The 268,885-nt window shown below is 43.5% G+C and overlaps 2 protein-coding genes and 1 long non-coding RNA gene across 5 annotated transcripts; 1 reads left to right on the forward strand and 2 right to left on the reverse strand.

The window, feature by feature from the left end:
• The first annotated feature begins 23,155 nt into the window (after positions 1-23,155).
• On the forward strand, positions 23,156-90,431 carry PLEKHG7 (pleckstrin homology and RhoGEF domain containing G7). 2 transcript variants are annotated; one of them, XM_019480804.2, is made up of 17 exons: positions 23,156-23,249; positions 36,848-37,601; positions 38,280-38,302; positions 43,436-43,563; positions 45,481-45,521; positions 50,940-51,032; positions 52,483-52,632; positions 56,737-56,832; positions 61,335-61,430; positions 63,260-63,373; positions 65,781-65,955; positions 68,718-68,833; positions 69,947-70,040; positions 73,263-73,342; positions 74,293-74,452; positions 85,921-86,018; positions 88,993-90,431. In XM_019480804.2, exons 2-17 carry the CDS (start codon positions 36,873-36,875, stop codon positions 89,098-89,100), a joined length of 2,301 nt encoding a protein of 766 aa, XP_019336349.1. In that variant the 5' UTR covers positions 23,156-23,249; positions 36,848-36,872; the 3' UTR covers positions 89,101-90,431. The 2 variants fall into 2 exon arrangements, with proteins under 2 accessions (XP_019336349.1, XP_019336350.1); XM_019480805.2 differs by lacking the exon at positions 61,335-61,430.
• Positions 90,432-94,801: 4,370 nt separating this feature from the next.
• Positions 94,802-219,700, reverse strand: EEA1 (early endosome antigen 1). 2 transcript variants are annotated; one of them, XM_059726173.1, is made up of 29 exons: positions 219,583-219,700; positions 201,160-201,252; positions 184,351-184,478; positions 179,663-179,717; positions 179,497-179,562; positions 178,443-178,479; positions 177,455-177,568; positions 177,249-177,370; positions 175,557-175,712; positions 161,799-161,915; positions 153,707-154,045; positions 141,838-141,987; positions 140,721-140,840; positions 140,301-140,504; positions 139,397-139,597; positions 137,180-137,293; positions 134,867-135,022; positions 131,496-131,635; positions 130,093-130,423; positions 128,372-128,473; positions 127,493-127,687; positions 126,417-126,599; positions 111,977-112,162; positions 111,432-111,563; positions 106,981-107,166; positions 106,164-106,402; positions 104,721-104,841; positions 103,697-103,795; positions 94,802-102,725 (listed from the first exon to the last, which is right to left on the reverse strand). In XM_059726173.1, the coding sequence occupies exons 1-29, from the start codon at positions 219,604-219,606 to the stop codon at positions 102,603-102,605; spliced, it is 4,233 nt and encodes a 1,410-aa protein (XP_059582156.1). In that variant the 5' UTR covers positions 219,607-219,700; the 3' UTR covers positions 94,802-102,602. The 2 variants fall into 2 exon arrangements, with proteins under 2 accessions (XP_059582156.1, XP_059582157.1); XM_059726174.1 differs by lacking the exon at positions 184,351-184,478 and having other exon boundaries at positions 219,583-219,693.
• A 28,894-nt stretch (positions 219,701-248,594) lies between these two features.
• Positions 248,595-253,917, reverse strand: LOC132250046 (uncharacterized). The gene is made up of 2 exons (XR_009461646.1): positions 253,618-253,917; positions 248,595-253,213 (listed from the first exon to the last, which is right to left on the reverse strand). It is a non-coding gene; the product is annotated as an uncharacterized LOC132250046 (long non-coding RNA).
• Positions 253,918-268,885: the final 14,968 nt, after the last annotated feature.

Consider the following 268,885-nt stretch of genomic DNA (forward strand, 5'->3'; position numbering starts at 1 on the left):
AGGATCCCCTGGTCACATCTACACATTCATTAATGCACAGTGGTTACTGAAAATTTAATTTAGTATTTGTATAACCAAGTACTAAATAAATTTGCAGAAACCAGAGTTACTGCACTGTAGCACCAGCAGACATCTTTGTTGTGCTGCTACTGCACAGTAGCCTAATAGCAGGGGGCAGCAGCATATTAGCACTGTCCATGCTGTGATACACTAGTGCACAGTGTTATTAAGCTACCGTGCAGTTAACATCTCATGTAGATGTTCCCCTCCGTCTCTGAAATACTTAAAATTGGTCTCTGCTTGAGACCAGGTACCATTGGCCAGATCTCATGTTTCATTTCCCATGTTCTTAGATTTCCTATAAAATAGCAGATTAACTTTTGATTGTCACAGCTTCTTTTTAAGTCCTTCTACAGACTTAAAAACCTTAGCTGTATTTAAGATTTCCTTACCCCCTTTCTGTTTTTATAGAGCTCTTTGTAGCATGTCGAAATGACAGCTTTTTCCCTTTTATGTTATATGACCTTTTGTTCACTTTAGGCATCTGTTTAAGTTAATTCCGACCTCCACCACATGCACACTTTTAAACAACTCTTGATGCCTGTGTTTGATAAATGTTGAGTATATGCATGTGTGTGTGCATGTGTATTATATCTGATATATTATGCTTGGGGAATTGTATGTGGTCATGTAATTGTTCTGTGTCATAAAGCATGTGAGAAGCAGTAGCATCAGAGTTACATTCAAAATGAACTTGTAGTTTCTGACTTCAGATAGCTTAACTATGCAACTCGATGGCATGATTTTAAAATATTCATAACTTGGCCAGCTAGAAACTAGAAATCCCCCTCCCCCAAGTAAAGCCATATTTTACTCATCTGTGAGGATTATTTCTACACTAAATTCCAATGTTCAATCTTCAGCCTTTGATAATCTTATTGCAAAATAATGGAGCATCTTTTTTATATTGGAAAAAGCATGCAACTCATTGTCCTCTGACTAACTACATTTTGCTGATATTTTCCAAAGACATTCATCCTAAGTAGAAAATATAAATGTGGTAACAGAATATTTATCCTTTTCAACATCTTACAAAGTATAGAATCATAGAGTTCCTGATAAAAATTAGAAAAACAAGAAACTGCAGTTTCTGTGACAATGCTGTCAGAACCAGTTGGTCATCCTACTAAGGCTTGTTTTTATTTATAGAGAGATGATTGTTTGTGTCATGTTTTATTAGATGCTTCAGGGATAGATGAACTATAAGTCATCTAAATAAATAAATGAAGACAGTAGTATTAGCAAAAATAAACTGAGTGAACAAAACAAAAATCCCATTAGATTTAAATGTCCTTTTAGCAGAACCTCAGAAAAGAAACTCAAAGTTCCCAGTGTCCATAGTCAGACTTAAGATTTTGCAAAGGGGGTGTGAGAAAACTGCAACCACCACTTCAAGGATGGCTGCAATCCCCCTGGTTTCTAGCAAATCTGCCCCCAACCCACTCACCTTACTCCAAGTGGGTGAGCAGTACTTATTTCTCTCTAGTGTTGGTCTGTTTTTGCATCATTTTACAAGCGATTGACTGTAATAGATGGGGAAACAAAGAAAACAGAGTTTCATTCTTACTTGTAATAATTTTTAAGTGAGTAATTATTTCATCATTTCTCCATTGGCCCTCACAGCCCAACTGCAATTTCTAAAACTAAAAGTTCAACTCAAACATTATTATTCTGTTGTCAGATCTCGTTCATTCACAAGTTAGTGTAAGAATTTCCTTTTCTTGACTTATGATTACCATGTATTTTCTATGTTGTAGGCATAAGCAGAGGGACTGTGATCCTAATTCAAGATCAAATAAATTATTAGGTTAGCAGGATTAGCAGAATCCACCAACCAAGATTGCTGCCTCACTGTTGTAATGGGTCTAGGAACTGTGGTTATAGAGAAATAAGATTATTAAGAAGGTCTCAACTCCAGGCTTTCACCGAAGGTTCTAGTTCAGTTCCATATGACAATTTTTCTGACTACCATAGTGAATGTTTTAATATATGTACAACAATTAGTATCAACACTAATCATGTAGCTAACTATTCATTATCAATTCCTCCATCCAATGATTGCCCCCCTCCCTGGATGTTAGTCCATCTTTTTAGGCTCTCATTCACAAAATATAAGTCAGACCATGAGTTTGACTTTGGCTGATTAACTGTGTAGCTCAATCTGAAGCATGCAAGAAAAAAGCTGAGGACTTCTATTTTTAAGCAGTGTGCTGACATCTGCCAGATTCTGTAGATTAAATATTCCAGTAAAGCACATCTGGGCATTGTAGTTTGTGCCTCAGTTTGCTTTTAAATTGTCCTCATTAACTACATTAAGTCTTTTTTGTTGTAGAGTCTTGGAGGCTATTAACTTTGAGACATGACAATGGATAGACAAAGATGTCTCATAATTAGAATGCACTAATTGATGCCTAAATATTTGGTCTTCTCTCTATAAAAACATATAATAAACTCCCATCACTGAAATATTCAGTATTCATATAAAACTTTACATTTCTAAAGCACTACAAATATTAAATAATAAATCCATTAGTCCAAGTAATCATCATCATCATCTACATTTTAGATAATTTATTTAAGATAGAAAATTTGCATCGCATGCCCATGGCAACACAATAAATAATTGACAGAAATGGGTAAACGAAGCATGAGATCATATCTTTCATCCCCATGCTCTGTTCCCTGAAGCATACTCCCTTGTTAATGTCCATTTCTAGGGCTTTCATTGGACCACTTAGGGCTGTTTTACCAGGGATTTATACAGTTAAAAAGATAGGAGTACAGTAGTACAAGATTAAGTAATAACCCACCCCTAGTTGCCATATATCGTCTATTCAAGAGTACAGAGAAAAAAAGAAACATTTGGGAACTGATGCAACTGGACTGTCAAAAAGGAGCAAGTTTTTTACTTCACTATTGAAAGTAGTAGTCAATATATACATTCCTGGAAAATATTAAATATTCACAATAATTTGTATTTCTAATATCTGCTCTTGTTATGCTAAACACAATTTTCAGGTTTACTTTTAAAGGACAAAGACAACCTAAAAATGACACCTTAATTTCAAATGTTATGTTTGTTTTTGTTCCAATACAGGATCACTACAATGAACAGAAATCAGGGTGGGGATGAGGGAAACATTCCTACTACTTTAGATTGTTACTAACCATTTTTTTCTTCAGAGCAGGGACTGCAATGTCTGAATGCCACATTTTACATTAATCTCCTAACCCCTGGGTTATAGGTTTTTCTAGGGTGCAGTCTTCTCAGTCTCTCCTATTGGATCAGTTGTCTTTTGTGTAACTAAGTTAATAGTCATTGGAGCAGGGACTTCCACCTAGGTCTCCCCCTATTCTGTACTGAGCTCTCTCACTTTTCTTCATTCTCAACAAAAAAGTTCTAAAAGGTCTTTGTTTAGTCCCAGTGCAAGGCGGGAACATGTTTTAAATCCCCCAAACTTTCACAGACTGGGATGGGATGGGACAGGATAACTGTTTCCCACTCTGTTCTAGTTGGCACCATCACCGTTCTTGGATTAACTGTACCTCTGACCCCTTCTTGGCCCTTTTAGGGTATTCCTCAGGCTTCCAGACTCTAGCATCCTTTTCAGATAGGAACCCATATCCCTCTCCCTCTATCTTAGGGCTAAGGACTGCAGTTCCCTTGTATATCACTGTGATTATTCCAACAGGTCTCAAGTTGAGTTCAGTACCTGCAGATCTGCTTTCTCTTTGGGTCAATCAAAGAGCTTACCAGTGTTGCAAAGCACCATTCTCTCTATTTAGGAGAAAAATATTACACAGAAAACATATCCTAAGATCCCTCTACATGTAAAGTTTACTAGGTATTACCCATCTTTTTCATGGAGTCCTGGACTGTACACTATTCACGACTGTCATCTCCTTGCTCTAAGTCTAGTATGTGTGTTCCAACCTCATGTCAATAATTGAACTGAGTGAGACAGTTTTCCCCTTGGCAGTTTGTAACTGTCTCAATTCAATGTTTCAAAACTTCTTTCCAGGAATTCAAACCAGAATATACAATTGCCTCCCTGGAACAGGTAAGGCTCCCCAGGCTTATTTATCTCCATAGAGCATAGAACTGGTCAGCATTTATACCTAAAAACCTGTAACATTCAGTAACAATGACTTAGTCAAAATGGCTGCCATATTACAGTGAGGAGGTAGACATGTTTTGTACTAGATAGTCAGATATCTATCACATGGGTGCACGCGCACCCCCTGAAATTGGCTGTGCACCCCCTGGAAATGCCAGCCACAAAACCAGAAGTGCTGGTGGAAGCGTACTTCCGATTTCACCACTGGTGATTTCGGGCTTGGCAATCGGTCAGTGGGAGACCACCCCCCTAGCTGGCGATCAGCCACTAGAGGACCCTCCCCCCCAGTCGGTGATAGGGCACTGGGGAACCCCCCCCCAGTTGGTGATATGGTGCCTCCCAAAAATGTATTTTGATCATTTAACCCTGCAGTTGAAGCATCTGTTTGGCTTTGTGATGTTCACTATTCTAACTACCTGCTAAACAAAATGATGAGAAGCTTAGAAAATTTAAAAGACAATGAATGCATATGGGAGGGGACACGGGAAATAGGAAGATTTCAGGTCTGAAGGTGAAACCCTGGGCCCTGATGAGGTTAATATCACTGACTTCAGTGAAGACTGTATTTCACTTTTGGTTTTTAAAACTAATGTTTTTGAGAGCAAAGGCACATTTAGATTTTTTTTCACAGCTGTATTATAAAATGGTTTTCTTTGGCAGAAGTGATTTTTACCCCCATTGGTGGGAAGTATATATGTTATCCTGTTCCTCCCCTATCTGGAGGGGGTGGAAGGGAACTGACTTCTCATTCTTTCTTTACCTCTCCCCTTTAGGTGGCTGTTTTTTAAATTTCTCTGACAACTGTCATAACCCTTCTTATTCATTAAATTTTTACCGTCCAGTAACCATTATATGCACATGGACATTTTGTGAACTGATGACATTTACTGTTATTGGTTGCAAGTGCAACAGGAATAGTGATTAATTATGATTGTCGGGTTTGTAAGTCATCATTTTTAACTAACTCAGAGCCTCAGGCAGAACATCCATGCATATCTATACTGTCTGTTGCTTTAAGCCTTGGCTAGATAACTCCGTCTGGATTGTTTTCAAATTACAGAGTGACAAGAGACAAAAAACAGTCTGATATGAGTAAACCAAACTCAGGAAGAGCAATATAAAAACAAACTGATACATTAACTATTTTTATAACCTGGAAGATGGAAAAACAGGATGCAAAACCAGATACAGCAGGGAAAAATAGAAAAGGTTTAGGGTCAACTTCTTTCATCTCATCTCACATGGAGATGTAATTTACAGTAAAAATGGAACCACTGAGTGAACAGTGGTGTCTCATAATGGTAAAATGGTCTACCCACACACAGTTAGGTCCAGACTTGGAGTCTTAAGTGGGGCTGAACTCGCACGTGACCTTGTATTGTTCCTGTGCACAGGGTTCATTCTCACCCTTAGTGAGAATGTATCAACACACTTATTTCTTTCTGTGGACCCATTTGTTCCCCTCACCATGAGATTCAAGTACTCTCATATCTTGAATCCCAGATCCGTCACAGAGGAATAGGGCTCTGACAGAGAATGTCAGGTGTGAGAGAACAGGCCCATTTTGAGAACAGCAATGAGATAAGTGACCTGTTGCAACCATAACTTGAGCGGTGCTGCTGCCTGCCATAAGAAAATCTTTTTCTTCTAAAACATGTTAAATACAAAATCTGTTATTGAGTAAAACAACAAGAGGTTTACTCTTCAGTTATTCTCTATGTTTATAACATGGAGAATGTTTTTAACATTTGAGTCACTGATCTTTAGAGAGCTACCACCGGACTGGCTTTTCCTCCCAGTTTTTCAGTCTTCTTTAGCTTAAAAATAAAAGAAATGAACAACAATGTAAAGGAGATTTCAAAGTTGTCCAAGTTTTTCTGAATTAATAAAACATATCAATATGTACAATGTATATGCATGTACTATTTTTCCTGCAGAGGTAAGCTGCTTGTAACTAAGGCCCAGCCCTCAAAAATATTTACGCACATAGGATGCCTCTAGACATGCTGGGAGGCTGCTCCGACATGTTGTAATTACAGCGCATCGAGGCAGACTTGATGAATGTGCTAATTAACTTGCTCCAGCCAGCCTCCACATATCATTCATCAGCATCCCCACACTTCAAAATGACAGCAGGGTTACTTTAACTAAAACTCGTCAAATAAGCTTTAATTAAAAATGCCACCACCACCATTCTGAAGCACGGGAACACTGATACACAAGATGCTGCAGGAGCTTCAGTAAGAGTAGCTGTCAGAGCCGCTCTAATTAAAGTGCACCCCTCACCTCCAGAGCACATGTAAAAACACCCGCAACTCTTATTTATTAAAACAGAGGTTAGATGCTGAAGCAGCAGATAGACACCAAGTTCCTACTTGCCTATTTTCTTACCTTTACTTGTCATTTCTGTCTTTTAATTCAGATTGGTACTTTAAAACCTAATAACAAACCTATAATCCAGAATTTTCAGAAGTGACTAGTAATGTTTTAGACCTTAACTTCTGAATCCCCAATTTCAAATTTTCTTATACTTACACAAATTATTGAAAACCCATCCTCTGAAACCAGGACCTTCTAAGGGATGTCAGATTATGGCAATAGTTACATTTGAACATCTTGGCCTCAAACACAGACAACACTTTTGAAAGTTCTGCTATAAAATTAGTACCATATATATCTATATAAATTAAATCTCTTATTCCAGAGGCCAGATCTGTTGGCCTATGCCAGGGGTGAGCAATTATTTTGGGTGGAGGGATGCTTAATGAGTTCTGGTAAGCTGTTAAGGGTCCACATGGGTAGCCCCGCCCCTTTATAGTTGCCCAGCCCCCTTGTCACCATCTTGGGACCAGAAGTCCCACCCCCTAACCTCTGACCTTTGCCACTGGATGTCCTTCCCCTTGCCCCCCAGAAATGCTCCTGGGGGGAAGGGGGTTGCCATCTTGGAATAAAAAAAACCCAAATTGTACACTAAAAGTCAGACACCTACTATAACATTTTAATTTTATTACAAAAATATTTTTGTCATTATTTGTGTTTGTGTACTGTATATAGAGGTGATGGCATAATATCTCAAAAATAAATTCTTATTTTTCTATATTGTGGGGGGGTGCGTGTGTGCATGTGTGGTTATGTATGGTGGTGTGTCTGGGTGTTTAATAGGATGTGGGTGTGGAGGGGGGTTATGAGGGGGTGTGGATGTGTGGGGGGTCATAGGGTATGTTGGGGGGGTTGTGGAGGCAGGGTGTGGGTATAAAAGAGATTGGGGGAGTGTGGGGACCCCCCCCATAATCCTCCCATGGCGCAGCAGCAGGCAGGGTGCTCAGGGTGCAGTCACCTGGCAGGGAGCAGCTCCAGCCAGTGCTGAACATCACAACAAGGGGCACAGCCTCCATGTGGCTGCCTGTATCGCCAGCGCTCCCTGCCACTCATGTGCAGTCCCTGCACTCACACAGCAGGGAGGGAAGCCCCAGATGCTGGAGCCAGGTGGCTTCCCTTCTGGGGTTGCGCAGCACCAGAGAGAAAACTCAGGTGCTGGAGCCAGCTGCCTTCCCCATGGGGGCTCTGCTGCAGGGGAGGGAAGCACCAGGCAGGGAAGGCAGCTAGGTCTGGAGCCTGAAGTTTATCTCTGGTGCTGTGCAGCCCCAGCAGGGAAGACACCTGGCTCCAGCACATGGGGCTTTCCTCCCTGCTGTGTGAGTGGCACAGAGCACCAGCAATACAGGTAGCCATGTGGAGGCTGCGCCCCTCACTAAGATGTGCCAGAGCTGTGCCCTGCTGAGCGCCTGCACCCTGAGCGCCCTGCCTGCTACTGCTGCCACTGCCTGCCCGGGCTGTGTGCCTTGGGGGGGGAAGTGGGAGGTCCCCACGCTGCCCACCCTAGCTCTGTGCTGCCACCACCTCATCTCCCTGGGTTCAGGCTCCACACTGCCATAAGCCCCAGCCCCACACTCTGGGCTCCTTCCCAGCTGCAGTCTCACCCCTGATGCTTCCCCACCTGCTGCCCAGAGCCAGCAGGAGCCTGGGGAAGTGAGCAAGTCCTGGTGGCTGCGACAGCAGCAGTCCCACACAGAAGCTGCATGCTGGTCACCGGGCCCTTCCACCCAAGAGGGGGCAGCTAGGCAATATGGTACTGTCGCAGGGCACCTTAGTGCCTGCTCCTAAGAGAGGAGAAACTGCCAGGGAGAGAGCCCTGGCAGAACCAAGTGAGCACAGCTGTGGGTTGCCAGAGCAACCAAGCAGAGCCAGCTGCCTGTAGGGGGCAGGGCCTGGCCCTTATAAAGCCCAGGGCTGAGGCCAGGCTGGCAGTTCTCTGCCAGCAGCCGGAGAGGCAGGAGCTCCCTCGGCCGAGATATGGGAAGGAGCCTAAGTTGCAAATACAGCTCATGATAGCCCTGGAGGCTTGAGCTATGATGAGGAGTTATGGCCAGGCGGCTTGCATTTGTGTTACAGCCTAGGGGCTTGTGGTTTTGCTTTGTGTTTGTGTTATTACACCCGGAGGCTTGGGCGAGGCTGTAGGGGTTGGAGGAGGCCTCAATTACTCGCACGCCAATGCGTGAGCAACTGGCGGCGAGGAGCGCGGCCAGTAGGTCGCAGGCGCAACCCATAGGTTGCAGACGGGGACCTAGACCCCAGATTGCGTGTGGGGGAACATAGACCCCGAAGGCGCAGCTCGCACGCCACTGCGCGAGCAGCTGGCGGTGAGGACCGCGGCCAGCGGGTTGCGGGCGCAACCTGTAGGTTGCGGACGGGGACCGAGACCCCGGATTGCTTGTGGGGGGAACATAGCCCCCGGCCCCAGGAAAGGGGCGGTATTACTGAGTAGCCCAGTGCGGGCACGGCGAGCCCCAGAGAAGGGGGGAGCGCCATACTGCGCAGCCCTAGAGAGCGGGGCCATACTGAGTAGCCCAGCGTGGGCGCGGCGAGCCCCCAGAGAGGGGGAACGCCCTTGTACGGTATTGAGTAGCCCAGCGTGGGCGCGGCGAGCCCCCCAGAGAGGGGGAACGCCATTGGATTTTATTGAGTAGCCCAGCGTGGGCGCGGCGAGCCCCCCAGAGAGGGGGAACGCCATTGTGTTTTATTGAGTAGCCCAGCGTGGGCGCGGCGAGCCCCCCAGAGAGGGGGAACGCCATTGTGTTTTATTGAGTAGCCCAGTGTGGGCGCGGCGAGCCCCAGAAAGGGGGAACGCCATTGTGCTTTGCTGACTACCCCAGTATGGGCGCGGCAAGCCCCCAGAGAGGGGGAACGCCCTTGTATGTTATTGAGTAGCCCAGTGTGGGCGCGGCGAGCCCCAGAAAGGGGGAACGCCATCGTGTTTTGTTGAGTAGCCCAGTGTGGGCGCACGGGCATAGCGAGCCTGGCCGCAGGCCAGTGCGGCAATCCCCCCCTCAGACCAAGGCAGGGCGCTGCTGTTGCCCCTGAGAAGACAGGGAGTAGCAGCGCAGGGAGCCAGAGTCAGGGAGGGTGTCCGTGCGGTTGGCCCATAGGACCGGTGGCCCGCTGGAGAGTCCCGGAGCGGAACCACACCGTCAGGGGAGGCCCAGAGTGGGCTAGACGGGAGTCCCAGCAAGAGGCTGGGCACGAGAGAGAGAGCCCAGAGTGGGCCACGTGAGAGAGGAGGCCCGGGAAGCGGGCGTATAGACAAAACAACGTCCATTACATCTGCGAGGCTTGGGGCGTGATATCAGGGGAGGTAGGAGCCACGCATAGCCCATAAGGCTAGGGCGCTTGGGTAGCGCCCATTGTACGGGGAGACCCACGAGGGGTCCAGGAGCTGACAGGCCCGAGGAAACACAAGGCAGCCTCCCTATTACATATTACATCAAGACGTGGTGGGCGAGAATGGAGGGTGCCCTCGGGCCGGAGTAGCGCGGTGAGAGGGCCTCAAGGAGATCACGGCCCTCCGTGAGGACCCCGCCGTGACAGGTACATTTCGGGGGCTACGTGTACACATGGGTGGAAGGGCTGGGAGGGGCACAATTTATTTGGGGGCCCCGCAGGCTGAATGAAAGTGTTTGGCAGGGCGGATCCAGTCCACGGGCTGTGTTTTGCCCACCCCCAGCCTACATGCAAACCATAGTGATATAACAATGAAGGGCCGTTCAGTAAACGTTTCGCTTAAGATTCAAAATTGCCTAGATACCAGTTACAGTGCATCTAATAATGTTTGCTACATTGTTAAAGTGCCATAAAGGTCTCCAGGGAACTGTGAAAATGTTGCCAGAGGGGCTCTGGCCTGGTCCTCCAGGTTGGGAGGAGTGCAGGGGGTTGGTAGCTCACCCATGTCAAAAATCTCAATTACAGTCTACAAGAGAAGAAACCAGATGGAAACAATGGTCTGACAGCTCTTTGAAGTTGGAACAGGCAATGATGAATAAACCATAAAGTGAAGATGATGAAGATTATGACAAAAGGTTATAAAAAAAAAAAAAAAAAAATTTAAAAATCAAATTAATCTTCCTCAGTGAAGTGCGGGTTGAACTACTGTAGGTAAAATTAGTCAGGATGGACAAGAACTCCTCTGAAATCCAATTAATTGTTGAGGAGCTGGTACTAAAACAATTTTAAATTAAAAGTTTAGCATGGTGTTAGTGGGGAGAACAGTATTTTCAGAAAGAGCACTGTTCTTTTGCTGCTATGGCCAGTGACCCTTATTTAATAATGGTATAGTCCTCACTGCTAGTAGCAGTATTATTTGTGTAGTACTGAGTGATCCCGTCACACTAGATGTTAAACTACTACTGAATCTGTAACTTCTTTGAATAGCTAATCGTCTTAATACAAAAACACAAAGCATGGAAGAAAAAACGGGATTATTATCCCCAGTTTGCTATTATGGAACAGAAGCATACAGAAAAGTTGTAATGTAGCCAGCATTTGCAAAGTATGTCATAAGAGAGCCAGTAACTGAACCCAGACCTCCCAAATCCCAAGCTAAAGCTGCAACCTTTCCAGTTGACACAGCCTGCTTCTGATCTGAGAACTATTTTTGATTTAGCCCCATGCAAATACAAAGAGGTTTTAATACAAAGAGTGAAATTCTGGCTCCTTAGATGCCAATAGAAGCATTTCCTGTGAATTCAACAGGGCCCTGATTTCACCCATTAATTCTAATGCCCTACTCTTTCAAGCACAGTATCATGCTACCATGCCTAACTGATTTTAATGCATTTAAAATAGTGTGGTATTTTGGTTAAATGTCACAGCATGTACTTTCATAAACAGACAGTAAGTTTTAAAAGGCAGCATTATTTTACTTGTGCTATGAAGGCTATCTGATCCGGACAGCTTATGCACACTTTTTTTTTTTTTTTCTCTTACAGCAGTGGAAATGCTTCTGGCATGCTGCAGAGGGCAACATCTGCTGACTATAAAAGTTATTCATGGCCTATGCTACAAAGAAAGGTAAAACTCAACCACCTTCAAGACACTATTACAATACTTAACCTTGCAATTTTAAAACAGCTCCTCTCCCCCCACCTTAATAGTTATGGCATTCCATTCAAATACAGTTTCAAATGAGTGCTAAATTGTGTTGCTGAATCCCAATATGTATGCTTAAAATACCTGTAAGCACGTTTTATTGGAGTGTGTATTTCCTGACTTGCTTGTCAAAAAGCTTCTTGTTGTTATTGTGTTGTTTTAATCCAACACCCAAGATTTGTTGCAATTCTGCATGTAGTTTAATTAAAAACTGTTTTGACAATTTGTCAATGGCTCTTTTTTGATGTTTTCATTAACAGAAAAGCAACATTTTTAAATGAGCTTGTGCTCCTTTTTTCTTCTTTACTATGTGTAGATAAGGCTGTTTATATTTTTCTTCTGCTCATTACAGAATTTACAGAAATGTCAAGTCTGGTGTTCCCCCCAGTTTTGTTAAATAGGTGCTTTAAAATACATTTTGATACCCTATGCCTGAACTGTGCAAGTAGTGGTGTTCTATCTTTAACAAAAGCATTACTTTTTGCGGGGAAGGCTTATTTTGGTTTAAGACTCTTCCTAAAATTCTATTTCTCTCAGATTTGCTCATATTTTGGTTTCTTAGGTCTTACAGTATCATAATCTTATTTCTCTAGTGGTCACTTATTACTCCTCAATAGCCAAATCTGTATATCTAATGTGAAACAAACATATAATTTGTAGTTTTACTCTCAGATGACCCTTTCAGGCCCCTTTTACATATCATTTAACAAGACCACACAAGACATGCATAAATTCATTTCAAAGTCTTTCCTTGTAAGTAAACACAGAAAGTGGATTAGATTCTTATGGTCAGAATTACTCAATCCAGAGAAATACCTGTGACTATATAGAAAGCAAAAAGATTTTTCCAGGAGGGAAGCTCCACAAGAACCCCTTGAGGTTGTACCACTTTCACAAACTGGAATCTTCAGAAATGACCTATTGTCATGAGATTTCCAGTCTCTCTTCCAGAATGAAGAGTTTCATAAAAACCAGAAATGAAATGGAATTTGAGAAGTTGCATAACAAACTAAATAGTGCTAACAAGCCACAAAACCACAAACATTTCAGTGACTCAAAACATTCATCAACATGCTAAAAATGTGTCAGGCCTAAAAACAACACGTTATTTTAATGAGCAATAACTGCATCTGATTTACACTGTAAATTAAAAATTATCATACAGAAAAAACAAAGTACCAAACAAGTCCTATAAGCAGTTGCAACAGTCTTACACAATGATTTGAGGAAGTTACTGTAAGAAAAAACAGTGATCAGTATAGAAGTAGTGGGAAAAGACAGGAAATGGACAGTCATCAGTAGGGAGCTACTTAATTTGTGATTTTGCAAAATCAGGTGTTCTCCAAAAATCCAAGAAATCCAGAAAGACCCCTACTAAAAATAAATGTTGACTCCCCATTGGAAGCCACCAGTCCTCATAGCCATTGTGGCCCAGTCTCACAGCTGCTGGAGTGGGAAAGGAACAGAGGCGCCACTGGTGCAAAGGAAACAAACAAGATGAGGGCTGGCCCACACCCCTCACTGCTTATTGGCTGAGAGGGCTGCTTGTCACATGGCCCCACCCATCTCCACCAATCAGCAGTGAAGGGAGGAGCTGCACAATGGACAGCCCTCTCAGCCAGTCAGCAGTGAGGGGTGGGTTCACAGTGAAAAGGACATGAAATCAGCTCCAGATGCCATGAGTAGCCCATGAAAATCCCTTTCACTTGCCGTGACTTAGGTAGATCCCTAGTCATTAGACTTAGACCCATTTGAGTAAGACTTCTAGGCTATAAGGACCCCTGCCAAAGAGTGGTGCCACCGCCCAACTGAGAAGGAAGAACTACATGGAAACAAGTAGTTAATAATTTCTTCTTAGGTTCAGCTTCAGAGAACTGGACAGGTTCACATAGCATGTTGTACCATCAACAGGGTGAGACAGTCAGGTACCAGAGAAAAACTACACTTGTTACCTTACAGGAAATAACATTACCAATCATCAACTCAGACTATTTGAAAGTTATTCCAGCTCAAAACCTTCATAATAAGGCATTTTTCTGAGCTTGTAAAAATATCAGGATGAAATTCTGAGACCACTGAAGACAATAACAGAATTCCCATCAACTTCAATGGAGCCAGGACTTTACTTCAGTTGTATAATTGTCTCCTTCTCCATGAACTGATGGGGTGGAGAGGTTTGCGTGTACTGATGCCCTAAGAGCAACACCACCGAGAGTCTTGTACTCCTAGTAGGGTCTCCCATGGTGGTAAGGTCAAAGGTGAGGTATCAGATAAAGACCAGTCCAACAATACACAAAAACCTCAATAGCAGAGCAGGCAGATGCAGAAGGTATACTTCTCAATGGCTGCAAAGGAAGATGAAGGTTGCAGTAGAGGAGTAACCTCAGTTGTCTTGGATCCCCTTCCCACTGGACACAGGTTTCTCCTCTGCCATGATCTGTGTGGTTCAGTGGCCTCCTTGTGTAAAACAGGTCACATGCAGGCTTCTCTCACTGGTACAACATCTACTACAATAACTAATATCAATACCCATAACTTCTACAAAGTCCTGCGGCAATGGGCAAGTGGCAATGGGGACAGACAAACTGATCACTGGGAGTCGCTAGTCATGGATCCACATGCAGACAGTGGTCAAGTAATGGTTGCTTCTCCTTGATATAGGACAGAAGGGTGGTTGCAATTGCAACTGAGCAGTCCTTTTTAGGATCCCCTCTGCTCACCCCACATGGGAAGGGGGATAGAAAATGTGCCCCAAACATAGGTTGTCCCACTTTACCTTAACCAACTGGATAGCCACTTCCAGGAGGATAACTCTAATTGAGGTTGAAACAGAAACATGTCTATTGCATCCTGGAATGTACAAACCCTACTAGAGGACCCAAACAGTGACAGATCTGAACACAGAATGGCTATTGTTGCTCAAAAACTCTCATGATATAACATTGATATTGCTGCTGTCAGCAAGGCCAAACATGCAGAAAATAACCAATTGAGGGAGGAAGGGGGTGGCTATATGTTCCGCTGGAAAGCAAATGACAGGTGAATACACAGCATTGGTTTCGCTGTTAAGAACCAGATTGTCAACCGAATGACTGAATTACCTCTTGGCATTAACACACGTCACATGACTGCCTCCAATTGACCAACAATTTGTTTGCTACCATCATCAGTGCATATGCCCCAACACTCAATGCTTAGGAAGAACAGAAAGAACAGTTTTCTGCTGACTGTTGTCACAACCAAATTAAGTAGTGCCCATGTCACAAACAAGTAAAACCATTCAAAACAGTTTTTTTTTCTGCACTAGGTTAACTAAGGGTTAACAATAATGATAGTAACTGCTTTTTTTTTGCTGCGCATGTCAAAAAGAGATTTATAACTGTGACACTAACTAAAAATAAAACTTAGCCTTCTGTGCTGTACATAAATCATTATAACTGGTCAGAGAAAACAGGGAGTAACCCTGTGAGATAACACCCTAGCGAAGACCGCTAGATAATTGACAATTCTAATTAAATTTATGACATAACAAAAAACAATTGGCTATTACACAAATAAAACCCATCTTCACTTCCGTGAAGAATGGGAGACCTCCGCACACACACCTAAAAAAACCTCTGAACGTATGCGTGAGAATAACTAACAAATTGATCGCTTGTCAGTCTCCCCCGTCTCAACCTTATCAGACGTAAATCAACGACCTGCCGGCCCGATTTTTTCTCTGTTTATCTGCCCGACCAAAAAACTCTTATGCAGACCGACCTATGACCTTTGAACCTTAAGCTGTAACTAACCAAGTATCTCTGACCTCCGCTATTCACCACCTTGACGGCGTGAATAAATAATCTTGCTTTGCAACCGATAAGCGTCTGCCTAATTAATTCCACTCCAAGCGTCACAAGTACCTGCCTGACGACCTTCTAAGGCCCCAGACCCTTATCTGCCCGGGTGGGAGTCAGGGAGAGCTGCTAGCCTGCTGCCCTGGGTCCCGACAACTGTGAGTGGATGTCCCTGAATCAATCAAAAGACAGCGCACTTCGGCTGAGCTTCTCTACCCTGTTTGTTCTCACCTGCCACAACTTGACAGAAAGGGTTGAACATTTTGCACACTGCAGCAGCCCTCTCTCAAAGGCAGCCAACATCGATGAGGAAATCCGGTATAGAATCTGATGTGCCAGCTCTGCCTTTGGAAGACTGAATCATTGTGTGTTCCATGATCACATCAGGACTCAAGCAAAGCTCCTACTATTCAAGGCTATGGAAATCCCAACTTTTCGCTATAGCTGTGAAGCTTGGGTGACCTACAGGGATGACCTGAAAAACCTGGAATGCCATGACCAGCACTACTTCTGGAAGATCCTTGGCATAAAGTGGGAAAATCATCACACAAATGTTGGTGACCTCACTGACACTAACACCACCAGTATGAAAGCACTGATTATCCAAATCAGTTGTGCTGGACAGGGTATTGTGTGCACATGTCTGATGTACATATACCAGAACAACTGCTATACTCCCAACTCAGCCAAGAACAAAGGACACTGAATGATCAACTCAATGACTGGACCTTCAACTCAATGACCGGACCATTGCGTTGCATTGACTCACCCAGGAACCACAGACCTCACTCAGGAACAGAACAGAAACCTAGCATTTGAAAAACAAAGACCCTACAGAAACCAGAAACCCCACCGTTGTGCCCTACCAGACAATGAGGACCCTGGATCTGCACGTAGGTATCTGAGCAGGGCTGTCCTTGCCTGGACATGTCCCTCCCAGAGGAGACACAGGTAGCCCACCCCTATAAAAGGGGTGGTAGGGTGTGACCTCCTTGGGACGCCCTCTCCATCTGGAGCACCAGTGCGCCATGCCACCTATCCACCCAAAGGCCCTGCCAGCGACCCCTTCTGGACAACACCTTGCTGGAGAAGACCCCAACTAGGCACTGAGGATCAACTCACAGCCTAGGATAGGTAGCTATCACCCACCTTCCTTCCCCAAGCAAAGGACCTGGGGTGCGTGTGTGTGTGTGGGGGGGGGGGGTGTAGGAGCCAATAACTTCATGAGCAGTATAGTATACTGCCTGCCTAATAAAACTGATATTTTTGACCCTGAGTTGGTCTCTGTCTTGCTGCAGGCTCCCAAGTAAATCCCCATCTCTCTAACCTCCCTTTGGGCATTGTTCCTCTCTGCTGCCTCTATTTCCCCCGGCTCTGACTTTCTCTCCCTCTCTGCTGACCTTCCAGCCCTGATCTTTGGTTTCCCAGCTCTAGCCCCTGCTCTGCTCTCCATCTCTGCCTCCCTCTTCCACTTCCTTGATCTCCCAGCTTTCCATTTGTGTCCCGCCACTTCTGCCTTCTTTCCCTGATCTTCCTGTCTCTCACTGTTCCCCGTTTGTGCCCCATCGCCTGTTTTCTTTCCCCAATCCTCCCTGTCTCCCTGATCTTCATTCTCCCAGCTTCCCTCTGCTACCTCCAGCAGCTCCTCACTTTCTTTCCCGGTCCCCACAGCCTCTCCTGACTCGCCCGCAGTTTCCTCAACCTGGTTCCCAGCTCCGCAGTTCACCTGCAGCCTCTCCAGTTCCCTCTGCAGCTACCATGCTCCCCTGGAACCCCTCTCCAGCACCTGCAGTCTCTCCCGGCTCCCCCCTCAGTTTTCCCAACCCAGTTCCTGGCTCCCCGGCTCACCCAGTTCACCCACAGCCCCTCTCCGACACCCACAGCACCTGCAGCTCCCCTGCAGTTTCCCCAACCCAGTTCCCACCTACCCCGATTCACCCACAGCCCCTCTCCAACATCCGCTGCACCCCCTGCAGTTTCCCCAACCCAGTTCCCGGCTCCCTGGCTCACCTTCAGATACCCCAGTTCACCCACAGCTCCTCTCTGACACCCACAGCACCTGTGTCTCCCTCACAGTTTCCTCAACCCGGTTCCCGGCTCCCCGGTTCACCCACAGCTACCCTGGTTCACCCACAGCCTCTCCGGTTCCCCCCTGCCCAGCTACCCTGCTCCCCTAGAGCCCCTCTCCCACACCTGCAGTCACTCCTGCCTCCCCCACAGTTTCCCCAACCCAGTTCCTGGCTCACCCACAGCTACCCCAGTTCACCCGCAGCCCCTCTCCAACACCTAGAGCACCCACGACTCCCCTGCTGCTCCCTGACCCAGCTCCTGGCTCCCCACAGCCTCCCCTCCCCCCCGTAGTCTCTTCACTCTGGCTCTGGCCCCAGTCTCTTTGCTGACTTCTCCCCGGCATTGCTCCTTCGCTCTGCTGTCTTTCGGCTTTTTCCTTTGATTAATTAACATTAATTAATCTTAAGTAACCTCAAGCCCCAATGACCTTGGGTAATCCCGGGGCCACTTGACCTTAAGTAACCCCAAGCACCAAGTTACCCCAACGCCCCCTAGTATTAACACACAGCCATGAAAGTACATGTTTGTGTATGTGTACATATGTGTGTGAACTCATAGAGGTGTTTATGTAATTTGTGTCACATCCTCCTGTCTAACAGTGCAATATTGAGAACCCGAGTGTTGATCTGGCACGTGTCAAATCAACACAGCTACATGTCTGGCAGCACTTAGGAATCAAAAACCATTCAGAGATGAGTCTAAGTTAGCATTAATTGCATGGCAAACAACCTGAAAAAGAAAGAAGCCAAATTCAAAAGCGACATATATTTTCAAAGCCTAGGCAAGAAAAACAACATCGTTCCAAGAGAACTAAACATCTACAATCCTCTGGATACTACACACAACTCCAAATATGCTTCACAACTTTGCAGGAGAACACTTACAAATCATATTCTTCATCTAACATACTCCAAAAGAGATCAACTCAGGAACGAAATCACTACATGCTACAACAACTTAAAAGAGAAAAATCCAGACATCTTCCCAAACATTATACAACGTATACAAAGAGACTACCAAAGATTTTCTACAATATCCATCCAACATAAAAAAGAAGAAATGGAACCAATTACTCCAGGAACAACTTTCCCAATGTACAATGTTTCTATTATTCTATGAATGCCATCTTTTTCAAAACTGTTTCCTACTGTTGCGTGTTTCCAGATGATGTCTACTTGGAACTGGTTAGAACAAAGCCATAAGACTTGCAGGTAAAATTCTGGCCTACAAAGTCAATGGCAAAACTTCTATTGGCTTTAGTAGCAGCAAGAATCTACCCTTATGGACCTTCCTATGATTGACCTATAATCAACAGTCTGAACAATAGCTCTACTTGAGAAGGCCCTAGGGTTGTACATGCATGGGCAGGGATAGCGTGCCACCACATATCATCCACCGCTGCGCAGGTGCTGCTCACCCAGCTGGATGAAGGGAGTGGGGGAAGCTTGCATGCACCGACTGCTGCTGCTCCACATTTGGCTGTTCACCTCCTCCCTTCCCTCACCCCACTCCACATCCAGCCACCAGGAGTACACTGCTTTGCGTCCGGCTGCCACGGGTACACTGATCCAAACAGGTTGAAAACCCCTAAAATAGAGCAAATAAGCCCTATTTTTTTCTGACCCTGTATTTTTTTTTTTTTACTGTAAGCCCTTACAAACTGAGACTGCTTCTTTCTGTGGGTCTGTACGCAGCATTTAGCACAAAGGAGGTTTCAGTCATTGTATTAAGACTAATTTTGAATCTTTTGGTCCAATACCAATGTAAACCAAAGGCAACTCCACTTACTTTAGTAGAATTTGTCTGGATTTCTACTAACATAACACAGAGTACAATTTGACTGGGTAATTTGTATTTTCACTTTCACAAGTTCCTTTTCCTATAGAAATCATAGAAAGCATACAAATCATGTGTCACAGTTTTGCTATGGTAGTATTATCTCAGAAGATAGATTATCTCTTGTACCATTTCCAACCCAAATAAGTAATTGCATACAGAAATGGAGACAATATAGGGAGTTGAAGATTTAGACAATGCTTACAAGTTAGTAAGGCAAGCAATTCACTAAGTTCTCCTGTGACCCCAAATCATGATTACAAGATTAAGACCCAAAGGAACAAAGGTGCTGCAAAGAAATGAACTGATTGGCTTGCATGAACTACAAATTTTGCTTTCAATGCCGGGCACGGAAGTTAAACTGGTGCTAATTGCCAACTGCATGGCCCACCTTTTTGCCTCAAGTACACTACAGAACTGTTTAAAATAAGACCTAATTTTCTCACTCATGGACTTTCTGAACCTGACTGATTTTGTGAAATGACAGCAGCAAATTTTTAATGATCCACAACTTCAAGAATTTGACTTAGCCAAAGTCCAGCATGAGTAATTTCTTTCTTCTTCTTCAAATTGCCCTTCAGCTTCAGTTGGGAGATGGTATTTTTTTTTTACTTCCTATCCTTCAAATTGCCTCCATTTTCCTGAGCAGGGATCAGGTCACCCCCTCACTGGGACCCCCATAGGCCCTTGGGGAGGTGCACCCAGGCCTAGGGTCAGTGAGGACCTAGTCAGGGAACTTCTGGACTGGATGTATTTAAATCAGCTGGTCCTGATGATCTCCACCCCAGAGTGCTAAAGGAATTAGCAGAAGTCATTGCGGGACGCCTGGCATGGCTTTACGAGCACTCATGGTGCTCTGGTGTGGTGCCAGAGGACTGGAAAAGGACCAATGTGGTTCCCATTTTCAAAAAAAGGGAGGAAGGAGGAACCAGGAAACTATAGGCCAGTCAGTCTTACCTCGATCCTGGGTAAGCTTTTTGAGAGAATTATCCTGGTGCATGTCCACGAGGGGTCAGCAGGGGAGATTATGCTTAGGGGCAACCAACATGGATTCATTAAAGGCAGGTCCTGTCAGACCAACCTGGTGGCCTTCTATGACCAGGTTACAAAATCCTTAGATGCAGGGGTAGCAATGGGCGTAGTCTTACTGGACTTTAGGAAGGCCTTCAACATTGTCTCTCACCCCATTCTCATTAAAAAACTAGGGGACTGTGGCGTCGACACCTACACAGTCAAATGGGTCGCAAACTGGCTGGAGGGCCGCACTCAGAGAGTGGTGGTGGATGGGTCTTATTTGACCTGGAGGGATTTGGGCAGTGGGGTTCCACAGGGCTCAGTCCTCGGGCCTGTACTCTTCAACATCTTCATCAGCAACTTGGACAAGGGGGTAAAAAGCACCCTGTTCAAATTCGCAGACGACACTAAGTTGTGGGGGAAAGTAGGCATGCTAGAAAGGAAGAATAGGCTGCAATCAGACATAGACAGGTTACAGGGGTGGGCAGATGAGAACAGGATGGTTTTCAACAATGACAAGTGCAAGGTACTGCACCTGGGGAGGAAGAACCAGCAGCGTACCTACAGGCTGGGGAACTCCCTTCTCATCAGCACAGAGGCAGAAAAGGATCTTGGAGTCATTATTGATGCCAAATTGAACATGGGCCAACAGTGTGGGGTCGCGGTCAGGAAAACTAACTGCACCTTGTCATGCATCTCAAGCAGGTCCAGGGAGGTGATCCTCCCCCTCTATGTGACACTGGTCAGGCCACAGTTGAAGTACTGCATACAGTTCTGGGCACCGCACTTCAGGAGGGATGTGGACAACATGGAGAGGGTCCAGAGGAGGGCCACCCTCATGATCAGGGGGCAGCAGGGCAGGACCTACGAGGAGAGGCTAAGGGACCTGAACCTGTTCAGCCTCCACAAGAGAAGGCTGAGTGGGATCTAGTGGCCATTTACAAACTAGTCAGAGGGGACCAGCAGGCATTGGGGGAGTCCCTGTTCCCCTGGGCACTACCAGGAGTGACTTGAAATAACGGTCACAAGCTGGCAGAGGGTAGATTCAAACTAGACATCAGGAGGTGCTACTTCACTGTCAGGGAGGCTAGGATCTGGAACCAATTTCCAAGAGAAGTGGTGCTGGCTCCTACCCTGGGGGTCTTTAAGAGGAGGCTGGATGAACACCTTGCTGGGGTCGTTTGACCTCAGTTCTCTTTCCTGCCATGGCAGGGGTTCAGACTTGATGATCTGCTCAGGTCCCTTCTGACCCCATCAACTATAAAACTATGAAACAGAAATGTAGGGTTGACATGTGCTCTTAGGTAACATTGTTGTTCCACCAAAGTTGTGGCTATATTTTGGCGGCTAACCCTGTATATAATCTGTAAAGTTCCTGAGGATTATTTTTCTGTATCAGAAGGTTAGTTATTATTTTTTTAATAGAAACTGTTTCCTTCAACCCTATATAAAGGGAAATTACCCATTGCTGATGAGAGATTCTTTAAGGGCTTTTTTTGTGTAAATACTAGGCCTGTGTGAAGTGGCTACTATTCCCTTCAGATTCGGATTTGGCTGATTCGGAGGACAGTGATTTGATTCAGTGATTCGAATCATTGTCCTGCATCAATTTGGCCAAATCTCCAAATCAAATCGGCCCCATCTCCCACCCTCTCTCCCAACCATGTCAATGGCTACCCCCCCCCCCGCCCCGGCCCCAGTGCTTTTAGAAAAAAAAAAAGCCCTACACTCACCAGCTCCTTCCAGGTTGGGGGGGGGTTCCCCACTGCCCCCCATTGCCCCACACTGCATGGGGGGCTCTGCCATGAGCCTCCATGCCCAGCCCACTCTCCCACCCCCATCAATGGCTACCCCACCCAGACCTAGCATTTTTTTTTTAAGAGCACCACACTCACCAGCTCCTGGCAGGTCGGGCGGGGGGGTGATCCTTGCTGCCCTGCACTGCATGGTGGGGCTCTGCCCAGGGCCCCCAGAAGCCCTGACAGTCACTGCAGCATCCAGTGAATGCAGGGTTTTTTTTAAGCACCAGGATGCTGGGGCTGGGAAAGCACCCGTGGGATGGGGGCTTGTGGCAGACCCCCTCATGAAGCACAGGGCAGAGTATTTCCCTCCTGCCTGGCAGCATCTGGTGAGTGCAGGGCTTTTTTTTTTAAGAGCTGGGATGCTGGGGCCGGGCAGGGCAGCCATTGATGAGGCTGGGAGAGTGGACAGGGGCTGGGGGGCACTCAAGAGGGGTGGGGGATCAGGCAGGGGATGGGGCCTGTTGGGAGTCCTCCCATGGACCCTTCCCTCCTCCTCCAGCCCCCCTCCCCAGCCCTACTTACTGGCATGGAGCCCAGGTTCAGCTCCCTGTGGCAGCAAGCAAGGACTGCCCAAATTGTCAAATCTCTAAATCTTTCTCCAAATCTTTTCTGAATTGATTTGGAGGCTTTGAATCTATTCAGATCTTTTTTTTGGTCTCCTGATTTGATTCAGATTTGGAGATTCAGCTGCCAAATCAGGCCAAATCTCCTCTGAATCAAATCAGCACCAGAAGCTTTGCACAGCTCTAGTAAATACAACTTTTCAGGCTATCAGGAAAAACCTACTCATTTCAAAACATTACAAACACTCCCAAACAAATGCAGAGCAAGGGAACTTCTCCCTTTTTATTTATTTTTTTTCTCTCCCTAAAGTACACATTTTATTTGAGTTTGCTTCACATTGACCTTTGGTATTCCAGTGATAGCCATTTTAGAGCACAGGACTAGTGATCACAACATGGACTAGAAGCTGCAATTTTCCTACATTGATGATGATTATGCAGCATGTTGGAAGATCACAGATGCTGGTAAGAATCAGGAAGATTATCCTGATAACTACACCACCCCTTTCTTTTAATGACTGCTATGCTGTTGTCGTTTTGTTTTCTGTTTAGCTTTGCATATAATTTCAGTTTAAAGAACTGTTTTGGAGCTATGGGAGCTGGTTCTGAAAAACACAGACCTTTACTTTTAGTTGCAATTTTATCAATATTTCTTATGAAGAATGACCTTGAATAGCTGCATGATATTGATTCCAATCTTGATTTGTTACTGAGGAAACAGGCTCTTTAATTCTACAGGTTATGTTTTCATTTGTTCCCAGAAGTAGTTTCCTAACATTCACAGTGAAATGTCTTTAATGCATAAATCATTATGTGAAAAAGGGGCTGTAAACTGCATCTATTTATAGCTGTTGTTATCTTTATTATATCTATGTAAAATGGATAACAGCAGTAACCCACTTTTGGAGAATGTACTAATAGATCTGGATGAAATGCAAGGTATTATTGATTGCAATTATTTATAAGCAAAGCTGGTAGCACTGCCTATAGCAGCACCACTGTTAGCCAGTGCCTCATACTAAGTTTTTTTCTGATACTTCCCATTTTATGATCAGGTTTACAAATCACTGAAGCTGGCCAAACTTTAACCATCTGGCCTGAAATGCTGCATATGTTGGTATCTGCCTCAGGCTCAACTTTCTAGAAAACTATAGTCTAAACACTTCAGCCTTTTTAGCAGCAAATCTCGTAGAAAAGACATTGTTTAGCCCATGGTAAAAATTTTTGACAAATTCTCTCTGGTAAGTTTCAGTTTAGGATCTGGGCCTTGAAATGTGTTTGGGAGGGGCTGAAGAATAAATGGCCTTTATGTTAATAATGTGCCATTTGCTGTTCCTGTAAAAATCTGACCAAATTAGACCAAGTTAAAAACCACTGGGAGATTTCAGCTACCACATAATCCACAGCTAGATTTCCAAAAGACTCTATCCAAACTAAACCTAATCCAGCCTGATCAGGACTTTCTCTGCAGTTACACCTGTTGCTGCTCTGGGCAAGGCAAGGATCAATCCCTGAAAATGAAAGCACAGAGTACAGGCAGTCCTATGACTTATGACACAATTGGTTCCTGAAAACCGCATCTTAAGTCGAAACGTTGTAACTCAGAACCAATTTTCTGATAAGAAACAATGTTATAAATGGGGGATTGGTTCCTGAACCAAGGCCCAATACCCTATTTTCACCAAAAATACCCCAGAATTTTGTACTCGATCAATTATACATGAGTAATATAGCTACATTAATGTATTTATATCATAAATAGCAATCATATTGATTTGGAAGGACTTCTTTGAGGTGACTTTGCTGGACTTTTTGAAGGGTTCTTGGCTGGAGTCTTCTCAGGAGTCTTGGCTGAATTGCTAGAAAAAAACCGACTGGCTAGAAGGAGAAGCCTGAAGAGTGGGGACTGGCACTGGCTGAGTGAGAAGGGAATGGGGATGAGGAGCCAGCATCAGAAGAGACCATATTGGAACAGGGAACAAACTGGTGAGAACAGCCAAAAAAAAGTCTGTCCTCACTAAAGCACACTCTGCTCTAGAACCCAGAATGAGACTCATGTTCCTCACATCTCTCCATTCTTCTGCTGCCAGCACCTATTGCTGATCTGTATAGAGCAGTGATTCTCAACCTCAGTGCCATGCCACCTTGAAGTGCCTTGATTCATAGATGTTAGGGTCAGAAGGGACCTCAGTAAATCATCAAGTCCGACCCCCTGCATAGGCAAGAAAGAGTGCTGGGTCTAGATGACCCCAGCTAGATGCATATCCAACCTCCTCTTGAAGACCCCCAGGGTAGGGGACAGCACCACTTCCCTTGAGAGCCCGTTCCAGACCTTGGCCACTCTAACTGTGAAGAAGTTCTTCCTAATGTCCAGTCTAAGAGATCCTTTTAAGGATGTCACAGTGGGCACTGTTAGGGGTACAAACATGATTCACAAGATAAATCTAGAGTTTTCAACTAGGAATTCATACTGTTAAAACATTCTAACCTGTTTGTGTTCTTTCTTGAGTTCTTTGCAACAGAAGAATTCTTCTATTACTTTTCTATGGTCAAAAATGAGTGAAAACTAAGAGCTGGCATTTTCTGAGAGGTACTTTGAGTCTAACAAGGGGACCTCAAGTCTAAAAAAGTTGAGAACCATTGACATAGAGGATGAAAATCATGCTATCAACTATGGTTAGCTCAAGTGGCAGAGTTCTGATCACTTAAATAACACTGCTTGTGTTGGCACATGGGTGACTTTAGGGAGTTGTGGAGGATTGTCCTGTGTTAAAAGAATATTATTCAGGTTGGATAGTTAGCCCTCAAAAGTAGGGAGATACCAGAATGAAGGTTGTTTTGGCCATTTTATTTTGGTCTTCTTGTGCTGCATTATGATACAGCTTTTAGTTCCATGATCGCATATTTTTTTGCTATAGAACTTGTGCCTCATTCAGGGTATAGCACATATAGGCTGTAGAGATAAATCATGGATGGTTGTGTAGCTTAGAACTGTTTCATAATGAAGCGGGTGAATGTAGCCTTGGAGAACTGGATTCAAATCCCTATTTTAATCACAGAGTTTCCATATGATGCTACTCAAGTAATTTAAACTGGAGATCGCTAATCATTCCACATTTTCTGGGTGACTGACTTGAACCCTTGGGATCTAATTTGCAGAAGAACCGAGAACACAGATGTGGCTGTGCTTTGAACATAATGGGCTATAAAGTACTAAATAGTATGTAAAATCAGCTCTAATGCATCTCAATCTGCACACCAAAATGAAGGCACACTTTTGACCTTTATCTCTGTTTCTCAGTTTCCATCTGAAAAATGAGTACAAATACCATTCACTCACTAACCTCACAAGAGCATCATGACAATAAATTTGTTAATATTTGTGAAGTATTCAGATCCCATAACAATGAGAAGCATATAAAAAGCCCTTGAGGAAGTTAATAATTCTGTCTGAATGATGGACAGTAAGACATGGGGGCACACGCTGAACAAGAATAAAATAACATCTGTTCACAAAGTGAGTACTATCTATCCTGCATACCGAGCAGGATTCCTGGGGGAAAAAAATGGTAGGCAATCATGTTATTAAAAATGGTATTATAATACATACCTCTGAGAAGACCAAATTGAAGTTGCCAGCCCAAACTGAGTGCTTAACTTTACAACCTAAACAATATTCTTCTAATGTATTTTGTGTGGATGCATTAGCTATAATGTGTGTTTAGTGCGTGATTGTCAATCACTGCAAGTTTCTAGCTTGATGGGTTCTTTTTATGAAGGGTTTTCATACAGAGAGAGAGTGTGTTTTTCCTTGTGTATATGTAACTCCATGAACCACATCCATAAGAGTAAGAACTGTACTTACAGTGAGGAACTGTGTTCAGTATTCATATATATCAGGCCAGCTTTAAAAAAAAACAACTCACAAGACTAGATCTAGAGGGCCTGCAGTAACATAGATGTACCCTCTCTCCCCCACCCCCTTCAGACACCATGGGCATGTCCAGATGAGAGCACACATGCCTCTTGCCCCATCTCAAACCCCTTTGAGGCGAGGCAAGAGGCACATGCGGGAACACAAAAAAGGGGATGAAATTAAAACCCTGGATATCCAGGGGTCAAAAAAAAAAAAAAAAAAAAAAAAAGCTCTGCAGAAGAGTGGACCAAGGTGAATCAGTCCTCCACAAGAAATGCTCTGGTTTTGGCCAGAGTGTCTCTTTGGTGCTCCTGCTGCCCCTGGCCCCCAGCTCTGGACATGGTAAGTTAGGGAATGGAGGTGGGGGGATACATGGGTGTGGGTGGGAGGGGTGACAGAGGGATGTGGGGGGGGGGTTGGGAAGTGGCAGGGGGATGTCCCTGGGGCTGTGGGGGGTGAGGACCTGGCCCAGACCAGTGCAGCTCACTAGTCTGGCTTTGCACTGGAGCAGGTCGCACAGCTCTGGGAGGCATGCACAGGAGCTATGTGACCCACTCCAGTGCAAAGCCAGACTAGTGAGCTGCACAGGGCTGGGCCATGTCCCAGCACATGCCACTTCCCCGCAGGCACAGCGGGGCAGAGGCAGGACCTGGCGTGGCACGCAGAAACCGCATGGGCGGCACGAGCAGCCCCAGGGCCAGCAGGACCCAGCTGGGCCCGGCATGCAGTCCCTGCATGCCACTCCAGGTCCTGCCACCATGGGACCAGCCCAGCCCAGGTGGCAGAGGGGCCCCAGGGCCAGCAGGACTCAGCACAGGGTCCCCAAGATCTGGGAGCTGGCAGCAGCAGGCTCAGAGCACCCCACTCCCCCTGCTGCTGCAAAAGGTAAGTTATGGGCCCTGGGTGGGGGGCGGGCTGTGGCCTTCCAGGGGGAAGCTGGGACCCTGTGGGGGAGGGGGTAGTCCATGTGCTGTGTGGGGGAGCTGCACCCTGTGGGGGGCAGGGGACCTACTCTTCCTGAACAGCCCCCCACAAGATCTCCCACACTCACAGATCCTCCAGCAGTTGCCCCACACCTACCCACACACCAACCCATATCCCTCCACACACACCCACACACCTTCCCCCACACCCCTTCCTGCAAACGCCACATCCCCCCATCACACATCCATCATGTGCGAAGAAAACCAAAAACACAACATCAACACATACAGGTATTTAGAATGTATTTTATCATGATGATAGAGACACTGGTAGGCTTCCAAATCACTTTAACATTGTAAATATACCAATACAGCATTGCCCAACTGATCACTGTCTCTCTCACTCTAGGGTGGGTGGGTGGGTGGGTGTGTGTGTGTGTGTGTGTGTGTGTGCGCGCGCGCAGAGTGGCCTTGTAGAAGAACATGGATTTGGGGGTATTTTTAAAAATGGATTTGGGATGCTGCTGCAGCAGTCCAGCTGGCATAAGGGGTAGTGTCCCCAGGTACCAAGTGGCTGGGCCCCAGAAGCTCCTGAAAGTGAGTAGCCCTGAGCTGCTTACCAGGGCAGCTTTTTGTATGGTTGGGGCCAAGACAGGGCAGCATTTTGTACTGCTGGAGACAGCACAGGTTCTGGCCCCGGGCTTTAGCTCCCCCTGGCTGCAGATCCAGGAGAAGCCAGGCAGGGTTATTTTTCCCCAAGTAGCACAACTTGCTCCAGAACAAAGTGCGTGTCTGAGCACATGCACTGAGGCAAAAAGCCCCAGCTCAAATTTGTACCACTTCTATTTGAGCTGCTGCAAGCACACGTGCTTGCATGTGTGAATGCACCCCATGAGAGCAGCAGCAGGGACTTTTAAAAATCCCCAAATCAGGTAAGAATCCATTCCCCCAATCTCTCCCCACCCCCCACTCTCAGCATCCCCACTTCTCCATCCTCAGAAGCATATACCTTCTGCTCCCATTTGACCCTTCCCCACCAACCACTCTTGTTGTCTCTAGATGATGTGGGGGGGGAGAAGGAGGGTTGCTTCAGAGCCATTCCTACCCTGCTCCAGCTAGGAGCAGTGGGAGGGTTCCTCCTTTCTGCCCACTTCTCCTGGATGTTCCCTGCCATCACTACTGTCCCTTGCTGAGCCTGGCCAGAGCAAGGCAAGAGCAGCTCTGTAGTGCCCACCCCCCTCCCCACTCAGCCAGGCACAGGGACAGGGGCAGTCGCGTATGGGGGAGGGAGGTCAGGGGAGTGGAGGGGATGTGCTGCTGAGAACAGGGGGGAAGAGGGAGGATGCTGAGAGTGGAAAAGGGGGGTGGATTTTTACCTGATTTGGGGACTTTAAAAAGTCCCCACAGCTCATCCCACAGCATACTCTGCTACCTGGTTGGATGGGGAGGGGGTAGCTGGGAGTAAGGGAGTAGCCATCCCTGCAACAATGGTTGCTGCTCCTGCACCTCCCTTTACAAAATCCTGGATTTGACTATGGGTGTAAAAAGGAGTTAAGACCCTAAATTCCTTTCTGAGTCTATCCAGCTGTCATATTTTTTTAAATTCAGAACAAATTGTATGTATGACTGTATAGAATTCCACAATCTTGTTACATTCAACTAAATGTAATGTGGCTTTTTGCCAGATCATACAAGGCAAATTTTTTGTTCTTACTCTTATTTTTATAGACCGTGTACTGGGTTTTTTTCCCCTTTGTTTCCATCAACTGCTTTTAAGTGAAAGCTAATTAGACTCTTTATTATACAGCACTTGAATGTGCTGTGCAGTGGATAACAAGCCATAAGATCTCTGAACTTGGGGCAAAATTTTATCTTTTTATGCCTGAACCAATAAGATCAAATCTATAGAGATGAATTTATTACTTCATCACTCCTGTTTAAACGAATATGTGTTAGGATGAAGATGTGCTCACTGGCCTGGGCCAGTCATTTTAAGCTCCTTAGTAGAGTATCTGGAATTGAAAATGGGCTCCTCTCTCCTGTTGTGCATGTACAGCAACTGTTGCACTGTTCATCCCCATATTGCAAAGCTGGGCAAAGGAAGGGAGCAACATGAGGATTGATTAGTATTTGAATATTGACCATAACCCATGCACTGTGCAGAAAGCATGGGTCTCCTGACATACTTTTCTTTCATGGCCTATAATACCCATGTTACTCCAGCACAGTACTCGAGCTATCCCAGCTGCTGGCATCTAGATAAGGTGTACACATATTTTGAGGTACTATGTCTTTGCCAAAATTATAGGCCCATTTCTAATGCAACAGAATATTTTGTGCTTTCCAGCACATCCTCTTGCGTACAATATTTGGCCTGTCACAGATGTGGCACAGAGCCAGGAGGGCATTCATACACAATGCATACCATAGCTGGTGTAGAAAACCTTTTGGGCTCTAAGCACAAAGTGTTCCAACACCCATAGGTTAAGTGGAAATCCTAGCAACTAATACAGCAATAGAACTTTTGCCTGTAGAAACCAATCCTATTCATTTAACGTATTTCTTTTACCCATTAGGTGATGTAATCTAGTGAGATTGTTTTATGCTGTGTCCAAGGAGCATTAAACAATGAGTTCAATATGCTGCCAAAAGGGTAAATAAATACCCAAGCGCTTTACTCATCTACAGTTAGAGCCAGCTCCCTTAAAGGACTTGAACACCTAAACAGTGTTTCAATACCCTTTTATATACCTGCCCCTATGGAGAGTTTTTGAATGATGGATTAGGCATCTACTGTGTGCACGTGTGCATGTGCATGTTGGGGGGGGGCATAGTTAGGCACCTCAGAAAGGGACCCAAAACAATCAGTATACTTAGCATACAGCTGAGTAGAGCTAATAAACTGGACATACTGAGACCCCAAGCAATTCTCAATGCTGCCCCAAAGCACTTTTTTTAGGTCTGTGTCTTAGTCTACTTGCAATCAACTACCCCAAATTATTTTCTTCAGGCTAGGTGCCTGCACCCCTTTTGTCAAATAGCTAAGTAGAGATCCCCTTTTTGTCTAAACTGTGGCCAGAGGCGGTGGTGTTTCCTGTGGAGTTTTGGTGCCTCCATTGTTAGAAGACAGCTCAGCAATGGTTTTCAAGATCACAGTTTTAGATTTTGACATCTGATTTTAGCCACTTCAGGTTCCCTTCAGACATTGCCTTTGCTACCTGGAACACTACTTATTATTGTGGCTGGCGCCAAAAAGTCCTGGAGGAAGACCCAAGATAGGCAGCACTACACTTGGTAGTAAGAGTTTGCAGGATCAAGCTGGCAGGCATCTAGTTAAGCGAGGTGTGCGTGCGCATGCGCGTAATATTCAGTAATGAAAACTGAATAACATGTAAAATGCATGGGGGTTCACCCAATTACTTGACAACATGATCATTGAATTACCTGTTCAGTGCTCTGGCTGAACAAATAATGAAATAAAAATTAGTAAATTAGTCTATGCAAAATATCTGGAAATTTGATGAATGGTTTGAAATATAGGGGGAGAGCCTCTGCTTGTGCAGACTTGTATAGCTTCATTTATGTCAGTGGTGCTCTGCCAGTTTACACCAAGTGAGAGTCAGGCTCATACAACAGCATAAGCAGCGGTAGGTTCAAGTGGTGCCAGAACATTAATCACTGCATTGATTAGACCTATGCTGGGCAGGAATGGCATGTCTACAGCATGCCTGTGATGACCACCCCAGGAATCCCACCAGGAAGGATGCCCCACCTACTCACATGCCAAATTACAGAAATGAGGCAGTGGAGAAGCTCAAGATAAGGAGCACAAGAACAACACTAGGGCATGTGCTTAGGGTCCCTCTCAGGTGGCTACATTTCCTCATTGCTGGGATTCGGTACACACACAGCAGTAGTTAGTGGGTAGGGCATGCTTGCTGGATGCACTCCCAGGCTCAATGTGGAGGTGTGGCTGACACTGGCAGCAACCTGCAGCCTTGTTGTGGGTAGTACTTCTACCTACCCTGTCAGTAGTAGAGTTGCACATGTAGTAGCAACAGAGACATTTTAGAAAGAGTTCTACAGAGATGAGACACCACAGTGATGGGCCAGGCATGACAACTCAAGCAAAGTGGAATGATTTGCTATTTATGACCAGCTGTCACACCCACTACAGCACAGACATCAACAGATTCAGGCTCCCCAGAGTTTATCCTGCATGGTGAGCTGATAACAGTCTCTAACAGAGTTTCAGAGGCAGATTTAAGAGAGGGATTAGGTCTCTTGAGAGGACATACCCAGAAACCACTTATCTTTGCCAATATTCAGATGCTGCAAAAAGAAGGAAAAAGGGGAACCCTACCACAAGGTAAGGTGGAATACCAGGTTGATAGAAATCATGACCTTTTGCTTCTCCTTTTCCAAGGAAAAAGGATTGAAATCTCTGTCACTGATGGGGAGAAAATCACCTTTCGCACGTGGCCATGGAGGTGTTGGCTCTGTAATTTGGATTTGAGTAAATCTTTGTCATTCCTCCCATTTTTCAGCACATATCATTCAGTTTGGCTTTCACCTGGTCAAAGGAGATGCTTATCTGTATTTTATAAACAAGACAACCTGCTCCAGCTCAGCTGGTATAACTCTAAGGGGCAGAAAGCTCACCCAAAGAGCAGAAACATAATATTCATGGTACTGATTTAAAACATTCTGTTTGAAACCTTAACCACAGGTTCTAGATGGATGGGGAAAAAGAGGATTGTTGGGGTTTTTTTTATTTCTTTTTGTTACTTGCCAAGATGGATACATGCAGAAGAAAAGTACTGAGAGTATTCCTGTGAATAAAATCTTTTGATTTGTTTTGCTCTCGTCTTCACCTAGTCCAATCTCTCTTGGATTAAAGGGGCATCTTTCCATTGCATCAGGCATGTTTTCATCAGATGCATTTAAGAGAGAAAATTTTCTGTTTGGAAAAATATTTGCCAAACGTGAGTGTCCCAAACTCACACAAATAACATACTGCAAACATTTGAACTCAGCCACCCAAAAACATATTGTGCAAAAAATCTGAACAATTATAGAGCTCTCTGAATAACTTGTACAAAGATAATAAAAGACTCCTCTTTCTAAACCATTACCTTAAACTACCCAAGCACAGAATGTAACAATACCATGTTGTATATAAATCAGCAGGCATACAATACAGTGAATAATGAAGTTCAGAAACTCAGACATTATCAAATAATGATAGGCTAAAAATTGTCTACACTAATAAAATAATTATAAACTAATGTTCTGAATAATTGTGATACTACCTCTTAAAATTACAGCCTAACTGTTGATAGTAGATAAGCAGAATAAAAGTTTGGATTCATTGATTATTTACAATTCAACCAATTTTAATTACTTAAGACATAAGCAGAAAAACAAAATTATTGTGGGGGTTTTAGAATCTTTTCTGTTCTTGCTGCCCAAGTGTGACTTCTTTTGCCAAACCATAACAATACAAACCTATGCAGAACAATCTGCTGGGAAAATGTAAAGGAAGGAGCTGAGAAAATTAGTATAAAGAGTGAAGATTATTAATCTTGTGCTAAAATGGATCATGTTACCTTTTATAAACTGGCACTGATCCTGAAGCTGTTTCCATCTGACCTTTGTGATAAACAAATCCCCTAGAAACCTTGAATCTACAAGAAGAAAAACTAGTTCCCTCTATTAGCAGTCAGCAAGGAAGCTCTGAAAGAGAAAAAAGGTATCACTCCTGCTGAAGCAAGAGTTAAGCAAGTCAGTGTTCAATAACTTGATTTCATTTTGTTATATTTGCAAAGGACGTTGACACATAAGAAGTTGTCAATTTTAGATTGAAACTAACTCTGCATCTGTCTAAAGTAGTAAGTTTAATGATTTATCTACAGTACTTTTATGCATGTGTGGGGAGGGGGGCTCTTATTTTACATCATATTTTGCTTTTTGAAGATATTGCTGCTGAAAAGTCTGAGAGGAGTTTTTTAAGCATTCAGTTTAAAAAATGCAGACTCTGACACTTTTGTCATCCTTTTCTGTGTAGGGAGTAAGTTTTATTTACAACCCTTTTTGTGCTGCATGTTTCTTATGCAAGTATGTTTAAAAATGTCTACACAGTAAAACTTTGCTAATTCTTATTCATATGTTTGACTACCCATGGCAAATTGCAGAATTCTGCAAACACTCCTGGAAACTAATAACTAAAAAGATAAAGATAATACATCATACAGCATAGGTCTAGTCATTTATTTGATGAATATTGCCTAGTTTTATTTATAACAATTCACCAGTCTGATAATAAAATCTGTAAAGGTCATAAAAGAGGTCCTGCAACAACATTGTGCAATTACATCTTTGCTGAGAAACAGAAACATAATATTAATTCTTGTGAGTGATTAATGGAAATTGTGTTTAGTGTATCTCAGTTTTAATGAGAACATGCATCAATTATACTTTATTAGAAATGAGTGAATGCTGCAAAAATACTTTCTGGTGCTATTCATCAGAGTTGCAAACAAAGTCATTCCAGTCACGTTCAATATCCTTTTGTATTTGCCTCCTTCAAACATTTGAGCAATTGCATTGTATTGGCTGCAATGTTTCTGGAAAGTCACATATGTAAGTATTTGCCAAAAATATATTTTTAATTTGCACACTCAAGACGTAGAATTGGGAGAACTAGTAGATTGGTCAAATAAAAAATAGAAACTATGCAATGTAATGATCTAAAAATTGAAAACTAAGCAGCACAGATAAACTTTCACAAACTCTATTTAATGAATCAAGAAAAAATGTAAATGTGTATGCTTGAAAAAAAATCAGCTTATAAAGATCTGACACAATCATAAACATCAGTAACAGATATTCTGCTAGCAAAATCAGAAGTTTTATTTTTTAACAAACTGTCATGAATTATTTTCTTACCTGTACTATACATAAGTACATTTTTAGATGGGCAGTTACTATAGTATCTGAAAGATATACTACCATTCATCCTGGAACATAAGTCAATTTATAACAGTTAATGACGAGATAGTGTTCCTATAGATTAATTATTAACTTTTGGTTTCATTACTTGATTACACAATGCACCTTATATTCATTTTTGATTCCCTACTGAAAAGATTGCCAAGCCATAAACAATCGTTAGATTATATTTGCTTAAGTGTTCAGTGAATACCAGGTGCTTGAATTTAAAAAAGAAAAGGGGATCCTGAGCACTGGTGAATTCCTGGTTATCACTAGTATAGTTGAGGGCCATAGTGTCACTTCTGGACAAAAAAAAGACCAAAGGAAAATTAGGGAAGTCCAGTTCCCATCAAATAAAACCTTTAGATAAATATTTAATCTTTTAGCACATAAATCAGTTCCACTGAATGCAGAGGTACAACTCATGTCCTTAGGGTTAAGCATGTATCTAAGCTTTGCTGAACTAAGGCCTCCACCCTATATGGAAGTTCTCATTCATCCCTGAAATCTTTAGAAAGAATACAGCCCCTTCCTTTCACTATCCTGCCCCCAGAACCTCTGAGAAAATCCAAACACCTGAAAGAAAATTGATACAAGGGATATGATAATGGAATGCTAGTGTCCTTATCTTTTATAAGGATGCTTAGAATGCTCATTATATCCAAGCACCAACAAAGTATTCTAGATTCATATGGCAATGTCCAAGAGGATACCAAAACGATATGAAACACTGCACAGGAAGGCAGTCTTAACCACTCTTAAATACTAAAGCTAATTCTAAATAGAGGTCCTCTAATTCCATGTTTTAGCCAACTTGTGTCAGCCAACTTGATTCTGCTTCTATGCAGGTAGACTCGATGATCTCTTGAAATTCCTTCCAGCCCTACATTTGTACAAGTCAATTATATGAATATGACTACCATGCTGAGGTGAGGATTTCCTTAATGACCTTAAACCACAGGAACACTTACACTAGAGAACTTTATTTCCATTAATTTCCAACATATATAAAGCTCAATAGTTCTCTAGAAGCTTAATTTTTCTTTATGGTATCTAGCAGTTGCACAAGCTGAGCTCTCACTACTCCAGTGCTTCTTTATCAATGGATATTTTTCTCATGGTTCATTCGTTCACGCTGGCATATCAAATACAAGTGCACATACAACATGTAAAGTGTGTGGAAAAAGAATCAAAAGTTCTAAAAATGAAAAGGAGTTTAATGCCAGTTCATAACCCATATGGTATATTTTCTACAGCTGGTTCCATACGAATGTAGATGTTAGTTCACAGCACCTGATCCTAATGTAATGCACGGTTATGCTGTTATGCGTTGCATACATTGGCTTTTGCTCAGACCCTTAAATAGGAAAAATAACCCTTAGTCCTTAATTATCATGATTTTTTAAGTGTGAGTAGTGATTACTAGTGCTCAGTTGGATATGTCTATAATTCAAGTGCATTTCCACCCTCTAAAAAGCAGGCAACTAACACTGGATGCTCAAAAATTACTAGTCACTTTTGAAAATTTATATCCATAAGGTAATCTTATGCTTATGACAAGTTCATTCAGTTAGAGCTCTATTAAAATCCATTGACTTTAGTAACTGCAGTGATGTGAAGACTGAACATGTCATTATGTATCATAGAATTGTGTTGTTATGTATCGTATATTAAAGAAAAAACTTGAAGAATTAAAATGTTATTAGGAATTAGTTTTTCAAACCAATTCATTAATAGCAACCAATTTTCAGTAAGAGGTAAGGAATTGGTGAAAAGGGGACATGAATCACAGTTAGATATGCAACATGTAACAGGTTGAGAGGCGACCTTGTGGCTGCCTATAAGTTCATCACGGGGGCACAGAAGGGAATTGGTGAGGATTTATTCACCAAGGCGCCCCCGGGGGTTACAAGAAACAATGGCCACAAGCTAGCAGAGAGCAGATTTAGACTGGACATTAGGAAGAACTTCTTCACAGTTCGAGTGGCCAAGGTCTGGAACGGGCTCCCAAGGGAGGTGGTGCTCTCCCCTACCCTGGGGGTCTTCAAGAGGAGGTTAGACGAGTATCTAGCGGGGTCATATAGACCCAGCACTCTTTCCTGCTTATGCAGGGGGTCGGACTTGATGATCTATTGAGGTCCCTTCCGACCCTAACATCTATGAATCTACGAATCTATGTAGTTTGTGGATTCAGACTTTTTTCTGACTCTGTTTTCTGTAATTTATACCAGCTATAGATCTGCATGCTGTAGCTAAATGATGCAAGAGCCGGTTTGTGATTATCCTCTGAAACAGGATAAAGAAACCTACACAGCAGAACATCTTCTCAATAAGGAGATTGAACTACATGTAGAAAATGTGGATTTGTCAGAAAACAGTGACTCAGAAAATGACATCTTCATACCCTGGGAAACAGAGGTGGTATCAATTTGCACAGACAGAAAGAGGCCTCCAACTGACTCTGTCCAAAGAAGAGGTTTCAGCGAGTCTTCATTTCTACTGAAATTTCCATTTAAAGAGTATGATGGATGCTACAATGCACCTTTCCAGTTTGACAGACATGCTTTGGGAAGGATTTCCACCTCCCCAACTCTCAGAAGACTAAGAAATAGTGTGTCCTCTGCCTCCCAAGTGCAGTCGCTTCAGGACTGCTTTGATGATGCTAAGTTGGGATGCCAGAAAGAGCACAGTGGTTCTTTTCATGTTTGTAAAAACCCACCTCAGTGTATTAAGCCTGCCTCCTCCTCATTGTCACTAGTCTCCTGCCTTCATGCAAAACTACTGTCCTCCAAAGAAAATGCTGAAACTACATTAGCTGCTTTAGAGTCAGCCGGCCCAAAATCACAGCTGCCCCATCACAAAGATAATCTCAGCAATGGTGGTTCTGACCAAACAATGCAGAACAGTGGGAAGATCAGCTCTGCTACCCTGCCTAGAGAAGAACACACATCTCAGCCAAGCACTCCTCATCAGGAATATGTTCAGGTAATATGAGCTAAAATGGAACTTGGCTTCCCCTCCTTCTTCTTGGACAAGATATCAAACTCAATCAGGGACCAATGCAGTCATCAAGCCACAGAGATTGAGATTGAATTGACCTGTGCGCCACTGCTGAAATAGACCAATGTCTAATCTAACTAGGAAAGAAGTTTTCTCCTTCCTGATTGGTAGCTATGGTTCTGACTCAACAAGGCAAGCATAGAAGCAACCGGCCAATGCTAACCATGTGCTTCAACAAATCACTTGAGCATGTCTTGCTGAATGAGAAGGTTCTCAAGCATTTGTTGAAAAGCTTTACTAAATCAGAGCCTAAATCCTGTTTAAATTTATTTTACATTTTGCTTCCCCCTCCCCACCCCTCAAACATTACCAATATCACATGATCCCCCAAGCTAGTCTCCTAAGCATTGGACCACCCTTTCTGGGGCTCATCGTGAGCAGAGAGACTGTGGGGGGTAAGTTAAAGGAGAAATAGCTGAACTAACTTAGAAAAGTAAGTGGTGCTAAAGGTTTTCATATTTGGTATTGCCAAATAAGCGTAAGACAGAAAATAATGAACCCCACCCTGGACTCTATCATGTTCCTTTTGCAGCTCGCTGCTGCATAAAAAGTAACAAGTTACTGTCTTTCAAAACAAGTAACCAACGTCTCACTTTCTTTCAGGAAAGGGAACTACTTACATCAAGGTAGGTATCTATTTGTTTTATCTTATAAACTGAACTTCCTTATTCTTTTTCAGTCCAAGTCAGATCTAATAGTGGAAGGCTTGTCCTATGTATTTGCATATAAAACTCACATTTAATTTAGATTTATAGGCTCACTTTGTGAAGTATCTGTTACCGGCTTGTTTATACCAAAGCGTGTATTGAGGGTGGCCTTCTCTTCCTGGCAAACTCAGTTACTTTTGCATAATATTTCAATCAGGCTGTCTGAGGGCTACACAGCAAATTGCCAGGAGGGTTGGTCATTTGGATTAACTAACACTTCGTGTCAGATTTCATCAGCCAAAGAATGTAAAACTCTAGAAATCTTGCGTGACTTATTCTCCAAAGCTATGTTAGAAAAACCAGCAGAACAGCTATATATTGTTCTCCCATGTGAGCAAAGAAGATCCATGCTTACCGCCTTGTGAAAGGAGTGTTAATCCCACCATCCAGAAAGAATATGTAAATTCTTGGCTTTAAGGAGTTAGTACGGGATGAAGTGATAAGTGTTTGTTCTCAATAATTTGTTATAATGAATATCACTTAGCTTCCCCAAAAATTGGGTTAATATGGCAAAAAATTTTTTTAGGAATTATCATCTTGTTTACAACTGTATTCCCTGTGGCCATGCTTGCTGCCCTACTATATCCACCCTTTGTAAACATCTGAGCAATTAAAGCTCACTTACTCAACAAACAACAGCAAGGGGAACACAAAACAAGGGGGAAAATCACAAGCTCCTCCCCACATGTCAAGTGGTTGTGATGCTGTTATATTGATTTCAAAGAACAGTCTGTTGAAAATTTCAGGGGGAAAGTACAGGAGCATTGAAGCACTGCGCTGCTGATGCTTCTGTACTATAAGATGCTATAATAAGCATCAGGCACAGTTTTGCACAAAATGGTCAAATGATTTGTTCACGACTATACTTTAACTGACTCATTCATGCCACATTTCCCCACCTTAATGCATTTTTAATAGAAAAATTCTATCATAATCCCCCAATACTCTAACATGAGGGATTTCAAGACTGGGGTCCATTTGTTGCGTGTCAGTAGACAAGGACATCCTTTCAATATGTGTATGTGCACAGTTAAAAGCCCATTCTTAATGGTGGAAGTTTCCTAGATTTTTCTCAATAGTTGTGATTTCCAATCTATCCTTCAACCTCTGAAATGTATAGCAAAGGGAAAGCATGGTCTCTGTGTGCCACTGAGTAAACAGGAGACTAACAACTAATATGGAAATATCCTGTTTTGATCTGGTGGCCTTACAGAAACACTGCAAGATCAGGGGATCAGTGATTGTGCAAATAGTTTTATGAGCAGACACTAACTTTCAGCAGAAAGGTATCTAGTGTTGCATAGAATTCAAAATTTCAGAAGATCAAACTGGACATTGGGTATATATCAACTTGTATATTGGTAGCTGCAGTAGCTGCATTGAGTATATACCATTTTGTACATCTTGAGCATTTGGCAGTCGACATTTATATGAATTAATGTGTCTTAATCCAAGCCTGTTCAGTCAAAAAAAAACAGATTGAAAATTTCACCAGATGAGTTATATGCTCATGGACAGTAAATAAGGAAGTTTTTTTTTCTTTTTCTAAGACCGCATTATCTCCACTAACTGTTCTGGCCAAAATTAGGATTTTCTGAAATGTAAGAAAAACTGCTACTTTTATGTTTCTCTTTTTTGAAGCCCAGTAGTTTCTTCAAGTTTTAAGCAAGGGTTTTATTCAACTCTTATTTTATCCAAATCAGTTAATCTAATTTTACAGCTAATCCTTTATTATCACAGCTAGGGGAAATGACTGGAATGTCAGGGCATTCTCCTCCAATTCGAAGTGTGTGTGGAGAGCTGGTTTCTTACCTTTAACCAAATTGATGTGTATCCCTTTTTAATGGAGTGCTCCTTTTCCTCTCAGTTTAGTAATTCATTTTCTCTCTTCCAGTCCAACCCACCTGTTGCAGAATGTACCACATACATAAATCCTGATTTTTTTCTCTCTATACAAGCTCCTCTTAGACCCTCAAGTGCAGCTAATTGTTCAGTAAGAATCCAGGTTCATGCACTTTTGAAATCCTATTTATCCCTTTGTGTCATTCAAATGGTTTTGAATATAAGACTCTACTACATAACACCTTAGTATATATAGTTTTCTATAGCAGTAACTCCTTAAAACAGAGTCCAATCATTCTTCTTGATTTGTAACGTAAACACTCCCTTCAGTCAGCAACATTCATAATATTATGAACATCCTATACCAGTGACTATTGTGATTTAGCCAACTGTTTTTACTCTTACACACAACATATTTATTCTATTAATAAATATGCTTCATGGTATAGGTCATGGGTTCCCTGACACATCTGAGATGTGTTCTAAATGATAGCTAGGAGAAAAGTGTGAACACATCAAGGTTCATAACTTAGAACAGAGTATATTCTGTTGCTAGGAGTGGCTGTATACAGTGCATGTTTAATATTTCCAGAACCTCATTTACTTAAAGCTTTTTAATCATTTTCTGTAATATGAACCTTTGATGTCTTGCTTCACTGGCAAAAGGGATTCAAAAGGAAGAATTACTGTACAAGTATTTACTATGCTTGCTGTGGTCCAATTCTTCCATCAGATGCACATGATTCTTTCATGCATGTAAGACTGAAATATATCTCCTCCCTCTAAAAAAAAAATGTGAACCTACCACTTGTTGGCAGAAAACAACAGTGAAATGCCTCCGTTCTTTGTATAGGACTCACATTCTACTAATTTACTTGTCATTCCTGCTTTACTTTGCCAGGAAAATCAGCAAAAAATATCCAGTATAAACACTGGCCCAAAGGGTGCAGATTTATTCCAAAAAATGTGCATTTAGGCAGGTAAATCACTGATGTTCACAGAAGGTGAATCTATCCAGTGCAATGCAACAATGCACTGAGACACACTACACCCTCCTCCCACTGTAGCACCTCCTTACCAAGAAGCATTCTAATTATGTTAGAATGGTAATGCATGCACTCCAATAAGCTCTGCCTCTTCAGTACATCAGGGTGTACATAAGCATGCACTCTAGAGGGATCCATGGGCATGGCCTCAGTTTGTACTCATAGACTGAAGGATTTTCCTGTCTACCTAGTAAGCACACATCTTTGGAAATTAAGACCTTTATATCTGATTTCAGTAAACCTACTCTTTAATTCAATTCCAAGGACTAGCAAATATGCCATTTGGCATAATTGTTGTCAAGAAACTTATCTCCAGGTCAAAGCAGATTGTTATTAAGTACTTTTAAGGATCAATACTAGAATTTTCTAAAATGGTATAATAAATCCGAGGTGAAAAAACTGTCCAACCTGCCCCATGAGGCTTGTACCCCATGGGGCTTAGAACTGTAGAAGCAGGAAGGAATGGCAGTGCTGCCACAGTTCCCCCACCACTAAATTTCCCAACCCATTGGGAGCCCCATGAGCCAGATTCCAAGGCTCCATGGGCTACATATGGCACATACACAAGAGATTAAGCACCCCTGCTCTAGAAGTTTATAAATCTGAAACAGCATTAGACAGTCAAAAGGCAGTTAAATATAGAAAGGAGCCTACAAATTTGTCATATGCCAGGAACTTACATTCATAAGATCATGGATTAGAAGAAGCCTCCCAGGACATTGAGTCCAGTCTCTTACATTTATAGGCAATCAGTTAACCCAAATCCCTTAAAAAAAAAAAAATAATAAAAAAATCACCCACTCCAAACACCCAGAAACCACAACTAAAAGGCACAAAACCAGAAACACAGCAACATGCCATATGCCATAAAAGTAAATAAATACCATTAGCATTTAATTTGGTCCTCTTCACCACATGACACAAAAGTGCCTACAACCATCTGTTGTTGGCCAGAGCCTGATGGTAGCTTTGTGATAAGAAAGGAAGGGCCCTCGATTACAGATTCTGCTCCAAGAAGAGGAAACGTAAAATAAATGTAAAAATATTTTATGTTCCATATTTATTAGAACAGACACTAGAACCCAGGTCTTAACACTCCCTCCTGAGCAGGGTTATCATTTGGCTAGAAGTCAGGCTCCCACGGGCCTTCTCTGCCGCAAAGAATATTTAATGATTCCATGAAGAGCACAACTGCTTCAAAAGAAGAAACTGAGAGCACCATCCTCCCATCACAATATACCCTGGGGCAGGGATTTTCAAACAGGGTGTGAAGGCACCCTGGGGGTACCACAAGTTCCTCTTAAGGGTGCCACACAATATTAGCACTACACATGATTCACAAGCTAAACCCTAGATTTCAAATCCATAATGTTAAAAATATTGTAACTTCTTGCAGTCTTTCTAAGTTCTTTGAAACAAAACACTTGCCCTATTATTTTTCCAGTCAAAAATAAATGTGAAAATTAAAAGCTGGCATTGTCTGAGGGGTACCTTGAGTCTAAAAAGGGGATGCCTTGGATCTATAAAGGTTGAGAACCAATGCCCTAGAGACCAGTGATTAGGGAATTCTGGAAAGGAGATGAGTATTCATATCCCCTCAAGCAGTAAAAGGAATAGAGCCCAGATGTCCCGTTACTGGCAGACTTGTTTAATGATCAGTCCATTGTAGAAAGATAGGGAGGGGAGAGAGGGGCATCACCACCTCCTCCTCATCGCCCTCCTAGTTTGGCCTTGAAGACTGCAGGCACCTAAAAGTTACACGCTGCAGTACTCAGCTGTGACAGCAATGTCCCCTTGATGGAACTAGCCCTTAATTTGCATCACACATCCTTGTTATTCTACTCTTTATTCATTTCATACAGCCCCATACAGGGACTGAACAACTGAATGCTTTTCAATATGTCTGCAGTATGTCATTGCTTTTTCTTTCTAGATTTCTTATGAAGTGTCTGCCATGTCTATTGCTTTAGGAGTGACAAAAGTAATGCCAGCAAGAGAGATGGGAACGTTTCCTATTGGTCCACTGGCTGATTTTTTTAAATTCACTATGCACCTTTTGATTTGGGGTTTTTTGCTTGGTGGCAGTGCTGGGTATTGGTAGTCAGCAGTTTGTAAATTATCTAATATTAAAGAGATGCTAAATGTGTTGTTGTATTCCAAACAGATCAGCAGAGCGCAGGCGCAGCTCCATCGTAGTAAGTCTACCAGGACTTGAAGTGTTCCCTGGAGACCTCCTGGTTTCAGACAGTGCTGTTGACTACCTGCACCACTCAGCATTGCTGCCAAATGCAGGTCAGGCACAGGATGGGATTTGCTTGCATCACATTCTTAAAGACCATGCATACAAAGTGAAATGGCCTTATATAACAGCTATAAACTAACACTGCTCATGCATACAAAATGAAATGGCTTTATATAACAGCTATAAACTAACACTGCTCAGGATTCAGATGCCTAATTTGTAAATTCTGTGTATGTTATCAATGATCTTTGCTGTTCAGTACATAACAAATCCTGATCACAGTAACAGTAATTAGCATCATCACTCATTTCTGAAAAGAGACACTAACTCTAAAAGACATTTTAAGAGATAAATAAGCAAGTTAAACTTTAAATATCAGTGGGCTGATACGGATGTTGCTCGATATTTAGCAACCTGTTTCAAAGCCGAACAAATATAGATCTTTCCTTAGTCTACAACTGACTCGATGCTGAAGTTTATCCATTCATTAAAGCCAAGATTTAGTCTAGGAACCATGAGGGGAAATCAAGTGCTGTCAATTAGATAAGGTGTTCTCACTAAACAATTCAGTTTGCAGTTATATCAAAATAGGATTTGAAGATGGTTTGGACCTTCCATTTTAATGCAGTGGTATGCAAGCACATGCTTAATTCTGAAGGGTAAGCGTGCTTAAATGCATTCATGAATCAGGGATTGTGTTATTAGGGTTTGTCCACACAAGGAGATTTACTGGTATTGCACCCACAACAAAGAGTTACATTGATGTTACATAGCAGTATTATTATATTGGCATAATTATATTTTCAAATATCCCTTTATAGAAAAGACACCACAAAATAATGGATAGACCCAATTTACTTGCAAGATGGATGACATCTTTAAGAATTAACCTGAGATCTGACCATTTGTGTTGTATCATGCCATGATCACAGCATGCAGCCGGGTTCTCCATAGTGCTGACCATCTGCTGTGACCATGAGAATTCAGGATGCTTAGAGCTCCTGAAAATCCAACCATTGGTGCACATCAGTATTGCCTGGAGGGCCTGACTCAAAGGACCTTACTGAGTTTTAGGCCTGGCCACAATCTTCCTGAACACAAATGTTAAAGATTAGTTACTGTATTTACTTGACTCCAAAGTTCAGGGGTTTTTACCCCCAATCAAGATAGGGAATGAAAAGCCTCACCTTAGACTGAAGCACCAGGCTGAGACAGGCTTAGCTCCAGTTTTGGCCGCTATCTTGAGGCTAAAACCAGAGCTGAACCACTGCCTGCCCCCAACCAGGATGGCTTACTTGCCAGGTGAAGCGGTTTGCAGCCAGAGGAACGCTGGGGACACCAATGTGTGCAACATGAAAGGAGCATGGGGGAGACCACTCAGCTCGCCCACCCCTTACCTTCTGCTCCAGCTCTCTCTCTGATCTCTCCAGCCCCGACCCAGCCCAGCCAGGAGCTGCTGCCATTTCTCCCAAGTTGGGCTGGGCCTGGGCCATCCCTGCTGCTGACTGCCCTGGAACCAGAGCAGAGCTGCAGCAGGAGGTAAGTGGGGCTCATGGGAGGGCAGATATGGTTTAAGAGGGCAAAGCATGGGGGCGCGGGGGAAGCAGAGGCATGGAAGAGTGAGGGTGGGAAGCAAGGGGCAGGGGGGCAGGTATGGAGGGAAAGGGACAGGGGTCTGGCCCCTCATCCTAATGCTGCTGTCCCTGCCACAGCAGTAGAGGGGATGAATTTAAGACAACCTTCCAGTAATTAGATTCTATACTTGGAAACTTATAACACATTTATAATTTTCCATGTCCAAACTCTAATTACTGGGGAGGGGCTTTTAAATTCCAAGTTAACTTGGATTCAGGTAACTACAGTAAGTATAATTTTTTTATTTCCCCTTAAGAAAAAATATTATTGATTTCTTAAAGAAAAAGTAGCCACACACTAATAATCATATATGTATTTGTTTCACACATTAGAGTCGAAAAAGTCAAGATGGCCATTCATCAAGAAAGGAGCTGTGAGTATTTTACAACATATTTTTCCTTTAACTGTATGTTCCAGAAATAAGCTAAAAATCTTTTTTCATTTTACTGCCTTTGCAGAAAAAAAATGAGGGTAGGGAAAATTAACAGTAAAAGCATTGGTTGGCCAGGTACTTAAGCACATGCTTAATTTCAAAGAGATGAGTAATGCCATTAAGCACATGGACAATGCAGTGATGGAAGACACAGATACCTAGAGAGTGTTGGGAAAAGCAAAATGAACAACCTCCCAGTGAATGTACACACAATTAATGCATTTGGTAGCTGAAGTTCTGATAATGTGGTGTGCTTTAGTTTATGATAGCATGTACTAGCTAGCTCTATCTCTCTCATCTATCTTGATTAGTCCAGAAGGTGCAAATCTCCCCTGCCTTCTACTGAAGTTCTCTAGCCTGTATTACACAAGAGATCAGATTAAATATCCCTCATATAACATGCATTCATGTAACACTGTGCATGGCACACAGCCGCACTTAATTGAAATATTGCAAATGGGGCCAAAATATAACAAAATAGGAACTGAATCCCGGGCCCCTGTCCAACATTTAGCCCTCTGTGATATCAAACTCAAGCACACAAGACCTGTACAACCAAGCCCTACATTAGAAAGTGGGCATTTGTGAGAATTAAGTGGATTTTGTCCAGGTCTCTATTATTTTTTTTTCTTAAAGGTGTGTAACACCCTGCAAGATTAGCTATTTTAACAGTTATTTTCTACTTGATGATATCTGCACCTGACTCATCGTGTGGAGAACTTGATTAGACTGAGATATGAGGGAGAACCTCTAAATGTAAGAGAAAATACATCATAGGAAGGGCTCTCCCCCTCCCATCACCAGAAAAAAGCAGAAAATTGCTGACTGACTCTGCAGTCCAATCTCCTTAACAATTTAAACATCTACCTGGGTTCTGAGCTTTTTGCTTCCTGAGATGGCTCTGTTCATTTCCCTCCTGTTTGTGACTTAGGAACGATGTAGGATACAATGAGTCTGAACAATGGCTTCTTCGGGGGTAACAAAGAAGTTTTTCCCACTGGAGCCAAAATTGGCAGAGAGCTAGAGAAAGTTGTTTTGTTTTGGGGTTGTGGTTTTTTTGTTTTTTGGGTTTTTTTATCTTGGAACAGGAAGGAGGTCTTACCTTCTTCACCAGGTTAGTTAGGTGCAGTTAGATCAATTGCTGTATAACTTCAGTTATTCAGTCATTTATAAGGATGCTCAGTTAATTACAATTTATGGCTGATATCCACTGTTAATAAAAGGCCAATGAGTGAGCTCAGCTCACAAAAATCAGAGCGTGCTAGGATCTTTCTGCAGACTGTAGATGGTGTACTTGTAGAAAATTGGAAGATGCCAAGGATTTTCCAGACAGAGGCCCCATTGTGGTACTCTATCAACCTCATAAGGAGCAGAATGGGAGCGTTCAAACACTGAAGCAAATGTTAGGGGTAAGCTTGTGTTATGGCTTACATGGAGAGAACCTCATAACCCCTCCAAACCCACTGAACTATGCCTAGAACAGTAACAAACAAAGCGGTACCTGCCACTTAGAGCCCATCCCTGTGTCCATCTTCCCTTGCCTACAATTTCCTGAGATTGTTTTTCCAGTGACTGAACAACTGAAACAACAGTAATTGCAAGAGTATTTATAGATCACTTCTGATTTGCTTTGATCATTTCAATAATAAGATATTTTTTCAGTGATATCACTAGAGCAAGGCAACTGGGACAGCTGGTCTGGGCACCAGCAGTGGTGAATCCAAGGGCAAATTCATACCCTTCTTCCACAGTGAAGGTGACATGCCAGCAGATCCATTTCCTTATGCCTGGGTCCCCTGCAGCCCCCTTTCCAGCCTTCCTGCTCCCTGCCTGCTCCTCAAATGTCCTCCAGTCTAGGAGCAGGTGCCATTCCCAGCCCTGCCCATCATTTCATACACCTGTTCCCCAAGGCTAGAGCTCCTAGACGAACCGCAGGAAAGGGAGAGGGAGCAAGGACCCACCCTCTGCCACTGCCGCTGACCCAGCACCCCATGCAGCTGCTCCCCGTAGCCCTCAGCTGGAGTGAAACATAAGCAATCCTGGGACTTTCCCTACCTCCGGCTCTGAAGGAGACAGCAGCAGGAGCAGGCTTCCAGGCACTCCTGTGCCTTGCCCACCTTCTGAGAGCCCCTCCTACTCCACAAGCAGGTGCTGGAGGTGGGGACCCACCAGCTATCACCATCACCACTGTCCTGGGCACTGCCACTTACTGACACCCCCAGTTGGAGCAGAGCAGGAGCAGCCCTGGAACTTCCCCCACCCCTGGGGCAGCCAGGGACAGTGGTGGCAGTGGAAGGGTTTCCCCCATCTTGTACCCAGAGGCAAACTCTGCTGGAGAGTGGGGGAGGGAATGAAATGGGAAGGGAGGTACTGCCAAGAGCAGGGTGAGGAGTGGTCTTACCTGCTTTGGGGCGCCAAAATTCCCTGGCAGCTGCAGCCCTGGCACAGTCCGCCCACAGTGGTAGATTTGCAGCCTTCCCCATGGCACCAGTGGCATCTCCTACACCCCACTTTTTGAAATCCTAGACCCACCCAGATGCACCAGCTTGGGAGGAAGGGAGGGCAGAAAGAAAACATCTGCCCCCATAGCCCCTCAATTACACTGGTGGCACAGTGGCAACCAGAAGTCACCACTGCCCCTGTCTGTAGCAGCTGCCCCACATGTCTGGCCATATCATTGCATCTCTAGCTATTTTCCTTGCTGTACCTAGGAGGTCCCTGATCCTGCACTCTGATCCATGCAGACTGGCCCACAAAGGCTGGGACCCACAGGGACCAGTTCTCAGGTGAAAGCCACAAGGGTTATTTGAGAGCAAAGTGAGGATATGGCTTAATTATGACTTCAATTCATGAAAGGGAAAAATACTTTTCATTTGTCAAATTAGTCCTCCATCAAACACCTGCTTATGTGCCCTCTTTAAGTCCCAGCGGCATCAGCAGGCTTAGGGCCTTGTTTCAGTGCTTTGTCTTACTCGCGGGCAATTAGACTGCCTTTTTAATTATTAAAAATAAATAAAAGAACCCCAAGAATTTGTTTTCCCCCAGTTAACATTGGTGAATAAAATCTCTTCTTGCAGAACCAGCAGAAGATGCGACAAAATAACTACTTCTACATATGTCTTGTATTATTTAATATAGATGGCCATCCTATATTTGTTATACTGTACCAATATTGAATGTACAGAACTGGCAAGCTTCTATCGTTACTTCAATGATAAAACAATGAAAATGTGCTTTTGGATAGGGTTACAAAGTGTGTACCCTTGTTTAAATTAGTTCCTTTTCCCCGTTATCCTATTTTGTGACTTTAGAAATACCATAGCATTTGGTTTCTACAGTTTTCAATATTAATAAATGGCCAATATCATCATGCTCATTAGTAATTTCACCGTAGGAGGTCTGCGTCAAACTCAGATTCCAGTGCTGCTATGGTTGCTAATGAGCTTCAAATCTATCTGTATCCTCAGAGCAGTAAAAGCACAGAGGAAACCAGTTATATTTCTTGTTATTAACTAACAGAGACAATATAGATATACTTCTCAGTTTAAAAATAATGTTGAATTTCTGGGCTAGTGCCCGAGTTAAATCTGTATCTATGGAGTATGACCTAAAAATTGTATTTAAAATTGCATGCACACACTTCCCTTTCTAAGTTACCCACCCCAAGTAAATCACAGTATTAAGTTATAAAACTACCTGAAATCTACTTTTTTCTCTGCTTATGCTATTTATCCACTGTTTTTCTGGCACCTTGAACAATGAAAATAAACAGGCAAGTTAGACTTTTGGTAAGACTCAATAGCAAATCTATGTTACTTTCCTGTCCTCGGGCACTAGCACAATGAAAAGGCGATTGATCAATTTGCACTGAATAATATACCTTGAGTTTCTTCTCGTTTCCTGCAAGCAAAATTCTCATATTTATCAGTCAAAATAACTCAAGTTTCTTAAATCCCAAACAAATACCTTGCAAGGGATTTGTTGCAAATATGAACTGTTTTAACTTCAAATCTTCCCAGACATGGATCCTAACCCAGTAAACTCTTATACATGTACTTAATTTTACACACACAAAAAGTTGCACTGAGTTCAATACTTTAGTAAAAGTGATATTTGCCAAAGCCTATACTCTAACTGACTGCAAGGATTTTTTGAAATTAGCCAGTATTTACTTTTGCCTGACTTCACTTTAAAATTTTGCAAATATTAGTTCTTTCAAGGCCTAAATAATGCATTGCATTTTTTTTAATTGTTCTAGGACTTCAGACCTAAACTTTGTCTTTTTTGAGCTGCTCATTTGTTGAAAGATAAATATATGCATAGATTATTGCAGGATGCTAAGCTATGAATGAGAAAACTGAGGTTCTTTATTTAAAACATGCAACAAACTGCTCACAAAGAATTCAAACATCTGTAGCTTATCTTGAGACTGAGGCTTTTTGTGGGTGTGAATGATGCACACGTAAAGGTTTGCAAGATTTCATTATTTAAAAGCTGCTTGCAATACTGGTTTTGCTTCCTCCTCAGATTCTCCTATGGAACTAATCAACCCAGCTCCAATTATGAATTTAAGATTATTTAAACCTAACTTTGGTTTTCAATTTATCAGCATTGTTCAAAATTCATTTTTCACCAATATTTCCTTAATAAAGCCTAAGCACGTAAAGAGTCTCCACAAGCAAATCAAACAGTTTAATCAACATTTACTTTCAAAATCTAATGAACAGTTGAAGCACTAAATGCAATGGTGTTGGCTTGGGCTTGCTTGCAAACACTGCAGACAAAGTTGGTTTTAAAAAATCCTTCCACTGATTCTTTTTTTCATGAAACATTTTCTCTTGCTCTTAAGCTTCATGAAATCTTATTTTTACAGAAATTCAATTGCATGCTAAATTTGACCACACAGTGTGGTCTTTAAATGTGTGGCTTAAAGTAGTAAAGTATTCAAGATAAGAATATTTTGAAAAAAAATTAACCTCATGAATTTCCCAGTCCTGTATCTCTGATTGCACTGGAAGTTTTGCAGGAGCAAAGCACACAGAATTTATTCCCTGATGTGTATTTTGAGCACAGCCCATCATTAGTTGTTATATTCCAGGTTAGCAACTGTCAAAGACTGCTGCACTCAGTAACTAGATCTCATTGTACCAAAGGGCCACATTGACCTTGGCTCCTACCCATTTCCAACACATAGAAGCAAATGACAGTTGCTGCAGTCTCACTCCTGCCGCTGTGCTTTGTTTGGCAAAGAAATCAAACGTTAGAGGTGAGGTACTTGCAGATTAGAAAATACTTCAGTTAGTATGACTACTTAGCTCTTCAAAATAACATATGTTGAATTTGCTTATCTTTAAACAGAGTAAAGACAAAAAACAAATGTCTGACCTGGAAAACTGTCTTTCAACCATTAAAATTACAGACTCCAGTGGTTATGAGTTTTGCAGCTTTAAGGTACTGAAATACTCAATGTACTGTATTGATGGCTTTATCTATCAGACTCTTTAAACTCTTATCTCCACTATCCCTTTTTAAAACGAGTCTTTTCCATTCCTTTAATCAATATGTGCAATCTACATGCAAAATATGTGCACAAATTCAGGCTATAATTCTTGCAATAGGTGGTGGCTGATCTTGTGGAGTAGTACATAATCTAAATGTCAGGAAATCGGGGCCTATTTCCAGCTCTACCAATTATCTGGTGACCTTGGTGACTTACCCCGTTTGGGCTAGAGCAGGGGCAGGCAATTATTTCGGGTGGAGGGCCACTTACTGAGTTTTGGCAAGCCATCAAGGGCCGCGTGACAGGCAGCTCAGGGCAGATAAATATTAATTTTCTAAATTTTTTAGGGGCCCTGCAGGCCAGATAGAATGGCCTGGCAGACCGCATCCAGCCCCCAGGCTGCATTTTGCCCACCCCTGGGCTAGAGTCTTTAAATCCTGGAGGCAACTACGCCCCCTCTTACGTACCTAAATTTCTGCTGGTTTGCATGCACAGGATTGGTGCCATCCTACAACCAATCAGCTGCTTGGAGCCCTAACCAGAGCCCTGGAGGCCCCAGGTAGGATTCTTTAAAGAGGCAGAGGAGTGCCTGTCACACCAATACAGTCCAATCCTGTGCTGTCATCAGACCATGCCTAGGCTAAAAACAGCCTGGGAATATACATCTGTGAGATGTGTGTGTGACTCAAGTCGAGCACTAATATGGGATCTGGAAGCTTAGGTTCAAAACCGTGCTCTGCTGGATTGGAGCACAGGTCTCCTGCATCACAGAGTCATCCCTAACCATTCCCCTTTGCCCATCCTCATGCCCTTGTTTTCTAGTGTGCTTGAGACTAGGCGCTGGAACCAGCTCCGAGCAGGCTCTGGTGAACTTCTGTATCTGGAGCACATCAGCAGGTATAGAGCAAAAGCAGATTTGCTAAACCCTGCCCTTTCCAGGACCTACCTCTGTGCCAGTGTAAACATGCCCTTGTATACCTAACTTGGGGCTGAGGATTTCACCCAATGGTGGAGCACCTAAAAGTTGGGCTGGGTATTGCAATGCTAAGCAGGTAACAATACCTGTGAATGTCTAACTTTCCGTGATTGCTTCATGGTAGTGTTGGGTGACTCTGTACAAACCACATGAAGATCTTCAGATATAATATGCTACAAGTGCAAAATATTATTGTCTATTGCTATCATATTCTGGGCACATTATCATACTTAAAAATAAAATGCCCAGGTTTTATTATTATTATTATTATTGTTGCTGTTGTTAAACCTTCAAGGAAAGAATGCCAACTCTAGTTGTCAAGGCCATTGTACACAGCCAAATATATTGCAACAATTCATGTATGTTATTTTGTCAGTTATTTTACATTAAATAAGTCGAATTTCTTCTTTTTCTCCCATCAATAGAATAAAACTTGGCATGAATTTGTAGAGAATCAATGGACTGAACAGAAAGATACTGATGATTGTTTAGAACTGAAGAAACAAGCGGCTGTGTGGGAACTCTTTACAAGCGAATGCACTTACTTTTTGGACCACTTGCTGGTTCTCAAGATGGTAACTCTGGATTTTCTTTCTCCAGTAAATTAAACCAGTTGTTTGTCCTGCCAACAGTATAGGAGAAAGGAAATCATATATAACGTTTCATTCTTGTATCTGCATTATGTATGCTCTTCTTATATATGCATCACCTGCCTTTTTTCGTCAACCATTTTCCATAGATTTGTTGTTCATTTCATCCAGTTGAAATCTACTCCACTATTTGCCTCTTCTCAGTACTTTGCATCACTTTCTCTTTGTTCATTTTCTACAGCACCAGCAGCAATTTCACAATTTCTCTTTCTATCTCTGTATCTCAACTCCAAATTCAGACTGGTAATGCTAAATGTTTCATCATTAATGGTTAGGGACTGAGGCATATGACTTATGAGTAGAGGCTGGAGGAACTGGGCTTATTTAGTCTGAAGAAGAGAAGACTGAGGGGGGATTTAATAGCAGCCTTCAACTACCTGAAGGGGGTTCCAAAGAGGATGGAGCTAGACTGCTCTCAGTGGTCGCAGATAACAGAACAAGGAGTGATGGCCTCAAGTTTCAGCAAGGAAAGTTTAGGTTAGATATTAGGAAAAACTCTCTCATAAGGAGTGTAGCAAAGCACTGGAATGGGTTACCCAGAGAGGTGGTGGAATCTCCATCCTTGGAGGTTTTTAAGACCCAGATAGACAAAGCCTTGATTGGGATAATCTAGTTGGGGATGGTCCTACCTTGAGCAAGGGGTTGGAAGTAGGTGACCTTCTGAGGTCCCTTCCAACCCTAATATTCTATGATTACTAGCCCATAACATTTTGTACTCTTAGTTTATCAACTGGGTTTGGAGAAGACTAAAAGGTGTGGTTGTGTCAGCCAGATTAGAACATGAACACATAAAATTTAGCAGGCCAGTAATACCAGTATTTCAAGCTATTCCTGCAGCTGAAAAAAAATCAAACTCAGTCATATCCTAGCCAAGAGAGTTATCTGTATTAGTTTGAAGTCAGGCAGGAGGCAGGACAGGGTGGCACTTTAGGCTGCTTGTACATGCCACGGGGGTTTAATTTGGTTTCATTCTCCCTAAATTGAAACGGTGTTTTTTTAAAAATACTGCTTCAATTTAGGGAAAATTAAACTGAACTAAACCCCCATGGCATGTATACAAGGGTGGGAGCCCAATCCTTACCTGCCTCTTCAGGGGGGGGGGCAGGGAACAAGCTGCCAGTGGGCCAAACAGTCCAAGCTGCATGGGGGTCCCCCAGGTGGCACCTGCCCACTGACACCCAGCCCGGGTGGTCCCAGGGGGTGCTGCAGTCATGGAGGGAAGCACCAGACCCCCGCACAGCTCAGACAGGCTGGCAGGCTCTGGGGAGAATGAAAGAAGAAAGATCAGGCTCACCATATTTTTTTTCTTCAGCAGAACCAGCCTGCAGAGGCTGCTGCTGGTTCCCACAGCCCTTGAGCTCTGCAAGGCCCGCCAAGCCCTGAGCATGTCGGCTTCCAGCACCCCATGCACTGTTGCACTTTGTTAGGTAGCAAACTAAAACACCTTGAAGGTGTTTTATCTTGCTATGTACCAAAGTCGTTTAAAGCAAAATATGCTGCTGAACCTGCAAACAGCAACACCATTAAAGCAGTGCAAAGGGGCATTTAAGCCACTTTAAAAGCCAATTTTATGGTGTGTACAAAGGCCCTTCGAGACTAACTGGTTCAGAGAGACATTAAGACGGGGCGGGCAATTATTTCGAGCGGAGGGCTGCTTACTGAGTTTTGGCAAGTCATCAAGGGCCACATGACAGGCAGCCAGGGGCAGATAAATATTCATTTTCTACATTTTTAGAAATCCACGGGCTGGATAGAATGGCCTGGTGGGCTGCATCTGACCCGCGGGCCGCATTTTGCCCATCTCTGCATTAGGATGTCACCTATGAAAGCTTGTACTTATCTGAACCAGTTAGTTTCTAAGGTGCCACTCTGCTCTTTCTTATATTCTGGTCAAGGGCAGGAGCATTTTCAAAGATAAACAAGCTGGGGCAAAACTGTAAAACTAGCATCTAGGCACACATAGTAACATTATATAAAAGTTATAAAGGAAACATTTGTCTTTCAAAAGGAATATGGGCATGTTCCAGTGAAAAGTTTGTATTTGAGAAAGCACATTTTTATATTAAGTAGTAGTTTAGCTTTAGGAGACAATGTCATAAAGATAAAAGACAAGGAAAAAACTGAAACAGTTCCTTTATGGTGGGAAGAAATAGGAATAATAATGGCAAGGATAAAAGCACCTTTTTCTAATACTAACTCAAAGATCTGAAATGGAAGAAAGTGAGTGAGTACGTCAGGTATTTCCCAGCAGCTATTCTGGTAAGAATCAGTATAAGAATAGGTACTCAGACATTTTAGAGAGGAGCGTGGTGTGAGAGCCTAGACAGGAAGCTAGGTACACGGGGGTAGGTGACTCTCACATGAGACATTCTCGTGCCTTCCTGCCCATCCCATCTTTAATCATCCTTCAGCAGACAAATCTATTTTCTCTCTAAATGAGCTGGGAAACTCTCACGGTTCTATTGATTTATTGCTCCTCTAGAGATTTATCACAATTAAATGCTCCACTGATTCTACTGAAGCTCCCTCTGATTTGATTTGATTTTATTTGATTTGATCTGATCTGATCTGAGTTTTCTCTGCACGAGGCCCTCCCTCAACATAATCATACTACTTTCTCACAGCAGTTAGAGCCCAATATAAAGGTAGGCCTAGAGCATGGGTGTCAAAACTCATGGATTCCTTCCCCTTCTCAAGAATGCCAGATTCAAGCCCACTCCAGCCAGTCTGTGACCTGTACTACATACAATGCAGCTCCTAGGGCAGCTGGAACAGGTGCCATGTGCAGCACAGTCCAGTTGGGGGCATGTAGTACAGATTCTGGACCAGCTGGAGTAGGCACCAGACTACATGTAGCACCCACTCCAGGATGCACACTGTACACAGCACCTGCTCTGGGAACCGTACTGCAGGCGGTGCTCATTCCAGTTAGCCAGGACCTGCAATGCATGGTGTGCTTAGGCGCTGCGTGCAGCACCACTCCTAGATTTGCTGGAGTAGGCATTGCATGCATCTCAGCACTGCAGCAGGTGGGCTGGGCACTGTGTACAGTGTGCATCTCAGGGCAGGGGTTGTGTAGAGCGCAGTTCAGCTGAAGTGGGTGTTATATGTAATCCAGGACCCACTCCAACTGGTCTGGGATCAGCTACATGCCTCTAGCCAGACTGCACTGCACGCAGTGCCTATTTCAGCCACTCCAGGATATACACCACACTCACCTGCCCAGGCAATCCCAAAGTAGCTGGGGCAGGCACCATGTGTAGCACATATCCCAGGCTTTGCCCGTGGGGCCGATTCACTGCATGCAGTGCCCCATGTAGGTGTGCTCAGACCCAGGAGCAGCACCGGGGGATAAAGGGCAGGGCTCTGTGGGTTGGATCCAGCCTAAGGGCCATGTTTGACAGCTGGCCTAGAGCCTTCACGCCCTTCCCACCCCTACATACAACAACTACTTCTACTAAATAACTTATATTTCTCCAGTCATTTTCTCTAAGTTGGGGTTGCATTGAATTACCCATCATGAACCCAAGAGTCACTTTTGGCTATTGGGCACACACAATGAGATCTCTGAGCTCACCAATGTGTCAGCACAGCTCCTGGCAGAGTTGTGTGTGTGCCACAAGCTCTGAACTCACCAGATGATCACTGTGGCCCAAAGCCTCTGTTTTCATGCAGCTCTGGAGCCCAGAATATAAGTGCCACTGCCGCTGCTGCCCCTCGTGCCCACTATTCCCCTGCTGCTGAATTCAAGTGAGGTGGGGGAATGGTAGAAAAGGTGGGTGAATGGAGCCAGCTCTCAGGGTCCAGTATTTAAACTTTGGACAAGCCAGGAAAGTTCTCTTAAGTGACTTAAGCACAGCCATTTTGTAGCCCATCAGTCAAATAACTGCCTAGCCTAAGAAGCAGCATAGGGTCCATAAATTCCTACCCCTACCTTTCCCCCCACCTCCCTCACCTCCACTACCTTTTAGTTACTTACTTTTAAGTAAAATAGATAGTAAATAATATGCATTTATTTTCTCTTTAAAGATATTTATGAATTCTTTAAAATACCTGCAAAGCAATGAGTTCTTCTTAGAAGTGGATTTGCGGAGACTTTTTGGAAATCTGGAGGAGTTAAGCCAGGTGAGAAAAAATATAAATATCTTTTAAGCAAAAAGCAAAAGAACCACCAAAAGTACACAGAGAGAACTCTCCCATACAGCCTGGTTCTTGAACCCGATCCTAACAACTCTCTCTCCTGCTTTGGCAAATCAATGCTGGGTAAGGTGTCATCAGTTCAAATGACTTTCAGATGTGTTCACTAGTAGGCACAGAACAATTTGAATTGTGGATATGGCTTTTGTTGAATTTTTTTTTTTTTAAGTAATCATGATACGGAATTTGAAATTCGTTCTTAGAGTCCTTTTTAAAGGATTGTTTTGGGCATTCCCCATTATTACAAACATTATTGCAGAACAATCAGGCTAGCAAGACCTGTACAACAGCAAGCTCCCTTTATCAAGCAAATGCATAGACACAAAGAGTGTCTGTTACATTAATCTCTGTGATTTTCTGGCAGAACATTCACCTCTCAAGCTATAGGTTTCCCCTGGCATAAAAAAAAATCTTACAGATGTTGAGCTGATATAGTTGACTCATATACTATTGACCCCTCAGTTTCTATGAGTGGGTGGAAAAATGAGAGCTGAGCATGCTGTGGTCTGTTTCTCTTCAACTGGTGGCTAGCAATCTTTGGGACCTGTTTGTGGCTGCTGAAGGTTAAAGTATTCCCTAACCTTCTCTAACTTGTGCCAGAGTCATAACCATGGGTGACTGCTGCCACCTTAGTCGTGGTGACTGGTGTCACCTTAGCACGTGCCCCCCCCAGCTGACTGCAAGTGGAAAGGGGAAATGGCAGAAGTGGCCACAACACTACATCCAGCGCTCCCACTCCCCAGCCGAGCTGGGGTCTTGCGGCAGTGACAGCATGGTCCAGATCCAGGGCAGAGCCATGATCTGCAGCCTGCATAATCCAGATCACGGCTCTGCCCCGGCTCCAGACCACACTGTCACCACTGCAAGGAGCTGGGGCAGAGCCACGATCTGCTGCCTACACGTCCCTGCCCGGAGCACGCAGACCGCAGATCACGGCTGTGCCCTAGATTGGGACCATGCTGTCACCACTGCAAGATCCCAACCTTGGCTCTGAAGTAGCCCCACGCCCTACTGTGCACCCTGCCAGCGCGACACAGAAACCCTGGCCTCACGCTATCACAGCAGGGCTGCTGCTGGGGTCTCCATGGAAACCAGCCCCAGCCACGCGGGCAGGGGCTGCTGGGAAATGGAGTCCAGCCACTGGCCAGGTTTACCATTTTGCCACCCTTGGTCACAAGCCAATGGGACAAAGGAAGGGAACAGATAAAAGGTAAAAAAAAAAAAATTAGCACTATGGTAACATACACATGCAGCACCTTAATTCCCTCCCCCCCCCACCTCTTAATTTCCCCCCACACCCTAACAAGCCTTTAGTAGAGCACTCAAGCAGCAGCCTACAGCTGCCCCCAAATCTGAGTCCAGCTTGTTTAGTCCACAGTCCTGGCTGACTCAGCCAGTGAGAGCTCCAGCTCCACTGTGCACTCCTCTGTGTAGGGCTAACCAGGTCCCACCTGCACACTGCTCTCTCTTCCCCTTACTCCAGCCTCATCTTTGCTCTTCCTTTTTCCCTTCCTCCCCTTGGGGGTTTCTGGGAATTGTAGTCCAAATTAAGAGTTAGTAGTCTGCCCCCTGGTTCCTCCTGCTCTTACACACATTACATTCACATTACACTCAGGTCTCTCTTTATGCAAATTTGTTTTGTGCAAATTCGCTTATATACAATGACCTTATTTATACCAGAAATTCATTTTGTGCAAGAAAAAATCTGACCTTATGCGAAGTCAGCTGGCAATGAGCTTCCTGCAGGCTGGCAGACTTCCAGCCTGCAGGGAGCTGGGAGAAAGCGGAAGGCAGGCGGAGAGACAGGGGGTGCCATGCGCATGTACAGTACATACACATGGCCCCCAGTAGCCTCAAGGACAGCTCTGGCAGGTAAATGGCAGGGGGAAAGGGGAATTGAGGCCCCTGTAGGGAGGAAGCTGGGCAGGGCTGGGACTGCTGTCCAGCCAGGAGGTGCTTGGGGTCCAGGGCCACAGCTGCAGGGCCCAAGTGGGGAGCAGGACAGAGTGTCTGGTGGCTCACTGGGGGACAGAGAGGGCCAGATCCAGACTGTGGCGCACAGTTCCAGGGGGAAGGGGCAGATGCACAGGCGCAGTGGGCCCTGGCCCCGATCTTGGGCCCGGCTTGGCTCCTCTCTCTGCCTGGTCCCAGTGCCCCACACCCCTCTACCCTGGCCACCCATCTCCTGTGGCAAGGGGCTGCTCTCCTCAAAGAGCAGCAGGCACAGGAGGCGCAGCCCCAGGGCAGTCCAGGACGAGCAGCCGCCATTCTCTGCCTCCCTGCTTCCCTGCCCCAGGTGCCTCCGCAGCCCAGTGGGCATGACCCGATGCACCAGGGAGCTCATAGCCTCTCTGTGCAGCCCCACTGAGCCCAGCTGCACTGGGTTGTGCCTGCTGGGCTAGAGAGGCATCCAGGGAAGGGAAGTAGGGTAGAGCCAGGAGCAGCGAGCAGCCAGTGTTCCCTGCCACCCTGCTTCCCTGCCCCAGGTGCCTCTCCAGCCCACCCCACACTGCCCTGGCAACACACCCCCTGTGTGTGCCACTGCTCGCAGCCTTTCCGCACAGCAGTTATTGTATTGTGTGATTACTGTTTGAATTTGTCATGGTTGGGGGGTAGTAGAGTGAGGCTCGTATATATCTCTATTAATTACGTGTAATAATGGATTCGCTTTATGCAAATTTGCTTTATGCGAGGTGTTTTTGGAACGCAACCCTCACATAAAGAGAGACCGGAGTGTATGACCTTCAGAAAGACAGCTAAGAAAGGTGGTCACTAAAATCAGATCTCACCTACTGAGAAAAATGTTGTCATGAGCTTTGTCCTTACTGTTACAGATTTAACATGACCATTCACATTTCATTTTTTGTTGTTTCTTCTGTGTTAACATAGGAAGGATTTGTCTTCTGTAATAAGGATTGGGAGAATTAAGTAGTTTGCATTTCTTAGTGCTTTCAGCATAATAAGCTTTGTCTCTATTACAAAACAATGGTGCCTGGGGCACTGGCTTAGGAATGGGGTGACCAGTTTAGTTCCCCCGCTATGCCACCCTGCTGTGTGATCTCAGTCAAATCACTGCACTTTTCTACATCTTTGTTTCTTCTTCCACCCACTGTATTTCTTATCTATTTATCCTCTACTGTCTTTAGGGCAAGGACTGTTTCTTATTGTTTTTATGCAGTGCCAAGCCCAAGAGGCCTCAGTCTCAAATCTCATAGTGAGAAATGATAAAAATAATAATTGTTGCTGCACTTACCACTTCAAAACCTGTGGTGTCCAAACAGATTAGCTAAAATGTCAAAAATGCATCAGATCTGTATCTTTCCCTGTCTTTGATTGAGGGGAAAGAGGCATTGTGTACAATTTAAAGGATAAAAATATTCCAGAATTGAGTGGAATATACTCATGATTTAAGACTTCTGTACTTTTCCTGTAACCTTTTTTAAAAACACTTCTTTGCATCTAAATATAGTGACTCCCATAATGGTCAAATGTGGGCAAAAAACAGGTACTGCACTGAAACCCTTGTCATAAATATGTGCTATTCATTATATAAAATAGGCCTTGCCAAAATGAAAGAGTAAATACTATACCAAAAACAACCTTCCCCCACAAAAGCTGTGGGCTTACATACGTGCTAAAAAAAAACACAGTGGTTGCAGTTAAAATGCCTGTGTTTTCAAATAGTGCATAGTGGTATCTGAGAGCCAGGAGCCATTTTTCTGTTCTCCATATAGAGGAATACTGTGAGCACGTAAATTTCACAATGTGGTAAATACAGGCTTCACAAAGGTAACCACTCTGTCTGCACAAAGTGTGGAGGTTCAGATAGGAGACTTTTTGTCCCACCAAAAACATGTTTAAATGAACTTTGTTGCAAGAATTCATTGCTTACCAAGGTAGTTCCTATATTCAGCTTCCTTTGCACCTTTAAAGGATTTTTTTTACCACCTTCAGTAATGCAAAATAAGGGCAAATAAAAAAATGAGTCTCTTTCCAGATGGATTTAAAGATTTCATTGATCATTTACAGTGCTCTGTCACATCAGATCAGCATCACCCTCATGCAAATCATTGGTTTGCTATAGTTCCCAGTGGAGAGCTGTGTCTTTTTTTTTTTTTTAATAACTACTGTTTAACAATAAGTTTAATTGGAAACGTGTAATCTAGTTACAGTATGTTTGCCAAGCAGAGCTTAACAAGATGTAAATGCATGTTTGCCTATGTTTTTAATAGTTATGTTTTAACTTCTGATCAATTTAAGTACATGGCGCATAATTCTGGTTGCCTTGCTAGAGTTCAATAGAATTCAGTGCATGCACACCGGGATCCAGTAGGCATGGTCTCTATTGCAGTATGGGGACTTTATAAGTAAGCAGCAATGAAAATAAAGCTCAGATGATTAAATCAGACTGTTTTTCTTTCTTTAACTAGGTGAGTCTCAGTTTTGTGACAAGTTTTTTCCAAATCATTAAGGATTATATCAACAAATCTGAATCCTCCCTGGATTTCATCTCCATGCTCACAAAGGTAACAGGCTTTAAGGAACACAATATGCTGTTCTATGTAGATACTTATAGCACACTCCTCCCCATAGTATCCCAGTGCCTGCTATTAGTGCATTAAGCAATGAAACCAACATCTGTCATGTGCTGTTGTTCGCTCAGCATCCCCCTAGGGGTAGAAGTAAGTGCAGTGGACTATCTTGCCTTGGTAGGGCTTTTTCTATTTAAAATATATATGTTAAAATGCACTTATGTCAGAAAGAGAAGGTAAAAAAATGCACTTTGCAGTTGAAGCAAAAGAGACATGATATTAGACAGGATGTGTGAGGGTGCTTACTTCTCATGGGTAAGCCTTCAGATCAGCACCTGAGAATATTCCTTCTTGCACAGATGAGGTTTCTATAAAGCTTTTTCTCTATATACTCTTTCTATAAATATCTCCTTCATGTCAGAGCAGCATAGCTGGAGGTTAGGCAGATCACTTAGAAAACAACTTTCATGACTACATTTTATTTCTACTGAAGTAGTGTAAAACCGGAGGGGAGGTCACACCCATCACATTGTTAAACTTGTTTTAAGAGAGCTCATCCAGAACAAGCAGAGCTGTCCACTCCCTTTGCAAACTTACATGCATGTTTACTACACCTACTGCCCTAAAACCTACCCCCATCACACTGAAATTTCTTAACTAGTCAGATTGGAGTTTCACTTTCCTCACTGGGACTGTCATTGCTAATGCCCATCAGAAAAACTATATATAAAGAGTATGGGAGGAGTCCTGACCTAAAGTCATTTCTTCCTGTATTGTTTAAATATACATCACATCCCTGTATATGGCATAACCATTCTGAGTCTACACACATCAAATATGTTTCTTTATTTTTCCCTGTGCCATGTTCTCCTCCCTATATTATTTTCTCTAGATGCCTCCCTTATCAGCCCCCTATTTCCTCCCATCTGCGATCACTTTTTTTTTTGTCAAGTCACTGTACTAGATCAGTGGGAGAAAGGTATTGCCATGCTCCTGATCAGCAGGCAGCTGAAAGCAGCTATTCCCTTCTTCTTGAGCACTTCCTACCCTCCAGTCCCTCTGATTTTTTGTCCTCCAGTGATGCCTACACTAGCAATTTTCAGGGACTCTTCCACCAATCTAGTCATTTCTGTGGGATTCAGTAGTGGTAGCAACAGTAGAAACAGTAATGTACACAGGAAAAAAGTATCTTACTTTGAGCTAGCTGCAGCTGGAGCTACACCAGAAGACTTCCTGAAAAATGCTAAGATAGACACTATCCCAGAGGACAGAAATGTGGATATTCACATATGCCACCTGTGCAATTCCTGCATCTCTTTAGGAAGAAAAAAAAAAGAAAGGCAAATACGGTATTCCTCGTGGCTCTCCTGCTCCTACTATCTTAGATTTCAGGCGTTTTGGAGAGTAGGCGTCAGTAAGTAAAATTCTAGCTTCACTGGAGTCGAGAGTTCTGCCATTGACTTCATTGGCATTATAAGGCTCCACCTGATGCTTTTCAGAGCCATCAACATGCACAGTATGTACATTAGAAGATCCTTAAATGTGAAGCTATGTAAAGCTGTTGCATAGTCTAGCATTTTTATTACCTACGTTTACATTTTATACACAAATAAAGTCAACGAACACCATGAAAACATGTAAAATGGCAAGAGTTCTACCAGGAAGCATTTTTCTTTAACAAATTTACCACTTGTTATACCCCCATTTTTCTTCTTTGAAGCAAAATTTGAGCACAATTTACTCCTTATCCATTTATTTCTCCTTTTGCCATGATGTCCTCCCTTTTCACTTTTGTTAAACTTCTGAACCTTTTTGTCTTGCAGTATTTCCATGGCAACCTCTGTCAAACCCACCAGATTTATTGCCTTAATTACACCTCAGCTGTCTTTTACTTGGAGAACCTGAGACAGAGAGAAGATTTTGGAATGTACCTGAAAGTAAAGTGATGGTTTTGTTGTCATTTTCCCCCTCTCATTTAGAGCTTTTAGTTACCATATCCTATGAAAGTACTTTAAAATAGATTGAAAAGGGGGACTGAAAGCAATACTGTTTTAAATACTATCATATCATTTCTTCTGCAAAAATCACCACTGAGTTGATAAAACCCTAATTCCATTTTCCTCAATGGCAACTTCTCCTTTGACTTGAAAGGTACTGGGATTTTACCCAATATGTTCATGCAGTACTTTTTCAATATCAACTTATTATTCTGATGAGCATTCAGTTTATATTGTTAATTGTGTATAGAAATATTAAGTGTTAGAATTAGCTTTCACTTCGGACTCAAAATGTAATTGGCCAAAGTAGTCACTATTTTAGGGTGCAAACTGTGAACTCCTACTGCCACTGAATGGTATAAAAGTAGTAGCTACACAGATAATGGCACTATTCCTAAAAACTATTGCTTACTTACACAAATAAATGGTCTACATGCCAGCCCATAAGAGTTGTAGACTCAGAACATGCGGAAGCTGGAAGGGAGCTGGTCACTGCCTACAGCATTTGTCAACACCAAGAATTCAAACAGTTTTTCACATAACCACTTGAGACCATGAGTTTGTGATCTAGTAAAATCCAATCAAGACTCAAAAGAGTTAGAACAAGGGAACAAATACCTCAAGCTATCTTCTGGGGGGATGGAAGAGGGTATTATGGTCCTTTTGCCACAGAAGCTGCATCTGTTGAAGCCCTGTCCAGAATCACATGATAACTTCATTTGTTACATGTACAAGATTCAGAATAAGATCCACACTTCTTAAATTCATTCTGAGCCTGAATTCTTTTAACAAGGGGAAGTTAAGAGGGCCTGCATGAAGTGCCAAAATGATGTATGCAATAAAAGAACATGGCCATGTTTTTGCATGCTTTCACGAGTCTTCAGTGCATCTCCAAAGGCATACTTTAGGTATCCAAGTAGGAAGAAAGCATTGCTTTCTCTGTGACCCACTTCAGAGAGAACAAAATCCCTTGACAGTGTAGGATGTACATAAAACAACAACTCCTTGATGTAAATGTCTTTTTTAACTTCCTGAGATACAAGAAAACAAAATATATTTCAAATCAAGTGGGAGGAAGCAAGAAGCTGGGAGGCTAACGCAAAAGCACCATAATTACATACAGCAGAAAGCCAATTATCCAGAATACTTAGTGTCACCATCAGTTCTAGATAATCAGGTTTTTTAGATAATTAAACGCCACCGTATGAAGTACTGAAAACTATACTTTAATATCAGTACTTCACAGCAAATATTAAAAACAAGATACGGTACTGTGTAATGCTTTAAAATCTCAAAGCACTCGTAAATAAACACAAAATTGCCTTGCCATTGAGCCAAACTCAATTGCAGGCTGATGGTTTTGTTAATACAATTAATTGGCTTTCCAGATAAATCAAGTTCTAAATACCCAGCTCTCTACTATACTTGATTTTTTTCATCCTTTGTAACTCACTCTTGCCAGTGCAGAATAGTTATCATTTATGGATTTCTGAAGTTAGGTCAGTAGGCCAATTCTGCTTTGAATTACACTGCATATATCTAGGGGAATCAATCTGGATTTGCACTGAACTTAGATCATGGAGAATTTAGATCACAGACTGCTTTGAATGGGCTCTTGACAGTTTTATTATGGACAAATCACACTATATACATGCTAAATAATGACCATCTTAAAACTTTCCCTGCTTTTTATTTTGTAAAATGAGCTCACTCATATGCAAACTCTAGTCCTGCAAGAAGCCCCCTTGTGGCAACCAGGAATACTGCATGAACCATAGCCTCCAGGGTTTGAAATAGCTGCAACTCCTTAATAACAACAGGAGCTGCAGACATGCATTTAAAGTCAAAGCAATCAAAAGCTGGAGATAAGGAATGTCCCAAAAACAAATTATATTAAGATAGTTCATGGTGAACTTCAGTGGTGTAGTGAACAAAAGAATTACTTGCTACAGTAATTGTTGCAGTGTCAGAAATGGGGAACTTAGGAAGGATTGTTGTGGGTGATATCCTTTACTGAACCAACTGCATGATCCCATAAAAGATATCAACCACAAAATTCCTTGCCTTTTGCATAATTCCTGGACTGTTATGGCTACAACATTACCCTAACACCACCAAAATTATATATCCAGAATATATACCAGTGGGACTGATTCAGCACTTTTGAAATGAACGGGAGCCTTTCTACTGACCTTACTAGGTTCTGGGTTGGGCTCTTACAGTATGAGAAGTTCATCATCCATTTTATTTCAGTCAACTGCCAGTGCAGAAAATTGGTTATTAACTCTTAGCCAGAGAAAAGACCTAAGCCTTTGATCTGAAAATACACTTCCTTTGTATTCAGTAGTGGTGCGAACAACATGAACAGTGCAAACGGCTACATTTGACAGAACTGCTAGTTGCTCCTTTACATCGACTGACCCGATATCCCCTCCTCCTCAACAACATCTGGAAAAGAAGTAATGACTCAACAGAGAAAGTCACCATCTGTTCTATTAAGGAAAAGGTGGAAAAGTCCATACGTAAGTAGCTGAAATGAAGTCAAGTTTCTCTGAGCTACTCAGCAATGATATACGTGGGACTCAACTCCATTTTTGCTGCTTACAATGGAGATGGAGCATGAAAAATGTTCTCTCCCCTTTGAGCCCTTCCTCTTCCTTGAAATTAGCTGTCACCACATTTCCCTTGTCAAAGGCTCCCTTCCACGTGGTATTGAGATATATAAATCAGTCAGACACATGTATTTACACAGAATCTTTTGCACCGACATGCAGACAGTGGTGAGCAGCTCACAAATTGGAATGAATCAAGGAAAGTCTTAGACAAAGAGGTCTTTGAGATGGATTTGCATCTAGGAAGGATTTGGAGGAGCTAAGCCTTAAGAGAATTAATTTCCACAAATTTGGGACTTATTATGCCAATGACCTTTCCCAAATTACAGTCCTAAAATGTAAGGCGCTAGGAAGCAATCTCATCTAAGGAAAATTTTCTGCAGCTTGTGCAGAAAATAATGGGTGGGCCCAGACAGTTTAATCCTGGATTCTGTTTTACATAAATAACGTTTTATTTCTGTCATTTCCTGGAATCTATTATCTGGGCTGTAAATGTCTAAAGGCTATAAAATTCATTATAAGAGCTATCTATTATCCAGTAGCCTGATACAACTCCCATTGATGTCAGAGGATATGAATAGATAGCGAATACATCAACTGGCAAAATGCCTGGCCTACTGATCTCTGCACAGGACTCTGAATCAGGAAGCAATTCTGGTAAGAGGCTTATCACTAGATCCAGTAAAGGACTTACCTGGGTTCGGCAAGGCTTAGCCATTAAGTGCCAAGCTGCCTAGCAAAATGTATGGCCCTGAATTATGTGCAATGCACAAAAGAAAGGGATCCATGAGAACCAGCATACAGGGGAGGGAGCTCCATAAAGTACCCAATAGGAAACACTAAGAAGAGGGGTATATCTTAAATTTCACCCCTCTTCAGCACTTGGGCATTCCCATATTACCCAGTGTAAAGTGCCTTTTCTCCAACTGGAGTTCACAGCCCTGAACCCTCCTGGAATTAGGTCTATCTACACCATCTCTTTTGCATACAACCCGTGCCAGAGAAAAATCCTCCCCTCACTCCCTACCTCTTTTTCTCCAATAGTACTTAGAGCACCCACTTTGGATGTGGGAGACCACTGTTCAATTTCCTTCTCTGCTAGGCGGGATTTGAACCTGCATCTCTGAATGAATGCTTTAAACATCAGGTTATAGTATGTCTTACAACATGTTCCAGTTTTCATTAAATAATTATATATTCATTGGAGCAGAATGAAAGAGAGAGGATATGCATGACAAGCCAAACAGGTAGGGTACTCCCCCACGGGGAGGAAAGGGAGAACCTGTATTCCACTGCCTGCTGCCATAACCACTTGATATCAAATATGTGAACACTGATTAGAGCAGGGGAAAAGGACCAAAGTCTCACAAGCATGTGCCCAAACATGTAGGCTACAGAGTTCTTCATGCTTTTGCTTGTATGCTCCCTCTCTTATCCAATGAACATTTAATTTTTCCATGCCAAGTGGAACAGCTTCCTCAGGAGGGATTGAGACTCCCATCCTCAAATATGCAGTAGGCAGGTATTTAATTTTAACCTTCCAGGTTGTCAAATTCCCTTAGGCAAAGAAGGTATTTGAATCTAGGCTACCCCACTTCCCAGGTGGGTGCTCTGATCACTGAGCTACTAGGTAAAAGTCCTCTGCATTTCACATACACATTGTGATCTAGTAGTAGGTATGTTATTAAAAAACCTAGAGTGTCAGGTCCTGCAGATGAGGTAGGTTTCCTTTGACTAGTTTATGGAATCAGATGGATTCAGTCACCTAGCTAGTCAGCACTATCAGGACTGAGGCAACTGGGCATGCCCAGAAATGTAGTTTCAAGTGTTCAACAAGCTTCACTGGTGAAAAAATTAGGTACCAAAAATGTCAGGTACTTCTAAAGTTAGACACCAGCTAATCAAAGGTTTTGAGAATGCACATTTTGGACTTTGGCGCCGTAAAGTGGCAGGTTTGTGGAACTTAAGTACTTGAATCCTCTTGTGGATCTAGCGCCTGATCTTCCTGTCTTCATGTGTAAAGTAGAGATACCATGATTTAACTTGGTGAGATGGAACAAGGAATATCTTTACCTCCAGCACTCCCTTTCATGTTATGAATGTACAACAAAATCACTCTACATGCAAATTTAGTTGTCCTTTAAATGGCTTTGTTCATTAAGGCTCTGATCCTCTAAAGACTTCATGCATGCTGTTCTCTTTACATATGGACTAAAGTCCCAGCTAGCCTGAGATCCAGTAACATGCTATAATAATTTCTTTTTTCAAGTTTCCTTTTAAAGACTCTGGCCAGTTCTAACAGTCTTTGGAGGCCCTACACATAAGCTAATTTCCTTATAATTAAACTAATAAATAACTTTCTCCAAGCAGCAGACTTCAATCTGGGCTCCAATTGTTAAGAGGCATTTGAATGTTTAAAACACAGCAAAACAAGACAAAATGAAAAACCATTTGCATATAAGGTTGGTACATACAATACCTGTATTCAACAGCAAATGCAAACCTGTCTTGGCCCCACTGAGGTCAAAATGAGTTTTGCTACTAATATCAACAGGGCCAGGATTTCACATCATTCTTCAGCTTCCACTGGAATCACTGGTCAGCAGTCAGCATAATGGGTTTGGGTCCATTATGGTGGAATATGTGAATAAATGGCATGTTATCTCTTTCAGGGGATCTTGAAGGTAAAGTAAAGTGGTTGGACAATTTTCAGAAATGCAGACAGCTGCAGGAGGTGATCATTTGGCCTCAACTTTGGGATCGTGACAAAAGGTTCTTTGTTCCAGAGGTGAGAAGTTTTTCAAGCAATATTTAAGCGATATTCTCATAGCTTTCACTTTGAAGAAAGCATGCACTTAGCATCCACATCTGCCATATCTTAGCACTGTGGTCTAAGGTTAGTTGAAGACTGTTATAGAGCACTTAGGCAGATCTACTCAATCCATTATCTACAGTATTATTATTGTATTATGATAATGATGGAATAATTATTGTAGGACTGTCATCTCTAAAGTCCCCAGTCATGATCCCCAAAGTAGTGGGTGCTGGGTAAATACTTGTGCAAAGAAGAGCTTACAGTTTTAGGTCCCGTTCCTGTAAACACCATGCATATGATTAGTTTTCCTCATATGAGATCAGGGTGGGAAAGGTGAACTCAGTCAACGTATTTTCCGACTGCTGCTTCCACATCTCATCTTCTGCAACAGCCTTTCATGTTCCAGAAGTTCAGGATTGGCTCTTTGGAAGGCAAGGCAAGTTCTTACCTCACTTGGCTCTGAGATTGGGAAGGCATCTGTTCCAAGTGTCCCTGGGAATTCATTCAGACAGCTAAATAAATATGGTAACCAAAGAATAATTTGGATAAGTACAGTTAATATGATTTCTTTGTTTCTTTTAATATGGTTTCAAAATAGAGCTGTGCAGTATTTTTCATCTTCTTCCCTCCCACAGCTGAACCAAAGACATTCACATCAACATTAGTAGAATATGTAAAATATGAGGTGGGTTTTTTTTTTCCATGGGAATGTGTTCTGCTTTCTGCTGTGTAAACTCCTCACCCTTGTGGTCACCTCTTGATCTTCCCTTGATTGCAGCTGGCCTTTAAGTAGCATTACCATAACATTGCCAAGTGGGACTCACTTAAGGATTATTTCAATTCATGTGCAGTGCTCAACCTAGAAAAGAAGATCCTAGTGTGACATTTCAAAAAACTAAACTTGTTTAATCCATAGTACTGCTGAAACAAGGTCATGATTTGTTGTTAGCTGATTTAGCTTGATCTGAACCTGAATAGCCTATAATACTAATATTCTAAGACTGTTCCCAGATTCTAACAATGGTAACTTTTCAGTTCTTAATCAAATCTGTGTGATACTCTGTTTCTTTCTTTCTTTCTTTCAAGTGTTTGAAACATACTTTGAGAGATAACCTAAGTGAAAACATCCTGTCTTCCACAAACAGGCATCTTCTTCATGAAGGGAAGTTAGCTCTAGCAGGTAAATTTTACTTAAGAGTTAGCTTTACAGAATCATATAGTATATGGTTGGTGCAAAATAAATCTATGTCCCCATATATTAACTAGACATGGGGATGAGGAAAACAAAAATGACAGTATGTCATACAAAGGAGGAGAAACAGTTAAGCTGCCAAACGAATGAGTAATCTGCATGGTTTGACTTTTTTTTCCGTTTTCAAGATGAAAATGAAAAACATAATTCAGTGCAATGCTGAACAATGGGGAAAAAGTATGTCCCAAAGATAGATTTAAATGCATTCACACATACCGATGTTGAGGTGGGCTGAAGTTCTCTGAGCCACATGTCTATCATTTAAGGTACCTAACTTTGTTTAAACTAAAGCCATTCTCTCAAATGGGGTTGTTCTTTGCTAAGCCTTAAAGCTGAAAGAATACTACATAAAATGTTCATCCTAAGAAATATGTTTACATTGACAGACTTCCCATGAACCAAATGTTTCCTTCTACTGGTATAACTGAAAACTTATGCTAGAGGCTATAAGAAACAAATAGACATGGGCTAGCATCCTAATCTAAACCTGCCACCAGCTTTAATCCCTGCATCAGCCTAATATACTACACATGCCTGAGGGAAATGCTCTAATCTTCAGGCTCAAGTATAAGATATACATATGTGTGGGAAACTGGATTTCTGGTGAGTGGTCCACGTACAGGGAATTTACAGTGGAAAATCTTTGGAATGACTACAAGTCTTCCCACTTTCAAAACTAAAACTCCCACCAAAGAATCAGCTATTTGTAGGCTTTTATAAGGAATACCTGGTCAAATTGACAGTACCTTATCCACAAATAAAGAGATCTTGAAAAATTAGCTGCAGCCACTGTAGGAAGTGGAAGCTAATGAAGAACGTGGTAAGGATAGCTGACATATACAATGATCCTTGCATAGAGGATGCAAGAAACAATTTAGCCCTACATAATCTAGGCAACACTATGATAAATGTTATGACCAGGAAATCTTGTTTGTTTGCCATGGAAAACCATGGAAAAAACACAGAATCCATGTTTTTCCATGACCGACCAAAAACAAAGTGGCATTTCTGCTCTCTTATTTTTGCCACAACTTTGCATCCTGGCCAATCAGTGGCAGGGGGGCAAAAAACGTGGCAAAAATAAAAGCAGAAATGGTGCCACTTGCCATGGGACATCACTGCGCTTTCAGTAGGTCACAGAAAGACGTGGATTTTTGTGGTTTTTAAATGGAAATGTTCTGCTTTTTCCCCACAGAAAACTAGGATCCCTGGTTATGACTAGCTAAGCAACAAGGTGCTACAGCAGAAACTATACCAGGTTTTGGCCTTAAAACGGCCCGAGGAAGCAAGATCTCAAGCCACCTCATCTGCTTCTAGTGTCTTGCATGGCTGGCAAGATAAAATAGGGTGTCTCTGTTTCCACAACCTTCTAGCAAGTGGCCAGTCCGTAACGTATAATTATAACTTCTAGTTACTGTCATTAATTTAAGAAGCCACAGTAAATTAATTAGTTTTTAAACCAAAACATTTCAGAATGAGCACGGATTCTGAAAGATTACTACTACCCTGACTGCAAGTGAAGGATGGGGCCATCGCATTCTGATCTTTAAGACAAAGAGTTGAAATTTGTTTTAGGACACCATGTTCCTAAACAAACATTATGCAAGTGAAATCACTTAATGGCTTCAAACCTTTTGAAGTTAGATTTTGTTAAATGCTCTCTGTGTTGAGTGGTCCTATCCAAGGCACCAAAAGTAACAGGAGGGGTGAAGAGACTGGGGAGGGAAGGCTGAAGAATGTAGCAGGCGAATAGTGATAGCACAGTAATTACTATGTTGCTGCCAACAGAGGAGAGAGAGACAATGCAACTAGACAGAAAAGGATGTGCACAGGACAGAGAGGAAGTGATTCTGGAAAAGATAGTAATGAGACATGGGCATGCAAGAAAATATAAAGATAGGATTTGAAACCAATGGAGGGATTCTCTTAAAGGTGGATTGAAGCACTAGATCCAATCTGGGAGTCCAGTGCAACTAAGAGACCCCAAAAACTCTAAATAATTCACAGACATGTAGACTTCTTGGGGTTCCAACCCTCTTTTAAAACATTACTTATTCTTTAAACTATGGCATATCTACACACACTCCAGTTGGAACTGGGGCTTTATACCTGAAGACATCTAAATGTGGGCATATAAAATAATATTTCTACATCTAAATACACACATATAAAATAACAAAATAATCTATGAAAAACATTTATTAAACTATTTATCCTTATCTGCACACTACTGATAGAAGTTGATTCCACTCTGTTTTCTTTAGATTCTGCAGGGCCTTTATAATCTCATCAATGTGAAAGTATGAGCTGAAGGCGTTAGTTTTTGGATAACTATTTTAAGGGACCAGCGCAATAGTAGAGTATCCCTTCTTTAAATATCTGCAGTTTCCAAAGGGCTAAAATTCCCTGGTGCCCATGTGTGAATTTTTTGGTCTAGCCGTTCTTTGCAGCTCTGTTCAAAGATACTCCAAATGTGATTCAAGCTATTTCGTAATAAGAAACTGTCAGTCTTCCAAGCAGTTGGCACATACCACAGATATTAATGACTAAGGATGCCTATACATGTGCAGCGAGGCTGCTCTGACGCACCTTAATTATGGTGCCTCAGAGCTGTAATTACCATGCTCCAGCAGAATTCGGTGTCACATGTATCAGTATCCCTGCACCAAAAAATGGCAGCAGGAGCACTTGAACTAAGGCTCATTTGATGACTTTAGTTCAAGCACCCCTGCTGCCATTTCTCAGCGTGGACATGCTGATACACGTTATGCTCTAGGAGCCTTAATTAGAGCGGGTCTTGGAGGTACTCTAATTAAAGCACCCCCACTTCAGGAGCACATGTATAAATGCCCAAAGATCACAAGGATGTAGGTCTTTCAAGTATAGAGTTTATGTGAACAAAAAAAAAAAGGAGAAGAGTAATTAATAGCAGGCCAGAATGGGAATCCTTTTTCTTTTTCAAAAGCACCTATAAAAACCAAATGTTTCATACACAGTATCATCAAAAATACACAAGCTTTAATAAAAGGTATTTCAGAAGAAACTTAAGTCATTCCAATCTAAAAGTGAGATGCATGCTCTTACACAAACCTGCTTTAGATTCAAAAGCACAAATCCTCATGCTATTGTTTGGATTTTTTATCTCTTCAGAAAGTACAAGGTTCCTTGATGTCTACCTCTTCCTTTTTGATGACTTCCTGTTAATTACCAAAATGAAACGTAACAAAAAGGTAAGAATGGGCAGAAATGTCCACATATACTGTATGTGTAGGGCTCTATTATTATTTTGTGTAGCCTGGAGAACATTTGTTAAAATATATTGGAAGGTTTATTTTTTAAAAAGTGTCAACACCAAGAGATTTCTAATAGCAATAGAGTAAAGCACGCTCCATTCCTGCATGGTAGTTTTATCATCAATATATGCTAATAAATTCTGCACATTGTAATGGCACTGTGACATCCTGGACACACGTTTGAACACAGATACTACTACCATTCCCTATGGGGACTGGGGAGTTATGGGCACTAAGATGCACAGTTGACAACCTAGAGGTCACAAGTTTAAGGCCACAGCAAAAGATCTCATAGCATGGATATGTCAGATTCCAATGAATTCACAAATTCTGCTAAATATCTGGTCACAAGGACATGAAAAGGATAGAAGGACCATTCCCCAGGTCCTGTACTAACAGCATAGGATCCCCAAAGCCCCGTATGAAATCTACTGTTGATATAAGACGTAGGTATTAGCAATTTTTAACCACCAAAAGACCATTAAGGCATCTCACACTTTGGTACTTTGGAGTAAAAAAAATCAATTAAGTTCAAGACAATGCCCAGACAGTGATGCTAGGCAATGATTCCATAGATGGATGCAGGAGATGGCAACTGAATTCAAAGTAATTTTTTAACAAATTGCAGATATTTTCTTCCATGGAAATTTTCTGAGGTACACAGATTAGCATGGGGGCTGGGGGGAATGCAAAGGGCCTGAGCCAAAGCTGAGGAGCCCTTGAAAAGGTTTGCCATGAGAGGCAGAAATTCTTTAGAAATTGCTTCTTGTATGAGGCAGCATTATGCCTCTGTGTGTGCGTGTGCGTGTGGAAAACCAGTTGGGTCAAATATTCATGCACAACCATCCAGGAATATATCATTCAATTATTTCCTTTTCTTTTTCCAGAAATATGGGGGTTCAGATACAGGTCTGATACCTGTCTGCCCTTCCCTTACACTGGAATTGCAATTATTCATAAAAGAAGGTGGGTTTTGCATTGTCCTAGATCAGCCCATTCCACTAGACAGATTGGTTCTAAAGAATATTGACCCTTTCCATGTAACAGGTACGTTGATGTGTGTTTTGTATATTCATGTGTTATATACACAAAAAACAAAAAGCCTCATATGTGGGTTAAACATTGGGCTAAAGGTTTTCCTTTACATATGGATCACAGGGCTCAAGCATGTCTCCTCACATATAGAAGGAGACTTAAAGACTAGCAAGTTATATTTCTTTGTGTATCACACGCTGTTTTGGCCAGGAGGACTAGCAATTGGGGGAACCCTTTTTTAAATAGATTTTCCATTACTTTTAAGCCTTGTACAGATGTCCCAAATCTCCTGCTCTAGAATACCAGCCTGCACAAGCCTATGGGCTGTTCTCTTTATGCTCTTCAAGTTTGCACGGCTGCAGTTTGGGAGTCTGAATTCCATAAGCTCTATATTGCTCACTCACCTCCCTGCTGCCCTTTGATAGAGATGTTCTTAAGGCTAGGGACAGACATTACACATAAACTGGTTTAAGTGATCAGAAACTGATTTAAACCTGTAACAGAACAGCTGTTCAGTGCACATAAACCAGTTTGAAAATGGCTGAAACCTATTTGAGATAAACCTGGTTGAATGTAGTATCAGACTTAACTGATTTGAATCAAACCAGTTTATGCAATGTCTGTCCCAGACCTTTTTCTGGTTTAACTTAAACCAGAGTCCCCCAGCATCGCAGAGGCTTTGCAGCCCTGGGTGAGGCTCTCTGCTCCACAGCAGGGCTGGCCCTGCCCCTCTGCTCCCTGGCTGGAGCTCCGGCAGAGACTGGAGGCACAGCAGCATCTGCCTGGCTTCCTCCTGCCCTGCCCTTGCACTCCCTGCCCATGCAGGGATTCCTCCCCTCCTCTCTCTCACAGCACAGACATAGCCAGCATGTGGTATGCTAAATAATGCTGAGAGGGGTCTGCATAAGGCAGACAGGACAAAGGCAGACAGGATGCTGTCTGCTTAAAGCTTTTTGGAGCTAATCAACAGGTAGCTGGTAATGTCCCTCTGTTCCTTCCTTGGAACAAGCTGTTTAAGAAGAGCTTGAACTAATGAGAAAGGTTTTTGTTTTGTTCTGATGGGTTGCTAAATGCTGTATTACTCCATGTAACTAACTCCCTGCTGTGTAACTAAATGCTGGCTGCCTCGCTGGTCAGGAGCAGCAGGGGGGAGGGTGGGGAGAAGACCCCTCCCTGATCAGTGCATCCTGCTGGGGCCTGGCCACACCCTCCCCTCCCCCCCTCCCTGCTCAGCACTGTGGAAAGGCAAGCTTGTAATTTCATCATAGAAATTGTGATAACCTTGAAATAGATTCATCCTGATTTGCCAGCATTCAGCACTACTCAAGACAGGAAGTAAAGAAAAAGTTTAAGGGCAGAAAAAAAGCATTTGAGGGGGAAAAATAAGGGCTTCCGAAATGTGCTGCAGACACCACCTCACTGTGCATCTCTGTAATGCATCTCCTTACCAACCCACTCGAAACCAAACACAATGTGACCTGACCTGTAGCCAGGGGTTAAAGGCAAGGGTAGCCCTGCCTCTTTAATCTCAGGTGTGCCAGTTCAGGCATACCAGCATCTTGTTGCTTGAGAAACATCTCAGGCATAAGTAGTTTGGGATGCTTTAGCAATACAGTTCATGGAGAAGCAGAAGACGAGTAAAAGCTGCAGCAGATCCAAGAACAAGTCATTAAAATCTCATCTCTCATGCTTTTACTCCATTCTATACATCAGTACAGAAAGACTTAGCGCCCCTTCTCCTGCTCCCATCTCTATGCCAGCAGTCACGCTGCATGGGAACACCTCTACATCCCAGGACACCAAGTCCCTGCTTTCTTCACTTTTGGACCATTCCTACAGGCTTGCTTCTTTGATGATGCCCACAAACCCTAAGCATCCAAGAACTTCCTCTCAACCTCATTAGTATACTGGCATAAAATATTAGATCAGAAAAGCTTATATAAGAATGTCCGTTAACTTCCTTCTCTGGGACAACACAAGTGTGAACCCAGCATCGAATGGGACCATCCAGACGACAAAGCCCAGCCCCTTGGCAGCCCCCTCAGGCAACCGCTTGATAAGTCCAAAACGGCCACAGGAACATAGTCCATAAGTCACAAAGCACCCCTTAAGGCTCTGTGAGAAATTTATGGACTTTGGCACAACATACCACAAAGGCCTTAACAACCCCACAGGAATAACATACTTACCTGAATCCAAGACTACTTTGATTTTAAGATGATCCCCCAATAATTAGATTCTATACATGGAAAGTTATAACAAGCCACAAGTGCATATAGCACTTGCCTTCCTTCCTGTGCTGTCTTCACTCCTTCCCCCCCGCCCCCCCCATGTCTCAACTCCTTGGCACCTGCCCCCTTCCCACCTGCTCCCCCACCCACTGGTTACCCTTAGTGACTCCGACTCCACTCTGACCCAGGGCACAGAGCTCATGGTCACTCCTGCCCTGGCTCTGCCATGCAACAGTAGCTCAGAGGCTGCAGAGTATGGGAGGTAGGTGGCTGCTGCAGTTCTGACTTTGAACCTAGGTTTGAACCAGAGTCAGAGCTACTTTCCCACCCCCTTGTACTCTAATCCAAGACAAAACACTTCCGTTAAATGGGAGAAAAAAAATCTTGTATTGGATTTGAGTAAATATGGTAATTGTCTGTGTTTTTGTGTGCATCTCAATTTCTGAACAAATCAGTGATGCCTAATAAGTAACAGTGCAGAAGGAGGAAATCACATGACAGATAGCATGGCTTCTGATCAGAGCACCTTAACTATAAAGAGCCTTTTCATACTAAATTCATTACGAATTCAGATTATTGCAAGGTACCTGCTCAGACAAAAGGTGCCGATAGTTTGTAAAAATAGGTCTCACCCATAAACATATACAGAAAGTCTCTGGTTTAAAAGGTACCTAGGGTTTGACTGACTCATCCAGCCTCCAATACTGGTATTATAGTATAATCAGAAGGCAAAGTTAATACGCACCTTTATAGAGTAACTAAATAAGACATAGAGCACAAGCTTTCGTGAACCTTCTGACTGACTCCAGACTAAAATGGCTAGCTACCTCTCTCTCTGATCACAGTAGAGTGTCATCCTGCTGGCTGATCTTAAATTAAGAGATTTATTGGCAGGGTTCTGTAGTTAATATTTTCATCACAACTCAGTTACTAAATACAAATACCACTACATGGTTCCCCTCTTCTTCTTCCTTCCCCTCCCCAAACAATCCTGCTGATTAATGATTATACGTAGCTGGAAAAAAGCCCCCTACTCTTAATGGTCAGCAGGCCTTTTCCAACTTCAGGCAATGCTTGAAATGGTTCAAACTTAAAATAGCCTCTCACTTGGTGTGCTTACATGTTCATTAATGGACAGTAGTTAATGCTCATTTAATTTAGTACTTGTGTAATCAAGTACTAAATAAGTGCACAGTAACTGGAGTTACTGTGCAGTAGCGTCAACGAATGCCTTTTAAATGATGCTGCTGTACAGTAGGCTAATATTGCACATTAGCGTATTAGCACTGTTCATGCTGGGATGCACTGCTGCACAGTATTTTAGGCCACTGTGCTGTTAACGTTATGTGCAGATGTACCCACTGAGGCTTTCTTTTCACAGCCTCAGGAAAAAAACAAAAACTACCTCCTTCATAAGCAGACTGAAGAGCATTTATCTTCGCAGCCTTTATTATTATATATTTGTACAGTAGTAACATCTTAGATCTACAGTCCTATCACAAGGCCAACTGCATTTGGCACTACAAAAACCCAGAAAAACTGGCCCCCCAGTGTTCAAATTCCAGTCAATTTTTGTGGCCTTGATTTTTAAAAAAGTATCAGTCCAGGATTTATAAAAAGAAGAGAAAATGGATTTTTTAGCCCAAGAGTTAAACGTTCATGTGAAAACAGGGATTGGTAATAATGAACATTGATTTGAAGTTTTATAGATGGACATCACTGCTGATAACTCTTGAGCGTTTAATATTTTTGGAAACGTTCTCAGAGCTGTATTTGTCCTGGGCTGTTGTGACTTGCAAAGGTCACTCAAATTAATCTGTTAAAAGCCTGATTTTTAAATCTAATAAGTATATCATGTCCTTCATATTACTGATGGCAAATCCGGTTTGAAAACAGCATCCAGAGAGAGAATGGGGTAATATGCCATTGGAGCAGTAAGGAAGTAGTACCCTTATCTTGGCAGAATTCTCTCTGTAGACAAGAGCTCTTTAATTATTCAATATCATTCTAGCCTGAAGCCTGCCACATATCAGTCCAACGATGAGAGGTAGAATATTACCCTCATAATGCTTAAAAGCCCTCCCTAAAGGCAAAGCTATACTGAAATGCCAGGACTAGGTACTAGAGATATAACTTAATAGTTAAATGTAGTTGTGGAAATCCATCTTTGAAGATATGTAAGCAGCAACATACCTTTTCATTTGGCAGTTGCTTTCCTTTTAACAATCCACTCTGGACGTTATCTTTGCAATTCCTTATTATCTCTCTCTCAAGAAAAACTTACATGCAACTTTGAGGGATCCTGCCCTATAGACATAGATATGCTGCTATATTAAAAATTAATAATTGTTGCTGCCATTCATTCCTTTTCATGAATGTTACTGTAGCATTGCTGAGTAGCTCAGAACATTTCACGTTTAAAAATAGTCTAGCTGCTTCGATTAATGGCCACAGAACTAGGAGTCAAGAGTTCTGAGCAATGGGGCTATAACCCAGGGGCAGACCAGGGATGCTGAGACAGCATAGTGGCAACCTCGGCTATGTGCCCCACAACCAGTGAGCTTTCATAGTTCATCTGCAAGTCAGTGCAGCTCCTGCTGGGAGCTTCACATGTGCTGCAAGCAATATAAGCTCACCACTGGTGGGCACAAGCTCAGCCCATAATCCCTGCTTCTCTTTGCTCTTCCCTTCCTTCTGCCCTCCCATCTCCAAAGAGGGCAGGAGGGGAAGCAGCAGGCTCCAGAGCTGCATAAAAGTAGGAACTTGGGACAGACTCAAGCTGGTGAGCTCAAAGCTCACAGGACATGTGAGGTGGGGATCCAGCGTGGGCTCCTGAGAGCTCACTAGCATCTAGGGCCATGTGTAGATGAAACAGGAGCCCTAAATTGAAGCGGCGGGTTTTAAAAAACACTTCAATTTAGGGCTGATTAAAACCCTGTGTCATGCCCACACCCAGCTGACTTACCTGCCTCTCCGACGGGGAGGGGAAGGCAAGCTGCTGGCTAGTGGAGTGGTCCCTGGGCTACAGGGATGGGGGGGGTGGCTGGTGTTTCCCTCCACAGCAGCACCCCCCCACCCCAGGCAGCATCTGCCCACAGGCACTTGGCTCAGGAGGTCCAGTGGGGCACTGCAGCCACGGAGGGAAGCACTGGGCCCCTGTGCAGCTCAGGTAGGCAGGCTCTGAGGGGGTGAGGAGTGGGGGAAATCAGGCTCACCACTTTTCTTGGGCAGAGCCTGCCTTCCCAGGCTGCTGCCAGGCTGCCTGCAGGACTTCCTGTAGAGCCGCATGGAGCCTGGTGCTTTGCTCTGCAGCTGTAGGGGCAGCAAAATAAAACTCCTCAAAGGAGTCATTTAAGGTGCATTATACCACCGAATTTCCTACAATGGTTGGAATTAACGTGCAATACACTGCCATGGCGTGCAAACACTGACACCATTAAAATTGTGCAAAAGCATTTAGCCCACTAAAGTGTCATGCATGCATGCCTCTCATTTCATCTACAAGTGGCCCAGGCTCAAAGCAAGGGGATGCAGCCACAGCCCCTTCAGCTGCATGGTACATGACTAATGAGCTCTCTGTGGCTGCATCCCCGCTGCTACAATCCTGGATCTACCCGTGCCAGTGCTGCTATGCATTTGTTGTGTTGATTGATTTGGGCCAGTAATCTAGTATTCTATGCCTTTCTTTTCCTAACTATACAAATAATATTATATATCACTTTACCTGCTGGTGGCTCCGAGGAGTCTTCTGCATTTGAGGGGTGGAGTGTTTGGAGACATTCAGATGAGTGTCATTATATAAAAGACCAAAATATTCTATAAAAACTCACTGCTCCCTAGCAAACTATACAGGCTAAATAAATAGATAAGGCAATTCATCACACATAGTACACTTAAAAAGACAGAAGCTTGTCTTAGCAGCTAGCATTCTGCATTGCTCTCTGGGATGTCTGGTAGAAGTCATCAGAGCAAGGGAACCATTTGTAAGGAGACGATTTTCTCCCCTCATTCTCCAAACTGAATTTTGCTCTATTCTCCCAATAGTATGGAATATAAAATAAATGGGCCAGATTTTTATCTTGTATCACTGTGAGCTTGGAGTAAAACAATTAAATGAATCCAGCCCACACAATAAGGCTGAGTGCCATGAGGCGGCCCCAGGACACGATTAAGGGAGGAAAAAGAGGCCAATTTGCAAAACTGCAGCCAGTGAGGAAAAATCCCCACTTGACCTTCTCAGACTAAATCAGAAGGCTGCCTGAACCCAGCAAAGCTAGGGCTCACCAATATCTATAAATAACAAGTCCACCAGGATGTGTGATATGGCTAGCCTCACATTCAGCTGCTTTTGACACCCCAGCCCAGACGGCCAAGCTTAATGGAGATGGGCGGGAGGAATGCCATTTTTGGCAAGAGACTAGAGCAAGGTTGAGATGAAGGCTTCTGAAGCCACAACACAGACACATTACCCACGTGGCCACCATCCCCAACTCTATGACTAAGTACTTGGTACAAAATCCTGGCTCTGTGGAAGTCTTGGTGAATTCTACCAACAAAGCCAAAACATTACCCTTAATGTCCAGATTCTTATCTGAGAGCCCCTTTTTGGGATCCCTGCCCCCACAAACATGCAGGGTAAATGAAACCCCCAGTGTCCACCACTGAAAAATAAAAACCAAAAAGCACAGCTATGATGTGTCATTCAAATTAAAGATGCTTCAGCACATGCTTTGCTGAACAGTGGTGAGTCAAGAACACATGTAAACATTAGCACATGCTTAAATGTTCTTTTGAACCAATGTCTCTTGTAGTCCTGTTTCACTATGAATTCACGCAACAGCAGAGGCTCCTCTGCATGAAGTAACGTCTGTATAGAAGTCACTACACAATACTAATAAACTAATAAGAATTTGCAACATCTTTAGGAGCAGCTAGGAAAACTGATGCTTCCTCTCTCTCTCAAAACACTCGATTACCTATGTTGGGGGACAGGCCACAGCATACAGGGCTGTGGTGTAGACTTTCATAGATTTCATAGACATTAGGGCTGGAAGGGACCTCGGAAGATCATCGAGTCCAGCCCCCTGCCCAAAGGGCAGGAAGTCAGCTGGGGTCATAGGATCCCAGCAAGATAAGCATCCAGTTTCCTCTTGAAGGTGTTCAGTGAAGGTGCTTGAACCACCTCCAGTGGCAGGCTGTTCCAGACCTTGGGGGCTCGGACAGTAAAGAAATTCTTCCTTATGTCCAGCCTGAAACGATCTTGAAGTAGTTTGTGACCATTCGACCTCGTCATCCCTTGGGGTGCTCTGGTGAACAAACGTTCCCCCAGATACTGGTGGTCACCCCTGATAAGCTTGTAGGTGGCCATCAGATCACCCCTGAGCCTGCGCTTTTCCAGGCTAAAGAGCCCCAGGGCTCTCAGCCTGTCATCGTTGGGTCTGCTTCCCTGACCTCTGATCATGCGCGTGGCTCTTCTCTGGACTCTCTCAAGCTTCTCCACATCCTTTTTGAATTGTGGAGCCCAAAACTGGACACAGTACTCCAGCTGCAGCCTCACTAAGGCCGAGTACAGGGGGAGAATGACGTCCCGGGATTTGCTTGAGAAGCATCTATGGATGCAAGCCAGCGTTTTGGTCGCTTTACTAGCGGCAGCATCGCATTGCAGGCTCATGTTCATCTTGTGGTCAATGATGACCCCCAAGTCTCTTTCTTCCATAGTGCTAGCCAACATAGCACTGCTGAGCCTATAAGGATGCTGCGGGTTTTTTTTCCCCAAGGTGGAGAACCTTGCATTTATCGGCGTTGAACACCATCAGATTCTCGTCCGCCCACTTGCTGAGCCTGTCCAGGTCAGCCTGGATCACCCGCCTGTCTTCTGGTGTGGATGCTTTGCCCCAAAGTTTGGTGTCATCGGCGAACTTGGCCAGTTCGCTTCTGACTCCAGTGTCCACATCATTAATGAAGATGTTGAACAGTATGGGTCCAAGGACAGAGCCCTGGGGGACCCCACTGGTCACAGGACACCACGATGAGTGACTTCCATCAATTACTACCCTCTGGGTCCGACCCCGGAGCCAATTTTCCAGCCAGTGGATCGTGGAGGCCCCAAGGCGACAATTGGCCAGTTTCTCCAAGAGGCGATCATGGGACACCAGATCGAAGGCTTTTTTGAAGTCAAGATATATGACATCAATCTCGTCTCCCTTGTCCAGGTGATAGGTCACCTGGTCGTAGAAGGAAATGAGATTGGTCAAGCAAGACCTACCCACAACAAACCCGTGCTGGCTATCCCTTAAGATGTTGACGTCGGCCAGTCCATTAAGGATGGCCTCCTTAATAAACTTTTCTAAGATCTTCCCCGGGATAGAAGTCAGGCTGATGGGCCTATAGTTAGCCAGATCCACTTTCCTCCCTTTCTTGAAGATAGGCACCACATTGGCCTTCTTCCAGTCTTCGGGCACTACACCAGAGTGCCAAGAGTTTTCAAAGATCCATGCTAGAGGCTGGGCTATGATGCTCGCCAGCTCCTTGAGTACCCTGGGGTGAAGACTGTCAGGGCCGGCTGACTTGAAGGTATCCAGCTTCTCAAGATGTTCCTTCACAAAGTCAGCATTAATGGAGGGCAGGGGATCACCCTCACCCGGAATTCCCAGCCCTGTAGCGGGCATGGGCGTCCCATGGGGCTGATGAAAGACCGATGCAAAGTACCTATTTAATAGGTTGGCTTTTTCCTGGGCGTCAGTTGTCAGTTGCCCCATCTGGTTCAGCAGGGGTCCAATGCTGCCCCTGCTTTTCCTCCGGCTCCCCACATATCTGAAAAAGGACTTTTTATTGTCCTTGATGCTCAAAGCTAGCTGGAGTTCAGTTGCAGCCTTGGCTTTCCTGGTCTGCTCCCTACAGGACCGGACCAGTGCAGAATAATCCTCCTTGGAGGTGACTCCCATCCTCCATCCTTTGTAGGCCTTTCTTTTTAGCCTCAGGAGGTCTGCTAGGTCCCTGGAGAGCCAGGGGGGCTGCTGTGCCCTCTTGCTGCCTTTCCTCCGAGATGGAATAGACTTAGCTTGTGCATTGAGGATCGCTCCCTTGAGGAGCAACCACTCTTCTTGAACTCCCCTCTCCCTGTGGTCACGGTCCCTTAGGGCCTCACTGACAAGCCTCCTGAGCTTGTCAAAGTCGTCTTTCCTGAAGTCAAGGACTTGTGTGTTGCTGACTGACTTGCCAGCTTTTTGGCGGATGGTGAAGGTGATCAGCTCGTGGTCGCTGTCACCCAGCTTCCCATCGATCACTAGATCGCCGACTAGGTCCTCCCCAGTAGCCAGCACCAGGTCGAGCAGCGCTTTGCCTCTCGTTGGCCCATAGACTTCTTGAGTCAGGTAGAGGTCATCCACTCACGAGAGAAAGCTCTGCGACCGCTCAGATTTTGCTGAGCGATCCTCCCACGAGATGTCCGGGTAATTGAAGTCACCCATGACAACCATGGTCCTGGAGCAAGCTGCCTCAGCCAGGTCCTGGGCAAACTCCTGATCAAGCTCAGGACTTTGGGTAGGAGACTTGGCAGGACTGCAACCTTTGGGGCAGCCTGGAACAGTTGTCTTTATTTTCACAGGCCTCCATGTCTGGGTAAGAACAGACACACACTCATTTGGAGTAGGCGTGTGCAAAAGAGACCGTATTCGATTCGGAGTCAGATTTAGCCCGAGTCGGGGACGGTGATTCAATTAGTTGATACAGATCACTGTCTCTGATTCGATTCAGCCAAATCCGAATCTGAAGACTCGATACTGATTCGGAGAATCAGCAATTCGGACATAGACACAGCTTTAAATATTTTTTCTACATACCGTGAGGTACCAGGCATGGCTTGTGAACTCTGAGATGGTGGGGTGGATGAAGCATCCCACGGGAGCACGGGGGGGGCCTCACGTGCTCGGCAGTGAACCCGGAAGTGGACCAGAAGTACTTCCAGTTCACTTCTGGGTCTGCAGGGGAGCATGCTGCCCCTCCCCCATACCCCCAGCTCAGCAATTGGCTGCGGGGGGACTCCCGGATGCCCCCCCCAGACCCAGGAGGCACCAGTCACCAAGCTGGTGGGGGCATGGAGGTGGGCCCAGCATGCTCCCCGGCGGCCTGTGAAGTGAAACGGAAGTGCCTCTGGTCCACTTCCGGGTCTGTTGCTGAGAGTGCTGGGGAGCCCCCCATGCTCCTGTGGGATGCTCCATGTGCCCCAGCATCTCAGCATTCACGAGCCACCTGCTACCTAGAGGTATGTAGAAAAAACATTTAAACCTGTGTCTGTCTGAATTGCCGAATCTTTTCAAATCTCTTCAAATCGATTCGGAGGGTTCCGATTCAATTCAGAGATTAAAGGGTCTCCTGATTTGATTTAGATTCAGAGATTCGGCCACTGAATCAGCCCAGATCTCTGCCGAATCAAATCAGGGACTGAAGCTTCTCACAGCCCTAATCTGGAACTATTTCAAGACAGGAGTAGGGAATCATATCATAGGATCATACTCCAAACCATACAGGAGCTGTAACCTTCTAATAATTCCACGTGGACCAGCCAGGAGCAATACAAATGTAGCAAAATAGCTCTGACCTAAACCCTGGACAAAGCAGGGTCAAAGCTGGAGCTGTTTTGCTATATTTGTATTGTTCCCAACTGGTCCACATGGAACTGTTAGAACTTAACAGCTGCCGCATACCCCCTAATAAGCAGCTCCCCTTTTGAAATGTTCCTTTTGCTCCAAACACATGTTTATCCATGCCCCGAAGTTACACCTGAGATCATTCCAGGCCCTGGGCAACCCAGAGTCATGAGGTTGCAATGGTGTGCTAAAAACTTCACAATACCCAACCCAGACCACACGCCAGCTTGTCTAGGGAATTCAGCACAGTCTCCTCCCAGGGTTTTCAAGCTCCTACACAGAATTTCACCTTCATAGAGTCATAGAAAATTAGGGTTGGAAGGGACCTCAGAAGGTCATCAAGTCCAACTCCCAAATGATTCTTCAAATCATTTTCATTCCTAATAAACGACTCAACAGCAGTTAATTGCAGAATCAACTTGAAACAGAAGCTTTTTTCTGTAGTTTAACATTAAACTTGCCATTGTATGTTTCTCTAATAATGAATCAGTAAAAGCTGATGAAAACCAAAGTCGGTTATACCTGAAATCAGTCTGACAGGGCTTATGAATGGCAGTTATGTCAGATAACACTCTCTCATCTATATCTTTTATTTTTTCAGTCTTTGGCCTGCGGCATGCTTTTTTAATACAGCATGAAAATAGATACCAGCAATGTATAGCAGTCTTTTTACTACAAGCACAGACAGAGACTGTCAAGGTAAGTATTTTATAAGAGCTTTTTTATATGTAAAGTTTTATTCAAGTGATTGTTTGACAAAAAAGATGATCCTGTTTACTTTCTTACATGAAAGAAAGTCTTCCAGGCATTAGAAAATTTTTCATTTTGCTACCTGTCCCACGATTGTATGGGTATCCACAACAGGTTACAATTATTTGCTGGCTTTTCAATGTCTGATCTCTTAAAACAGGGGTTCTCAATCCCCAGGCTGTGGCGGGTTGGCTGCCAGTCCGCAGCCGGGTTGGCTGCCGGACTGGAAGTGACCATGAACTGGCAAACCGCGGCACCCCAGAGCTGGGTGGAAAAGCTATGGCTCCTTCTGCAGGGCCCGTGGCACCAAAGGGTTTGGCCCCGCCCCCCCACCTGGAGGGTGAGGGTATCCTTACCTGTCTTCCAGCCGGAAATTCTGGCTGCAGTTTGCCGGGCCACAGCCACTTATGGGCTAAGGTTTGCTGGGCTGCAGCATAAAAACTTTGGGAACCCCTGTCATAAAAAATTCGGTTTTTGAAAGCCAGGAGTCAATAAAGTGAGCCCTTCCAAAAGAGACAAACAACTTTCATGTAATACTGTTCAGATCGTAAAACTAACACTGTCAGTTTAATCACCCCAGAGCATATTTTCAAAGTGCATATTATCATATTTTGCACATATATTATGCACATCTATAAAACTATGGTAATTTTGCTTCAATGTACATGGTATAAAATCCCATAGATCTTTGAGAAAACCAGCTTGATTATAAGGTTATATGAATTTCTATTAATTTGCACACCAGACTGTATTTGTAGTAATCTAAAAGTGGGCTTGATGCTTCACAGAAGATAAAAAGATTTGTTTATTAGTTATATTTCATTCACTAGCATCTGGAATAATAAAATTAGACTTTCAAGTAACACTAATGCTTTAAAAATGCAGCACATGGTAGACAGTATTTACCAGAGAAATGTAATAAATTCTAAGTTACTATTTTACATCTGGTATGCATACTGAAACTAATTAGAAACTACAATACAACACCCCCCTCCCCGCCCACCCCACCTTTATATCCACCATCTCAGTGTCCTGCTATATCAGTCGGGCCAATAAAGTCCTGCTATTAAACTTCAGTTGCATTACTAGTGGATACCAATGCAACGTGGTGAAAACAAAAGGACATCCTTTTATAAAGCTGAAAACCTACAATAACATCAGATGCAGGTTGTGTAAACTGAGCTGGCCTAATTTCAACTGCTAATAAGCAAGCAAGCATACACTTCACAATCAGCATATTTTCTGAGAATCAACAGGCCTTAACACTTACAGCTGTTGTGCAATTAACCCAGTTACAGCTGGGTTTAAAAAGTAAAGACCATAGAGTATCTGAAATCTCCTGGCAGAGCCTTAAAGTGGATGGGATACCCCAAATGTTACCCAAGTATGAGAGCCATTAAATTGCAAGAGTGCTGCATTCTCATTGATGCTCCTTACTCAAAAAAGGCCCCAAAATTCTCAGCCAGCTCTGAAGTCTACTGCATTCTCTGAGATGTTCTTGTTCCTATTCCACTAATGAGTCCAGTCAGACATTGCTTTGCAGACACGTAAGAGCGAAAGGTAAATCAAATGTTGTACAAGGGCACTTTAGCAGAGCTGGGAAGGATGCAAATCCCATCCACATACCAAGCCGCCCATACTGTGCTGTCACTAATCAGCAGACAACATTGGCAACATGTAGGGGGTGCACGCAGGTGCATGTGCACCCCTTGAGCATGGCAGTGCACCCCCTGCAAAAAGGCACTGCCAACACTGTCGGAGGCACCTGCAGGCAGTCTCTGCTTCCCACCCCCCCCCCCAGCCACCGAAACCGCCGGTGGCGTCTGAGGGCAGTCCACGATCGCTGCCGGCTGCTGCCACCGCCAGCAGCATCTGCAGGTGGTCGCTAATCACTGGTTAGTTCTCACCTCCCCCCAACACCACTGTGGCCGCCTGCAGGAGCTCTCCGCTTACCACTGCCACGCTCCCGCTGCTGACAGTGCCACTGCCGCCTGTGGGAGCTCATCGTGCCCCCCCCCCAAACCTCTGGGGGCATGCAGCATTCATAGCAGACAACACGCCTTGCAGTGTCAAGAATATAATGGCAATGCAAGAGTGATGCTGTAGCCACAATGGTCCAGAAATTATGCAAGAGGCAAGGATTTCTTAGAGCGATATCTTTTATTGGACTAACTAGACAATAGGGACAGAGTTAGACAACTTTGAATGAAAGGCATTTTTCATCAGATCACTTTCATCACTCTTCACTGGGGAAGGAGAGGGGCTCAATCCAGCCCATGAACCAGCCCCACACCACTCAGCTGGCCCCACAGGGCCATTATATTATATATGGTCCAGAGAGGCCAAACAATGAAAAAGCTCTATCTTTGGATAATTGGTATCACTGGGAGGACGGGCAGGGAAGCCTCATGTTGTAGTAAAGAGAACCAAGCCTCCAGTTCTCACCTACAGGTGAGCTGTGTTTAGACGCTAAGAGTGAGAACTGAGAGATACCCAACTACACCTCTCTAATCCCTGATGAACTGGCCAGTCACAAGGAGCCTGCTTTACCACAACAACTGTAACGTATCTTAATCTAGTGGAAGATCAAGAGAAAAAAAAACTCTACTTCTTGCTGTGGTGGTGGGAAGTGAGGATGCAGTGTTTCTCTATGCAAAGGGGATTCACCGCTGGGCTGTCTGATTTTGTACGGCCACTTCGTACAGCCTGCCTTTCCAGTGTAAAGTGACCTTAGCAGAGCAAAGAATCTGGATGCCAGAGTTCTGGAGTATTTCACTTATAACCTAACCTTTATTCTAGAATTAAGGCATGAAAGAGAGCCCCAAACAACATCAAACTATCAATTGAAAGTTCCAGAAGTCTATGTATTATAATTATTTAATGGTTTTTAAGGTTTATCAGGTATCATTTTTTCTTGTCACAGAAAACATGGATGTCACAGATAAAAACTGCAGTCTCCAATTATGCCAAGACGCATGAAACTAAGAAAAGCTCCATTTTTTCTTCGCCAGCTGAATCCTCTGAAATTTAAATTGGACAAATCCTAAATTGACAGATCCAGTTTGAGAAAATCGAACTGGTGGTAACAAAGTTATTTCTTTTCATTTTAGTTTATTAAAAAATGGGCATGAACTTGACTAGTTGGGGCTCAGGGTGGGGACTTTTGGCCACAGGAGAAAGGAATGAAACAAAGATTAAAGAGAGGCAGTACCAGAAAAAGCTCAAGGGTACTTCCAGCTCTGAGGAAACTTCTGGGCTAGGGACAGAAGTTATACATAAACCAGGTTAAGTGATCAGAAACTGGTTTAAACCTGTAACAGAACAGAAGTTCAGTGCACATAAACCAGTTTCAAAAAGGCTGAAACTGGTTTAAGGTAAATCTAGTTGAATGCACTATCAGACTTAACTGATTTGGGTCAAACTGGTTTATGAAACTTCTGTCCCAAACCCCTTCCTGGTTCAACCCCCTGCTGGGGTGTGGGGCCAGGGATGGGGGTGTTAAACTTCCCTTCCCCTGAGCATGGAGCTGCCCTGACCTGCTGACTGCGACTGTGGACTACAAACCCAGAGGCAACTGGAAGCAGAAAGAGGAAGTGATGAGCAACCCTGCAGAGCCCTGCTGCTGCGATTGTGGACTGCAAATCCCAGATACCTCAGGGCAGCAGGAAAAGGAAGTGAGCATACAGCCCATGCTGGCTACCTACCACAGAGCCATGCTGTAGCACCTCTGGCTTCTGGCATGAGTCATTGCAGGCATATGGCTGCATTTCCCGAATCAAAAGTGAATGTCTGTTCATTTGCTTATTGGTTCAAACTTTGCAGCTTAGACTAACCTGCAAAGACTGAATCAAATCAGCCTTGGGCTTTTTGACTGTCTGTACTAAGCCCCAGTAGCAGAGGTGCTGCAGTGCTGTTACCACCCCACAGAGAACAACAAAGAGAAAGGCATCTTGAAGAATGTGACTAAGAAAGAAAGTCAAGAAGGAATATTTCTGAGTTTACTTCCCCTGTCCTAATAAGTTCCATGGCATTGAAGTTTTAAGGATCTCTAGCTGTGGTTGAATTCATGTATAGGCTTTCCTAGCTAGTAACTAGTGCATCACAAGTATTACTTGTATAAATACTTTACTTATAGGGGCAGATTTGTAAAAGGTAGAAATGGTCCCAAATTCCCATAGATTTTCAGTGGGAGATGGGCCCCTTACTGCCTTTTGTGCCTTTGAAAAATCTCCTCACATCCCAGATAACTTGTGTGAGAGTGAACTACAAAATGTTACAATGTACATAAACAGAACGAAAAACCTCTTGTCCTGTGGATATTTTATTTGAAGAAAGAATAAAATGCTAGTGTTTCATTTCTGATCAATTGGTCAATTGATTTAACCTCTGAGATTTCCCTACCAAATATATTATTCCAGGAGTCAGCAACATATGAGCCATGGGCCAAATGTAGCCTATAGAGACACTGGATATGGTATGGAGCCAGATGCCACTGCCTGCACCCGTGCTGGGGCTGGGCAGTGAGGGGTGCACTGGGGGCAGGCAGCCAGTAGGTGCACCCACATCACTGCTGCTTCTCCCTTCCCCCTGGAGCTAAGCTGGAGCTGGCTGGCTTCCAGCTGCAGATATAGTGGCGGGGAAATGGTGGCAGCTTCCAGCTGTCCAGCCCAGCTCCCCACTGCCCATTCTGCAGCTGGGAACCCAGGGACTGGGACAAGTAGCAACATCAGTGTGAATGCAGTCATCAGCTGCCCACTTATGGCACAGCTCCTCTGTGGTTGGTACCTGTATTCATTCGCTAGTCAAGGAGCATGGGGCTGGGAAATATGGCACTGATGCAGTTCCCAGCTCCTGGCCCTGGCATAGATGAAGGAAACTCCTCCACCCCCAGCCCCTACCACAGGTGACACACTGCCAAAGCTACCTAGCATATACCAGCTGGGTGCTAGGATGCTGGCCCCTCCATGATTCTATAATAACTAACTCTGATTGTATATCAGGACCTTGTTACACATTACACTGAGCCACACAAATGTTGATCGCTGTCAGTGCTAGCTTCAGTTTGGAGCAGTCACACTTCAGGCCACCAGGGTCCTAGAGGATTGAAAAGTAGAGCCTGCCCCCCCCCCACCCCCACCTCTGAGGTTTCCCCCAGTTTCACCATCCCTTCAGGGGCTCCCCTCCTGTCCCTCAGGTCTTCCCCCCTTCCCCCCAAGTCTGTCCATCTCAGGAGAAGCAGGCAGAGAAGGGCTAACCTGCCTGCCAGGTGCTGCTGCTGCCACCAAGCTGCCGCTCTTCTCCAAGCTAGGCCCACCCAAAGAGCAGCAGCAGTGGCTCAGGCAGGGCAGGCAGTTTAACCCTTCCTTGTCTGCTCCCCCAGAGTGCAAGCAACCACAAGTAAGTGAAGGGGGGGAGCAATTAGCAGGGATCTGGGGTGATGGGAAGGGCAGGGAGGGAGGAGTGGGCCCTAACCAAGCCAGAGCAGAAAGGGGTGGTGGTTGGGCTATTTACAGTAAGGCGCTGCCTAGTGTAACACAAGCTGGATAACACAGATCAGACATGATTCTGCTTTGGAGTGGCATAATTTTCAGTCACATTGGGCATTTATACACATTTTTTTTGTCTGCTCCGACACACCGGACATCCAGCACATCAGAGCAGACTTGAATTGAGTCTGCTCTGCATGTGAGCTGACACGTCCGGTTCTGTGTTGCGTGCATTTGTATAAACAGCGAAATGCACATCAGTGCTGAGAAAATGGTAGCAGCGTGCTTTTGAACTCAAAAGTGCGCCATCGCCACCATTTTCTCAGCGCCGACATGTATTTCACCGATTATACAAACACACGTGCTGCAGCACTAGGCACTTTTAAAAGTGCCCAGCGCTGCGGCACAAGCATGTGTACAAATGCCCATAATGAGTGCCTAAAACTAGTTTTGGATGTTAATGTGGTGGACAATCCAGGGATTAAGAGCTCCAGGAGACGCCCAAAATTGCTGTGCAACAAGGGCCTCATTGACCCTCAGCCCAGGCCTTAGAGAGCTACTTTTTCCTCTTTCTTGGATAGCTGCATCTCAGGAAACTTAGAGAGAGATTATACTTTGTGCCGAAATGTTACAATTCAATATACTTCACTGATTATGTCCCAAATTCACAATCTCACTAAAACATGTATATATTGTTCAAGTCACTTTCTGAAGGTAAGTGAGAAATTCAAAATTACACAATGCATAGAAAAAATCATGCATACATTTTACAATTACTCAGTGCTACATAATAAGGAATAATTATATAAGGGAATAAATATATGAAAGCTGATAAATATGAAAAAATATGGTAAATATATGATGAAAAGCTGATAAATATATGAAAGCTGATAATCACTACATAGTCTATGACTTCAAGACTGATGACCACTATGAAGTTGAAAATTCAAACACCAGATACTTGAATTATTCAGTAGAAATCAGCTTAGTGCCTCAATACTTGTAATTACTGCAGAATTAATTGGTGTTTTCACTCTAGTGCTGTCCTTAATCCAGCTCTTGTGAAGGAACCTAACTTTTCCATCAGTGTGTTGGTGCTCTACATCCAGGTTAGCTATTGACCATGAAGAAGGCCCTGCTCACTCCTGTTCTATATGTGCCAAATCCAAAAAAGATAGTAATGTAGACATTTCAGAATGGTGCTGACCACCACTCTTAGACTCTATGTCAATAAACAGACTTGAGACATACTCAGCACTGCTCTGAGGCAGCAACACTGCCTCATTTGCAGGAGTTTTCATACGGAACACGCATCTCGGAGGACATACCGACATGCCTTAAACCAGTGGGGGCCAACCTTTTTGGCCAGCAGACCACAAAGTAAGCCCTGCCACCTCCCCAAGCACCACGCTGATCCAGTCCGCTGCCTGATCTCTTGCTCTGCTCTCTCCTCCCTGCCCAAGCTGCAGTTCTCCCTGAACCCTGATGGATCTGCTGCATACCTTATCAAATCACTGCATGTGCCACTTGTAGTGTGCGCACCACGGGTTGGTCACCCTTGCCCTAAAACACTCGAGTGCTGATAGTCTCCCAATGTCTTTCCATGGTTCCCCCACACACTCAGGAACAGAATTTTGCCCACAGTTCACAAGGAAAGAGTCGCTCAGTCTGCTACAGCTCTAAGAATCTCATATGACATAACTACAGTAGCCCTAGTACTTCTAATGGATGAATGTAGCTCCAGGGAGGACACCAGTATTTCAAATATGGCTTTGCAATACAGGCAGTCCTCGGACTTACGACACAATTGGTTCCTGAAAACCGCGTCTTAAGTCGAAATATTGCAACTCGAAACCAATTTTCTCATAAGAAACAATGTTATAAATGGGGGATTGGTTCCTGAATCAAGGCCCAATACCCTATTTTCACCAAAAAATCTCTCAGAATGTTGTACTCGATCAATTATAGATGAGTAATATAGCTACATTAATGTATTTATATTGTAAATAGCAATCACATTGATTTGGAAGAACTTCTTTGAGGCGACTTTGCTGGACTTTTTGAAAGGCTCTTGGTTGGACTTTTTGAAGGGTTCTTGGCTGGAGTCTTCTCGGGAGTCTTGGCTGCAGGTTTTTTTGGAGTCTTGTCTGCTTTCTTAAAGAAAGTGTCCAGGAAAGTTTGGACAGATGTTCTTCAGGGAGATGAACGATACAGCGAACTTGTTCGCTGGCGTGGCATGGCATGGCATTGGATCAAGCGTTGTAAAGTCGAAACTGGCATTGTAAAGTTGGAACAGGGTGTCAATTTATAAATGTTGTAAGTGTGAAATGTTGTAACTCAAAATGTTGTAAGTCGAGGACTGTATACATGCTCACACCCAAGGTAGACAAACCTAGGTGATCACAGATGAGGGCTGATCACTGGTCTGCAGCTGCAGTGAACATCTGTCCAGAGGAGTGTGCCCCTACAGCAGAATATAAGAATTGCCATTTACTGGGTCAGACCTTAGGTCCACGTTGCCTAGTATCTTGTGTCATACAGGGAGAGACAGTGGATGTTGAAAAGGAGAGCGCTGGGTATGACCAAGGGTTTTTTTCCCCCCACTGTTCCCCTCTCACTTGCAGCCTCTAGCATTTAAGGTCTAGGAAGTTCTTATTCAGAGACTGTATCCCTAACTCCCATGCTTGATAGCTACTGATGACAAATTGTTAGACGAAAGGGGCTAATCCCTTTTTGAATTTGGCTAAACTGTCAGCTTCCACAATATCTGGTGGCAATGGGTTCCACCCTGTAATTATACACAGTGTGAAAAAGAACTTCCTTTTGTTAAACTCTAATACCATCTCAAGTTCTCTAGCACCTGCTAAGAAAGACTTCCCAATTAGGGTAGGAAGCAAACTGAAATTTCTCCTTTGTGCCAAGATAATGCAGACTACAATAGATATTGAACAAAAGAAGCATAAGTCAATGACAGGAGGGACCCACTGTTCTCTTGCAAAGAACCTAATCTACCCAACAGCATTCTCCAGTAGTTAGCTGAGCATGGAGAAAAAATGAGACACAAAGATGGAATGAATGAATGAATGATCACCTCATGTACAGTGAAAACTTTCTTTACCATCAAAATCAAAAAGCAGAAAGCCAAGCTTGCTTTTTGACAATTAATTTATAAATTAATAAAATCCAGTTTAAAGTAGCTTTGTCTTTTAAGACAGGATAAGATCATTCTGAATCACAAAGCCAGTCTATCAGAAAGATGTAATTTTATTATCATTCCTTTAACAGATTAGAAAACAAAAGTAGCATTTCAACGAACAGCCGTCCATCATATTTTATACAGAATTAGGTGATGCATGGTGTCATTTTCTTGTCCGCAACTATAGTCACCTTCCAATCGCAGAGTTTAGGAATTACAGTGCATACTGGACTAAACCCTTTCACAATAAGGCACAACTACATGATCACATCGTAAACACAACACACTGAAAGTAAGACATAAAGAATCAAACTCTGATGAAAAAGAATGTTCATGCAAAGTCTACCTATACATACCATGAACATATAATCCAGTTTAAAAGAAGTGCAGTGTTCTGTAGGTAAGACTACATTATAAGGCTATCCATAATACATTACCTAGAAATACTGGGTAAGAACGTAATATTTTTCCCATTCTATTTTATACAATTATACAGAAAATTAGTAAACTGTATGCCCAATATTCACATCTGCAACAATAAACTGATCATTAAATTCAGAAGAGAGGCAAACAAGACAATATAACTTGTGGGGCACACCCATTACAAAATACCATTCATCAAGCCATACAATTAAACTGTATATGAGACCTGTTGAAAGTCCAACAGACCATAACTATGAAAGCTTGTGGCAATGATTTATTTCCTGCCCAATAACTGGAGTTTGTAAGACTAAAACGACAGAGATTAAAAGAATACAACCGAGTTTACAATAGTTTGAATCTATTGGATAAACGCATACAAAAAGACATTACTTTTTTGGTGACAGACGTTTGTAAATTTGGCAGTCACTAGAACTTTTACATAACATTACAGTTCGGAAACCCTATTAAACTGGACTAATTGGTTGATTTTACACTGAGAGGTAGTTTAAATTAAATCATATATGGCATCAAGTGGTGGGTTGGGTATTTTTTGTTGGTTTTTATTTTCTTACAAAAGTGACAAATTCTATACAAGCAGCATTTGGGAGACATGATTATAAAAAGTTCTGGTTTCTGCTGACCCAGTGAGACATTCTTTTAAAGTCCCTTTGGTGCCAGGAGTTGGGATTTAACTTAATACAGCACAGTACTTTGCAATAAAGCCAACAGCAGGAGATCTGGACCTGCCAGCTCTGGTCTGTTGACATATAAACAATTAACATGCCCTCCACAACTCATTCTCCCCACCCCTTTCCATCCCCAAAATGCAGGCAATGAAGGCTGAATTGTTTAATTTAGGGTGGGAAGATATAGGAAAAAGCAGCAAAGGATTTGCTGGAGGTTTAAGATCATTGTTCTGAAATAGTTAACACTAGATTTTTTCCATATAGTGTCTTGAAATGTACTCTATGTAATCCAGTGAAAGGATACTCACATACCTGCTATATAATGAGTGCATAGTAAATTTGAGCAATGTCTTAGACATAGGCAAAAATAGTTTACATTTACTACCAAATGCCCTGCTCTTCCTCCCCCCTTTCATCCTCCCCCAATATTTTAAAATCTTACAGGTGGGTCTAAACTTTGTGTCTCAACACACACACACACACACACACACACACACACACACAAACTTTTTTGGAATAGCCCAAAGACACAAAGATAAGTTTCTATAGAGGGATTTTACTTCCTTGTTATTGCTATTTCTAAAAAGCAAATCACATAGTGATTTCTGGTTAGACAGTATGTAGGTGTTAATTTAAAAAAATGTATTATGGAATTGAAGACAAGAACAGGAGTTTCCATTTGGAAAATAAAAATTGATCAAGATAGTTCTATAACCATACAGGTGGCTTTGGATGCCTATGTGAATTCTTTTGTTCTGTGTGCTCTGGCATTATGTTCTTCTCTTGAATGCTGAGGAATTAGGGATGCAGCTCCCCTTTTATAGCAAAGGGAATTGCTTATATAATTTAGTGAGCATTCCAGCCAAGAAGACATTACTCTATTGACCATCTACAACTATATTAATGCTGTCAAAATTGCTGTTTTGTTTATTTTATTTTAAAAGAAAAATCCTCCTGGGCTTCTGGGAGGGGTTCCATTTAATCACTAGATCAGTTCTCAATGTCTTCAAGCTTTGCAGTCATTACAGAGCTTTCACTTTGCTCCTCCAGACAAGTTTATCTTTCTTCTGGTCTTAAGTCCCTGCATTTTCCTATTGCCACATATGTCATTTTCAATTTTGCAAGAAACTTTCACCCCTATATTGCTTTTAAAGTTACTCAAACATTTTAGAGTTTTTCAAAGTTCCTTACTGCTCTCCAGGGAATCTTGAAGGTCACTTCTCTTCCAACAAGCAAATGGAAAAAAAAAATCAATTGTTTTTGGCAACGTACTGCAAATATTGGCAAGGTTCCTTCACACTTATGTCCCCCACGTCTTTTCCTGCTTCAGTACAAAGATATTTTCCAGTAAGGAGCTCGGGTCTAAATCAGAGTGACAAGACTGTTCTCCCTTGTGGGCACCAATTACTTCATGATCCATTACACCTCGGTTACTCTTTAGCTTTCAAGAACTCCTGTTCCTTTTCAAACAGAACACTGTAGTGCCAGAAGGTGGAGCTATTTAGAGAGGAAGGACTTGTAACACCTCAGTGTCTAACCGCTGCTAGAAGCCTCTTCAGCTCTTAGACCCCTCCAGTCTGAGGCAGGAGTTTTATTCCATTGTAATTTTTCTTCTATAGTCCTCGGGCCCTGGTCCCCAGTAAGAAGGGGACTTTTTGAGAACAGGAGCCTGCAGGAGACCAGCATCAAAGGATAAAATTTTCCAGCACTACTTATCCAGCTAAGACTAAAGGGCTCCTGTTCATGGCTCGGCATTACAATAGCACCACTTCCACCACCCCACCTTGTACAGCAATACAGTAGGAAAGCCTTATTTTGGGTAGGACTTGCTTTATGTTATATCCACCATGTGGTCCCTGGCTCCTTAGTGCTCCAAACCAAAACAGAGTCAGCAGCTATGTGGCACAGACAACTTTAGCAGCAAGGGGCAAAAATTCAATCCTGGCATTTTGAAAGCAAGAAGTCACAGGCCCCTGGCTGTTTTGTTGTCTTTTGTTGTTTGTTTGGTGTTTGTTTTTGTTTTTTGGGGGGGAGGGGATTGGACCAGGGCAAAATGTCACCCAGAAATGTCTCCAGGAAGCAGTAAATCTGTAGGTTAGGGACATCTCCCAGAGCAGAACCCCTTACCTTTTTCATTCTCCAGATTTACCAGTTACCATTAAAATAAGGCAGCTAAAGTGACTTATGAGCTGATCTTTTCCCTCACATGTGGGTTTGTCAAGCATGGCCTGAGCCTGCCACTTTTCCCTACTGCAGTATCCCCCCACCCCCTTCACTCGCTTTTCTTCCATGAGTCAGTTAAGTAGCTTACTGGTGCCAGTTAGCCTATTCCTCTGCTTTCCTTAAGCACAGCACAGTTCTCCATTTACCACTGTTTTCCATTTCATTTTTACAAGATGCAGCACAGTGATCTAAACCACATCTGTCAATGGGTGCCAGCAGCCTTTCTGTTTCCTGTCTGGCTTCCCTTAGGTCAGTATGAGCTAAACAGGATGCCTTTTTACTACAACTTTCAGTTACTTTCCTTGTAAAATGCAGCAGAGCAGGCTGTCAGTACAAACATTGCTGCCCATGCCAAAAGACCACCAAGATAGCTGATATGCATAGGCAGAATTGGGATTAAGCTTTTCTCCTTCTATGTTTCCTTTCATGTGTGCCACCCACAGTGGTCTAGCTTGCCTTCTGACAGAGCCTGACAGCAACTCCCATCCAAGCAACCTTAGTGAAAGCACTCTGTTGCTCCTATCACCAAACCTATCAGCTGCAGTGGCTATTCCAAAAGATTAGGATCTCACACTTACATGTCAGCATTAAAAAAGAAGTTCACCCATTTGCTTCAGGGCTTTAAAGCTTCACTGAAATAGTTTTACAATTCTCAGGATATTGCTACAGAAGCAAAAGACCTTCAAGCATGAATCCTCAAGCCCAAGTCTGCTTTTTTGCCCTGTTAACAGCTCCCTACGTCTGTAAATGCTGGGGAGGTCAAAGAGGTGGTGGGAAAAAAAAAAAAGAGCCCACTTTTTTCTTAAGAGGCACATTATATGAACTACAGGAACAGCAACAGCTATAGTTGCGGAAGCAGCTCAGGTTGCGTCTTAACACACCTGACATTGGTGCCCCTGGGTACACCATGTTGGCTCCTAAACTGGAAGCTGTACAGTCCTATCTGTGTAGTGCTCTGGGCAGGCTAATCAGTATCACTGTGTGACCAGGCCAACTAGCTGCTTCCAAGCTAAACTGCCTATAGTTTAGGAGGCAATCCATATGAAACATTGTCACATGCTTGATGGCACAGCTGCCAGTTTACCATGCAGATACAGCCTAGGTCTGTACCAGGCTTAGCCTGGATAGTCCAATAGCTTAAGGGTTGCTCTACTATGAAGCTGGTACAGGAAGTGTTAGTGTTTCTTACTTAACATGCCTTTTCTATTTTTAAATTAGGATCTGCTATGCTTTGTACTATCCAAAAGTGTAAAGGGCAAAATCTGCTCCAAGAGCATCTAATGATTAAATGCCTCCATTTAAATAAAATGGTATCCTGTAGGCCAACCGACCAAGCTGATGCAAATTGGACGCACAAGATGAGAAACCAAACCATCTGGCCGTCAAGCAGGTAACAGAAATAGAAAATAGTGAACCAAAGACCCAGTCTCTCAGATACCTTTTCTGCATCTTTGAACCTCCAAGTTTTCCCTAAACTTCTATTCCAGGTTCCTCTCCAACTTCCAGACTTGCAGCATGAGAGAAGTGTGCTGAAAGTTAGTTTAGCTTTTCTAAAGCATGAACGTTTAAATAAAATTTCTACATCAAAACCATCTACTGGACTTCTCAAAGATTTTGAGACGGTACTCCCACAGTGTTCATGAAATGAGCATAGTCCCACTTGATCTCACAAACAAGGATATAATGGAGTTCCTTCTAGATGTATTCATGATGGGGTCCAAGTCCTACCTTTCTGAGGGTCCAAACCTGAGGAAACTTGCGGCTTATTCCTTCTCCACTCCAGCTGTTTACCACACCCTGTTTCTCCCTGTCCCCACACCAGCACCCTCATCTCCCAGTTCCTTATAGTGGTCTCCCAACTGAGACGCCAACAAGAGATTAGTAGAAGATGGACTAATTTGATGCTTCAAGTATTCTCTAAATCTTTTCTTTTTAATGAGCATCTTCTTCATGTTTTCTATTACTTGTTCCTGCTAATAATTACATTGATTAAAAGATTTAGTAAGTTTCATGGCCTTTTCCATCTGGAAACCTTACAAATAATTTTTTCCTAAATAAGGCAATGCTTGACCCACATTTTTGTCCTACAAAAATATCCATTTATATAATTATCTTTGCACAACAAGGGGATTTCCTTGCACAAAGGCAGCATTTGGAACATTTGGATTCTGTTTAAAGAAAATTATACCTTAATTAAAATTTCCTGCAAAACTAGGATTGGATGAATGACCTAAGAAATGGCTCAAAGCATTCATATCATTATTTCCCAACAGATTAATTCAGGATTTAACCAGGCCTATAAATTTTTCAGAGATCTTCTTTTATGAGAGCTCATTCATCAGGCCTACAGGATTCATCTGGTCATGTTGCTGGTAAGAGCAACAGCCTATCATTCAAGTCATTTTGCCATGCACCTACCTGGTTTTTAGTGCATACCTCTAACACTTTAGAGGCGTGCTTGTCTGATACAACTTTAAGAGAAAATGTTGACGCTCCTTCATTAAAACCAATTATCACATGAGGAGCACAAGGAAAAAAAGCCACATATATTATGTCCCCCAGTATGACCAGTTGTAGGGTTTTTTGGTTCCATTTCATTGTTTTACATTTCCCTGCCCCACACAGAGACTGGTTTCACCAGTGGCTAGTTCCCATCTGTAATGGCTGAGGAAGCACCGGGCGCATACAAGGGAATGAGGTAAAAATTTGCTAGGCTACCCATAATTTTTTTCTCAACTGAAATGGGCAGCCACTGCATTACGAACACCCCCCTGCCCCTATTTGGGTGACCCCATAACTTCCACTAGGCTGCACCCCCAAAAAAATCCCCATTCACCCCACCCCCCACACACATCCCCAAAAAAGGAATATAGGGATTTCAGAATTTCCTCAAATTGGTTTCTTTCTTATCCACAAGGTTTCATTTTTGGTTTAAAGAAAGGAAACAGGACATAAATAATGCTTCCCTGGAGACAGCTGATCTTTCATAGTTAGAATTTACAGTTTGCCTTCTTAACTTGGGCAAAGGAGATCGAGAAACCGTAATTTCTCTGAACAGCCCCACCTGCTGGCGCTATGTTATGATGCTGGAAAGGTTTTACTCTTAAAGGAAACAGGAGTCTTCATTCTTGGAAGCTGAGAAGGAATAATCCAATTGTAATGGGTCACAAGCACCAAGTGCCCATCTTCAGACAAAAAAAAAAAAAAAAAAAAAAAATCAAACTTGCAGGTAAGCGCTTATTCCTTTTTTTCTGCCTACACACTAAAAAGGGGTATGTGTATATGTGCAATGCTTTAAAACCTTCTGTGTCACAGCTAGGGAGAATAAATACTTACTTTTTCACGTTTTCAAGATATTCCTTTTTCCTATTTAAGCCCAACTGCCCTTTCTATAAATAAAACAGCAGCATTCTTAATCAATATGAGCAGGCCAAATAATGGAACTATTGTACCAAGCAAGAAGGCTTAAGAAATGATTGAGTACCACAGGTTTATATGAAGCAGAAAAGACCAACTCTGTTATGGACAATCTGGTCTCACCTTCTTCCATCAAGTGCAATGAAAGGAACAAGACCATATGAACCTCCTGGAGTCTCAAAAGAAAGCTTGTTAGTAGGAAATATAGCATAGGAAAGCTGATAGAAAGACCAACCAAGGATTTCTGTGGACTTCCATTGTGACCAAGGTAAAAACACAACTAAAAAAAAATAATTTAAATAAACACTCTCAGATGCAAATAATTGGGACGGTCAAATACATCAAAATGAGAGAGGATACATAATATTCCTAGGAAAGAAGCCAAACTTTCTCTCCTGTTCTTTCCTTGTCTGTAGAGATACTGGAACCATTCAGTACATGTAAAAATGCCCCCATATCCAAATGCTGCAGTTGGGCAATGACTTAGGCACTGACATTGCAATAAGCTGCATGTGGGCAGACCCTATAGAGGTCAATGAGGTTGCATGCAATTTCTGTTATTTGCTCTCATTGTAGGACTGGAAAGAGGCAAACATGGAAGTCCTAAAGAAAATGACTAGTGGGTTATAAAGAATGTTAGCTATGCAGTTAAATGCAACAATTTAATTGTAATTATGCCATTAAAGCAGCAATATTTGATACACAAAGTCCTGGCAGATTTTTGCAACTTCCTCATTTCAAAAGGAAACAAAAATTAGCTGCAATATCACATAAACATTTTTCTTTTGAACAAAAAAATTAAAGATAAAAAAATACATTGTTACTCCTCTGTTTAAACTTTATTTACAAGTAACTGGGTATTTCTAATCTAGACATAAAATCTCTTTTCCAGGGTAAATGGCAATAAGCTATGGATGATTTGAGCCCATGTCTCACAAAAAATACAATAGTTTTACTTGGTATCAATAAACATTTTAAAATATACTAAATTTTGCCAAGTGTTACAATCATTGTCCAAACTGAATAGTAGTCTGAGTGCTGTACGAAGTGCATCAACAGAAATTTTAATTTTAGTGTAACACACATCATTTGAGATAACCAGTTATCCTTGCAAGTCATTGAAACAAGTATCACAGACCCGGACAGGCTTCTTAGAAGAAGGAGTTAAGGCATTCTTTGCTGAGCACTCAGCGCAAAAGATATTTCCACATTGTCTACAGTGATGCTGTGAAAGAGGAAAATACCACATGTCAAAAACAAAAAATTAGAAATAATGCATTAAAACAGGGATATTACATCAGATCAATTCTCTCAAATTCTGATGCTGAAGTTGAATATTTAACCTTAGGCTAAATTGATACTGTTAAATGATAATTTAGCTCCTTAATTAGGGAGCTAAGCGGCATTTTACATCAATAGACAAGTCCTTCCTCTCTCAAAAGACATATATGAGCAAGGTTTTAGGAAGTGCTTGAGTGACATAGAAGTTCACATCCTATTTTCAAAGATAGGCATTAAGCAGCATTTAGATGCAAAGTCTGGCTGAAAGTTGTTCACACCTGAGTCACTTGAGGAAAACGGGTTTCAAAAGTCACTTCAGCACCTCTGAAAATTTTACACAATCTTGTTTAGATCTCATAAGACGCGTTCATCCTGGATTTAAACCAGTCCCCTTAAATGAGTGAAACTACCTATTGGATTTAATAAGGTAGCTTAGGTTCAGAAATAAAAGGCTAAAAATAGCAGGAATGATATATGACTACACAGTAAAAGTGTGTGACATCTTTTAGCCTTGCATCTAGTCAGGGCTAAAAATAGAATTAAAAGTTGAAGTTCTGAGACAAATTCATGGAAGCATAATCTTACTGGCTTTCAATGGACTACATTTCCTTTACACCAGGGTTGAACTTACAGGGGCACAGTTTTTGTAAGTTTATATTTATACTAGTAAAAACAAAGTCTACACTAGGGATTTAATTGCTTAGTTGAGTCAGCAAACTAATATTGTTAAAGCAGTACATAAACAAGACAAACCTAAGCTCTTGGAAATGTATTTGTGCCACCTGAAGCAACATAAGCCACATGTATTTTTTGAGATATTTAAGTACAAGAGCATCTTCTGAAGATGCTTTTTAACTTTGTTTTCATGCCAGAACTTCAAAGGATAACCCCCACAAGGAAACAATGAACACTCACCCTTCTCACAGTCACCGAGAAGCCCTTCCCACAGGCCATGCAGTTCTGTACCTCGTTATCTTCTGCCCACTTCCTGTTCAGGGCTTGCGTGTGTTTGATCTACGTAAACAAAATATGTCTTCCATTACATCACACACAATCTGTCAATCTCAGTATAAAGCAGGGGTGCTCAAACTCCAGCCCGTGAGCCAAATGTGGCCTGTGGAGCCATAGGTACCCGGCCCATGGGGTTCCCCACAGGTAATGAAATTTGGCAGCAGGGAAGTGGTGGCAATACCTACAGCCACCCTCCCCCACTGCCCAATTCCCAAACTTTGAGCCCTGTGCAGCAGGTTAGGGCCAGGGCACACTTTCTCCACCCACCAAGCAGCTGCATGAGGCCAGGACACACCCCTCCCCCTGGGCAGCTGGAGCTAGGCCATGCCCCTTGCCCCCACGGGGCTGGGCCACAACCCCTTTCCCCCGTGAAGCTGAGACAGATCTGTCCTCTGCATGGCCTGGTTGGGGATGGGGTTAGAGCTGGGCCCACGATCTAGCAACAATTAAACTGATACCTAGCAACAGGGCCATCCCATGGGGGAGCAAATCGGAGCAACCACCCTGGGCCCCACGGTGCTGGGCAGCGTGGCCGCAGCCACTCTGTGCTGCCACTGCCAGCTTCACATCCGGCCACTTGGCGCCCCCCCTTCCCACTGCTGCCAAAGGCAGCAGCAGCTTCTTCGGGTCTAGGGCACGTGGGACTGGAGTTGGGGCAGGGCCCCACATGGGCTGATTTGCCCCAGGTCCTTTACCCTGCTTGGGTTGGCTCTGCCTGGCAACAACTGAACTGATAGTTCACAACTATTTAAAAAAGGTAGGAACTTTCTGAAGTTCAACCTATGGACTAAATTCTGAACAGACATGAAGCTCCTACTGATAGCAAATGCACTACTCTGGAGTGATAAGGCTCCCTTCACTTTAAAGCAATTTTCATCATTACATACAGAAACAGGCATCACATTTGCCACCTCAGTGGGATGTGTACCTGTAGCGACTGGTTTTCTCGGCCTAGCTCTTGCATTGCTGCAGTTGTGTTGTCCAACTTTTTCTTCATTTCCATAAGTTTGGCTTGGAGCTTCTCAATTTCTCCCTCACCTTTGATACACCTGGAGATGGACAACAAAATAGAAGGTAATGCAAACAAAGCAAATTTGTGGCAGGTTGTCACAAAGCCTGGGAGAAATAAATGCTGAAAGACAAAAGAAAGAAGAATGAAAGATATCACTTTAAAAATAAGTATTCTTGTCCAGCTGGGACACTGAATTGTTACAGTAAAGACATGTGAGCTCATACATTGACCCTCACTTTCAATGCTAGCAACAAGTAAGAGAGAGTAAGGCCAGGATTGACTTAATTTCCTCCACTGAAGCAGACTGCTCTATACAAGTTCATACAGAACAGTCTTCCAAGTAAGACTGGCAGGCTGCTTTACAGGTCTGTGAGTCTGTCAGAAGAATTGACAGCTTTCCTGGGCTCCCTCCCCAGCTTGGATTTAATGCCATCATACCAAATATAGTTCATTAAAAGCCTACCTCTCATAAGATTTTAACATCCATTACTACAAAAAGTTGTCACTGATAAATTTAGTACAGTGTGACTTCTGGAGACAGACTGATGTTAAAGAGTCTCAAACACATTCCCTTGCACTTGAAATGCAATTCATTTTTCAAAGAAGATGACCAGGAGAAAAAAGACACTCTACTCACAAAACAACCTAACAGTAGAAAAAGGAGGACAAGTGAACAGTGTTTCCTACGTCTCACAGAGGTTGTGTCTCTTCCTGCAGGCCTCAGAGGGTCATCCTACCATGTAAGTCTTCCCTACCATGCAGGCCCTTTTTACCCTACAGGCCACATGCTTTCTGGAGCAAAGGATCTCTGTCCTACAGCATTCAAGAAATCTTTAGTTGGGGCAGCAGAAGACAGTCATGTATCAGAACTGTAGACGTTTGCAGGAAGTCCAATGACTCTTAGGAAGCCTATCTTGGCCTTTAAATGAGGTTTTAGAGACTTGCAACCTGTAAGGTCAATGCATTGGGGGCAATATTGAAAGCCCATGCACCTCTTTTCTTCTTTTAATACTGGAGGCTCATTAGCCTGTTCTGCATCACTGAGGGGACTGATTGGTCAATTTTTATTCAGTTGAGGTACAGCCCTCCCTGGGGGGCTGGGACTGCCCACAACCAACAAATGTACTCAGTCCATCCATTCTTCCAGACCTTCTACGACACATGCAAAAGAAAAGTAGGAGGTCACCAACTATGCCTCCTGATACTTATATGTGTGGGGAATGAATCTGGATGACCTCAAAAGGATCTTAATGACTTAGGGGTACCAGCATAAGCCTGGTAAAGTCAACATTGAGTTGGGAATGCTGAGCATTTACCTCTCACTGAAACCACAGCCCAACATTGCATTCAATGACTCACCTCTCCAGCAATGCTCTTCTCTCGTCCTGATTATTTTGCACTGTTGCTTCTAATACTGCTATCTCCCCACGCAAGTCATCTGTCTGCTTCTCTAGCTCACTGACTCTCCTCTGGCTGCTCTGCCATTCTTTCTTCATTGTGGCCAGGTTTTCATTGAGCGCTGTGAACTGCATGGCGAGCTTGGCCTTTTCCTCCTCATGTTTTTTGTTTTCTTCTTCTTTTTCTTTTATCTCTGAACGCTGAGAAAGAAACATTGAACAGTGAGCCATTAAATAAGTGACCAAGATGTAGGCTATGCTGGACAAAGTCTAGGCACACAATTTGGTGTGAAAGCACTTTCAACAATTAAGATGACACAGGTATTTATCTCTTCAAAACATTAAAGACATTCAGACCGACAGAAACACATCTGTGAATATGCAAACAAATCCATTTTACTAGTAGGACAACATTTCTTACATGCAAAAGAAAACTAAACTATTTTCTTCTAATAATTTTCACTTCCTTGACTCAGATTAACAGCCTCATCACAAATCCAAAATTAAATTAGGATTTAAGTTAAAAATAAGTATTATATAGAACAAATATCTTTAACTGTTCCCCTACAGATTTATTTCAATTTGTCAAAACCATACTTAACATGGTATACTTGAATTTTCCTACAAAATTGTTTCACACTAAGGATTTTTGAAAATATTTACTACCATTGATGAAAAAAATGTAAATAATATACGTTTCTTTTCCTTCCACTCTCTCTGAAAAGATCCAGAAACATATATGCTAACAAGGCCCCCTTTTATACTCCATAAATGCTGACCAGTTTAGCTTCAAGCTCAGCATATTCCTTCTTCAGGTCTTCCTCTTTCTTCTTCAGCTTATCTCTTAGAATTTGCTGGTTCTTCTTCTCTTGTTCCAGGGCTGAATTCATGTTATCTACTTTTCCTTGTAGCTCTAGTTTCTGCTGAATCAATAGTTGTTTGGCATCCTTCAGATTTGCCACTTCCTGTTAAAATGCAAGTTTAAAATATCATATAGAATCTAAAAATAAGAACAGTAAGATTTACCTGTAACCTATGTCTGTACCTACTATAACTTTGCTTCAGAGACCATATCTTTATCAGTTTTATTAGAAGAACAGATGCCTCTATAGCACAAAATGTCAATTAAATCATGATGGTATCAAATTAAGTTTCTTATTATTTCAGATCTTAAAAAAATGCTTGAGATTGAAGCTTACTTTTTCACTAAAAGAGGGGAAATTCTGTTTTCTTCCTTTCTTTCTCTGTTCGCTTTCACTTTTCTAGTTTATTTCACTTTTCTTTAAGTAGAATTCAATTTAAATCAAGTTTCTACCTAACAAGTGGCACAAGGTATAAAGTTACAAGCACTGTGGTGACAGGAAGAAAATATTTTTCTTTTAAAAATTACATATGGAAACAATTACAAGAAACTATTTCTATTAGCCTTTATGTTTGAAAATATTTGCCCATGTCTGAGCCAAATGTGGTAATAAATCTTTCTTAAAGATTTTACTTATTAATGGATGCGCTACGGTGATGTAGTGGTGGCAGGCACTAACCGTGATCCACCACTACTGCGCAGAAGCAACGAGCTACTGCATGGTAACTTGTTGCTCCTGCGCAGTAGGGGTGCATCACTGGGACTGCGCAATATAGCACACGTGTAGATGCTTCCACTGTATAGGAGAAATAAATTCAATAGAAGAAATAATTTAATTTGACAGGAAGCATTCTTCCATAAATACCACATACCAACAGGCAGCTGTTACATTAACCAATAAGATCTTAAGATCTGCAAGGCAAGACAGAAAAAAGTAGCCTGAGATTACAAGTTTTTTCCCCACCTTCTCCAGTTCCTTGAGTGGATGACAACATAACTGAAGGTAGTTTTGCTTTCAGTCAGACTACCTGCACAGGGCCCAGGAAATTAGTATAAATCTGACATCTCAATTAGACTGTCTGCAGTTGCATAAGTTTTTTCCTTCTTCAAAGGAGAAGTTTTAGGAAGTGAATGAGAAATTTATTTAGCTCTTACAATATCCAGGACAGCATTGGGACCAGACTGCTTGACAGAGACAGAGAACATACCTTTTGTCTCTGGAAGTAAAAACATGTTTTTACTCTAATTTCTAGAAATAATCTTAAACTCCTATATTATTATTATTGTAACTGTTGCTGTGTTGGTTTTTTAAAATCGGGGATTATGTCTTTACTGGCCCAGCCACCCTGAACATTAGATGTCTAACAAAATAAATTGCTAACCATACTTCCAAGCGTATAAAACTTTCACCACAAAGGAGGCCTAAAAGTAAGATGCATCTTATATACTGAAGATATGTACTGAAAAATAATTAAAATCATTGTAATAGAAGTTGACCAAAAATCAAATCAAATGCGTCCTAGTCTCTTGATTTTGACAATTTTACTTCTACCTTCCTGTCCATCCTGCCCCCTCACTTTCTGGGGAACATCCATCTTATAACCCAGAAAAAATGGCACCTAATAAAATGTAGAAAATGAACCAACAGCTTTTTTAAAGTATTATATTTCAGAAAAAACCTAGAGTAGTAAAATATGTGAAATGAAGTATACTTTATTAAATGTTATTAAAACGTTTAAAAATTATTTAAAGAATTCCATTCGGACCTCCAAATTCTTACTTTTCCTTAAGAAAAAAAGACAGTCATTTGCATTTAGCCTGATCCCAAAAAATAATTTTCAAAAAGTTTCAGCCACACTGATTTAGCCATTGAAATGTAACACTATATAGAAATGTGTTCTATAAACTTAAGGGTTATGAGCAAAGTGTTCTTCCCTTTCTCCAAATTAAAAATAAATCTCTTTCTCTGGTTGAAAACAGATATACAAGACCATTTTGACCCTCTTGTTATACCTCCCTTAATAACAAGAGTATTTATAATCATACTAAGAAATCTGGTGATTTTGTTTGGTGGGTAGGGAAAGCGAGAAGAGAAACACTGCGAAATGCTCCAACTTCTGAATAGTTGGAGCACACACAAAGAAGCTGCCTCATTTCCTATCCTTTGTTAAATATTCTTAAATGAAACCTACTAAAGTAATCACTTAAGAGTCTCGCTTAAAAAAAAGGAGAGAAAGAGAGAGGTGGAGACGACGTAAAAGCACTCGGGAGACCTGGATTATTACCAGGGATACTGCTTTTCTCTATTTAAAAATCACAAATTCTCATATTTTAAAAACCCTGCAAATCCTCTGGTTAAAACCCCCCAAATCCACGTTTGTCCAGGATTACAATGAAATGCCACTATACAGGGTGTTTATAAAGTCCTTGTACAACTTTAAACCGTAATAATTTTGGATACACACATGACAGAAGCCAACTGTGAACGGCGAGTGAAAGCATAATTCATTAAGTTGTTTTTTTTAGCATAATGTAAGCATCATTTTGTTTTCATTTTATTTCAGGCCCCGTAACTGAAAAGGAAAATAACTTCCAAAATTAGTTGGAAAATTGGATTGAACAATGTATCACGAAAGATGGTGGTCATGTTGAAGTCTAGAACTTTTAGCTGCGTTGTGTTAAAAATTAATGAATTCTGGTTTCAATCGCCATTTACAGTTTGCTTCTATTATTTGTACATCCAAAGTTATTAATGTTTGAAGTTGCACAGGGACTTTATAAACACCATGTACATATAGGTATCCGTTGAACACAATGTTTTATTGACATATTTACCATTTTAAAACAATTTGGAAGCCTACCAGTGCCTCAATCACTATAATAAAATACATTCTAAATACCCATAAGCTTTGATGTTTGATTTGGGGGGGTTTTTTATCATGGAAAAATCAGAGCTCCCCTGCCCCTTTTGTTCACCAGCATGAGAGTCCAGCTTTGTGGTGCTGAGCAGCCCCGGTATGCTGGTGCCCTGCCCATGCCATTGCCCCTTGCTCCTGGACCCACAGCCTCCCAGCCCTGCTGGTGCCCCTCATTCCCCAATGACAGCTCCCTGGACCCTGCTGGTGCCCCACACTCCCCACCCACAGTCCCCCCAAGGCCGGCCAGTGCCTCTCACTTGCCACCCACACCCTCCTGGGCCTTGCTGCTGCCCCTTACTCCCCACCCATGGCCCCCACCCCCCAGCCCTGCCAGAGCTATGGGGCCAGATACCCACATCTGCAGCCCCCTGTCCCGTGCAACAACCAAGCCCTGGATGCCACCTGCGAGAGGTGGTGGCTGCTGCAGGAGAGTGGAGCATAGAGCCTGGCTCCCGCTCCCCCACAGGCAGCACAGCCAGTGCAGAGCCCAGGGGCCAGAGGGATGCAGGCTGCCCACCCTGGGGCCTCAGCAGCCCAGGGGGCGGGATTCCACATGGCAGGGCAGAGTGGGCCTGGGCAGAGAAAGTTGGTGCTGCCGCTGTGAGCCCTGAGCTGCCAAGTTGAGGTGCCCTATGCCTGTCCAGCAGCAGCGAAGGGCACAACTCTGCGCTGCCACCCTGTTAGTGCCAGGCAGGAAGAGAGAGCCTCGCCATGGTAATACAGGGCTCAGAGGTGGCACTGAGTTTCCCTGCCCTGCCCCACCAAGTTTTACCTGCTGGGCTGTGGAGGCCCCGTGGGGAGGACAACAGGGTGCACATATCTGAAGAGCACGTGCCCCCCATGAGCCTTCTGGGAGTGGCAGCAGAGAGCCAGCCCCCCTGCTGCCCCCCAGACAACCCGCCCACTGCTCTGTCCTGCTCTATACCCGGACCCTGCAGCCACACATTCTGGCCCCAGGAGACATGCACCAGCCAAGCTGAGCAGCAGCCTCAGTCCCACTCAACTTCCTTCCTCACTATGAGGGACCTCAAAACTCCCCCACCAGACATACCTGTGGGGAGCAGCTCTCCAGGCTGCCATGTGCATGTGTAAGCACACACATGCACATGGCACCTCCTGCCTGATTGTACTCCTCCCACTCCCCACAGCTGGAACTCTGCCTGCCTACAAGGGGAAACCCACTATTTCCCACCTTTTTCTCCTTAAAATGAGAAAATCTGGGTTTTATCATGTTTTTCCATGGTGAATGGAAAACCCGGATCCTTGATTATTACTGAGTCAGTACTGTTTTTTAACCTTTGGGAGGCCACTTAACAGAACAGAAAAACAGGGTGATTACTTAATACCACTCTATTCACAAAGCAAACGGAGAATTACAATTTATTCATGTCATATAAGGGCATATTCTTCCACTTCCACCTCACTACCTGGAGGTGCAATCTCCACATACCTTCTGCAATTCTTGCTTGTAGGTTCTAAGCTCTTCATTCAGTCTAGCAGTCTCTTTTTCTAGCCTGTTTTTTATTTCCTGGAGTTCTGTTGTTTTACATTTTTCATTTGCCAAATCTTTTTCTTTCAAAACCTTCACAAAAAAAATCCAAAAAAATAAAGAACACACTCAAGAGAATAGTTCCAAAATTAATGTTTGGGGGAAATGTATCTTTGTAAAGATTTCTGATGAAACATAACTGCCATATCTCTCTGCTCACAACCAACTTAGATAGAAAAACCTATCGTTTGAGTACTATATTGACGATTTATCTTTAAAACCGGAAATCTGTTTATTTGAATCTTACAGTAAATTAAATTTTGCCAACTTTGGTTTGAATTAGACTATCATTTCAAATATTTAAAATCTTTCAATATCAGTGGTCCAATAAACAGCTTTAAGCATAAATATAAACTACCATAGCACACACTGAGAAAAGTTAATGTATCTTTAAATAAGTTTAAATTAGAAAAGGAAAAGAAGAAAGAGGTAGATAAGCAAGATACCTTGTCTTTCTGGATTTCTTGCAACATTTTTTTCTGCTCCTCCAGGTGCTGTTCTTTCTTTGACACATCCTGTTCCAGGTTAGACTGCATTTTCTTAAGTTCTTGGATCAACTGATTATGACTACTAATTTGATTCCTGCTTGAAATCAAATCCTCCTGAGACAAAGCGAGTTTCTCCTCTATGGACTAAATTACAAAAATAGCAATAAGCTGTTAGTACTCAACTGCAATAGCCAGGGTTCCACATTAGCCAAAATAATATAAACATTTGTTACACATCTTTACAAAGAGATCAGCATTGGATGTGTACCATTTAGTTATTAATTTTAGAACACAGCTAGCAACTTCTAGGGAAAGAGAGTCTTCCTTCATAACATCCCCAGCAATAGAAGTGTAGCTTACATGTTTCAACTGCACAGTGGAAAAGACAGTGGAAAATGAACTCTTATGAATACATTCTCGTCTCTAGGCACACTGAATTGAAGGTAGTTGAACACACAGAGAACTGAGAAATCTACAGTGTGGGATTTCTCAGAAGCACTCGGTACTGTCTCAGCTGCATTCCTGTTTTAACAAGGCCCAAGTGCTTTGAACGTCTGAGCCATAATGCATAGCATATGAGTTGCTAACATTTAACATATATTTTCAGAATTAAATGTTTTATGGTCTCAGTTAAATCAAGCATTTTAAAACCTGCATTGAACCATTCTTGCAGCTCCGCTCCGCATTATATTTTATTTTAATATTCAACCATCCTTTTATCTAGTAGAAAAGCTTAGATATTCCCATAAAACAGTTTTTAAGACCTAAAGTCTACACCTTACTGTCCCAAAGAAAATCTCTCTCCTTATAATGCATGCAAACTTCAATTACAATAATTATACAACTAAAGAATTTGGGGTTTATAGTTTTTCTTTCTTCTTTTTTAAAACAAAATCTAAAGCAGGGATTGGTTCCATTTTGGATTCAAAGACAACATAATATTCACATAAACACTTCTGTAGGAAAAGCAACATTTTGTAGGGTATAAGAATAGGATCGCATAGATTATATTTATTTCACACGCGCAAGGATGCAAGCAGAAAAGAATTCAAAACAATGGTGAATGTAACTGGGCAATATCTTCACCATAGCAAAGGGGACAGAGAGACAGAGAAATACAGAGAGAACGAATATAGAAGAGAGCAGAGCCAAACGAGATGCCACAGCTTTATAGGGCACTAATGCACAAAAGGCTAGCAGTAAGCACCTGTAAGCTTACTGCCACAAAAGGCTGGCAGTAAGCACCTGAAAAAAGGGCTTTCCAAAACTAATTTACCTTGCATCCTATTCTAAAATTGTTCAGAACTCTGTTAGTTCTTCCATTACCAACATTCACACATGTTGTGTTTATAATCTTTTAATTATTTATTTAGAATGTGTCTTTTACCCTCCACTCACTCTAAATTAAACTTTGCTTTAAAGAATTAACCTAGAGAGTCAAAGAACAATCCAGACTCTGTTTTATCCCCATCTCTAATGCTTTGTTACCTTCCCTAGAGAAAGCTAACATTTCAAGGCAAGATCTGTACTCTATATTGTTGGGACAATGCTGACATTCATTCTGGGAGACATCATAGAAGGCAACTACTTTTACTACCTGGTGGGCAAGTCTACACGCTCAACTGATGTGCCATAATTACGGTGCATTAAGTTAGTACCTGTAATTGCAGGCACTTAACTTAATATGCTGTAATCAGAGCTGCTGAGCACTAATGCTCAGTAGCTCTGTAGGTTAATTCTTTAAAGCAAAGTTTAATTTAGAGTGAGTGGAGGGTACAAAACTGCACACTAGCACAGGTTTTGCCTGCCCCACTAAGACACAGTAGAATTAGTCTACTGTGCCTTTAGCATCTCATGTAGACATGCCCAGTTACTCAAACTCGAACTGGTCACTTAAGTTAGGGTTAACAGCTGATGAGCAATTATGAGAGAAGCAAACATCTATCAATCACAACAAAAGTTAAAGTAGGAGCAGAGGTAGTGATTTGAAAAAGTCTACAATTCAATCTAAAAAAGTGCTGCAAGAAAACTTTGACCCTAGCAAAAAGCAAAGGAACAGAAAATTATTGAGAAGGTACAAGCATGTATTCACAGAAGTCATAAAAAGATTCAAGTCCCAATTTACTTCACTTTTAACCACATCTAAATTAAAAGGTCCTTGCTGTATACAAATGATGACAGTTGCCATCAAATAAAAGTTTCATTTAGATTTAATGTCTTTGATGACGTCTTAAAAAAAATAAACCCAAAGATTTAATCTTGTTTTTCCTCCAGGGTACTTTTACTCATAATAAAAAGATGGCTATTATTACAGCATTCCAAACTCACATGATAATCAGTCACTTTCCTCCCACAAGTTTCAGAACATTTAATGTTTTCTTAAGACTGTAGGTCCTGGAGTTGAGACTACATATGTATCTCAGCTTTTGCTGAAAAAGCTTCTAGCTTGCAACTTGAAAAAATGTTAAAAGTTTATGTGAAAAGGTCCAGAAAACAAAGTGCAAAGCAACCATCTTTTCTTACATCTCATTTTTAAGGGGTTGCCATAATTTTAACTGAAGTTGGTAAAACTTTTTTTATGCACTTCCAGAGGCCAATCTTTTTCTGCCCATGGGATACGTTTGGCACTCTTCTCTTGCTGAGCAGTCTTAAGCACATCCAGGGCACATAAGCACTGAGCAGGGAGTCCCCTAAGGCAGCCAAATCAAATGCTAAGCACAGTGGCAGGTGCAGATTTCTGTCCCCCAGGCATCTGATAAAGGCGCCTGCACACTGTGATCCCAGATGATGGAGCACCCAACTGTCCTAGGGGAGATGCTCACCTAACAAGCAAGATGTAGCCTGTTTCCACAACCAAGCAGAGGCAGGCACTTCACTAAAAGAAGTAAGGGAGCTCTTGGTTTTGGCCCAACTCCCAATGATATTTATGCATTTTGCATTAGTCATTGAATAAAATGCAGTAAAAGCTTTAGTGCAGTTAAAATACAGGACAAGTTAAAGTCCGTACGATAGTTTAACAATAACATCACTTACACACTTAACTTTACCCAATGTAAAATGGTTTGACAATTTTTGTGGGGCAGGGACAAGTCAAATCTTTAATTTGTTTTTAATTAAACCATATATATATATATATATATATATATATATATATATATACACACACACTACACACACACACACACACACACACACATATATATACATACATACACACACACACACACACACACACACACACACACCCACACACACACACACTATTGTGTATAAAATATTTTTTAAATAATGTAAATTTAAATGATGAATGTATTATTTCTATCACTGTCCCACTTTCCACCGCCTCCTACTTAACCAATCCTTTTCACTTTGGCTGATGGTAAAGTTAGGTGGTGTGTTCTTTTATTACAACCCATGCTTTGACATTAACCAGTCCTTCCATCCTTCAACTCTGTTGGTAGGAGGAGGACGAGGAGGAATGGAGTATATCGAAGAAGTTGTCTGATCTACATCTAACCTTCACATAATAGTCACCTAAATATTCAAATGCAAGTCTTCATTTAAACAACTCTCACCTGCTTTTCATCATACTGCGTACTCCTAGTTCCTTTAGCTGGTCAGCAAACAGCTCAACAACCTCACAATGATATTCCTTATATATGCCAGTAGATGGTGCTGTCAGCACAGTACAACTCATGCCCTGTAATCCTACCCAGAAACTATAGGAGCCCTCAGCTCATCTAAAGTGTGTGACAGGGACTTCGCATCCCCACATATGTGTGTAACATTTGCTTCCCAAACATCCTTGTGCCAACTTGTGTTAAACCGTTTGGACTTTCCAATTTTATTTTTCTTTAGAGAAAATTTAAAACAAAGCAGTGATCTCCTCTGACTCAGACCTAATCAAGATTATTTAAAACTTCTCTTGAAATCACGAAAGCTCAGCATTGGTCTGCAGTGACTATGTTGGCTCTGCTAAAAGTCCTGATGCAAAAGAAAATTGAGATCATTTAAATTCGTATGTTTCAGAATCTGTTAGTCTATAAAAAAAGAAAATAATGATTCAGATCTTTCAAACTGGCTGCAAGTAAGATTGTATCTATAATAAACTAAGCTATGCCAGGAATCTATAACTCCTAGGCAAAATTTGGGTGGGTATCAGACTCAAATTATAAGGATCTGGCTTAACGATCTATTTGATATCAGCTCCACCCCCCACTGGATATTTTTGTGTAGCCAATGGGTGGTAGAGGTTGCACTTGAGATTTATATAACTCTTCTGTTGAAAGACTTTCCAGAGTTCAGTGATTGACTATCCAAATGCTTCCTTGCTACCATTTTAGACTGTATTGACAACATTTCCTTTTACTTCCTTTAACTAAAATAAAAGGAGGCGTACGCCCAATGGAAGGGAGGGGCCACCACCAGGGAGGACTATACCTCGGTTGCTCGGGGCTGTAGGGGGGTGGTCAGGAAGGCCAAGGCGGAGATGGAACTGGGACTAGCTACCCAGATCAAGGACAACAAGAAGTCCTTTTTTAAATACATACGGGGTAAAAAGAAGGTACCAGGTAACGTGGGGCCTCTGCAGGACACACTAGGAAATCTGGTCGTCACACCAGACAGCAAAGCTAACCTATTTAACAATTTCTTTGCCTCCATTTTTCTGAGCAGGGAACAGGTCACCCCCCCCCCCCCCCGAAACCCCCATAGGCCCCAGGGGAGGCGCACCCAGACCTAGGGTCCGTGAGGATCTAGTCAGGGAACTTCTGGAGGGACTGGACGTATTTAAATCAGCTGGTCCTGACAATCTCCAGCCCAGAGTGCTGAGGGAATTAGCAGAGGTCATTGCAGGACCCCTGGCATGGCTTTACAAGCACTCATGGCGCTCTGGTGTGGTGCCAGAGGACTGGAAAAGGGCCAATGTGGTTCCCATTTTCAAAAAAGGGAGGAAGGAGGACCCAGGAAACTATAGGCCAGTCAGTCTTACCTCAATCCTGGGTAAGCTTTTTGAGTGAATTATCCTGGCGCATGTCCACGAGGGGCCAGCAGGGGAGGATATGCTTAGGGTCAACCAACACAGGTTCATTAGAGGCAGGTCCTGTCAGACCAACCTGGTGGCCTTCTATGACCAGGTTACAAAACCCTTAGATGCAGGGGTAGCAGTGGATGTAGTCTTTCTGGACTTTAGGAAGGCCTTCGACACAGTCTCTCACCCCATTCTCATTAAAAAACTAGGGGACTGTGGCGTCGACACCTACACAGTCAAATGGGTCACTAGTTGGCTGGAGGGCCGCACCCAGAGTGGTGGTGGACGGGTCTTATTCGACCTGGAGGGATGTGGGCAGTGGGGTCCCCCAGGGCTTGGTCCGCGGGCCTGTACTGTTCAACATCTTCATCGGCGACTTGGACTAGGGGGTGAAAAGCACCTTGTTCAAATTTGCAGATGACACTAAGATGTGGGGGGAAGTGGGCACACTAGAAGGGAGGAATAGGCTACAATCAGACCTGAACAGTTTACAGAGGTGGGTGGATGAGAACAGGATGGGTTTCAACACTGACAAGGTGCAAGGTACTGCACCTGGGGAGGAAGAACCAGCAGCATACCTACAGGCTGGGGAACTCCCTTCTCGTCAGTGCAGAGGCAGAAAAGGATCTTGGAATCATTATTGATGCCAAAATGAACATGGTCCCATATAGCTGAGCCGGTAGGGAGCCGCGCTCCCGAGCCGCGCAGCGCGAACAGAGCGCGCAAACAGGGAGGGCTAGGAAGGGGACTGTCCCCCCAGGCCAGGGGGCACCCCCGGGGCTAACCCTTGGGGGGAGCAGGCTCCTGTGGCAGCGGATCCCCCCAGCGGGGGAGCGTAGAGGCAGAACTGCCGGCAGGCACTTCCGGGTAGCCCGGGGCGTCTGATTGGCCGTTGGAGCGGGGCGGGTAATTCAAACCGCGGGCTTTAAAAGCCACGGAGTGACGTAGTTCCCAGCACTCGGGAACCAGCAGCGGGAAGGAGAGGAGGCAGCACACGTGTGTCCCGCACGCACGTGTGCCCTTCTTACCAACCAACTGACCGGAGGCGGCGGCGGCAGCAGCAACAACAGAGGAATCAGCAGCGGGGGCAGCAGCAGCTGATCCCCCGAAGGTAAGTGGGGCGGAGGGACCCGGCGCAGCTGAGCCGGATCCGGAGGGGAAGCCCCCCGGGTCCCATATAGCTGAGCCGGTAGGGAGCCGCGCTCCCGAGCCGCGCAGCGCGAACAGAGCGCACAAACAGGCGCGCTCTGTAAGAGCACGCCAGCGTTTGCGCGGGCGTTCGCGCCGGAGGGCGGGCCAGGAGTGGGACTCCTGTAGGGGTAGGGCGTAGACACCGCGCAGGTCTACAAACAGCAGCTTGTAGAATGGTGTCTACGAGGAGTGCTGCTAGGGCCTCTGCCCAGGGGGACAAGGCTACCCGGGGCAGGTCTGAGGCCTCCACCCAGACCGAGCCCATGGGGGAGCCGGTGTCCCCCTACCTCCTGGCCTGTGGGGGATCCCCAGCAGGGCCGGTGGGGGCAGAGATTGGGGGGCCCTCACACCTGTCCAGCAGGTGCCCGTCTTAGGGCTCTGGAGGCGCAGGTGAGGGAGCTCCGGGAGGAGGTTAGCAGGCTGAGGGGGATCAGGGAGGCGGAGGATGAAATTGACAGTTATTTCCTTTCCCTGCAGGCCCAGGCACCAAAGGAAGAAGCACCCCGGGGAATACCCTCCACAGCAGAGTGGCAGACGGTCACAGCCAGGACCGGAGCGGCACGCAGAGAATCGGTACCAGCTTCTCCAGTCCGACTGGTGAACAGGTACGAGGCCCTGGCGACCCTGCAGGAGATGGAAGGGGAGGAGGACACCCTTGGGCAAGAAGAAACACCCCGTTCTTCACACCCCAAACAGATCAAGAGATCCACGATGACCCAGAGGAAGAGGCGACGTGTGCTCGTCATAGGAGACTCCATCCTGAGAGGTACGGAAGGACCCATCTGTCGCCAGGACCCCTCGGCACGAGAGGTATGCTGCCTCCCTGGAGCAAAGATTCGGGATGTGATGGAGGTAATCCAGGCCAGGATCAAGCCCACCGATTATTACCCCATGGTCCTAGTCCATGTGGGTACTAATGATGCGGCCAGGAGAACCCCCGATCTCTTGATGGCGGACTACTGTGCTCTGGGCGGCGTGCTGAAGGAGTTCGGTGCCCAGGTGGTTTTCTCTTCCATCCTACCAGTGACCGGACGAGGAAGACGGCAGGAGAACTGCATCAGAGAGACCAACTGGCGGCTTCGGCAGTGGTGTCTCGAGGCAGGCTTCGGTTTCCTGGACCATGACCCGCACATCACGACGAGGGACATGCTCAGCTGGGATGGGCTTCACCTGTCCCCCAAAGGTAAGCGTGTGTTTTCTTCTAGGTTGGCGGATCTCCTCCGGCGGGCTTTAAACTAGGCTCGTCGGGGGGAGGGGAGTACGAGGGCAGGGGAAGCTGTGGACCACCAAACCATGTGGCACCCACAAGGACAGCCCAGCCTGAAGAAGGAGAACATTGGGAAACTGAAAGCCATGGGGAGGCCAGCACAACAGAACAGGTAAGGAACAAGAAGGTAAGAAACAATGGGCCCCATGGGACTGGGAGCAGGGGGGCAACAAAGGCACCAGTCGCAGGGCTCAAGTGCCTATATACTAATGCTAGGAGCATGGGGAACAAGCAGGATGAACTAGCGCTCCTGCTTGCACTAAACACCTATGACTTAGTGGGGCTAACAGAGACCTGGTGGGATTCATCCCATGACTGGGCGGTACATATTGAGGGCTATAGATTGTACAGAAAGGACAGGTCGGGGAAGAAAGGGGGGGGGGGTTGCACTTTATGTCAGTGAGCAATATACATCAACCCTCATCAAGACAGAATCCGAGGCTGAGGAAGTAGAAGGATTGTGGGTTAGGCTACATGGGGGGCAAGGAGAAAGGGATTTGGTGGTAGGGGTCTGTTACAGACCCCCACACCAAGGGGAAGAAATAGATGCGGGGCTCCTGAGGCAACTCTCGGAGACCATAAAAGCTAAAGAGGCGGTAGTCATGGGGGACCTAAACTACCCGGACATCTGCTGGGAGACGCAGACAGCAAGGTCCCATCGCTCACGCAGGTTTCTAACTTGTGTACAGGACCTCCACCTGACACAGGAGGTGTATGGTCCCACTAGGGGGAATGCCATACTGGATCTGGTATTGGCAACGGGAGATGACATGATAGGGGACCTCCAAATCGGTAGCTATCTGGGAGACAGTGATCACCTTATGATAGAATTCAACATAAGACGGCGAGTGGGTAAGGTAACTAGTAGGGTGAAAGTGCTAGACTTTAGGAAAGCTGATCTCATTGCACTCAGGCGATTAGTCAAGGAAGCACTGCAGAGTAGGAGTTTTGATGGGATGGGTGCCCAAGAAGGGTGGCTGTGCCTAAAGGAAACGATCCTTTGGGCACAAAGCAAGACGATCCCCGAGCGAGGCAAAAGAGGGAAAGGGGCCAGGAGGCTTCCATGGCTGACCAGAGAAATCCAGGGCAGCCTAAGGGCCAAAAGGGGAGCACATAAAAAGTGGAAAAAGGGTGAGATCACTAAAGATGAATATACCTCCTCTGCTCGTGCTTGTAGGGAGGCAGTTAGGCGGGCCAAAGCTACCATGGAGCTGAGGATGGCAACCCAAGTAAAGGACAACAAGAAATTGTTTTTTAGATATATTGGGAGTAAAAAGAAGGCCCAGGGAGGAATAGGACCCCTGCTAAATGGGCAGCAGCAATTGGTGACAGATAGAGGGGACAAGGCTGAACTCCTCAACGAGTTCTTTGCCTCAGTGTTCCTAAGCGAGGGGCGCGACAAGTCTCTCACTGGGGTTGTAGAGAGGCAGCAGCAAGGCGCCAGACTTCCATGCGTAGACCCTGAGGTGGTGCAGAGTCATTTGGAAGAACTGGATGCCTTTAAGTCGGCAGGCCCGGATGGGCTCCATCCGAGGGTGCTGAAGGCACTGGCCGACGTCATTGCAGAGCCACTGGCGGGAATATTCGAATGCTCGTGGCGCACGGGCCAAGTCCCGGAGGACTGGAAAAGGGCTAACGTGGTCCCCATTTTCAAAAAGGGGAGGAAGGAGGACCCGGGCAACTATAGGCCAGTCAGTCTCACCTCCATCCTTGGTAAAGTATTTGAAAAAATTATCAAGGCTCACATTTGTGAGAGCCCGGCAGGGCAAATTATGCTGAGGGGAAACCAGCATGGGTTTGTGGCGGGCAGATCGTGCCTGACCAACCTAGTCTCTTTTTATGACCAGGTTACGAAACGCCTGGACACAGGAGGAGGGGTGGATGTCGTATACCTGGACTTCAGGAAGGCCTTCGATACGGTATCCCACCCCATACTGGTGAACAAATTAAGAGGCTGTGATGTGGATGACTGCACAGTTCGGTGGGTGGCGAATTGGCTAGAGGGTCGCACCCAAAGAGTCGTGGTAGATGGGTCGGTCTCGACCTGGAAGGGTGTGGGTAGTGGGGTCCCGCAGGGTTCGGTCCTTGGACCGATACTCTTTAATGTCTTCATCAGCGACTTGGACGTGGGAGTGAAATGTACTCTGTCCAAGTTTGCAGATGACACAAAGCTATGGGGAGAAGTGGACACGCCGGAGGGCAGGGAACAGCTGCAGGCAGACCTGGATAGGCTGGACAAGTGGGCAGAAAACAACAGGATGCAGTTCAACAAGGAGAAATGCAAAGTGCTGCACCTAGGGAGGAAAAATGTCCAGCACACCTACAGCCTAGGGAATGACCTGCTGGGTGGCACGGAGGTGGAAAGGGATCTTGGAGTCCTAGTGGACTCCAAGTTGAACATGAGCCGGCAGTGTGACGAAGCCATCAGAAAAGCCAATGGCACTTTATCGTGCATCAGCAGATGCATGACAAATAGGTCCAGGGAGGTGATACTTCCCCTCTATCGGGCGCTGGTCAGACCGCAGTTGGAGTACTGCGTGCAATTCTGGGCGCCGCACTTCAAGAAGGATGCGGATAACCTGGAGAGGGTACAGCGAAGGGCCACTCGTATGGTCAAGGGCCTGCAGACCAAGCCCTACGAGGAGAGACTAGTGAAACTGGACCTTTTCAGCCTCCGCAAGAGAAGGTTGAGAGGCGACCTAGTGGCTGCCTATAAGTTCATCACGGGGGCACAGAAGGGAATTGGTGAGGATTTATTCACCAAGGCGCCCCCGGGGGTTACAAGAAACAATGGCCACAAGCTAGCAGAGAGCAGATTTAGACTGGACATTAGGAAGAACTTCTTCACAGTTCGAGTGGCCAAGGTCTGGAACGGGCTCCCAAGGGAGGTGGTGCTCTCCCCTACCCTGGGGGTCTTCAAGGGGAGGTTAGACGAGTATCTAGCTGGGGTCATTTAGACCCAACACTCTTTCCTGCTTATGCAGGGGGTCGGACTTGATGATCTATTGAGGTCCCTTCCGACCCTAACATCTATGAATCTATGAATCTATGGGCCGACAGTGTGGGGACACGGTCAGGAAGGCCAACCGTACCTTGTCATGCATCCACAGATACATCACAAGCAGGTCCAAGGAGGTGATCCTCCCCCTCTATGCGACACTGGTCAGGCCGCAGTTGGAGTACTAAATCCAGTTCTGAGCGCCGCACTTCAGGAGGGATGTGGACAACATGGAGAGGGTCAAAAGGAGGGCCACCCGCACAATCAGGGGACAGCAGGGCAGGCCCTACGAGGAGAGGCTATGGGACTTGAACCTGTTCAGCCTCCACAAGAGAAGGCTGAGGGGGGATCTAGTTGCCATTTACAAACTAGACAGGGGGGACCAGCAGGCATTGGGAGAGTCCCTGCTCCCGCAAGCACTCCCAGGAGTGACAAGAAATGATGGTCACAAGCTGGCAGAGGGTAGATTCAGGCTAGATATCAGGAGGCGCTACTTCACAGTCAGGGCGGCTAGGATCTGGAACCAACTTCCAAGAGAAGTGGTGCTGGCTCCTACTCTGAGGGTCTTTAAGAGGAGGCTGGATGAACACCTTGCCGGGTTCGTTTGACCCCAGCACTCTTTCCTGCCATGGTAGGGGGTCGGACTTGATGATCTGCTCAGGTCCCTTCTGACCCTACCGACTACAAAACATTTTCTACAAAATTGTTTTAAATATATACTCTGAACAATGATGAATAGTATGCCCAAGATTAAGGGGCTTCAAGATAGCACAGGGCAGGGTCTCCACGGAGACCAGCCCGAACTGAGCTGGCAGGGTGCACCACTGCACGGGAAGCTGCTCCGAGGCCAGGATCTTGCGGTGGTGTCAGCACAGGCCGGAGCCAAGGCAGAGCCACGATCCGCTACCCAGAGTTGTGCAGGCAGTGGATTGCGGCTCTGCCCTGGTTCCAGCCTACGCTGTCACTGTTGCAAGATCCTGGCCCTGGCCCCAGCCCCGGAGAAGCTCCCCACTCATCTGCATGCCGCTTGGGCCAGTCTCTGTGAAGACCCTGACCCTGAGCTGCCACAGCCCCTCTGCTCCTGTGGGAGACCTGCCAGAGGGGCTGCTGGGAAATGGGAGCCCAGTCACCAGCTGGATCCACTATTTTGCCCAATCCTACCTTAACATGCCAGAAGTTACCACCAATATTGATCTGCAATAGCTTGTGTGTGCATTAGGAATTCTGCTTCCTGCTTCAGACTGCCCAGGGCCACGCAGCCCGGCCTACCTGTGAGGCAAGCAGCCATTCCAGGCAGGTGATGGTCAACGGGGCACAATGGTAGCATGTGGCTGGAGGTGGGAGGGACTACAGAGGCCCAATGGGCCACAAAGCCCTGACTAGCAGCTTGCTGCATGGAGTTCCCACTCAGACACAAGGTGGTACTTCTCTGCTCCATCTGCCCATCAACACTTGCATCCAGCCTCAAATCAAGCTCACAATTCTTAATTTTTTATGGGCTGCTCTCTTTTTTTTCACGGATGTTGGAAGATATTGGATTTTGCTGTTTGAAATGGAAACTTCACAACATGAAGAAGAAAGCAGCCAAATTCAACCACAACATATACTCTCCAAACCTCTAAGCAATATATACTCTCCAAAGACTAAGTATTAACACCGGATTTATGGCACCCCACATCCTGCCTGCTATCTGAAAACCCCAGGTATCTTGCCTGTGCCAGCCATTGTCTCCTCCTCATTTGCATTCTCACAGAGCAGCTTTTTACAAACTGGCTTTTCTACCTGGGAGAACTCTTATCATCCCTAATTCTTCCTTGGCCTGATGACGCTTCTTTTCTAACCAGGAGAACTCTTACCATCTTTAATTTCACCTTTGCCTGATGAAGAGCGTGTGTCCCCAAAAGCTTGCAAAGAAAAAAAAATTGCAAATATTTAAAAAGTCCTTCAGCAAAGGGTACTCTAACTTTGTTTGGGATTTCTAGGCACCGCTGTAAAAACTCCATAGGAACATCATTCTACATTTGTTCCTATTGCATCACTCATCTCACCTTTTCTATGCAGAAGTTGAAACATGGAGAGCAGTGGCAGCCCTATTTTAAACGTGTACAGCACAATTATTTCCAATTCTGATAGCTGCCCCTGTGGTCTACTTTAAATAATGCTCATCTGAGGTATATTTGCAACAGCTAATAGTTAAGAAGTGTATCTGTTCACAAAGAAAGCATAATACCACGCAGAGTCAGCCCAATACTTTCACAGGTCACATCCATTACAAAATAATGGTCTAAATGAGTCAAGGGAAGTAAGTTCAAACTCGGTTGGTATATTTTAGTCTCTATGAAATAGAATTTTTGAACTATTGTCATTTTATAACCATCCCAAAACACTCCAGACTGCATCCAGGGACTCACTCAACCATTGCTGAATTTGAGCTGCCACTTCAACAGAATATAGCATGCAATCTACACTAATAGAAGATTAATGCAAACTTTTTAACCAAAAGCAGCGGGTAATATTGTAGAGAGGAAGACTAACTCCCAAGCTGGAGTTTGGCTAGGGCACTCAAAATCAGTACACCCACCTTTCTGAAAGAACCAAGAGACTTTTAATGACTGCGAATGATCAGAGCCAAATTTTGCCTCTCTTCCTAAAAGATGACCTCTCAAACAAAGCAATATTAAACAGCAAATGAGACAAGGGTCTAACACTGGCTCAGGTGAAAGAGTGCCTGTTACCTGCTAACGTTCCAGCAGTATTTGAGCTTTCTTGAAGATTTCCCATTCAAACACTAACAAGACCAAATTGCTTATATTTGGCATCCCAGCTTCAGATTCTCCACAGAAAACTCTTTAAAAATTACATGTTGAGCAGATACTGTATACAATATAGCCAAAACAACTGAGACCCCAGTAGAGCAATGCAGAATGAATGTGTCTGCTGTAGGAATGTAAACTAAGAAGCATTATCAATGCTTGTGTCATAGATTCATAGAAGTAGGGTCAGAAGGGACCTTGTAGATCATCAAGTCCAACCCCCTGCCCTGGGCAGGAGAGAAAACTGGGCTCAAATGACCCCAGCTAGGTAGACATCAAGCCTCCTCTTAAAGACCCCCAGGGTAGGAGCCAGCACCACTTCCCTTGGAAGTTGGTTCCAGATCCTAGCCGCCCTGACTGTGAAGTAGTGCCTTCGGATGTCCAGTCTAAACCTACACTCTAACAATTTGTGGCCGTTATTCCTTGTTACCCCGGGGGGCACTAGGGGGAAAAGGGTCTCTCCCAAACCCTGCTGGTCCCCCCTGGTGAGTTTACAGACGGCCACCAGGTCGCCCCTCAGCCTTCTCTTGCGAAGGCTGAACAGGTTAAGGTCCCATAGCCTCTCTTCACAGGGTCTGCCCTGCTGTCCCTGGATCACACAGGAGGCCCTCCTCTGGACCCTCTCAATGCTGTCCACATCCCTCCTGAAGTGTCAATAGAGAAGAATTTTAAAAAAGTATATTTTCTGGAAGAAACAGGATTTGGGTTATTCCTAGAATGTCAGCAAGATGGCTGCCCTCAGTATTTGTGCCAGGAACTATGGTATATTTAAGGATAAGACTAAGGAAGAGCATTCCACAGATCAGTTTGGAGGGCATGCTCTTGAAAAAGTTTTATTTTTAAAAACTTTTTGTTTGTTCTGGCAACACAAATATTACTGCTACAAAATACTGTGAACCAGAAGGGCATTCTATGTCAGGACAATACACTTGGCATTTAAGTTAATTCCAGTATGTGCTTTGTCCTGAAGGAAAGAACAAAAAATTATAAACACAGTAAGAGTGTTTTCCTTTATGTATCTTTAATTTGGCTCCTTTGTATTTATCCTGAAGTAAATGGATCTATTAAGTCGCTTATGACCTTAAAATGACTTACTGTACCTTAAGGTCTTGCCTTGTTGCCAAAAGTTCAGACTCTTTACCATAAAGATCCAACTGAAGTTTTTCCATATTTTCTTGATGTTTTTCATGGACCTTCTGCAATTCTGCTAATCTTCCTTTCTCTGCTTTAAGTTCCTGTGCTGACAATGTTGTCTGTTGCTGCAGTTTGTTCTCTAGTTCTGCCTGAAACACACACATCATACAAAATATTGGAATTATCAATTAAAAACACAAAAATTATTTTATTTTTATTCATGCTACAAACTTTAACAGCCACCACTCATACCAGATACAAAATTGAGCAAGGGCAGACTACTGAGTTATGTTATATTCAGCCTCTTGTAGGCTTAAATCAAGTGTAATATCTTACATTAACACAGAGATTTAAACTGCCTTTCTTTTAATTACACTCTTGGCATTACTTATTCAAAGAGACCAGCCAGTTTTTAAACATCTAAATAATATTTTAAGTCCTTTAATTCCCACTGGCAGAACAGTAGGAAGCCACTGCAATACAGATTCACTAGATACAAAATGTTCCAACTCAGCCTTGTAACAGCAAAATCCACAAGCGCCAATCTGCCTATGGCTATACTGTCTGAATTTCTTACCTTAATGAACAATTTTCAACTGACATCAAGACATTTTTCTTACTGCACAAAATTAGTTTAAAACTACCAGATACTGAAATGCTAAAACATTTGTGTCTGAACTACTTTCATGGCACTGCCTACTACTGCACAAGATAGCACCTTTTGCAATGCTGCCTCTGGATGCAGTAAAGTGAATGCAGCAGGTCTAGCTAGTTTTACCAATTCAGTGGCATATAGCAATTTCATAGAATCCCATAATTCAGTATTGGGGCCTCATATTCAAATGCTTTTTATCATTTCAACCGTGAACAATATCCGATGGGTTTAACTCCATATCCTGGCCTTGCAGTAGCTGAAACACATAACCATTCTTGACAAAGAGCTATTTTATCACCTAGATAATGACTCAGAAACAGCATCATGCATCAGAGTTCATACTAATTTCCTTTATAAGTAAGAGGAATGAAAGGAATCTAGAACTACCTTTTCCAAAAGGGCAGCTTTTAATTCAGCCTGCAACGTTTCACTTTGTCTTTTCTTCTGATCAAACGATTCCTTTAGCTCTCTCAGTTTCCCCTGGAGATTCTGTTCGCTCTTTTCTTTCTCTTTCAGAAGACTCTGAAATTCCACTATTTGTCCTCGTACTGAATCAAGCTCTACTGTCAACTGCTTAGAAATCTGTATTTAAAAAAAAAAAAAAAGTCACATATGATTTTTACCATAATCATTATTAGTGGGTGTTGTGTTGAACTACATTTCAGATTTACAGTTCATAACTTCTAAACTTTTGGATTTTCTTTATAAAACAGGAGCAGAATAGGGCCAATGCCATAAAGAACTTATTAGCAGGTCCCTTCTTTTTTAAATTCTAGGGTAACATGATAGAGTTAAGTGTTTGTTTGTTAAAAACTCAGACTATGCCTTATATTTACAGAGAAAACTGTTTGGGGGAAGGTTTTCAAAAACGCTAAAACTCTTCCAAGAGATTTGAAATGTTTCCTCCAAAACTGCAGACAGCATACTAAAAAGTGGTAAGTAGATGTCTAAGCCCAAAACACATAGAAAGATGACAGTTCATATCTCAAAGAGATGTTAATTCAAATACCTAACAATTCTCACCCCCCCCACCCCCCAACATTCAAGACATATTAGAAAGCAGATGGACAATGACCAAGTGTTGTAACTGTATCCTGGGCATGGAAGAAAGGAGAGGATCTTATTAAAATCCATGCAATCTTCTACAAGTATCACTTTGTCTTAGGGTCTTTGAGAGAATAACTAATTTTTTCCACGTGCTAATCCCTTCAATATGCAATTTAAAAAGCAGTCTTTTTATTTGATAGATGAAGTTGGGAATCTTACCCCTTCCTGTTTTTCAAGTGAATTTTTCAACTCATTCCGTTCTTTAGCAACAGATTCTGTTTGCACTTGGAGTTGATGTTTTAAATCTTGGCATGATTTTTCCTTTTAAAAAAAAAAAAAATATAGTGTGCATTACAAAGCGGTCATCATATACTACTACAGATTCTGCTGCCAAAATATTTCTGTTCTGGAAATGCATTATGAACTGTAACTATAGTAGATACACAGCTCTAGTCAGTCTTCCCAGGTCACTACAGCTAAGCAAGTACAGGAGTGCTTTCCAGAATGGGAACAATTAACTGAATTAAGGGTTGGGTTGATGGCCGTGTAATTGAGCCACAAGGGTTATAGCTTTAAAATGAAGGAATGAAAAGGATGATTTTTTTCCTGGGGCACTGAAAAATATATTAGGAACAAATCATTATTTCTCATACAGAAGACTTATGCTCAAAGTAGTGACAGAATCAGGCATTTATACTAGTAACAAGATCTGTTTAATATTTTTGCCAACAGGCAATTTTTAGACAAGGATATAACCATTTTCCAGCTCCTTTGTATTGGCATGAGTATAATGGTAATGTGGTCTGGAGAGTGCTCTCTTCTCAGAATTCTGTCAGTCCAGTTTTAAAGTAGCCATTTTTTTTATTGAATAGGATTTGGTCTTGAAGTCAATGGCAAGATGTGGCTGACTTTAGAACTGGAAGCAAAGTTTTTGTGTTCTTTTTAAAACAGTTCATACAGGGAAGTTAATCCTTGCAGTTTTAAGACAACTGTACATAGTTAAGCAGCTAAATAAAACTATTCAATCACAAACAAGAAACAAAGGTCTTTTTAAAGAAGGTGTAAGAGATAGAGGAAAGTGTTATTTTTGAACTGTAAGTAAAGACTATTCTAACGCAAAAATAAAAATAGCCATATATGGGGGTTGAGGAAGTGGTCCAATACAAAACAGGAAAAGAAACTGGGAAAATATAACAACAATGAAATCTAAAAACAGAAAGTTTACAAAAGTAGTATTAAAGCTATCTTCAGTGATGTTAGTGCCAGATAAAGTTGGGGGAGGGGGAGAAGAAGTGGGGTTGAGAAAAGACTGTAGATTTTTTAATTGAGTAACAACCATAAAAGGTTATTTTATTGCAATATTGGATTATTCCTGGCTGAACATTTCACTACCACACTGCTACTACTTAGGTCACAAATTCATTTGACCTGCACACAGCACTTGCACCACCACCATCAGTTTTGTTATTTCCCAAAGTGATATGTACACACAGCTATGTTCCTGAAAGTGAAAGCAACCTTTTAGCAGGCTGGCATGAAAGTCTAAAAATAAAACACTAACAAGTTGATAAAAACAGTATCAAGGCTCATGATTTGTTTTTATAGGTCTGGCCATGCTCCTTGTACACTTCACATACAATTGTTGCCAACGTTCATCACTGGTGTCTGATTTCTTTTCCCATATTAACACACATAGGCACTGGTTTCTGGTATGAACTAATGTTTACAAGTAAAAAAACATCCAGCTCAAATTCAGGTCTGGAATTACTAAACACAACTAAAAGTTCAGTTTTGTTTTCCTTGTGGCAATTCGCACAGAGTCATCACCTCTGCAAACTTAAAAGTAATTTTCCTATTAGAGTGCAAAGCACAGCTGAACAACATATAAGCTAACTGAAAAAATGGCCAATACTGGATGTTAGGTGAAAACCATGACTAACCGTTTCTGCCAAAGCTGCTTTTCCTTTCTGTTTCTCCTTTTCCAAGTCATCTTTTGTATATTTCAAGGATTCAGTAGTTTTTGATAGTTTATCTTTGGTAACGGTGAGGTCTTTTAATAAAGTATCTTTCTCTGACTTGGTTTGCTGCAGCTCTAACGTCATTACTTGCATCTTGCCATCTAGTTCCTTTAGTTGTTTGGTTGTCTCTTGATTTAATTTCTCAAGGTCCCTTTTAAGGCTTGCTTTTTCTTCCTCTTGCTTTGAAATATGCTGTTTTCCTTGTTCAAGGGCATCAGATTTCTTCTGCAGATCCAATTTAGTATTAGACACACTGTAAATACAAAGTAGAACCATAAAACAAACTTTTTAAAACTCTGCCAAAGTTCATGTAATTAAATCTACATTTTACAATTAAGAATGTTAATTGTAGAAGTGATCTAAACCATTGTTTTTCAGTTGGTATGTAGATGTTTGTTTTTCCAATTAAATATATTTTGTACTCCAAAAGCCCATGTTCAGATTGTCTTCTTCCTTAAACATTCATAAACTACCCTCAGAGCTTAAATGCTCACTGCAAATTGATATTTGAAATGTTACGTAACTAAGGTATCTTCAGTGAGCAGCTCTCTGAACAGGTTGAAACCTCTAGATCAAGTGGCAACCTACCCTTTGGCTCTTTGGGAGTCGCAAGCACTTCTCCCCACAAAATTAAGATGGGACTTATGTTTTAAAAAAAGGCTTCCTCTGACTGCTGGAAAAACTGCACTTGCAGTTAAAACATTCAAACCAATTTTAATGTTTGTATGTAACCACCAAATGTGTTGAAAGTCCCTATCCCCACTTGCACCTTAGACTTAAGCCTGCTTACAATTTCACAAATACAATTTTTTTCCTCTAGAATAATATAACCATCTTTTTCCTAGCCAATATTAGGTTCAGGTGGTCATGCTGATAAGTTTCTCATTACCATGCATAATAGAGATATGAATCCCACATTGGGAAGGGTCCATAACTGAGTGATATAAAGATATGTATAACACTGTCTGCTGACAGCCACCTTCCTACTGATGATGCAACAAGCAGGTTGTAGAAAGAAGGGTGAGACAAAGGCAGAGGAAATGCATTGATATTACTTAGAACTCATCTGACACATGCAGGCAGATGGGACCTAGCATTTAAGCAGTGGCTGAAGCACAAGAAGGGAAACTGAGAGCAACCCAGTTCTCCTCTGTAAGGCAAATAAGATGTGTAGTTACTTTCAAGTTTAGGGTGAGTTTGGAACTCAGGAAAGTGTACAGACTAGAAATTTCAGTTTGGGCATACAGACATAAATCTAGTCCAATTCAACTTTGAATCCAGGTCTCCCAATCTGAAAAGCAGGATATTAAACAGGGTTAACATACACTTCTTTTTCTGCTTTGAGTTGGTTGCTCAATTCTGCTGTCCTAAGGCCTAACTCTGTACACTGCTGCCGCTGCTGTTGCAACTCCTGGAGAGCCTGTTCTTTGCTTGCTTTGGCTTCAAGGCTGTCGGCTTCAAGTTTCTTGAAAAGAAAAGTTTAAAAAAGCTACTATTACCATAAACACAATCCCCAGGGCACACCCGCCACACCCTATATTTCATGGTAATCTAAAACTCCACAAAAAAAAAAATCAAGGTTCCTAGACAACTCCATGATGTAGATTTAAACAGATTTTGAATACTTTTTCATGCAGTATTCTATTAGTGATGGACAGAATGGAATGAAGAAATTGCTCATTTAAACTTGCAAATGTTTTTTTAAAATATCCTAAAGTGAATTGTTATTATCTATATAAAAATGTGCCCTTTGGGTCAATTCCTCAGCTGGTATAAATTAGTGGAGCTCCCCTGACTTCAAGGGGGATTTGGCCATTTACACTAGCTGAGGATCTGACCATCATATTAACGTAACAATAAGCAAGATGAGCTGCAGCTGCAAGTAAATTTAAGTTAAACAAATAAATCTATTTTATTTACTTATTCACTTACGCCAAATTGGAAAAGACATACAATCACACATGTGCAGCAAAACAGTTCACAAGTCTACGCTTCCTAGAAACTGAAGTTTCATTTGTGGGCAGCTTTGTCTCAATGTAGGGGCTTAAAATAAGCATAGAACTTTAGTAATTCAATGCATTTGCAGACCCAAACCCTCAAACTATCATACACCAAAGTGGAAAAACCCCAGAGAATTATTACTAGTTGGCACAATGCAACAACGTTGCTACACAGACTGTCTTCTGGTGATATTAGCAACAGCATCTTGAAACTGAAGAAAAATGAACAAGCAGAAAAACTGTGTTAACAAATCAGGAAATTCTCCTTGTGATAAATTTTCTGCAGCTACTTGAGACACTCTACCAAGACAGGGAGGAAAAGTTACAGAACAAAACAATTATGCTTATATATAAGATGAGATATCTTTTCAAATATAATGCTGTAAAATAATACGGAGATTTTCTCCCCTCATCCCTATGAAAAGTTAGAGTCCCTTCTTTCCACCTTCTTTCAAGCTACATGGAGTTGCCATCTTCCTTGTGTACCAAAGAACACCACCCTGAAAATAAAATTCTCCGCTGCTGCTCAGTTGTATGCATTATGTATGTATACTGATCCAAAAAGCAATATCAAATGTATATGGCAGACCAGAAACATCAAGTGAAACAACCAGATCTCGTCTAGGCTATCTCAGTACTAGATAAGAAAATAGTGCAGTAATAAATATCATGCGCACATTAACTACCTCTTAAAACAGAAATAATATACCCACCTTACTGTTGTCTGCAAAAGAAAGCTTATTGGCATGCACCCTGGGTTGTACTTAAGTCCAATTATATTGTCAAAATTTGGCCAAGATTTTAACAGCAAGATCCTACCTACTCTGTAGGGGCATTAATAAACATAGATCACTTCTTGTGGGAGGCCAGGATTTGGCCAGTGCAGAAGTATAACTGAGAAATTTAGTGTCTTGGGAAGGGTGGGTGCTGAGGGAGGTGCTTTGCAAGGGAGAGTTCTAACAGAGACTCAAAAGACTTCCACTCACACACAGTAATTTATAAGAGGAACAACACAACCTCTCCCTGTGATTATGCACATTTCTTAAGATGTTTTATAAACATTACACCAAAGATATGCACACCATAGGGATAGACTCTGTAAAAACTCCTATGCGTGACTTGATCATATTGCATTTAGGGTTCCATACACATGTTCAAATGATCTGAAAGAATTCTACTGGGTTTGATTTCCTGGTAGAAAAGCTTACTCAGAGGTTGCAGCTATACATGCACTTTACTGAGTTAACTAATTAGTCCCACAGTAAAGAATCACAGTCTACATGTGCACTGGTAACAGGGCACAGTAAACTGATGAACTCTGCCGTAGGACAGTGCTGTTGGGGACAGAACTATCCTACAGCAGAGTCATTTACTGCGCTGAAACACGCATGTAAAATGGTGATCAGGCAGGGGCCAGACTCCCGCTTGCCGCCTAGCCACACAGCTCTGCAGAGTCTGCACCCTGGTGCCCAGCTAACCCCTCTGCTGCCAAACACTGCCACCCACAAGTCCAGGCCTGATCTGTCCCAGCTCAAACTGCTGCTGTCCTGGGCATACATGTAGACACTGCACCTGGGAGCAGTTTACTCCTGTGTGAGGGGCGCTGGAGTTTATTGTGTGAAGAGACATTCAAATGCTGAGCCCCTGAAGGGCAGAGAGCTTGTAATGCTGACGTTACACAGCCAGGGGGGCCCTGCGCACCCATTTCAGCATGCTCTGCTGGATCCTCAGTCAGCCTAGAGAGATGGCAGTGTACAGAGCAGTCCACCTGACCCAGATTTCTCAGGGTCAGGCTGCCTCTCCCTGCTGCACAATGTGAGAATTGTGAAGGGGGAAATGCTCTGCTTCCTGCTAAGCTGGAGCAGTAGGGTCCAGCAAGTGACACACTGTCTGCCAGGGACATCTGTACACTCATACTTTCTACTGGGAGATTAATAACTCTTCCAACTGAATGTCTGTATGTGACCTAGAACTTTATTTCTCAATTAAGGCTGATAGAAAAACTATTGGCTTTAATGGTAGCCAAGTTAGGCCTTTAGCATCTGGGGGTCTGGACAATTATGCCTTAAGCAGGTGCACAGAAAGGCAAGCAGTCTTGTCAACTTTATGTACACTAATATATCAAATATGCATGTCAGGTAAAATAAAATCAAATTCAAAAGTCCCCTTGAATTCAAATGTGATAACCATAAGAAGTCAGCAGAGAAAGTAGTATTTAAATAGGATAATTAAAAATCAGACAGATAGCACTAATATAGGTCCTCTTCCTGATGCGCACAAACAGGAAATACTGCCCATAAAGGTAGAGGCTCTTTGTAAGTTACAACTTTTAACAACTTCCTTGTGTCATGCTCAGTGTTAGGATTAAGAGTTAAAGAAATACGGGTGTAGAAGAGGTAATAGCAAATTTCTGCCTTTTCATTGTTATCTACTGAAAAAAAGGGAATGATGGTGAAAAATAAAGCTATTTAAGTGCAATAGTGCGTCATCCTCTCCCCTGTAACTTGAGCACAGCTCTGCTCAATGTTGTTCCTATACATGAAGCAAAGAGAGGTAGTTAGTTGTGTTGGTCTGAAATCAGGAAGAATTGAACCTGACATAAGGTTATGCATCTCTGATTCAGTTATTCTACATTGTGTAACTCTACACAGAGAAAGACAGCTTTAAAAAGCTGAAGTTATGCATTTAATACAAACCTTAAGCTGTCCCTCTAGTTCTTCAGTTTTCTGTTCTAAATGAAAGTGTTTCTCTTTGTAGTCTTTAAGATTAGTTTCCAGCTGTGTACAATACTCCTGCTTATCATTCAGCTTAGCTGTAACCTGATCCAGCTGAGTGCTGACCTTATTTAACTCCTGTGAAATAAAATATAATCAAATTAATTTTATTCTAAAAGTTTTTAAATTATTAAAGAGATCTCAAAATAAATGCTTTAAATGTTGTTATTTGTCTAAAATGTTCAAACCAAATGAAACTACAGCAGTTCCCAACATTGATTTCCAATGAGCAAAAATATCTAAAGCTTAAAATTTAACAGTTGCAAATAAGGAAAACCAAAAGCATGGACCCACAGTCAGCTCTCAAGACCATTAATGGCTCCTGGATTATATTTAAAACTACTGGTATAACACAAAGTTATTTTCTAACAGAAAGAGAATATATACTGCTGCTAGTCTTTTACAGCACCAGTTATCTTCAAAGCACCAGACACCCCACAGAAAGCTGGACCAATTTCTATGACACTGGTGTAGCAGCCTAAATAATTTTGCAGCAGCTTCATTTAAAGTAAGAGACTGAGATTTGTCTTTTATATTTATTATAGTTAAGGAAAATTACTACAGAAGGTCTGTAACTACACCTCATAAGACAAAAAATATAATAGTGGTAATTGGAAGTGGTTTGGAATTGAGCGCGTTTCTGCTAAGATGTCAGTACGGTAACTTTTTGCTTCTGATTATTTAATTTATTGCATTTTGGTTTTAACATGAACACCCAAATAAGAGGCCATTATTTAGGGCTGGTACGCCCCAAAAAATCTTACTGAAATAACTAGGTGTGTGATTTTAAAATTCACTTTTATTATTTTGGTGCAAGTCTGAGTGGATGTTTATTTTGGAATAAGTGCTTTACCTTAATAGAGCACAGCTCTATTTTATTTATTTGAGTCTGCCAACTCAAACACTGCCTTGCTTTACTAAGTGCACTTTGTAAATCCTTTAGGCCCCCTCTACATATTACATTTATGCTGCAGTGAACATGATAGTCACAGCATTAATGGCAAGGGTGTTACATGGGCACCCAATTTAAGGCACCATAAAATAGCAAGCTAGCTATACAAATGTTCTACACTATATATTCTACATTGTAGAACATTTTTATAGCTAGTTTGTACAGCACCATAAACTAAAAGTGTAGCAGATCGAGGCCAGGGCTGACAATCAGCTGACTGTCAGTTCCAGCCAAGGACTATACCAGGTCTCAAAAAGAGTACCCAGATTTCAGTCTACCAGTGCAGGGAAAGTCCAGGATCACAATTATGACCCCAGGCTCCCCATGTACCAGCAAGTACAACAAGCATGACTGATCTCTGAAATTACAAGAGGTACAATTGTTAGAATCAAGGAATTTGATCCCATTGTGCTTTTAAATGAATATGTGCCAGGGACCTTAGCCATCATGCCAGTTAGAAACACTTCCTATAAGAATGAAGGCCTAGATTCAAAGCATAAAATCTGTCTGAAAAAAAAAAAAACAAACAGATCTGGGCATGGAGAAGTCTTCATACCAGGAGAGACTAAAAAGGCTAGGACTCTTTAGTTTCAAAAGAATGCCATGGCGGAGTAGGATAGAGGTCTATAAAAATCACAAAGAATGGGGACCAAATGAACAGGGAACTGTTGTTCACCAAGTCCCAGAATACTAGAACTAAGCAGCATTCACTTACATTAGTAGGTGACAGCTTTTAAACTAACAAGGCAAAGTATTTTTTTATGCAATGCACAGCTAACATGTGGAATTCATTGCCACGGGAGGTGGTGGAGGCAGAAAGTATAGCCAGGCTCAAAAAGGGACTGGGCAAATTCATGGATAATAAATATGTTAACGGCTATTAAACAGAATGGTTGGAGATGTTTTGATCTCTAAACTGAAAATAGTGGATGCCAGAGAGGGTATAGAATATGGGATACATCACTCTAGAGAGATCCAGTTAGATTCTCTCCCTCTACAGCATCCACTTGTGCCACTGTCAGAGCCTGGATACTGGGCTAGATAGACCACTGATCTGACCTAATATGGCACTTACGTTCTTAATTCTATAGTGAGCGGTGTTTTTCATACCAAAACACCTCACCCTTCCAACTTTATTATAGCCAGTAAGACAAAACATACACTACATAGTTAGCAATCTTGATAACAAGTGCAAAAACATACAAGTTTGATTTCTTCCCCTCCCCAACCTAAATCTCTCTGATTTTCTATGTAGGTTATCTAGTAGCATTATTGTCTCCCACCTGTTGTTTATCTTGTAGTGCATGCTGGGCAGTGTCCAAGTGATTCTGAAGATCTGCTCTCTGAGCAGTTTTTGAAGCTTCTGCTGAAAGCAGCAGTTCAGTCTTTGCTTTTATCTGAAAGAATATGCACCAATGCTGTTTTTAGTTTATGGATAACAGAAAATGGCAGCTGCAATGGAAAAGTTTATCCACCACTAATATCATACCCATTTATTGGTAAATTTTGGTAACTCACACAAAGAGGTGTTAGATACAAGTCATATAAGATATGTGCTATCAAGGTAGTTTAGACAGCTGAACAAAGAACACAACACAACAACATAAAATTAGTTACCAATTTCTTTTCAGCGTTTGAGCCCAGTTCAACTCCCCTATAGTCGAGAAAGACTTCGCTTGACAAGGTAAGTTGAATTAGGCCCAAGTCACCCCAGCCATATCCAAACTTGAGGTTGTGCATGCTTTTAGAACCCAGGAAGTACTACAAGTACAGTAAAATCCGTATTATCCAGCATTTGAGTAACCAGAACGCTCTATTAATCGGAATTTCTAGCCAGCTGGCCAGACGCAAGCAGAGGGAGTGGGCAAAGCTTGCACGTGGCTGCTGCTGCCACTCACCACCCTGCACTGTAGCTGCTTGGCGTGCAGACGCCGCCATCCCCCCACCCCCTGCTCCACGGGTGGCCACCACCACTCCCCCCCCCTAATTTTTAGATACCCAGCACCCCCCATTCTCCACTCGTGCCGGATAACAGGGATTTTACTGTATTTATCTTACAGAAAAGCAGTATTCTCTCATGCGTGTACTATATGAGGCAGTCTGCACCCTAAGGTACCACTGGCCCCTTCTGTTCCTACTGCCTGAAATAACAGAATCTATATAAAGCATATAAATCTCTTTAACTAGTGGTAGGCACTTTCTCTCTCTCGTTAACAGTCCCATTCTGCCATGCTTCATAAAGGCAGTAGCAGAAGCCACATGGACTTAATAGAAGCTCATTATGGGTTTAGATGGTTTCTGAGAGGCTACGGGACCTGAACCTGTTCAGCCTTCACAAGAGAAGGCTGAGGGGGAACCTGGTGACCATCTATAAACTCACTAGGGGGTACCAGAATGGTTTGGGGGAGACCTTGTTTCCCCTAGCGCCCCCCAGAATAACAAGGAATAACGGCCACAAGTTGTTGGAGAGTAGGTTTAGATTAGACATCCGTAAGAACTACTTCACAGTTAGGGCGGCTAGGATCTGGAACCAACTTCCAAGGGAAGTGGTGCTGGCTCCTACCCTGGGGGGGTCTTTAAGAAGCAGCTTGATGCCTACCTGGCTGGGGTCACCTGAGCCCAGTTTCCCTCCTGCCCAGGCAGGGGGTTGGACTTGAAGATCTACAAGGTCCCTTCCAACCCTACTGCTATGATTCTATAATACAGAGTCCAGCCCCTTGCACTTTTGGAGACTGACTTCTTTCAAAAATAGCCCTAAGAGAACTAGCAGAAAGATGGAGGAGTAATTAACTGTAAGTTTAATTAACCAAGATTTCCTCTCACAAAATTAACAGTTATACCGAGTAAAAGGTATTGCTACAAATCAAACCCCATGTACCAATATTAGTTACTCCACAGATTCCAGAAATGAATGTTTATCAAGGCAAGCCTAGAGTAGTTACAAAGCTTCTAGTCAAATATGCACATCTCCTCATGCCTGAATGCACACCTCCTTACAGATTGAATGCATTGCTACCTTATAGTTCAGCAAGCCTTAAATGTGATAACATTCCCTTGCAAGACATTACTTGCTTAGTTTCACTGTATTAGACCAAAAAAATGCTGTGCACAGTGAGGTACAAAACCAAATAAAAAAAATCAGTAGTCTAAACTTGAGCATAGCAGGACCACACTTTGACTAGCTCTCACCCTGCTGTGAGGAGTCCAAAACAATCAAAAGACATTTGGCAGAATGGGCTTATTAACCTTGAAACATTTAGCAACTTAGAGTTTTAATGAGACAGGTCCTGGTTTTGTTGTTTAATTTTTTTCCTGACTTTTGCATCTTGGATGTCTGCCAGACTATCTTGCTTATGGTACTCTGCTTAGCCATCTGCTGCTCAAACAAAGCAATCTTTGGTATAAACTTAGCCTAATAGCTTTATGTACTCAGATCTCTACCTTCCATAACCAACTGTGAATGAAATTGTTCATTAGTATATAGCGCAAAACTCAGTTACCTGTATATCAAGTTGGGATACTTTCTCTTTGCTTTCATTGAGCTGGCTATTTAGTTCAGCAATGTTTGTTTCCAGGGAGAGCACGCGGTCTTGAGCAGCTCTTAGATGTGCTTTCTGCTCCTGCACCTGCTCATGCAAATTCTCTTGGGCTTGCTTATGACTTTCTGACTGATTCTTCAGCTTTTCTGTTAGCTGAGTGACCTACAAGGGAAACAAGATGTTAATTAGAAGAAATAAAAGAAACCCTAACCTTCAAAAATGTTATCATCATTTTATGATCCAAACTTCACATTAACTCTTGGAAGGTTCTCTTTCCGGACTGCATGACCACTTGACAAAATTTCCTGCTATATTGGCAAGAAGTTCATAGCTAGCAGACACCATCATTCTCATACCATACTAGCATGTATTCACCTTTTTACTGATAGCCTGCTAGCAATTACTAAACTGAGAAGCCAGTGGAAAGTGGATGATGCTAATTTATACTAAAATGATACAACATAGAGGTGACATCTACTGCAACTTGAGTTTCACTGAAAGGAGTCTCACACTTATGGCATGGGATTCACTCTCTCTCACATCTGAAAAAATACAGGATGTTTTTTCCCTTTAACACTATCACAAATTGATATGGACTCATATCTTGGTCCATACATAAGTTGCATCCCTATTACAGGAAAGTCTCAATGCTTACTTCCATTAGAACAGAGGGAGAGAACACCCACCAAATAATACACAAAACCTGTCAAATTTATGAGGTATTCAAAATGCAATACTGTAAGAAACAGCAAAGTAGTGAGGGGTGAAGTTGCAGACAGAGACGGGAACCAAGGACACTGCTGTTATATAAGACATCACAAGATAATGAGGATTTTTGTGTATTGGAATTACTTGCATTTCTTACCTGTTCTTGCAACATATGATTTTTTTCTTGCAGCTGGTTAAGAACTGCAGTTTCTCCTTCACCAGCTTGAATTTTTGCATACAGGTCCTCTCTTTCCTTTTCTAGCAAGGAGATGTTCTCTTTACTCTTTTGCAGCAAGGCCTCAAGGTTTTGAATTTTTTGGTCCTTATCTCCAATCTGACGTAACACTTGCTCCAAATCATTCTAGCAAAACACATATTAGCTTCCTTAGTTTACAGAGACCTTCAAAGTTATTCCTAATACATGTTAGCTATCAAATGCTATAATAGCTATTGCATACTCTGTTTTAGAAAAGGAAATGCATGAGAGTCATGCATTAGAAAATCATGTGTCATAATAGACCAGCAATATTAAGTACAACAGTGTACTGGTTCTAGGAGAGGTATAGTGTTTATTTACCTGGGCTTCTCGCAGTTTTGCTGTAGTATTTTGCTGAAGAGTCTGTTGCTCCTGATGTTGTTGCTTGGCTTTATCTAACTGATGCTGCAATTCGGTGAAATTTGCTGCTTTTTCCTTTAGCTTAAAAAAATAAAAATGTCAAGCTCTGGAGTGAAGACTGACAGGCACAATTCTGTATTTCCCATAATAGTAAAAGACTGTACATTAAACACTTATTTCCCAACAAATTTAAAGTATGAATTTGCCATGCCATTTTTTCTAGTGACAAAATTGAAGTTTTTGTCACTACTGGCAATAGGAATATTTCACAGAATGAAAGTCATGCCAGGTAATAGATATATTATTTTACATCTTGTTTTCCAACTATGCTGAGTGAAATTTGCAGCAAACGTGTGAATTTACATCACTAGCAGATTTAGTAGTAATGTCATCTGTTTATTTTAATACACTTTCCAAAGCTAAGTACTAACTAATATTAGTCATATGATTCCTATGCAAGTCAACAACTTGCTACTGAACTAGCATAAAACTGAAAAATTTCAACTTTTACGGGCAGGTCTGTGTATAGTAGTATATGTGCATATATCTATAGATAGACAGACAGATAGAGAGATATAGGTTCTTACTGAAAAAATGGATGCATAATTGATTATTAAAATAACTGCTTTCTACCTCTACACATGCCACTCATATCTTGTTATGCCACACCTGCTATTTCTTCTACTGGGACTTGAACTCACAAAAATATCACCACAAACACAACTCTCCTCTAACACAGAGTAAAAGGCTCTGTCAATGCATGTTGATCTTTTAGCACGATCAGATCCCTCAGACCAGGGGGACAAAGGACCTGACATACTAAATAGGTAAAAATAAATAATTTTAGCTTTCTAAAACTCAAAGTGTCAGTCAGACAATTCTGCCTAGAAGGCAGGCAAATTTTTACATGGGAATTTTATTTTATAAAATACAATTACATTTTAAACAAAGTTATTTAATGAAGCTCTCAGATAGACATAAGCTAAAAACACCAACACTACTAAAAGCAGGTAGCACATGTAATACACAGCCCAATATCAGACTACATATGAAATTACATCCTGTGCATAACCCCTACCTGTTCTTCAGCACGGGATAGTTTTAACTGCAGATCAGCCACCTGCTGTTCTTTATCCATCAGTTTTTCACTAGACAACTGTCTCTGTTCTTTAAGCCTACCATGTGCTTCACCTAGTTGGCGCTCTGTTTCCAGAAGTTTATTGTGCAACTGCAGGGGAGAAGAAAGTACTGTCTTAAACTTCTTCAACCATTATACTGAATTTAAGACTTAACTACACATAAAATAGTAATTTTCCTCTTTTTATTACATAAGAACAGTACTAATAAAACATCAAAAACATTCTTCGAGTATGTAACAGAAATTCTACCTGATGTAGACTATATTGTTCAACTGCACATGCAGGAAAAGGCTCAGAAAGGAAGGGCCTTCAAGTGGGAAGAAAGGTGATCCAAAAGGATCACTACTGCTTTCATGAAGCCCCTCCAGGTAAGCTCTGTTAGTTTAAGGGAACGGAACTAGGACTAAAGCATCTTCTCCTCCATGCATAGAAAACAGCCAAGTAGTGATGGGTGCACCAGGAAAGAACATCCCTATTTCTCTCTTCTCCAGTGGCCATGACCCAAGTCCTAAAATGCTCCACTGGCTTCAGCAACAGTGTTTCAGCCAGCCCAAGCTGAGGTTTCAGCTCACCCTGAGTGCGCTGGTATTCCTCAGCTGAAGGGGAAACGGATGTATGAACTCTCTCAACGTGATATGCAGAATCTTCTAAACCGGTTTGTGTCCATAACTAACATTCCAGAACCTCCCCAAGGAACTGTAGCCCACTCTCCAACCGGGCTGAGGTTAGGAGGCTCCCCAGGAGTGTACACAAGTAAGAATGCATCGCTCTCTAAATGAGCTGTTGGGTTTTTGTTTTGTTGGGTTTATTTAGTTTTTTTGCTAAGAAAACAAGCCCTCCCACACAAAAATCAGTTTTAAAGAAGGCCCATGCCGTGCCCTGTCCTCCCACCCCACTCCTCAAATTTGTAGTTTTCATTTTGTAGGTGTTCAGTTACTTCCTAACCATCCCTACACAACAAAACCCCTATTAGTAGAGGTCTACTGTAGGGTCAGAAGAGGCATCAGAACTAATTAAATACTCTGTAAATCTCTGAAAGCAAAACACTGAGTGGATCAGACCCCTATGAAGATCTGCAGTTAAGTTACCCCCAACATTATAAACCATCTAAGACTTAAAAATCATTCTGGATGTGGGTGAAACAGTAATTGCATCACAGTAATATAAGCAGTGTTCGCTTGTAGCTTTTTGGAGGGTTTTATATCAATTTCTAATATTAGAATATCTACTTAAATTCAAAACTAGGTTTCCCCCTGTGCAGAATGGAGAAGAGGCCACTCATCTTGGATTTGAGTACAAAGTTGGAGGGTGGCTGCTATGGCTGAGATTCCAGCCCTGAGCCTGGGTTGGGGCCAGTCAGATGCACAGAACCCACCTGCCTTCCCTCCTACCCCTTACTGTCAAGGCTTGGTTCTGGCTCCATGCCCTCATGGACACAGCGCACATGGAAACTCCATTCCCTGCTTGGCCAATCAGCCACTGCGCTACTCCGGCCCTGGGATGCTGCTGCATGACCAGGCAAGGAATGGAGCTTGAGTCACATCTAGCAGTAAGGGGGTGGAGGTGGGGGGGGAGGAAAAGAGTGCAAGGGGGCCACCTAACTACCTGTTGCCGGGGCTGAATCTAATTATTGCCAGGGACAGAATCTAATTATTGAAGGGTCATCTTAAAGTTGGAGATGTCCTAGATTCAGGTAAATATGTTCATGTGTAAAAACTATGCAGGAGTTGAGTAAATGCATGAAAGTTTACAGCAAAAGCAAACTACTGACGTGAGAAAATATCAACAGTATAAAAAGCTTCTGGAAAAATATAATCAATAATAATATAGTAACATTTCAAAAAAAGTGTCACATATTACCAGTATACTTGCACAGCATTTATAAAATGGATCAAAACATCAATAAATGTTATAAACAGATTACTGGCATTTGTAGTACGTAGTCTAGATTATAACAAGCCATGGTTGCCTGACCTACTGAACTCCAACAATCTATAGCAAATGATAATATTAACTATGCCTTTTGTAAATAGTTTCAGATAAACAGGTGAAGTCTGACCAAAATATTCCTCCTCAAGGAGGCTGCTAAACAAAATCCATGTTACAGGAAGCTCTACTTTACCATCACAGCAACCAATGAGTTCGTAGAACCAAGAGCCAGAACATGTGGTGGAAAAGAAAACTTTTAAAAGCAATCAACTTCTGTGATAAGAAGAAAAGTATAGGGTTTTTTGTTCATGCAACAAACTTCAAGCCAATGGGACTACACAGTTCAAGACACTGGCATAAACAGAAACATACAAAATATAACCAATATTCGTTATAAGGAAAATGTTTGGGAGTTAAAAGGTGTGACATAAGTAAGTTAAACTTCATGATGAAGAATATTTGTCAGCAAATATCCACTAAGTACACAAAGGGCTACATTCTTCTTTAACCTCTCTGCCTTCCCTCTCCCCATCAATTGTCTTTTTTTTATGTTGACACCTGAATTTTGAACACCCTGATAATCCCTGCATTCAAAAGACATGCTGCTGTCTTTGGAACTATATAGGATATTCATTTTGTAGAACCTTTCAACATATTAACTTCCCAATAAGGTAAAAACTTACACTTAATATACACTGATTTTAAAATTTAATTGTTATCTGTAGAAACTAACATTATCTTTTTTCCATCTTTTCCATCTTCTTGCCAAAACCATGATTTTAGTTGAGGCTGACCTCACTACATCATTTCTATATCTCACTAGAGAGAGCAACATATAATTCTGATGTTCACAACACAATTAAGTTCATGTATAACATTCCTGTATTTTGTAACTAGTGTACAGGCCTCTAGAAAACTGAACTTCTGCAATGACAATTCCCAATTTCAGAGTAATAATGAAATCAGAGTAAGAAGAAAACAGAAAAACAATGATAAACCTACTTCTAGCATTCCAAACTACATGCTAAACAAACTATATGAAAATTCAGAAATATTTCCTAATGTGCAAAAAGAACAGAAAAAATATATATATTTATACAGGAAAAACTAGGAATGCCTTGTCATTGTATACTGAATAATACTCTCTCAATTCACCCCAAAGTCCTTCTTCCACTGCATCTAAATAAGAGAGCCTCAGCAATTCCCCTTCAGGCAGGTTTTCTGGGTTAAATTCAATTCCTTTTTTATGCTATCGTTTAAGGATGTATGATTTATAGAGGTGCACAGATACATAGGTCCAATATCAGATCGGTACCAATATAAAGAAAATTTGCTGTATCAGATATTGGCCAGATGGGGCTGATAAATGCTGGTGCTGCGCGCAGGTGCAGTGCAGCACTCAGGCACCGAGGAGCACAGCCAGTGGCATGAAGAGCTGCCTCCAGTTAGTCAGTTTATTGGGGGGAGGGGGGGAGAGAAGGGGAGTGTGGGGGCAGATCAACACCCCCCACGGTGAGGGAGGTGTAAGGGACAGGCACTGCCCAGGAGGGGTAGGTGCAGGGGGAGGGAGGGGGGCAGTTCCCACTGCTGCTTCCACCCCGGGAGGGTGGGGGGGAGCCGTGTGCCCCCCCGGATCTGCGCAGGGCAGGCTCAGGCCAGGGTTGTGTGGGGCTCTTCTCAGCAGGGGCTGGGTTCAGAGCAGGTGCTGGAGGTACTGGGAGGATGCTGCATCCACCCCAAATTTCGCTGCCGCTGCCACCACCTGGCACAGCCCCGGCTCAACGCCCTGCCTCCACCCACGCACCGGGAAAAGCCAGGGCTGCACTGGGCGGTTGGTGGCAGCAGCACTGGGTGCGGACCAGCAATGAAATTTGGGGTGGATGCAGCATAATCCTGGTGCCACTGGTGCCCGCTCTAAGCCCAGCCCCCACCGAGAAGAGGCCCACACAACCTGCCCTGTGCAGATGCGGGGGGTGTACACCACCCCTTGTGCCCTCCTGGGGTGCAAGCAGTGGCGGGAGCCACCTCCCCCCCACAAGCAGCGGCCCTGCCCCACCTCCAGTAGCACCTGCCCCTGCCTCACCACGGCGGGCTTTGATCTGCCCTCCCCACTCCCCTTCCTGCCCTCCTCCCCTTCCACCGGACTTACCAGCTGGAGGCAGCTGTATCGGAAATTGATCAGTATCAGCCGATATGCCGCCTTAAATATCGGCTATTGGCATTCACCCCAAAATCTCTATTAGTGCACCCCTAATGATTTACACCCCTTCCCTAGTCAATCTAAGATTCCCTACTCCCACTTCATAGACAGATACAGAAAAGAATCAATTCACCACCTCTCCCGATTTGTAGTATCCCCTCAGTCTGCAATTCACCTCTGTCCGCCAGTCAAGCTTCTGAAGCTTGCTTTCAGGTTTTATCTAGACAGGTGGTAATAGTGTCACCAACCAGGATTGCTAGGCAGACAACTGAAACTTTAAACTTCCTCGCTGCAAAACATCAGCTTTTCCCTCCTTCAGTCTTAAAAAAAATTACAATTCTTGCCAAGTCACACAAGCTTTCAAAAGAAACTATGTATGTACAGCTTGTAATGTAATCTACTATAAGCTTTGGGGAAGGCATCAAGCTGATGCACACTTTTTTTTTCAAAATTATTTTAAGTGAAGGCAAACGGTAGTATAGTTTACTGAGCTGAAATGGACCATGTTTTTTGTTGCAGGTCTGAATAGAAGTCTTGATACACAATTCTCTCTCCAGTCTAATACACTATATTCAAATATATTCAAAAACATGCAACACATCTGCACCTGCCTCAGTCAACTTTCAACTAATATTGACCATTTATGAATCAATCCCAAAATTCTATGTAAAAAAAAGCTCATACTCAATAAGAATTATCATATGGCAAGATCCTACATGTAGGAAGACCCAACCAAAATTAAAAGACATACTGGGCTATGTTATAAAATAATCAATTTGTAAGCACTCAGAGAATATTAACCAACATGGATTTGCCAAGAATAAACAGTGCCTAACCAAGTTAATTTCCTTGTCTGACTATGATAGGCTTTGTGGATGGTGGGGATGGGGAGCATATACCTTGACTTTTGACACTGTCTCCCTACAACACTCATCTAACTAATACTATTTGACATCTTCATGAATTATTTCACAAAAAGACCATATACAGGTTTCCCTCACTTTATGCTGTACATTAGGCCTGTGCAAAGCAGCTAGTATTCACTTCAAATTCGGATTTGGACAATGTGGGGGACGGTGATTCGATTCAGTGATTCGAATCACTGTCCCGAATCAATTCGACCAAGTCTGATTCGGAGATTCGGCCACCATCAAATCAGCCAAATCTCCGAATCAACCAGGCTACATCCCTGTCAACGGCTGCCCTGCCCAGCCCCAGCATCCCAGCTCCTTACACAAAAAAAGCCCCAGACTCCCAGCTGCTCCCAGGCAGGGGGGCGATCCCTGCTGCACCCCACTGCCCCACACTGCATGGGGGGGGGCTCTGTCACAAGCCCCCAGAAGCTCCGATGGTCACTGCTGCAGTCGGTGAGTGTGGGGGGGTTTTTTGAATTTTTTTTTTAAGTGCCAGGACACTGGGGCCAGGCGGGGAAGCCATTGATGGGGCTGGGAGAGCGAGCAGGGGACGGAGGCTGGTGGCAGAGCCCCACACACAGCACGGGGCAATGGGGGGCAGCAGGGATCACCCGGGGCCCCCTCCTGGCAGCAGCCAGTGACTGCAGGGCTTTTTTAAGAACTGGGATGCTGGGGCTGGGCAGGGCAGCCATTGACAGGGCTGGGAGAGCAGGCAGGGGTCAGGGCGCTCAGGAGGACTGGGGGAGTAAAAAGGAGATGGGGTTTGGCAGGGTCCCCCCCATAGTCATCCGCCCCCTCCCGCCCCCCCCCCCCCCCGCTTCCTACTTACTGGCATAGAACCCAGGTCCAGCTCCCTGCAGTGGCAAGTGGGGACTGCCCAAATCACTGAAAGTCCAAATTGATTCGGACCTTTTTATTGGTCTCCCGATTTTATTCAGATTCGGAGATTCAGCCGCCAAATTGAGCCAAATCTCCTCCAAATCAAATCAGCACCCAAAGCTTCACACATCCCTACTGTACCTGCATCCCTGGAAAACAGCGTATAACTCGAATTTGCATAAAAGGAACCCACTTTACAATGTAACAAATAGGGATATATTCCAAGACCTGAACCATAAGGACCCCAGACCCATTTCTACCACTTTTACAAGACAATTTTGGTAGTCAATAACAGCAGACAGCACAGCCAAGCACAGGGTGATAGCAAATGGCAACTACAGAAATACATGTCGCAGACAAGCGAGGAGCACAGATCCACACAGGAGGCTATATTTTGGTGCGTCACTCCCATAATGCACTGCACAAAGCAGCTGACTGCAGGCTTCGACCACACTGATCGCATACGAGTGAATTTACCTTGCATATAATGAATTTTTGGTATAAAAGGGTCATTGCATAAGTATGAATTCACACATACATAACCCGCATGAAGCGAGGAAAATCTGTACTACAGTTTGCCAATGACACTAGGATGGGTGAGACAGCAGCTACCTTAGAGAATAGGATTAGGGTTCAATTTATAAAGGGCACTTTGAAAAAATTATCTGAAATAAACATTGATGAAACTGGATATGGACAAGTGCAAAGTACCAACATTTAAGTGATCTCTGGATTATACTGCATCACAAGCTGAATGAGTCAACAATGTCATATTATTCTAAGTAACACAATAAGCACGCTGGGATTTATTGAGAAAACTAGCAAACTGCCCATCAGAAATGACCGGGGGGGAGGGGGGAGCAGGTGGGGACAGAGCCCCGTGTTTGCCCTCCCCCTCTGGTCCAGGCCCTTCTCCCTGGTCACTTGGGATTCAGCCCCCGCTTCCCCCCTCCCCCACCACGTTGGGCCCGGGCCCACTCCTCCCCTCCCCTCCCCTCTCCACCTGGCCACCACATCTGGCCCAGGCCCACTCCCTCCCTCCCCTCCCTGCCTGCCGGGTCAGGCATGGGTCCACTCCTCCCCTCCCCCCGTCATGTCAGGCCCAGGCCCACTACCATGAAGCCAGTGCCAGGGCTCTAGACACCGGTGCAACTGTTTGCAGCCTACCTGCCGCAGCTGCCTAGAACCCAGGACAGCTATGGCAGGCAGCCAGGAGGCTCCATGATGATGGTGGCTGCACACACACCTCTAGGCAGATGGTAATGGAGGTGTTGGGGTAGCCGGGGCTCCAGACACTGGTGCAGCTGTCTGCAGCCTGGCTGCTACCTGCTGCAAGCAACCTGGGCTCCATAGCCATGGCCAGCTGCATGCATGCCTCTGGGTGCATGGCAGGGAAGGGGCCAGGGCAGTGCAGCCCTGGCCCCTGCCCACAATGTGCCCAGAGGCATGCATGCATGTGCCCAGCAACAAGGATTAGACCACTCACTGCTCCCTTGCTATTTGTCCCTGGCATACCAAGTCAAGGTATGGGTTGAGGTTAGGGTGTTTTTGGCACTCCAGCCAAAATGTTGCTTACCCCTGAACCAGAAAAATCAACAAAAAATTATTAAAGAAACAGAAAACATGACATACAAGAAAAATGCTGGAAGGATTGGAATTAATTAGACTAAAGAGGAGACCAGACTGAAAGCAGATTTTATAACAGTCTTTCAATACAAAAAAGTTTGTTTACAAAGAGGATGATAATCAACAGGACAGTGGTAAAGCACTTAAATGCCAAGAGCTGAGATTTAGATTAGAAATTAGAAAGAACTATGGAGGCTGTTAAGCACTAAAGAGACTAGACGAGTTGCAGGGTATCTGTGAGAAGCTTTTAAAGACAAGTTAAACATATTTTTACCCGATATGATCCCACCTAAGGCAGGGAGTGGACTAGATGCCCTCTTGAGGTCATGTCCAACTCTATAGTCCAGGGTGGACAAAATAAATTATTTTTTTAATTTAAAAAATTGGATTTTTTATTTAAATCATATTTTTTGTTTTAATCATATTTTTAAGATGCTTTTAAAAAAGTAAACCTATATAAAGATAGTTTTAATTTAAGATATGTTAAAGCTCAAAGATATCATCATGGAATAGGGATTATAACTTCTAATTATATACTATTTGAGACAATATATTCATGTAACCTTTTTAGAAAAGTTTTATAGGCCATGGACTATATTACGAGTCCAATCTTATGGGGTTCCAGTGGCTCCTCTATAGATTAGTAAAAATGAAAGAAAACCACTTTACCCAATGGGACTCAGTACTTAGTATAGAAGATCCCAGTAAGCATCTTTGTGTTACTGAGTTTCAGGTCTCAATCTGTGGATTTGTCTCTCCAGAGACAACATCCTTGTTAACAGCAGTATATGAAGATGAGAGACAACAGACCTGATTACCTACTCATAAGTCCTACTGTCTCTCTGCAAGTTTGTGTATCGAGTCAAGCCCTTACAGCTCTCTCTAAAAGTGCAAAATTTCAAGTGAAATGAGTAGAGGATTGCTGATGGTGGAGTCAATCTGGGCAAGGAGGAGGAGTCTGGATATAAATGCAAGGAGGGAGGGGCAGTAGAAACGGAAGAGAAACATTTTGAGCAGAATATTCTAGATGTCTTGAGGGATACATTTCTGATTATGGCCTTACAAAAATCTAGAACTCAGTATTTTAAGTTTCTCATGCTGACCCGGCTGAAATAATCTATTTAATTTTTGTTAAAAACACATTTCACATTTATAACTAAAACAATTAAAAATTCAGAAATGCATACACTTGTTTTATTAAAATTATTATATGTTTGTTGCTGAAGAAAAATATCCAAAATACATAAGCTTGTTGTTTCAGTTAAATAAAGCAATTTAAATGTCCGTTGTTTATGGAGACAGTTGTTGTTGCCCTCCTAATACAGCATGGCAAAAATATCCCCCAAATAGCCATGATTTGTCTAGTGAATTGGAGATAGTTCACCTTCCAATGACTTCACAAGTATCTGCTTCAATTAGCTTTGGTAAATAAAATAACCAAATCATAATTCAGTTTTCTGATGTAGCTGCAAAATTAAACTGAAAAAATATTAAAATAAATCACTGCTTTAAAATGTATAGTGTGTACGTTCTAAAAACAAAAACCACTTCTATCTCTGAGTTGTGAATAATATGTATTAAGGTTATAGCAAACGATAAGAATGCACTTTTTGAAGAAAACAATGATTCAATCCAGGCTTCCTCTGCCCAGCGATTTGAATTGTGATTTAAATCAAACCTACCCTTCGGTAGAGTCTAATAAACTTTACCATTAAGTAACGTCTCAATATTCAAATCAGAACTTTTTTTGTAGCTACATCCTATTACAACTTCCTCTCCTCCACTGAGCAGTCAGAAGTAATCTTGCTTGTTGCTTTTTATTTACTGCTTTCAAAAATTTTAGACAGCTGAGTGATAGTTGTTCACTTGCATCGGTCAAGAAAACCCAATGAACCAGAACTGATTTTCATTTGCCAGTATACTATTTGATCAAGGAAAACAATGGGACAAAATGATGAGGGAGGAAAACACCAAGGAGTGCAACACGGGGTTAGCTTGTGCTATGCTAAGGAAGAGGAAACTGGCAGACAGGCCTCAAGATCCCTTGTTATTTATTCATGGGTGGGGGTAAGATGAACATGGGAATCCTTAGGCAAGATACAAAAGAATACAGCTACTTTAAGTCAATAAGAATGCAAATATACTCCAAAAAATGGGAAACTACAAAAGACCCATTTGCAGCAGCTTTTACAGATTAAATTAATTAGCTGGATGAGCACTCTTTCATACAAGAAGAAATACTAAATTATTCTAAAGATTATGCTAAGCAGATAGCAGTAATATTTTAAAAAATATAAAGCTATCAGTAGAAATTCACCCCAATAAGTCTCTATGGCTAGGGACAGACTTTACACATAAATTGGTTTAAGTTATCAGAAACTGGTTTAAACCTGTAACGGAACAGAAGTTCAGTGCACATAAACCAGTTTCAAAATGGCTGAAACTGGTTTAAGATAAACCTGGTTGAATATAGTAGTATCAGACTTAACTGATTTGGGTCAAACCGATTTATGCAATGTCTGTCCCCAGACTCCTTCCTGGTTTAAGTTAAACTAGAGTCCCCCAACATCCCAGATTCTTTGTAGCCCTGAGCTGGACTGGGCTAGGCTGTTCTCTCTGCTCCAAAGAACAGGCTGGTCCTGCCCCTGTCCTCTCTAGCCAGAGCTCAAAGAGAGACTGCTGGCATAGCAGGGTCTGCCTGGCTTCCCTCACTGCTCAAGCAGAGATCCCCCCCTCCCTCCCACAGTATGGACTCCAACCACAGATGCTAGGCATGTGGTATGCTAGCTAATGATGAGGTATCCATGTGTGTGTCTCCAATTTCACTGGAACAAGACAAAGGCAGACAGGACAGTGTCCACTTAGGGCTTTTTGGAGCTAATCAACAGGTCAGCCGGTAATTTCCCTCATTGGTAAAAGCTGTTTAAGAAGAGCTTGAACTAATGAGAAAGGCTTTTGTTTTGCTGATAGGCTAATAAACAAAACACTGTTGTTTTATCAGCCCCCCCTGCGGGTTTGCAGCCCTGTCAGGTTTGCAGAGTTGCAAGGGAGAGTGAGACTGAAAAGTTCAGTACCATAAACAGATGTATGCACGGCATACCCCACCTTTGCCTCAACTCTCCCGCCGCTTGAGCAGCCAGTAGGGGACAGCCTGAGACAGTGCAGGCTGGGTGGGGGTTTAAACCCCTCCCTAATCAGAACTTCCTGCCAGGGCCTGGCCACACCCCCCAGCTCAGCAGTGTGGAAGGGAAGGGAGGGCTGATCTAGCGCCCCCCCTGGCTTCTAGCCTAAGCCACCGCAGGCATGTGCCTGAATTTCTGGAATGAAAAGGGAACATCTATCTACCTATATATCAGTTCAATCTAGGCAGGTTAGACTAACCTGCAAAGATTGAATCAATTCAGGCTCAGGCTTTTTGAATGTCTGTCCCTAGCCTATGGGCATTTATACATGTACAGCAAGGCTGCTCCGACACACTAATTACAGCGCATCAGAGCAGACTTGATTAATCAAGACTGCTAGAGAGTGGTAATAACTGCACTCCAGCATCACATGCATCTGCATCCCCGCATTGAAAAATGGCAGTGGGGGCATTTAAACTGAAACTCGTTCAACAAGCTTCATTTTAAGCACCCTCACCGTCATTTTTCAGCACAGGGACACTGATACAGATGACTCAGAGGGCTTTAGAGTGCCTGCCCCGCGCCACTCCTGGAGCGCATGTATAAATGCCTAATAGCTCTACACCAATGTACCCTAGCTGAGCATATGGCTTTACTCAGATCTGAGTAACATTCTACACATTATTTCTTCATTACAGAAATATAGAACCAGCATGATTACAACTATACAAATACATATGGAAAAGTGTAGGACAAGCAGGTGCCCAACTGGTGGCCTGGCCCCCACAGGATTAGCATGAGGCCCATGAGCTTCTGGTATGGCCACTGCAGGAGGAGGGGGAAAAAGGGGGAGAGCCAGGCTTGTTCCCATGACATGCATGGCTGAGGCAGAGATGGTGGAGGGGTGGGGGGACTGCCTACACTCTGTGTGCAGAATGGAGGTGGGTGGGGCACACACTAAAGTTGCCCTGCCTGGTAGGAGAGTTCAGGGAGTGCTGCCTACATGGTAAGTGACCCTCACTCTGCAGCCTGCACCTTACACAGCCCCCAGGACTACAACCCATGTGGCATGTGGGCCCCAGCTGCCTGGATTTTGGACAGCCCTGGTAGGATAAAACAAAATCAAAAGGGAACTCACTTGACTGAGCTCACTTTGGAGTTGTAGACTATGTTGTTCTTTTTCTTCCCTCTGTTGCTGCAGCTGTTTAAACTCTGCTTTGAGATGCTGGTACTTAGTCTCTATTTCTGACAGTTCTTCCTTAAGTTTCTGGCTTGCTTCTCCCTTCTCACCCAGTTCTGTCTGTAACCGCTGCAATGAAGCTTCAGATGCAGACAACCTTGCTTGAAGCTGCTGGCAGTCCAGGTCCTTTTGATGTAGGCTTGCCTGTATATTCTTTTTACTCATGGATACTTCACTGTGCCTTTCTTCTAATTCAGTGTAATCCAGTTCTTTCTTTAGAAGCTTTTCTGTCAGACTCTAAAAGTAGTTAAATTTCAATTGAATTACAATTCTGCTTAAATCAGATCAACTGTTATCACTCAGATATTCTCCCCTTATGAACGTTAATCCAGACTAGTAAACAATTCACTCATGATATAAATGCCTCTAAAGCTGGGCGAAGGAGGAATGAAACAGAAATTAAAATATGGAATTTGACCTGTTTCACTAATTTCTTTGCAGAGTCTATGCAGTAAACCATTTCAATGCTAAATCATGTTATTCAAAGCCTATATAATACATATTATAGAGTTACATTCTGGGTTGAAGATAACCTTCTCCTGAGCTCTCCTCTTCACATTAAGGTAGCAGACTCAATGCTACTTCAGCATTTTGGAAGCTGTTTAATTGACACATATTGAAAAATTGCTTTGAGGTATAAAACAATCACCTGTACATTCAAAGTACTTGAGCCTTACATACAGTTCACTGCATATTTACATTTGATTTGTGGTTCTAAATTTTTTGTGTAAGCCATCAAGGCTCCACATTTTGAAACAAGTTTCCTTATTTTGTTCCGCCACTACATTTCAAGCAAAAGGCCCATTCTCCTGTTCCCGTTATCCAGATTAGGAACCTCTCAAAAAGAGACTGCCAAAATAACTATAACTTGTGGTGTTAATAATGGTAATTAGAATGAGAAACTCATGTCATGACTCAAAACATTGGCTCTGTATTACAAGATGAAAGTTGGTATTGTAGCAAGTCAGTGCAAGGGCTAAGTATGGCTTTGTTGACTTCAGTGGTTACAGTTTTGGCATTGTACTGTAACTACAGGAATACCTCCTCCACATCCTTAAAGGTGTGCATCTCTCAAATCAACAAAGCCAGACTTCTATTCTCACTGAGGCAAGAGGGCCTTGCAACTAATCTGAATGGAAAAAGCGAAACAAGAAATCATCTGCAAACTGGACTGTGTTAAGTATAGTTTAAACAGGATCTACGGATTTGTATCCCATTAGCTTTTGTGATCTCTTTCTTCCTATGGGTTCTCTGCTTGCCTACCTCTCCCAAAACTTCTCCCTCCCTTCCCGCCGTTTTGTATTCAAGTCACGCTCTCCATTCTATATACTGCTCTGTGACGACCTTTTCACAGCACTTGAAGTGAACCCCAGCTTGCGAAAGCTTAGGCTAGGTCTAAGATGCAAATCTAGGCTGCCTTCTACTTGTCCCTACAGGTAAGGGCTGATCTACACCTCAACAGAAGAGATCATTCTCCTGAAGAAAGTTCACTCTCTTTCAGAAACCAATGTAGTACCTAGGATTACTTGTCTTGTCCTTAAGTATCTAATGGTACTTTCTTGGTATCACAGCTGTCTTCATAGATGTTCAGGTCAAATATCAACTTGGAGAACTCGTGCTATCTACCTAAAATTCCAATACAGCTGAAAATTAATAAATCATTTTTTTCACTTAACTTCCTAATGTAGCACTACTGCATGAACTGAGTGCATCCATGTTGTACCTGCAATTTAAATGGACAGTGTGTTCTTCAGAAGCCTTTTTTTTTTTAGTCTCTCTCTCTCTCTCTCTCTCTCCCCCCCCCCCCCCCGAGTTAACCAACTGGCAAAAATGCCAGAGGTATGCTGGGTATTTTTAAGCATACTTCCTTCACAGTATTAAGGGACCAATTGTACTTTGATTTTGCTCTGGATCAGTTTAAGAGAAAACAATAGCATGCAAGTATAACAAGGTATTATGTTTAATAAAGCAAAGTTTAACAGCTTTATTACGAAAGCTAATTTGCAACATAGCTTAAGACTTTATGAACTGAAGATGTGTCAAATCCACTGCAATAGTTCATATTAAAAAATCATAAATTATAATGGAAACACTGACAATGCTAACGCTATACTCTACAGTTTACACCAAGGCCAAAAATGGGTGCTCCAGGCTAAAGCTAATATATCAATTATAAAATTGCAGTAACTTTTTCCACAACATTTCTAAGAAAAAAACCCAAGAAAGTTTCTGTTCATAACATTATAACTTCCCATATAACAACGCAATAGTAAACCAAGTGCACACAACATATGTGGAAGGTTAGAGATGGCATCCTGACCCCAGTAAAATCAACAGCAAAACTCCCACTTGGGTCATAATTTCAACCATGCAAATCACAACATTTTAATTTTAAAAAAATATTTTAAAAATGCCCTCTGACCAACATTATTATCAAAAATATTTAAGCAGAGAAAGTACTACCAGAAAATTAAATCACCTTCATTTTCTCATTTTTTATATAATTATATTAACATTTTAGCAGCTTCATACCTGGATTAAAAGCTATTTTGCCAGCAATTAGTGGAGAGTTGTTTCAAGGATGTAATGAAACCCTGAAAACTGATACACCTTAAAGGTGAATGACACAAAAAGGAAACAAATGGTAATTTAATCTTGAAACAATACTGGGAAAGGCCCACAAAGTTGCAGGCACTTCCTTACCAGACTGTTTCCTAAACCACTAAGAGCGAAGGGAAAGTATGCCTGTTGTTAAAGAAGAATGCTGCAATTTGTAGTGTTGAACGAACAGCAACAGTGAGCAGCTATTCAGAACTGAATGTGTAGATCTACACAATATGCGACTTCCTTTTCTTTCTTCCAAGGTTCACTGAGTAGTGAAATAGTTAAGAATGACTACTAGAATCTGAAGTATTATTCCTGGTGTCCAAGTTGCCCAGTGAAATGAAAGGAGCCTTTCATCCCTTACAGTCCTTTCAGGAACTCTACAAACATGAGCACAAATTGCAGCACCAGTTGCACTTGAGTAGGGCTTTCAAGATTTTCTTCACAACCACAACAGCTGGAGACCATTTTTAACATTAGCTCAGACTCTGGAGAACAGCTAAAAGGCTTCTCCACACATGCTGGGTAGTTTTTAAAACTTCTAAATTAGACTTCATTTACAGTAGCGCAAATAATTGCTGCTTCATGAAATCAGGGAGTCAAAATATAACATTTCGGGAACCTCTCCATAACCTTTTAACAAATTGTTCCCTCCCTGTGATACACTTCACACTAACTTAAATGAGTGCATTTGCACTTGTATAAACAGGGTGTTATGAGAGAAACTGCTCTGTGCAACATCTTATCACAGCATTATTAACTTGTTATAATGCATGTTTCTTTTAAAAGGTCTCTTCTTTCTCTATTGAAATGGAAACATGATAAGTCAGCACTCCTTAACAGCTGACCAGGCTGATCAAGGATACATGTGATTTATCTTCCATACCCCCAAGGCACTGTATACATGTTGAGGAGCCCTTATCCCACAGAGAAGGCTGGAACTAAGGATAGGATACTTGACTACTGCACTGAAAACACCAAGGCTATGTACAGACAGTCAAAAAGCCTGAGGCTGAATTGATTCAGTCTTTTGCAGGTTAGTCTAAGCTGCACAGACTGAACAATAAGCAAATGAACACACATTTAGTTTTGATTCAGGAAATGCAGCCACATGCCTGCAGTGGTTCAAACCAGAAAGACTCTAGAGCATGCCTGCCAGCTACTGCCAAAGGACAGAGAGCCCTCCAAGACTTCCCCTCCACCCTCACCCCATCCACCCACTGGAGCAGAGCCGGAGTGGCCATGCCCCAGCCCATGCTCTGCCTCGGTGTGGGGGAAGCTAGTGGCACTGAATTTATAAAAGCTTAAACAAGAATAGTTCTTTTCTCTGACAAACAATAAATTGAAAAACCAGGGTTTCCTGGGACGGGGGGGACCATGACAGTGAGCCAGCCAGTGAGCATGTACCAGTCCCAAGAGTCCTCTTTTGAAGCTGAATTGAAGCAAAGTTTTGGACAGAATATTTCCCTGGATCCTTGGATTGAGATGCTTCAAAGCTGACTTAGAGTTACCTTTCCTCTATCATTTCCTCAAGTATGCACCAGCTTGGTACAAGTGAGAACTCCCTCCATAAAGTGGAGTGGAGAAGAAATCAGAAATTGAGAAGGGTTTTTTCATTTCATAGTCATCGACCTTTGGTACTTTAAGTGGTAGGGAATAACACAAATTGTGACAAGTACTCTAGATCAGTCTGAACATAATCTGTATGCTTGATTTAACATTTCTAATTTTGGGAAGAGGTACAATTGTGAACTCTCATGGTCTCTTATACGTCTCCAATTCTGAGCCAGTAAGAAATCATTCTATTAAAAGGAAAGTGTAATTTGAATAATTTTAAATTGCATCTTATTATATTTCTTGGCAAATGCTACTTCAACATTAAATTACATTAAATTGGTAGTGTGATCTCAGTCTCTTTCCTTCCTCCATGAAGTTACTTTATTTCGTAGGTTTCTATTAGGCCTGTGCAAAGCAGCAAGTAGTCAATTTGGCTTCGGATTCAAACAATTCAGAGGGACAGTGATTTGATTCACTGATTCAAATCACTGTACTGATCTGATTCATCCAATTCGGATTCAGAGATTTGGCCACCGAATCTCTTCTGAATCAAACAGGCGGCGGCAGCAGTGTTGGCAGTGAGCAGGGCCCCACCCCCTGCCTGCTCCCCCAGCTCATGGCTGCCCCGCCCATCCCCAATGTCCCAGCACTTTAAAAAAAAGCTCCGCACTCACCAGATGCAGCAGCAGCAATCAGGACCCCTGGAAACTCATGCCAGAGCCCCCCCTCACAGCATAGCGCAGCACAGGGCAGGGCAGTGGGAATTGCCCCCCTCTCCCACAGCTGGCAGCTGTCTCATTGCACAGGTGCAGCGTGGCTTGGCAGGGCACCACGCGCTGTCTCGGAGCTGCGGCAGCTCCAGCAGTCACCTGGAGCCCTGCAGCACTCAGCCTGAGCAGCCCCAGACAGGACACAAAGCCCCACAGAGCCCTGCCAAGCCGTGCTGCACCCATGTGACGCAACAGCTGCCGCGTGGGTGCCAGGCAGGGGGAGGGGAAGGCCAATCCCCACTGCCCTGCGCTGCATGGGGAGGCTCTGTCATGGGCTCCCAGGGGCCACAATCACTGCTGTTGCAGCCAGTGAGTGTGGGGCGTTTTCTTTAATTTGATTGAGACCTTTTAATGGGCCTCCCGATTCGATTCAGAGATTCAGCCCCCCAAATCAGGCTGATTCTCCTCTGAACCAAATCAGCTACCGAAGCTTCACACAGCCCTAGATCCTATATAACTAATACTACTATTCCTATACATGGATTATAAGTATACTACTTTGCCAGCAACACTATGTGTAAAGGATCATCCTTTTATGACAATGTTGCATCATAAATTAATTCCATTTTTGGTCTCATTTTTTTTCTCCATCTCTCTCACACAGACATGATGGGAGTATGAAAGCCGAAAGAAAAGTATCTGATAACACAAATCAATAGGCACAGCTCAGCATTCAAGTATGGGAGAGTTGGGTATGCACTTTATTTAGTATTCTATGTATCAACCCTATAAAAGAAAAATTGCACATACAGAGAGTAGTTGATTCTTCCCTTGGAAGATTTGCTAGAAATAATTTGACCTGAACAGCTTTCATGTTAGTTTGTCCCAGTTCTGTTTTGGCACATAAAACAAACAAGACACGATAAGAGATTTTGGCCACATGTTTTGAGAAATCCAGAATTGGGGTGGGGAAAAAAAAAAAACGTAAGGGGCAAAAATACCTAACATTAAAAATGTGATTTCAGGAAGAAAAAAAAAGTGTATTAAATATAATAATGTATAGGCACATTTCAAGTAATTTGTGATTAGGACTGTGATCAAAAAAATAAACTGCTTCACCTCCGAAAAGTTATTTCCCTCACATAGGATGCAGCTTATGAAAATCTGTAAGTCCTTTTTAAAAACAGAAATGTTTAATGACATATTGAAATGTTACTTACACTGCACAAACTAAAAATTCATGATTATATTGATACATTTATAATTGGTGCTTATATATCAAGGCATAAGACTATGAATAAAATAAAGTATGATAGCATACCCAGTGTTTTTGTGTGGCATACAAGGTTTAATCAGCAGGGAGCTCAAGATGGGCACGTTACTCACAAGTGAAGATGCCACAAGCAATTTACATAACTCTGATACAACCCTGAGGGAAAAAAATTGCCATATCATATCAAGATTTGCAAATGCCACTTCCAGGTTACAAAGAAACTGGGGGTTTTTTTAAGTTTTATTTAGACTTTTGCATTTTAAACTCCCACCTGAAAATCTAATGACTTAGTTACTCTGAGGACAACTATACAGAGAAACCTCAGAGGAAGCCACCAAACATGCAGAAAATGATCTTAAATATTTTTTTTCTTTTGATAAATTTAATTGGACATCTCTACACCTTCCAAAGAATAAAATTCTGATACCAATTGACAAGCCATTTTTCTAGGTTATAATATTCCTATTTTTGGTCTGCAGGGTCATGAAATTTAAATATATTACATCCTGAAACCATTGCTTGTAATTAGGGATATGAAATTCCATATTTGAAGGCAAGAAATTAATCTGGCAGGTTGACTAACAACAGGATCACTATTTAAGTCTATTCAGAGATACAGAAAGTTGCAAATAAACCCAAATGAGATTAAAATAAAGCCATAATATGGATTTATTACAGGACGTGACCATTTAGATCGACCTAACTAGAGATGTAAACATGCCCACACCTGGTCAAACTAAGTCAGATCGGGTGGCCATTTTTGTTGCAATCTAACCTCCCTGACATCTGTATGTACCCTAAGGCTGAAAGGAACCAGCAGCTGAGCTCTAGCTATCCCAATCCACAATTCTGATATCAAACAACTATTAATTTAGGTTCTTAATTTTACGTTTTCCTAGATCCTTACCCCCAGTCAAGTATACACGATTAATAAAAAAGGTTCAGTTTTGATGTTGTCCTGACCACAGAAAAAGGGACAACAGGTTGGTTTACTACACTGGGAGTCTCCTTGCTGTTCTAAGAAGAAAGCAGGCTGGATGTGTCCTGAGCAGCACAAACCCCTCACACAATGCTGTAACCGAGCAGATGCAAGCTATAACAGATCTTGCATTGTTGTACTTGTCTCAGTGGGTACCTGCATACTGCAAGAACATGCTCTCCCTCCAGCTCTGATGACCCTAATACTACCATATTAGCTTTATGTATGCTGAAAGTGCTGTGACATACAACTACAAAACATGCAGATAGTGTTATATATAATTACAACATGAATTATTGTGTACATATATTTTATTACATCTACAAGAGGGGAAATAGCCAAAAATATAGCAACATTCTATCTTTTAATCTTATTTTACTATTTTTCCATGTGCAATTCATGATTTTTAAAAGCTCTTTAAAACACTAGATCCTGCAGCAGGGGCAAGGGAAGAGGGCTGTTTTTATGAGCATAATAAACATTTTCTAGCTGTCACAGTTATGAAGAAAACCCTGATAATGACTCAATTATAGTCTATAAACCAGAAAGGAAATAAAAATGACTCCATAATGTAGTTAATTGCAGTTTTTACGCTGGATTCATATTTTGGGGCATGATTAATGACTTCTCAATACTTTGACAGGCAATACAGTATAAATATATTATGTCGTATTAATACAAGCTGAAAGTATTAGCACAAATGAACTTATACTGTACTTGTAATAGACCTAAGGAAAGCTTAGGTTTTAAATTTAAAAGAAAAAACCTTCGGACATGCAGTGGATTATTAGTACTCCCTTCACTGTAACAAGTTGTTCCATTTCTGCATACACGTAAAATATACAGATACAGGAATAAAATTCTCACCTGTTTTTTCTGTTCTAGTTCATTAACCGAGCTTTGTAGTTTTTGTAGTTCCTGCACGTACACAGCAACCTCCTGAGGACCTTTGGCAAGCTCAGCTGTCAACTGATTTATGGTGGCCTAAACCGAAAACAAAAAACAAGTTAACAAACAGAGACAGGATGTCTGAGGGCAAAATATAAACCAAACTGCAAAAAAAGTTAGTCTCTCTTAAAAATAAGTTAAAGGGTAAGCTTTGGCCCTGATCACCAAGCATCCATAGATGGAGATCTAACCAAGACCCCTTCATGTTTTCATCCCTCCAGAAAATGATGTTTACCAAATCCAGTGCAAAAGGCAAAGAGCCTGATATTGGACAGATTCCAAAGAATCTGTATAGAGACCTCAACATTTTTTGCAGCTCTGGCTTTGGGTTGGAGTCCGTCAGGCTCTACTGGAGCAGCAACAGTCCTGCAATAGTAAGGTACCACGCTAAGGTACTACAGGGTACTTCAGATGACTGGATTCCATCACCAGCTTGCCCACAGGCTTCCTACATAGTATCATAGGAAATCGGGGCTGGATGGGGCCTAAAAAGGTCATCTAGTCAAGCCTCCTGTTCAAGATAAGATCATTCCCAACTAAACCATCTTAGCTAAGTGCCTGTCCAACCTGCACCTGAAAACTTCCAAGGACAGAGATTCCACAATTTCTCTGGGTAGCCTGTTCCAATGCTTGACCACCCTCATAATCAGAAAGTTCCTCATCTCCAACTTAAAACTTCCCCTGCTGCAGCTTGAGGCCATTGTGTCTAATCCAGTCCCCTATGGCCACAGAGAACAGCCCATCTCCAGCCTCTCTGTAATAACCCTTCAGGTATTTGAAGACTGTTATCAAATCCCCCTCTGCTTCCCCTCAGTGTTCTCTTCTCCAGGCTAAATAACCCTAGCTCTTTCAGCCTTTCCTCTTCAGTATAGCCTTCTAGGCACTTAAGCATTTTTGTTGTTCAGAACTGGAGTCTTTCCAGATAATTCAAATCCTTCTTGAAGTGTGGGATGCAAAACTGAAAACACTACTCCAGCAGAGGTCTCACCAATGCCTGACCTTTAGAAAGTTACTCCACCTATTTGGTGCATCAGTTTTCCATTTGTAAAATAAGAACAAATTTTCTCTAACCTTACAGAAGTGCCATGAGAATAAATAACAATTCTGGGTTGTTCACAGACCATGATGAAGGCATATAATACTTTTGAGCTAAGGACAGAAGTTACATATAAACTGGTCTGTGATCAGAAACTGGTTTAAATCTATAACAGAACAGAAGTTCAGTGCACATAAACCAGTTTCAAAATGGCCAAAACTGGTTTAAGATGAACCTGGCTGAACGTAGTATCAGACTTAACTGATTTAGGTCAAACCGGTTTATGGAACTTCTGTCCCAAACTCCTTCCTGGTTCAAGTTAACTCACAGTCCCCCAGCATCCCAGGGTGCTTTGCAGCCCTGAGCTAGGCTGGGCTGTCTGCTCCAGTGGATCAGGGCTGGCCCTGCCCCTCTGCTCCCCGGCCAGAGCAAAGGGGTGGGGATGGGGCTAGGAAACCCAGCTGGGGACCACAGCCTAGCCTGCTTGCCCCTGCCAGGCTTTTCCTCACTTGAGTGGAGGCATGCCCAGATGTCAGGCAGGCCAGCAGGCTAAGGCAGACGGGAGGAAGTGGGGTTTAAACCTCCTTCATAGCCCACAGGGAAAGGACTATTCTTGTTCACGCTTTGACGAATTCAATGCCATTACCCTGTTTCCCCAACCACTCCTTCCTCAGCCTGGCAGGGGCTGCCCCCCTCACCTTGGCAGACCCAGCCTGGAGTCCCTTGCAGGCCAGGGAGGGGGCTTAAGCCCCTCCCCAACATGGTAGATCAGCCTGGAAGCAGGGAAAAGCCTGGCTGAAACAACTCCCCCCCAGTATACCCTCAGTGTGCTAGGCCTGGGCTGGGGCCTGACCACGCCCCCTCCAGTCGAGCAGGGAGCGAGGAAAGCCTTGGAGCTTCAGTCCCTTCCCTTTGCCAGTGGTTGGCCGGCTGGGAGGTATGCTAGATCTAGCACCCCTGGCTTCTGGCCTGATCCACTGCAGCCATGTGGCTGCATTTCCTGAATCAAAAGTGAATGTCTGTTCACTTGCTTCTCAATATTATCTATGAAGTTTAGACTAATCTGCAAAGACTGAATCAATTCAGCTTCTGGCTTTTTGACTGTCTGTACTTAGCCCTGGAGATACAAGCATCCACTGCTATCCCTCCAGGGACAAATACTCAATGCAGTAACCTAACTAAGGTGGAGAGACCATAGCAGCACCCTTTGGCAGCAACTTGGAAGTGATACAGAAAAATAACAGCTGCCACCACAACTGCATGACCATAATGGTAGCACTACCGCTGTCTCCACGCATCACCGCTGGCCCAGATGCTGAACTCCCCTGTCATGCCTTTGACTCAATATATGCCTGGTCACTATTCCTCCCCAGCAAAGACCCCAGACTTTAATGCAAGTGGGGAAAAATGGATGTGGTAGGACAGTTATACACAAGTATAGAAAGCCTCTCCATACATGGATGTAGGAATTAAGATCTGATCTTTAAACTGAAAGACAAAGTACCTACTTTTAATAAGATATGAATAAATATTGAGTTCCCTAGTTAAATTTTTATTTAACGAATCTCAACATATCTCATTTGGCTGATACTAATTCTTTTCTTTAACGTTTCTGCAAAGACATTTTTCAGCAGTTTTCTTCATTAAAGATGCATAACAAAAGTAAAATGCACTTTGTACACAAACAGCATTATTTCTTACAGCTGATTTCCATTTCCCAAAGTGCATGAAGCCATAAGATTTCTGTGGAAGGTATGAAAAAATACATACTGATCACAAGTTCATGTATTAATGTAATCGCGTCCTCCTCCTAAAAAGGATCACGTGTCTCTCAGAAGTTTTACATAGAGTAGTGTAAAAGATACCAGATAAATGTAAACAGCTAATAAGCAGAGACAAATTACTCACTCTGTCTTGTTCATAATAAGAAGATCAGAAAGAATGGATAAGCACATTTGGTATATGAATATATGTTGCTATTAACTCTTACTTTTTTGTTTTTTTAAATAAAAAGCATGCATGCAGTTTTTGTTGCAGACTTGTTAATTAAAAACATTCCAAGCAACCCACTGTGCAGATAAACAGCTTTGTGAGAATATTTATGGAATTCTATAGGTATTCTGCAAAACAGGTAGTAAAGACATACAGAAGTTTGGCAAATTTGTGCAAGTCAGACACTGTTGGAGCCATTTTCACTAGGAAGAATAAACATACATAGGAAACAGTTTCTGTAAGACTGAACTGTCGTTAAAAATAAAAACTCACATTGCATTATTAAACAGGCAACAAATAGATGACAAATCATTTGTATCTGCTGGCTGATGCATTTGCAATGAATAATGGACAAACAGAAATATATCAGTTGAACAGGAACTTGAAATTCTCTTCAAAGAACAAAATTACAATGCAATGATTAAAAGCTTTTAAAAAAAAAAAGTTACCTCAAATTTAAGTGTCTCCATAAGAAAGCAGAAAGATAAAATAAAATGATGGATGAAAAGTGGAAAACAAGCAGTGATACAAGCCATTTATTTACAAATCTACACAATAGGCAATCAAGCATCCCCCTTAAAGGGCATTCAGTTTAACAAAAGAACCCTACATGACAAAGGAACATTATATGTATAGAATTAAACCCACTACTCAAGACAAAACAATTCAAAACCTATGCTTGTGTCTTATGACAGGTAGGTGATTCCCACACATTTAAAGATAACTGAAGTCAATTCCAAACCTACAATATTCACACACACTTAAACTAACTACAGCAAAATAATGCACAGGGTGCAGAGGATAGCACAGCATATGAAATTAAGTACATCTTTCCACTGATTTTAGTAAAGGCTTTTGGATCATTCTTGTGCTTTAGGGGCACTTTTACACGTGCTCCAATGCATTCCAATTAGAACACATCAGAGCAGACTCAATGAATCGTGTCTGCTGGAGTGCTCTAATCGGAATAGTCCAGCATGCTGCAGCGTCTCATGTATTCAGAGTCCCCACATTTCAAAATGGCAGTGAGGGTGCTTTAACTAAAGCTTGTCAAACATTAAATGCCTAATTTAATGTTATTAATTTTAATTTATGTTTAATTCTAATTAAAATGCCCCCTCACACCCCACCCCGGAGCATATGTACAGACCCTCTAGGTTACCCCACACATGAGATTCACTAGTCAAAAATCAAACATGGGATGAATGCTTGTATTGCTCATCATATCTGTACTAACATGAAACTCCCTCAAGTTTCACTTCATAGTGAATAATGGATACACCAAAGAGCCAATTGTATAGCTAGAATACGGCTTCACAAATCCTGCTCCCCCACCCCATCAATCTTTTCTAGACATTAACAACATTTTTTAAATCTGTTGTTTGAGTTTAAAGAGGTTAAACTACTAATCTCATTCCACACAGTACTCCTTACTATTAATCTTTAGCAATGAAGGCAAAAGAAAAAATCCCAAGCATAAGATGACATAGCCAACATTTAAGCAAAGCATCAAGTATGGAAAAGATCAATTCTTTCACTTAACTTCATTTCTCAGTAAAGGACAAACATCCATTTACAAACAGATTGGTCCCTCTCAAACTCCTTTGATTCAGGCTGTAAATTGCTTTAAAAAAAATTACCGGGGGGGGAGGGGAGGGAAATTAATCAATCCTAACAGGGTAAGATACATTTTAATTATTTCATGATCTAACAAAGGCAAAGGCTACATAGTCTAGTCTATTTTTACACACACAGCTCAGACCCAGAGCTGATTGAAAACAAGTCTGAGGCCTGGAAAAGCTTGCATTACCAGCCCTATAGACAGACACGATGTGGATGAAAAGATTCAAATTTCCAGCAGTCTCAAAGCAAGCACTTTTCACAAGTGTATTAAAAAAACCCAACTAAGTAAAAAACACCCATAAATTTAAGCATTATGAATTTAGGTTGTTATTCATTTTTAAAAAGTCTGGCAGATCTAGCATCACTTGCCATAAATAGCAAAGTTTTATTGTTAATATAGTTCACTTGCATTTATTATTTTCACACGTAAGTGTTAAGAGTTTGATGCAGAGAAGATAGCAACATTTTAAATAAATGTAAAATCAGTGATACTTACCCTAACATTTAAATTCTACTAACTGGCAAATCAAACAGTGCCTATTCTAATTTTTCAGGCAGGTGGCCTAAGTATAAGCATTGTTCTGCACAATTTCTAATCCCTTCGCATGCATGATATTCTCGATATATGCATTAAATCGATCTGCACCAATGCAACACACTTCTCCCCACATGTCTGCCACTATACCCAACACAAATGAACAGCAATATATACGCTGAGTTTTCAATAAAGGGCACACAACATGAAACAGCTCTGTATAAGCTAGCTTGTACACTGTTGCCTACAAAAACTCTGATCAGTTAGTCTTTAAAGTGTCACCCTGACCAACCTGTTAATTCTGCTAATATTTCAATGTACCCGAAGTGAACAAGGCTAATTCATACTCTGATAGACATAGGTCTTGCAGGATTCTGGATTTCAGTTCTGGCAGATCTTGCTATATCACTTCACTTTCAGTTGGCACTTAATGATTATCTTTGAAACCATAAAACTAGAGCTGGCATTTTGAAATACAACTCCTAAACCTGAAGCATCAACAATAGCAATCTCATAACAAAAGCACAATTCCTCAGCAATCTGTGTCACCACACAACCACATTACTTAGGCCGCTGACTGCAATATTCTTTTCTTTGTGGACGTTTGCATTAATTTGCGAAAGCTGAATCTAAACATTAATACTTCAACTTGAACCAGATAGTACTGGACTCACTGTACTACTATTACAACTCATACCACTCCACACATGCTTCAGAGTTGGCACAGGACAAGAAAAGAGAAGATAGCCAGGAACCGAGTAGTTCAAAAAGCAGTTAAAAAATAACTGCTTTTCTGCCTTGTATAACTCTACAGCTCTGGAGGACAGACCTAGAATGTGTCATTCTAAAATTCAGGGAAGGTAATATTACTGAGGTGCCAATTATACTGTACAGCTACCAAACTGTTTAGTACAAAGTAAATTAAGGAGCAAATGGAACCTTGAAAACCTTGGTCATCCCTTCAAGAAAGTTTAGGGGCCTCACATTAATCCTATTCTCCCATGCCTATGACTTATTCTGTATTAAAAAAAAATTGGCTGCCATTCTGTTTTATTGGTGCATATGAATGAGTTTGAAAAAGGGATAGTTATACCCTTATATGACATAGCTATACTGAGAAACATTTTAGCATAGGCCAAAAGAATAACCACCCAAAAGAATCTCAGCTGCTACAGTTATTCCAACAGCCTCCAAATGGAGATGTGATATAGAGTTCTTCTGCTGACACAGGTTAAGCCAGGTCTCCAAATGGAATACGCTATACTGGAAAAGGACTATGTGGTAGTATAACGGTATCAAAATACCAACTTCTTCTTGAGTTACCTGGAGGAAGAATTTTTAGAAAATAGCACCACCAAACCTGCACTATACCTGAGCCACATAGAGATATTTCATCTGGACTGAACACCTAGACTCATTTCTTGATTTCTACCAGATTCAACAACTATCACCCTTCGATCAAATTTTCTCTGGCATACTCCCACACCATCAACTTTCTGGACACTACAACCTGCATCTGGGATGGCACTCTACAAACCAACATATATACCAAACCCATGGACCACCATATTTCTGCCCACAAAATAAGCTGACCCACACACACCAAGAAAGTTGTACCTCCCCAGATACCACTGCATTTGCTCTGAGAAGAGCACTCATGACACCCACTTCACCAACCTGAAAAACATCTTTACCCAGAATCCTAAAATCACAGAAAATTAGGGTAGGAAGGGACCTCACAGGGTTATCTAGTCCAACCCCCTGCTCAAAGCAGGACCAGCCCCAACGAGATCGTCCCAGTCAAAGCTTTGTCTAACTGGGTCTTAAAAAACTTCCAAGGATGGAGATTCTACCACCTCTCTGGGTAACCTGTTCCAGTGTTTTACTACCCTTCTAGTGAGAAATTTTTTCCCAATATCTAACCTAAAATTCCCTTGATGCAACTTGACACCATTGCTCCTTGCTCTGTCATCTGCCACCATTGAAAACAGTCCAGCTCCATTCTCTTTTGAACCCCCCTTCAGGTAGTTATCAAATCCCCCCCTCAGTCTTCTCTTCTCTAGACTAAGCTCAGATTCTCTCTGCCTCTCCTCACAAGTCATGTGCCACAGCCCCCTAGCCATTTTTGTTCCCCTCTGCTGGGATCTCTCCAATTCGTCCACATCCTTTCTGCAGTGGGGAGCCCAAAACTAGACACAGTACTCCAGATGGGGCCTCACCAGTGCTGAACAGAGTGGAAGAATCATTTCCCTCAACCTGCTGGCAACACTCCTACCAATGCAGCCCAGTATGCCATTAGCCTTCTTTGCAACAAGGGCACACTGTTGGCTTATATTCAACTTATTGTCCACTGTAATCTCCACATCCTTTTCTGAAGAGCTACTGCCCAGCCAGTCAGCCCCCAGCCTGTACTGATGCATGGGATTGTTCCATTCTAAGTGCAGGACTTTGCACTTGTCCTTGTTGAACTTCATGAAATTTCTTTTGGCCCAATCCTCAAATTTGTCTAAGTCACTCTGAATCCCAGCCCTACCCTCCAGGATACCTACTAGCTACTATCCCAGCTTGGTGTCATCTCCAAACTTGCTGAGGGTGCACTCTGTGCCATCTTCCAGGTTGTTGATGAAGACACTGAACAAAATTGGCCCCAGAACCAACCCGAGGCTCTCCACTTGATACCAGCTGCCAACTAGACATCAAGCCCTTGATTTGAGCTTGATGCTCCAGCCAGTTTTCTGTCCACCTTACAGTCCATTCATCGAGCCCATACTTCCTGAGCTTGCCTGTGAGAATGTTGTGGGAGACTGTATCAAAAACCTTGCTAAAAAAGAAAAATCAAGGTACACCACATCCACCAGTCTCCCTGCATCCACAAAACTAGTCATCTCATCACAGAAGGCAATCAGGTTGGTCAGGCATGACTTGCCATTGGTGAATCCATGCTGACTGTTTCTAATCACCTTTTTCTCCTCCAGGTGCTTAGAAATGGATTCCTTGAGGATCTGCTCCATGATTTTTCCAGGGATCGAGGTGAGGCTAACTGGTCTGTAGCTCCCTGGATCCTCCCTTTTCCCTTTCTTAACTATGCATACTACGTTTGCCCTTTTCCAATTGTCCGGGACCTCTCCTGATTGCCACAAGTTTTCAAAGATGATGGCCAGTGGCTCTGCAATCTCATCAGCCAACTCCCTCAGCACCCTTGGGTGCATTCCATCTGGCCCCGTGGGTGGGTACACATCCAGCTTTTCAAAATAGTCCCTAACCTGTTCTTTTGCCACTGTTTGCTGCTCACCTCCTCCCCAAACTATGCTGCCTGATGCAGTAGTTTGGGAGCTGACCTTACCTATGAAGACTAAGGCAAAGAAAGCATTGAGCACTTCAGCCTTTGCTGCATCCTCAGTCACAAGATTGCTTCCACCACTCAGTAAGGGACACACACTTTCCCTGATTCTCTTGTTACTAACATACTTGTAGAAACCCTTCTTGTTACCCTTCTCATCCCTTGCTAGCTGTGACTAGAGCTGTGTTTTGGCCTTCCAGATTTCATCCTTGCATGCACAAGCAATACTCTTATACTCCTCTCTAGTTGTTTGTCCAAATTTCCACTTCTTATAAGCTTACTTTTAGCGATTTAGTTTACTGAAGAGTTCCCTGCTAAGCCAAACTGGTCTTCTCCCATACTTGCTAGTCTTCCTGCACTCTCAGTAAGGCTTCTTTAAAGCATGGCCAGCTCTCCTACCCTCCTCTCCCCCTCAGTCTGGCTTCCCAGGGGATCTTGCCCATGAGTTCCCCGAGTGAGTTGAAGTCTGCTTTTCTGAAGTCTGGGGTCCTTACTCTGCTACTCTCCATCCTTCCTTTCCTCAGCATCCTGAATTCAATCATCTCATGGTCACTGCTGCCCAAGCTGTCATCCATTACTACATTTCCCACCAATTCTTCCATATTTGTGAGCAGTATGTCAAGAAGAGCATGGCCCCTACTTGGCCGCTCCAGCACTTGCACCAGGAGTAAAAGGAAGGCCCAGGGAGGAATAGGACCACTGCTAAATGGGCAGAAACAATTGGTGACAGACAGGGGGGACAAGGTTGAACTCTTCAACGAGTTCTTTGCCTCAGTGTTCCTAAGTGAGGGGCACGACAAGTCTCTCACTGGGGTTGTAGAGAGGCAGCAGCAAGGCGCCAGACTTCCATACGTAGATCCTGAGGTGGTGCAGAGTCATTTGGAAGAACTGGATGCCTTTAAATCGGCAGGCCCGGATGGGCTCCATCCGAGGGTGCTGAAGGCACTGGCCGACATCACTGCAGAACCACTGGCGGGAATATTCGAACGCTCGTGGCGCACGGGCCAAGTCCCGGAGGACTGGAAAAGGGCTAACGTGGTCCCCATTTTCAAAAAGGGGAGGAAGGAGGACCCGGGCAACTATAGGCCAGTTAGTCTCACCTCCATCCTAGGCAAAGTCTTTGAAAAAATTATAAAGGCTCACATTTGTGACAGCCGGGCAGGGCAAATTATGCTGAGGGGAAACCAGCACGGGTTTGTGGCGGGCAGATCGTGCCTGACCAATCTAGTCTCTTTTTATGACCAGGTTACGAAACGCCTCGACACAGGAGGAGGGGTGGATGTCATATACTTAGACTTCAGGAAGGCCTTCGATACGGTATCCCACCCCATACTGATGAACAAGCTAAGAGGCTGTGATGTGGATGACTACACAGTCCGGTGGGTGGCGAATTGGCTAGAGGGTCGCACCCAAAGAGTCGTGGTGGATGGGTCGGTCTCGACCTGGAAGGGTGTGGGCAGTGGGGTCCCGCAGGGTTCGGTCCTTGGACCGATACTCTTTAATGTCTTCATCAGTGACTTGGACGAGGGAGTCAAATGTACTCTGTCCAAGTTTGCAGATGACACAAAGCTATGGGGAGAAGTGGACACGCCGGAGGGCAGGGAACAGCTGCAGGCAGACATGGATAGGTTGGACAAGTGGGCAGAAAACAACAGGATGCAGTTCAACAAGGAGAAATGCAAAGTGCTGCACCTAGGGAGGAAAAATGTCCAGCACACCTACAGCCTAGGGAATGACCTGCTGGGTGGCACAGAGGTGGAAAGAGATCTTGGAGTCCTAGTGGACTCCAAGATGAACATGAGCCGGCAGTGTGACGAAGCCATCAGAAAAGCCAATGGCACGTTATCGTGCATCAGCAGATGCATGACAAATAGGTCCAGGGAGGTGATACTTCCCCTCTATCGGGCACTGGTCAGACCGCAGTTGGAGTACTGCGTGCAATTCTGGGAGCCACGCTTCAAGAAGGATGCGGATAACCTGGAGAGGGTACAGAGAAGGGCAACTCATATGGTCAAGGGCCTCCAGACCAAGCCCTATGAGGAGAGACTAGAGAAACTGGATCTTTTCAGCCTCCGCAAGAGAAGGTTGAGAGGCGACCTTGTGGCTGCCTATAAGTTCATCACAGGGGCACAGAAGGGAATTGGTGAGTATTTATTCACCAAGGCGCCCCCGGGGGTTACAAGAAATAATGGCCACAAGCTAGCAGAAAGCAGATTTAGATTGGACATTAGGAAGAACTTCTTCACAGTTCGAGTGGCCAAGTTCTGGAACGGGCTCCCAAGGGAGGTGGTGCTCTCCCCTACCCTGGGGGTCTTCAAGAGGAGGTTAGATGAGTATCTAGCTGGGGTCATCTAGACCCAGCACTCTTTCCTGCTTATGCAGGGGGTCGGACTCGATGATCTATTGAGGTCCCTTCCGACCCTAGCATCTATGAATCTATGAATCAGGAAGTTGTGCCCAACTCTCCAGAAACTTCCTGGATTGCCTGTACACTGCTGTATTGCTGTCCCAGCAGATATCAGGGTGATTGAAGTCCCCCATGAGAACCAGGGCTTGTGACTGGGAAACCTCCGCTAGCTGTTTAAAGAAAGCCTCATCCACCACTTCCTACTGGTCTGGGGGTCTATAGCAGACACCCACTACAACATCACCCTTGTTGCTCTCCCCTCTAACCTTAACCCAGAGACTTTCAATAGGCCTATCTCCAGTTTCATACTGGAACTACGAGCAATCATATGGCTCTTTTACATAAAGTTGAAACCCTCCTCCTCTTCTCCCCTGCCTGCCCTTTCTGAACAGTTTGTACCCATCCATGACAGTACTCCAGTCACACGAGCTATCCCACTAAGTCTCTGCTATTTCAAATCACATCATAGTTCCTTGACTGTGCAAGGACTTCCAATTCTCCCTGCTTGTTTCCCCAAGCTCTGTGCATTTGCGTATAGGCAGTCCTCGAACTTACAACACAATTGAAAACCTGAAAACCAGTCCTAAGTCGAAATGTTGCAACTCGGAACCAATTTTCTCATAAGAAACAATGTTATAAATGGGGGATTGGTTCCTAAATCAGGGCCCAATACCCTATTTTCACCAAAAAATATCCCAGAATGTTGTACTCGATCAATTATACATGAGTAATATAGCTACATTAATGCATTTATATTGTAAATAGCAATCATATTGATTTGGAAGGACTTCTTTGAGGTGACTTTCCTGGACTTTTTGAAGGGCTCTTTGTTGGACTTTTTGAAGGGTTCTTGGCTGGAGTCTTCTCGGGAGTCTTGGCTGCAGGTTTTTTCTGGAGCCTTGTCTGCTGTCTTAAAGAAAGTGTCCAAGGATGTTTGGACAGATGTTCTCCAGGGAGATGAGCGATGCAGCGAACTTGTTTGCTGGCATGGTGTCGCATCAGATCAAGCATTGTAAAGTCAAAACTGACATCATAAAGTTGAAACAGCGTGTCAATTTATAAAGGTTGTAAGTCGAGGACTGCCTGTACAGGCACCTGAGGTAACGAGTCAACTGCCCTGATTTCTTAGGAAATGTGAGAACACCTCCCCAGAAAGGACACTCCAGCAGAGAAACATATCACATCTTTAAAAAAGTCACATGAATACCCTGCAACAACCTACTGTAATACAAAAATAATGCCCCCATAAATTGCACTATGTTGGTTGGTACATACCATCCTACACTAGAACCCATAACAAGGATCAAACAATTGCAGCGTATAATTAAAAAAGATAGGACCTTGAGGGAAAGATTCCCAGCTCCCAGTCTTCAAGCATCCCCCTGGAACTGCTCACTAACAAATGCAATCTCCCCTCCAATCAGGAGACTCCAAATGGGACACAACCCTGCCTTAGAAATAAATGCAAACCCTGTGAACACTTCTCCAGAGCCACAACAATAAACATAGATCCTACATGTGTAGTATGTCACCAAAATGGTATACATCTCCTTCAGTGTACCAGATGGCCTCAGGGAAACTAAGTAGGTGGAACTATGCACCAGAATGAACTCTCACAAAATACATAGATAGGACAGAGACACATGAAGACCAGCCGGAGCACATTTTTCACAGAACACATTCACCCGTTCTGATCTCACAATGCTAGTGCTCAAAGAATATTTACAAAAGACCACTAAGATGGGCCTGGGAACAGAAATTCATAACCCTACTGTTATGAATCCATAACATGACATAAAAAAAATGAACTAAATCCAAACAATGTCTTTATGGATCGTTATAACCTAGCAAATACTCCTAAGTAACAACTCGCGTCTTGAATGGTCTCCCTCTGCCACTAACTAGATTTCCTATCTATTGATCTTTTTTTTTCTTATAAGGACTCCTTTTAACATTGTTTCACTCCTTGTTCACAGCCCTCCTCCATTCCTCCAAGGAGAATGCATTTGCATGGACTCTTCTCTCTGGCACTCAGTCGGCCTGCATCTGCCTATTTCTTAGACCCAAGGAAGGCACTTGATGCCTGAAAACTTGTCCAACGGCTCTCCAAACTATACAGCTTTTCCAATAAAAAGATATCACAAATAATCCTTGCCACTTGGACATTCCCTAAACCATCATGGCTACAACACTGCAAAATTACTACATTTAAATCATTCTCTATGTTGTACTAAATGATTCACTTTCAGTTTTAATTAACACTAAAAAATCTAAATAAAACAACATTCTTTTCTTTAAAAAAAAAAAAAAAATCTGTGTCAACTTTACAGTTAACTAACAACCAAAACAACAACTAAAAACTTATTCTTGCCTACATACTACAAAAAAGTTCTGAAAATAACTGTTTTTTTCAAGTCATAAATATATCACTCTCTTTCCTTCTTTTTCTGGAAAGGATATAATGCGTACCAACAAGAGAACTTGCTTCTCCTTCACTGAATATTTTTATAAAAATTTTTTCTATTGCAAAGCTCTACCTTTTAGTATAAAGAAAGATTAGTTGTTAGGATAAATACTGCTGATGTAATTATGCATTCAACACTAACGTAATGAAGAAACTCCCTACCAGGTTATTTAGAAAATCAACATTCTATTCGTTATGATGGATTAACAGTAGTCATTTTCATATGACCATTGTGGCAAAGCTAAGGCTCACATAAAGCCTTTTTATATGGTTTCATTACCTCTGAATTAACATATTCTTCCTGCAAGTGTTTGCACTCATCTTTCAGCTTTTCAGATTCTCTCTCACGTTCCAAAGTCATCTTGTCCATCAGCGTTTGAACTTGAACCAGCTCCTTCTTTAGAACAGCTACATCCTCTTGACCAGGCCTTTGCAGCTAAATAGTGACACAATGTATAGTTGTAATAAAGAAATCTGATAACAACAGAAGTGTTGGCAATTTGGTTTCATGCTCTGTAAAGACTTCCACATTCATTTCACAAGGTTTCTTGTTGGAAAAAATTGCAAAAGGAAAAGTTTTTCACAAAACAAGAAATTAAAAAAGATCAATGTAGACATTTGCTGTTCATACTGTGGGACAATGCAAAACTTCAATCAGGAGCTAGATCCCATATACATTTGATGCTGTTCAAAATATACACTATGACCTGGTATGGTTTCTAAACTAAAAAGATAACAGAACAAAAGGAGGCACAGAGGAAGAAGTTAACAAGCAAAGTGATCAGGGAAGCAATAACTGACTGACAGACATCAGTTCCAAAAGGTGGGTCGGTTACTCCATATGTTATAAAAAGGCTCTGCTAGCTGGGCTCTTATGAGGAGTAGATACAACATTTAGCACTAATGTGGGAAGAGAAAAGGAATGGCTGGTCTCAGAGAAGCGAAAAGCATAAGAGTGAGGAAAAAGAGAGAAGGAGGAAGGAAGAGAAGATCATGAGAAGTACAATGACCAGGGAGAGCAAAACTGGGCAGTTGAAAGGTTGCAGTAGTAGGGTAGCATGGAGTCAGACAAAAACAGGTCAACCACTAGTAAAATACAGCAGTGTGTGGAGTAGGGGGGGAGGACTGAAGGAGGGAGGAGAGAGCAAGGGAAGGGAGGAGAGGAGTGAAAGGAATAGGAGACAGAGGATCCAAAACATGAGTGTCAGGGCACATTAATGGAAGATGACACGAGGATGGAAGAGCCACCACCTAAAAAGTTTTGCTGCACCCTATATAGAAAGCAGGTTTCCAGATCTCTGGCCAGGTTCCTCAAAAATTGTGATCATGAAAAAGACTGCTAGGAAAAACTAATCTTTGAATATTGTACCTCTACAGAGCCACAATGTGTCTTGGTGTGACAAAGTCAAGTGCCAAATAATCAGTGGCACAGATAAGGCAATGATAGCTATCAGCATTTTAATCACCACCACTGCCCTTGTAAGCAGGTCTTATGAATTAGATTGTCTGGTGGCAGCAAGAGTGAAACACATTACCTTTTTCCTCTTAATCTAGATAGCCCTTGAAGTTAGCAGTGGCACTCTCCAGGAGTGAAGGTTGCCTAGTACCTGCCTGTTTAGGCCTTACAAGTATTAATACATAGTGACATTCATGAAAAAGGAAGCTACTCAGAAACCTTAGAATAGTGTACTAGATAGTTAGCATGTTTTAATATATTTTGTGCAGCATAATGCAAGCTGTTTAATATTCAGAGTAGGCATAATTTGCACCTCTGTAATGAGAAGTTACTGGAAATTTAGGACATGAAACAGATATTTTCTGAATGCTTTCTTCTGCAAAGAGCTCACTTCCAAGTTCACCAGTGACAGTCTGTTTTAAAACTACATTTGGAATGAGCAAACAATTGAAATCCACCCCCACTTTATTTTGGGAACGTCAGGATAAATTAAATAAATATCATGATATAAATTACCAGTTCGGTCTTCAGGTCCTCTATTACAGCTCTCTCTCTCTGCAATTCTTGTGTCAAATTCATCACTTTCTGCTCAGTACCTTCTCGAAGACTCATTTCTTCATCATACTTGGCCTTAAGATCTAGTTAAGAGAGATGTTAGGCAAAAGATAATTTATTCAAGGTTCAAGATAAAAGGAGAATGGGATTGCATGGTATATACCTACCCACAATTTCAGTAGCCAGTTGAGCTGCTTTCTGTTCAAACAGGTCTTTCATTTGCTTAATATTAAAATTTTCTACTTGGATCTCTTCTAGTTGCCGTTCTAATGATTCAAGTTCTATAAGAAGAAGAGTCTTATGCTAATTTTCCCAAAATAAATTACAGTAAAGTTATACAGACAGTTACATAGATAAAAAGCACTGAAAATGAATAATCAACCTAAGCTCGCTTAACTTTCAATTCACTGCAGTAAGACTATTCACATGCTAGAGTTTTTTGCTGAAGCCAATCAGAACACTCAGCACTTTACATGGCAAAGCACTTATTCTGACCAATGGAAAAAGACAGTATATCCAGCTTGGATTACTTTTGTATGCTGCTGATTTTTCAGCCCTGCGATGCCATTAGAAGTCATATAATAGAGATCAGCAGGAGACAGTGTGCACACATAAGGAAGTTATTATTCTTGAGTGCCCCATACAAATAAATATCACATGGAACAAAAATTGTAAGTATGCAGGATTTTTTTAAACAAGAAAAGCATTCTCTTTGGCAAAAAGCAGGAAAGAAAGGCACTAAACAGAGCAAGCACTGACAACTGACATAATAAGTGTCAGTAATTTGTCTCCATGCCCCCTCTGGGGCACATGTCTTTTATTAGCTGTTTGGATGATAGAAACTGTTGAAGGCATGATCAAAACCATGATTAGAAGTCCTTCCACAGTCACAGACATCTTCCTCAGAAAAAAGAAGGAATGATTCAATGAAGCAAATGCAGTCTAACGTTCTTACATACCATGAATGATAGAGGTCACCTTCATAAATGCACAGGAATATATTTATACAAAAAAACAATTTTACATAATTGCAGCATTTAGCCTTAAAGTCAAGTAAAGACTATTCATCATTTTGCCAGAAAAATACAATGAACTTGCTCCCACAATTTTCAGAGCAAAGTAGAAAGTACAGTATTAAAATGTGGGTTTTTTTACCTGTAGATGCAGGTGTCAAACCATCAGGCTTAGACTCCTTAAAAAATAAATAAAAGGAAGTAAAAAAAAGAAAAAAAGAATAAATGCATTACCAGGCAATTAAGACAACAAATAATTCAAAGGACAGTTCCTGTGGCATCTGAAAATGAGTGCCATACTTGGAAACTTTAAAACCGGTACTGAAATAGATGTGCAGGCTTTGCTGCTGTAAAGTAATTTGTGTACTTGATTAAGCATCTCTCTGAAGGGAGTTACCCCTGAAGAATAGAAAAGGTCAATATAATGTTCCATCCCTTCGTACTGCTAAGCCATCACACTCTCAAACTAGAAAGGGTGCAATGGTAACAAGTCTTCCTTTACCTTGAATCTGTCTGTGCAAATACTATGCATGCTAATATACAGAATAGAAAACAAAGGGATTTTTTTCACCCAAGAAAGTTCTGGTGACTAGTCTTTTGACTGCATGGGAGTAACAAGTCTTGCATATAATTTATGTGGTGCGAATGAATTTTACTGGCCCTCTGGACAGGGATAAATTTCACCCAGCATGCGTATTTCTGAGCTTTGTATAATTACATATTGAAGTAACTTACTATGTGAAGATAAGTTGGAACACAAGTACTTCCACTGGCCAGTTAAGAGGGTTCAGACTATAATTTTTTTTTTTTGCTACACAATTTAGGTTATGTGGGATTTTATGGTTTATTTTGTTTTTAATTATACTACTTTCCTCAGAAATATGTTGGAAGCAAAATCTTACTACAGCTTCTAAAATATCAGCCAAAATACCAGAGGGTTGTGAATGACCACACTGGAAGGAAAAACCTGAATCCAGATTACAGGGCATGCGTTAGGAAAGGAACACTAAATACATTAACATCCCTTTAGCCTTAAAACCCAGAAATGACTGTCAAAAACCGGTTTATTAGAATCAAGTTATATAATTACTGAAATCAGGCCACGTGCCTCACAAAAAGGGTATTAATCTTCAAATGCCAATGATGATAATTAACTGCTTGTTGTAAACCTGCTTCAAGTATTTTAAAGCAATTACTTGCTGCTGCTGCCCTTGCACCTTTTCCAGTTCCTTCTTCAATTCTTCTGAGTACCACCTTTCCTCCTAGAGGAAGGAGATGAAAAGCACATATGGTAAGTGTACAATTTAAGCTTACTGATGCACTTCACAATTTGAAATAATGCAAGTAAAATCCTTTTCAAACCTTAAGTGAAGTTTGCAAGTCTTGGATTTCTTGTCTGAGTAGTGATATTTCATCTCTGGATGCATGTAATCCATGGAGTGGAAAAATGAACAACTAATGGTTAATGACAATTAACAACTAGTAGTTAATTATTACATTAATACATGTAATACCACCTACTAAGAATTGTCTTTACAAAACCTTCATACAGAATCTCATGTCAATACCTTAATACACCTTAATTTCTGAATTTTGGAACTAAAATTAAATTAAAGTCAGCCATTATCTCACTTTCAAACTAAGCATCTAAAATACTAAAGACATCAAACCTGAAACCTGTATTTCAATCTAACATATCCATGATGCAAAATATTCTTTTCATGAAAGAACTGAGGTTTTCACAATTCCCTTAAAATATTAAATTATATTTTTACAGGACAGATCAACTACACAAATTCAGAATTGCAAAACAATGCTTTAAACTACTTAACTGTTACAAGTTTTGTTCATAAAAAGGGCAGAATAATTCCCATTCAATTTCCATATCACATAAAGAAGCTGCACTAGAAGGTAGAATGCGATCTTATTTCTTCTGAACAGAAACATTATATAGGATCTCACTTGCAGAGCAATTCAACGTACCCCACAGTTCCGCAAATTTGAAGGCCTGCTGTTTAAAACTAGGAGTCCATTACTCTCAAATTTCACTCTGGAGCCTGATTTTCTAAGCCACAGAGGAAACTGAGATCTGAGGCTAAAATACTTCCTAAACTTCTAATATCTTATGCCTGCTGGCTGAATTTTGAGGATCATATCCCACCACTGAAACACAGCATGTGTGCATGCATAATACAGCAGTTATTATAATGATGCCAACAGCTCATCATTTTTGGTTTGTACAAAAGGAGCACCAAGGAACTCCAATCACAATTAGAAAGCACTACAGAACAACTGAGTCAAGGCAAGTTTAACTAGTGATTCAATGCTTGTATCCATTTACAGCAACAACAGGATTCAGGAGTTTCTCAGCTGGAAAAGTTTAACTAATATTTTTACAGATATATGACTACTATGCCTTCCCCAAATCACAGACATTCCTTGTATGATGATCTCAGGGAGGGGAGGTTAGCTTATTTCACTTGGGAAGGAATTTACTCTACATTGGTGAAAACCACTTATGACATATACATACCCTACCATCATTTACTGCTCCACAGAGCATTATGCTCTAACATACCACACCTGCTCTGCTCACACTACCTCAAATCTGAAACAAAACAGCCACAAGGCACTGCACCTGCTAGCTAATTCAGTCTCCAATTAGCACAAGTGCAGTGCTGCATAAAACACAGCTAACACCTCATTTTGACTACAGTACATGTGGAAAAATGTGCTAAGTTTAAGCACACCACTGCCTGGAGAAGCGAGCACACCTTAAAATTTTTTACGCTTATGTTTTGCTGGCATACTTAGATTGATAAGTAGCCTTAAAAAAAAAATTAGACGTCTAACAGTCAATAATGGCTGCAATAGAGTATCTGCTGGCAAAGATATTCTGGCAAAAGTTTCACAGCTGGCCTAGCTTATTCCTTATAGAGAACTGGTTTGCATATAGCAGCAAAAGACTGTTTTGTCAATATGATCCAAATGATCACTAGAGGAGACTACTGGTATAGTCCTACCAGTATAACCTTGCTAGGCCACTCTTTTAAGTGTTAACAAGGCTTTATAGTAGAAGAAAGTGTCTCTACAGGGTGCTAGACCACTGTAACTAGACTGGTTCATGTTTACATCTTAAGATGACATCAAAAAACAAACAAATGGAAACATCTTCCCTGAGTAAATATTTCCTCAGACAGGCAAGATGTAGTTAAACAGTATTGGAATCTGGCCAGAACTACATAACAGATGCTCAGAGTATTGTGAACTGTACCATATGATCCTTAATTATTCAAAGCAGTGAAGAGCTGTTTCATATTTCACCCCAAAATGGTACATTTCAGCAGAGAAAATGTTATGAAAAACACTACCAAATACTTTCATATCACTGGAAAGAGGTGAAGACAGGAGGTTAGTATGTCAGTTCCTCTGTAATAGTTGTCTTTGATAGTGAGAACAGAAAAAGTTAACATAGATCGTTAATGAAATTAAAAAGACAAGCAAGCAATGTTCAAGGGACATATCTAGTTTAACAAATTACAGATTAACACAGTTGCGTGCATTTATCTTTAAAGTGTTCACTTTTTTAAAATTTTCTGTAAAACTCTGATCTAAAAATATGCAATGCTATCAAGAAACGCTGAAAATGCCACAACATCAGGAAAAATAGCCCATGTTTTATACAACAGGTCTCATCTAACTTCTTCCACTCACAGAATGATCTCAGCCTCCAACCTTGTTCAATTTCTTACTGTTCTTAACATGAAAGGTAAAGAGAAGCCAAGCTCATAAAGGATAATTGCCGAAGCCCTGAACAATTTATATTCCACCAGCTAAAAGCCTGTGTGGATGGGAAAGTTATATTGTAAAAACTATTTGTTTAAATTCATATGAAATTATGTGTTTAAACTCAGATGAAACTCAACAGGGACAACTGCAAAGTCCTGCGTGTGGGGTGGAATAACTGAATGCACAAAAAGACTAGGGAATAAATGGATAGACCGCCGAGAAGGACCCGTGGGTTAGAGTAGCCCATAAGCTGAATATGAGCCAACAGCGTGCTTCTGTTGCAAAGAAAAAGAAAGGGGAAAAAGGAAAAAAGCCAACAGCATACCGAGCTCTAGTAACAAGAATGTCGTTTGCAAATCAAGGGAAGTGATTCATTTTTTCTCTTCAGCACTAGTGGGGCCATACCCAGAGTACTATGTCCCATTTTGGGCCCCACACTTCAAGAAGGATGTGGGCAGATCAGAGAAAGCACAGAGCAACAAAAATGATTAGGGGCATGGAAAGCATGACTTATAAAGGAAGGCAGAAAGAACTAGGGTTGTTTACTCTGGGGAAGAGAAGGGAGGGGGGATTTCATAACTGTCTTCAAATACCTGAAGGGCAATTATAAAGAGGATGGAGATAGACTATTCTCTGTGGCCACAGGGGACAGGACAAAGAGCAAGTAAACTGAGGACATTTCAGTTGGAAATTAGGAGGAATTTTCTGACTATGATGGTGGTTAAAATCAAAGCAAGCTACCTAGAGAAGTTGTGGGAGCTCCATCCCTAGACATTTTGTCCAGGCCACAAACCCTGCTTGTTATGCCACTAACTGCATGAATATGCTATCCCCTCTTTGACCCAGTATGATCTAAATATCTCTTATGTGATTGCAAAAATGGAATCACCCCCACTCAATGAACCTATTCACAGTGTTTATACAAAGGTCACAAAGAACAATACCAGTTTATTGTACTTGAAAGCGAGCAGATTAACTCACTTTGCTCACTTTTCTTCCTTTCGAGCACACTCAAAGCTCAGATGTGATCTGGTTTGTATTCTGTGTTTTGTATCATCACATAAAATTCACTGCGTCCCAGTCCCTCAATTATGCAGCTCCACTAAAACAAGGAGTTGCTAAGGGCAGGATTTATCCTAAATACTCTTTATTACTGGTAATAATTAGAGGTTAAAGAGCCCAGCTCAACTCAGAGCATGTTGAATTAATAAGACTGTCACTAGAAAGTAAAACGAAAAGCATCTCCCACTCCTTTTACTTGAAAATTGGGAATACTGATAAGCAGATGAAAAACATGGAATTGCACAATGCCAGTTTTACAGATTCCCTTTAAGAAGTATAAACCCACACCTGAAAATTCACTTCTACCCAAAGACCTAATTCCTTCTGTTGCTGTTTGTTACTTCCCAGATATTAATTTAACAAAGAAAGGTTGTGCAGTCTGTACCTTTTCTATACTGGTATCACACTCTTCCAGGCTGTACATAGCTACATTCAGCTGCTTATATTGCCCCAAGTGTGCAACCAAGAGAATCATGCAAACCACAAAGTAGAAGCAATACAGGGTGCAATTTACAACAGCTCAATATATGCATTGACAAGGAAACAAAATGGAACAACTGGAATCCCACATCTCTCCCCCTCAAAGACAAAACATAAGCATGCAAATACAGTTTATGGGAATGTTCAAGCCACCCAAAAAGAGCTGCCCCAACAACTGTTGCAAAGAGCAGGTAAAAAAGCTACCTACCACATCAAACCTTTATCAAAACCAAATGCATCTTTTTAACCAAAAAGAAACAATTATTAAGAAGGTATCTCAGAACGAGTACAGAATTTCTGGAGGACAGATGGGGGAGAAATACCCAATAGCCTGTGATTAGGGTACTTACCCAGACAAGGTGCACCTAAACTGGCAAGGCCCTTCCCTGTTAACCCTCAACAGAAAGTAATATTCTGCAACCTCAAAAATAATGGAATTGTTTTCTGACCAGCCATACTGCTACTATCAGATAAGGCTGATGCAGGTAGAAAATGATAGACTAAACAACATTATTACATACAGTTGATTTTCATCAATTGCTAGGACAGTATGAGGCAACACAGTATTAATTAGTCTTTTACTTGCATTTAGAAAAGGGGCATCAAAATGTAAACAGTTCACTGGAAAATTAACTGTTCAAATTAATACAGGATTCAGCATAATTAGAGGCTATTTACCACTGACACACAAGTGTATATGCAAATGAATGCTGCTCCACCTTTTGGGTGATGGATGACCTTCTCCTCCATGGCTTGAATCGATGCCAGATTCATGAACTGCTTCATAATGCTTGAAGAGTTCTTCAGCAGATCCATGAGATTTCATACACAGAGGACAAATAAAGCCCTATTGGGGAGGAATAAAAGTTGTTTTTGGCTTTTCCCATACTACTCATTATAAGACTTTCACCAATACCATTTAACAGGACAAAATATTTAGGAGAGGGTGTTGACTCATGTGAAAACATATTTAAAAAAATATCCTAAAGACCTGCACAAACATTCTCTTCATTATTCAGTGCTGTTTTCCAAAAACAACTATACCATTTATAAATATTACTTCCTTAGCTAGAATATTTAATTCTAGTAAATTAAATATGAAAACTAAAATTTCATCACAAAGAACTCAGCCACTATTTCAAAGGGTTTGGGGTATAGCTATGTTAAAAAAAGAAAAAAAGGACTACATGGAAGTTCCTTTAAAGGAACAGATCCCTCTTCTAACAACTTTTTTTTAATTTTGAAAAACTGAGACCCTTAGAAAAGCCCACTCATGTTCATGATACCCATATCAAGCTCCTGCTTTTTATTCAAATACCTGATGGCTTGTAACACTAATAGCAAGGAAATAGAGAGGTATGGAATTACTTCTGGTTTTATATATATTGATGAAACCATAAGCAAGCCAGCTAGAGAACTACCTCATGCAAATTTATCTATTTTGTATAAATAAATTAGTACCACCCATTTAATCTCCAGAATACCTACAGCAGACATACAGTATTGCTTTTTACTTTGCCTGTACTCAATCTATCTAGGTTTGATTTATAATCAAGTTAAAGTGGTTGCCATGAAGTGCCCTTAAACAGTTTATAGATCTCCAGACTAGCCTTTAGCACAGTAACCACCTGTTTAACTAGAAGCCTATTAACTTGAGATTAAAGAATCTACAGTAGGCAAATCCTGTGTTTTGTATTTTTTGACACTATCACTTTGTATAAGTGAGATTAGAGGGCTCTGCCCTCATTATTCGTTCTTCACATGCATTGTGTTTCAAAACACCCACTCTTCAGTGATATACAGAGTACATCTACACTTGCCAATTTAAGGTGCTTTAGCCCAATTTAAGGCACATGAAGGGCGCATGTCTAATGTGCACATGCTTAATGAGCATTAAAAATGGTAACTTTAGGCTATTCATGCCTAAAATTGATACCTGCATAAAGCAGGTATCAAATTTAGGCTCAAATAGCTAACTTGCATTGGCAATGTGTGTCCACTGACTTGGGACTAACTTGAGTCCCAAGTTGGTCCACACACTCATGTTAAGGCACATTAGCTCATGCACGTGTAGACGCTCGCCTAAATTGCCTTAACATGCATTAGGCCAGGGGTGGGCAAAATGTGGCCCGCCATGCCAGTCGATCCAGTCCATGGGGATCCTAAAAAAATTTAGAAAATGAATATTGATCTGCCCCTGGCTGCCCATCACGTGGTCCTCAATGGCTTGCCAAAACTCAGTAAGCGGCCCTCCATCAGAAATAATTGCCTGCCCCTGCATTAGGCACATGAGCATTAAGTTTAGGCACACATAAAAAGCATGTGTACACACACCCATATTATCATAAGCTATAATTCTGTATTTCAGCCTTAACATTGCAAACGTCACTTGCAGAAGTTAGAATGTTCCTGCAAATCTTATTGATATGTTTTTACATATTTTTTGCTCCTTTTCATAACAAAATTAGCATCTACGCTCCATTTGCTATACCATATCACAGGATTAAAAACAGTCATGCTGACGACTATACATTATGCGCAGGCTCACAGGCTGTCATACAACAGTCCATGCACCTAATCTCGTCAGCCAGTGACAACTTCAGACTCTCTAACAACACAAAGAAGACCTAAGTGATGTTTCAACCTGCACCTGGCACAACATCCCAGGAACCACGCATCTCAGTTAAAGGATAACAACTGTTGATGGTTGACAAGTTTGTCTATCTAGGCAGCACGTTTTCCCATGCTGTCCACATAGACAACTAAGTCAATGCGAGACTAGCGAAAGCCAGCGTGACCTTCGGCAGTCTCAGTAAGTTGGTCTGAGACCACAGAGACATTAGAATGTCAACAAAACTGAAGGTTTACAAAGCCATCATTCTCCCAACCCTCCTATATGCCTGCAAAACCTGGATTGCCTACCAGCATCATACCAAGAAACTAAACCACTTCCACCTGTGCTGCCTGCAAAAACTACTAAAGATCAAGTGGCAGGACAAGATCCCAGACACTGAGGTGCTCAGATCAGCTCTCCCCAGTATTCATGCTCTACTGAAACTGGCGCAGCTAAGATGAGCCAGCCACCTTTTGAGAATGCCCGAAACGAACGGTGAACTGTCAAATGGAGTACACTTTCACAGTACAAAGAAGCAGTACAAGGACACTCTTTACTGACACCTTTAGAGTTTTCACATCGACCTGGAGTCGAGGGAGCAAATTGCTCGGGACCATCCATCCTGGAGGTCATCAATTCAGAATGGAGCACTGGCCTTCGAACAGCAACGCATAGCAGAAGCAACGAAGGAACATGGCCAGGAAAACGAAAACCTCCTATATCCAGTCCTCATCGCTCTCCTGCCCCTCCTGCAGCAGACTGTTCAAGGCAAAGATCAGGCTTATAAATCACCTGTTCAACATTCAAAAGTTCTCTTAAGATGTAATGCTTAAAAAATGCTAGTGTTGAGAAGATATTCAACTTGTTCATATCTAAACCTACACTTCCCATGAAGGGTATGTGTAGACATGCTGTGCGCTCTCTCTCTCTCCTTTCCTAATAATTGATTCATCTAAAGCATTAAGTGGTGTGTGAGTGTACTTTTCATTGCAGAACGGAAGAATGGATTCTGAAAAGGTCTTACCATGTGATGTTGATGCTGTGATAACAGAGTTGATAGCCACATAAAAGCAAAGAGTTCATTCTTTTGCTCTTAGCCTAGTCAACCAGATGCCTTTTACAGCAGTACAGAGTCATGTCAGGGACAACATACTGAAACAATGCAAAAGGAAGATTTAACTGCCACTTCCATTGTGCAGCACAATGCTCCAGGCTCCATCTCTCCCAAGAGTACCTAAATTCCAAATCTGAGATATTCTTTAGAATACTATGTTAGCATCTTGATTGTTAGCCACTTGATTATAGGAAATGGTTCAACTTTGAGAGAAGATATCAAATACAGACAGTAGCAACATAAAACAGATTTTCCAGTGAGGTCTGAGTTACTGAACTGCTGACCATGAAATAAACACAAAACTCTGTGGTACCCATATTAATTAGATTATTATGATATACATGTCGCATGCTGGCAAAATGCCGATGTTAAAACTATAATATTCATAATAAAGTTACTTAGGTAAGCCTCAGGGTCAAATTCTCAGCTGGGTCAAACTGGCATAGCTCCAATAAATGGCCCACTCTGCTTTGGGGAAGGAATTAAGTCAGCAAGATCTATTTTTTTTCGAATTGCTCCCATGCCAACACTTTGCAAGATACTCTTCAGAAGTTGAAGACTTGACTTGAGCTATATTAATTTACACTACCTGAGAATCTGCCTTTAGAACAGAGGTTAGAAATGCTCTCTAAATGGATTTGTACTTCAGCTGTAAACATTCAGCCTCTGATGCACCTTGGGAGCAATTTTTAAAATATATATTTTTAATTTAAGGTCAGAAGAAAACAGCTGGTTTGAGATCCTTACATGGGACGGTGAGGCGCTTACATAACTAAAGGGCTGATTTTTATAAAATTGGCACACTTACATTTTTTTTTTTTTTTGAGGGGAAAGTAGCCACATACTATGACATGCACTAACTTTTCCACACATACTACAGTTAGGAGTTGACATTTCATAAATTTTATCAAAATATTTATACAATATAGTAACAACTCCCAAAAGATAGCAGTGAAGAACTGAAACAGACTGAATACTTTTTACAAAGCTAACTAACAAAGCTTTGTTAAGTGCCACTTCCATTGTGCAGCACAATGCTCCAGGCTCCATCTCTCCCAAGCGTACCTAAATTCCAACTCTAAGATATTCTTTAGAATACTATGTTAGCATCTTGATTGTTAGCCACTTGATTATAGGATTATAGTTAACAAAGCTTTTTACAAAGCTAACTAACATAAAAGCTAACCTTTTATGCCTCTAAGCAATGGGGTGGGTTTGTAACACTTAGGCTAGGGACAAACATTACATATAAACCAGTTTATAGAAACCAATTTAAAGCTGTAACAGAACAGATGTTCAGTGCACATAGACCAGTTTGAAAATGGCTGAAACTGGTTTGAGATAAACCTGGTTGAATGTATTATCAGACCTAACTGATTTGGCTCAAACTGGTTTATGCAATGTCTGTCCCAGACCCCTTGCTAGTTTAAGATAAACCAGAGACCCCCAGCATCCCAGCATGCTCTCTGGGCTGGGCAGGGCTTTCTGCTCCATAGCAGGGCTGGCTGGCCCCTCCCCTCTGCTCCCTGGCTGCAGCTCAGCAAAGATTTGTAGGCACAGAGTGAATGCCTAGCTTCTCCCTGCTAAACAGGGATTATTGCCCCCTCACCTCTGCCTTACACAGACACCTCAGCATTAGCTGGCTGTGGTCTGTGCTATGCAAGAGGACAGGCAGACCAGCTTTTTGGAGCTAATCAACGGGTAGTTTACTGTCCTTCCTTGGAAGAGCTGTTTAAGAAGAGCTCCATTAGTTAATGGAGAGAGGCTTGGTTTTCCTACTGAGTTGATAAACACTGAGTTAAGGGTGATAAGCATTCTTTGCTGGGCTGCAAGGGGGGGGGGGGGGCGGCAGAATAATCAGAGCACCCTGCTAAGATCTGGCCACACACCCCTCAGCTGTGCCTTGTGAAAGCAAAAGGGAAGGCTGCTCTAGTGTCCTCCAGCTTGCAGTCTGAGCCACTGCAGGCATGTGCCTGCATTTCTGGGATATCTGTCTGGTTACAAAACTGATTTTAGCCTAGCCAGGTTAGACTAACCTGCAAAGACTGAATCAACACAGGCTCAGGTTTTTTAAATGTCTGTCCCTAGCCTTAATGGTAGAATTTCTGGTGAAAATCAGAAAAAGCATGCACCACTTCAGAAAAGCCAGTAGCCTGCCTGTGAGGATGCTAAGTTAGAATGAGGGACACCCCTTATTTGAGTCTCTTTTTCAACTAAATCAGGCATCTTTTAACCTACATCTCCTGCCAAGTGAGTACCCCACTCACAAAGCCATGGTTATTCTTAGATAGGTGTCTTGCCAGGCAACACATTTCAGGAAGTCTTGGTTTCATCCCAGTACAGAAAAGGACTTTTTTTTGGAAAGCTGAGGAGCTTTGTTGGAAATAGTTTTCCACCCAGTTCAACTTTTACTACCTAAAATGTCAGTAAACATAATAACGTAATAACAAATGTCAATAACCACAGAGGCTAATTTATCTGCCTTTGGAAGGGAATCTTACAACAAAAAATGATATCAATTCACCCTGTCTATATGTATAGCCAATTTTTTGCTAAGATTTACTTGCAGCCTTATTAATAAATCCTTCAATCAATAAATAAATATAATAATTGATCTACCTGAATTTCCTGGTGTCCTCTCACATAAAAGAGAAAGCATTTGAGGCAATTCAAATGTAAAATTAATTTAAGCTTAATAATTATATTTTTGTGCATCACTGATGGACAGCTTCCCTGCCACCACTGTCTGCCTACCCAGCACCCCACCACAGTTTGGCTGCACAGGCAGCACCTACCAGTATGGCCAGGGTGGGCCCCCAATGGCAGCAGTTGGGAAGCTGTAAGGGTAGCGCTTTGTGCCTGGTAAACGGTGTCGTGCTGCACCACCGCCACTGAGGAACATTGAGGAGGCTGCGCCCAGGTCAGTGCCTGGTGGCCCGGGGGACGCAGGTGATGGCGCTCAGGGCTGAGGGTGTGAGCCCATGCTGTGTGCACCACTGAGAGCCAGGTCTGACCTAGACACCACTCTCCAGCTGGTAGAAGGGGCCGCCGGGCAGGAGCTGATGCCCCAGCTGCATGCTCAGCTCAGTTCTGCCCCAGGCCAGAGAAGATGCACTCAAACCCCTTCCCTGCCCCCATCCCCCAATTTGGGTCTCTCTGCTTGGTGGGGCTCACAGCCAGGACGGTGCCGCCACAATCGGTGTGTGTGTGTCCCCATCTGAGCTCGGGGCCATTTCCCTCCCCCCAGTCTGACCTTTGCTTCTGGGCTGCCCCAAGCGAAACTCCAGCCCTGATGGCTGAGAAGGCGCAGCAGGATCACCCCCTGGCTGGGAGGAGAGTCTCTGAGAGTCCTGGGCTGTGCTGAGCCATGAGCAGGGGAGAAAAAAAAAAAAAAAAAAAAAAAAAAAATCGGACAGACCCCAGCTGGGGTCCCTGCAGGCCAGGGTGGGGGTTTAAACCCCTCCCCAGTCATACTCAGCTTGCCAGGGTCTGGGCATGCCCCCCCCTCAGCTGAGCTTCCCTGCAGCCTGAAGGGAAGGCATCGCTCACATTTGCACCCCACCCCCCCCAGCTTCTAGCCTGGGCCACTGCAGGCATGTGGCTGCATTTCCAGAACCAAAAGTGAATGCCTATTCATTTGCTTGTTGGTTCAATCTGCGCAGGTTAAACTAACCTGCAAATATTGAATCAATTCAGGCTCAGGCTTTTTGAATGTCTGTACTTAGCCTGAAACACCAGTTTCATGTCCACAGTTTCAGTTTTCATTCATTGCAGCTGACAAATAGCCTGCTGTTGCCTAAAAAAGCACATGCTTCAGAATCATTTAGCCTGTAAGGCAAAGATTGGCAACATACAGCCCCCAGGCCAGATTCAGCCCAGAAAGAGGTCGGATCCGACTCAGCCTGCGTTGCATGGAGGATCAGGTAGCATACAACCGCAAAGAGCTGCATACAGCTACATGGAGCTGCTCAGAACCCTGCAGAACCATGTGCCTGTGCTTACCTCACTGCAGAAGGGCCAGGTATCTACAAAAAGAATAAGCACAAGCAGCTTGAGCACCCTAGGTGGCAGAGATTTGCTTTGCGCAGGACACTAGGTCACAAGCTCTGGCGTAGGGCAGCAAAGTGTTGCCAATCCTTGTCCCTTGTTCTAAGGTGCCACTCTGGCCTACCTTCTGTCTGACTTCAGACTTACACAGCTAACCACTCATCTGAAATAGCACCTGTCTTACTTCTACAGTTACTCTTACTAAGCCCCTAATTTCACAGAAACACATATGTTACGAGCAAGTTGAAAACTGGGCTCAGAGAGAAGCCGTAATTTTTACCTAGAAAGCATCTTTATTCCCAAAAAGGGTTTTGTGAAAAACAATCCCATATTCACCTTTGCATGCAAGTCAAAGATTTCCATAACTGTCACTAACGAATGACCAGGAAAGCAGGTATGGTACACAAACATATCATCAAAACAAATTCTGATGTGGTCTGATCACAGACCACTGACACAGGTCACAGTTCCCTGTAAACATCTAGGACCTGATTATATTGAGGATCAATATAAGCAAGAGGACATGAATGCTTTTCAGAGCTGTAAGGTAAACAGTGTTTTTCCTGGATTTATTTTTTGAACACTAACCAAGGCAATTAATTGAATTCCCAGGAAGTTCTCCAGGATAGATTAAACTGCTTACCGAAGCATCCCAAGAGTGAGCTAACGTATGATCGTTTACTTCAAAAGGCTTATGTAGTGACCAAAAAACTGCACTGGACTTTAAGTTAAAAGTACAAGCAAATGAGGTTAGGGACTGACAGTGGATTCAAATCTATTCTTTGTACCAGTCAAAACACAACACACAAACTGATATGAAGGATAATGAAATGCGGATCTTCCTAGACAATACAGGTCCTGAAAGAAATGGTGTAAAAAACACTTTACTCAATATATCTGCACCTACTTTCATTCTTCATCTTATCCATTTACCTCTGACTACCAAAAAAAGAAAAAATAATCTTATGTTTTAGTCAAGTAGTAATGCAGACTCAACACAGCTTTACAAGGAAGAGCTGGAATCTCTTTTGGCATGCATATAAACTTAATCGTTAATTAAGATTTTCCTGTAGCTTTTGTATTACCGTTGATGAGACATGAGCCAGAAACAACTGAGCTTGAATTTTATCTGCCAGGTTCAATGTGCAAGACCTGCCAACTAGGAGAAAGTAAACTCTTTAACTTGTCGACAACTTATTAAGGAGTAAAAAAAGCAACAGAAACTTTGAACTATATAAAATTAGATATTAAGTAGCAGTTCTGTAAAACTGCATGCAAGTAGGAAATCTGCTTTTATCAGTCATAGATTCATAGATGATGATCTACTGAGGTCCCTTCCGACCCTAGCGAGTCCGACCCCCTGCATAAGCAGGAAAGAGTGCTGGGTCTAGATGACCCCAGCTAGATACTCATCTAACCTCCTCTTGAAGACCCCCAGGGTAGGGAAGAGCACCACCTCCCTTGGGAGCCCGTTCCAGACCTTGGCCACTCGAACTGTGAAGTTCTTTCTAATGTCCAATCTAAATCTGCTTTCTGCTAGCTTGTGGCCATTATTTCTTGTAACCCCCGGGGGCGCCTTGGTGAGTAAAGCCTCACCAATTCCCTTCTGTGCCCCTGTGATGAACTTATAGGCAGCCACAAGGTCGCCTCTCAACCTTCTCTTGGGGAGGCTGAAAAGGTCCAGTTTCTCTAGTCTCTCCTCGTAGGGCTTGGTCTGCAAGCCCTTAACCATACGAGTGGCCCTTCTCTGGACCCTCTCCAGGTTATCCGCATCCTTCTTGAAGTGTGGCGCCCAAAATTGCACGCAGTACTCCAACTGCGGTCTGACCAGTGCCCGATAGAGGGGAAGAATCACCTCCTTGGACCTATTTGTCATGCATCTGCTGATGCATGATAAAGTGCCATTGGCTTTTCTGATGGTTTCGTCACACTGCCAACTCATGTTCATCTTGGAGTCCACTAGGTCTCCAAGATCCCTTTCCACTTCCGTGCCACCCAGCAGGTCATTCCCTAGGCTGTAGGTGTCCTGGACATTTTTCCTCCCTAGGTGCAGCACTTTGCATTTCTCCTTGTTGAACTGCATTCTGTTGTTTTCTGCCCACGTGTCTAACCTGTCCAGGTCTGCTTGCAGCTGTTCCCTGCCCTCCGGCGTGTCCACCTCTCCCCACAGTTTTGTGTCATCTGCAAACTTGGACAGAGTACATTTGACTCCCTCGTCCAAGTCACTGATGAAGACATTAAAGAGTATCGGTCCAAGGACCAAGCCCTGCGGGACCCCACTGCCCACACCCTTCCAGGTCGAAACCGACCCATCTACCACGACTCTCTGGGTGCGACCCTCTAGCCAATTCGCCACCCACCCGACTGTGTAGTCATCCACGTCACAGCCTCTTAACTTGTTCACCAGTATGGGGTGGGATACCGTATCGAAGGCCTTCCTGAAGTCCAAGTATACGACATCCACCCCTCCTCCTGTGTCCAGGCGTTTCGTAACCTGGTCATAAAAAGAGACTAGATTGGTCAGGCACGATCTGCCTGCCACGAACCCGTGCTGGTTTCCCCTCAGCATAATTTGCCCTGCCCGGCTGTCACAAATGTGAGCCTTGATAATTTTTTCAAAGACTTTGCCTAGGATGGAGGTGACACTGACTGGCCTATAGTTGCCCAGGTCCTCCTTCCTCCCCTTCTTGAAAATGGGGACCACATTGGCCCTTTTCCAGTCCTCCGGGACTTGGCCCATGCGCCACGAGCGTTCAAATATTCCCACCAGTGGCTCTGCAATGATGTCGGCCAGTGCCTTCAGCACCCTCGGATGGAGCTCATCCAGGCCTGCCGACTTAAAGGCATCCAGTTCTTCCAAGTGACTCTGCACCATCTCAGGGTATGCATGGAAGTCTGGCGCCTTGCTGCTGCCTCTCTACAACCCCAGTGAGAGACTTGTCGTGCCCCTCGCTTAGGAACACTGAGGCAAAGAACTCATTGAGGAGTTCAGCCTTGTCCCCTCTGTCCGTCACCAACTGTTTCTGCCCATTTAGCAGGGGTCCTATTCCTCCCTGGGCCTTCCTTTTACTCCCTATATATCTAAAAAACAATTTCTTGTTGTCTTTTACTTGGGTTGCCATCCTCAGCTCCATGGTAGCTTTGGCCCGTCTAACTGCCTCCCTACAAGCACAAGCAGAGGAGGTATATTCATCTTTGGTGATCTCTCCCTGTTTCCACTTTTTATGTGCTCCCCTTTTGACCCTTAGGCTGCCCTGTATTTCTCTGGTCAGCCAGGGAAGCCTCCTGGCCCCTTTCCATCTTTTACCTCGCTCGGGGATCGTCTTGCTTTGTGCCCGAAGGATCGTTTCCTTAAGGCACAGCCACCCTTCTTGGGCTCCCATCACTTCAAAACTCCTACTCTGCAGTGTGTCCTTGACTAATCGCCTGAGTGCATTGAAATCAGCTTTCCTAAAGTCTAGCACTTTCACCCTACTAGTTACCTTACCCACTCGACGTCTTATGGTGAATTGTATTATTAGGTGATCACTGTCCCCCAGATGGCTACCGATTTGTAGGTCCCCTACCATGTCATCCCCCGTTGCCAATACCAGATCCAGTATGGCATTCCCCCTAGTGGGACCATCATCCACCATCTTTGAATGTGAAGGCTTGAGTTCCAGGCTACTATACACAATCACTGGAGTCCTGGTTGCTTTGTAAATGAAACAAATAAAGGGTCCCAAGGATGGAAGACACTTGCACTGTGACTGGAATGAATGGCACAGAGGCCTCAAGCTCACTAGCATAATAAAGCATGAGCTAGCAGGGCACCACCCTGTTCTAACTTATAGGAGACACCAGAACAGCATCCCCCAGTACCATACCACTGCCATAAGCAGCAGCAACAGCAAGGGACTGACATGCTCAATGCCTTTTTTACCTCAGTCTTCACAGGCAAAGTCAGCTCCCAGACTATTGCACCAGGCAGCACAGTTTGGGGAGGAGGTGAGCAGCCCTAAGTGTTGAAAGAACAGGTTAGGGACTATTTAGAAAAAGCTGGACATATACAACTCCATGGGGCCCAATGGGAGGCACCTGAGGATGCTGAGGGAGTTGGCTGATGAGAATGCAGAGCCATTGGACATCATCTTTGAAAACTTATGGCAATCAGGAGAAGTCCCGGATGATTGGAAAAAGGCAAACATAGTGCCCATATTTAAGAAAGGGAAGAAAGAGGATCCAGGGAACCACAGACCAGTCAGCCTCACCTCAGTCCCTAAAAAAAATCATGGAGCAGATCCTCAAGGAATCAATTTCTAAGAACTTGGAGAAAAAGGAACAGCCCGCAAGGATTCACCAGGGCCAAATCAGGCCACACCAACCTGATTGCTTTCTATGATGAAATGACTGGCTCTGTGGATGCAGGGAGACTGGCATATGTGGTGTACCTTGATTTTAGTAAGGCTTTTGATATGGTTTCCCACAACATTCTCTCAGGCAAGCTAAGGAAGTATGGGCTGGATGAATGGACTGTAAGGTGGACAGAAAACTGGCAGAAGCATCAGGCTCAAAGGGTTATAATCAATGGCTCAATATCTAGTTGGCAGCTGCTATCAAGTAGAGTGCCCTAAAGGTCGGTTCCAGGACCAGTTGTGTTTAATGTCTTCATCAATGACCTGGAAGATGGCATAGAGAACACCCTCAGCAAGTCTCCAGATGACACCAAGTGGGGGGGAGTAGCAGATATGCTGGAGGGTAGGGCTAGGATTGAGAGTGACTTAGACAAAGAGGAGACTTGGGCCAAAAGAAACCTCATGAGGTTCAACAAGGATGAGTGCAAAGTCCTGCACTTACGACGGAACAATCCCACATACCAGTACAGACTGGGGACTGGCTGGCTGGGCAACAAAAATGATCAGGAGGCTGGGGCACATGACTTGTGAAGAAGGACCGAGGGAACTGAGCTTATTTAGTCTACAGAACAGAAGACAAAGGGAGGATTTAATAACAGCCTTCCACTACCTGAAGAGGGCGGGGGTCGAAAGAGGATGGAGCTAGACTGTTCTCGCTGGTAGCAGATGACAGAACAAGGAGCAACAGTCTCAAGTGGCAGCATGGGAAGTTTATGTCAGATACTAGGAAGAATTTTCTCACTAGGAGGGTAGTAAAACACTGAAACAGTTTATCCAGAGAGGTGGTAGAAGCTCCATCCTTGGATGCTTTCAAAACCTGGCTAGACAAAGCTTTGGCTGGGGTGATCTAGTTGGGGATGGTGCTGCTTTGAGGAGGAGGTCAGACTACATGACCTCCTAAGGTCCTTTCCAACCCTAAATTTCTATGATTCTATGACTGAGTCTCTGGGGCAGGTAAGACTCCCAACCTCACCTACAACCCCCCTGCCCCATGCTCAGCACCTCCGCCTCTCAGACAGGATTTTGTCCAGACAGGGTTCTGCTTCACCCTATTTAAGCATAACGATAAAATTATTGTTATTTCTTGCAGTAAGGACAGTCACAATTCTAATATAATAGAGTGCTTGGTCCATCTGTCTCTCTGTCTGTAACGCTCTTGGAGCATTCTGATTGCTTACTGAAAGACCCGCCCCCTGCCCCCCCCCCCAGAGGTGGCAGAGCGCTACCGTGACAGCAGGGATGGAGCAGAGGAGTGAGGCTGCACTGCTGGCCTCACCCCCTCCCCCCCGGCAGCAGTGGTGCAGGGTGCTGGCAGAGGGGAATGGAAGGGACTGCGGGGCAAGTTTAAGCCCCTCCCCCCCCACTCCTGGGAGGTGGCAGCAGCGGTGGGGGCAAGGGGGATTAAGGCTAGGGCTAACAAGCTTCCCCCCCACCTCCATCCCCCTGGTCATTGTTGATGGGCAATTTGCTAGTCTGCTAATAAAAGGCAACATTTGGTGCTAATCAACTATTAGGAGCCTAATATCAAAGTTGTATGGTTCACAAAACTTAGCCAGATCTTCTCAACTATAAGCCAGATGGCACTGCATCTTGAAAGAAGGATCAAGAGGATCTTCAAGCAATCCCTACAGTTCCTATTTGCGTGCCTTGCTATCATGTTATATCACAATACCCAGACTCCTCATTTCCCACATTCCAGAATGCCCATCCTGCCTGCTGCAGGTGGTGCCCACTCTGCCTGGTCCAGGGTACACATGTAGCCCAGGTCTCAAAGCAGGCACTGCCTGCAACAGTCCCAGACACACCAGAGCAGGCACTAGATCTGGCATGGTGTGAAGTGTGAAGAAAGAAGATGAGGAGGTTGTCAATGAGTCCAGTCTGGCCAGCAGGGCCAGCCCCATGCCATTCATCCAGCCCATGGACTGGTCCCAGGCCACCCACTTGGCCCACAGGCCAAAAACAACCCAGCACAGGTCAGAGGCAAACAGACACTATGGCCCATCAACCACCACCACCCCATGGTAGAAGCCCCCACTGCCATGTCCACAAGTCATATCCGGTCTGCAGGCTATAGCCAACCCCAGCTCTAGACTCATTGGTCTATGATGTAAAATAGGTCCACCTGTGTATTAAAACAGCATGCCATCCTTAACCCTAGTCCAACTTCCACTCCTTTCCAATAAGCTGCTGATACGGCTATAGTTCTTTTTTTTTTTTTCTTACCCAAGTGTCAGCCATTTCGCCATATGTCCCCCCCACATACACATTTAAGATAGAATGACTTGATCGACAGAGGATTGATCCATTCAAGTCCAAAAGTTTACCTACCATAAAAGCTACTTAACTAAGTCGTCTTGTAAATTATTGGGAGACAAAAATAACTTCAGAGCTTTATCAGATGCTATTTATCCTTGCAGTTTTGCCAATATAGCTGAGGTGCCTTAGTAAAACATTTAAAAATAGAATTAAAAGATTTTAAAGATTCCTATTTTCCTCCATGTTTTCCTCCCTGTTCCATAACTCCAAAATAAATTAGCTATACCTAAAAAACCAAACGGACATTTAAAAGTCTCTTAAAAAGGTTAATTAATTAATTAATTAATTACATTATGAAATTTACACTGCATCAGTGATTTAGCAAAATCTTATGCTTTAGGTTCACTATTGTGACAAATACAAAAGTATATCAAGTATAAATATTGAATTTCAAAGGAAAATAAATCAGGCAAAAACTGTTCCAAAAACATGTAAATATAAATCACCAATATCAGACAGTCCACCTGAGAGAGAGCTGCAAACCAGAAAGATAGAGACAGAGCACCCATGAAATACATGTTTACTAAATTTACCATCTTTCAAGCATGCATAAAAAAAAATAATGGTTTTGTTTTTTAAGCATCAAGAAAAAGTGGAATAGGCTGGCACCCAAGCATCCAGAAAGGAAACGTTTTTAATTTATGTTAAGCAACCCATTACCAAGCCACTGTAACAAATAAACAAGACCCATATTAACTGTAGGCAGGTCACGAAGCTCCTGTCGTCTTGTTTCTGTCCCAAAATGTTCATTTTGGTAATGTTCAGACAGATCAGTAGGTGTTACATACATTCCCATACAAAGTGGACAGATGAAGCCCTGTGAAATGTACATTTGGGTTTTTTTTAATCTAAAACTAACAATGGAAAGAGTAAGAACAGGTAAGGTGTCAATTGGTGGATTTAAAAATTCTTACAAAGCAAAGAAGGCTGGAGGCTGTATCTTTTTTTTTTTTTTTTACAAAGTTTTGTAAGACAATTTCACAGATCATGAGATCATAATAGAAAAGGCAAACAAAAGCATGATTAGAAATGTGAAAATAAACCAATTTATCTTAGACTAAGTTTGAATATGCTGAACATGCTGCCATAGGATTGTTAACTGTTTTCACCAGTTTTGAAAGGTTTTTGGTACTGCTCTGTAGTACAAAGGGACACTTTGCATACAAGCAATCACAATTTATCCATTACGAAGTATCATGTAAAAATCCAACATGTTTTATAAGTTTTTCAGAACTTTCATAAAACACAAAGAAATGCACTGTAAAAGAGCAAGAATTCTGCTGTACACAAGCGAGCAAACCCAATTCAACATTTGCAGAAAACTGTCTAGCGTTCAAATTGGGCACTGACAGATATAGGGGAAAAAAACCTTCGAAACAGTGCTTTACCGGAAGAGAAAGCACATTAGTTTGACACAGCTCCCCAGTGTCTGTATAGACCATGTGCTTCAGCAGGGCTGTTTGGTGCTTTTATTTAACAGCTGATTCAATTTAACAGTCTTACATCTCACATTTTCATCTAACACATGGGGCAATAACAAAAGTATTTTTAGATGAGCATATCACATGACTAACTGAAAAACTGATTTTATTCTCTCTATGTAGGGTTTTCAAATCACAGTGTAGTCCACTGGGAAAAATGATGCAGTACTTCAGAAGGTAGACAGGTGCACCTTAGAGTAAGGGTTGACGAGTTCTAGCCCAGGGGCCACATCCAGTCTGTAGGATATGAGACTTCAGTGGCATTCAGCAGTGGGTGGCTGTCCCCATGCTGCCATGGGGAAAAGTGCCCATGGCAGCTAGGTTCTGGCACCCACCATTCTCTGACATGAATTGGGTCATTCCAGCCTGAAGCCTAAAAAAGTTGCTAAGCACTGCCTGGGTAGTTCCAAGAAACTCAGCACCTTCGGCTGAAGTTTACCAGAGAAATGAATTATTTGGACAGGTGGATTTGACATGAATTCTATCTCCAACAAAAATATGGCAACACAAACAAACAGAGCTGTATCCTCAAGCATGAGCTCCACCTCCAACAAAAAGAGGGCTTTGAGCAGGGATTTTAACTCAAAAAATTCCAATCAGTTCAATTAAAATATCCCTCCTTCATCTTTCTATCCTCTCTAGCCCAGCCCTACTATTTATGGAAGGATCATAGTCTCTAAGCAAATACCCAGATCTTCTGCAGGGCCAAACATATTTTCTTACTTCCCAGCACTTTAAAGTGTTCTAGGCTGGAAAACCACCAAACAAACCAGCCTAGATAGAACAGAATAAATAGGGACTCCCAGTTCTACAGAACAGTAGGTAGAAGACAGACATCCTTCAAATGGGTCTGGGTAGCTGCTCACAAAGTAGTTGTAGAAAAGGTTCTTAAGCCAGTTACATAGCAGAGAGAGGACCACCATACCTGTTAAGATAAAATGTTATAAATACTTAAATATCAGAGGTTCAAATAGTGTTAGATATTTCAGTATAAGAGAACAATGCTTTACCTGCAGCAATTAAAATGACCACTGCACTTTGTTTCAGATCCTCAGGGGAGCTTCAATTAGTACCATTTGCCACTGTGCAACCAATAACCAAATTAATCAATTTATGCAAGCAACTTGTAAGACAGCTAACGAGAAGTTTTATGACAGGTATCAAGAGAAAGTAATGCACAAACCTTATGCTTGAGGAGATTTTTTCTGATGAGCCTTTGAAGCAACTGACAAAATAGCAATGCAAACACACACCACACTAAAATTTCTTTGTATACTGCAATTTGCAGGTCATTCGGGATGCCAAGTGTAAAAATCACTGATGTACAATTATTGACAGATATTCTTGCTCATACTTCATTGCATACAAGCTGAACATGAAATGAACATGTACAGAATCAGCACAAAGAAATCTTCTCTTAACCCACACACATGTATTTGCCAATGTACACAAGGATCATTTAGTTAAGGTCCCTGAATCATCTCCCTAAAGCTTCAACAAAATGAGGTTGATCAGATCCCAAGTTTAAGACTCTATTTCCATGAACCACTATCCTATAGTACCTCTGACGAGCTTTCATTGTTCACATCCACTGCATTTCCAGGTGTTGCAGAAGAATCCGAATCTGAGCTCTGGGATCCAACTCTGCCTGGAGTCTGAAAAAGAAAAGATTTTTAAAAAATATTAAATCCTCTCTGAAGTCTGCTATAAATTAAAACTACCCATTTGCACAAGAATTTTACAACAGTTGCATCAATCCACTGAACAATTCAACAAGCAATCCATAAATTGTCAATGCAGTAACAGTCCATAAAAACTTATTGCTAAATTCTCAAAACATCATGAGTGATGACTATTAACAAACCCCTATTTAATTTCATTTGCAGCAATTTAGCACAAAAAGAATTAAGCCAAGCTGTGCTTGTTATTTAAAAATACAATTAAAAAACCATACTCAAATATAAGACAACCCCAGATATCACATGACCCCCCAATAATTAGATTCTGTATATGGAAAAAATTATAAATTTATTTTAATTTTCCAGGGATAGAATCTAATTATTGAAGCTTTACCTTGAATTTGTCCCCCTCCTGCTGCTACAGCAGCGAAAATAAATCAAGGGGTTTCGTACACACACGCGCACTCACACACAAAAGTGCTGCTTAAAGGCAGGTGGGGGGTGGTGGTACAAACTGCATGCTATTAGTGCAAGATCAAAAGGCTCACGATTTACCACATAGTTCACCGGGCTGGGCGCCAGCAGAGTCAACAGCGCTACAAGCAGTATGATCCTATAGATTACCACTGCTCATAGATTTATAGATGCTAGGGTCGGAAGGAACCTCAACAGATCATTGAGTCCAACCCCCTGCCTAAGCAGGAAAGTGTGCTGTGGTCACATGACCCCAGGCAGGTGCCTATCCTTCAAATAAAGAGAACTGAATCTGCATTCTCTTCCTGGATTTTATAGCTATGAAATCATAATTTCATTAGGAAGAGAGAAAAGATTAAGTGAAGCCAAAACATGTGGGAAGAGGAGGAGAAAGTCTTGGCACAAATAAGAACATTTAATTTCAGCACCCATTAATGAAAATAACTCATCACAGAATGGAATCACCAACGGCTTGCCTGACCAAGGCGCACACGCTCCTGGAGGCCCCAGAGACAGAACCCAATCTACACCTCCTTGGATGCTGCTCACAGGGGCAGGAAAAAGGAAAAAAACAGACTAAAAAAAAAAAAAAAAAAAAAATCAATTGGGCACTTCCAAGGTCAAGGGCTTTGCTCTTCTTTCCCTTGTTTCCACAGTAAGTTTTCCAAACAAAACTTAAGGCTCAAGTTTCCAAATGCTACCTTGAAAGCCTGATGAAAATAAAGCTCCCCAAGATTGTATACAAATAGCTGAGGAGCGACCTGCGCATTCCAGATTGATACCACTATGTCTGTCTATTTCAAATGATACCAAGATAAACTGTTAGGATGTAAGTTATGTCTTCAAACTCTTGTAGCGATACAAGTGTAGCAATACCACTGTGACTTTAATCCTGTTTCATTCATGGTTAAAATCAGCTAAATTGCTGTAAAATTGTACCAAGACAAAAGCAGGCAGATTAGAATAGTTGACGTGTCCTCCTAAGCAGTTCAGCCTTCCATTTAAAAGGCAGCTAAAAGATAGCTGCTTTTGTCCACAGCCCCAGTTTAATCCTACCAAGGTGGGAACATACAGCTTTTAAAAATCAAGAAGCAGTTCTTATAACTGTGTAGAGATCAATACCCTTTTTTCAATCATATAGTTTGCCCTTTTGATTTATTCATATAATCCATATAATTCATACAATCTTCAACCAAAAAAAGCTGAAAGTAAGTCAACCTATATTTATACTTCATACTAATCAAAATGCATTGCATCAAATACATATTTATTTAGTATTTCTGAAATAGTTAAAAACAGTCCTCTCAAAAGAAGTTGCACACACTCAAACTCCTTCAGGACACTTATAAAATAATGCCGAAAGGAAATCAGAACAAGCTTCAACCAAAACTAAACGTTCCTCACTAACGTAGATATGTGCTGCTGGGGATGGGAGGAGGTGGGCCAGGTCTGAACCGGCCAGCAGAAGTAGCAGCAGAGCCATGTGCCACTTGGGATAGAACGAGCCCAGCCGGAGCAGCAGGGGCTCAGCTGCATTTTCCTCCTGCCTGCACCAGTCAGTCCCAAGCGGCGCACGGCTCCACCGCCGCTTTTGCTGGTTGGTGCCAACCTGGCCGGCCTCCTCCAGTCCCCAGCACCACACGGGAATCCGGCTTCAGCTTCATGCTGCTCCTGATGGGACCTGCCTGGTTCAGCACCAGCCAGCAGAGGCAGCAGCAAAGCTGTGTGCCGCTCTGGCCTGACCAGCGCAGGTAGGGGGAAAGTGCAGCTGAGTCCCCTACTGCTCCAGCTGGGCTCATCCTGTCCCGAGCGGCACACAGCTACTCCTCTTCCCACACACGCTGTGTCGGCAACGTCAAGCTGACACGGTGTGTGTGGGAACCTTGTCCCTTCCCCAGCCCTTCAGCAGCCATTAGGAAGCTGCTGAGGGGCTGGGGGAGGGACTAGGGGTGGGAAGTAAACAGTGTTTACTTTCGTTTCCCATCGCAGCACCACGGGCCCCAGAAAATGCCTTGGCAGGCCGCATGGCAGCCCACGGGCCATATCTTGGACAAGCCTGGTCTACATTATACCACAGACATACCTATAGATATGGTAAACATTATTATACTGTACACACTTATAGAAGCCCAAGCAATGAATCATTCCCATCTACACTGTTCAGAGAATCTCTAATCAGTGATGTTTACTGAAATTCACTGCAGATATATTACATTTATTTCAATATAATGCATGAAAGCCAGGGTGGTGAATGTTGGTTAATATGAAGAACAAGAGATGGGGATCAATGAAAGAACTCAGCTCTCAACACACTTTTGACAAAAATCACAGCCTTTCCATAAATGAGTTTTCTATGCCAGTAAAACAAGAATGATTTTTCTCCTTTGCATTATCTTGACTGATGTAGGTGCTACAGAAGGCAAGAGAAAGCATATTTTGCTCAGTGTGTATAGATAGCATCACCTCACAAAGGATCCACCTGCTAATTAGCACCCCCCGACTCATGACTGGAACCAGGTGTTCTTGTCACAAGTCCTGGGATCCCCAAAAATGTATATGCAAATGAGGTGCAAGGCAACTTGGTCCAGCTCCACCTCATGCAGGGTGAGGTCACAATAATCATATGCAACATGCTGCAAGAGGGGAAGACAGAGGGATTCCAGGTGAACAGTTTGGGGGCCTGTGTCATGATATTTACCAGACATTTAAGATTGGTGAAGACACAGTAATCATTGGAAATGGAAAAGGCACAGCTCAGCTGTGGGAGTAAAGAGAAAATCAAAATGTATGCAGTGTAGCGGCTCACCAAGACTTAAAAAGAGTTGGCACTGAGGAAGACAATGGGCGCTCCATGCAATGGGCACTACCATCTTTCATATTCAGATGAGCTGCACCAACCTATCCCTGTGGTAGCAAGCATGGCGCAGATCAAGTGTAGAGGGCATCTGAATCCCAGAACCTTTGGCCTTGGGCCTGAACGTAGGATGCCTCCCAATGGATTTCGGAGCATATGAAGTCCTAGGGTGAGAGTCTGAGATGGAGGAAGCTTGCCAGTTGTAGCGCCATACATGCTATTTAGAACTATTGAGTTCTGCCTGCTCAATCAATATGGCTTTTGGAACAACTGAGTTCTGGTATGCTTTGGAGCTGATTTGGCTCATGTGACCTGGAACACGATTTTTTTTTTTTAAGCAAGAATTTTTGGCACCAAGGGGAGGGTGTCAGGGCTGACAATTTGGGCCACATGTTTTATAGTCAAGTTGAGCATTGGCTGCATCAGTGACAATGCGTAGGGGGTGCACAGAGGCACACGTGCACCCCCGACAGGCTGCACTCCCCACTTCGGCGATGGGCAGGGGAGGCAGGCGGGAGTGCTGGTTCCCGCCCTGCAAGCACTGGCCAGGGAGTGAGAGCGCCAGATAAAGGGCCACGGCCACTTTCAGGACCGCCACGGCCACTTCCCAGTCGGCGCAAAGGGCTGCGGCCACTTTCAGGACTGCCACGGCCACTTCCTGGTAGACGCAGTAAGTGGCACCAGTCGCCCATGGGCTGAATTTAATCAGCTTCAGTTGATTACTGAGCACATGCTGCTTTTGGCAGCAGTTTAACAATAGACAATGTAGTTAATGAAATTAATGAGGTTTACTTGTATGCAATAATAAGGGGCTTTTTTCCCCTATGCATTTTGTGGGGGAAAAACCTCATCTTGTATTTGAGTAAATACAGTAAGTTAAGGTATTCAACAAGAAAAGCCCAGAAACTAAAGTTGAGATTAACAAGACAGTTAAATAAATATTATTAAACTGTCTTCAGACTATACACTTGATAGCTTAACTCAACAAGGTGTTAAAATGCCTCTTATCTGGTGGATTATTTTGTAAAAAAAGCCAACAAAATGCCCCAACATGACGCAATACAAATGAACACCAACAAATTATTTTTTGTAATTTGGAAGGCAAAGTCTGCTTTGTACATCAAGGCCACTGATAGACATGGAACTCCCCCCCGAAAAAAAACAGCGCTTTACCAGAAGCGGACGTGCGTTAGTTTGACCCAGCTCCTCAGCATCTGTACAGACTGCGTGCTTCAGCAGGCTTTTTGCCACCTATCTAAAGCTGATTTAATCAGCTACTAGATAAAAGCACCAAAAAGGCCTGTTGAAGTGCCCAGTCTAAACAGAAGTTGGGTGAGCCAGGTCAAACTAATGCAATGCCTCTCCTGGACAAGCACTGCACTTGGCGCAGGGGTGCACCGAGCTGAAAGTAAAGTGCTGTTTTAGTTTTTTCTTCACATCTGTAAGCAGCCCAAGTTTCCAATTAATGTTAGACAAGGTTATTCAAAAAGGAAGCCTATAAAATGAATCCCCTGTTGGAAGCAAAATGCAAATATGCTATTTACAGATTACAAATTCAAAACTGTAAGCAAATTAAGTACATTTTAATTCATTCGGAATCTAAAAATCCCAGTTATTAACCTCATTGCATTCAGCCAACTTTTCATCAAGAAATTCATTTTCGCTTTTCTTATCCATTTCAAAAGTTCTAATGCTTAATCAGAGTCAAAAGTAGACAATATTTATGCTGCTTCCTTCCCCCAACAAGACATCTTCTACCAAGCAAATAACACCCACCCATTTACTCCTCCTGGAGCTTAGACAAACACTTCGGGGACATTTAAATGACTTCCATCAGACACCTGCTATTAGGCTTTATAAGTAAGAGAAATCTAGGAAAGAAGTATAGACATGGCCATAGGAGTATTCTTGAAAGGGTGAATAAAGAATCAGTAAGGAAGTTACTGAATTAGTCCCAAAGTATTCTTTTAGCACAGTTTCTCTACCCTTAGATGCATCCTGATATTTCTGGGAAATTTTCACATGCAGATTTCAGATTCCTCTCATGCAAGTCTTTACTTTTGATCTCTAGACCAATTGCTACTCACATACATACAAATCAAAGTTACCTATACAAATCTAATCAGGGAGTTAAAATGCCATATATTTATAGGCAAGCTAAAGGGTTTTGTTTTATATGGAGGATCCAAGTTATCCATGTTTACATACACAGAGATCCATGAATTTAGATCAAGCATAATTTTAACAATTTTTGTAAATTAGTTTTTTAAATAGATCAGTAATCCTCTCTTAAAGATGTCTCCAATTGTGATTGTTTTTCATCTAATTGAGAGACAGAGAGAGAGACAGAGACTTTAAGATACCACTGTGCCCCTATTTCTTTCCTAATTTTAGAATTGTAGTATATTCCGTATCTTGCATCTGCCAAGACTAAACATGAGTCCAATCCATCATTTAAGGACCAAAGTGGTGCTTATACACGGGACATTCTAAGGAAGTATTTGAAGATTCAGTTATAGAAGGTAAACAGAGGTAAGGGAACCTCAGATTATCAGAGGTAGATAATAACAACCATGTCAAGAGATGGGAAAGGAGATTGTTTTTCTTGTTACAATCTCCCTTTCAGTCATCACCGAAATAGTTGCTAAAACAAACTCCTTGATGTCTGTGTCCTCTTTGTTATGTTATCTGCTATTTTTGTCTTCTGCTTCTAAGCAGAGAGCACAATACAGTCTCCTTCTAGCTCAACAATTAAGAGGGCAAAAGTCTCCAAAGTGTTCTACATATTTAATCACAGAAGCTGAAACTGTCCCTCTCAAACTTTATAATCTAAGAAAAAAGGAAGAAAAAAAAATTGCTGAGGAAGGAGCTAGAGCTGACAGGCAAGCAGAATATACAAAGGTAATGGGTGCTACAGACCAGAAATTCCCATGGATTCTTTAGCTATCATCTATTGCTGTCCAACTGGTAGCCTCTGAAGAGTTAGCATGTGGCCCAGGCTCATACCAGACTACTGTTCCTCTCCCCAGTTGCTCATGTCATAGCAGCCAGGAGGGGCCTAGAGTGCCCAAGCTGCGCATGTGGCAAAGAAGGGAGCCTGTCAGCAGGTGGGAGAGCCAAACTACCTGGGAAGGGGAGGGGGCAGCCCACACCATGTGCATGGCAAGAAGAAGGGCAGAGCTGGGCTGCCCACACTGTGCGCATGGTAGGGGGAAGCAAAGAGGTACAGAGCTGTCCATGCTGGACTCACCTGTGCAGCATGCTTAGGAAAGAGGGGGAACCAGACTGTGCAGGAACGCCATCTGCTACAGGGGAAGCTCCATACATAGCACAGCCTGTAACGATTCAAAAGCCCAGATCCCCCCACATGGCCAGGAAAAAGAAGTCTGATGTACACACAGCATGCTTAGCTGAGTGAGGGGAGCCAGGCTGCCCAGCACCTTCCCCTCCCCACACTACCATGCACACAGCACTGGGCAGCCTAGCTCCCCCACTCTCCCCTCTCCCAGTTGCACAAGCCGTGCACACAACCACCACCTCCTGACTGCCCCCATGGACGAAGCTAGGCTACCTGCATTGGTTGGTGCTGCCTGAGTGGCACATGGGGCTGGAGGCAGAGGGGGCTGAAGGCAGACAGAAAGCTGGGCAGCCTATGGGGTACATACAGCTGGGGGAGGAGGAGCCAAGCTGCCTGTGCTGCACTGTGGGGAGGAGGCCTTAACCACTCTGTGAGGACCCAGGAGTTGAGGGGAGCTGTGACCTGTCCTGGCTGCCCAGAAATTGGGCAGCCCTGATCTATTGCTTTCTTACCAAATATAAAAGTTAGGTAATGTCTTGAAGCTGTCACAGCAAAAAGGAGGTCATGGCACTTGTTCAGAAAGATGAGATCAGTAACTTGACGAACAAGACTGGGAAGGCACTGCATACTAGTGAACAGGATAGAAAAGAGGACAGTGACTTGCAGAAGAAAAGACCGTCAAGGCTGGAATAACTTGTGAAATTAACTGGGCAAGAAGCAACATGAAAGGAGATGTTAAAACAGGAAGAGGTGTGGGAAAAAGGTGCATAACAAAAACGTTATAGAACTTGTAGTTAAAAACAATAACCAAACAGCTGCTGTTCTACATATTATAGAGATATATATCACAAACAGAGAGAGTTCTTCTAAAAAAGTGAAGATTCAATTAACTAATTCAGAGATGAGCAATATGCAATAAAAATATTTCCAAATATTCTGTTACATTTTGGAAATAAAAAGGAAAAACTATTCAGGAAAAGCTAAACTGCCAACAGCCTTGCTTTCTGGAAATTTATGAAATATATAGCAGGAAAGGCAGCATCTCCTAGTATTCCTTCCTTGTGTACAGGAGGCTAACATGAGATTAAAACATTATTTGAATGAGATGGACACTAATTATCTTCTCTCATCTCAACAACGAATCACTTCTAAATAGAGGTGCAAAGACACATTGGTCCGATATAGGATCAGCACCAATATAAAGAAAATTGTCTGCATCGGAAATCGGACTGATGTGGCCAATAATTTGACCGATAAATGGCCCATGCATGCGTGCAGCCGCAGCACAGCACGTAGGTAGTGAGAAGCACAGCCGGCAGCGTGGAGAGCAGCATGCAGCTAGTAAGTCTGGTGTGGTGGAATGGAGGGGGAGGAGATCAAGGCCCCTGTCGTGAGGGAGAGAATGGGGCTGGGGCAGGCACTGCCCAACCCAGGGGGGGCACATGCAGGACAGAGCCATGGCTCTTCCAGGGGAGCATGGGAAGGGAGAGGGCTGAGCGCCGCTTATCAGGGAGCCGCTCATCCAATGGCTCCCACTGCTGCTCCCGCTGCTCATCTGTGAAGGCATGGGTGGGGGGCGTGTGGCCCCAGATCTGCACGGGGCCAGGGCTGGGGCTGGGGCCAGGCTGGGCTTTGCTTGGGGCAGGCAGTAGCGGTGCTGGGAGGGGGGTTATGGGTAAGCTACAGCAAATTTGGGGGGATCCGGCTAGGCTGCAACCCTGCATCCTCTCTGCCACACCCCATGCATCACCTATGCCCCCCCACCTCATCACCAATGCCTCCCACACCCCCCCCCCATGATGCCTAAGCCCAGACCCCACCTTCCCCACATGCCTATCCCTTCTCTCTCACACTGTGGGGACTGGGGCCTGGGGGCAGAGAGCAGCAGGTTGGAAGTGAGGGGCACCAGCAGGGTTGGGGGGTGTAGAGGACTGTGAATTGGGAGCGAGGACAACTGGCAGGGCCACAGGGCAGTGGATCAGGAGTGAGGGGTTCCAACAGGGCTGAGAAGGGTGGGGGGCTGTGGGTCAGGAGGGGCATCAATAGGGCTAGGGGCAGGGGGGGACCGTTGGTTGGGAGTGAGGGGCCCCAGCAGGGCCAGGGGACTGGGGGGCTGTGGTGGCAAGGGCACGGCACCAGCGTATCAGGCTTGCTCAGTGCCACAAAGCAAAGGAGGGGATAGCCACAGCTGGACTCACATCCAGGTAGGCAAAGGAGACAGGGGGAGCTCTGAGTTTCTATGATTAAAAAACCAAAATGAAGCCAAAATATATAGCTATCTAGAATTTATTTTATTATAATGAATGAGGCACTGGTAAGCTTCCAAACTGCGCGCGCATGTGTGTGTGTGTGTGTGTGTGTGTGTGTGCGCGCGCGCACGCGCACACACAATAAATAGTGTTTCATTTTAATCATGGAAAAACATGGATTGTGGGTGTTTTAATCTGAAAATTTTGGATTTTTAAACAGAGAAAACCAAGATCCCTGGAAATCAGTCTTTAGCAGTAATAGGAGTTTCAGCTTTACTTAAGCAGGGAAAGGAGCATGAGTTACATGAAGACTGGCTAAGCTCCTGCTCTATGCAGCCACAATTCAGGTGTAGGGGAGGGGAAATTTCTTCAGTCTGATTTTTTTTAATTTTTTTTCTCAAAAGCAAAGTATTTATTATATTTCAGGAGCATGTTTTATGCAAGAAAATATGGCAATAAGCTGTTATAGAACAGGTAAGTATGAACAGCCATGTTCTAGATAAAGATGAGAACTCACAACTGCTATCTCCTTAAAGAGAATAGTAATAGCATCGTACATAAATAGACGCAATTTACATTGGAAATTATTACCACCCACCTTAAGGATTAGGAGTAAAGTGCACATGAAACAATTACTTATGAAGAAATATGAATCTTGAACCTCAAGCTTCAAAAGTAAACTTGAGAAGGAATTTTACTACCATATGAAGTAGATTTCTTAAAACTACTGTTGATCCAAATCTCTTGCTCCATACAAATACAGGCAACCCCCGCTTAGCGCTCTTAATTGGGTCCTGAAAAACTGAGTGTTAAGTTAAACAAGCATTGAGTGAAACAGAAAGTATCTGACAACCCAAGATGGCGACTGCAATTGTTTGTAATGACCCAAGATGGTGCCACAAGTGTTATAACAAAACTCAATAAGGGCTAAGTGAAATCAGGTATCAATTTCAAATGAGTGTTTTGGCAAAATAGTGCTAAGTGAAACAGTGTTAAGCAGGGGTTGCCTGTAACAAAGTAGTAAGTGTAAGGCTACCCACTAGGAAACTAAGGGTTTCAGCATTCACTTTACTGTCCCCTTTGGAGTTTCTCTGCTCAACCTCTCATGTAATAGATTCCTTAAAAATGGAGGCAAGGTAGATATTTGGTTACTATCACAACTGAAGGAGAGAGCTATTTTCTATAACTGAAGATCCAATGGCCAATAAGACTTGACATGACAGTAAAAGGGAAAGGAGCAATAGGCAAACAGTAAGGGGGAAAAAACCCAGCAACCTTAAACAGCAATGAAAGTGCAGTTTTACATATGCTCCATGGGTGGAAAGGAGGGGACAGTGCTTTATTTAGAGCAGCTCTGAGAGCCGCTCCAATTAAAGTACCACAGCATCTCGTGTACCCATGCCCCGGCACTTCAAAATGGTAGCGGGGCACTTCAAATAAAGCTTGTTCGATGAGCTTTAGTTCAAGCACCTCCACTACCATTTTGAAGTGCAGGGACATTGATGCACAAGACACAGGATGCTGCTGGAGCACAGTAATTACCATGCTCCAGCAGACTCAATTAATTGCGTCTTCTCCAACGTGCTCTAATTACAGCACGAAGCAGCCTTCATGCTTGTGTACAGGCACCCAAAAGGACCAAGACATAAAAACCCTACTACATGAAGCCGCGTTCACAGTAAGCTAATTTACTCACTCCAGGGTGAAGGAGTAACTCTGCTTAAGTCAGCGAATTGGCTTGGTGTAAATAAAAAAGTAATTATATGCAGTGTTACTATTGGTGCTGAGCAAAATGGACCAACAGTCAGTATAGTTCTAAATGTTATCATTCCAAAGAGAAAGGAAAGGTCTTTTTAGCATAGGTATTTTTGAATGGTCAGTGTCCAACACATGGGCAAATCTTCTAAAATTTAAAAATCAGGACTTCTTTTAAAATGATCATATTACATCTACCGCTCTTATGTTATCCAGGGGGAGCTACTACTCTCTCTCCAGTCAAATACACAGAAGAGACATCTTCAGTAATTAAGAATTTGCTTCCCATAAAGTACAAAGTAATCAATGCTGTCAGAAGAGGAAAACTGGTCCCCACCAAAAAGATCTTGCAGTCCAAAAGTCCTGCAGATTCCTCCTAATCCCCATTGCAAAATTTAATTCTGACAGCCCACATATCCAAAAGAAATTTCCTGCTGATGTAATCATGACTTTTCTGTCTTAAAGAAGCAGAAGGAAGAAAAACAAATGAGAACACTGCATTTTATGTAAGAATACTTTTCTTCAACTTGGACAAAGCCAGTAGCTGCCCTCCTAATAGATAAGCTCTGGGCTTCCTAAACAAAGGTAAGACTCAGATACCATTCTTGCACCTCAAGACACTGAAAAGCCCCACAGAAGTTACAGACACATTTGCTCTGGGGCAGGACTGTAGGGACCCAGGGCAGCTGGCCAGCAGCTCTCCCTGACTCCCACCCAGGCAGATAAGGGTCTGGGGCCTTAGAAGGCCGTCAGGCGGGTACTTGTGATGCTTGGAGTGGAATTAATTAGGCGGACGCTTATCGGTTGCAAAGCAAGATTATTTACTCACGCCGTCAAGGTGGTGAATAGCGGAGGTCAGAGATACTTGGTTAGTTACAGCTTAAGGTTCGTAGGTCATGGGTCGGTCTGTATAAGAGTTCGTCAGTCGGGCAGATAAACGGAGAAAAAAGTCGGGCCGGCAGGTCGTTGATTTACGTCTGATTAGGTCGAGACGGGGGAGACTGACAAGCGATCAATTTGTCAGTTATTCTCACGCATATGTTCAGAGGTTTTTTCAGGTGTGTGTGCAGAGGTCTCCTGTTCTTCATGGAAGTAAAGACGGGTTTTATTTGTGTAATAGCCAATTGTTTTTCGCCACGTCATAAATTTAATTAGAATCGCCAATTATCTAGCGGTCTTCGCTAGGGTGTTATCTCACAGGGTTACTCCCTGTTTTCTCTGACCAGTTATAATGATTTATGTACAGCACAGAAGGCTAAGTTCTATTTCATGTTAGTATCACAGTTATACATTTCTTTTTGACATGCGCAGCAAAAAAAAAGCAGTTACTATCATTATTGTTAACCCTTAGTTAACCTAGTGCAGAAAAATACTGTTTTGAATGGTTTTACTTGTTTGTGACATGGGCACTACTTAATTTGGTTGTGACAAGGAGGAGTCAAGTATCAAAGCTTTCTCCTGTGTAACTCTAGTCTGTCCCATCAGCTGATTATACTCTCTTGCCCAGAGGAAGCTCTAATGAAGGGCTGCTTAAGTAAAATGACAAAGACTTTCCTAGACTGACTAATATGAAGAAACTTTTATTCTAGAAATCTCACAGCCAGCTAAGTCCCCCTCAGTTCAAACTATTCCTAGTCCACAAGATACCCTAGGTAACAACAGACCACTGTTATACCAAAAGAATATCTGCACTACTGGACGCGTCTCTTCTGTGAATTCCTGAAACGAAGGCAGATCTTCAGAGAATCATAGAATTAGGGCTGGAAGGGCCTTTAATACCTTCCTTTGGGGCCTTTAATAGCAAAGGTATAAAACAGAAAGTAAAGTCAGAGTAGGGAAGGGCAAACAAGCCAGCTTTGGCAGCAGCACAAAAAGATTATTCCTGAGCCTGTTTAGACAGGCAGAAAGCTAGCTGATAAGTGGACACTTTTAGCCTCTCACTTCAGAACGTATCTGTGCATATCTGACCAAGAGAAGCTCAGCTAATCCCAAGAGTAGGAATTCGCTCAGACAATTAGCAAAGAAGAAAATACTATTCTTCACTTTCTGTTGTAAATTATTACATAATGTTCCTGCACACTATTAAACAGTTGCCATGTTTCACCTCAGAGGTGTCTGCCTTTCACCTTGTTTTATGCATATTAACTATTGCTAGCTTGTAGTATCTGGTATTTACAAATGAACTGTTACTACAACTTTCAGGATGAAAGGTACTATATAAATGTAAGCCATTATTACCACATAGTTGATTACAGCCACTGCTTTATAAAACACTGTAGGCATGCTATAATCACATTGAAATGCACCCCATTCATGTCTTATTGCTTGTATTATGCAAATACCAAACAAAATTATTAAATGCTATTTAGTAAAATCCTCCACCCTTTTTAAGGTAACTGCTACTTTAAACAGACACTATAGCCCCAGATCACAGAACACACTATTTCCTCAAAGGAGCTGTTGTACCAAAGCATCAGGATCTGGGGGGAAAAATGCACATAATGTCCACTATCAATGCAATACAGACAAGCTGTCAAGAAAAAAAATCTCTAATTAAGGCATCATGAAGATGTTGAAACCTCAAATGCATTTATGCTAGACCTTTAAAAGTTGCATTATATATGCATTCTTTTCAGCAGAGTAGATGGATACATTTTTAGTGGATTCAGCTGTGACTGACCAAGGCCAGGTACAGACATTATACTTTTACTAGCATACGTGATCAGAAACTGGTCTATACCCATAACAGAACAGAAGTTCAGCACACACACAGACTGATTTAAAAATGACAGAACCTGGTCTAAGATTTGCCCCCTCCCCCCACCAAAGGGCAAAAGTGTGTTTTGTTCACTACTGATCTAAACTGCACTGCTTACAGAAAACCATGCAACTTAGATGAATTCCACCTCAGGCTTTTTCAGTAAATCCAGGTTCTTACCATAAAGATGGTTGTGCCATGCACAAGTGAAAAATCTCAGTATATACGCACAGCTTTATAAATCAGGCCCATAATACATAACCAAAGAAAGAAAGTTGACACTGTTTTGGTTTTCTTGTTTGGTTTTCTTAATTAATCACAGCTGCATAAATTGCTTGAGTAGGGGCAATGAGCACAGATACCTACACAGAGACATGCAGAGCTACTACATACACTTAAAAAACAAAAATGAAAAGCCTTAAGTATAGCTAAAGTTGGAAAACTGATTATGTTAAACTAGCACCTTCTTGACTCTTATGTGCAAGTTGCATTTGTTTACTGTTCTGATATGTACACGTTTACTACTGTTAGCACTTCATGTCAATACAGCTGCTGAAGAACAAGCTGAACAATATAATATTCTTTCCGTGTATCATCAAAACTAAGCAATTACAAAAAAAAGACACCACTAGCAACAAAAAAGAAAAAGAATTCCACCTTCCTTCCAAAAAAACAGAGGAAGTTTCAAAATGAAAGAAAGTATATTTTTAAAAGGTGAACTCAGCAAATATCATAAAAACAACCAAGTATAAATATAGATCCCTATGTCTTTTTGCATAGTCATTTCTGTGCCTATAACTGCACTAACTTAAGTATTTTTTCAATTCAGAATAAAATATATTTTAAAGGTTTAAATCAGTATTATGGACATGGGTGTACACAATTTTCTCAGTTCAGATTTAAATACTGCATAAGGTATTACTGTCCAGTCATTCTGAATTCCGTAAGTAACAAAACATAAGACACAAGAATGAAGAAAGAAAAATATTAAACCCCTGGTACTAAGCAATTTGCAGCATGTTTGTTTGGTCCTTTTCACAGCTTTATTCATATTCAATCTGTTTTTCCCTTTGGAATCTTCCTGGGAAAAGGTATAGTTTTCAAGTGATTTAGAACAGGTGTGGCCAACCTGTGGCATGGGTGCCGTAAGTGACATGAGGCGGCCTCTGTGTGGCACAGACAAGACTGGGGGAGAAAAGGCAGCACAGTGGCATATAAGGCAGGGAGCAGAAAGCAGAGTAGAAGTTTGGATGGGGAGCACAGGACAGGAAATAAAAAGAAAAGCACCAGATCAGGTAGGGAGCACTGGGCAGGGAGCAGACAGCGGAGCAGCTGATCAGACAGGAAAAGTGGACAGCAGTAGCACCCAAGGAGGCTGTGTGGCGGGCCTGCCAAAAAGGTTGCCCCTGACTGACCTAGAAGATATTCTACATTTCAAAATGACATGTAGTAAGTAACATCATTCCAAACTCCCTCTACATATGCATACCAGTAAGTGCACAACACTCATGCTTTCTTTGTTTGGTTACTGCTTGTATTATAAATTGCAGTAAACTCTGGTTACCTGCATGTTGGTTCAGCGTATAAACTGCTTAAGATGCTGCCAATTTTGTAACTAGTTGTACTCCCTTTAACTGCATCATTGATGAAACTGACAGAGCACCCTCAATTTCAAGGCTTCAAAAGCAGCCTTGAACTGATGCGCTGTCAATTTCCAGGCTGCTATGACAATCATAAGATACTACAAGAAACAAGGTAAGAAGCCTTAAGGAGGTGCAAAAAGGTTAGCAGACTATTCCTGAGGTTAATAAAAATCCTTCACATTGAATTCAGACAACCACATAACCTTTTACGGTCCCCAAGACCAGGTACTTAAACAGAGCTTACTCTGTACCATTTTCACCTAAGAAAACATACTAGACAACACTGTTACTTAAACTCTCTCCTATGCTAGAAACAAATACTGTGCAATGTAATATGATAATTATATTTCCTTTTTTGAAGTGTGTCACCTACTTTACAGTGAGAGAAAATGAAACCAGGCTTAAAGTCTTCAGTTCCCATGCTAAAAATCAGATCCATGAAGTCAATGGACTTCCATACGAGTACAAGGGTCTACCTCTGTAGATCCAATTGCTGGACTGTGACCTACTAGACTTAACTTCTTCCCACTGACCCCACCTTTTAAATGTCATGGGATGCCATGAACAGCTGATGAACATGCCACCTTCTAGGTCAATCTCCAAGTTCAGAGATGACACATACCCCATCTTTATTAAGTGTATTACTGTAGAGCCTAAGAGCCCCTAGTCGTGGTGCTATTATCCTAGCCACTGTGCAGACAGAAGATGAAAAGGATGTCCCTAAAAAGAGTATCCAAGCATCAGGCAAGAGACAATAGCTAGGTACAAAAAACAGTAAGACATTCTGGATAGACATACATGGGGGTGGAGGGTAAGGAATGGAGTGGTCTAGGAAGTCAAGAAAGACACTGCAGCAGTGAGATGAGGCTGGACAAGAAATTGCTCTGGGTAGACAAGAGAGAAGCTGTTTCTTGGTCCTGTTAAGAAACAATCAACTCAATGTAGACAGTCTGTATGTACTAAAGAGCCTAGAAAGTGTTCCAAGTTGCAGATGACACGGAGGTGCTAACTTCAAAAACTAAAGTGAGGTCCTGCTCAGTTGCAGCTGCCTTTAAGATTGTTATGGCAAATGAGGACTTTCAAAATAAAAAAAGGTGTCCCTTTGGTGCATAATTTCAGTATTCAAATTATAACATTAACAGTGGCTACTGTCAGGCTTAGGCAGAAGGGAATTAACCAAATTCAAATAACAACCAGAAAAGTAACCAAAAAACTGATTTAAAATACACATGAGGAAATGTGTGCCAGCAACTGAAAGTGTATTTGATTTCCTTCATTATCGACCAGCTGTGCTAATGACACACACTAAAGGCCCATGTGGGTTCTTTTTTCTAAGAAGACTTTAATGAGTTGTCTCTGGGGACTCTGGTTTTAAAGTTTAAATTGTATGAAGACAAAGTAAAGAGTGATGGATGCTTTTGAATGCCAATGACTATCAGGAGTCTTCCTCGTATTTTGTCATGTGTAGACCTCCTACCAGCAGCTATTCCCAGGATAAGTCGTACATAGACTGTTTATACAATTTTTATTATTATTAAGGAACACAAGATTATCAAAAAAGTAAAGTTTTCAGAAGTCTAGTCAGTCCCTTGTGGCCAGATTTTTAAAGGCATTTAGACAGCTCCCTCTCAAGCCATACCTTTAAAAATAAATCTGGCCCTTGTCTTTCTGTTCATTCTTTTATTTCCCTCAACTCAGCCACTAACAGTTCTGCTTCCATAGCAATTCATTTTCCACAGTGCTACAATACTCAGTTTCAAAAACCACATGGAGACTTATACTTGTCTCTTATTTATTCATTTCTAAAACATTTTTAAAACAACTGTCTACACAGAAAAAATGTAAGGTGTTTATATTGGTCTTGTCTTTGATCATAGATCTCGTATATTAAATTTAGATTGTGGACAAAATATCAATTAGCAGTATCACTTAAAGTTTTCCCTGTATTAAATAAATTGTTCCAAACACAGGTAATCTCCCAAGATCAAATGCACCTAATTAATATGAACAATACTTAACTGGATCAGCACTCCAGTTTTGTTGCTGCCTAATTTGGTTTCCAACAAATTTCAGAAAGGAAACTCTTCCTTGTAAACAATAACTTCCAAAAGGGCATGATTTGGCTGTCTATTTAGGAACGATGACAAAAACACTGTTGAAGCTTAAGGTTGCCCTAAGCCAGGACTTCTCAACCTTCTTTAGACTTGTGGCACCCCTATCTAGAAGGTCTCTCAGGTCTATGCAGATGTGAGGCAGCCCTCAGAGAAAACCAGCTCTTAATTTTCACTCTTTTTTTTTTTTTGACCTACAGAAAAATAATAGAGTGGTTTTTTTCTTCTGCGAAGAGCTCAGAAGGACCATGACTATGGATTTCCATTTGAAATCTTGGGGTTTATCTTACAAATCATTTGTAAACCTACCAGTTGTAAACTTAAAGGAGCTAATACTATGTGGCACTCCTGAAAGGATCTGAAGGCAACCCGGAGTGCTGTGGCAGGCTCTCTGGGTGAGAATTGCCACCCTCAGCTGCAATGGGCTCCAAAACACAGACGTGCACCCCGCCTCCCTGCGCACAACCGTCTGCCGGGGCTGTACTCGAGATAGTCGAAGGGCACCAAGCCACTCAGGGTTGTTAGACCCCCTGCTTCAAAGCCTGTCTCCCCTCAGCAGAAACCTTCTTTTGAGGAGACACGAAACCTTCTGGAAACCTGAAGCCCCCCCAAGTGCTTTTCAGCACGTCCATGCCACGGGAGCTGGACACGCCTGACAGGGCCGGGGAGCTGCGGGGAGCTGTCGGAGACCAGTGACTCGACTCTTTCTCCCCCAGCCGGACTCAGCAGACGAAGACCCCCCCCCGGCTCCCCCAGGCCAAGGCAACCCCAACTCAGGAAGCCACCTTGGCAGGGCCGCTCCCAAGGAAGCCGAACCCGGGCGAGGGGAAGAGGCGCCGGCCACGCACCGCGCCGGCTTTGCAGGAGGAGGGGCGGCCCCAGCCGGGAGAGCTCAGCGAGGCGGCCGCAGCGGAGCCCCCTGCCCCCGGGGCGGCCGCGGGGCTGGCGCTGGCGCTGGGGCAGACGCAGGAGGGCCCCAGCTCAGGCGGAGCTGGACGCCGGCCGAGCCCCGCCCCCGCGCCGGGCCCGCAGCACCCCCATGCCGGGCGGGCAGGCGGGCTCGCAGCCGAGGCGGGCGGGGAAGGGGCCTGAGTCCGCCGGCGCCTCCAGGGAGGGGAGGGGCCGGGCCGGGCCGGGCCGGGCCGGGCCTCGCGCGCCTCTTACCCGCTGCAGGATCCGCCTGAACATGGTGCCGGTGCTGGATCCCGCCGGGCAGGGGACGGGACGCCGCGCCGCGCCGCGCCACGCCGCCCACGGGGCAGCAGCGCCCGGCCCGGCCCGGCCCGGCCCAGCTCCGCCCGCGCCCTGACAGCGGCGCCGCCCGGCAGGCGGAGCCCGGGCACAGCGGGCGGGGCCTGGCGGCGGGGCGTGGCGTGGCGCTGCCCCCGCTCGGCTCCGAGTCCCGCGCGCAGCGCGCCCGGGCCGTCCTGGCCAGCCCTCTCTTGGCCCTGCCTCACTGCCGGATAGTAACCGGGAGGAGGCTCCGGCCGTGGGCCCTGGGGCGGGCGGGCGGGCGGGGCGTTTCCCGGCCCCTTCCCGCTCGCAGGTCTGGGCGGTTTCACTGGGCGCTGCCTCAGCGCACTGCCTGCACAGCTGTGCCCAGCGCTCCGGCTGTTACGTTTCTTATTTGCCCCACAAGTCAGCGATACGCCTTTAGTGGCCCCATCACCGATGCGGCCTTACAGCTTTTACGTGGTGGGCCGAGGCCCACGCTTGCCCAGTGACACATCAAAAGGCCTGGTCAACCTCCTCCTGGCCCTTGCCAAGCTTGCCCTGACCACAGTGAGATCGGCCACGCGCCCCCTGGAAGCGCCAGCCGTGAAACTGGACACGCACCTCCAGTTTTGCTGCTGGCTCAGCGATCGGCCACTGGGGGTCGTCATCCGGCCCCTCACCCTTTGGCAATCTGGCGCCCCCCAGACTCGGGAGGCATCAGTCCCCTGTGCCTGACCAGGAAGGGCATCAGGCCGCAGGACCCCCTGGGATTGCAGGGTCATTTTCCTGCCTTTGGTGTGCTTATGTCTCTGGGGACTGTGTCACTGGGCAGTGCCCCCTGGCTCCTTGGGCTAATTGGAGGGCAGTGGGCACTGGCACTAGCGCCTTCCCACCTTGACAGGGGTGACTGGTGCCTCCAGAGCGTGGGACAGACAATTTGTGGGCGAGCCAAAAGCCCCGTATATCCACTCCTATACTTCTGTGCCACAGCTTAATCCCCCCCAGCACCAAGACATGGCTGGCCCGCACGGCAAAAAAATTGCCCCATCCTAAGCGGTGCTGAGTTGGTGGCCAATCTGGGGGGGCACGTGCCCCACCTACCAGTCGCTTGTGCACCTTGATGTGCTCATTTTGAACCTCTGACTTTCACGCCCATCCCTGTTTTATTCAGTTGTCCCCAGTAATCACTCAATGGGCCCCCAAATTAAGGGAGGCATTCAGCTTTACATGGTGGACATTGGCCCACGTTTCCACTGCAATGCAACTAGCCCCATGTCACACCCTGGCAGAGAGTGGAGGCTGAAAGGGAGAGTGAGCAGGGCAACCAGGGCTCCCCACTCTCCCACCCTGTCCAGTTCGCCTCCAGCATTGAAGGCCTAGGACTACATTAAGATTTCTAGTGATTCTCAACCAGGTTGCTGTGAGATATTTTTATGGGTGCAAACTCCTACATGGGAGCCTCAAAATAAACCCAGAGATTTCAAGCAAGAGTCTGTTGTGTCACAAACTTCCTGATCTGTTGTGGTCTTTCAGAGTTCTTTCCAACCAAAGAAACTGCTCGATCATTTTTCCATAGTTAGGAGATAAGAGAAAGCTAAGAGCTGGCATTTTCTGAGGGGAGGAGGAGGGGCCTCAGGTTTAAGAAGGCTGAGAACCACTGCCTTAGCTATTTTGCCACCCCACCCTTTAATCAACAGACTAATAGCTCCTAATGAAAGAGACTGCAGTAACCTTATTTCATAGTATTAGAATCTGGCTAACTAGTATTAATAATAATATAGTTGTCAAAGCAGGTTTTTTCTTTTCCCATGTTCATTATTTTAAAACGTTGCTGAATTTCAAACTCTTGATTCATTATTTCCTTTACTTTGAATTAATATGTTTATATTTATTCCAGATTTTTGTCAGCATGCACCCCCCCCTCCGCTCTTTGCTTACCCAGTGGTGTCTCATCTCTAAAGCAGCAAATGAAAAAGGAAAGAAATGTAATTTAATTGTTTCCTTACTTTCCGCTCAATACTTTAGAAGGAATTTACGGAGATAAGCTATGCAAGAAAAATAAGCAGTAATTTGGTGGCACACTTCTTAGTTTTAAAATAAAATCCTTCAGAATCTCTTATTGCAGATGGCTAATTGGTCTGTATTTGAAACACTGAAATTTGCAATGAAAGCTGAGTTGTAGTCCTTTAACTATAGCTTTTGCTACTGATGAAAGTTATTATGCCTTGTTCTGTACACAAAGGTGCTGTTTTACTAGTCAGGCGCTCTGCAACTGATAAAAATTCCTGGGTAATAATATCACAGACGGGAGCATGAGGGAAGCTTAGAATATTCTTTATGTAGTTCTTGTCTTGTTTGCTTCTCCTGGGGCTTAGTCCCGCTTATGGCTAAAAACACTTACCTCCCATTGACTTCAAAGGAACATTGAGCCTTTTCGGAACTTCTTCAGTGGTAAAAAGCCTGGGTTCAAATTCTCAGGGCAACATGGGGGTTTTCCTAAAGCACTGCTCTCAAATAAAGTGTTGTGAAGCAGCAGGTTAAAAAAATCTCACCCAAACTAAACCTTGATCAGAGAAAGGAAAGCAAATCAAATTTGAATGTATCTTTAATTCCAACACTTTCTCCCTGTGTGCTCTTTCTCCCTGTGTTGCAATCTGTCTGCTCAATCCTGCAATCAGCTTATCAAACTTAATTTTCTACTAGCAACATTATTTGCCAAATGGTGTTCTCTGCGTACATTGCCTTGACAGATCCAGGGTGACTGGAGTCACATGCCTCTCTTGGCAAACCACCAAACCTTCACTAGCAGTTGTAAACCATTTGAGAGTACTTGCTCTGCCCACCTTTGAAAACTATAAAAACGAGGCAGAAGAGTTTTGTTCTTATTCCATCTCTCACGCCATCTCCTTCTTGATGAATAGATTCTTTAGAATTTTCTTAATCCAATCCTAATTTTAATATCCTATATGCCAACCCTTACAGCCCCCAGTCTTTATAAAGACAAACGTTCATTGACTATACGGGGGAAATGCATGATCTGGCTTAACATTACATGGACAATTTTATTTTACTTGTTCTGCTTTCTTCCATCTCATTACCAATATTTCTGACTTACAGTAATGTCATCTTCTTGTAATGCACTTTGTCTTTTACCCTGGATGCAGATATCTCTGTACACTGAGGCAGAAGGGGCAAAATAACTGCCTGGAATGACCTGAAATAATCCCTCTCCCTTGTGTCTGATTGGCTTATCTGTCAATTTATTTTCAAGATTAGCCAATAGGCAGTTCTTTAGCCTGGAATAAGGGCCACAGCTGCAAAAGAATGCGCTTATAAACTACATTTTTCCATTATATGGATGAGACAAGATGGTCTGTAAAAGAGAATTTGAAGTAACTCCTCACTGAATGCTCTAAATAAGGAACAAAGTTGCTCTGAAAGATATTGATGTTAATGTGTTAAAGACCATTTTAAGCATAAAACATGATAAAGCTGCATGAGCAGTTGCACATTCATATAAAAATATTTTTATCTCAATAATTTATCTAGAACTTTAACCAAAAATGAAATTTTGCGTGAGCAATTGCTCCATTAACTGAGCACTCAGCTGCAAATATGTTGCAAAATATCACCAGATCTTGAAAGCATTCAAAAAAGATCTTTTCAGCCCCATTTCACTTTGATCTTTGCTCTTTAACATACATAAAACCACATACACACACACTTTTTCTACAGATGTTAAGGCTGAAAGAGATAATTAATCTGACCCATACAATACAATAGAGGCTATAGTTTTTTCCCATTTCATTCCAAAAATGATGGCTTCTATAGCCAAAAAATAAACAGTAACAGAAAAACCCTGTATTTATTGATGCTAAGACAAAAAATGAATAGAATGTTGTTGGCAGGGTGTCAGCTAAATAGCAATGCAAGGCAGGATAAGTTATTCAATTAAAAAAATGCTTTTTCTGTAGTAAAACAGTCATTTTAGATTGAAAACAAGAAAAAGGGATGCAAGTGATCAAATTCTATAATAAAACTGTATTTTACTAGTAATTAAGTTAAGCATAACAAAGACTAGAGTGCCAGCTGTCATAGTTAAGACCCTCTTATATTTAAAGGCCAAAGGTTATAAAATTCACATGTTCACTCAGATTGTCTTGATATTTGGTGTGTCTTGTGGCTACTATACCAAATTTGGGCAAGGGGAGATAGACTATCACCTGCCTGGAAAAAAAAAAGCATTCCTTAAGTATGTCAAGATATTTACTAATATTTTTTGCGTGAACTTAGGCTAGGTACAGACATTACACATAATCTGGTTTAAGTGATCAAAAACTGGTTTAAACCTGTAACAGAACAGACATTTGGTGCACATAAACCAGTTTCAAAATGGCCAAAAGTGGTTTGAGATTAACCTGGTTGAATGTAGTATCAAACTTAACGGATTGAGCTCAAACTGGTTTATGCCATGTCTGTCCCATACCCCTTCCTGATTTAAGTTAAACCGGAGTCCCCCAGCATCCCAGCATGCTCTCTGGGCTGGGTTCTCTGCTCCAGCAGAGCAGAGCCAGCCCCACCCCTCTGCTCTCTAGCCTGAACAGGGGTGGGGATGTGGCAAGACACCAGCTGGCATGGCCCTGTTAAGGCAAAGTGGGCAGGGAGGGGGTTAATTCTTCCCCTACCCGCCACCACAGCTGGGGTGTGCCTGTCTGCCAGGCAGCAGTGGAGGCAGAGGGGTTGGTGGGGGCTGGCAGACCCTGGCTGCAGGGCAGAAGGGACAGAGGGAGGAATTAACCCTGTCCCTGCCCCCTTCACCTTAACAGGGCCATGCTAGCATGGCATCTGGCCACATCCCGCTGCTGGAGTAGCAAGGGGATGGAGAAGGGCAGCAGCCTGTCAGGCTGCCCAGGAGGGGGTTTATTCCACCCCTCCCTACCCTGTCTCACTGACAGGGACTGCAGCTGTCGCAGCATGGCCCCATTACAGATAAAGGGGTAGGGAGGGGATTAGGACTGGGCTGTGGGGGCAGGACTAGCCCCAGGGACTGTGGCTTAGTGACAGCTGCTCCCTGCACCCAGGCTGGGCCAGGCCGGTCTGGGCAGCGCTGCACAGAGTCCCCCCCTACCCCACAGCCATTGGGGGGTAGAAGGAGGGGAATAGAGTCCACCGCCAGCACCAAACAGAACCCCTCTCCCCACCCCGTGGGGTGGGGAGGAGCAGGGGAAAGTCCCCCTCCAGGGCTGGGCAGCCCAGCCTAGAGCCCCCCTCCCAGCCCCACAGTGGCGGAGAGAAGGAGGAGGGGAAAGAGTTCCCCCCCCAGCACTGAGCAGAGCCCCCACAGGAGCGGAGGAGAGGGCAGAGTCCCCCTCTGGGGCAGGGCAGCCCCGCACAGAGCCCCCTCCCCACCCCATGGCCATGGGGGAGAAGGAGAAGAGGGAAGAGCCCCCCTTTGGGGTGAGGCAGCACTCTGTGCCTGGATTGCTCCCAGCTGTAAGGGATGAGGGTGAGCAGAGCTCGGCTGGGGTGAACAGAGCTCTTCCCTCCCCTCCCCGCCCCTCCCCTCTATTCTTCATCCCTCCCCCACCCCCACAAGCCATGGGGGTCTGGCCATTTTCCCCACCTCCAAGCCTCACATGCCAAGGTGGGGGCTTAAACCCCTTCTTAGTCTTATTCAGGCCTGCTGGGGCCTGCCCACACCTCCCCCCCCCTCAACTCAGCTTCCCTGTGAAAAGGAAGAGAGGGCTGCTCTAGTGCCCCCGGGCTTCTGGCCTGAGCCACTGCAGACATGTGCCTACATTTTTTTAAATGAAAAGGGAATGTCTATTCACTTGCAAACTGGTTCAATTTTTGCAGGTTAGACTAACCTGCAAAAATAGAATCAATTAATGCTCAGGCTTTTTGAATGTCTGTCCCTAGCCTTCCATATCAAACCATGGCTTTGATCATGCCCAATGTGTTCTCAATCACTTGCCATCTACCCCAGCTACTGCATTGCATCACTTGTTATCCATTTATGAAAGCAAAATTGAAAGTGATATTCAAAAATAGAGTATGTCACGCAGCGTAGATGGAAGTTTAATGTGCACAAGCAGATGCATGCACTGTGTGTGTGTGTGTGTGCGCACATGCGCGCACATGCTGGTTCTGCAGCAGTCTTCAGAGCAGTAGCGTAACCAGGGATGGGCAAGCAGGATACCAGCCCTGGACACCACCTTAAGAGAGGGGGACAAGTCTTTTGGCGGCTACCATTGCTGTCCTGACCACCACCTTTTTTCCAGCCAACACCACTGCCTCCAGTATAAAACGTGCTTGTTGGGCAACTGCTTTAGATTGCAACTGAGAACATGGCCTGCTCACCTAGTCTCATGTCAGATGTATCCAACCCAGAAATAAGGCAAGGAAATCTCCATGACGGCATCCCCATTCTTAAGCACACTGGAGAAAGAGGGCTTAAAAGCAGCAATGCAGATACAACCCCATGGCAGCTTCACTTCCTTATTTCCAGGTTTGGCACATGCAGAATGGGTGGGGAGGGTTTGCTTCTCTGCAACTCTCTCAAGTGGTAGTGCTATACCCTGAATATCCAAAAGGAGACACACCCTGAATATCCAAAAGGACTCGCTGCCTGGGACCATGCACATGAGAAAGCCACTGAAACTGACCTACACCCAGGAAGTATCTATTCCAATTTAACCCTTGGCAAGTTGGCGGGGGTGGGGGGGGGGAGTAGGCAAGATAGGCTGCGGCAGTCACTACAAACTGCCTCTGTCCAAGGCAGTGATTCTCATCCAAGGTGCCATGGCACCCTGGGGTGCTTTGAAATTCTTTTAAGGATGCCACGGAGTACTGCACAAGGTTAGCACTGCTAGGCATGCAAACATGATTCACAAGATAAAACCAGAGATTTCAAATAGGAATCCACGGTGTTAAAAATATTCTGACCTGGTGTTGTCTTTGAGTTCTTTGCAGCAGAAGAATTGCTTTACTATTTTTCCATGCTGAAAAAATGAGTGACAGCTAAGAGCTGGCATTTTCTGATGGGTGACTCAAGTCTAATGAGGGATGACTGGATTCTGGAAAGGTTGAGAACCATTGGTCTATGGGCTTCTCACTTAGGGGGAATGTAATCTGAGTCCAGCAGGAAATTCAGAAGGCACTCAAGCTATTTCTGAGGAGAAAATACATTACACATGTGAATACTTGCTGAGAGGGAAATGGGGGGCCAGAGGTCTGGAGCTGTAAGAAAGCAAATATAGTGGATAATAGGAAAAAGAAGGAATGGGCATTAAGAGACTTATTTCAGAAATGGGTGGAAAGTAGGAGGGGAGGTGTTTGGAGGGTGTTTGTGACTGGGTGGCAGGATAAGTGGGGGGATTAGGGCCAAGTGGTATTTCTCAGAGCCAATCTCAGCATACAGTGGTGTAATATCTCTTCTCTCCCCCAGACATATGGGATATGTGGGGCCTATGGGGATTTCAGTCCTCCTTCTCATTACCCAGGACCACCCCTCCCCCCTCCAAATGAACAATAGGAATTACCAGCAAGTACCCAAACTGCATTCACTGCTGGATGAATCATGGATCAGTCCATTAGAACAGCTGGACAGAGCTCATATTGTGATATGAAGTCTACTGAACCATGGTTCTCTGGTGTGGGAAGTGAAATATTCTCTAGGCTCCACTCTGTGATCAAAGGAACGGGATGCATGTCTATACCTTGAAAGATACAATATGCCTCATTTCAGTGCTGTACTTTGTAGGTTATAGCCGTAAAAGGGATTTTATTCCCATGGTGACTGTTAGCTATTAGATGGAAGGTAAGTGTGATCCATGAGCTTAATGATGGGTAAAGGAAAATAGACGGTTGGAGGGCATCGATTGTGTAAGGGTGAAAGGGTTGTAAAATCAGGTGAATTGGAAAGTAAAATTTAGCAGATGTGATGCTTTTCCTGTAGAGCAGGCTGTGTGTGTGAATATAGAAGTGGAAGTAGTTTGTTAGTAACCCTGTAGGTAGGCTACTGATAAAAGAGGCAGAAACAGGTCTACAGCCAACCTTTTATTTGCTTGCACTTGAAAGCATATAAACAAACATTTATCTCAAAGTCTATCTGGCCACCCTGGGCAGCACAACATAGATTCTCACCTATACCAGCTGGGGAGATTCGAAAGTGAGGGAGGAGGGTGGCATGTAGATTGGCAGCAAGTCGTCTTGGCTTGGGACAGAAGTTACACATAAACCAGTAAAAAGTGATCAGAAACTGGTTTAAACCTGTAACAGAACAGAAGTTCAGTGCACAGAAACCAGTTTCAAAATGGCCAGAACTGGTTTATGGATAAGCCTGGTTCAATGTAGTATCAGACTTAACTGATTTAGGTCAAACTGGTTTATGGAACTTGTGTCTTAGACCCCTTCCTGGTTTAAGTTAAATCAGAGTTCCTCATCAGCCCAGCATGCTTTTCAGCCTTGGGCTGGCCTGGGCTGTCTGTTCCAGAGAGCAGAGCCATCTCTGCCCCTCTGATCACTAGCTGGAACAGGGCGGAGACATGGCCAGATGCTGGCTGGCAAGGCCCCCTGATGCAAAGGGGCAGGAAGTGGGTTTATTTCCCATCCCTCCCCTCTCCCCCCCAGGGACCACAGTTGTGGTCTGCCTGGCCAGGACAGAGAAGCCCCTGTCAGGGGTCCCCCCCTTAACACTCCAGTGGCAGGAGCGGAGGCATGGCCAGATGCTGGCCAGCATGGCCCCACCATCCACCCAGCTCACCCAGGGCTGAGGCTAGGGCTGGGGCTGGGGGCCTGAGCCAGACCAGCTAGCAGATGCTGCTGAGGGTGGGCATGGAGGGGCCAGGCTGGGCTGGCCCAGGCCCTTCCCAGCTGGCTGCAGCTCAGACTGGGGCCATGGGAGCTGTGCACCCAGATTGCTCCTGACTCCACATGTCCAAGCCAGCCTGGGTTATCACAGAACTGCAGTCGGCTGGGAAGGGCCCTACCCCTGTGACCCAGCCCAAGCCAGCCCTGCTATCTGCCCAGCTGAGTTGGGCTGGTTGCAGGCACTGATGAGGGTGGATGCAGAGGCCATGGGGGCCCTTCCCAGCCAGTTGAGGCTTCATTACAGCCCAGCCTGGCCTGGGCACAGGATGCCAGAAGTAATCTGTGCACACAGCTTCTGCAGTCCCAACCAGAGCCACAGCCTGGGTCGGGTCGGCCCCTCCATGCCTGCCCTCAGCAGTGCCCATGGGCTGGCTCAGCTCAGCCTCGCAGCCCCAGCCCCAGCCTCAGCCCTGGGTGAGGCAGGCAGATAGCAGGGCTGACTCGGGCTGAGCCATGGGGGCAGGGCCCTTCCCAGCCGGCTGCAGCTCTGTGACAGCCTGGGCTAGCCTGGGTGTGTGAAACCAGGAGCAATCCAGGTGCACAGCTCTCACGACCGCAGCCCGAGCTGCAGCCAGCTGGGAAGGGCCCGGGCCAGCCCAGCCTGGCCCCTCCACGCCCACCCACAGCAGCATCTGCCTGCTGGCCTGGCTCAGCCCTTTCTCTTGCACATTGGTTCAATCTACGCAAGTTAAACTAACCTGCAATGATCAAATCAGTTCAGGCTCTGGCTTTTCGAATGTCTGTAGTTAGCCCTTGAATTTGCAGAGCTCTCCAAATTTCCCTCTAACCTATGCCCAATATTTATAGATGGCTGGTTCTGATATTTTAACAAACGATCTTTGATTGGTTCTATTAAACAAATTTTTCACTGAAATTTTTGTAACTGGACTGAGTCAGATCTCTTGTGGACTCTGAAGGTATCAGTTATGATTTATCCCCTTGGGAAAGAAAGAGGGAAGGTTTCTTATGCCTTTTCCTTCCCATTGTGGAATGTCGTTCAACATTGACCTGTTTCTTCTTAGTTTATGGTCTTCTCTGACAAGGTTGTTTTTGTTTTTACAAATTATTTCAGCCTCTTAACAAAAATGTATCTATTATAGCAAAATAACATCTAATACATTTGGCTTTATCAATCACTAATAATACTTCAAGATAAATATATGATGTAGTGTATATAGATCATTTAATGTATGTTTTTTTCTCATCTCCTTTCAGACCTTGTGTTTTGTTTAATTGGGAAGGCTTCCTTTACTTGTTGACCAAGTTATTTGCCACATCTGCAAAGGTTCACACTACAGTTACTCAGAAACAGGCTTTGGTGTCTTCTGCTTAGCAATATTTCTGCAGTTTGACCTAGGCTGGCCAAGGCTGGCAACAAGCTTCTGTTCTCCACAGGAGAGAGTCAGGTCTAAGAACATGTTTGATGGGTATACAAAGGCATTCCTCAAAGAGGGTGCAGTGAAGGCTGTATGAGTGTATATTTTAACCCTATATTTCCTTTTTTTTCCCCCCAGAAATATGAGTTCTGCTAGACTGGACACTGTAGCTCTTTGTTCAAGAATGTTTCTGTCATTGACTTTAATAATAAAATCCAAGTTCTTATATTGCCAGGTGAGTTGAGGTTTTTTACTCCAAATCATGACAGATAACTTTAAAGTCCAGTCTTTGTTGATAAATATTTCAACAAGAACAACTGATTGAATAAAGAGAAATGGTGAACCATATTTGCTGGTTCAAATACATCCTTGTAGGCCTACATTTGATCTTCAACATTAACCAGTACTAGATTTTTTTCAGAATGAGGTAAAAGGAACTCCACAGTCTGTGTGCAGGGGATATTTTACCATGATTATTGTTATTAGATTTATGGCTTGAATTTCATTAGTGCCTTGGAGCCCTGATCATGGATAGGGATCCCACTGTGCTACACAAAGATAGAAATCCCTGGCACTTAGTGTTTGGATTATGCTCTGAAGCAAAAGCACACCTATACCTATGTAATTACAGCATCTCAGAGCAGGTTCAATCATTCAACTCTACTGGAGCGTGGTAATTACCACGCTCCAGCAGATTCCAGCATCACGTGCATCAGCACCCCCACACTGAAAAATGGTGGTTTATTCATAGATTCATAGATGTTAGGGTCGGAAGGGACCTCAATAGATCATCAAGTCTGACCCCCTGCATAAGCAGGAAAGAGTGCTGGGTCTAGATGACCCCAGCTAGATACTCGTCTAACCTCCTCTTGAAGACCCCCAGGGTAGGGGAGAGCACCACCTCCCTTGGGAGCCCGTTCCAGACCTTGGCCACTCAAACTGTGAAGAAGTTCTTCCTAATGTCCAGTCTAAATCTGCTCTCTGCTAGCTTGTGGCCATTGTTTCTTGTAACCCCCGGGGGCACCTTGGTGAATAAATCCTCACCTATTCCCTTCTGTGCCCCCGTGATGAACTTATAGGCAGCCACAAGGTCGCCTCTCAACCTTCTCTTGCGGAGGCTGAAAAGGTTCAGTTTCTCTAGTCTCTACTCGTAGGGCTTGGTCTGCAGGCCCTTGACCATACGAGTTGCCCTTCTCTGTACCCTCTCCAGGTTATCCGCGTCCTTCTTGAAGTGTGGCGCCCAGAATTGCACGCAGTACTCCAACTGCGGTCTGACCAACGCCCAATAGAGGGGAAGTATCACCTCCCTGGACCTATTTGTCATGCATCTGCTGATGCACGATAAAGTGCCATTGGCTTTTCTGATGGCTTCGTCACACTGCCGGCTCATGTTCATCTTGGAGTCCACTAGGACTCCAAGATCTCTTTCCACCTCTGTGCCACCCAGCAGGTCATTCCCTAGGCTGTAGGTGTGCTGGACATTTTTCCTCCCTAGGTGCAGCACTTTGCATTTCTCCTTGTTGAACTGCATCCTGTTGTTTTCTGCCCACTTGTCCAACCTATCCAGGTCTGCTTGCAGCTGTTCCCTGCCCTCCGGCGTGTCCACTTCTCCCCATAGCTTTGTGTCATCTGCAAACTTGGACAGAGTACATTTCACTCCCTCGTCCAAGTCGCTGATGAAGACATTAAAGAGTATCGGTCCAAGGACCGAGCCCTGCGGGACCCCACTGCCCACACCCTTCCAGGTTGAGACCGACCCATCCACCACGACTCTTTGGGTGCGATCCTCTAGCCAATTTGCCACCCACCGGACTGTGCAGTCATCCACATCACAGCCTCTTAACTTGTTCACCAGTATGGGGTGGGATACCGTATCGAAGGCCTTCCTGAAGTCTAAGTATATGACATCCACCCCTCCTCCTGTGTCGAGGCGTTTCGTAACCTGGTCATAGAAAGAGACTAGGTTGGTCAGGCACGATCTGCCCGCCACAAACCCATGCTGGTTTCCCCTCAGCATAATTTGCCCTGCCGGGCTCTCACAAATGTGAGCCTTGATAATTTTTTCAAAGACTTTACTAAGGATGGAGGTGAGACTGACCAGCCTATAGTTGCCCGGGTCCTCCTTCCTCCCCTTTTTGAAAATGGGGACCACGTTAGCCCTTTTCCAGTCCTCTGAGACTTGGCCCGTGCACCACGAGCGTTTGAATATTCCTGCCAGTGGTTCTGCAATGATGTCGGCCAGTGCCTTCAGCACCCTCGGATGGAGCCCATCTGGGCCTGCCGATTTAAAGGCATCCAGTTCTTCCAAGTGACTCTGCACCACCTCAGGATCTACGTATGGAAGTCCGGCGCCTTGCTGCTGCCTCTTTACAACCCCAGTGAGAGACTTGTCGTGCCCCTCACTTAGGAACACTGAGGCAAAGAACTTGTTGAGGAGTTCAGCCTTGTCCCCCCTGTCTGTCACCAATTGTTTCTGCCCATTTAGCAGCGGTCCTATTCCTCCCTGGGCCTTCCTTTTACTCCCAATATATCTAAAAAACAATTTCTTGTTGTCTTTTACTTGGGTTGCCATCCTCAGCTCCATGGTAGCTTTGGCCCGTCTAACTGCCTCCCTACAAGCACAAGCAGAGGAGGTATATTCATCTTTGGTGATCTCTCCCTGTTTCCACTTTTTATGTGCTCCCCTTTTGGCCCTTAGGCTGCCCTGGATTTCTCTGGTCAGCCATGGAAGCCTCTTGGCCCCTTTCCCTCTTTTGCCTCGCTCGGGGATCGTCTTGCTTTGTGCCTGAAGGATCGTTTCCTTTAGGCACAGCCACCCTTCTTGGGCACCCATCCCATCAAAACTCCTACTCTGCAGTGCTTCCTTGACTAATCGCCTGAGTGCATTGAGATCAGCTTTCCTAAAGTCTAGCACTTTCACCCTACTAGTTACCTTACCCACTCGACGTCTTATGTTGAATTCTATTATAAGGTGATCACTGTCTCCCAAATGGCTACTGATCTGGAGGTCCCCTATCATGTCATCTCCCGTTGCCAATACCAGATCCAGTAGGGCATTCCCCCTAGTGGGACCATGCACCTCTTGTGTCAGGTGGAGGTCCTGTACACAGGTTAGAAACCTGCGTGAGCGATGGGACCTTGCTGTCTGCATCTCCCAGCAGATGTCCGGGTAGTTTAGGTCCCCCATGACTACCGCCTCTTTAGCTTTTATGGTCTCTGAGAGTTGCCTCAGGAGCCCCGCATCTATTTCTTCCCCTTGGTGTGGGGGTCTGTAGCAGACCCCTACCACCAAACCCCTTTCTCCTTGCCCCCCATGTAGCCTAACCCACAATCCTTCTACTTCCTCAACCTCGGATTCTGTCTTGATGAGGGTTGATGTATACTGCACGCTGACATAAAGTGCAACCCCCCCCCCTTTCTTCCCCGACCTGTCCTTTCTATACAATCTATAGCCCTCAATATGTACCGCCCAGTCATGGGATGAATCCCACCAGGTCTCTGTTAGCCCCACTAAGTCATAGGTGTTTAGTGCAAGCAGGAGCGCTAGTTCATCCTGCTTGTTCCCCATGCTCCTAGCATTAGTATATAGGCACTTGAGCCCTGCGACTGGTGCCTTTGCTGCCCCCCCGCTCCGAGTCCCAAGGGGCCCATTGTTCCTTACCTTCTTGTTCCTTACCTGTTCTGTAGTGCTGGCCTCCCCATGGCTTTCAGGTTCCCAATGTTCTCCTTCTTCAGGCTGGGCTGTCCTTGTGGGTGCCACATGGTTTGGTGGTCCACAGCTTCCCCTGCCCTCGTACTCCCCTCCCCCCGACGAGCCTAGTTTAAAGCCCGCCGGAGGAGATCCGCCAACCTAGTAGAAAACACATGCTTACCTTTGGGGGACAGGTGAAGCCCATCCCAGCTGAGCATGTCCCTCGTCGTGATGTGCGGGTCATTGTCCAGGAAGCCAAAGCCTGCCTTGAGACACCACTGCCGAAGCCGCTTGTTGGTCTCTCTGATGCAGTTCTCCTGCCGTCTTCCTCGTCCAGTCACTGGTAGGATGGAAGAGAAAACCACCTGGGCACCGAACTCCTTCAGCACGCCACCCAGAGCACAGTAGTCCGCCATCAGGTGATCGGGGGTTCTCCTGGCCGCATCATTAGTACCCACATGGACTAGGACCATGGGGTAATAATCAGTGGGCTTGATCCTGGCCTGGATTACCTCCGTCACATCCCGAATCTTTGCTCCAGGGAGGCAGCATACCTCTCGTGCTGAGGGGTCCTAGCGACAGATGGGTCCTTCCATACCTCTCAGGATGGAGTCTCCTATGACGAGCACTCGTCGCCTCCTCCTGTGGGTCCTCATGGATCTCTGGATCTGTTTGGAGTGTGAAGAACGTGGTGTTTCTCCTTGCCCAAGGGTTTCCTCCTCCTCTTCCATCTCCTGCAGGGTCGCCAGGGCCTCGTACCTGTTCACCAGTCGGACTGGAGAAGCTGATACCGGTTCGCTGCGTGCTGTGGTGGGGGTGCTTTAACTAACGCTCATTCAACAAGCTTTAGTTAAAGCACTCCCATTGCCATTTTTCAGGGGGCGAACACTAATACACGTGAAACTCAGGGCCCTTTAATTAGAGCGGCCCTTGCAGTGGCTCTTCTTTCAGTGATATCCAGACCTTTTTTTCTGTCTGCTTACACTTGACTCCATGAATCTAAGCTAAACAGAGAAAGCAACTAGTTTAAATAAACAAGCCATTATAAAGGACAAAGACTGACAGATGAAAATAAAAAAAATAAATAAAACAAAAAACACCTAAGTAAAAACCATATATAGCATGGGACCAAGGTAAAAAGAATGCAAGAGAACCAGAAGAGGAGTGTCTTAAATAATTCTTTTATCCACCAAAAAGATCAAAATAACTACAAACTTTCCAACTCCTATTCATCAAACTAAAGTTTTCCCCAAAATAAAAAAGTGAATGGAGTGAAATGTCAGAGTTCATAAATAAAAGAAACACAGCTTCACTAGCAATCAGTGTTTTTCCCCCTGCTCCACAAAGAAAAAAAATATGATAAATTTTTCTACTGAATTTCTGACACAACAAACTTTTATCTTGTTATTTAAATACTTGATACTAACATCAGCATAGCCAAGATGTTAGCTCTTGGAAAATATTTAGAAAGTTATTACATCAAATCCTATATATGTTTATGAAATGACAGCCAGCAGATCAAAACAAAGAGAAAAGTTTATGAGCCATCATCTGGAGTAAGCAGCTCATGGTTTTAATAGAATACCTTCTAGAATCTGGACTCTGAAAACTAAAATGACAAAACTATAATAAGGATTACCTCTGCCATTCCTCAAACGGTTGGCAAATGAGAAACACACGATTAGTAGAAGGGCTGTGCAAAGCTTTAGGTGCCGATTCAATTCGGAGGGGATTTGGCCCGATTTAGTGGCTGAATCTCCAAATCCAAATCAAATCAGGGGACCAATTAAAAGGTCCAAATCAATTCAAAGCTCTCTGAATCAATTTGGAAAAGATTCAGAGAGCTTCGGCAATTTGGGCAGTCCCTGCTTGCTGCAGCAGGGAGCTGGACTGAGACTCCATGCTGGTAAGTAGGGGGCGGGGGATAGGGGGAGCTGAAGGAGGGAGCAGGGGATCATGGGGGAACCCCTGCCAGACCCCATCCCCTGCCTGCTCCCCCAGCCTTCCTGAGCGACCCCCACCCACTGCTCCTGCCCCCCCATGGCTGCTCTGCTGCCCCAGCTCCTGGTTCTTTATAAAAAAGCCCCCACTCACTGGCTGCTGCCAGGCAGGGACGCAATCCCCACTGCCCCCCACTGCCCCATGCTGTGTGGGCGGCTCTGCCACAAGCCCCCCAACCCCCATCCACTCTCCCAGCCCCCCCTCCCATGGTTGCCCCACCCAGCCCAGTTCCCGGCCCTTTAATAAAAAAAAAAAGCCCCAACTCACCCAGCTGCTGCAGTGAGATCGCCGCCGCCCCTCCCCCCCCCCGCCCCCCTGGGCCAGGCAGGAGCTGGTGAGCCTGGGCTTTTTTCTTTTTTTTTTTAATTAAAGGTCCAGGAGCTGGGGTGGGTGGAGCAGCCATGGGGAGGAGGGAGCTGAGAGAGCGGGCAGGGGTTGGGGGGCTTGTGGCAGAGCCCCCCATGCAGCATGGGGCAGTGGGGGCATCGGGGATAGCCCCCCTGCCTAGAAGAAGCTGGTAAGTGGGGGCCGCCTTTTTTCAAACAGCCGGGAGCTGGGGCCTGTATGATTTGGAGATTCGGCTGATTTGGCAGCAGCCAAATCTCCAAATCAGATTTGGCCGAATTGATTCGGGACAGTGATTCAAATCACCGAATCGAATCACTGTCCCCCAAATTAGCCGAATCTGAATCCAAAGCAAATACTAGTTGCTTCACACAGGCCTAATTGGTAGCATTTCACAAAGGGTCAGATAAATGTACCAATGACTAGAAAAAGAAAGCACCCAGGAAAAGAAAAAAATAATCTGGTCTCTAATACATGGGTCCTTTTTATCTCTTAGACAAACCATAAAGTCTATTACTGAACATATATATTTTATTAAGAAAGTGGAACCAAAATTTGCCATTTTCATAGATGATACTATCTTTGTTTTCATGATCCCAAATTAGCTTGGAGAGGCTAGAAACTGATTCAATAGAAGAAACACAAGTAACAGGTAGGCAGCCATCGATTCTCTGGATCATGGTGTACAGTAAGAGGTCTAAGTCAGGTGCCTGATGAATCTGCTTTTGATCATAAGGGGCATAAGCCATGCCCCAATTCAGAGTCCTGTGACTATCACACCAAGACCTTCAACTCATGTGCCTAAGCAAGAGTGTGGAGGAGTGAAAGCTGCCCAAGACCTTCCAGCCCCCTTTTAGACGACTGAGACAGTCATAGAATCATAGAAAGAAGGACCAGAAGGGACCTATAAAATCAGCAAGTCCAGTCCCTTGCCATAGGCAGGAGGTACTGGGCTCAAATGAGCTCAGTGAGATATTTGACCAGCCTCCTCTTAAAGACCACCAGAGATGGCAACTGCACCACCTCTGCTGGAAGTATGTTCCAGATTCTAGTTACCCATACAGAAAAGAAGTTTTTCCTTATGTCCAGCCAAAACTTTTCCTCGACTAGCTTGTGTCCATTGGTCCATATCTTCCTGGGAGGGTGGGCTTTCCTGAAAAGTTGTTCACTTAGGTCCTGTTGTTCTCCCTTGACTTATTTGTAGGTGGCTATCCTGTCACCTCTCAGCCTTCTTTTGCTCAGGTTGAACAGTCCCAGATCCCAAAGTCTCTCCTCATAGGGCCTGTCCCCCAGGCCCTTCAGATGGTCCTTCTCTGCACCTTTTCGAGCTTGTCCACATCCTTCTTGAAGTGTGGTGCCCAGAACTGCATGCAGTACTCCAGCTGTGGCCGCACCAACGCTGAATAGAGGGGAAGGAGCACCTCCCTGGATCTGTTGGCGACACATCTGCTGATGCACGCCACAGTTCTACTTGCTGTATTGACGACTTCGTTACACTGGTGGCTCATATTCATTTTCTGGTCAATAGTCACCCCTAGGTCCCTTTTGGATGCAGTGCCAGCCAGTGAACCACCACCCATCGTATAGATATGGTGAGGGTTTTTCCTACCCAGATAAAGGACCCAGCATTTGTCCCTGTTGAACCTCATCTGGTTTTGTTCAGCCCATAGGACCAGCCTGTCAAGATCATCCTGAATCCTTGACATGTCCTCTGATGTGCCCACTTGTCCCCACAGTTTGGTATTGTCCACAAACGTAATCATTGCACTTTTCACTCCCTTGTCCAAGTCAGCCTTCCAGGATGAGGCCACCCCATCAATCAAGACTTGTTGGGATTGGCTGCTGAACCAGTTCCCAATCTACCTCACTGTAGCCTGGACTAGGCCAGAACTCTCCAACTTAACTGAGAGGACTTCATGGGAAACAGTATCAAAGGCCTTGCTGAAATCTAGGTAGACGACATCCACCTCCTGCCCCACGTCCAGGTGGTTAGTTACCTGGTCATAAAAGGACACCAGGTTTATCAGGCATGACCTCCCCTCTACAAAGCCACACTAGTTGCTTCTCAGTACCCAACCAGATGTGAGCTTGTGGGTGATGTCCTCCTTGATAATTTTTTCAAAGATCTTCCCCAGGACCAAAGTCAGACTGACCAATCTATAGTTAGCAGGGTCATCCCTTTATCTGGTCATAATCCAAAGACCAGACCAAGTCCTGACATTCAGTGTCTCAATGGTTGTAGCTTCTGCCAGAAAGCAACAGATATGAACTGCTGCTGACTGCCTAATGCCTCAGTGAGGGCACATTTCTGTCAGGGTGATGTCCCTTAGTCTCTATCCAACCAAGAAGTACTCACAAGACAGTTGGGGCTAGGGTTTTGAGGCACCCTATACTTGCCTTACTCTGAAGGTTGCAACATAGTGGTATTTTACAGAAGCTACCCCACCACAAGTAGCCCCACCATGTTGTCACCAGGCCCTCTAGTCAGGTGTAATTTACAGTCATACCCAGGACCAAAACAACAAATAAAAGTGTGAAAATCCAAAGGATAAAAAAATCTGTGGATGAATATAGTTGTGATATGACATACAGCACATTAATAAAATAGCTTTAAATGAGAAACGTAAGTGGGAAACATAAGAAATTCTGGTCTACCCTTTTTCAGTCAAACCTTTGTAGCCTCCTACAGACATAAAATCAAAAAGGCAAATTATATGAAAAAATGCATGCACCTTGCAAAGTGTCTAACTTCCTCACTCATACTAAAACCACAGCAAAATAACAGAACCCAGTTCAGAGCGATTCAAAGATTCTTCAAATTAGTATGACAATAAAAGGTTTTGCCAAAATAAAAATCTATATCTGTAATTTAATGTAATGTACTTGCAGGCATCCATTTAAAATGTGTAGAGGATAATGAATTTTAGCTGCTACAATTGCAGCATTTCATCTTGCCTTCAAATCAATCATATTCTTTTTTCCTTTTTTTTACTTTCATTTTAGGGGAAACCACAAATATGTGTAGCCTGGAATAAACATTTAAGGTATGTTCCAACACATCTTCCCAAACTATCATTATCCAGTGGTCAGGCACTAACCCAGGACATAGGATACACAAGTTCACTACCTTACTCTGCCACCAACATCCATGAGTGACCCTGGATCACCACACTTGGGGCCAGATTCAAAAGGATACATAGCTGACCAAGCATGCATTTATTTCATGGGAGCTTATGCTCATAAATAGGAGTTAGGTGTCTAAATACTTTCTTGGATGTAGCCTATAGCTCCTCTGTGCCTCAGTTATCATCCATAAAATGAGGATGGTAATACAGCACTACTTTATGGGGGCTTGTGAAGCTATCTTAAACTTTTAAGAATAAATCTACTTAAAACTGCAAAATGCTTTGACATGTCCTAATGAAAAGCACTATAACAATAACACCTGGCTCTTAACTTCAATGACTACCAATTACCTGGAGGTAAACATTTATACTGCAAATATACCTTTTTTGTTACCAGCTCAAAATATGTCTAAATGACACAGAGATAACAACTTTTCATGTATAGAGTAATGATAGAACTTCACTGTTTTTAGGTAGACTGTGTTGATAAATACTAATGATAATTATTTGTTTCTTCAGTTGTCTTAGAACCAGGTTGAATCTACCAGTGTCTTTTATCCCTGATATCATCCATCATAAACAGCTAATGACCAGAGGCCCAAAACAGCAACTTTTGTTTATACAAACAGTCCTTCAAGTAAGTCAACTGCCTTAATTGCATTAGTAATGATGACTATCTACTTTAGTGAAGGTCATGTGACTGGAACTGGTATTCTATTTTGGGCAACAATATTTCCTATGCAATCTTTACTTTCACTAAAATGCCGTCTAGTATACTGTTTACAAGATGCAAGGAAATCTGCACATCCCTACCATAAAAAAATCACTCCAAGTAACTAAAAAGACCTTTTTTTTCTGCAAGACTGATCTATTGCATCCTGTGTGCCATATATACTAATTGGCTCATTTCTGTTAAAGCAGTTTAGGAGAAGTCCACTGGAACCAGTAAAAGTTTAGCCTGCCTAGCGTGTGACAGCAATAATAATATATTTTTTATTGGTTCATGTGAACAATAAGCCCAGGCATTAATATAATTGAAACTGGAGGTGGAAAAGCACTATTGATTCATTTAGTGTACTCTTTGCCAAGTGCTTTGCCCAATAGAATAAAGCAGCAGTTCTGAACGGGGGGTACATGTACCCCCAGGGGGTACGTGAGATACATTTCATACATTGTTTAACACAGGTCGAAGGTCCTAAAAAAAATCTTAACAATTTGAAATTGCTGGGGTTTTACCGCTGTAAAACGCGCATGCGCGTGGAAACCAGCTATCCTACTCCTGCTCCATGGCTCAACCTCGCACCAGAAACATCGCTCCAAGGGGGTACGTGAAGTCTCACTCTGAGATCAAGGGGTAAAAGTATAACAACCTACAGCAAGAAACCACTTTGAAATTTCACCATACAAAACTGCTACTGATACCACCTATCACACCCTCTCTTACTCCAAAGAGAAGTTGGCTTATACTGTAAATTTTCATTCATAAATTTGCATAGAGAGCACTGAAAAACGGCAAAGAGAAAAACAGTATTTGTCAAATTCCACTCCAGAACAACCTGCAGGCAGTTTAAAATAACTCTCCTTTTTTGTACTTATTTCTTTCCATTTGATATCATTTGTCCACATTTAAAATCTTACAAGGCGGGGCGGGCAATTATTTCAAGTGGAGGGCTGCTTACTGAGTTTTGGCAAGTCATGGAGGGCCACATGACAGGCAGCCAGGGGCAGATAAATATTAATTTACTAAATTTTTTAGGGGCCCCGCAGGTCATTATTTTACCCACCCCTGTTATAGGGACTTGTTCCTTGTATGCTACTTCCCACTCACAGTTTGGAAAATTTCAAAAGCCATTCATTTAAAATTTAACCTAAACAGCTCAAAAGAGAACATTAGAATGACAGAAAGAGAGAAGCAGAGGAACCTGTGTATAGCCACATGTACAGAAGAATCACACTGTCATATGGATATACAACTGAGTCATTAAAATGAGTATTAAAATGAGTCCTTTTAAACACTCCCAGAGTAGCGGTTAACAAAATAGGATACTTTTCAATATGGTGTATGATGATTTAATAATACTGAAGTTATGTGCATTTCTTGATAAGTCATGTTTTTAAGTAGTCTTGAGAAAAAAGGGTCTCTGGATGTTTTCAATAAGCATCTCTCAACAGGTACAAAAAGAGGCTCCTTCTAAATGGAAGTTCATATTCCCATGATTCAAACACTGTCCCCATTCTCTATGAATATTAATAGATGTATTTGTTCATGACTTTATCCATGAGCAGACATATAAATGTTGGCTTTTCTGGTAGTCACAGTATACATGTGTTTCATCAGTAATTTGTTTAAATATTTTGTAAATGGTCAGAACATGGACTATAGTAAATGAATAAAAGGGCAAACTTCAATGATAAATATAAGCATTGTTTTAGCATTTAATAATAAATCTCATTGAATATTTTTATAATAAATTAATATTGTCATAGATAAAAGTTAATTACATTACAGTTAATGTTGTTGACTGTTATTAGTTTCTTCAAAAACTTCTCTAAATCTATATGTTAGCATTTGAGATTAACTGAATGTACCATCTAAGAAATTATTTTTTAAGTTCTGTAAGGTAGACTATAAATCCAAACCTTTACACTGCTAAATGCCTAGGCTGACTAACTTTGATTTTTCCTGCGGCACTAGCCAAACCTGTCTATGTGGCAATAAATGGAGTATGAATTAGGTATGTAGAGAAAAAGAGAGCTTGAACTAAGACAGACAGAATTTTCTCTCAACTTGGATCTTCTTCAAATTTCATCATTCTTTTAGTACGGCTACTTTAAGAAAATTAGGATACCTTACTCCATTATATACCTTTTCTTGCACATCAAGAATAAATTAGATATGATTTATATAATGGCAAACAAAATCATCATGCCATTTACCCTAATACCATCATACAAATCAATGCTATTGAGCAAACTAAAAATAATGTCTAATCCCTATACTTGTAGGCATTCTTAAAGGCAGAGGCAAATCCAGGAGCGGGGCAGTGGTGCAGTTCCACCGCTTTTGATTTCTGCTCCACCCAAGCTTTAAAACCAACTGCCTGGGAGGGGCAGTGGCGTTTCTATTTAGGAAGTGCTGAGAGAATCAATTACCTTCAGGGTTTAATATCATCTCCCTGATTCCTGTTAATCTCTCTCCACTCCACAGATCCTAATGACTCTCTATTATTTTTAATGGTCTTGATGTTTCACTATTCAAACTATCCTTTCTTCTTCAATTTTGCTATTAGTAAGCCATTCCTGGTAATGTGTCTCATTTATTTCACAGTCCTCCAAACTGTTTGTAGATCTAGCTAAAAACCTTAACTCAGGTGTGGTCCTTTTAACTCAGGTGTAGAAATGACTGGCAGTGAAGTATTGGATGCACTATCAAGATGTTCAAAGTGTCTAGATTTTTTTTTATAAATCTGAAAAAGAGATGTCCATTTAACTATAATGACTACGGGACTAATGATATATCTGTTAACTACTTTTCCCCTAGTTTGTTGGGTTTTTTTAACTTTATATATACTCTAGCAAATCAGTGCACATTCCAATAGTTATATTTATTTTTTGCTTTGATCTTAAACTGAATAATATAATGCTAGCCCCCTCACACATTAATAAAGTATCTAGTTTCTCTTTAACTGGAGAAAATGTATTGTTATATTTGGTAACATGCCCTACCTTTTCAAAATCCTAGACCCCACCATACTCAAAGGGTACACCTTTTCCTGTGTGGGTTGAGATGTCCCACAGTGCTCAAGGATCACCCCGTACAGCTGGTTAAAAAGCGACCCAAGGCAATCCATTTTACGTTTCCTTTCTTAGAAGATTGGTGGCAATTATGTGAGCTGGAACAGGCAAAACAAAGAGAAGTGGCAAGAACCTCAGAGTTTGGGCAGGAATACAAACAATGAACACACAAAACAAGTATATTTAGTACAAGTATTAACTACTTATCAGCTGTGCCTAAATGATCCATCCAAGGTCAGAATCCACTTCTGCTAGGTACTTAGGAAGAGACAATCCCTGCCTGAAAGAGCTTACAGTCCACACAACCCAAAAAGTCCTTGAAAGAGAAAGCAAATGGTTATTTTCCATTTAAAATACATATGGAAAAACACTAACAGCCTGCAAAATGTGGCAGTGTCAATCAAAAACAAGGACATCAACCCCGTATTTTTGGGCACAGGCAAAAATGACATTTGTCACATGATCAGCCGCTTGAAGTTGCTCTAAAGCTGTGTCCAGACAGAAAAGCACAGCTGCAGAGCCCTCTTATCACACAATAAATTAACCCTTATTTTATGAGGGTTCAAATGAAGCCACTCACTTCATTAATTTCTGTCTGCCTGGCTCAGCTGCTGTCTCTGGCCGAGAGGGGAAGAAGGCAGGGGAAGGAGGTCCCTTCTAGGGTTCTCTCAGCCCTGTTGGAGTAGGGGTGCAGGTGGATTGGAGCCCCTTACCTCAAAGGGCTCCAGTCTACCCACACCCACAGTCCAGTGGGACTGATAAAACCCCAGAAGAGCTCCCTCCCCTATCTTATCCCCACCCGTCCCATTCAGAGACAGCAATGGAGCCCCAAGAGTGAGGGCAGAGCCAGGGGAAGAGACTCAGGAGAAAACAGGGGAATACGCAACCTCTCTCCCTGGATTGATTCTGCTCCTCCACCCTCCCAATCCAATAGCTAAGGTCTATTGGATTGGGAGGATCAGTCTAACTCATGATGATTTCTATGAATTGCCATGAGTTAGACCCAGGAGCTATACTCCTGTATGCGCCCTTTGTACATTAAAAATCTGATGATTCAACTTGATGATTCAGATGAACAAGGAATGAAAGATCAGGTTGCAAGTTTATCAGGAGCTAGAAAAGAATAAAAAGAAGACATTTCCTTTTACCAGAAAACCTATACTGCTGTTTTTCTTTTCCCCCCCCCTTTTTTTGTTTGTGTTTTTTTCTTTTTTTTCTTTTGACTTTAAAATAAATGAGTGGGTCTTAACTAAATTCAAAAAAGTCAGCTTGTTTTAAGAGCCCGCATTCTAAGCTTCACACTTGAGTGCTATTTATAGTCAAGTTGTACCCCTCCCAAAACTGTACTTTAATATGAAAAGGATAAGAAAAATATGCATCGAGGTACAAATCAATTGTTTAAATTGGCTTATTTACTAGCTTTTATTACACCTATAACAACAGTAATCAGGTGGCTTACCATAGTTTTGAAAACACAAACATTCTTGGTTCATCTCATCAGATTACTCAGTGTAACAGGACGAGATTGGGCATTGTATTAGCACCCTTCTCTGGCTCTCCACGCCTGCTTACCTGGTCTCTGAGTCCTTCTCCCTCACTCACCTGCCACACCTTTACTGTTTCCAAAAAATTCTTGGAGGCTGCCCAGGGCCCCACAGGACACACACACTGGTCTAGGTCCTACCACTCTTTTCTTCTTAACACTCGATGCCTTAAAGACTGTATTAATGGCCTCCAACCACCCCTACAGCCATGTCCATGCCTCACAGATATCAATAATCAGCAATTTCAATGGGCTCTTGGCCCCAAGTCCAATCTCTTTCTTCTTATGTCTTCACGTCCTGTCCTTCAATTCCTTCACTGGGCCCCAGTCCTATCTCTGATACACTCAGTTGCTGGGTCCCTGGCCCTAGTTCCTGCTTCCTCTGGCTATTTTTTGGACGTTGGGCTTGCCCTGTGCCTCTCTGGCACTACTGGAACCTCCATACCTCCCCTTGCTAGCCCCTTTCCAGCCCCCTGGTGAGAAAGCAAACTGAAAATCTGGGTCCTGCCCTAGCACAATGCACCTTGCCTCAGGGTACAAAGGAAAAAGGGATATGCTGTCTCGTACAGCCCCATGTCAGGCAGTCCTATAGCTGGCAGTAAATCTAGCCAGTTTTGTAGGGCAAATGAAGGCCACCTGTGTAACCCACCCCTGGGCTTCTCAATGCCTGGCTCCCAAAATTGCACTCCCCTACTAGGGTTGCTCGGCACATTGTCTCTCGTTCCCTTTCCTCATGAGAGGACTCAATTCCTCCTCAGGGCTTTCTCCCTCTACTTCCTGTTCCTCCATCACTTCCCCCACTTTCAAGTGTAGCAGGTTTGCCTTTAGGAGCTTGAGTTGAGTCCCAGGCTTGGAATCTTGCTGTTTTGATTGGTGGAGCTCATCCCCCAATCAGGAGGCAGCAAGAGGAGTTAAGTCACATCCTTTTCCTGAGGGGAGGGGGAGAGGAGTCCCCCCCCAGACCTGATTGAAGACTGCAACACTCAGGTCCAGAAGACTTCAGGGGCAAAGCCTGGAGCGTATGAAAGGAGCTGCATGCCCAGCAGGGGGGAACACATCCAGGACAGAGAAGAGAGAAGATCAGGGCTTAGAAGAGCTGAGGAGAGCTGCTGAGCAGGGTGAAGCAGTAGCCCAGAAGCACCTGTGAAGTCTTCCATCAGCAGGGAACGGCAGATGGCTCTAGCAGCTAGGCTCTTGGTGTGCAGCATGGCACACGGCGTCCAGACCCTGGGAGCTGCTTGAGGCGGCTGGGGTCTGCAACCTCTGGTGTGCAGCCAGAGACACGGTGCACAGGCCAGTGCATGGAGTAGGACCTTTGGAGAGCTTGGGTGGCTCAGGTCCTCAACCCTCCTAACCAGGCCAGGAGCTCAGTGCAGGAGGTGCTGCACGAAGGGTCCAGAAGCGGACCAAGCCTGGTGCTGCACGAGGCAGCCTAGGCCTCTGACCCATAGCAAAAGATTGAGTCCAGACAGCCAGAAGGTGATAGGGCTACTAAGCCAGCAGACAGGCCCAAGCCAGAGGCCCCAGAAGCCCTGCATAGTGGAGCCCTGTTCCAGGGGACAGCTATCCCCCTGAAGCCCACTGCAGGTGAGAGAGCAGCCTGGCGCAGAGGACGAGGGCCACCCTCCAGGCCTGGGAGCTGTGCGTTGCAGGGAAAAGAGAATTCTCACAGGGGAGGAGGAGTCCCCCCTGGTTAGTTAAGGGCTCCTGAAAAGGGAGGTCCCACTGGGAGGGCCCCCCTAAAGTTAACAGCTTCTTTGTAGGGCTTGGGAAAAGCCCAAGGGCATTGGGGTTTCCCCTCGGGATTGAGTTCATCTGTTTCAGATCAGATACTTACCTGTGACTTACCTGTATCTGGAGCACTGGTATAAGGTTTTATGTCATTTACCCAGAGGGTATTGTTTATGTTACTGGTTTAGATGACTTATAAATATATATATACATTGTACATATGTTTATATCCATGTTCCTTTCCCTTGTGATAAGTGAATGTAAATACATTTGTATACAGTTAAGTCCCCTGACTGTCCTGGCCTGGTTCTATAGGGATGGAAGGAAACTGAGTGTTCTGCAGTTCCCCCAGAGCACACCTGCCAGCTAACAATTCCCTTCAATTGGAGAGGGGGAGTATATACCCAAGTTACCTGGGCTATACAAGCAAGCCCTTATCTTGCTCTTCCCTTTATTACCTGAGGACAATTATTCCCCAGCCCCCAGGTATTAGTCCTTCTGCTTATGGAGGCAGCTCTTTTCTTTCTCCCTCTTGCCTGTTCTCTGGCTAGCATTTCTTACCTCGCCCACTTGTTTACTCGCTCAGTGGCCATTACAGTGAGTCTGATCCTGTTTCATAACAGGAACCTTAGGCTCCCCATTATGCTCAGCATAATTAATCACCCATAATTTCCCAAAGGAATTCCCTATTTTGGGGCATATTCCTGCTGTTGTAAGCTAACTAACTCCTACTGAAATTGGTGCTGGACCAGAATCAGAGCACAGGGTCCAAACCATCTCAACGCCAAGAAATTTTGCATCTAGATTCATGCTTTATCCCTCTACACCTAAAATCAGGGGCAAATTTGCTTGTGAAGAGGTCTGTTTGGGGTCTACATTAATAATCAGAAGTCAAGCAGAACTAAAAAACCCAGCCTAGTCATGTGCAATGAAGCCTCAGAAATGTAGAAAAGAACACTGATTTTATCATCTATTACACTTCCAGCCTGCGTGGGCACTCCTCAGCTGGAGTACTTGGTCCAATTTTGACCATGCTCCAAAAAAAGACACAGATAAATCAGATAGCATCCACTAGAGAGCAATGAAAATTATTAGAGTTCTGGGAAACATGACTTACTAATAAATGTTCAAAGAACAGAGATTATTTAGTCTGGAAAAGAAAAGACTGAAGGGGGATTTGATAAACTCTTTAAGTACCTGAAGGGTAGTTATATGGAGGATGATAAGAGACTATTGTGTGTGGCCTCAGAGGACAAGGCAAGAAGCAATGGTCTCAAGTCACAACAGGGGAGACGGAGGTTGGTATCGGGAAGAATTTCTCACTGTGAAGGTAGCCACAGGGACAACCTACCCAGAGAGGTCGTGGAATCTCCATCCCTGCAAGTTTTAAAAAGCAGGTTAAACAAAGGTTTGGCTGGTATGGTTTTGTCAGGGTTGATCCTGTCTACAACAGAGAATGGATTGGATGACATCCAGAATCCATTCCTACTTTTCTATGATACTAAATTCTGGTCTCATTAAAAAAAATGTCACTGACAACATTTCCATCAATTTCAATGGGGCCAAGATTTTTTCCTGAAAAATCTTTCAATGGTTAAAAGATTTTTTTTAATGGTTTAGAATAGTGGTGTTCGACCATTTTCCCCATCAGGCCAGATGGGCAGTGCCCTGTCGATCCATGGGCCAGATCCCACCAATGATCCCAAACTGACACCTAGGCAGGTATAGTGGGAATGTCCAGCCCTATGGAGGGGAGTGGGAGACAACCCAGCTGCAACCTAGCTCTAGAGAAGAAGGGGATGTAGCCTTCCCTGGAAGAGAAGGGGGACAAGGACTGGCCCCACAGGGAAAAGAGGGTGTGACCAGCCTCAGTCCTGCGCTGCAGGAGAAGGGGACATGGCCTGGCTCCATGGGGGAAAAGGGGCATGGCTTGGCCCCATGGGGGAAATAGGGCATAGTTCACCCCAAAAGTGGCCCCATAAAGGAGGGGGGAAAGGAGTATGGCTCAGCCCTGCAGGCAAAAGAAGCATGGCCTAGCTCCACAGGGAAAAGGGGAATGGCTCAGCTTCACTGAGAGGAAGGGAGTATGGCCTGCCTGGATCCAGGTGCAGAGGACTGGGTTCAGCCTAGCTGTGACCAGTAGTGCAGGGCTTAAGGTTTGCGAATTTAGCAGGGGAAGAGTGACTGTACTAATGGCCACTGCTCCCCCCCGCCACATTTCTCACCCCTTGAGGAGTCCCACAGGCCAGATGTGATGGCCCCACAGGCCACATTTGGCCTGTGGGTTGGAGGTTGAGCTGGGTTTAGAAGGAACCAACAGTGAAACGCCAGATGCCTTCAAGCTTCTCCTTCTTCACTGGGTCAACCTGTGCAGTTTTTGTGGACACACTATGTAGGGCAGCTGTTGACATGTTGTTGGACAGATATGCAAGCTGGAAAAGTGAATGCTCCGCACACTGCAGGTACCACAGGACAAACTGAAAGAGTTTTAACTGTGTATTTTATTGCACTGAAATACATGTATATGGAAACATTAAAAGACAGGGATTTTCAGCAATTCCATTTTCTAACTTAGGGGAAAAAAGAGCTGTGTGGCAAATTGCTAAATATTTGAAATGTCTATCAAAAATAGGGAAAATGTGCAATGTTTCCCATTTTTCAACAGTCAATGTGTGACTGCAAACTTGAAAAAAAAATCAAACACTATTCTATAAAATCAAATGAAGAGTAAAAAATGTAAGGATTTTCAAAACAAAAGATAGTATTGAGAAGCATATGGGATAAGGGCCTTTATTGAAAAGATATTAAACATGAAATTCAACCCACCTCTAGTTTTAAATATGGCCTATTGTATTCCAAGCAAGGCCTCTGGTATTTGAGAATGAAGTTATTAAGTACAAACCTCCCAAGGGTTTTGTTGTTTAATTATTTTCTTTTTGTATCTATTAAGCTTGATTGTGCCTCAGCAAAAGTAAAGACTAAAAATAATGGGATACTCTGGTGTCAGCTACACTGGTGTAAAGGGAAAATTACTGCACTGAAATCAAAGGAAGCAACAAAGTGATGTAAAAGAGTGTAAGTTAGATCAGAGTCAGTCCCCATATCTTTATTTAGATTGGTCATCTCCTCAGCTGATGTAAATCCATTTTCAATGGTATGATGCTAATTTATACCAGCTGAAAATCTCACCTGTGTTTCAAGACAAATTTAAAAGAGAAGGCAAAGGTTAAAATATCCTGTCAAATGTGGATAGGAGCTATGATACTGCAGTCAGCCCAAAGCTGTACAATTTGAATGAAACCTTATTCCTTTGATTATGGTTAGCAACCAATCCTTCTTGAATTCTACAGCACTACAACCCCAAAATTTAGCATGTTGGAATCTTCACCTTCAACAGGTTCAGTTAAAAAAGATTTTGCTTTGCCTCTTTGGATTTTTAATTCACAATTGGTATTTGGTAACATTTGAACACCTTTGATGTGTCTAGTTCCCAGAGGATTCTCTAGTTTGTCAGTGCATTTTGACTACAGATTTCTTAATAAATGGAACACATCATGGAATGATTTTTAAAATATATTATTAGAGCAATTAGTTCTGCACAAAAACACATGAAAAAAATCCCATACTTGGCACTGTGAGTGCACAGCCACCCCTATTCCCAAAGGCATATTACTTCATTCTGCATAGAGGTAATTAAAGCAATACACTACTTCTAATTTGCTTTCAGCTTGCTAGCATGACTTCAGTTAGAAAATACCATGGCTCACATTGCAACTATTAAAGGTCAGGCTGTGGCTGGCATTTACAAAGGAGCATAGTGAGGGTATAGGGCACAAGGAGTTTCCCAGTCCACTCATTCCAACATCCATTTGAAGGTAGACGCAACTGCAGTCTCTGCATTGCCTAGGGACCAATCCCACCACCGTTGTCCTGTGGTCACTCAAATTTCCCCCCAGAGTGACAAGAGCAAAGCCACAGCTCCATTGCCTGTAATCAGCCCACTGTCAAACACATACTACACCCAAAAGCAGGGGTCAGCAACCTTTTACTAACATGGGCCTCAACTTGCTACGCAGCCAGCACTGCAGCCAGCACTTGCTACCCAGCCAGCACTGTTTCCCTACAGCCGCTCTGAGCAGAGTGCTGAGTAGAGGCTACAGTGAGGAAGAACAGCCCTCCAACCCAGGCTGGAATAGCCAGAGGTAATCAGCATGCCATTAGGGAAACAGACCAGATCAAATGGCGGGGGATTGGTACAACTTTAGTAAACTGCAGACTGGATCAGAACTTCATGGGCCAGATCCACTCTTTTTTCAGGCCAGACCTGGCCTGCAGGCCGTAGATTGCTGACCCATGCCTGTTAGGTAGCCTTTTTATGCTCTTATGGCTTCATACCATCTCTTACTACAGGTTGGGTGCATCTACACATTGCTATACGGCAATGTTGCTGTGGTGCTGTGCTTTAGTACTTCCTTTTAGCAGTTCTAAAGCATGGTGCGGTATGGGCAGTTACTGCATCGCACAATGCACAGTTAAATTTCACCACTATGTTGCCATAATGCCACGCTATACCTGGGGAGCGCGCCACTATGGCGACATAGCTGGTGATCACCTGTAGACACACATGATCACTACCTCACCGTAGCACACTGTATGGTGATGTAGCACGTCACTATGCCACTGTAGGGTGACGTGTAGACACGCTTGTTGTGTATTAAAGGCGCAATTAAGCAGTAAGTGAATTTCCTATCATTAGTAACACAGTTGAAACTGGTTTAAGGGATTTTAAAGCATGATCATGATCAGAAAAGCAACTGAAAAATAAAACCTTGTTACACAACGTATCTGTTTGCTGGTGCATCTTTCTTTACTTTGCTTACAAACCCAAGTGTTGGCTACTGCTACTGTCTCTGCTGATCCAGTAACATTACAGATGTGGCAAATGAATACTGTTCAGACTTGTGTCTTCTCCATTTTATTACCATTCCTGCCAAGGGGCCAAACTATTTCCTACACAGCAGAAAGCTCTGTTAAGGGTCAGAATAGTTTATGTTTAACCTCTTAACCAGGTCTGCCATTGTGCCCCTGGTATGGCTGGGTTCTGCCCTCAATTTGCTCAGTATCTCAACACTCTGGGGGAAACAACCTTGGCATTACTTTCTAAAGATTTCCCTCAACTATGGCTACCTCGTTATCTGCCCTCTTGCTGGTTCCTCACATCACAGTTCCCAAAACGTCATCAAGGGAATTCACAGTATAAGCAGAAACCTGAGCGATCTTCCTTGACACTGTCCATGCAAACAGGGGTGGGAGTAATTCCACAGAAAACAGCTAGGCCTGTTGCTTTACCTTTTCCCTCCATACCAAGAGCACCAAATATAGAGTAAGGCTTTGGAGAGAAACAATCTCTCCTAGCAGAAATTCCACAACTTTATCATCCTCCGCAGGATTTTTTTTTTTTGAGGCCTGCATCTGACTGCAAAGTTTTTATTATTAGAGAGACTATAAGACACAGAAAAGCCAAATGTCAAATTCTCAGTGAGGAGTTAGCAGAAAGAAAAATGAGCTTTTGACTTTGATACTAAGCAAGTTTGTTCAGGAATCACTTTGAAAGTAAAAAACTTCACAGGGGTTTTTTTTACAGTCACTTTTCTGTCTGTAACAGTTTTTGAAAGAATCCAAAGCTTAGAGGGACTGTGCAAAACTCTGGGGGATCCAACTGGGAGACTTTTCATACCCTATCCCCCTCCCCTTTGATAACTTGAGCTACCTGAAAGAGCAGAGACAAAGGAGGCCCGTAGCCCAGGTGTACAGGGGTTTGTACTTCCCTCTCCAATTGAGGGAATTATTGGCAGGGCAGTGTGCTGTGGAGGGACACAACAGCACAGCGGCCGCCTCCGTCCCCTATAGTCAGGTCCAGTCAATCAATTACTTAACTATATACAGATTTATTATCACAACAAAACCATTAAAGGGTAAGGACATATATATATATATATATATATATATATATATAATCTATGTACAAGTTTACAAAACAATAAACCCTATTATACACACACATACACACACACACACACGGATATACCACACCCAGTTGGGGGGGGAGGGGACTCCCCTGTGGGGACCCTCTCTCCAGGGTAACGTACTACTACTCCACAGTCCTCGAGGGTTGCCTCTTGTTCTCCAGGTCAAGCTCTGTCCCCGCCAGGTTTTCCTGCTGCCTCAGTCTGCTGCAGCCATCCTGGCCTAGGGCCACAGGCACTGCTGTGTGTAGTGGACACTTCGCCTTATGCTAGGGGTTGGAGGCTTGGACAGCCTTGTGCAGCACCGGGGCTTGGTCTGTTCCTGGACCCTCTGGGCTGCGTTGTCTGCACTGAACTGCTGCCCCATGTCAGCAGCTGTAGACCCGAGCCACCTCAAGCGGCTCCCAGGGTCTCTCATCCTCCGTGCGGTGCCTCCTGCATCGAGCTCCCAGCTTCATACTGGGGGTTGAGGACCTGAGCCACCCCAGGGACTCCAAAGATTCTGCTCCATGCACCGGCCTGTGCACCATGCACCAGAGGTTGCAGACCTGAGCCGCCTCATGCAGATCCCAGGGTCGGGACACTGTGCACTGTGCTGTAACCAAGAACCTAACTGCTGGAACCGTCCGCCGCTCCCCGCTGATAGAAGTCTTCAGGGGCTCTTCCTGGGCTACTGCTTCACCCTGCTGAGCAGTTCTCCTCAGCTCTTCTAAACCCCGCTCTTCTCTCTTCTCAGTCCCCTGTCACATCCGCCCCTCGTGCAGCTCCTTTTATATGCTCCAGGGCTCCTCCCCTGAAGGCTTCCAGACCTGACAGTTTACAGTCTTCAATCAGGTCCAAGGGAGCTCTTCTCCCCCTCCCCGCAGAAAAGGGGCATGATGTTGTTTCTCTTGCTGCCTCCTGATTGGTAGATGGGCTCCACCAATCAAAACAGCAGGATCTCAAGCCTGGGATTCAACCCGAGCTCTGAAAGGTAAATCTGCTACAGGCCTTTAGACACACTGGGTGAGATCCATACCCCACTGGAGCTCTGCCATTCATTTCAGTGGAGCCAAGATATCATCCTCAGGGCATATCTACATTACAAAATAAAACTTTACAACTGAATATAGTAATGCAATATTGTCCTATGTTTAGCTGAACACAGTCCAAGATGCAGCCCATTCAGCATCATATAGCTTCCCTGAAACCAGGGCTATTTTATGTAAAGATTTTTCAAAGTCACATTTAAACCCAAGATCTTTTGGTTACTGTAACATAGGCAGTATTTGATTAGCTGCTTTCCTTTCCATCCCTTTCCCCCTCTGCCTAGACTTATTTCTTCAGGGGGTAAAGGGGGAGAGGGTGGGGGAGATTTGCAGGATGACAAGAACACAATTTATTATCTGAACATTGTCACTATTGGAGCACAGAGGCTTCTAGATACAGGTGGGGATTTGGGGGAGAAGGTAAAAGAAAGTATGACACACAAGAAATGTACCTTCAACTCTTTGCTGAAATGTCTGTACTCACACATATTTACCAAATTGGAGGCCTGATCTGGAAGGGAAAGAAAAGGGATTACAATAATGTATTTACCCAAATTCAAGATGATCCTAAATTTAAGATGGCCCCCCAATAATTAGATTCTACACTGGATAATTATGAATTTGTTATAATGTTTCATGTACAGAATCTAACCAGTGGAATCTCATCTTAAATTTGTCCCCCACAAAGCAGGGCTGGCTAGAGCCCTGCTCTTGCCACCTGGCCCTCTGTCCTTTCTGCCTGCCCCCTTGTGCTTGTGCCTATCCCCTGCAACTTGCCCCCTCACCTCTTGCCCTCCTGTGCCTGCCCCCACCACCCCCTGTATTCCCTACTGCCTGTTTACCCACTTTCTGCACACACACCCCTCTGATGTTTGCCTTCTGATGTGGTAGCCCCAGCCCAGCCCCATCCTGCCTGCCCAGACAGAAGCAGCAGTGGCAGCTTCAGGCCCAGATGGGTCAGGGCTGAAGTAGAAGGTAAGATGGTGGGGAGGGGGCAGGCAACATCAACATGGTGCCCCCCGCACCCCGCCAGGTGCAGTCTCTCTTGCATGCCTCCACCCCAGCACATGATCTCCCCCATACTTCTTCGGTCCTTGCTCAATAAGCCACCCCAGCCCAGGGCAGGCAGTAGCTCAGCTCTGGTTTCAGCTCTGCCTGGGGCCAAAGCCTCCATCCACTGCCTGCAAAGAATTGTAAAACATTAGAGCAGACTCAATAACTGAACTTGTAGGATGAGTTACTTGCCCAACACTACCACAAAACTCATAGGCATGTTGTTTGAGGGGGGGAACCTCATCTTAGATTCAAATAAATACGGTAATATAATTAATCTATATAATCACTTATCTGCACAAAGAGATTAATCCAAGACAGCAGCCTTAATTCTGAAATTTACTAATATTTGAGGGTTTCAGTTTGCAATCTTAATAGCACTCCTTTAATATATATATATACTGTAGGCAATGAATACAAGTATTAAACAACCTCAGTCTGAACATGAAACATGAAGCCACCTTTCACCGTGCTGTAAATTAGTTATCCCTTTTCTCTCTTTTTTGTCTGTCAGGTAGTTTCTAATTCATTGGCAGGTAGTTTCTACTTCATAGCATCAGATGAAGCACTATGAAAGTTTGAAAGTTTTGTCTTTCTGAATCAAGTTAGTCTCTAAAGGCACCTACACACATGCCCAGGGCCTGTTCCAACGTGTACTAATTAGCACGTGTCAGAGCAGATTCAATTAATCAAGTCTGCTGGAGCATGCTAACTAGCATGCTCCAGCAGCCTTGGCATCTCAGGTATTCACCATCCCCACACTTCAAAATGTCAGTGAGGGTGCTTTAACTAAAGCTCAAATGAGCTTTAGTTAAAGCGCCCCTGCTGACATTTTGAAGCATGGGATACTGAAGACATGAGACACTGAGGGCACTTTAATTAGAGCATCTCCTGAGAGCCACTTTAATTAGGGTCCCCCTTTTCCACCCCCTCGGAGCACACATAAAGGCACCCCATGGTACCACCCTGTCCTGCCTGCTCTCTAATCAATGAGCCTCCCCTGGTGTTCCCCTCCCCACCACCACACTACCTCCCCCACACTTCCTTGGTCCCTGCTGCATGAGCCACCCCAAGCCAGAGCAGGCAGTGACTCAGCTCTGGTTTCAGCTCTGAGCCTGGGGCCAAAGCCTTCATCCACTGCCAGCAAAGAATTCTTAAACATTAGAACAGACTCAGTAGCTGAACTTGTAGCATGAGTTACTTGCCTGACACTACTGCAGAACTCACACAAGATCTTCATATCTAACAACACACTAGAAGGTGAACTAAAGGATAGGCACTCTCTTGTCAAGCCAGAAGTGCTAGAAGTCACTTGCTTGTCATAATATTTTTGCCTCCTCTGAGGACATATAGAAATCCATCCTCATTCAGTTGCAAAATGGTCATTTCCAGTAAAGTACAAAGATTTCTTCTTGAATGTAGACATTCCAGGAAGACACGGGGAGCCACAGACAGAGGACACCTGTAACTAATAAAAATCTAGATATACCCATCCTGGGTTTCCCACAGCACACAGCTGAGGGCTGAGAATGACTCATAACTGCTGAGGCAGACAGTTCATACACATTGCTAAAAGGCAGAAGTGATCAATATCATTTAAGAATAGTTTTAACAATGCTGCTGTGCCTGGTATGCATTAAAAAGAAGTGACTCATAGACTAGCTGGTAACTGGGAAGAGAAGAATCTTTTTGTTCATATTTGGAAGCCAGCAAGATTAGTCGTTGTCCTGCTTCTAATGCTGAAGAATCAGGAGAGGAACTGTTAGCTGTCTTTATTACTGTTCCCAGACCTGTGGTGTTCTTATTAAAGCAAGGAGAAATTGTCTTTAATGGCTACAGCATTTTATTCATACTTCAGGTACAACTAACAGCACAGCAACCAGAGGCCGCCGTTTGCTGTAGCCTGCGGGTTTATTCAGTACTGTAGTCACAGCATCTTGCATTCCAACATGGAGTAGTTAACACTGGGCACCATTACCCAGCAATAGCAGCTGTTCTGCACACAAGGCTGTCTCTAGTGGGGAGAACTGGAGTGACCATCCTGGGTCCTGCACTTTGGGGGCCCCACAGAGCTGGGTGGAGCAGCCGCAGCTCCTCCTACAGGGCCCGCCTGGAGCTGGTGACTTCGCATCCGGCCATTCCCCAGCCCCACTGCCACCACCAGCTTCTTCATGTCCAGGCCCCACACAGGCTGATTTGCCCCGGGCCTCACACCCTGCTAGGGTCATCTCTATCTGTACACCACTGTCCAACATTACCTATGTCCCATTTTTAGCGATGTTTACCTGCTCCTCATTCTGTTGCATCGGCCTTTCTAAATTGAAATGATTGAAGTTCTATCAGGGTGCTGGCAAAGGGACAGCGAAGATAACCTGTTTCCTCTAATATGAACCATGTGCTTGTCTTCACTAGACTAGCATCCCCAAACTTCCCATCCCCTTAAGCCTTAAGGGGATAGAAATACAGAATCATAGAAAGTTAGGGTTGGAAGGGACCCCAGAAGGTCATGCAGTCCAACTCCCTGCTTAAAGCAGGACCATCCCCAACAAGATCATCCTGACCAAGGTTTTGTCTACCCAGGTCTTAAAAACCTCTAAGGATGGAGATCCCACAACCAGTGGCATACCATGGGTCTCCAGTGATTGGGGGCCAATACTTGCATTTGTACCCCCACCCATCCACAGTCAGTCACTGAGCAAGGGGCCCCCCAACAGCCAATTGCTTAACGGGGGGTGGGGAGAGTCCCCCAGCAGCTGATCACTGAGCACAAAAACACCAGTGGCAAAATCAGAAGTGCAGCTGGCGGTTCTCCACACCACTTCTGAGTACCCCTTGGAGGGCCAGCCGGCTCCCCCCCGGCCAGGGCCCAGGGGCATGGCCCCCTCCCACCCCCACGCCTGTTGGTATGCCACTGCCCACAACCTCTCTGGCAGCATGTTCCAGTGGTTTACTAATATAGCCAGTTATTCTTAATATCTAATCTAAACTTCCCTTGCTGCAACTTGAGATCATTGCTCCTTGTTCTGTCATCTGCCACCACTGAGAGCAGTCCAGCTCCATCCTCTTTGAAACCCCCTTCAGGTAGTTGAAGACTGCTGTTAAATCCCCCATCACACTCCTCTTCTGTAAACTAAATAAGTAGGGCTGCGTGAAATTTCGCCACGTGTTTTATTTCAAAGCTGCTTTGATGTGTTTCAAGCTTGAAACAGTGAAATTGAAATGAAACAAAAAACCTTTGAAACAACTTCAAAATGAAATGAGGGCAGTTGAAAAGTTTTGAAAGTCTTGAAACGTTTCAAGTTTTGAAGCAGCCCAATGGCAGGAGGCAGGAAAGAGCCAGGGTTGTGCTCTGAGCAGCTCCGCCAGCCCCATAGAGCTCAACCTAGCAGCAGGAGGTGGAGCACAGCTCTGGCTCTCCCCCATTTCCCACTGGTGGGGTGAGCTCCATGGGGCTGGCAGAGCCAGTCAGAGCACAGCCCTGGCTCTCCCCTACCTCCCACCACCCAGCTGCACTCCGAGCAGCTCCACAAGCCCTACAGAGCTGAGCCTGGTGGTGGGAGGTGGGAGAGAGCCAGGGCTGTGCTCCAACTGGCTCCGCCAGCCCCACAGAGCTCAACCTGCCCTCCCAGCACTGCCAGACTGCTCCCAGGGGCGTGGGCTACCAGATCTGCATGTGCGATGACAGGAGGCCGCCACTGCTGCCTGAAGCCAGAAGCAGCATTAGCCTTCCTGGTGCTGGGCTCAGGCTGCACCCAGCACCGATCCCAGGTGGCAGTGGCAGCCTCCTGTCATCCTGAACGCAGATCCGGGGGCCTGCACCCCCAAGAGGAGTCCAACACAGCCCTCCCAGGGTGCAGGCCCCCAGATCTGCCTGTGGGATGACAGGAGGCTGCCAGCAAACGACACGTTTTGCTTGTCAGCACCTTGAGGTGCAGTTTCCCAGAAACCCCTGCACCTATCTCCTTGAAACTTGGCAGGCTTCATACCCACAAAAGGGTGCTGCAATTTTCATCTGAACCAGACAAGAAGAGACAAAGTTATAAGCATTTTCATGATTCCCCATTATAGCCTATGGGCAAAACATTGAAACAGCATTGAAACAGCATCAAAACAGTGAAATGGAACAGTACTTCAAAACAAAATGAAACGTCAGAACGAAACACTGTCCCATTGAAATGGCAAAATGGAAATTGAAATGAAACAGTGCTGTTTCGCAGTGCCCTATAAATAAGCCCAGTTCCCTCAGCCTCTCCTCTGAAGCCATGTGCCCCAGTACCCTAACCATTTTTTTTGCCCTCCACTGGACTCTCTTCAATTTGTCCACATCCTTTTTGTAGCGGGGGGCCCAAAACTGGACACGATACTCCAGATGTGGCCTTATCACCAGTGCCAAATCGAGAGGAATAATCATTTCCCTTGATCTGCTTGAAACATTCCTATTAATGCAGCCCAGTATGTTGTCAGTCTTCTTCACAACAAGGGCACACTGCTGGCTCATATTCATCTTATTGCCCATTGTAACCCCCAGGTCCTTTTCTGCAGAGCTACTGCTCAGCCAGTCAGTCCCCAGCATGAACTGATGCATGGGATTGTTCCATCTTCAGTGCAGGACTTTGCACTTGTCCTTATTGAACTTTATGAGATTTTTTTGGTCCAATCCTCCAATTTGTCTAGGTGTCTCTGAATCCTAGCCCTACCTTCCAGCATATCTACTACTCCCCCAAACTTTATGCCATCTGCAAGATAATGCTGATTTTAATAAGAATGTCCTGTGTACTGGACAAAAGACTCAGAGATCATAGTAGAATGGTTTTAGGACTGTGGAAGCTAAGTTGCACAGTACATTGTTCACAGCCCTACTTGGTCATGCAACAGCTTAGATACATCTTAGAAATGGTAACATGAGCACTGAGACTTTTCCAGTTTAAGTTGTTTCCTACTGTGGAAGCCACTTGAATATATCATCTGGGTAAAATCCTGCCTGCATGTTATCATGGCAAGTGGAAATTTTCCTTTGAGCTACTGCTCCCCCTTCAGCCAAATGCAAGCTTTATTTTTGACCAAACAATTCTAAGAACAACTTTTCTACTAAAATAAAGCAAAACTGCACCTGTGAAAATTGATACTTTCCCCCTTTTCTAGCCAAAACATTAGCTGCAGGTTTGGTTTATATGCCAAACTTTTCGACAGCTCTAACTACAGACTCATGTAATAATCCCCTGGACTTGCTGTGCTCAGGAAACTGGCAACAATTCCCAGGGCTGAGACATGTGGCAGATTTCTGGCTTCATTATAAAGGCATTCAGTGCTTTGCCATGTCCATATAGTTACAGTCCCCTGACACACAAAACAGTTAACTTACCCTCTCCCTAAACACATTTACTAGCTCCCTTACTACTTCCACATCCCCTGAAAATTGTTTATCCTTTTCCTTGGCTACATCATTATCTACTCCATGTCTTCAGTTTGAGTGAGCTCCTCCTCATACTCTTAGTCCTAGACCTTCTACCATGCTAATCCTGGCCTCCTCTTTACCCTTAACCTCTCCTCTCTTTGACTCAGGCTGATCCCTTGCTGCCACAGTGGGCACATCTACATGAGCCATTACCTGCACAGTAGTCTAATAATACTGTGCAGTAGCGTGTCACAGCACAAACAGTTCTATTATGCTACAGAGCAGTATTATTAGTCAATACTGTGCAACAGTGCCACTAAAAAGGCATGTACCAGTGCTGTTGCGCAGTAGTGCCAGTTACTACACGTTCATTTAGTACTTGATTATACAAGTACTAAACTTAATGCACTGCAACTATGGTACATTAATACATGTGTAGATGTGCCCAGTGACAGCTATCTATAAAAATGAGTCTATCATCTCCCTCTTCCTGAACAATTCTTTATTTCTACTTGTAACATGGCTTGACCCTAAATTTCCTATGCTGCCTCCAACCTGTTAACGGGGTGAATATTCCTTACCCTTCTTTACTTGAACTCCCAGAATGTACTTTGACTACTAACTAAATCCTTGGATGATGGTGTCACCATGGATGTAGTCTTTCTAGACTTTAAGAAGGCCTTTGACACTGTCTCTCACCCCATCCTCATCTGAAAATTAAGCAACTGTGGCATTGATGCCTACACAGTTGGATGGGTAAAAAATTGGCTGATGGGGCGCACCCAGAGAGTAGTGTGGATGGTGTTGTACTCAACCTGGTGAGATGTGAGCAGTGGGATACCCCAGGGCTCAGTCCTCGGGCCCGCACTGTTTAACATCTTCGTCAGCGACTTGGAGGAGGGGGTGGAAAGCACGCTGTCTGAGTTTGCTGATGACACTAAGATGTGGGGCGAGGTGGACACACTTGAAGGGAGAGAGAGGCTGCAAATAGATTTAGACAGGCTATAAAAGTGGGCAGATAAGAATAGGATGGGGTTCAATGTAGACAAATGCAGGGTGCTGCACCTTGGGAGAAGGAATCCACAGCATACATACAGGCTGGGGAGCTCCCTTCTTGAAAGCAAAGAGGTGGAAAGGGATCTTGAAGCCATTATTGACTCCAAGATGAACATGAGCCGCCAATGCCAGACCACAGCCAGCAAGGCCAGCCATACCTTGTCATGCATCCAAAGATGCATCTCAAGCCAGTCCAGAGAGGTGATCCCCCCCTCTACGTGACTTTGGTCAGGCCGCAATTGGAGTACTGCATCCAGTACTGGGCACTGCACTTCAAAAGGGATGTGGCCAGCCTGGAGAGGGTTCAGAGGAGGGCCACCTGCTTGGTGAGAGGGCAGCAGGACAGGCCCTATGAGGAGAGACTGAAGGACCTGAACCTGTTCAGCCTCAGCAAGAGGAGGCTGAGGGGGGACCTGGTGGCTGCCTACAAGCTCATCAGGGGAGATCATCAGCAAATAGGAAGAGCCCCTTTCTCCCCAGCACCACCTGGGGTGACAAGGAACAATGGTAATAAGCTGATGGAGAATAGGTTTAGGTTAGAGATCAGGAGACAGTATTTTAGTTAGGGTGGCCAAAATCTGGAACCAACTTCCCAGGGAAGTGGTCCTCGTCCCTACCTTGGGCAAATTCAAGAGGAGGTTGAATGATCACCTGTCAGGGGTCTTGTGAACCCAGCATTCGTTCCTGCCTGTGGCAGGGGGTCAGGCTAGATGATCTGTTCAGGTCCCTCCTGACCCTAGCTACTATGAAACTATGACACTAGGATACTATTGTAAAAGCAGCTGACAGTTTGCTTCCCATCAAAAGGAAGAAGTCTGTAGAGGTGAGAGTCTGACTGGGTTCCTGTTTAACATTTTTAAATACCACCAAGATTTCTTTAAAATGTTTATGATAAATTATGTTAGGGCACCTAGAGTCTCACAGAGGCATACTTTATTATTTGAGATTGAAATACATTAAAACTACCTCATCTGAAGCTGGTTGAAACATGTACATTTCCTCCAAAAGAATTCCTATTCAATTATTTTTGTCATAAAAAAGGGAAAGCCAAAAGTTTTTGTCATTTCAAAAGCTAAAAATGAACTACTTTTACGAAAAGTGAATATTATTACCAAAACATTTTCCAAATGTCACAGAACATTTTGACCATTTTGACAACATAGGCTCTGATCAGCAGGCCATATTATATGATGAGCACATAACATTCAGTATGCATCACAAACTAAAAGCACACATTTCCATTGTGTGCAAGCACTACAGTTTTAACAATAAGGTTAAAGGTAAAAATAAAATACTATAAATTACATATGCAATATTAATGTAACTTACCCTGTTTCTGTTTAGTCTACATTTACAATATCTTCAAAGCTATATAAATCATTATCTATTTAACTGCTGCACTATTCTTTAGTTCTCTTGCAATCTCTGGCATGGGTGCACTTAAGTTCAAGCAGTGAATTTGTATCTTCAGCTTTAGAATCATCACAGACTTTGTTGTAGCAGATCCCGTGTTCCTGAACAAACTTTGACCTTATAAAGAAAATAGTGAACACACCCATGCATAACAACAGTGGTATATAAATAATTGACAAAACAGCCATACGATTTTTTTTAGCACAGACCAGGCCAATCTAATTCCTGTACCCTGAGATGCATAACACAGTGATCATTAATCACCAATAACCCTATAATGGGTTAGTTCCTGTCATTTGCTCAAATATTAACCTACAAGGTTGCTTCAGTCCTTAACATGATATGAAGTGTCCCTCTAAGCTAATTTCTCTTCCATTTGCCTTGGGGCTGCCAGAACAGGATTTGTTATCTGGTGTTCTCTGATCATAGCCAGGTAACTCATCTGAGCCGTTTGCACAGCTATTGATAATTGTGCCCACTCTGACATCTTAGCTTTACTTTTACTCTGAGTATTCAACACGGGCACCTACTTTGATCTACAGTGGTTTAACTTTCTTTAGATAGACTTATTGGACAATTATACACATGCTCTGGGAGTGCTGGGGCAGGGCACTTTAACTATAGTGGCTCTGAGAGCTGTCCTAATTACAGCACCTGGAGTGTCACATGTATCAGCATCCCTGCACTGAAAACTGGCAGCAGAGGCACTTTAACTAAAGCTTGTCAAATGAGCTTTAGTTAAAGTGCCCCCACTGCCATTTTTCAGCACAGGGGCACTAATACATGTGACGCTGGAGTCCACTGGAGCATGGTAATTACCATAGTCCAACACACTCGATTAATTGAGTCTGCTCTGAAGTGCTGTAATTACAGCATGGCGGAGCAGCCTCCCTGCACGTGTATAGGTGTCAACTGCTCTTCCATGGCCCCAATTCAGTCAGGAGTATACTTAGGATATTGCTACAGAAGATCCTTGGCTTAGTGACAATGCTGATGGCAAAAGACTTGCATAACAGAATGAAACATTGAAAAGCAGCACTTGCCTTATCCCATGCCAGTCATTGTATCATAAATGCAGTCACCAGAGTAATGTGCAGTGGGTGATCCTTGCTGCTTCTCTCAGCCTCTCTGGAGACAGTGTTCTATAGAGCAGCTGCTGGGAGGGGTGGGGGAATACTCTCTGGCTAGGGACATAAGTTACACATAAACCAGTATAAGTGATTGGAAACTGGTTCAGATCTGTAACACAACAGAAGTTTAGTGTGCATAAACTGCTTTGAAAATGGCTGAAACTGGATTAAGATAACCCTGGATGGATGTCGCATCAGACTTAACTGATTTAGGTTAAATCAGTTTATTGAACTTCTGTCCCAGATTCCTGCCAGGTTCAAGTTAACTCAGTCCCCCAGCATCCCAGGATGCTTTGCACCCCCCACACAAACCCCACCTCAGAGGATAGGTGGGTTTGGCTTTGTCCAAGCTGCCTGCTCCAGCCCAGCAGGGAGGCATGCTTTAGCACTCCCCAGCTTCTGGCCCGAGCCACTTCAGGCATAGCTGCATTTCCAGAATCAAAAGTAAATGTCTGTTCACTTGCTCATCAGTTCAATCTACACAGCTTAGACAACCTGCAAAGATTGAATCGATTCAGCCTCAGGCTTTTAAACTGTCTGTACTTAGCCTGTGTGGCTTCACTGCCTCATTTCCAGATTTGGCACATGTGGAGCAGTAGCAGGTGGGTTAGGAATACTTTCTGGCAGTGCTCCCACAAAAGGAAGCAAAACATATACTCCTTCTGATTGTTAATGTAAAAGATGCATGAAAGAAAAAATTCATATAAACTACTATGGCTGAGAGAAATAGCACCATTTCTTTTTTACTTCCATTTTGCCATTTCAATGGGACAGTGTTTCATTTCAAGTTTCATTTCATTTCAAAGCACTGTTCCGTTTCATTTTGTCAAAACTGTTTCACTGTTTCAATGCTGTTTCACCCATAGGCTATAAGGGGGAAACATAAAACTGCCTATAACTTTGTCATTGTTTGGTAGATTTGGTTGAAAACAGCAGAGATGATAGCCCCTTCTGTGGGCATGAAGCGTGACAAGTTTCAAGGAGAAAGGTATAGGGGTTTCTGGGAAACTGCACATCAAATTCTTGAAAGCAAAACTCGCGTCACATGTAAGCATGAAGGCACAGAGGGTGTGAAAACAGCAGGCATGGTAGCCCCTGCTAAGGCCACAAAGCCTGCCAGGTTTCAAGGAAATAGCAGTTTCTAGGGCACTGCACCTCAAGCTGCTGAAAGGTGGTTTGTAAATTCAAACAAACACTGAACCTCACTAACTTCATCACCAGAAGCCAACTTCCTACAGCCCAAAACGCACTGAATGGATACAGGCCATGCCATGACAAGAGACAAAAAACCTACCAACAATATCTCCAGTGTGGAGATATCTTCACAATATAATACATATCTCCATCTGGGCACCAAGTGCCCTGATGGAAAATACATGGAGACACCAAGCAAAAACTGCGCACCAGAATGAGCGCATACCAAAAATCTATCAAAGACAACAAAACACCACCTGTCTCCAATCTCACAGGCCTCATCCTCAAAGGGAATTTACAAACCACTTTTCACAGACAAGCCTATGAGCTGCACTTCACCAACCTCCTAAGTATAGAAAGTCATTGACTCAATATAGACATTGGAATTCTGACGTACTTCAACCTGCCAGACATCTGACTCCCCAGGTACCTCTTCACTTTTACCTGCGCTGCTACATCCCCCTTCTCCCCCCACCCCAGCCTGTCCCTCACCCCCTGACACCTTCATTCTATTTTCACTGACTGGCTTTATTGCCTACATTGCATGCCAGCCTCTGACTTCTTTACTATTCCTTCCATCCAGGAACAGCACACACACCAACTGCAGGTACTTCCTCAGCCTGATGAAGGGTTTTTCAACCCAAAAGCTGGCATCTCAGGCAGCTAAGCTGAGCTCATCTGGAGCCTCACAACTCCACTGCAACCAGCAAGCCTCAGGTCTGTCAAAGGCATGACAGGTGTCAGGCTTTCCACAGCTAGAACTGTGTGTGTGCGTGTGGTGGCTGGAGGTTATGGCACCTTCTACCCACTTTTCACCAGGGGGATCCTTGGTCCTGGCATTTCCTGGAGCTGCCATGCTGCCAGCAGTCCACCAGGCCTCCCAACCCTGGTAGAGTGCAGTTTAAGTGGTCATGACCAGGACCTGGGTTCTCCTCCTTCCCCATAGCCCTGGCCCATACCTCCAAGTTTGTCCTTGCATGGGAGCTCAGCAGGACATGTTCTTCCCCTGCTGGCTGCTGATGCAGTGAGTGCCACCTCCAGCTCTAAGGGTGGGGCATTAAATGGTTTGGAAAAAATGAAAAAAGGAAATAGGTGCAGATGGAGTGAGGAGGGTGGCATTCACTCCATCTGCACCTGGAGCTTGGGGAACCCCAGCAGCAAGAGGTTCACCTTAAGGAACATGAGCTGCTCCACCAAACCAGGATCCAAGAAGGTGTGGTGAGGTGTCACTACATCACCTGCAATGCTGAACACCCTCTTGCTTGGAACACTGGTTGGTGAACAATACAGGTGTTCCTGAGCAACCGTGGCAAGATCCAGCCACATCTGGCTGCAGCTTGCCCAGTAGCCCAAGGGGTCACACAGCAGTGGCTCCACATCCTCAGTGAGATAGGCAGCCAGCAAGGCCTGAATGCTACCTGCCTGATGATGTCTCTGGACTCTGCCATGGAAGACATGCCCTTGGCCTACATTGGCAGCACCCATGCTGGAGGAGGAGACTGGCTGGTGGATGGCGTGCTGGCATGGGAAAGTGGATCCCCCTCTTCCACATCTCCCTGTCTCCGCTGTTCTGCCTCCCTGAATGTCTTCACCAGCACCTCCGTCCACTGATTCAGGCTTTGGCTGCTGCATACACTGCCCTTCACCCTTGGGTCACACATGACAGCCAGCACACGGACCGTACTGGACCACAAGGGATCAAGCCATTTCCTGATGCCCTCCTTCAGCTGCCTCACCAGTGCCTGCACATCTGATGACAGCAACTTGCCCCAGCCAGGAACATTGATTCCATGGAAGTTCTCCATTTGGCTCTGAAGTTCCCTCACTACAGGGATCACCTGGCTAAGGAGGGCATTGCCAGTGCTGAAGGTCTTGGGGGCCTTGAGGAAGGGCTTGAGGACCACCAAGATCTGGGAGATGGTAGCCCACTCAGCTCTGTTATGAGGGCCACTGATCCCAATCTCCCCAAGCAAGGCCATCTCCTGGGCGGCCTTCTGTTGCTCCACCAGCCTCTCAAGCATCAGGTATGTGGAGTTCCCCTGAATCTCCGCATCCTGCATGATTTTGTGCTGCATGATGTTCAGCTCTGCCTGTTTGTCCCACAGCATCTTGCCCCCCTTGATGCTCCAGTGGAAGGAGCCTGCCACCTTCCTGCATTTTGAAATGAGCTTGCTGGTGGTGCTGGTGCTGTCACCGACAGCCCTGTCCTCCTCCCAAGCATCCCTGACAATGAGGTGCAACTTGTGTGCCACACAGCAGATGCCAACAAAGTTGGCATCATGGACTACCCTGACCATATTGGCCCCACTGTCAGTGACCATGAACCCACAGGCGAGCTTGCCCTGCCCAATGATCCACCCCTGCACCAACCAGTTTGTGGTCCCCATGATCTCTGTTGCTGTGTGGGACTCATCCATCACCTCAGCTTGAAGGAGAACCCACCAATGGCCTGACTGGTTGCACCAGTGCCCTGTGAGGGAAAGGTATGCATGATCTCCACTCCAGCTGCTCCAGATGTCCAAGGTGAAGTATAAGGCCACCTGCGGGCCTGCCTTGTGCAGCTGCTCCCTCCAGTACTCCATCCTGGAGTATCACCATCCTGATGAACGTGGTGCTTCTAGGCACTTGGTATGATGAGGCCACAAGCGCCATGAGCTGCCTGAACCCTGGCCACTCAACTAAGAAGGGCTGGCCATCCACAGCAAGCATCTCCCCAATGGTCTGGGTGATCTTGCTCACCTTTGCAATGTGCCCCTCCATTCTGTCTGCCTTCCCCTCACTGTTCCAGGGTGGCCTGCCTCTGCTTTGGGGGGACAGGGGCTTTGGAGCAAGAAGAGGACTTCCCTTTGGGCATGCTCCCACTGGTGCCAGGATGGGGAGAAGCAAGGACAAGAGGGTGGTGCTTGCGGAGATGCATCAGCATCCCCATGGTGCTCATGGGTTTTGTTCCCTTCACCCAGCTGGTTTTGGCTTGGCAGTACAGGCAGATAGCCAATGTGGGATCATCTGCCAGCTCAAAATGATCCTATATCACACTACTGGCTTGCTTCTGGGGTGCAGATGCATGTATGGATGCTGCAATTTCCCCCTCCTCAGCAGGCAGAGGCAAAGCAACAGAAAGAGCAGACTCACCTGAGCTACTTGCCTCTGCACCTTCTACCTCAGCTTTTTCTGAAGTGCCTTTTGGGGAAGGAGACCTGGCCTCCCTCCCCAGAATTTCCCTTGCTATGGCACTCAGATTCAGATCCAGCTCCCACTCTTCCTCTGGCACTGGAAGGCTCAGCATGGGAAGTGAAATGGGGGTGGAGGAGACTGTCATGCTGGTGCTGCTGCTTGTTGTCATGGTGGTGGGAGGGGGTTATGGCTGGTGCTCTTGGAGGGGATGCAGACTCAGGCAGAGGCAGAGGCAGTGGCAGTGGCACTGGCACTGCTCCCCTCTCCTTGTTGCCTGTAGAACTAGTAGAAGCCTCATGCCTGCTGCTTGTAGCAAAGAGGCTGTCTCAGTTTAGAGGGGCAGGAACTTACCGCTCTCCCTCTACCCCCTCTTCGGCCCCTCCCTGAAAGCTTGCCAGCTGCCTTTCCAGCATGCTTCATGGTGTGTTTCATAGTGTCTTGTCTTTGCCTTGGTGTGCTGGAAAATCTGTGTCTTCTCCTGTAATGTTATCTGACTTATGTATTAGATGTAGATAATATAATTGTATGCATGTATGTATGTAATAAATAATATAAAAAGATATAAATGCATGTATGTGTTCCTATATAAATTCTATATTATAATATGCAATATAATTATGCTGTGCTTCCCTGCACAGTGAATGCAATGCACACTATGAGAGAAAGCACAGATGTGAAAAGAATAAAAATAGAATAACAAAAACTAAAAGTGGATTTTGGGGGAGGAATAAATTGAAAGGAATCATTGAATATAAATAATAAAATAAAAGGGCATAGATAGCAAAAGGTATTAATGAATCCCACTTACTACGCTAGCAAGTAGGAAATGAATGGTAGCCTTTGTTGTCCAATGCTGCTGAGCTGGTAGAAGATAGCTCAGTAACTGACCCCAAGGCAGAAAGCAGCCGAGTTCAAACAATGCTGCTTTTTATGTTGCTTTTCCATCCCTCCCCCAGAGCCCTGGGATTGGAAGGAACCTCAGGGAAGGATGACAGTCACTGCCCAGCTACATAGTCAATATCATAACAGTCCTTCCCCACTCTTCCTTCTCCCTCTCCTTGCTTTCTGTCGCAAGCAAGTTTAGCTTCAGCTTCAAAACTCTCGACTCATTTCAAGGCTATTTCAAAGCCCTTCATTTCATTTCAATTTTGCTGTTTTGAGCATGAAACAAGTCAAAACAGTGTTGAAACTCAACAGTCAGCGAAATTTTGCACACCCTTTTGAGCTACTATTGTTGTTAGTGCTTCCTTGAAGTGCTACCAGCACATAGTTCATATTGTACCTCTTCTGTAGATATATAGAGGG

This window comes from Alligator mississippiensis, chromosome 4 (assembly GCF_030867095.1).
Source record: "Alligator mississippiensis isolate rAllMis1 chromosome 4, rAllMis1, whole genome shotgun sequence".
Lineage (NCBI taxonomy): Eukaryota > Metazoa > Chordata > Crocodylia > Alligatoridae > Alligator > Alligator mississippiensis.

Bases quoted from the DNA above. Each gene is read 5' to 3' on its own strand.
- EEA1 (XM_059726173.1), bottom strand. From the start codon at position 219,606: ATGTTCAGGCGGATCCTGCAGCGG. The intron at 126,600-127,492 runs GTAGTTCTAGAT...TGTGTGTTTCAG, and splicing joins AAGCTGCCCTTTTGGAAAAG to GCAGAACTAGAGAACAAACT. The intron at 102,726-103,696 runs GTGAGTGTTCAT...CCTCTTTCACAG, and splicing joins TCTCGGTGACTGTGAGAAGG to CATCACTGTAGACAATGTGG.
- PLEKHG7 (XM_019480804.2), top strand. From the start codon at position 36,873: ATGATGCAAGAGCCGGTTTGTGATTATCCTCTGAAACAGGATAAAGAA. The intron at 68,834-69,946 runs GTGAGAAGTTTT...CTTTCTTTCAAG, and splicing joins AAAGGTTCTTTGTTCCAGAG to TGTTTGAAACATACTTTGAG. The intron at 70,041-73,262 runs GTAAATTTTACT...TTATCTCTTCAG, and splicing joins AGGGAAGTTAGCTCTAGCAG to AAAGTACAAGGTTCCTTGAT.